This window comes from Grampus griseus (genome assembly GCF_964374135.1).
Source record: "Grampus griseus genome assembly, chromosome: 20".
NCBI classification, from domain to species: domain Eukaryota; kingdom Metazoa; phylum Chordata; class Mammalia; order Artiodactyla; family Delphinidae; genus Grampus; species Grampus griseus.
The window spans coordinates 57,076,196-57,330,040 of record NC_139014.1 but is presented as its reverse complement, the minus strand read 5'-3'; the positions used below and the strand labels follow the sequence as shown (position 1 = coordinate 57,330,040).

Sequence of the window (253,845 nt, the reverse complement as noted above, 5' to 3'; positions counted from 1 at the left end):
TTCGAATGTTGGTGTGTTTAATGTTGTCCCAGAGGTCTCTGAGACTGTCCTCAGTTCTTTTCATTCTTTTTTCTTTATTCTGCTCTGCAGTAGTTATCTCCACTATTTTATCTTCCAGGTCACTTATCCGTTCTTCTGCCTCAGTTATTCTGCTATTGATCCCATCTAGAGTACTTTTAATTTCATTTATTGTGTTGTTCATCATTGCTTGTTTCATCTTTAGTTCTTCTAGGTCCTTGTTAACTGATTCTTGCATTTTGTCCATTCTGTTGTCCATTCTATCTCCAAGATTTCGGATCAACCTTACTATCATTATTCTGAATCCTTTTTCAGGTAGACTGCCTATTTCCTCTTCATTTGTTAGGTCTGGTGCATTTTTATCTTGCTCCTTTATCTGCTATGTGTTTTTCTGTCTTCTCATTTTGGTTATCTTACTGTGTTTGGGGTCTCCTTTTTGCAGGCTGCAGGTTCTTAGTTCCTCCTGTTTTTGATGTCTGTCTCCAGTTGCTAAGGTTGGTTCAGTGGGTTGTGTAGGCTTCCTGGTGGAGGGGACTAGTGCCTGTGTTGTGGTGGATGAGGCTGGATCTTGTCTCTCTAGTGGGCAGGTTCATGTCTGGTCGTGTGTTTTGGGGTGTCTGTGGCCTTATTATGATTTTAGGCAGCCTCTCTGCTAATGGGTGGGATTGTGTTCCTGTTTTGCTAGTTGTTTGGCATAGGTTTTCCAGCACTGTGGCTTGCTGGTCGTTGAGTGAAGCTGGGTGCTGGTGTTAAGATGGAGGTCTTTGGGAGATTTTCGCCGTTTGATATTATGTGGAGCTGGGAGGTCTCTTGTTGACCAGTGTCCTGAAGTTGGCTCTCCTACCTCAGAGGCAGAGCCCTGCCTCCTGGCTGGAGCACCAAGAGCTTTTCATCCACACGGCTCAGGATAAAAGGGAGAAAAAGTAGAGGGAATTAGTAGAAGTATGAGGAAAGAAAGAAGGAAAGGAGGGTAGGAAGGAAGGAAGAAAGAAAGAGGCAAAGAAGGAAAGAAGACAAGAAGGAAAGAAAGGAGGGAGGGAGGGAGGGAGGAAGGAAGGAAGGAGGGAAAGAAGGAAAAAAGACAGAAAGAAAGAAGATACAGTAAAAATAAAATAAAGTATAATAAAGTTATTGAATTAAAAAATTCTTATTTAAAAAAAAAAAGAAAAGGGGGATGGATAGAACCTTAGGACAAATGTTGGAAGCAAAGCTATACTGACAAAAATCTTACACAGAAGCATACACATACACCCTCACTAAAAGAGGTAAATGGGGAAAAATCATAAATCTTGCTGTCAGAGACCACCTCCTCAATTTGGGATGATTCGTTGTCTAAAGGAGGGAAGGAAGGAAGGAAAGAAAGAAAGAAAGAAAGAACTAAGGTAAAGTATAATAACGTTATTAAAATTAATTATTAAGAAAAGAAAATTAAAAAAAAAAAAAAAAAACATGGACGGATAGAACCCTAGGACAAATGGTGGAAGCAAGACTATACAGAGAAGATCTCACACAGAAGCATACACATACACATTCACAAAAAGAGGAAAAGGGAAAAAATCATAGATCTTGCTCCTAAAGTCCACTTCCTTAATTTGGGATGATTGGTTGTCTATTCAGGTATTCCACAGATGCAGGGTATATCAAGTTGATTGTGGAGCTTTAATCCGCTGCTTCTGAGGCTGCTGGGAGAGATTTCCCTTTCTCTTCTTTGTTCTCACAGCTCCCAGGGCTCAGCTTTGGATTTGGCCCTGCCACTGCGTGTAGGTCGCTGGAGGGCGTCTGTTTTTTGCTCAGACAGGATGGGGTTAAAAGAGCCGCTGATTCGGGGGCTCTGGCGCACTCAGGCCGGCGGGGAGGGAGGGGCACGGAGTGCGGGGCGGGCCTGCGGTGGCAAAGGCCGGCGTGACTTTGCACCAGCCTGAGGCGCGCTGTGCGTTCTCCCGGGGAAGTTGTCCCTGGATCCCGGGAACCTGGCAGTGGCGGGCTGCACAGGCTCCGCGGAAGAGGGGTGTGGAGAGTGACCTGTGCTCGCACACAGGCCCCTTGGTGGCGGCAGCAGCAGCCTTAACGTCTCCCGCCCGCCTCTGGGGTCCGCGCTTTTAGCCGCGGTTTGCGCCCGTCTCTGGATTCCGCGCTTTCAGCCGCGGCTCGCGCCCGTCTCTGGGGTTCGCGCTTTTACCGCGGCTCGCGCCCGTCTCTGGAGTTCCTTTAAGCAGCGTTCTTAAACCCCTCTCCTCACGCCCCAGGAAACAAAGAGGGAAGGAAAAGTCTCCTGCCTCTTCGGCAGGTGCAGACTTTTCCCCGGACTCCCTCCCGGCTAGCTGTGGTGCACTAACCCCTTCAGGCTATGTTCAAGCCGCCAACCCCAGTCCTCTCCCTGGGCTCCGTCCGAAACCGAAACCCGAGCCTCAGAGCCTCAGCTCGCAGCCCCGCCCGCCCCGGCGGGTGAGCAGACAAGCCTCTCGGGCTGGTGAGTGCCGGTCGGCACCGATCCTCTGTGTGGGAATCTCCCCGCTTTGCCCTCCGCACCCGTTCCTGTGCACTCCTCCGCGGCTTCGAAGCTCCCCCCTCCGCCTCCCGCAGTCTCCGCCCGCGAAGGGGCTTCCTAGTGTGTGGAAACTTTTCCTCCTTCACAGCTCCCTCCCACTGGTGCAGGTGCCGTCTCTATTCTTTTGTCTCTGCTTTTTCTTTTTTTCTTTTGCCCTACCCAGGTATGTGGAGAATTTCTTGCCTTTTGGGAGGACTGAGGTCTTCTGCCAGCCTTCAGCAGGTGTTCTGTAGGAGCTGTTCCACGTGTAGATGTATTTCTGGTGTATCTGTGGGGAGGAAGGTGATCTCCGCGTCTTACTCTTCCGCCATCTTCCGCCTTCTCTATGAAAAATTTTTAACTCTACAAAAGTAAACAAAATAGTGTAATGAGTCCCTGTGTGCCCATCATCTAGCTTCAATAATTATCAACCCATAGTTAATATTGTTTCATCTATACCCCTGTCCACAGCGTATTGTTTTGACGTGAATGTTAGGCATTTATATCATTTCATCTGGAAATATTTCAATATATATGTTTAAAACAGATGGTGTCTTATTAAAAACATAACCACAATAACTATGTGCACATTAAAAAATTAACAAGAATTCGTTAACATCAAATATCCAGTCAGTTCTCAAGTTTTTAATTATCTCCGTATCTTAAACTTTTTGTTTGTTTTTTTTATTACTGTTTGTTTGAATCAGTAAAGTGCACATATTATGATGGGTTGATATCTCATAAGGCTTCTTAGCTACACTGTTCAGTATGATAGCCACTAGCCACTTATGGCTATATAAATTGAAGTTAATTAAAATAACATAAAATTAAAAATTCACTTCCTCAGTTGCGTCAGCCACATTTCAGATGTTCACATGGCTGGTGGTTACTAGATTGGGCAGTGCAGAAGTAGAACATTTCCATCATTACAGAAAGTTCTGTTGGACAGTGCTGATCTATGGGCACCCTCTCTTTTTCTTTTATGTTTGGTTTTCAGCAGCTTGACTGTTATGGACCTAGGTGTTTTCATTGTATTTATCTGGCTTTCAGCTGCTTGACTGTTAAGTACCTAGGTGTTTTCATTGTATTTATCTGGCTTCGGGTTCACTGAGCTTGGATCTGTAAATTGATAGTTTCTGCCAAATTTGGGAAATTTTTTTCCATTATTTCTTTAAATTTTTTTCCGCCTCAGCATCCCTGTTCCCTCCTTTCAGACCTCCACTTACACATATGTGTAACCACTCGATATTGTCCCTCAGATCACTAAGGGTGGTTTTTAGTTATTGTTTTCTTCCTTTGTGTTCTTCAGATGAGGTGATTCCTGTTGATCTGTCTTCAAGTATACAGACGCTCCTTTTATAGGCTACAGTGTTCTGTTACATCCATTCAGTATAACTTTCATTTCAATATTGTACTTTTTGGGACTTCCCTGGCAGTCCAGTGGTTAAAACTCTGCACTTCCACTGCAGGGGGCACAGGTTCAGGCCCTGGTCTGGGAACTAAGATCCCACAGGCCGCACGGCACGGCCAAAAATAAAAAATAAAAACAGCAACAGATACTGTACTTTTCAGTTCTAGGACTTCCATTTGGTTCTTTGCTAAAATTCCCCATCTGTTCACTCAGGAGTGCAACTGAAGAACCCTGTTTCACAGCCTACTCTTCCTTTATTCAACTTCCACCCTTTGGCCATCCCTTGGGCCTAAGAATATGCTTACTGACCCTCAGGAAAAGTGACCAGTAGAAGTATTTCAAGAAGGCCCTGGAAACAGTGTTAGGGCTTTTAAGCCAGGAAATTCTATGTGTTCTACCTGGGCATGTCTCTTTGGCCGTGTGGATTCTTCTATACAGGGGTTCCGAGGAGGCCAGAGGAAGATCAGAGTATGGTCCTCTAAACCATGAGGGCCAGGTTAGGAGCTCCAGTTACCCATCACCGAGGGTAGCTGGAATCCTCTGTGTCAGTACTTTCATGTCGTTCTTTAGGGGCTGGCTTAATTTTTCAAAAAATTATCCTTGCCTCTCCTGTTTAGAATATAAAGAGTTTCTAGCAGCCTCCTGGGAGCTAAATTGGGAAAGAGGGCTGGAGAGTCTCAGCATTCAGTATATGCATAAATTCACTTCCTTCACCACCCCTCAGCCATGCCTGGCATCCCCTTCAAAGTGCCATCTATCTTACTATTTTATTTATTTTATTTTTTATATATTTATTTATTTTTGGCTGCATTGGGTCTTTATTGCTGCGCACAGGCTTTCTCTAGTTGTGGTGAGCGGGGGCTACTCTTTGTTTGGGTGCACTGGCTTCTCATTGCGGTGGCTTCTCTTGTGGAGCACAGGCTCTAGGTGCACAGGCTTCAGTAGTTGTGGCACGTGGGCTCAGTAGTTGTGGCGCATGGGCTTAGTTGCTCCGTGGCATGTGGGATCTTCCCAGACCAGGGCTCAAACCTGTGTCCCCTGTGTTGGCAGGTGGATTCTTAACCACTGCACCACCAGGGAAGTCCCAAGGTGCCATCTATCTTATTTTCTCTGAAAGAATCAATCTTTCAGTTTTATTGAGGGGCTGAGGTAGCTTAGAATGGTGGGGGGATCTAGGGCTGTAACAGTTTCTTGATCCTCTTTCTTTTAACATCCCCTCCCCCCATTTCCCCTCCATACAGTTCCAGAGGCACTACCAGTCCTAAGCCTTTGAGAATTCTGTGGTATTTTTGCTAACACCATTTGTTTCACAGTTACTGAGATTTTGTTGCAGTTGTATTTTCTCTTCCCCATCTCTATGAATTTATACCTTTAAATTTTTTCCCTTTAATTATGGCAGAATTTCTTCCAAGAGAAAGAAAATTTAAATGTGATTTTAAGTCTACTGTCTTTACCTGAAAGCCTGATGGCCCCTTCATAAAAATTCTTCTTTCCTTCTATACTACTTTATGGTTAGAGGTTAACCTATGGATAAAGAATTGGTCCTTTAGTGTATATGGTTTTTATTATCTATCTCTGTATCCCCTTTATACCCCACATAAGTGTAGTTTAATAAGAGGATGGATATTAATTAGGGAAAAGCCATAATGTCTTGGTTTTTTCTTCAGATGTCTCTTCTAAAACAAGGCAGTATTCATCAACTGTGTTCATTTAACCTTTGAATGATTAGGGCAGGAAGTGCTGAGGATGCTAGCTGCAAAGGACACAGTCTTACAATCCCATTTATTCATATCTTTAAGATCTTTGTCAGCCAAAAGGGTTTTTTTGTTTGTTTTCTTTGGCTGCATCAGGTCTTAGTTGCAGCACCCGGGCGCTAGAGTGCGGGCTTAGTTGCCCCACAGCATGTGGGATCTTAGTTCCCTGACCACAGATCAAACCCGCATCCCCTGCATTGGAAGGCGGATTCTTAACCACTGGACCATCAGGGAAGTCCCCAAAAGTTTTTTTTTTTTTTTTTTGCCAGTGTATGGCCCTGAGAAAAGTGTGTCCGTTGCTACTCCTATATTGCAGTCCCAGCCTGTGAGACAATCAGTTGCAGATGGTGCCTGTCCCTAATATTTCATGTTTTACATATGTCTGTTCACACTCAGAAAGCTCACAGCTGTAGCTATTGTACCAGAAAAACTGGTAAATGCCTCCAAACGGAAGACCTTTTCAGCAGCTTCCATCAAAGGAAGCAAACCAGCTTGGCATTCACTGACTTTTCTTGACTGTTGTGCAAGCCAAACAACCTCAGTATTAAAGCCTCCTTTGGTCTTCCGGGATCCACAGTTGAGGACAGTGCACTCTGATTGCTTTTATGGAACCACATGCTGCTTGAATAGACGTTGAGTCCTTGAGGTGGTGGATCTTAGGAGAACTATAAGAGATTCCCAGGTCACAGATAGATCCAATGCTGAAAATAACCCCTGTAGACAGGACAGAATCTGAAATATTCCATTAGCAGTATGTAGGTAATGGTTATGAAAGATCTTGGTTATGAAAGATGAAAATATTTTACCACCAAAGAAAAAATTGTTTTTTCTGATTGTTGCTTCAAATTTGATATATTTTTCTTGTCACATCAGGACTATAAATGTTTCTTTTAATCTCATCTGAGAAATAGGGTATCTTATATACTAGATGTTCCTTTTTCACTAGGTTGGCCTTAGTAAGAACCCTCTTTATCCTTTTTGTCTGGATAATCAAGATTCTGCTAGACAGTATCTTTTGTCTTTCTATAACCAGAACTCAACTACTGGCTTCTGGGACTCTCTTTTAGGATATGTTTATTTTTTAATTTTTATTTATTTTTTTATTTTGGCTGCGTTGGGTCTTCATTGCTGTGTGTGGGCTTTCTCTAGTTGTGGTGAGCGGGGGCTACTCTTCGTTGTAATGCACAGGTTTCTCCTTGCGGTGGCTTCTCTTTGTTGTGGAGCATGGGCTCTAGGCGTATGGGCTTCAGTCTGCGGCATGCAGACTCAGTAGTTGTGGCTTGCAGGCTGTAGAGCACGGGCTCAGTAGTGGCTCCTCAGCATGTGGGATCTTCCTGGACCAGGGATTGAACCTGTGTCCCCTGTGTTGGCAGGCGGATTGTTTTTCAGTACGCCAGCAGGGAAGTCCCAGGAATATGTTTGTTAATAGCGACGGCCCTGCTTGAATAACCACACATAAGCAGTAGATAAGAATTCTGTATTCTGAGGAACTTCCCTGGCAGTCCAGTGGTTAAGACTCTGTGCTTTCACTGCAGGGGCTGCGGGTTCGATGTCTGGTCGGGGAACTAAGGTCCCACATGCTGTGTGGCTCTATCTCAGCAGAGGGCCACGCTGCTCCGCCTTCCCCGGGGGAACCTGCACAAACCTTGAACTTTTCCGGGGTTCAGAGTCTCCGATGTCTCCTCCTCCCCGCCGCCCCCGCCCTGCCCCCGGATGCCCAATGTCTCGGTGCAGCCTGGCATCTGCTCCCTCCCTCTCTCTCTTTCTCTGTCTCTCTCTCTGTCTCTCTCTGTCTCTCTCTGTCTCTCTCTCTCTGTCTCTCTGTCTCTCTGTCTCTCTCTCTCTCTCTCTCTCTCTCTCTCTCTCTCTCAGAGTCAGTTTGGGTGAGCGGAGCACCCCGCCTACTGGGCTGCGGGCGGCGAGACCCCGGCGCCACACCAGGGGCCGGGGCACCGGGCGCCCGCGCAGCCTGCGGCCAGGGAGGCGGTAACTGGTGCCTACGGGGCCGAGTGGAGAGGAGGTGCCAGCGGCGGGGCCGGCTCCCCATGGACGAGTGTGAGGGGAGAACAAGAATCAAGGAGCAAAAAGGAAGAGGAGGTGGGGGGAGCCACAGTTGCACGAAGCCGCCGCCGCCGCCGCCGCCTCCGCCTCCTCGGCGATCACGCCGGCTGCTCCGCAGTAAATGACTCGAGAGAAACACACACATTCGCGCTCGCCTGCCCTCCTTCCTCGTCCGGGATTCAGCGCCCACCCCGGCAGTAGCGGGCGCGGAGCCTGGCGCGCTCGCTCCCTTCCCTTCCCCTCCCCTCCCCGATTCCCCGTGGTCACGTGGCCCCGGAGCGCGCGGCCCACGACTCGCGCACCACGGAGACGCCCCCCAACCCCTGCCTCGCGCCCCAGCTTCTCCTCCCCTGTCCACGTGTCCATTCCGCATTCCCAGCCTGGGAGCGCGCGCGTCTCCTTAATGAGACTTGGGCAAGGGCCGACCTCACGATTCCGCTAACCCCTGTTTCATGTTTTATTTTTCCTCCCCAGAGCAGGCTAGCGCTGGGGCCCCAGTGGGGCCGGCCGGCTGCGGCGGCCACATTTCCCCCCCGGGAAGACGCCACCGCAGCCACTGTTGTCCCTTTTCAAAGGACGCTGTCTCCTCGCCGGGCGCCAGAGGTGTTTTACGGCCTCTCGGACAGAGGCGCGCATAGAGGGTACCCTATCCCCACCGCCAGAGTCTGCATGGGGCTCTTCGGAGCCCTGGGTGGGAATCAGCCGAGCTGTCGCGCCCAGCCCCTCTCGGGCCGCGCCAGAGCTCGCCGGCTCAGCTCCGTTTGGGGATGGGTCCGGGACGCAGCTCCTGCAAAACCTGTCCGCTGCTGGGGGTGGAGGGACACGAAGAGGAGGGGACATGCCTTCCTACAAGTTGTTTTGCCAGCCTTTAAAGGGACATGGGGATGGAGGTGGGGAACTGTCCTCTTGCACACTCACCCAGGCACCTGCCGAGGGGCAGGGGTGGGGGGGTGGCGTTCTTTCCCACCGTCAGGCCCGTTCCATTCGAGCGCAACCCAGATCAGACCAGACGAATCAACCGTCAACTGTCAGCCAGGCATTGGATCAATAGAAATGATTTTATAGCATCGTTGGGTATCACGCCCCAACCCCCAAGGACCGGCTCTCAATCCCACTCTACTCTGGAGGAAGAGGGTCTTCAATCCTATGGACATAGCTCGTATGCCGGGGGTGTGTGTGTGGATCTTCAGGGTCACCGCCCCCCCCCCCCGTATCTCTTCACTCAACCAGACAGAGTGTGGGAAGAGGTAGGTCAGAGCAAGGCCAGCTGGGGCGCTTCGTCTCTGTCCCTCATCTGCCTGTCTCAGTCCTAGAACTCTCGACACTGTGAGTTTCCTTTTCATCTAGAAAAGTGACATTTTCTTTTTGGAAAATGGGCTTGGAGCCTTCCCGGAAGCCTCCCTCCTCCCGGGCTGCTGGCTGTTGCCGCCTCAGCTTGGCACAGGGGCCTGCGGAGAGCAGCTCTCGCCCCTCCCCATAGCCCACGTCTGTCTGGAGCTCGGAGGTGCAGTGTGGGGAGGGCTGGCCGGGCTGTTGGCGGCCCTGGGGATGGAAGGTGCTGGAGTCCTCAAGGAAGATGATTCTCATTAGGCCCCTAATGTCTGATGGCAATTAGCGTCACCCAAGGGCTTATTCACCATCCCACTGAGAGGCGAGCCAGCCTCTGTGTGGGAGAAAGGGGGAAAGAAACCACCTCCTGAGACTGGCCTGGGGTGGGGGTGGGGGTCCAGGAGGAGGAGGACGAAAGCAGGGAGGTCTCCTACCTCTGCCCACCTCCCCACAAGGAAGGGGCACGGGGCTTGTAAAGAGTAAGTCCAGGGGACAGACACAAGTTTGCTTTTCTGAGCTGAGGACCCACTGCTCCGGTGATGTGGGTCAGCAATTTCAGTCCACTCTCCCAGCTTCCTCTGGAGACTGGGCACAGTGTTCCGGTTCTTCTCTCTAGCCCTGCCCCCGTAACCCAGAGCCCTTAGATAATAGGAATCTAATCTCCCTCTGCCCACTCAGTTTCCCCTCCTCCCTCCCTCCCTCTCTTCCCTCTCCCTCCCTTTCACAATATGGTGAAAATTTCTGATACCACAGCCACTGCTCACAACGGTGAGCAAGACCGACGTAGCCTGTCCTCATGGAACTTCCATTCTAGAGGGGAAGACAGACACTAAGCTTGTGATTGATTACAAGCTGTGATAAGTATGTGGCATAAAAATGCAAGCATTTTTGCTCATCTTATGGAGAAGACTGAGACCCAGAGTCAGGAAGGGTTGGGGGTGGGGGCAGCCTGCTATCATTAGGGAATATGTAATTTCAGCCTCAGATTCTTCCGGTACCTTCTATGTGGATCCACCTTCATGGACCCTAGAACAACCCCAGCCTTCTGCCAGGCAGCCGGGCAGAAATTGGGCCCATCAGGGACCCACACAAAAACTGCCTGACCTGCCACGACGGTGGACCTGGTGACATGTGCCCCTGTTTTTCAGGACCCCTGCCCACAGAAGAAGATAGGACAGGTCAATGTGGGCCTTCACTAAGGGGAGCTCACTGTTTGTGTGTGGGGGGGTGCACAGTCGCATCTTGGACAGCAGGATGAGGAGCTGCTTCTGGCAAAGGGACTTGGTGCCGTGGGGACACACCCGCAGCTGTGCCGACATGGGCCGGCTGTCCCTGGGCTCGTGGACCTCCCGTTTCTGCCGGATCAGGCTGCTGACCAGTGCCGCCATGGCACCCCGGGAGGAGACACCCCAAAACCGGCAGGCTCCCGGAGCACGCTGGGCCCCCCAGAGAAGCCCGCTAGCTCACCAGGACATGCTCTTGACTCTCCGGTCCGACTCGCCGCCTCACCCACGGGACCTGAGGATAAGCCCTAGACGACCCCCACCCCAGGCACCAGCTCCCACCCTTGGGCCTCCTGCTAGCTTCGCCAGACCCAGCAGCCTATGTACCTGTCAGTTGACCCCACCCTCGACCTTTGCCCCCCACAGAAAACTCCCCCTTCTCTGATCTCCAGTGTCCCTGTCCCCCACTAACACTATCCCAAAGCCAAGACCCTCAAATTTTCCACGATGTGGTTCCAATATCCCCAGGCACCTTTCCACCCTATTTCCGGGCCCTGCACTCCTGCCAAAGCCACTCTTGTAATTTTAAGGGTGTGGGTCCTTAGCTTTGGGGATATTAGCTCACCCCACCCCTGCTGGGGTGCTGCCAGTGTCTAGGGAGAACCCAACCTTGGTGTCTTTTCCTTTGCCACCCACTAAGTGAAGAATCCCCCACTGTTTTTCACTGAAATCCCCCAAAAACTATGCCTTGAAATATCCAGACTGTCGCCAGTCAGCGAGAAGAGGTTCCCAGACCCTGTCTCTGGACGATACCGCTTTTTACCAAGTCACCCCCATTTCTAGTGGCACAGCATTCCAGCTGATGAACCCCTTTCCTCACCTTGTTACCATCCACTCCTTTTGAAGTCACCTCCAAATCCGCCCTTCCTAGTGCTTACAACAGGTGGTTGTCTGGAGGGCCCTGTGTCACCTCGGAATAAGGAGCATAGGTTTTTGGCTTTTTTTTTCTGGCAGCCCCTAATTTCCTCGGGGACAGCTGGTGCTGTGTAGATCCCACGCCCTCCAATCCAGCCAGCACCCCCGAGAGAGAAGTGCACCCACGTTGTCACAGGTCCCCAAATGTGAACAGACCCGCTATAAGTCACAGCGCATCAGAGCTTTCTGTGACAGGGCTTCCTTGTCTTCCCCGGGACTGCCTATAGCGCCCCCTCTTCCTTCCCCGACGCCCCTCAACCTCTCCTGTCTTGTCGATCCTGTGACGGCTGGTGCTGGCTCGGTTCCCAGGATCCTCTCTCCCTGTACTCAGCAAGCGGAGCTTCCCCCCACGCCCGGCTAGGCGTCCCGGACCCCAGGAAGGAGTGAGGGTGTTTCCGCAGAGTGCCCTGGTCTGGCGAAATGAGCACTGGGCCTGGCGGCTGGACCAAACCGAGCGGCGGCAACGGCGGCACCAGTAGCAGCTGTGGGAAGTTGAGGCGGCGGCGGCGGCGACAGCGGATTTCCCCTCCTCCGAGAGCGGGTCTGGTGGCGGGGCAGGGGGTGGAGATGCCGGGAAAGAGGGGGAGGTGAAGCTGGGCAGGCGGAACCCCGGGGATCCTTGGAGGCAGGGAGTGGCAACGGTCTTAGAGACAGGCGGAGCCGAGGCAAGGCCGCATGTCTCGCATGTCTCGGGGTTCAGAGCAGGAGGGACAAGGAGGTGACTCCACTGAATGGAACTCTGGATGGGGGGAGAGGTTGGGCTTAGATAGATGGAATGGCGGATGCCCCGAGAACGGAGAAAGGGACCCTACTGCCCGGGATGGAGGACAGAACTGGATGAGGAAGGTGGCGGGAATAACTGAAGAGATAGCGGTGGTGGTGAGGTCTAGCCTGGGGTGAAATCCGGCCTCCTTAATGTCTCTGCTTTTGTGTGAGACAAATTGGTCAGTCCCTGGTCTCCATACCTTTCTCCTTTACACGTTTTTTCAGCAAATATATTACCCCCATCCCGATTGACTCCTAAGAGAAAAGACCATAAGAACTGGAGGAAGATGGATGCCAGAGGCTGCACCGGAGTGGGAGGGGTGCTGGCCACAGATTTGGAAAGTGGAGAGGCCAGAATGGAACGACCTGTGCCAGGGATGGGGCGGGAGGAGGGTGGGAGGAAGCGGAGGAACCGGCGAGGAGGCCTTCTAGAACGGGCTCTTCGGGCCCAAAGCGCTCAGCCTGTCTCCCAGGTGAGGGGAGAGCAGTCCCCTCCACATCCCGCTGGCCAACAGAAGCACATTCCAGGTTAGTAGGAACAGCGTCTTTAATGGGCTCCGCCTCCCACGCCGGCTAAGCCACCCCCCTTGCCTGCAGCCTTGGCCTCTTCCACAGAGGGGTGCAGGGCGCAGGCAGGGTCCCTGCGAAGCAGGGCCAACGCCCCGAGCAGCGAAGCGGCGCCGTCTCCCGCACGGAGCTTTTGGCCACTCAGAAAATAGTGGGGCAGAGTCCCGGCCTTGAGCACCCGGCCCCGCTCATCCAGCAGCCCGAGGCAGCAGGCGCCCGCGTTCTCGGCTCGCGCCAGACAGGGCGCGGGCAGCCGCTCACACGCCCAGTAGAGCAACGTCCACAGGAGGTAGGGCGCCGCGACCCTAGTCCTGGCCACCAGAGGGCGCGGTAGCGCGTGGGCCGTCGCGTGCGCTTGCAGCAAGGGAATGGGTATGCGCGTCTTGAGCGCCAGCACTTGGCGGGCGAAGTAGAGCTGCCAGCCGGAGGCGTCCGTCTGCTCTGTGACGCCGCCGCCGCCGGGCACCAGGTAGAAGGAAGACGACTCTGAGGCCAGCGGGCCGGCCCACGAGTGCCTCCGAGCCCTCTGGGGACATCCGGCCACGGACACCACGGGGATCAAGTCGAAAATCAGGAGGCGGCGCGGGGACCCGGGTGTAGCCAGGAGGATGGTGGTGAGCCCCGCGTGGCGGGCTGCGTGGACCAAGCGCGGGGCACCCGGAACCGGAAACGGGGACTCAGTGACCGCAGCCAGCGAAACAAAGAACCAGGCAGCCACCTGGGCGGGGCACAATGTGGGCCATGCCTCCGGAGCCTCCAACGTCTGTGGCACTGGGCTAACGTCGGTTGCTTTGGTGACGTCACCATCCGTTTTTTTCGGTGGTGAGGGAAAGCCAACATCGGTTACGTTTGGTGAGGCAACTCTGGCACTGAAACATTACTAGGTGAGTTTTCCAAAGACTCGTGTGCCTCACGCTCAGTGACGTGTAGCTGGTCCACGGAGATTTGCGGATCCTTGGGAGTTTCTTTGCTTCGAGCTGGGTGGATCGAATCACCTCCTCCTGGGACTGGGGATCCTAGGCAATCCTGCCCTGCCTCCCAGACCGAGGTTCCGTGTACCTGCTCTGGGAGGAAGAGCCATGTGTAACAGGATCCCACGTCCGGTTGCAGCTCCTGCCCAGTGTCATCTAGCGAAAGCACGGGCACCAGGAGTGTGAAGCCGGCGTCGTAGTGAGGTCCCCGAGCATAGGGACCTAGAGGCACAGGCCCCAGATCCAGGGAGCCCTCGCGAATCCCGCAACGAAGCAGCAAGAGCTCTGCCTGAGGAGGAAAGCGAGGGTCCCGGCGGTGAATGAGACCTAAGGAAAGAGAAGGGATCGTAATGTCGTGATCCAGAGCCGGGGCGGGGTGAGGCGGAGCTGAGAGCTGCAAGTTCCCGAAGGCTGGGAGGGTTACTTACAAAGCAAAGAGAAAACAAAGTCCTTGGCCTGGAAGAGATCTGGTCCTGGCTTGGGACCTTCACTCCAGCTCGCCTGCACACCCAGCTCCTGGATCAGCTGGGTTAGTTCTTGCAGCTGCACCCCAGAGCAGAAGTTGATGTACGTGAGCAGCCGGGCTGGGGCTGGGGGCGGTGGGCCCCACCAGGGAGCACTCCCCCAGACCGCGGAAGCCATATGGCTCTGTCGTTTGGGGGCTAGGAAATACACAGACGGGAGGAAGCCCAGACGGGCCGTACCTTTTGTTGCGGAAAACTGGCCCCCGTTCTTTCCTCTTGCAGAGGCCAAGAGGGTTCCCAAGACTCAGTCCGCCAATGGGTCTGCAGACGAAGGGCCCTAAATTTAGTCTTGAAAGAGAACAAATAAATACCTCCTCCATCCTTGCCCTTTTCTCATATGCTGGTCCCTGCCCCCGTGGAACGGTTCACCTGACTCAGCAGGTAGAAAGTAGCTGTTTGGCCCCTCCTAAGGAATGCAGTAGCCTCCTTTTCTGCCCCTTGTCTACGTTCCCCTTACCTCTTTTTCAGAAGAGGCTAGTGGTTTGCGTTTTCCCTCTTAGGGTTAGCTACAAAGGCTGGGAAGAGAATGGATAGGAAGATTCCACAGGTAACTTCTTCCTGCTGCCTGTAAGGCCACGCCCTGAAATTATAACCACGCCCCTTTCTGGAGACTGTCGGGGTGGTTGCGGACCAGCCCGGCCTCCAGTCAGAGTTCAGTCACTCCTTTCGCTCTGCAGAGATCTCGCGGCTATCCTGGGAGTTGTAGTTTGTCTTCAAAGCTACCAGGGCGTTGGGGCCACGCCCCCACATCCTTTCCTGTTCCGTTGAAGTAGTGCCTGATGGAAGTTGTAGTTTCTATGGAGGTAAGCTATTCTGTGTCTTTGCAAGGCCAGGTGAACCGCACAAACACCCCTTGCGGTCAGAACAGAGGCCTAATGGGATGAATCTGAATTGCAAACCATGATGAGGGCCATACACTAACGCATGCGGAGAAATAGGGGCTCTACATCTCACTTGGGAGTAGAGGAGCCCTGGTCATTTAAATCTAGAAGGGTTCTTGCATGCAATTATAACTTCATTATAGAGATGGGCCTGCAAGCCTAGAAAGGTTGCACATGACTTGTCCAAGGTCAGAGCTGAGCCAGAGAGGTGTTGGAAATGGGCTATCCAGCTGGGACGTATCTCCTTGGAATCGGTGATGGTAACGTTAGTCAAGAACACACCGATAATGTGCATGTAGTGACCCAGGGATGGACATCTCACTCAGGGAAGGGACATGTTAGTGTTGCCCACCTCAGACACACAAGTGGTGGCAGGGAAAACGCTTTGGAATCTCGCAGCTTATCTGTGTATACAGAAGAGTTATCAGGACTGAAAATCAAGTCCAGAGGAAACTCCAGCTGGGCTAGGGCAGGGCCATGAAAAATTATCAGGGGAAGGAAATGGCTTTCAGCAACCAGTGCTATCATGGACACAGCTTAAGTCCAGGATGAAACTAGGAGCCAGAATAATAGGACAGAAAGATAGGACACCAGAGACACGCTCACAGATTAGACCAATGCACACTGGACCAGAAATTCTTACATGCCTTTTTCCCAGGGGTCTGTCTCCACAGTGAACTAGGCCTAAGTCCATGGGCAAGAAAATTAAGTGGAGACACCTCGAAAAATTTAGAGGCCTATGAAGGAGGGGACCCTCAGAATCCAGAGCCTAAAACACAAGGTTTCCTAGTCACTGACAAAGAGAGGTCTTCTCCCTCAGTAACCAAGAGCCCCAAACACAGCCCAGAACGGGGGAGGCAAGTTTCCGTACATCTGGTCGTGACCCAAGAGACCAGATGAGGAAAACTGAAGCCTGGGCTCTTTCTCACAGTCTGGGGAAATCAGGCATTGGCTGTCCATCCCCACATCTTACCTCCTCCCCAGAGGATGGCTTCTGAGCCACCCTAAAAAGAGCTAAGTTCTCTGGGCTCTGGGGGAGCTTTAAGATGCTGGGGGTGGGTGACAGGGAAAGCAAAATCGCTCTAAACTCTAAAGCACTGCTCTCCAATAGCATTTTCCATGATGATGCAAATGTTCTAAATCTGTGCCGTCGAAAACAGTAGCCACTAGCTCCATGTGCCTACTGAGCACTTAGAAGGTCATGGCACTGAGGAACAGAAATTTTTTTTTTTGGCCAAACCATGAAGCTTGTGGGGGTCTGAGTTCCCTGACCAGGGATTGAACCCCAGCCACAGCAGTGAAAGCGCCAAGTCCCAACACCTGGACCGCCAGGGAACAGAATTGGATGCCAGGGAAATTCCGTTCCCTGAGGAAGAGAATTTATAATTTATAACTTAATTTTTAACAGAATTAATTTTCCTTAATTTTAACTAATTTACATTCTAATAGGCATTTGGCTAGTGGCTACTGTAATTGACAATGCAGCTCTAGGGCCTTGGGGATAACGGATTTAGCTAGACAGCGATGGAGGGAAAGCAGGGATAGTTTAGGTCCTCATCAAGCCCTGTGGGATGGGGCTGGGGTGGATGTCCTCAATAACCACAGATCACTTCTCTTGTCTCTTTATTCCTCGTGCATATCTGTCCCCTCTTTTTCTAAGTTGCTCATCACACACTGATATCCCCACTCCTTGATGGTCTCCGGTGAGTTGTTGGATGTCTCTCGGTGAAGGCGCCTGGGAGACAGAGCTTCGCACTTGTCCCTGCCTGCTCTGAACTGTCTCTGGCGGGCGTCAAAGACCACATGTCCTAGCCGGGTGCCTGACCCAGGACAGTAGGGCTTCCAGCTGGTTTTGGGAGGCGTAGACATCTGGTGATAGTTCTGGCAGGTTGGAGGAACTGTATCCATGTGGTGGTACACCCAGTCTTGGCTGCCTGCTCGCTGGGAGGGTGATTGCAGCTCAATCAGCCCAGGTACCTCTGAGAAGGCTTGCAGGTCATTGTAGGCTACCTGAGCCTTGGGAGAGCAGGATTTCTGACTGGGTGGGATAGAAGTCCATGTTATGTGCTGCCCTGCATCCTCCTTTCGAGGAACTGCCTCAGATATAAATGACTGTCGGGTCTGATGTGGGCCCAAAACTTGGACAGAGTCAGTTCCTAGAGGGTTCTTATGGAGGCCAGGATTTGGGATAAGGCATGAGTTGTTATGGAGGCCTGATCTCTTGGATGAGCCAGAGTATTGAGTAAAGGCTGGACTCTTCTGGGGTCAGGATCTCGATGAATTCCACAGTACTTGTGTAAGCTAGGGTCATGGGTATGTTCTGAGCCCCTGTCAATTCCAGCATCTTGGGTAAAGCCTGGAAGCTTGTGGAGGCCTTGGTCTTGAGCAAGGCCTGGGTTCTTGGGGAGGTCTGGGTTTGTGGTTAGGCCTGGGTTTCAGGAAACTCTGCAGACTTTGGAAGGGCCTGGGGTCCTTTGGAGGACAGAGGCTTGGTTGAGGCCTTGACTCTCAGGAAGTTCACGGGGTTGGGCCTGGCTTGGGGTTTGGGAAGTAGTGGATAACTGGAGAGGGATGGGGCCCTGGGAAGAGAGGACAGACTGAGAAGACTTGGAGGTTGGGGGAAAGGTGGGGGTTTGTATTAAGGTGGAGGGCTTCTGGTGGTTTCTGTGTTGATGAAGGACCCAGGATCTGGGAGAAACAAGCGGTAGATAAAGAGTGTATGGTGGAGGCATGGTGCATGGTGAGCTCTGGGCACTGTTTGGAGAATGGAAGCAAGGTTGAGAAGGTGCAGCATCCTTGGAGTACAGGAATGTGGGGTAGACTGGAGTCTGGGGGTCCGTGTTTCTCTTCTGAGACCTGCAAGGAAGGAAGCTGCAGTAAGGGAAGGTCTTGGACTGTACAAATTTGTCTTTGGAATCATTTGAGATCTTCCATTCCATATTCCCCAACTCCAGGTAACCCAGAATGGATCCTGTGGAGGGCTTAGCACTGTCCCCACTACATTGCTTGAGTGTTTGTTCAGCTGTACCAGAGCTCACCAGACCATGCCCCTCTTGGGGCCTGGAGAGGGTACCAAAATCCTTTCTGGAATACCCAGAGTTCTGAGGGGCACACACATGGAATAAGTTCTGCTTTACCCTACGGGCATCATAGACCACACGGCCGGAGGAGAGGACTTGGCTGAAGGCAGACAAGGTAGAGGGAATAGAATCTAGGATGGGGATAGGGGTGGTGGAAGGGACTGGAGTGTTCGTCAGGGCCATGCCCAGCGCTGGGACAGAGGTTGTGTCAGAAGTTGGGACAGGGGCTGGTGTAGGGGCTAGGGCAGGAGTAGTAGCAGGGGCAGAATTTGGGGGAGGGACTGGGGCAGAATTTGGGGGAGGGACCAGAGTGTATGCATGGGTATAGGTCAGATGAGCATGGGTCAGGGTGCAGAGAGAAGTGTGGCCCAGGGACTGGGCTGAGGCATGTGAGGGGGCCTGGGCTTGGGCCTGGGTTGTGGTATGGGGCTGTGGTATGCTCAGGGCCATGGACCTGGGCAGGGCTGTGCTCAGGGGTGAGGGCTGGGGAGGGGGTCTGGGCCTGGGGGGTGGTGTGCTCAGGGAGGTGGAATGTGGAGCAAGTCTGGGCCTGAGGTGGGGCGTGCTCAGTGGGATGGGTGGAGGAGAAGGTCTGGGCTTTGGCAGGAGTGTTCCCAGTGGGGTGCACTAGGGAGAAGGCCTGGGCCCAGGCGGAAGTGTGCTCATGGGCGTGGCCTCGGGAGCAGGTCTCAGACTGGGGGGTGGGTGTGCTCAGTGGGGTGGGCTGAGGAGAAGGTCTGGGCCTTGGCAGGAGCATGCGCAGGGGGCTGAACTGGGGGGCGGGTCTGGGCCCAGGCTGGGGACTGGGCTGGGTCAGAGTCTGGGGTCTTAGTCTTGCTCTCTTGGGGCAGGTGGAGTGGAACCACGTCCACCTTGCTCATCCTGCGGAGCTTGGAAGATGTCTCTTACCTGGAGTAAAAGGTGGCTTGGGACTTTAAGACTGTGACCGGAGGGGCCTCCCCAGCTCTCACTACCCGCTCCTTCCACAGTCCCCGTGGAACCTCTGTGGAAGCCCCAGCCCGTCCACACTGAGGCGGCATCCAGCAGTACTTAGAAGCCTTCTCATCTTTTCTGTCTCGTATCCAGGAGTCAGGGTGGTTTGGGTGCCCGAGCAGGAAGCTTGGGCCATGGCGGAAGCAGGGAGAAACTCTTGAGCACAGGTTCTTGGGATCCATGGAGCAGCGCATGCGCATGTGACGGCTGCCTACACAGCTTGCTTGCTTGTCTGCAGGGAAAGGCGAGGTGGGTCAGGGCCTGGGTTCCTGAGGGGCTGAGAATCAAGGCAGGGATAGAAGAAAGGGGACAGGCCCACATCCCCTGAACCCACGCCAGCGCCCACTCACCTTTGGTGAAAAAACGTCTGAAAAGTGCCCGCAAGAATCTCTTCAGATGCCTCCAGAGCTGAGGGAAGAAGGGGAGGGGGGAGGCCGGGAGCAGGGTGAGCCCTGAAATCCAACCCTTGTCCGGCCACACCCCAGCAGCCCTCCCACCTCAGCCCCTTCAAGACCCCAGGGCTCCCCCAACCGCGCTGCACAGATCCTGCCCTGACCATAACCACCATGTTGATCCCCACGTTGACGAAGATCAAGCTGACCAGGAGCAGGATTATTGCGTCTCCTTGCTCCTGGCATTTCCTGGGGATGGGGCCAGGGAACGGCTCAGCTCCACAGTAGGTTCGCTCACCCATGGCGAACCTGGGACCTGGGACCCAGGTCCCAGTCCTGGGACCCCAGGACTGCCTGGGCCCCCTGCCCTCCACTTTTAACTGGGTGTCAGACTGGGTCATAATGGGGCAGGTGGTGACATCACAGTGAGGGAGGGGGACGAAAAGGAGGGTCCAGGGTGGCATTGCCTGGTAACCAGGGTCAGGTAAGCTGAGCCTGGACAGTCAAACAGGGCCCGTAGGCCGGCACACCTCCCGAGCGGTCATTCATTCGCTCACCGCCCACTCACTCACTTGTTCGAATGACACATTCCATCTCTTGGCCCCTCCTGAGACTAGGAAGACCTCGGCCTCAGAGGCCTCCTGAAGGCCTGGCTGGAGTCCAGAGCCTCAGCCTTCTTCATGCCCTTCACTGGGCCTGGAGCTGGACCTGCCCAGATGTGGAAACTCCCAGTTTGGAAGCAGCTTCTTGTATGAGGCTCTTTGGGGACGGGGACAGCTGAGACACAGAGGAGGTGCCCAGAGACCAGTGGTTTGGAGTCTGCAGCTGCAGATGTACTTAGTGCATGGTATAGGACCAGGAGGGGCCTGCTGTCAGGACTGTGGCCACTAAACCAAGGGGACCCTCAGGCCAAGAAGGGGACACTGGCTTCTTATTGCAGGAAGCCAAGGGCAGGGACCCAGGCTGGCAGAAGGAGTGGTGCTTCCAAGCCATAGACCACCAATGTTTCCTGGACTCTAGCACTCTTTATTCCTCTCTCCATGCCCTGATGGCCCCACCCCGCCCCCATTTGCTGCTGGTCAGTTCATTTTCCCAGTCTGTCTCCCATGCAGAGACGGCCTTGAGGCCGATTTGGAAGGTAGCAGCGGGTTGGCCCGCGTTTGGCTCTCTTGCACTTGCCACTTCAGCTCCAGGCTGTCATACACCTGGTAGTTGGCATTGCCCCCCGGGTTCCAGCTGAGTGGCATGAAGGTGGGTGGGGGTGGAGGGTGCTCGGTAGCCTGGACTTCGGGAAGGGGCTGGGAGGGGCGGAGGAGCAGCGCTGAGCTGGGAGCCGGGGCCCGCTGGTACGAGGCCTCGGCCAGTACCGTGAGGGAGGCGGAGGCGGCCAGAGGGCGCCGCACGGGCAGCATATCAGCCCATTCGGCCGCCCGGCGCCGCACCTTGTGGGGATCCCGGGAGTAGTTCAAGTGTCCCGTGGAGAGGTGTGGCCTGCGGTTGGGCTGGCTGTGAGCACAGCTGGGGAGGCTCCGTCCACTGCCCGGTGGGTAGTTGCGCTGCCAGGCTTCGGGCCGGCAGCCCCGAGGCACCAGAGCGGATGGAGGCCCAGAGCCCTCCAGACCACGCCGCTGCTGATCCCAGGAGTCACACGGGAGCTGGCCCCTTGAGGGGTAAGTGCTGTGCCCCCCAGGGACCCACGAGGGGTTAGGGGGCAATCGTCGGGGAGGTGGTGGAGACGAGGTCCACCGGTCAGCCTCCACGTTGCCCCAGATGCGGGTTGGTGAGCAGGGGGACCCAAAGGACTGCAGCCTTAGCTCGGACTTGGCCTCCACACGCTTGGCCATGCAGCGCAGCTCGGGCGACAGGTAGAGACAGGGTGGTGGCAGGCTGGCCAGGATCCCACCCTGGCGGCCCCAGAGGCCCACGTTGGAGGGCAGGCCCATCTGCTGGTAGAGCCCTCCCCAGCACCCCCACGGGTACTTGGGTTGTGGGAAGGAAAGATCCTCCTCCTCCTCCAGGTAGGAGTCCGGGTCCTCGCAATCAAAGGAGGGCATCGGCCGCAGCTGTGACATCCCGTGGCTGTGATGCAGCCTACGGAAGCCTGAGCGGCTGTAGGGGAATTGTCTGCGGTTCTTCGGCCTCCGCTGGTGGCTGCCGGGGCGGCGGCTGCAGCTGCGTCTATGGTTGCAGAGATGATGGTAGGAGGACAGGGAGTAGCAAGCGGGCCGGGCCATCTTCATTTCCACAGGGTCCAGGGTGCAGTGGATGTGGACTTCATGGGCCTTGGCAGGAGGATGTTTGGGGGACCTTTCACAAGCCTGTGAGATTTCATCTGGGGGAAGCGAGAGTCCGTGAGGGCAGGGCAACTGTCAGAAGAGTTCAGGGTTGGGAATCTGGGGGCCTGGGTTTCTAGGGCCCAGGGAGTGGCGGGGGGGTGCCACTTACCTGTCTTCCGTACTTACTTTTCTGGTTAATCCAATAGATGGTCTTGTTTAAGGCATTCTGGAGCCCATGCCATACCTGGGGTTGGTGGGGTGGGATGGGTGAAAATGAAGGCCAGGCTCTGTACCCTCACCCCCCCCCCCCCAGCCAAGACCATTCCTGCAGATGGAGGTGCAGGCTGCAGCTGGTTCCCATCCTCAGCCCTCTTCACCCCTACTGGTGGTCCCCAACCATCTCTGACCATAGTTGCCATGCTGATCCCAATGCTGACAAGAACGACAAGGCCCAACAGCAGGAGTAGGAAGTCCTCCACATTCTGGGTTCTTTCTTGGTATTGATGGCAGCACCCCAGGTTGTCATACCAGAGCCGGTTTTCCATGGTGGGGGGGGGGTCCTAGAGCCACCTGGGCCACGGGCCGCCCCCCCACCACCACCGGCCCTGACCCACAGTGCACTCATGCCAGGACCTGCGGACACCCACCAACAGGTGAGGGAGCATGGTCATAATGAGACACGTTGCAGGGAGTCACAATGCCGAGGTGGCCAATCTTTCATCCACTCAGCTGGCCCTTTATGTGGCCATCTCTGCCCTCGGCTCCCACTACATGGAGCCTAGTCCCCAGAGTTCAGTCTGTCCTTCTGTCTCCATGGGGCCTTGCTTAACTTGATTTGCAAGCATGGTTGCTACAGATGAGAGACCGTCTTCATAGGGACTGAATCATGCATAAAGGATTTCCTCCATTTCATTGTTCGAGACATTATGGCAGCTTATGTAGCCTGTTGGGATTCTTCGAACTAGCCTGTAGTTCTTAAAAAGTTTCAAGAGAAGCCAGAAATCCAAATTTCTCTGTGAAATATCCACATTTCAAAAGTGGCAAACCAATTCAAATTTTAAATTCTGCTGGCCAACAATATGGGCCAAACAAAACACACCAGTTTGTAACCTCTGATGTATACTGTATAATGCTTCTGTTCTCATCTTCTCATATGATCCTCAGACTAGGGAGCAGATACTATTATTAGCTTCATTTTACAGATGGGGAAACTGAGGCACAGGGCAGTTTAGTAGCTTGTCCAAAGTTTGAGCACCAAAGCTGGAACTTGAGGTTTTTACAGTGTGCTTTTTTATCCTCATCACAAATGCATCCTTTTAGAAATAACCTTTTTTTTTATCCTAAAGATATTACAAAATACAATAAACTACAGGAAGGTAAAAACAAAGAAAAAACGACCACTGGTCCCAACATGCAAACATAAACACTGTTACTTAGTGTATTTCCTTACAGAAAAAAAATTTCCCTGTTCATTCAACCAGAGGTACCAGCTGTATAGGTTAGGATCTGTGCTAGGTGCTGGGGATATTACAGTGAACAGACATAGTTCCTGCCCTCAGAAGGCTTACAATCTAGTTCTTGTTCTTTGTTCCATTCATTGCCAACCTAGATGTGAATATCCAATGGAGCTTCTTCAAGAAGCCAAAGAGTAAATAAGCGGATAGTGCATTTCAGGTGGGCCCAAGGCCCCCATCTGCCCAGTCCCACTTGGGCTTCCTCCCTAGAAACGAAATGATGAGAGGATTGGACTCCTAGTGAAGGAGTTAAGATGCAGAAAGGGATAGGACTTGAGAGTCCTACCAAACTCTCAATTCAACTGGCCGAGGACCTCGGTCTCGGCCCTCTCGTCCTCAAGGAAAGGGGTCGGGAGGGGCCAAGTGGTACGTGGCGTCCAGAAAGATGACGAGGGTCCCGACGCTCGTGAAGATGATGAAGGTCCACAGGAAGAGGCGGTCCACCACCATGACCACAAACTGCCAGTCCTCCTTCAGCTGGGGGTAGGAAGAGGAAACTGTTCCTGAGCTCCAGACCCCCAGGGAAGGCGGCCCCAAGGCCCTGTACCGCACCCAGGTCCTCCTACCACGGCTTTGAGACAAGGGCGGGCCCGCAGAATAGCAGAGAGCAAAACTGCAGGCGACGGAGGTGAGTAAAGAACAAGTCGGAAACCAGGAGGCGGGACCAAGTGAGGCAAACTTCCAATCAGAAATAAAATCGAGTGCTGGGGGCGGAGCCTAAGTTTGTGGGTGGAGCCAAGGCCACCCAGGCCTTGCCTTGGCCCACCCTCTTTGGATTCACCGCGTCGTGGTCCTCCTGTTCCTGCAGCTGTTGAGCGATGTAGCTGATTGAGGAAACGACCTCCCGTAGCTCGGGAGGCAGGCCCACAGCCCGGTGTGGACCATCGGTAAATCGCCGCAGGGCCGGGGCAGACAGTTCAGGCTGGAACCTGGAAGAGGCGAGTCTGTTTGGCCACGACCGGGGCACAAAGACGGCCTGCGCGGCTGCCCTAGGCCCCGCCCCAACTCCCTCCTCCAACGCCCATCCAGGTTTCAAAACGCGAGAGAGCACTTCAGGTTCTCTCCGACAGCGGCGACCTCTCTAGCCTTCCGCAATTCCGCCTATTCCCTTACGCTTTACTTCCCACCTCCCCGCAAAGTGGGCAACAGAAGGGATACTACAAGTCCCATGATGCTCAACCACGACAACCTCCGGGAGCTTAGGACGCCTGCCTCCGCACAGTCTCCTGGGAACTGTAGTTCTCCCTCTCCCTTCTACATGGGCGATGGGGAGTAGATACTACCTGTTGGGTTTGGGGAAGAGAAAATCATTTGGTGGCTTGCGGATGAAATATTCATCTGTTCCCCGACCCCAGCCACTTCCTGGAGAATCCCTGAGAGGTATAGGAGGTGGCTCCGGTTTCTGGTCTCTCTCAGGTTTGGGTCTCTTCAGACCCAGATACGGAGGGAGTTTGTGGATAAGATCTGCTGAGTAGAAGAAGAGGCGTATTGGAGGGGGCTCTTATGCTTTCAGACCAGAAGGGAAGCCGCCAACCACCCCCACGGCATGTGCCCATTCCTGAGCATGCGTGCATGCGTCCCACAGATGAAATGCAACTACACAGCCCAAGAGTTCTTAAGTGGGTTAGGAGGCATCCTGACTGGAAAGAAAAGTTATGAGGGCTTCCACCCTGATAGTACCTAACCCTTAGAATGCTTCCTTGGGACCCACGATGGGCAGTATTGATGAAGATAGTCTGGGATCTACGCAGCGTCAATGATGGGAGGATAAAATTAATTGGGCAACATTTCAACACCCAAAGACCTTGGCACTTTGACACTCTACCAGGAGTTGTAGTTCTCCCTCAGGTCTGTGAAAGGGAAGGTTGAAGTTGGTGGGAGGGAGGAGCGATACCTGGACAAAAAGCCAAATACTAGGATTGAGAGTTAACACAGGTTGGAGAGGAGATCTTCTTACCTGACGGACCTAAAGGGGCATTTGGTGGGTGTGGGGTGAGCGATGGTGCAGGTTGAGGTCTACGATGCTAAGGATGACTGAGAAGGTGACGAGGACCATGGTAAACATGAGGTATTTGATAATCATGGGGACAGACGGGGAGGTCTCAGGCACTTTGTCTGCCGGCAGCAGCAGGAACACAGGAAGGGTCAGCAGGGCAAAGGTCGAGAGCCCCATCTTCTCTCCTTGGGGGACAGAGCAGAAGGCGGAAGGATTAGGCTTTGCCAGAAAGCAATCTCCCCGGCATAATCAGTGACCGTGTTTCCAGCCCACTCAAGGACAGGCTTTTGGAAGGGTCAACTGCATGTAACTAACTCCTACATTTATACCTCCAACCTGGACTGATTCCCCTAAATTCCACACTTGTATCCACCTGCCTACTTAACCTCTCAATTTGGGTGTCCACTAGACATCTCGAACTTCACATGTCCAAAACTTAATTCCCTCACCACCGACTCCCGCCATAGTCTTCCTCAGTTCACAAATGACAACTCGATCTTTCCTGTGGCTCAGGCCAAATCCCTTTGAGTCATTCTCAGCTCTCCTCTCTCTCATCCCATATCCAATCCATACCAAACCCTGTTGGCTCTACCTTCAAAATATATCCTGAAACTGATGACTTATCACATCTACCACTACCATCCTGGCACAAGCCACCATTACCTCAGATCTGAGTTATTATAAAGGCCTCCTCTTTGCTTCATCCTTTGCCCCCCTGCTGACTGTTCTCAACAGAGCAGCCAGATTGACCCCGTTAAAATGTGAACCAGATCATACCACTCCAGTGGCTTCCCATCACCTTTAGCATAAAAGTCCATACTGAAGTCTACAAGGCCTTCCCATTAGTTCTCTGACTACATCTCATACTGTTTTCTCTCTTGCTTACTTCATTCAGTTATTACTTCATTGGCTATTTCTTGAATATGCAAGGCACACGCCCACCTCAGAGCTTTTTGCACTCACTGTTAACTCCTCCTGCTAATTTCTTCCCCCAGATATCTACCAGGGTCATTCTCTCACTTCCTTCAAGTCTTTGTTCAACTATTGATCAAACATTCCCTTTTTAGTGAGGCATTCACTGACCATCCTATTTTTAAATTGCAACCCCTGTGATGAACCATAGCGGAAAAGAATATGAAAAATATATATATATCTATAAATGAGTCACTTTGCTGTACAGCAGAAATGAAACACAACATTGTAAATCAACTATATTTCAATAAAATTGTTTAAATAAATAAATAAATTGCAACCCATACCCCCATTCGCATCCTCCCCAAACCCTTTTCCCATTTTTCCTTCTTAGGAATTGACCTCTCCTAATATACTATCTAGGAATTCCCTGGTGGCACAGTGGTTAGGAATCCACCTGCCAATGCAGGGGACGCGGGTTCGAGCCCTGGTCAGGGAAGATCCCACATACCGCGGAGCAACTGAGCCCGTGCGCCACAACTACTGAGCCTGTGCTCTAGAGCCCGCCAGCCACAACTACTGAGCCCACGTGCCACAACTACTGAAGCCCGTGCGCCTAGATTCTGTGTTCCACAACAAGAGGACCCACCGCAGTGAGTAACCCGTGCACTGCAACGAAAGTAGCCCCTGTTCACCACAACTAGAGAAAGCTCCCACGCAGCAACGAAGACCCAACGCAGCCTAAATTAATTAATTAAAAAAATAATAATACACTATTCAATGGGTTTATTATGTTTGCTGACTGTCTCCCCACTAGAATATAAACTCCATGAGAGCAGGGATTTTTGTCTGTTTTATTCACTGATGTATTCCCAGCGCCTTGCACATTACAGATGTTCAACAAATATTGTTAAATGAGTGAGTGGACCAACCCCTGTAGCAGGAACTATATAGCAAATCGAAGGATCTAAAAATGAAACCAAGTATATAAGAATATGCCAGGTGACTGGTTATTACTGTGGCATACAACAGGCGCTGCAAACTTCATGGAAGCTATTGAAATAAGTAACTATTATGGTCTGTTCTACTTTAGTCCTGTAATATTGGGTTCCAAGATTTGCCTTGCTCCAGGAAGAAGGAGAAGTTACATGTGGAAGTGTGTTCTAGAGATGCATCACTCTCCTTCCCTAGACTGAGAGAGGGCTTGATTACAGAGAGAAGGAAAGCGTGTGTTTTTTGTTTGTTTTGTTTTGTTTTTCAGGCCACAGCAGTGAAAGCCCAGAATCCTAACCACTAGGCTACCAGAGAACTCCCAGTAAAGCATCTTTGAATATGAGAGTTTAGGATATCAGTCTCTGGATCAGACTAGTACTAAGCAGGGTTGGAACAGCAATACTGCCTCTCTCTGTGTAATGTCAGGTGAATGACTTAAACTCATTTAGCCTCTGTGAAACGGGCAGACAATTCAGTACTTACCTCACAGAGTTGTGAAGATTAGAACTGAGTTAATATATGTAACACATTATTTGTATTATCTTATAGCAAGTGCTCCAAATTAGAAAAGACTATACATACCTACACGTACACAAAGCTTACAGAGTACCAGGCATAGTTCTATTAACTCAATTAATCCTCAAAATAGTCCTATGTGGGAGGGACAAAGACTGTCCTATTTCCAGATCAGGACACTAAGAGATTAAGGAATTTGCCCAAGGTTACTCTGTTAGCATATTGTGCTGTCTCCCAGAGAAATGTTGGCTATTATTTCCAAGGGACATAGGAGGTTAAGGGACTAGTAGGCGGCATTTGACAAGTGGGGGAGGGAGGATGCCAGGAATGGGGAAAGGGAAAGGAAGCGTTAGCTGAGCCTGGGAGTTTGTTGGTCAGAGGAGTGGCAGTTCCAAGGATGAGATCCTAGGATTCTGAAGGGAAGAGTTCAGAAGTTACTGGGTGCAGAGAAGTGAGCAGCAGAGGGGAGGTAGAGCTTGAGGTTGGAGGGGAAATCTGGATGCAGAGGCAAAGGCTCTTCCTGAAAGGAAAACCTGGGTGAGATTGCTGAAGCACAGTTCATGAAGGCTTGAGTTGGCAGGAAAACCTTCCCTGTATTATGGGTGAAGAGCAAGAACCTGAGCTATTGGTAAGAAGGAGTGCTGGGCCCCTTCCCCTCTTACCTGCATCTGGTGGCAGGTAGAAGACGAAGATGGCCAGAAGAGTGATGAGGATGCATGGGGCAATGACGGTGACCAGGTAAAAGAGAGGCTTCCGGCAAATGATGAGGTACAAGGTGACTTCTTCACGCCGCCTTTCCCCCCCTCCCCTATGATCCACTGGAGGCTGGATTAGCCGAGAAGGCTTGTGAATAATCTCCCATTGACCATTCTCTTGGGGAGAGTGGGGGGAGAAGAGAAGGTGACACAGATGTGGAACCTGTCTTTGTTGGTGCCAGATACGGCTTTCTTTTCTTTTCTTTTCTTTTCTTTTTTTCTTTTTTTTTTTTTTGCCTCACTGTGCCACCGCGCTGCTTGTGGGATCTTAGTTCCCCAACGCGGGATTGAACCCGGGCCCTCAGCAGTGAAAGTTTGGAGTCCTAACCACTGGACCGCCAGGGAATTCCCAGATATGGCTTTCTCTGCCACATCCTAGAGCAGTGGGCACTGATGTAATAAGGGGCTAGCTATGGTCCCTGGGCTGGACAGCCCATCTCTAATAAATTTGAGCAAGTCTCAACTTCCATAACCACAAAATATAGACAGTTATACCTATCTTGCTGAACCCACAGTGACTCACTGAGGGAATATATTTATCAGCCTGTCAGAAACTGGAAATCGTAAAGCCCATGGACATGGGAGCCAAGCCGACTCACCAATAAAGTTGCCTTCATGAATATGCACTTCCTGCCGCTCCTGCCCATCGGGACCCAAGCCGGTCTGCAGACTGACTTCTGAGCTGTCATAGCTATAGGAACTGAACACCATGGTGCAGTTCTGCCAGTCAAAGGGGAAGTAGGTGACCTGGATGGAGTGGAGAGTCACTAGAGCTGCCAGAGAGCTGGTCAGGGCTGGGGGAGTTGGGGAGGTCACAGGGCAGACAGGGGTCAGAGGATATGGTGCACCAGGGAGATAGGGATCACCAGGGGGAGATCGCAGAGAAGTGGAGTCACAGAGGAATAAGAAGGTTATGCGGGGAGGTCATGGACAATGGAGGGCGGCGGTCACTGAGGAAGACTGGAAGTCAATGAAAGTGGACAGAGAAGATGAAACTCAATGGAAAATCAGAAGGGTAAGAGAGACGTGAGGGTCATGGGGATTATGGAGGAGGGATATCTGAGTGAGGGTTTCTAGGAGCTCCTTGAGCTTCCCAGGTGGGGCCCGGACACCTGGATGCTGCAGCTGCTGCGATAGATGCCCGGGGGCTGCCAGCGCACGGAGCCGTCGGACGACACCATGACGCTGATGTCCAGAGCAACATCAAAATTTCCGTCGTTGCTGCCCGGAAAGAATCTTCTCATCTGGGTTCAGGTCCCTCCCTCCGGAGGCCGCGCCCCTCCAGAGGCCCTGCCCCACCTCCCAGACTCTGGGAACATCCTTACTTGTTTAGGAGCACCACGTCTGGTAGCCACACGGATTCGGCAGTGATGCGGAGTGAATCGATGCCCTCTTGCTCCTCAGGGTCCCAGCTCAGCCTGTAGTCAGTCCACTCCTAGGGAAGCAGAGGCTGAGGGGCCGTCTCCGGCTGGAGGTTGGAAGGAGTCTTGGGATGTGCGAAGGAAGCCCGGGCAGGTAATGCAAGGGAGGAGAGCCGCGCAGGCATGGTCTGTGGTTCTGGAGGCCGGGGCCCTGTTTAAGACTCCACCTGCACTCTTTGGGACCCTATTAACTGATTTCCCCTTCTCTCTCATCGGGCCCCAATTTCTTCTTTCTGTAAAAAAGAGGGAGTTGCACGCTAGCATCTAAAACAGTGGTTTTCAAACTGTAGTTAACGACCCTTTTCATAGGTCCGGAATCAAATGAGTGGCCCCAAACCAGTGTTAAAAATAATTTAGAATGAAAAATGCATGGAATGCAGCTCCCATAGTAAAGATAGGTATTGTTTCCTGAAGCTTCTGTTTCAGTTATAAATGTGTTTTCTGAGGTCGTGATGCAAAAAAGAAAAAAACAAATCTTACCAGGCGGAACATTCGAGGAAATTGTAAAGGCAGCGGCATGCCCGCCCTTTCCCACCGTGCGGGGTTCTCCGCACCAGGTCTAAGCAGACCTTTGTGCTCATCTCCTCATCCTTCTCGTACTAGAAGGGAAAAGTTTAAAGGGTAGATATGATGTCAGTGTAGAGAAATGAGGGGCTCGGTGGGTAAACTCTCCCTGGAAACTCCCCTCTTTTTCTGAGTCGCACCCTCTTGGGTTCAAAGCCCACCTCCTATAAACTGCGTTGGCTTAAGCTCCGCCTCTATCTCGTAAACTTCCTGCTGGCCGTACAGCCAGCCAGTTCATTTACCAGTCCCGGCCCCGGCCGGAGTGAATCTCTGCCCGCTGTTGTTTATTGACCCTGTCCGGCACCAAGGTCCGCCCCAGCCTGTGACCCCGCCTCAAGTTCCGATCTCCGGCCTGTCCATCGAGGTCCGCTCTCCGACCTGTCCATCGGTCCCAGCTCCACTTTGAGATCCGCCAACAGGCCATTTCATCATCCTGCCCGGCTCAATACTGGCCCTTCCAGCAGCCACGCCCACAGCTTGTCCATTGGTCCGATTTCGACCCAATCTCTACTAACGGCCAGTCAGTCACCCAGCCTGGCCTCGCCCCGGACCCCGTCCCCGGTGGTCCCTGGGTTCCGCCCTGCCTAAAGCCACGCCCCCCAGCCGGCTCGTGGGCCAGACCTCAACTCCCCGCGTGTGCCCTCACCAGGCTGATTAATTGCGCTAGGCTGAGACCAATGCTGACCCCGACGCAGTCTCCCACCTCCCACGACGGCCTCACCGAGCTATCATAGCCCGAGCAAAGTTTCTCGTGGAGTCGGCCCTCCGCCTCTGAGCCGCAGGCGCCTGGAGGAGGAGAGAACTGAGTGAAGCCGTGGTGCCCGGCCACGACCTCTGGCCCTGTTACTGCCCCTTTGACGCTCAGACTTACCCGGGGCGAACGGCGCCCCCAACGCCCCCAGCAGCAGCAGCAGCAGCAGCAGCAGCAGCAGCAGCAGTGCCCCTGGGATCATAGCCCGCCCGCGTCGCTCAGTGAGTCCGCTTGGGTGAGCCGCCAGGACAGCCAGCGCAGGGGAAGTGACGAGGCGCCCAGGAATGTGCACCTGTTATTGGGGGGCAGCCGCCAGCCTACCCGCCCCGCCCCTGGGACTTGACCCCTCCCCGAGCGGCTGCCAAAGCCTGCTACCCACAGATGGCAGACAACACTTCAATTGTATAAATCGTCTTTAATTGAAAAAGCATGGAGTGGAGACTGGTCCCCTGGGAGCAGAGCCTTTTTGGGTACCTAACACCCAGCTGAGGTAAAGCAAGTTTTATTCAGTTAGAAGCTGGAGGGGTGTATGAGGTCTAGAGACCAAGAGGCCCTCACCGTCCTTGGCCTGACCTGTAGGGGAGAAGGGTGGGACTTATTGCTGAATTGGTGTCTCCTCATTTGAGGGGCGTCAAAACTATATCCCATTTGTCTTTTTTATTCTAGACCCACTACCCTAAAGACCTCAGCTTTAAAGGGGGCCTGGAAGGAATTCCTGCTAAGGTAGCTAAGTGTTCATGTCCCCCCAACCCAGGCACAGGTCCAGTCATGCCATGGTTCTGGCCACTTTCCCATCCTAGCTGCCCTTCTATGAGCCAGGGATTCCTTCCAAAACTCCTCTGCCCTTCCTCAGCCTCTGTTCCCTGGCAGGACCCCAGCTGAGTTGCAGGAGCTAGAAAATGCATGTAAAAAATAAGGTTAGCATTCAATAGGAAGAATAAGATTTTTGGAAAAGTGTCTAGGGAAAACAAGAAGTTCTGGATGATCCATCCAGAACTTAGTTCTTTGTGAATCATAGCTGGGTCCTTTCCAGAGCTCCTGCTTAACAGGTATCACGAGAGAATGTGGGAGCGTGGGTCTAGAACTCTTACTCTAGACCAATAACATGCCTATATAGGCTCTAGTTCCATCCTAGAGGGAAGGGCTGAGAGTCGGGGTCTATGTCCTAGAGCTGAGATTCAGAAGGAAGTATGGCTCCGTATGTGTCTAGAACACCACGCTCTAGAACCGGGTGTCTCTGGGGGAAGAAAGTTAAACCTGTGGTGATCTGAGACTGGCCCAATTCAGGCCAAGAGCAAAAGCTGGACAGGGCTCAAATCCAGCCTCTCTCTAGATGGAAACCAGGGGTCCATCTGGGTGAAGGACAGAAGCCTGATGGATCCAGAACAGAGCCTGGCAGCATGCCTGTGTTCCAGCACAGACCCTGGGTGCAGAAATGGCCCTGGCTGGGGTGCCTGGTGTTCCAGAACCTGTCTGGAACAAGGCAAAAGGTGGAGTAGCGAAAGAAGGAAACTGATCCTGAGCTGCAGTGGACCTATAAGTCTACGGCTTGGTAGTCATGAAAAGGGCAAAGGGCTCCAGGAACTGGCTGAGCCCGGGGTGGGGAAGATTTATGCCCTGGTTTTGTCAGTTTTGGAACACACGCGCCATCTCGGGAAAAGGCTTTGGAGGGTGTGAGTGTGGAAGGAAAGAAGTGATCAGCCAGGACCATTTTGAGACTTCCTCCTCTCTGACCCCTTTCCCAGGCCCAAGGATCTAAGGGTCTCAGCAGCCCCGGAAGTCATGGCCGGCCCCTAGGCTCCCTCAGGGTAGGGCACCTGGTGGGACGTGGCTGCTCAGGGCATGAGTGTGGCAGCAGGGGTGAGAGCAGGGCCAGAAGCAGGGCTGGGAGACAGGCTGTGGTGGTGGCTAGAGCAGGGAGCCTCCAGTCCGGGGACTACATGGCAGGGGGCAGGTTGACTGGAAGGGGAGGTCTCAGGGACACTGTGGAGAGAAGGCTCCTGGTACACAGCCACTGTGAAGGGGAGAGAGAGGAGCAGGAAGGAGAGTTAGGCACCAAGAGAACTCTGAAAGGGCTCCCTTCCCCAACACTCCTCCTCTGGGAACGCACAGAAGGAGAGCTTCCCAAACCTCCAAAGGCCAAAGCCTTCCTGGCTTGACCTGTCATAGCATGTGTCCTCTTAAAACACTTACAGCCCCTTAGCTGTGTGTCACTAAATGTCCATGTCAAGGTCAATACCGTCCCATGTGGTCCACCTCTTCCCTGGGGGTCCATACTCACCCTCCAGGAGCTTGGGCACAAAGTGGGCGGCTGCCTTGGTCTTCTTGACTCGATTTCCCTTCATGACTCGGCCCTCCTTGTCCAGGCCCAGGTACCAGGCCCGGCCAGAACGACGCTGGTGATAGAGAGCAGAGGCGTACAGGACATAGTAATTCTCAAAGACGCACTCCTTAAAGCGACACTCAGCTGTGAAATGTGGCTGAGGAGACAAAGACCCAGAAAGGCACACACAGACAGAAAGACAAAAAGACACATCACTGAACAAAAGGGAGCCCTGGGAAGAACAAGGCAGGATATAATCCATACGTTTGAGACTGGGAGAGCCAACTTCTGAGTCCATACAGGAACTGGGAGAAAGGGAGCATGAGGAAGAGTCTGGTGGCCCCCCGAGGGCCGGGAACTAGACTTCTGGGGGCCTGGGATAAGAAGATAACTTCTCTCTGCTCTACTCCCAACCTCTCACCATCCAGGGCACCTGGAGGGAATTTCTGCTTGGAGGAGTTCCTGAATCCTTCCCCAGCATCCTGAATGACTCCTGGGAAGTGAGTAATAATGAGGTCTAGAGGAGGTTGGAGAAGACACAGGGGTCCTAAAAGGTTGAAAGAGTTGGACATTCAAAGAGCCTGGGGGTATTTAGGAGGCTATTGGAGGAGAAGGGATTGGAGGGACGCTAGAGGAGGTGCTTGGGAGCGGGCAGTGAGGACAGGCAAGAGCTGGAGGGAGAGGAAGCCCTTAGCTGCAAAATATCTGTAGTTGGGAAGGCTGTAGCTAGGGGAGTCCCCTGACTCCAGGCCACTCTGCCCCCTTGTCTCACCGAGCTGTAGAGCAGCCCCTCAGCGTTCATGGCCATGTAGTTTCCCAAGTTGGCACTCTGGGTGGTGACTACACGGAGCTCCGCAGGGATCAGGTTGAAGTGGGCTGGGGGTGGAGAGAAGGGGTATCAGTACCCCAAGCCTCCAATCCCCATCTGAGCCCCCCCCCCCCAATTCTGGTCCCAGTTCTACTTTTTCGTTTGCGGGGTCAAAGGGCCAGACTGAAAACCACAGAACATGAAGCCACAATACGACTGTCATCTCCTATGCCTGTGCTCCCCATTCCCACCCAGCATCTGGATTCCCCTCTCACTGAAAGAGCTGGTGTCCTCTGGGGTGCCCTGGATGCTCCCATCGGGATTCACCTGGAGGTAGAAACCCTGGCGGCAGAACAGTTTGGTGACGATGCCTTTGAGCTGAGGCTCTGGAGAGAGAGACATTCATCTCAGAACATGACATCTCTGTTCCCAGAAACATTGCTACACTTGGCGGGATCAGAGGAGAGAAAAGAAAGGAGGATGGAAGGAAGGAAGAGGGTCCCAGGGCCCCAGCTTCCTGACCCTCTAAGCAAGCTCTCTCCCACCTCTCTTTGACTCCAGAGGAAGCTGGGGTGTGGGTCCCTTCTGCCTCCTCTAACCAGCTTTCAGTTTAATTGATTGAAATTTATTTAAAGGTTTAATTCCTACTCTACAGCTCAACCAGAATGGGGGGAGGGGAGAAGAAGGAAGAGGAAGGGGAGAGATATATGGAAACGCAGAGGACAAAGGGAGACAGGCAGAGCTGCTGAAGGGGCAGTGTGTTTGCGAATATGGGGGGCATTAAGGTGACCCCAGGGTAGGGGCGCCCCCTCAGGGGTGGGGGTGGGACTGGGCCTGACGCTGACTCAGCACCTGCTGCTGCAGCTGCTGCTCGCTTCGCGCGGGCCTCGCCTTGGCCCAGCGCCAGCCTGTCTGACACTGACCCATCTGTCTGTCTGTCTGTCTGTCAGTCTGCTGGCTCGCGGGGGCCCAGCCCTCCCTTAGGCTCAGCCTCTTTCCTTCAGCCAGGTAACCCGCCTGGGATGGAGGATATTCGGTACCAAACCAAGGAAATGGGGGAGGGGGCCAGGGAGCTGGTGAGGCTGGCTGACTCACGTGGGGGCTGGGTCCCACTCAAAGGGTGGGCTGCTGACCTACCACTGCGGAGGGCCGGCGGCGGGGGGAGGAGGACGGCAGCGGGGTGGTGGGGGGTCTCCCCCTAAGGGAGCTGCGAGCGGACGGGAGCGAGGCCAGAGGGACTTCCCGCCTGTCGCACCGGGACGGGGACCACAGGCTAACCTTCACAACTCTCTTTGCCTGGCGCTTGCGGCCGAGTTCCCGGTACCCCTTCGCAGATGGTACGACCCCCAGTCTCCGTGCGGGTATCCAGCCGTGTAGTGTGTCTGACTTCCTCGCGGCAGAGGGTCTCCTGAGCCCGTGGGGCCCGATTTCTGAGCCGTGTAGGCGGTCGTGGGGGAGTGCCCAGCTCCCTTCTTGAAGTGCAGGTCACGGGAGGAGGGCGCACAGAGGGACGGACTGGCGAGGTAGCTGCAAGGACACCCAGGGGAGAGCTGGGGAGATTGGTACCGAGCCAGGCAAGCTCGGCGAGGAGGAACGGATCGAAGGCTCGGAGGAGCGGGAGAACGAGGACGGGGCTACCGGAGCCGCAGAAACCCTCGGGGTGACCCAGGCGTCTGGAACCCCCAGGCCCCTCCACTCGGCATTGAAAGAATCGCGAGAGACGGCACTTAGGCAGAGGGTGGTGGGGGTGGGGGACTCCTGTGTTGGGAGGGGGGGCGAGCGGGAGCTTCCAGGCTTCGGGGCACCAGGCTTAGCCGCTCAAGCCTTCCCCTTGCCCTCGAAAGCGAGGAGACTCGGGTTTATGGGCGCGAGAGAAGGAAAACTGAGGCATCGTTTGGCCGAGAGTTTGTGGTCCAGGCCCACCTCCTTTCACTTTCGGGGAGTCCCCGTCAGTCGGGCCCCGCTCTTCCGAGTCCCTGGCCTCAACCTCCCAGGCGGAGAGACCCCTGGCCCGGAGACCCCTCCCTAGCCACTCACACGGGCAGCGGTCCGGTCGCGCGGGCCGCCCCCCCCCCCCCCCCCCGCACAGTCGCACCTTGGACAGCAGGATGAGGAGCTGCTTCTGGCAAAGGGACTTGGTGCCGTGGGGACACACCCGCAGCTGCGCCGACACGGGCCTGCTGCCCCCGGGCTCGTGGACCTCCCGCTTCTGCCGGATCAGGCTGCTGGCCAGTGCCGCCATGGCACCCCGGGAGGAGACACCCCAAAACCGGCAGGCTCCCGGAGCGCGCTGGGCCCCCCCAGAGAAGCCCGCTAGCTCACCAGGACATGCTCTTGACTCTCCGGTCCGACTCGCCGCCTCACCCACGGGACCTGAGGATAAGCCCTAGACGACCCCCACCCCAGGCACCAGCTCCCACCCTTGGGCCTCCTGCTAGCTTCGCCAGACCCAGCAGCCTATGTACCTCTCAGTTGACCCCACCCTCAACCTTGCCCCCCACACAGAAAACTCCCCCTTCTCTGATCTCCAGTGTCCCTGTCCCCCACTAACACTATCCCAAAGCCAAGACCCTCAAATTTTCCAGGATGTGGTTCCAATATCCCCAGGCACCTTTCCACCCTATTTCCGGGCCCTGCACTCCTGCCAAAGCCACTCTTGTAATTTTAAGGGTGTGGGTCCTTAGCTTTGGGGATATTAGCTCACCCCACCCCTGCTGGGGTGCTGCCAGTGTCTGGGAAGAACCCAACCTTGGTGTCTTTTCCTTTGCCACCCACTAAGTGAAGAATCCCCCAAAAACTATGCCTTGAAATATCCAGACTGTCGCCAATCAGCAAGAAGAGGTTCCCAGACCCTGTCTCTGGACGATACCGCTTTTTACCAAGTCACCCCCATTTCTAGTGGCACAGCATTCCAGCTGCTGAGCCCCTTTCCTCACCTTGTTACCATCCACTCCTTTTGAAGTCACCTCCAAATCCGCCCTTCCTAGTGGTTACAGCAGCTGGTTGTCTGGAGGGCCCTGTGTCACCTCGGAATAAGGAGCACAGGTTTTTGGCTTTTTTCTTTTTTTCTGGCAGCCCCTAATTTCCTCGGGGACAGCTGGTGCTGTTTAGATTCCACGCCCTCCAATCCAACCAGCCCCCCGAGGGAGGAGTGCACCCACGTTGTCACAGGTCCCCAAATGTGAACAGACCCACTATAAGTCAGAGCGCATCAGAGCTTTCTGTGACAGGGCTTCCTTGTCCTCCCCGGGACTGCCTATAGCGCCCCCTCTTCCTTCCCTGACGCCCCTCAACCAGTCCTGTCTTGTCAAACCGGTGACAGCTTGCGCTGGCTCCAGTTGCATGTTCCTCCCTCCGTGTACCCAGCAAGCGGAGATTCCCCTCACGCCCGTTTACGCGTCCCGGACCCCAGGAAGGAGTGAGGGTGTTTCCGCAGAGTGCCCTGGTCTGGTGAAGTGAGCACTGGGCCTGGCGGCTGGACCAAACCGAGCGGCGGCAGCGGCGGCAGCGGTAGCGGCTGTGGGAAGCTGAGGCGGCGGCGGTGACAGTGGCTTCCCCCTCCTCCGAGAGCCGGTCCGGGGGCGGGGCAGGGGGCGGAGACCCCGGGAAAGAGCGGGAGGTGAAGCTGGGCCGGCGGAATCCCGGGGTTCCTTGGAGGCAGGGAGTGGCGACGGTCTTAGAGACAGGCTGAGCCGAGGCAAGGCCGCATATCTCGCATGACTCGGGATTCAGAGCAGGAGGGACAAGGAGGCGGCTCCACTGAATGGAACTCTGGATGGGGGGAGAGGTTGGGCTTAGATAGATGGAATGGCGGATGCCCCGAGAACGGAGAAAGGGACCCTACTGCCCGGGATGGAGGACAGAACTGGATGAGGAAGGTGGCGGGAATAACTGAAGAGATAGCGGTGGTGGTGAGGTCTAGCCTGGGGTGAAATCCGGCCTCCTTAATGTCTCTGCTTTTGTGTGAGACAAATTGGTCAGTCCCTGGTCTCCATACCTTTCTCCTTTACACGTTTTTTCAGCAAATATATTACCCCCATCCCGATTGACTCCTAAGAGAAAAGACCATAAGAACTGGAAGGAGATGGATGCCAGAGGCTGCACCGGAGTGGGAGGGGTGCTGGCCACAGATTTGGAAAGTGGAGAGGCCAGAATGGAACGACCTGTGCCAGGGATGGGGCGGGAGGAGGGTGGGAGGAAGCGGAGGAACCGGCGAGGAGGCCTTCTAGAACGGGCTCTTCGGGCCCAAAGCGCTCAGCCTGTCTCCCAGGTGAGGGGAGAGCAGTCCCCTCCACATCCCGCTGGCCAACAGAAGCACATTCCAGGTTAGTAGGAACAGCGTCTTTAATGGGCTCCGCCTCCCACGCCGGCTAAGCCACCCCCCTTGCCTGCAGCCTTGGCCTCTTCCACAGAGGGGTGCAGGGCGCAGGCAGGGTCCCTGCGAAGCAGGGCCAACGCCCCGAGCAGCGTAGCGGCGCCGTCTCCCGCACGGAGCTTTTGGCCACTCAGAAAATAGTGGGGCAGAGTCCCGGCCTTGAGCACCCGGCACATCTCATCCAGCAGCCCAAGGCAGCAGGCGCCCGCATTCTCGGCTCGCGCCAGATAGAGCGCGGGCAGCCGCTCACACGCCCAGTAGAGCAACGTCCACAGGAGGTAGGGCGCCGCGACCCTCGTCCTGGCCACCAGAGGGCGCGGTAGCGCGTGGGCCGTCGCGTGCGCTTGCAGCAAGGGAATGGGTATGCGCATCTTGAGAGCCAGCTCTTGGCGGGCGAAGCAGAACTGCCAGCCAGAGTCGTCCGGCTCGCTCTGTGCCGCCGCCGCCGCCGCCGCCGCCGGGCACCAGGTAGAAGGAAGACGACTCCAAGGCCAGCGGGCCGGCCCACGAGTGCCTCCGAGCCTCCTGGGGACATCCGGCCACAGACACCACGGGGATCAAGTCGAAAATCAGGAGGCGGCGCCGGGGCCCGGGCATAACCAGGATGATGGTGGTGAGCCCCGCGTGGCAGGCTGCGTGGACCAAGCGCGGGGCACCCGGAACCGGAAACGGGGACTCAGCGACCGCAGCCAGCGAAACAAAGAACCAGGCAGCCACCTGGGCCAGGCACAATATGGGCCATGCCTCCGAAGCCTCCAACGGCTGTGGCACTGGGCTAACGTCGGTTGCTTTGGTGACGTCACCATTCGTTTTTTTCAGTGGTGAGGGAAAGTCAACATCGGTTACGTCTTGTTGAGGCAACCCTGGCACTGAAACATTACTAGGTGAGTTTTCCAAAGACTCGTGTGCCTCAGGCTCAGTGACGTGTAGCTGGTCCACGGAGATTTGTGGATCCTTGGGAGTTTCTTTGCTTCGGGCTGGGTGGATCGAATCACGTCCTCCTGGGACTGGGGGTCCTAGGCAATCCTGCCATGCCTCCCGGACCAAGGTTCCACGTAGCTGCTCTGGGAGGAAGAGCCATGTGTAACAGGTTTCCACGTCTGGTTGCAGCTCCTGCCCATCTAGAGAAAGCACGGGCACCAGGAGTGTGAAGCTGGCGTCGTAGTGAGGTCCCCGAGCATAGGGACCTAGAGGCGCAGGCCCCAGATCCAGGGAACCCTCGCGAAGCCCACAACGAAGCAGCAGGAGCTCTGCCTGAGGAGGAAAGCGAGGGTCCCGGCGGTGAACGAGACCTAAGGAAAGAGAAGGGATCGTAAAGTCGTGATCCAGAGCCGGGGCAGGGTGAGACGGAGCTGAGAGCTGCAAGTTCCCGAAGGCTGGGAGGGTTACTTACCAAGCAAAGAGAAAACAAAGTCCTTGGCCTGGAAGAGATCTGGTCCTGGCTTGGGACCTTCACTCCAGCTCGCCTGCACACCCAGCTCCTGGATCAGCAGGGTTAGTTCTTGCAGCTGCGCCCCAGAGCAGAAGTCGATGTCCGTGAGCGGCCGGGCTGGGGCTGGGGGTGGTGGGCCCCACCAGGGAGCACTCCCCCAGACCGTGGAAGCCATATGGCTCTGTCGTTTGGGGGCTAGGAAATACACAGACGGGAGGAAGCCCAGACGGGCCGTACCTTTTGCTGCGGAAAACTGACCCCAGTTCTTTTCTCTTCCAGAGGCCAAGAGGGTTCCCAAGACACAGTCCGCCAATGGGTCTGCAGACGAAGGGCCCTAAATTTAGTCTTGAAAGAGAACAAATAGATACCTCCTCCGTCCTTGCCCTTTTCTCATATGCTGGTCCCTGCCCCCATGGAACGGTTCACCTGATTCAGCAGGTAGAAAGTAGCTGTTTGGCCCCTCCTAACGAATGCGATAGCCTCCTTTGCTGCACCTTGTCTATGTCCCCCTTACCTCTTTTTCAGAAGAGGCTAGTGGTTTGCAGCTTCCCTCTTAGGGTTAGCTACAAAGGTTGGGAAGAGAATGGATAGGAAGATTCCACAGGTAACTTCTTCCTGCTGCCTGTAAGGCCACGCCCTGAAATTATAACCGCTCCCCTTTCTGGAGACTGTCGGGGTGGTTCCGGACCAGCCCGGCCTCCAGTCAGAGTTCAGTCACTCCTTTCGCTCTGCAGAGATCTCGCGGCTATCCTGGGAGTTGTAGTTTGTCTTCAAAGCTACCAGGGCGTTGGGGCCACGCCCCCACATCCTTTCCTGTTCCGTTGAAGTAGTGCCTGATGGAAGTTGTAGTTTCTATGGAGATACGCTATTCTGTGTCTTTATGATAAACTATTCTGTGTATTTACAAGGCCAGGTGAACCGCACAAACACTCCTTGGGGTTAGAACACAGGCCTAATAGGATGGATCTGAATAGCAAACCATACTGAGGGACATACACTAGGGCATGCGGAGAAATAAGGGACTCTATATCTCACTTGGGAGTAGAGGAGCCCTGGTCCTTTAAATCTAGAATGGTTCTTGCATGCAATTATAACTTCAGTTTAGAGATGAGACTGCAAGCCTAGAAAGGTTGCACATGACTTGTCCAAGGTCAGAGCTGAGCCAGAGAGGTGTTGGAAATGGGCTCTCCAGCTGGGACATATCTCCTTGGAATCGGTGGTGGTAATGTTAGACAAGAACACACCGATAGTGTGCATGTAGTGACCCAGGGATGGACATCTCACTCAGGGAAGGGACATGTTAGTGTTGCCCACCTCAGACACACAAGTGGTGGCAGGGAAAACACTTTGGAATCTCACAGCTTATGTGTGTATACAGAAGAGTTATCAGGACTGAAAATCAAGTCCAGAGGAAACACCAGCTGGGCTAGGGCAGGGCCATGAAAAATTATCAGGGGAAGGAAATGGCTTTCAGCAACCAGTGCTATCATGGACACAGCTTAAGTCCAGGATGAAACTAGGAGCCAGAATAATAGGACAGAAAGATAGGACACCAGAGACACGCTCACAGATTAGACCAATGCATACTGGACCAGGAATTCTAACATTCCTTTTTCCTAGGGGTCTGTCTCCCCAGTGAACTAGGCCTAAGTCCATGGGCAAGAAAATTAAGTGGAGACACCTCGAAAAATTTAGAGGCCTATGAAGGAGGGGACTCTCAGAATCCAGAGCCTAAAACACAAGGTTTCCTAGTCACTGACAAAGAGAGGTCTTCTCCCTCAGTAACCAAGAGCCCCAAACACAGCCCAGAACGGGGGAGGCAAGTTTCCGTACATCTGGTCGTGACCCAAGAGACCAGATGAGGAAAACTGAAGCCTGGGCTCTTTCTCACAGTCTGGGGAAATCAGGCACTGGGTGTCCATCCCCACATCTTACCTCCTCCCCAGAGGATGGCTTCTGAGCCACCCTAAAAAGAGCTAAGTTCTCTGGGCTCTGGGGGAGCTTTAAGATGCTGGGGGTGGGTGACAGGGAAAGCAAAATCGCTCTAAACTCTAAAGCACTGCTCTCCAATAGCATTTTCCATGATGATGCAAATGTTCTAAACCTGTGCCGTCCAGTGCAGTAGCCGCTAGCTCCATGTGCCTACTGAGCACTTAGAAGGTCATGGCACTGAGGAACAGAATTTTTTTTTTTTTTTTTGGCCAAACCATGAAGCTTGTGGGGTCTGAGTTCCCCGACCAGGGATTGAACCCCAGCCACAGCAGTGAAAGCGCCAGGTCCCAACACCTGGACCGCCAGGGAACAGAATTGGATGCCAGGGAAATTCCGTTCCCTGAGGAAGAGAATTTATAATTTATAACTTAATTTTTAACAGAATTAATTTTCCTTAATTTTAACTATTTACATTCTAATAGGCATTTGGCTAGTGGCTACTGTAATTGACAATGCAGCTCTAGGGCCTTGGGGATAACGGATTTAGCTAGACAGCAATGGAGGGAAAGCAGGGATAATTTATGTCCTCATCAGGCCCCGTGGGATGGGGCTGGGGTGGATGTCCTCAAGCAACCACAGAACTCTTCTCTTGTCTCTTTACTCCTCATGCATATCTGTCCCTCTTTTTCTAAGTTGCTCTGAGCACACTGATATCCCCACTCCTTGATGGTCTCTGGTGAGTTGTTGGATGTCTCTCGGTGAAGGCGCCTGGGAGACAGAGCTTCGCACTTGTCCCTGCCTGCTCTGAACTGTCTCTGGCGGGCGCCAAAGACCACATGCCCTAGCCGGGTGCCTGACCCAGGACAGTAGGGCTTCCAGCTGGTTTTGGGAGGCGTAGACATCTGGCAATAGTTCTGCAGGCTGGAGGAACTGTATCCATTGGGTGGTACACCCAGTCTTGGCTGCCTGCTCACCGGGAGGATGATTGCAGCTCAATTAGTACAGGTACCTCTGAGAAGATTTGCAGGTCATTGTAGGCCACCTGAGCCCTGGGAGAGCAGGAGTTCTGACTGGGTGGGACAGAAGTCCATGGTATGTGCTGCCCAGCATCCTCCTTTCGAGGAACTGCTTCAGATATAAATGACTTTTGGGTCTGATGTGGGCCCAAAACTTGGACAGAGTCAGTTCCTAGATGGTTCTTGTGGAGGCCAGGGTTTGGGATAAGGCATGAGTTGTTATGGAGGCCTGATCTCTTGGTTAAGCCAGAGTCTTGAGTAAGGGCTGGACACTTATGGGGGCCAGGATCTCGATTAATTCTTGAGTATTTGTGGAAGTTAGGGTCATGGGTATGTTCTGAGCTCCTGTAATTTCCAGCATCTTGGGTAAGGCCACATCTCCTTTTGACTTCAGTGGCTTGGGTAAGGCCTGGATACTTATGGAGGTCAGAATCTTGAGTAAGGCCTTGGCTCCTGCAGACTCCAGAATCTTGGGTAAGACCTGGATTCTTGTAGTCTCCTGAGTCTCGGGTAAGGCTTGAGCCCTTATGGAGGCGAGGGGTTTGCACAAGGCCTGGGCTCTTCAGATTCCTGGCAAAGGCCTGAGCTCTTGTTGGCTCCGGAGTCTTGGGCAAGGTATGGATACTTCTCTGGCCCGGAATCTTGGGTAAAGTCTGGACTCCTAGACACTCCTGAATCTTGGGCATTACCTGTACTCTTGTCACATCCAGAATGTTGAGAAGGGTGTGGGCTATTATGGAAGCCAGTTTTTTGGGAGAGCTCTTGACTTTTATACAGTACAGTCTTTTGCTTTCGTTCTAGATTCCTATAGACTCCAGAATCATGCATAAAGCCTGAGCTCCCCTGAATGTCAGAAGTTTGGAGAAATGGTGTGTTCTTGTGGAGACCAGAGGGCTGGGTGAGATATGGGCGTTTAAAGAAACGTCTATCTCGAGTAGAACCTAAGCTCTTCTGGGTGCTAGAATCTTGGGTAATGACTGGATTCTTCTGAAAGTCAGAGTCGTGGGAAAGGCTTGGATTCTTGCAGAGGTAAGGGTCTTGGGTAAGGCCTGGAAGCTTGTGGAGGCCTGGATCTTGAGCAAGGCCCGGGTTCTTGGGGAGGCCTGGGTCTCGGGTAAGGCCTGGGTTCTTGTGGAGGCAGTCCTGGGATCATTGCTGGGGTTCATTGCTGGGGTCTGTGAACGCGGTACCTGGCGAACCTCAAGTCATTTTGTTTGCACAATGAACATCTCAACAGATATAGAGGAATATAGACCTCACCTTCCACACCAGATGGGTTCCTGGAATGTGAGCAGATAGGCCTTTTATGAATCACCCTGCTTCTCTGTTCATTTTCATTTGACTAACCTTATCGATCATTTTAAGCTGATTCCATTAAGTGGGTCTATATTGAGCACCTGCTGTGTGTTTGGAGTCTTGATGGAAAATGCCCACTGGCTATTTCTCTTTCTTTCTCTCTTTTTTTTTCTTTTTGGCCATGCAGTGTGGTTTGCAGGATCTTAGTTCCCCGACCAGGGATTGAACTGGGGCCGTCAGCAATGAAAGCGTGTAGTCCTAATCACTGGACATCCCTGGAATTCCCTGTGGCTGTGTGGGCCCTGGCACCCCCCACACCACCACAAACCACCTCCTCTCTTCTTTTTATTCTTCTCCCAGTCACCTCTCTGTCAGGGAACAGTATACCTAGGCCTTTCCCGTCCCCTCAGCCGTGCTGGATCCAGAGACCGGGGGGTAACAGTGGGACAGGGCCTCCACCTCCCTGGTCAGCTCCCGCAGCTGCCGCCTCACGTCTCTGGCATTATAGGCTATGCGCCCTGAGGAGTGGCGCCGGGGGATGTCTGCGACGTGGGCTGGGCCCAGGATGGGTAGCTGGGCTGGCGAGCACTGCTCCTGTTCTGCCTGGGGCACCCCCCAACCGTTCTTGTGGCTCAGGGCCTGAGGGCTGTGGGGCGGGGGTTCACAGGGTACGCGTAGGCCTGTAGGCCCAGCTCTGACTGCCTCTCTTTTGAGCGGCCTTCCCTCTACAGTTTGCTGGAAGCGGATGGTCTGGGTAGGTGGCTCCACAGCATCCTGGGCCCAGGGAGTCCAGAACCCCTGGGTGGACTGAAAGCCTTCCCAGTCCTTGGGGCAATTCCAGTTGTGGGGGCAGATTGTTGTGTGCTGACGTGGGGGCTTCTCATCATCGCTGTCGGTTGTCAGGGGCCCAGGCTACGGGGCGGTGGGCGTGGCGTGCTGAAGAGTCGCGTCGGCGATGGCGGCGAGTGGGTGGGGGGGACACGATCATTTTCACAGGGTCCATGGTGCACCGAAGGCAGACTGCAGGGGCGCTCTGCTTCGGGGGCTGGGTCTGCTTCCCAGGTGAGCATAACTTAGAAGCTTCTGTGGATCGGGGACAGGTGAGAGGCTGGTGGGGAGCCTGGCTCCTCCAGGAATGGAGAGGCAGGTTGCAGGAAGAAAAGCTGCATAGTTATGGTGTCTGAGCAGGGAGAGCGGGAGGGGAAGGGGCCCACTTAAGGTCAGGGCTAGAACACCTGGTTTCTGCCTTTCCTATTCCCCAACCTCCCCATCCTCCACTTACCTTTCTCACAAATAACACGAAACACTTGGTGTAAGAAGCCACGGAGTCTGCGCCAGAGCTAGGTGGGGGAGGACACAGTGACTGAGTGGCCGTGGCCATGGGGGTCCCTAGGGCCCCAACCTACTGTGCCCACAGTACTACCGGCCGCCTTCCTGTCCCAGAGGCTCCTGGGGGTAAGCGGGTCACAACGATGTGGGGCTCTCCCTCACAGTGTGCCAAGAGGGAGAGTCCTGGGCCTGTGTTTGACCCTCCAGCCTGGGCCAGGGCTTAGCAGAGGCCAAACCCTTCACCTTGCATGTCTCTCCTGTAGCCAGCCACCTGCACCAGCCCATAGGCCCTCTGGCCTGTTTGGTGTCTGTCCCCATCAGCCCCTGCCTGGTCCTCTATGCCAGGCTCTGACCTCTGCACAAACACTGGTCCTGATCTTAACTCCCTGAACAACCCCATTACCAATGACCACCTCACCCCAGCACTCACTCCCCCTTTCTCTCTGACCTCAGAGCTGTTCACTGGAAAGGGCTGTGGGCTCGGACCCCCTCCTCCTCCCTCACTGGCAGAGTCACTTCTCCAGGGTTTGTCTCTTCAGAGCCCCACCCCTACCTCCCAACATAACAGCAGGCAAAACCAACAGTTAAACTTTTATATTTACAATATTCCATCCTGGAGTCCCTGCGCCGTGACAAAGTCATGATGCAATCAAAGGCAGGACTGCAAAGCAGCACTGTGCCAGGACGGTGGACTACATCTCTATTGATTTGTTTGGTTGTGTTAAGCTTATCTATGGAAACAGCACAAGGGGGATTTGCGCCCAGGGTTAGGAAGATGAGAAAAACTACTACCCCCCCCCACTATTGTTATTACAAAATGGAAAGTACCTATTTCAGCCCCAGGAAACTGCGAACGCAATACACAAATGGAAATATAGGGATGTTCCTATGGAAAACACCCCCAATTGAACAACAGTGGCCCTACGAAGGGGCTGTTGATGATTTTGCTTTCATATGGGTCCACTATAAAGAAAGGTTAATACTCTGGCAACAATTGCCAGGTGATAAACAGGAGCGTAGGAGGTATTGTAAGTGCTACTAGTGGAGTCAGGTACACAGGAACTGTAGGATATATTGTAAATATTTTTAAGGCACTATTCAAAAAACTTACCCATGCATTTAAGAAAAAAAAGTGTCATGAAGAACCTAGGGGTAAGAGAGGAATAAAGACACAGACCTGCTGGAGAACGGACTTGAGGATATGGGGAGAGGGAAGGGTGAGCTGTGACAAAGCGAGAGAGAGGCACGGACATATATACACTACCAAACGTAAGGTAGATGGCTAGTGGGAAGCAGCCGCATAGCACAGGGAGATCAGCTCGGTGCTTTGTGACCGCCTGGAGGGGTGGGAGGGAGGGAGACGCAAGAGGGAAGAGATATGGGAACATATGTATATGTATAACTGATTCACTTTGTTATAAAGCAGAAACTAACACACCACTGTAAAGCAATTATACCCCAATAAAGATGTTAAAAAAAAAAACTTGCCCATGCAGAAAGAACACGAAGATTGCACTTCTGTATTAAAGACCTTACATAATAGCTTGGCTTAACTATTAGAAAATAACCTGCAACTAATGAGAACTTGGAGAATTATCTTGTTAGTACATCTAGAAACTGGGGACATTTTCAGAAAACTGACAAAAATATTTTGAGGTTAGAACATGTTGAGATGTTTTGATTTTGTACATGATGATGAAACCTGCCTATATATAAATACTTGCTCTGAAAAATAAATTTGTGCTTGATGTGCTGACATCTACAAAGGGTGTCAGGTCTTGTTTCCTTCGCTGATGCCGTCCATCCCTCAGGTTTACCTGGACTCGTTGGAGCTGGACTCCGACAATTTACAATATTCTCTTCATCTTTTGCCAGGTTTAAAAATGTGTACAGAGCCGCGAAGGGTTGGGGTGGGGACAGGGGATTGTCAAGGAATTGTTCTGGGGACAGGGGCTGGGCATTGCAGTCCATGGCTGAATCATGGGGTCCCCCAGCCCCCCTCCCATGCCCCAGTTTGGGGGGCATCTGTCTACAGGGTTCAGGGCCCAGGTCCCTAGCATTTAGAAGGCAGGGCTGTTTGGAAAGGAGCTAGACCAGGCAGGGGAAGGGGTAGGAAAAGAACTAAGTTTCCATGGGTGGAGGTGGGGGCAGAAGGGACAGTCAGGAGGCAAAGTTCTGGGGAGCCAAGACCAGGGATTTGGGGGTCAGTGGAAGACAGCACTCCACCCCCTATTCAAATTTGGCACCAATGAACCCACAAAATGCCAGCAGACGAGGATTGGCTCCTTCTCGGCTGGTGTCCCTTGAAACCCTTCCCGACATTGTTCCCTTCCCCAGAGGCCCAAACCGTTTCTCTTTGGGCAGTCACCTTACACACATCCTTTCAAATCAAATTCTTCCTGCTGGTGTCTGCCCAAGCGCTGTCCCCCACTGCCCCCTCCATCTGTTCCTCAGTACAGCTGACCCCGTTCTCTCCCCCAACCTGTCCGGGGAAGTCTTTCTCCCCTGCTCTCCTCCCCTCCCCCCTCCACTGCTCCTTTCCTTCAGCCCCGGGGGCCCAGGGGAGAGGGGGCAGGTCAAAGGAGGGGGTGGGCAGCTGAGGGGAGAAGCTGGCTTGGGCCCAGGAAGGGATGTCTTCAGAGGGGGACGGCGAAGGGGGGAGGGAAAACAGGGGCAGAGAGGGAGGGATGAGACATGGCGAGAAGAAGGATGCAGGCGGGACCCCTTTAGCTGCCACCTCCCCCTCTCCTGTATCCTACCTGCCCTGGCCCAGGGCTGAGGAATCCTTGGCAAGTTTTGGGGGGTCTTCGCCCCTCAAACCCACCTCAGCAGTTTGGCACGGATGAGCGACGGTCTGAGGACTAGGGAAGAAGGGCTGCCCTCAGACCGCGGTGAGGGCTTTGGTCAAACATGCACGGCCTCTGTGGGTGGCAGGTGCCACGCAGGCCCCACCCCACCCCACCCCCCGAACTCTAGGGGAAGGAAGGGCAGAGCTTAGGCTCTGTTCATCTCCTCAGGGTTTGTCCCTCCCCCTCAGCTTCTGTCAGTTTGAAGTCCTTTCACACCTGCTGTGTGAGAAGTTAAGTGCTGGGCCTGAGGCCCTAAGATGCAGGGAAGTGCTGGAGAGAAAGGGGTCGTCTGCATGGGAAAACGTACATCCACATGCAAGAACATGTTTCCACTCAGAAATGCATCCTGGACCCAGGGGAAGACAAGTTCCCAGGCAGCACAGGGATGCAAGATCTCCTCTCTTCCCCGTGGCAGGGAATGTGTGTCTGTCATCTGTGGCAGGCGAGGCCTGCCCGGGGGAGACCGTGCTTCACCTCACTTGTGCCACGGGGGATACACATGCTTCGCTGGGGCGGGAGGGCTGGGGGCAGGGCAGGGGGGCTGTGATTTCCTCGCTACTTCCCAGGCACCACCCTGCGTCGTCCGGTGGCCAAGGGTCGCTGTTTGTGAACACACCACTTCCAGGGTCTCCAGGGGGTGGGAGGAGGGAGGAGGTGGGGGCACAAATCCCCACAGAAATTCTTTGAGGGAGCCAACGTGTGTCCAGGGCGGCAAAAAAAACCCTCACCCTGCACATGGTTTCTCACCCCCTCGTGAGAAAGCACACCTCCACGTGGGAAAATACTTCCACGTCTCCAGACACCGAAGACGGGTGTCCAGACGACGGAGGGGAAAAAACACCCCCCCAGTTGTTCAAAGGCCCACGTCCGGAGAAGAGAACGGGCCACTCCGCGTGGGAGAAGCGCACACATCCCGGCGAGGAAACCCATGTCCACCTAAAGCTCCTCGATGTGTCACAGCTCCACACGACAAAAGCCTGTCGCCAAGTCCTCCTCCCTGCCTTCTGAGCTGGCCGGGAGGGCCGGGGAGGGGGGCCTCCCCGAGCCGCCCCCTATACCCGAGTGGTGGAGTGGGGATGGGGGAGCGTGTTGTTGTAGCTGGTAGAGGTGGGGGGAGGCGGGGGGAAGGGCCCAAAGGGATGGAAGGAGGGGGCGGCGGGGGAGGGGGTGGCCCCAGGCCGCTGGGCAGCAGGGTCAGGGCCCCGGGGGCCAAGAGTGGCAAATCGTCCGGCGCCCGGCGCAGGGTCAGGGTGTAGTCGGGCGGGCAGGCGGGGCGCAGGGCCTCCGCAGGTTCCACCCCGACGCCCCGCCCCGCTTCAGCTGCAGCGACACCGGTTCCTCCTCGGGTGGCAGCTCACGGCCGGCAGCAGGGAGCAGGGTGCCCCCGCCGGGCACGCCGGTGCCCGAGCCGCCGGGGCGGGGTTGTGGGGGAGGCTGAGCCGCCTGCACCGCAGCTCCTGCCGCCGGTCCCGCTTGTAGTAGAGGGCGGCGAAGGCAAGGATGTTGAGGAAGAGGGGGGAGCGCCCACGGCCACGGTGACGCTGAGCTCCGTGGAGTAGTCTCGGGAGTCCCCGGGGAAGCGGTCGTAGGCCTGGGGGCCCGGCTCGGGCTTGGGCTCGGGCGGCAGGGTGGCCGGGGGCGGGGGTGGGGGGCGGGGGGGGGCGGAGGCGGCGAGTGCCGGGGGCACCAGGGTGCGGGCGCGGCGGCCAGCGCGTGGCGTAGGGACGGAGGCGCGTGGTGGTGGTGAAGAGCTCCGTGTGCAGGTTGTGCAGGTGCGGCACGAGCTTCAGCCAGAAGGCCACCTTGTTGGCGCGGTAGTTGGCGCGCACGCGCGGCTTCAAGCCGATGTGCAGGTACTGCTTCTCCTTGCTGTTGAACTTGCTCCACACCACCTCCTCGAAGCGGTTGCGCTTGGTGTGGATGAACTTGGTGTCCTGTGGCACCGGCTGGTTGGGGTCGCTGTGGACACAGCGGGGCAGGGAAAGGAGGAGTAAGGGTGAGGCTCCCATGAAAGGCGGGGGTGTGGGCGTGCTATGGGAGGAATGGGGAGAGAGATGGACAGAGATGCAGAGAGCTGGGGAGACGGGAAGAGAGACAGAGACGGATACGAAGAGACAGAGAAACTGCCAGAGACGGACAGACAGACAGACAAATAGGGATGGAGCCAGACTGCCAGAGACAGTCTGAGATGAGGACAGAGGGGCAGAGAGGGCAGAGACAGACCACCAGTGACAGAGGCAGAGTCTGAGAATGAATGAGATAGAGACATATGGAAACAGAGACACAAAAGGACATGAGAGACAGCCAGGGGGAAACCAGCGAGTACAGAGTAACCAGATCAAAGCAAGCAGAGATATCAATAGATTTCAAGAGAGAGAGGCAGAGACAGCAATAGACAGACACAAACCTTCACACACACTCAGATACACAGATGGGAGCACTCAGACAGCGGGCAGAGCTCTGGGAGGAGAAGGAGAGAGCTGGGTGGGCAAGGGAGGGAAGGAGAGACAGACACGGAGCCGAAGGCACCAAGTGAGCCCACCCCCCAGAAAAGACAGGGACCTCTCTGTCCAACTCTTCTGAGTCTTCAACACACACAGAAGAGCTGTCCGGCGGGTGTCTGAGTCGAGAAGGCAAGAGTGCCTTGATGGAGGAATGATGGCCGTGTGAAGGAGAGGGAGAGAAGGGGCTGAGGATGGAGGCGGTGTGTGCCCTGACCTGCAGGGATGCCCAACCCAGCCCCTCTGGCCCTCACCCGGTCTTGGCGAAGTTGGTCCAGTAGGTCATGACCACGGCGCTGAGCATGACATCATTCTTGGAGAAGTTGCAGGGGAAGAGGTCGGTGGCACCCACCATGGGCACACCAAAGACGTAGGGTAGCTCATCCCCGTGCGCTGCATCTGCCCACTCGGGCTGGCCCTCAGCCTGGCAGTGGTGGTAGAAGGTGTAAAAGTAGACAGGGGACTGGTAGTCAGCGTGCAACTTGGCGGTGGCCACAGCCGGTGCCACCCACTGGTGGCCGGTAAAGAGCGCCAGCAGGGTCTTGCGCCACATCTCGCCATTGTCCCTGTCGGCCCAGTCCGTGTACATAAACTTGATGGTCTCCCGCAGCACATCCTTGCCCTCCGGGTAGCCATATAGGTTGTCCACAAAGTTGGAGACGGTGAAGTCGAAGGCGCTGGCGGACACGCCGTCCTCGCTCTCCGCCGAGTCCTCCACGAACTTGAGGCCCTCTCCCTGGTTGACACCGATGAGCATGTCATAGTTGAGGAATTCTCCCTGCTGCATGAGGATCTCAGGGTCATCGGGGACTATGTCACCGTCCACCACGGGCCCAAAGGCGATATGGTAGCTGGGGAGAAGGGGTCAAGGTCGCATCACCTGTTCACCGGCCTCCTCTCAGCTCACAGCCTGCTGAGTCCTCTGCTCAGAAGACTCCTCTCCTCTAGTTAAAACCTTCTGAGCCCTTCAGGGTACTTGACCTCTCGGGAAGTCCTCCCTCAAGCACTTCATGGAGCCTCGTGCACACTGGCTCTGATTAGGCACCTCCGCCTAGGGAAGGCTTCTGGGAGAAGGCAGGGCCCCGGGAGGGCCTTGAAGTCCCCCTCTCCTGGCTAAATGGAATGCTTGTGGCCTGTGGGCACCTCTCACCCTCAACCTCCTTGGAACCAGCAAGGAGAATGGAGGCCTGGACCTGGCCCTCTCCCACCCCCATACCGGGCGGGCTGTACGTCCTGGTCCACCAGCTCCCGAGAAGGCTTCCGGCACAGACACTCCACGGCCTTGGCGCTGTCCTCCCGGTCACAGCCCACCTTGGCCGCCAGCAGCCGCGTGTACTTGAGAGGCTGGTAGTTGACAGACCAGCTAGAGATAGCAGTGCCACTCTGGGCGATGGCCTTCTGGAACAGCCCTGGTGGGACAGGCAGGCTTTAGGCTGGGCTGTAACAGCCTGAGGGAGGAGAAGGGGGACCTGCTGGGGTTGAGGGTGTGAGAAAGGGGACAAGAGGGACAGGCTGAGGAGGTGGCTGGTACCTTCCGAATGGTGGGAGAGGATCAGAAGTTTGACACAGGAGGCCCCTGCCCCAGATCCGAAGACGGTGATGTGCTCGGGGTCGCCCCCAAAGTGGGCAATGTTCTCACTGAGCCAGCGCAGGGCCTGGATCTGGTCCATGAGCCCATAGTTGCCTTTTGCAGCCTGGTCCCCAGTGCTGAGAAAACCTGGGGGTAGAGGAAGAAAGGGGGCTTCCTGGGGGTGTCACAGCACGCTTGCCCTCTTTCTGGGCAGCTCAGTCCAACCCAGAAGCCATTCTGCTTCTGCTGGGTTTAGAGGAACCCTGCCAGCAGGCCCTCCTCCCAGACTCCAGCCCCTAGAGTTGGCTGCCCACCCTCACCAGGCACCCCAAGCTGGTAGTTGAGTGTGGATACAATGACGTTGCCGTAGGTGGCCAGGACAGAGCCATCCAACATGTTCCCGGTGCCTTCCATGTAGGACCCACCATGCAGAAACAGTATCACCGGGTTCTTCCCGGAGTCCCGGATATCTGCATGGGGAGGGGGCGGGTAGGTGGGCGGGTAGGTAGGTGGGGGAGAAGGACACAGTCAGACCAGAAGCAGCACCGCCCAGCTCCCAGGCCTGCTGAGTTCCAGCCCAGAGCTCAGGGGACATGTCACTCCCATCCCTGGGGGGCAAGACCGGATTCTCCTCCCTCCCTCCCCAGCTAACCCTGGCAGAAGATCCCTCCCCACCTCCTGCCGGTGTGCCCTACAGCACTTCTCCCCATGCCTGGCAGACCTTCCAAGAAGCCTAGCAGAGGCAGGGCTGGGGGCTGGCCCTCCTCAGGGCATCTGCTGGACCCAGGGGAACCCCTTCCCCCACACACACAGCAAATCTCCTTCCTGCTCCTAGGAAGAGCGAGCTCCCAAGGCTGCCACTGAGCTAGAGATCCTGGGAGGGTCCAGGCGTTTCCTTCGACTCAGGCCGTGGGCCTCAGCTCCACATGGTAGCCTGTTCTGTGGGTGAGGGGGTGGCAGGCCCTAGGGTCCCTGGGGGCTTGGTCTCATCCCCAGTTACCATGGCAACCCCCAGCTTAATTACTGTGGCCAGAGGCGGCAGGGTGGGAAACAGCCTGCCTAATGAAGCCAGGGTGCAGCTCTCCCCCAAACTGGCCTAAGTCCTGAGCTCTGGACCCTTCTCTTGCCATGTCCCCAAAGGATCCCATGATCACTCCCATATGTAGAAGGCCCCTTGAGGGGTAACTACTTCCGGAAGAGGGTGGGAGTCTGAGAGGTCTTGCCAGGGTCCCTGCCCCTGCAGCTCCTCCACGATGCAGCCACAGTGCCTGTGCTGGCGTCACCCCTGGCCTCCAGGCCCTCCTCTTTCTTGACACCTGCAATCTCTGACCAGCCTGGGCACTCGGGCAAATAAGATCCAGGCCTGGGCCTCCACAGCTGGTCCCCAGTGCCTTTGCCCGCCTCCCTCATGCCGCTAGGAACTTCCCTCCTGGCAGAAGGTCAACCAACAGGTCACTGAGACACTCCCCTCCATCCCCCCACAGACAGCTTCCTGCCTCCTGTCTCTTAGGACCTTCTATGACAACTCCTTCCACCTGACTTTGGCCAGGAGCTCCTAGGTGGGCAGTGCCCTCTCTGTGTCCTCCCCCAATCCTATTCTTCCCTTTGTTCCTGAACCCCCAGTGGCCTTCCAACATTTCAGGCTTGTCTCCTTCCCTCCGAGGTCCTGTCCTAAATGTCTTCACTCCTCCCCGCTCCTCCCCACCCAGCACCTCCACTCCCAGCGAGGGGGGACGGGGAGTCAGAAAGGGGAGGAGCAGGAAGGGGGGCTGGGGCAACAAGAATTCAAAACCAACAACAAAAAAGAGGATCAAGAAAGAAGAAAGAAAAAAACAACAACCAAAAAACAAGAAGCTCTCGGGGCAGATTCAACAAGAAAAGAAAAAAACCCCAAAAAAACAAGAAACCAAAAAGATCCGTTTTTGGAGAAAAAGAAAAAAAGAAAAAAGTTCTTTGCACTTTTTCAAAATTTTGTGGTGTAACTTCAAGATATTGGGCCCTGCTTTCAAAAATGTCCAAATTCTTTAATTTGCTTCAAATGTGCGTTTTCTGCATCGGACAGGCTTTTTTTTGGAAACTGTAGCAGGTTTCTGCTGTCTCGATTGTGTCATCAATTTGCCAACTTAAACTTGTTTTTTTCAAATGTTATTTTGCTCCAGATTAAAATTGTTTTTTCAAATGTTATACTACCCAAGTTTCAAAACAGTCCAAATGTCTTGGGCTTCCCTGGTGGCACAGTGGTTGAGAGTCCGCCTGCCGATGCAGGGAACTCGGGTTCGTGCCCCGGTCCGGGAAGATCCCACATGCCGCAGAGCGGCTGGGCCCGTGAGCCATGGCCGCTGGGCCTGCGTGTCCGGAGCCTGTGCTCCGCAACAGGATTGCGGGGCCACAGCAGTGAGAGGCCGGTGTACCGCAAAAAAAAAAAAAAAAAAAGAAAGAAAGAAATAGCTTCCTTATTTTCAGCTATAATTTGACTCCCTATAACTTCCACCTGCTGGGACTCACAAACAAATCTAATTGCTTTTGAACTAGCAGAACTATACTCTCATGACTCCCAAGGCTCATTGATGTTACTTGGTTGCTGATGACAACCATGATAGATACAAAGTTTTCTGAGAGTCTAGCTCCATATGAACATCTGCTCCACATTTCCCCAAACTTCTCACTCATTCTCCTTTACAAGTTGCTCCTGAGCTATGATTTTACTAAGCTCTTCATGCTCTCAGACATAAACTGAGAGGAATGAGATTTTTTTTTTATTTATTTATTTTTACCTGGTGCTCTTGCTTTTCCTCTTGTTGCTTCAGTTCCACGTCTGGCTTTGGTCTGAATGTTTGCCTTCTGTCACAGCCCCTGTTGCCCTTTGATATCAGCCTGGGAGGAGCAGGAACTCTGCCAGACTCCCCTAGTCTTCATAACAGTGACCCCTGAGGAAGGCTGATAAAGACTCAAGAAAAGCCTATGACAGGGCAGATTGGCAGGCCAGGGTCTGACCTCTGTGAGAGAATGAAGTATTAGTGGGGAAATTCAGGGGTTTTCAAGTGAGAGGCCAAAGCTAAAACGTCCCTCCTCTAAAGGGCTGAGTGTTACTTCTATACATCATACAAGCATCTCCTGTCATGGTTAATTTCATTTCAAAGCTCTACATTTATTTTAGATTAAGCTGTCCTGTACATATCTATTATGAACAATATTAACCTATTCTATCACCTTCCAAATCATTTGTCCTATTCTATTCACTTTTATTCTCTTTTTCCTACTTTTCCTCTTTGTTGGACACAAGACCCAGCCTAGAAAAATACTCTTTGGTGAAGATTTGGCTACCCCTGGGTGAGAGGATTACAGATGATTTTTCATTGAATTTCTTTTCCTTTCCTTTTTTTTCTTTAACTTTTCTGTATTTTCTAAATGACCTACAATGAACATCAATTGTTTGCGTAATTAAAAGAAAACAATTAAGTGAAAAAAAATAAACAGGTAAGAGACAGTTATCTCTTTTGGGGATGCTGGTTAAACTGGAACAAGTGAATATTGGCCAGCAATTATTGATGATGATGATGATGATGAACCTATTAACGTTAACTTACAAGGACAAAGGGTCTTTGCAGATGTGATTAAGAAAGGATGTTGAGATGAGGAAATTATTCTGGATTATCCATGTGGGCCCTAAATCCAATCACAAGTGTTCTCATAAGAATTCAGTAGAGGGACTTCCCTGGCGGTCCAGTGGTTAAGACTTCGCCTTCCAATGCAGGGGGTGTGGGTTTGATCCCTGGTCAGGGAGCTAAGACCCCACATGCCTCGCGGCCAAAAAACGAAAAACATAACAGAAGCAATATTGTAACAAATTCAATAAAGACTTGAAAAAGTGGTCCGCATCAAAAAAAATCTTAAAAAAAAAAAGAATGAGGTAGAGAGAGATTTGATACCTACAAAAGAGGAGGGGGCAATGTGACCACAGAGGCAGAGATCGGAGTGATGTGGCCGCAAGTGAGGGAATGCCGGCAGGCACAGGAAGCTGGAAGAGGCACAAAATGGATTCTCCCCTGGAGCGTCTGAGGGGAGCACAGCCCATGCTGACACCTTGATTTCTGCCCTCGTATGTCAAACTTCTGGCTGTGAGAGAATAAAGTGTTATTGTTTTAAACAACCAAGGTTGTGGCAATTTGTTACTGCAGCCACAGGAAACTAACATACTTCTCTCCGCGTAAGTCAAACCATCAAACAACTCTTTGTTTCTACTCCAATTTGCTTATGCTGAAATGGCATTCTGAAATAGGTTTCTGAATACCCCCTCGGTTTTTTTTTTTTTTTTAACTGAGGTTACTCTTCCTATGGAGTTCTGCTTTGTTGGCATGACACTTTGTACCTGTCTGGCTCAAAAGTTATTTCCAGGATAGGAGGCAGAATACATACTATGACGAATAAATCAGCACAGCAACATAGTAAACTGCAGAGGTCTGCTCTCAGCTTCAACTTTAACCCTTTTTCACTCACGTCATTTCCAAATTCAGTCTCACTTTTATTTCATTTTAAAATTTATTATTATTATTTCTTGGCCGTGCCACGCGGCATTTGGGATCCTAGTTCCCCAACCAGGGATCGAACCCGTGCCCCCTGCAGTGGAAGCACAGAGTCTCAACTACTGGACCGCCAGGGAAGTCCCCAGTCCCATTTTTAGTTCTACTACCTACCTTAATTCTCAGCTTCACTCTCACACTGAAATCCTTCTGATATCACTTACTTTTAGAAAGATAAAAAGGACCGTCATTTACTGGACATATGCATTTGGGCACAAGGGACCAAGCTGGGAGTGTGGCACATGATACGGAACCTGAGATTACATGGCCAGTTAAGTGGAAGAGCTGGCATGCACAGTCAGGTCTGTTTAATACAAATGCCCCTACTCCTTCCACTGCCTTTCAAGTTTGGGATTCTGGATTGCTCTGGAGTCTTCAAAATCTGAAATCTACCTAAGTACCTCTTTTTTCCTTCCCAATCAACAGGAAGGACATTTTTTGGGCAGAAGAGCTAGGAACTGTATTGTTTTCTCCTTCTTATTCTTTAATGCACTATTAGGGACCAAATCAGGAGAAGGAAGGATACTGTGAAAGATGAGCAAAGAGGGTTTCTCTTCCTTCTTCAGAGTTCCTTAGTTAAGTCCTCTGGCTATGAATAGTACGTTATCAGGCCAGCGAGGAGCTCACATTCTGGCTCTGATACCTCAAAGCAAATGTTCATGATACAAAGCAACTTGAAATCAGTAGCTTGTACAGTGGGTTTTTTCTAGGTCTTGCGAAAATGATCTGGTCACACTGCTGACAGTTGGCGAAGAACTAGAGCTCCCAATTTATTTGTGTTTATTCACCAAGCATTTCAATTTATCAGCCGAGATAGGTATAGCACAGCTTTCCTGGTCAGTAGACACAAACTGCCAAATACCAGCGTCCATCTCACTCTCAATTCATTTGTCAAGATGATTCGGCTAGAATAGCAGACTAGATAGCATGGTGACCAAGAGTAACAGTGCTGGTTCTACCACGCCACCACCTGACTCTGGGTAAGTCTCCTTTCATTCATTCTCTCATTCAGTCAGCTGTTTTTTAAAGCACCAAGGGCCTTGAAATCCTAGCTCTAGCACTTTTTGGCTTAGAAACCTTCGTTAAGATAATCCAAACCTCACATTCCTTCTTTGTAAAGTGGAGATAATAATAGTGTCTTCTCCATACGGTTCTTGTGAGAATGAAGTGCGATGATGTATATAAAAAGGTTAGCATGGTGCCTGGCATATAACGTCAGCTTTTCATTCGATAATCAGTTACTAAGCATTTACTGTGTTCTGAACATGGTACTATGTCCTGGGGCCACCCATCATTTGCACCATTTAGCGACTGCCTTCTTTGGGCCAGATCTGCAACTTTGATGATCTCAAATTGTCCTTGTAACAACTTATAAGACATGCATTATTTTCACTATCTTATAAATGAAGAAACTGAGTTCAGGGAAGTAAAGTTGAAGATTACACACCTAGTAAGTAGCAGAGCTGGGATTTGGACTCCTATCTATCTGATTCCAAAACCCATTTACTATCATTCTGCCATGCAGCCTCTACTGTTAGCAAGAAGAATAAGACACATGTCCTGTTCACAATCTAGAGGGGGAACACATATATTAAAGAACTCATTGCAATACAACATATGTGATAACACCAGGTGTTATCACATTGTTCTCATTCAGTTCTCGTAACAGCTCTGTGAGGTAGGTACTGTCATTATTCCCTTTTCACAGATGGGGAAACTGAGGAACAGAGAGTTTATGGTGCTTGCAAATACTATAGTCCATATACATGATCACTACACTCTAGTGCCATTCTGGAGAGCTAGAAACATATGAACAGTGTGCTTGGGGTGTTCTAAGGAGTGACAGTGACTATGCTTGTGAGAACAAGATAAGATTTCATAAATGAGATGGTGTGTGAGCTGAAACCTGCAAGTAATACATCAAGTTGAGGGCTTCCGTGGTGGCTCAGTGGTTAAGAATACGCCTGCCAATGCAGGGGACATGGGTTCAAGCCCTGGTCCGGGAAGATCCTACATGCCGCGGAGCAACTAAGCCCGTGTGCCACGATTACTGAGCCTGCGCTCTAGAGCACGCAAGCCACAACTATTGAGCCCGCGTGCTGCAACTACTGAAGCCTGCGCGCCTAGAGCCCATGCTCCACAACAAGAGAAGCCACCGCAATGAGAAGCCCGCGCACCGCAACGAAGAGTAGCCCCCACTCGTCGCAACTAGAAAGGCCGCGCACGGCAACGCAGCCAAAAATAAATAAAAAACATAAAAAAGGACTAACCTCATTTCCATAAAGACAAGCAAAAAAACTTACCTTAAAAAAAAAAAGAGGGCTTCCCTGGTGGCACAGTGGTTGAGAGTCCGCCTGCCGATGCAGGGGACAGGGGTTCATACCCCAGTCCGGGAAGATCCCACATGCCGCGGAGCGGCTGGGCCCGTGAGCCATGGCCGCTGAGCCTGCGCGTCCGGAGCCTGTGCTCCGCAACGGGAGAGGCCACAGCAGTGAGAGGCCCGCGTGCCGGAAAAAAAAAAAAAAAGAATGCACCAGGTTGAGAAAGGGCGATGGAGAAGAAAGGGGAAAACCAGGCAGAGGAAACAGCACTTGTAAAGGCCCATTCTCTTCACTGTCTAAAATCTATCCTTAAAGTACAATGGAGGTCCTATCCTTAAAGTACAATGGAGGTCCTTCATAGGTCTGGTACAGAGGACATTCCATTTTTCTCCATTTATTTCCTCATATGTTTCTCCCCATCCCTATCTGACACTCATCACATTCCTCCTGCTGTCCTTCATATGCCACCTCTCCATTTCTTACTAGCTCTTACCTGGACCATTGCAATCACTTGGCAATAACTTCCCCTTCTTTCACTCTGCCTTCCTTCAATCTATTTTTTTTTTTTAATTTATTTATTTTTGCGGTACGCGGGCCTGTGTGATCACCCATCTCCTCAGACTCTGAAATCTTTAAATCTCCCACTTTCTCCAGAGTAGTCTAAACTACACAGCCAGCAAGCCACTATCTTTAACAAAGTCTTGCCCTATCTTTCAAATCTCTTATCACCCCCTTTCTTTACGCTAACACTGGTCCTGAAACTTTGGTGTGAATCAGAATCTCCCCTGGGGTACTTATTAAAAATATAGACGCCTGGGTTCCAACTCCAGATTCAAGCTTAATGATTCTGTACGTCTGGATTGTGGGAGTTTGTCGTTTGGTTTTGATGCTGGGGGACATCTATGTTGTTAAGTTTCCTCCTGGTATTTCCAACTCACTGAATTTTGGAAAACACTACACGAGTTTCCACTTTACCTAAATTAGGTAAGCTCCCCTATGCTTTCTCATTTAATTCGGGAGTTAAATTATTTTCTCCCAGAATCTCCAAATCCAACGCATCTTTCAAGACCCAGATCAAATGCCACCTCTCCCAGGAAGTCTTTCTTGCTCTCTTTCGCAGTCCTTTGATATTTAGTGGCACCTCTTGCTTATTCAGGAAGCGTCCAAGCCCCTGACAAGCCAATGAGTTTCTCCTCGTCGGGGAGAGAGGGACACATTCATCAAAGTCCACCCCAACCCCTAGCCCTCAGGCGGGAATTCGGCGCAAGCACGATACTGTCGGAACACTGAATCGATAGTTCTTCCTGGAAAGCCAGGGCACACACACCCTCTACGGCCCGCCTCAGATGCCCTTCCCCAGTTGTGAAACGAGGCACCAGCAAAACCACTCCGGATGTCAGTCTCCGCAAGGTCGGAGATCAGGGAATTGGAGGGCGGGCGGGGACTACTCAGGGTCTTGCTTTCAACTTTGAGCATGTAGCCCGCCACGCCAAGAAGAGACGGCAAAGACGCCTGCGCCTTCCGGCCCTGCCTCCCCACTCCAACCCCGGCGTTCGCCTAGCCCTCCGATTGGCTGCTCCTCGCACCAGCCGAGCCTCAGGGCTGCGGCCCACGTGGTCCACTGGCCGTCGCGGGATTGGTTGTCCGGATCGGGCTGCCGCGGCAGCCGGCGGGGTAGCGAGGTGGAGCAGTGTGGGAAGCCCCAAGCCCGTACCTCTGGGACTGAACGGCGGCGGGTGGGCTGAGGTCAGCCTCTGCAGGCCTGGGCAGGCCTCCTGAGAGTCTAGGGCGTAAGAGTTTTGGGGGTTCCCAAATCGGGCTGCGGACCCCCTGCCTGAGGCTTTGGTTTGAGCCCGGGATCCGGCCTTGTGTTTCCCCGGAAGGATGGCGTCTCAGTCTTTCCTGAAGTTGGTGGGGTTTGGATGTTATTATTATTATTATCAGCAGTAGTATTATTATTGTTGTTATTATTATCGTTTTGAGGATACACCGTGTATAAGAATTGGTGGTCCTGCGCAGGGTGCCATGCAGAATGCCATGAGTTACAAGTTGGAGGACGGAGGGCTTAGAGATGCTTGAGGGACGTCCTTAACCTACGTGAAATGTTGGAGGCAAGTCGGCTTTATAAACTGTGCTGATGCTTGTATAATCCAGGCGCTTAGGGTTTAGTAGGGAGGGTCGTTCACCGACTGAATTAAACCGTCGCTTATTGAGCCGCCTTCTGTGTCCCAGGCATCATTCTGAGTGTAATGGATGCAAAGGCCAGGAAGAGGAAGTCCTGGTTCTTCAGGAGCTCTGCGTAATGGGGCTGGTGGGAGAGACGGGAGGTGGGGGACGTGAATGGGTGAATTATTGGCGTGTGATGCGTACTGTGGTGGGAAAAAGTGCTGTGGGAGTCAGAGGAGGGGATGACTGAGGGAGTTAGGGACGACTTAACAGAGAAGGTGACGTTTGAACAAGGTTTTAGAACTACAGACTTTCTCCAGATTGAAAGGGGTAGGGAAGGCGCTCCAGACAGAGGAAAGCGTACTGAGGAAGAGAACAAGGAAAGTGTGCCCTCTGTGGCTGGAGCACACTTGGAACTCTGCTCACAAGTTTCATGCTATTAGACAAGGTTATTTAAGTTCTCTTAGCCTGTTTGCTTTTTGTAACGTGTACTTACTTCTGCACAGGTTGATGAGATACAGGTTCAAGCCTCTAAACAGGCACTTTACTAGTTTCCCTCTCTTTGTGGAATTCAGTTGCTGAATGGAGAACACAGACCATAGCTGTACGTTTTTAACTATGGAGTATCAAGCTATTGACATTTATAAATGGCTGAAGGAAGCATGTTGTGTCTCCAGAATTGTTATTTAGATACAATGCTGAAAAGCTAGAGAGGTTGACATTGTTTGTGTTCCTAGTACTTTAGCATAGCATGTCAGCGATAGTAAACTACGAGGTGTCATTTAGAATAAAATGCAGGCAGCTTTCTCATTCAGAAATTGATCATCCATGTTGTGAATTACCCAGGCTTTGCATCGTTTCCTTTATCTTGCCCATGGCCTGGAGAAAAATGAAATTAAACCTTGTATTTAGCTGGTAGTGGAAAAATATAAATCTGGTAATCAGACCTCAGTTTCTCTTTCCAGCATTGCTGTTATTTTGCTATGGACCTTTGTCAAATCCTAGCCTCCCTGGGTCTTGGACTCTTTAGCAGACTCTTGTATAAAATTTTTTATGACTATACTTTTCATCTTTGTTGGCAGCAGAATTGTAAATCAAACTGTATGTCAAATGAACTGGAGTTTACTTTATAAAGGATTTTAGGAGAAAATCTTTTCTAAAGATTTTGCTTTAGAACTAGATTATAAATCCCTTCACAGACATCCCTGAGATTTTATCATGCATGGTGTTTGGACTCACTAAAACAAGAAATGTTTTTGAACTGTAAACGCTTCTCCACTCTACTCTGTATTACAAAAAATTTTTAAAAGCACCTCCAAAACAAAACTTGTTCAACTTTGCATTTTTGTACAGCAGAGTTGCTTGAGGTGAATAGTAGAAGATCAAATATTGAAAGCCCACGGTTGCAACTTATCTGAAGTCTTTTCTTTTCATGGGTAAACCTAAGTTTTCTTGGATGTGAAAATAGGGTGTTGGGCTGCTCTTAGATAATACAAGGAGGTGAAAAGCAATGATGCAATGATGAGTGAAGTATAGTCTGACCTGGCATTGCCATTGCTTCAGTGTTGGCATTGACCAGGGTATGACCCCTTAATCTTCTCTCTGAGCTGATTCTGGTTGTGGTTTTCCCACATTGGTATGTTCTAGCCTATTTGGATACTGGTTTTATTATGTGTAAGAGTGTTTAATATTCTTTTGAATTACTGATACTTTCCTGTTTTTCTTTGTAGGTTGAGGTGAAAAATATGGCTTTGATATCTTCATGGAAAACTGCATTATTTCAGTCCTGAATCTGGTTCGGTTCCCTTATTGACTCATTACTATATTAAAAATGTTTATTTAGCAGGGATTGTAAAATGAAAGTAATTAACATGTACATGTTTTTTGGGGGGAGACTAAGGGGAAACACGTGTTCAGCCTAGAAAAACATTTCTCATTGGATTTCCTGTGAAGTCAGTGTGTCTTGGGTTTAACTTTGAAACAAATTTAAAAATTTTTAAATTAAAAAAAAAGTTTACTTAACTATGGTATTTGTTCTGGTAAAACCTTGTGGTTTAATAAGAATTTTTGCAAATATCCATTATACTCTTCTCATGGTACATAAAGTGTTAATATTTTAAAATCTATAGGATATTCTATTTCAAAATTTAGTTCTATTATCTTAGTGCTATCAGAAAATGTGCTTTGAATTGCTGAAATGAGTTGTATTGGACAACACCTGTCTCAGTAGAGGCACTTAAAAATAATTTTCATCCTTCCTCTTGTAGTAATGATTTTTTTTTTTAACCCGTATGTTTTTAACCTGTATGTTTAACCCTGCCAATCCGGTGGCAACTGAAGTGTTTGTGCAATATTTCACTTGAGAAATAAGGTATTTCACTCAAGATTGAATTCTTGCTGTTGGAGGAGAGGATTTCTCTCCAATATTGGATTAGCAAAAAAAGCAAAATGTTAATACAGAATACCTCAAAAAATCAAAGGTAGAGGCTTCCCTGGTGGCGCAGTGGTTGAGAGTCCGCCTGCCGATGCAGGGGACACGGGTTCGTGCCCTGGTCCAGGAGGATCCCACATGCCGCGGAGCGGCTGGGCCCGTGAGCCATGGCCGCTGAGCCTGCGCGTCCGGAGCCTGTGCTCCGCAACGGGAGAGGCCACAACAGTGAGAGGCCCGCGTACCGCCAAAAAAAAAAAAAAAAAAAAAAAAAACGCAAAGGTGGCCTGAATGAAAAATTTACTCTAAATACCTCGACTAATCTTTCAGTTTCCACATAATCATGACATGGAACAGCTCTTTGCCAAAAAACATTTATTCTTAAAATTTACTTAAGCGTTTCGTAGAAACTTTAGTAATAGCCAGAATAATTCATGTCAGCTTAGCAAGCTCTTAACAGCAAGCAGAAAGAGCTTATGCAAAGATCCTGTCTTTACACAGTCATAGTTAGGGCAGTATTTTACTTCATCTCTTCACTAATAGCTTTGCTTTCACACTGAAGTCTTCAGACTATTCTGTATATACATTCAACCCCTATTTTCCTGTAACCAGTTTCCCAAGGAAGGTATGTGTGGTTCACAAAGGGATCTTTAAAAGGTGATAGACTATAGCAAATGTTACATAACAAATGAGTCTCAGCATATGGAAGGAGAAAGTGTTTCTAAGTATTTCTATAAAAAGCATGTCCGTGGTGGCGGGGGATGAACTGGGAGACTGGGATTGACATGTATACACTGATGTGTGTAAAAGTGATAATTAATAAGAACCTGCTGTATTAAAAAAATAAATAAAATAAAATTTAAAAAAGCAGGTCCATATTTCATACTGTTTGCAAACCGATAAAACCTATTCCTCATAGGCAGATAAATGCTTTCCTTTCTCAAAAGGCCTGCTTCCCCTTCACTACCCACTCTACGAGGTCTAACTTGGGTTTTTCCTGAGAGCTTCTATACCTCTTGTCCTTTAAGGAAGGGGACAGGAAAAGCTTCTGTGCCGAGTACCCTCTTTGATCACCTTCTCTATGCTGACCCTCACATCCCCTGCCAGTCCTGATTCTCTCACTCTGACCAGCTCGGTCAACTCTAAGTAGAGGTGTCTAGGGAGCAAGCTAAAAGGTTAAGATCAACGAGTATATCCTTTTAAAGAAATCCATGTGGCTGTTTAAAGTTCATACAATTATTAATTGAGGATGATTAAACAATGCTATTTACTGTGCGGAAAACCAGCTCTCTGGCCTTATAGCGCAGTCATTTCGTTGTGAGACAAGGTGCTAATCCCTTTCAGTTCTCAGGGGAGTACAGTTTAATCAGATGCTGTACTTGTGTTGGATAACCTGTGATGGGACAAGCTCGGTGACTCTTCACGTAATTAAACACACAGTGATAACAAAACACATAGCCAGAGGTGGCGAGAACGGTGTCATTCACCCGGTTTTTACGACACAGTGGGCACACAGTCTTCATTTGGGGCAACAGGGAAGAATCAGAATTGTAGTCTAGATGTACCGGTGGTGGTGGAGTAGGCAGGGCAGTCAATGACTTGATGGTTTCTTGGTTTCCGGATGAATACCACCACTCAAGGAACTGCAGGAAGAATACACCCACCGAAAGGCCAGTAGAGAGGCATGAGGCGGCACCTCCCATGGCTTGCTTCAGAGCTGACTTTACCTTCTCGCCAACGCCGTTTGGAGAACAGAATAAGGAGGCAAAAGGAGAAACTGTTTATTTAGGTACAATCACAGAACAACTAATACACATGCAATTCTTACACTTTTCATTAGAATCGTTGATTCAGCTTGGGGATTGAATAGTTGCTGGACTGGCATTTTCTCTTGTAAGTGTCTATTTGAAACAATTCCCTCTTTCTGACCTACCGTAGTTTAGGAGTTCTAGGAGCTAAGCTTTGTTTTTAATGACTAGGGCTTTGTTTGCTTTGTGTTTTGAGAAAGAAATTAATGAGCCATTGATTATATAGACCTTTATGGGGGTGGAAGATAGTATATCCAGAAAAAGAAATAACTCACTTAAAAAACAACTCAGCAGTACTGAGGAATATATTTGAACTTGTCAGAGAACACAGACACTAGGAGCAGGATAGCACCACGGTTAAGAGCAGTCTTTAGAATTGTACTGATCTGGCTTGAATCTCAGCTCTGCCGCCTATTAGCTGTGTGGCCTTGGCAAGGTACTCAAATGTTAGAACTTTCCTCAACTGTTAAGTGGTGCTAATGCATTTATTTCATTGAGCTGTGATGAGGATTCAGATAATATATGTAAACACCTAGCAAAGAGCCTGGTACATAGCAAGTGTGTGCAAAAATGTAGCCATTATGATGAGGAAGGTTACCAGGATGGCAATCCTTGTTTTATGGACACAAGAATTTTTCGATGATTTTATGAAATACCCCAAAGTGGACTGAGGTGGGTAAATTTCATAAAATTGGGATAAGATTTTAGGATTTATTAATCAAATATGTTGGGGAAATGTTAAGGCCTTACCTCCCAGCTGGTTGCTGCATCATGCTGGCTCCGGCTGGTTTGTGCTCCAGAGCTTGTATATCCTGAACTGTAAGTCGACCTAGCCGAACCCCAGCCAGACTCAGCAGTGGTGAGTGATGCTGAGCCTTTCCTAGGATGTATCGAAGCTGCTGTACAAGAAACCAGCCTTCCCAGGCCATGTTAACAAATGGGTAGGCTGCCAAAAAGGCTCTGTAAAATCGTTTCCAGCGGGAAGTAGGGGGATGGATGGAATATTCATCCTCTTCTCTCAGGCTAGAAATCAGCTTCACTTTCAGACTGGGAAGAAGAACCAGGAAAATAACTGACTTCCAAAGCTGCTTCTTTGGGAGACCAGCACTGGCCAATCTCTGAAGCTTGTGTGTGTCTCCCATTACGATCCTCTTTAAGCCATAAAAGTTTCAGAAAACGAGGCGCTGGTTTTAGACAGATAATGTTGCTGGAGCAGAAGACCTAGCAGGGTGATTTCATCAAACCACTTTCACAAGAAGCCCTAGCGGGCAGGATTTGATTCTGCAAGAACCTAAAGCAAAATAAATAAATGAAATTCATTCCATTACACAGCTACTATGCCTTGTATTTATATTTCCTTTTTTTCCCTCTGAATGTCCACACTTTTCTTTCTGGGTCTACCTTAACCTCCCTGAAGTGCTGGGTATTCAGTACACATAACAAGAGACTCCATAACCATTAAATCATGTGATGTGCATTATATGCTAATTGGTTATTTCAAAACTTAGGCCAAGAAATAAATTCAGATTATTGGCTTGGTTTTTACCCGGACGTTCCTAAAACTTTTCAGAGAATTAAATCCTTACCTTGACCACATGCTGAAGAGCAGGTCTCACTGCTGTCATTAAACTGTCCTGTGCTACCACCTCAAAGATGGATGGATGGCTGGTCATCCACTGCAGAAGCAGTTGTGATGTGAGCCCCGTGCTCAGCCATAGTTTCGTGTGTGCACTGGGTTTTTCTTTGCCCACAGACTCTCTAGTCAGCATGAACTTTCTGGGGGTGCCAGATGGGTGCTATTTTACAGGAACTGGGCAAAAAAGACCTCTTCCGGAGGCAGAGGGGAGGGGTCTCAAGGGAAGGTGAAGAATGAAGTCAACGCGGACACCCACGTTAGGGAAGTAGTGTGTGGGAGAGGTGAGTTGATTAATGCTGCACCTCACAGGGAAAAGCGTGACTATGGGGGGACAGGTACGGCGAAGGAGCGCTGGCCTCTCGAGCGGCAGTCCTGGAGGCGGCCAATCACGGACTCCCAATCCGGAGGGCTCAAAAGCCAGGCGGCTCTGAGGGATCGAAGGTGCCAGTGCAGGCCGGCCCCAACGGCCTGGCTCAGCTGTGGGCTGTGCAATCCCCCCGCCCGAGCCACTCCTTGCGAGCTGACCCCAGGCGAGGAGCGAGGAACCCGCGACGCCGCGTTTAAAAGGGGGTCTCGGCTTTATGTCAGAAGCCGCAACCGGAAATAGAAGCCGCTTGGAGCCCGCCGGCCGTGGAGAGGCGCTCTAGCCCCGAACGCGGCTCCGCGACCGGAACTAGAGAACTCTATGATCTCACAGGCACTTCCGCTTCCGCCCCCAGCGGGCTCGGTTGGAGAGGAGTTTTCTGCTGGTAGGTTTTACTTTTCTTAGCTGGTTTTGCATCGCTGTGTTGTTGGAAAGCCACGGCTCTGATATCTCTCTACAGAGTCTTTTTGGCAAGGTGTTGGGTCGCCGCACTGACGTCTGGCGCCCGGAGCCAGAGCTCGGCCTGTTGCTGAGGCCTTTGTTCCCTGGGGCGATAGAGAGAGGCGAGGGACCCAAGGGAATGTGGAGATGGAAGGCTCACTTTGCTTGCGGCGGGGGTGGTGGCTCACTATGTTTGCCGCCTTCGGGAAGGATTTGAAGCGACGAAGCCGAGATAGAAGGCTTAGCCTTATGGCTGCCAATTATTAACAACAAAAAAAATTTCTTGTTGTTCAGAATTTGGGACGATTATTTTTCATTCAAGCTGGTACTTTAATTGTCTTCTAGGTTAGGTTACGTTCAAGCAGAACTCTGGGCACTTGCTACACTAAATGAAAATGGTTCCTGCCCTCGAACACGGTAGGATGCGTCACATTAGCGATATGAATACAGTGCTAAAACGGAGTGATGCTGTTGAATTCTAACTAGCATGAGTTGGGGAGGCTTGGCAGACAAGGTACTTTTCATTGTATACCAAAGTTAATGTAATTAACCTGACCTTTTGGAAACTGCTTTTACATCGTATGCAATTGCCTTGAGTAGCTGCAGGTTTACTGAATTTGGATAATAAAGTTCATCTCCTCTCTCTCCAACCTCTCCCCTCAACCCCTGGGCTAAATAGCTAGAAATAGAAGTTTGCTTACTTTATACCATAGAGGACGTTATGGTATAAAGATAGTTAATTGTTTCCCATAATGAGAACGCTGGAACAAGGTTTGGGTTTAGTTATTTCAATAGGAGAAATAAAATCTTGCAAATTAACCTTAATTGTGGTTCCAAAAAGTGTTTCAGGGAATTCCCTGGCGGTCCAGTGGTTAGGACACTGTGCTTCCACTGCAGGATGCATGGCTTGGATCCCTGGCCAGGGGAACTAAGATCCTGTATGCAGCGTGGCCAAAAAAAAAAGTGTTTTATAGTCTGATTGGATACCTGCTGGAGAAAGTCACATTGATGGAAGATTTTACCTTACAGAGTTTTAAGGAGTAGAGATAATGTATCTATATAAAACACCTAGCTTTAGGTTCTTGGTCAGTGGTAGCTCTTACAGAGAGGCTTTTCTTAAGTGAACAGCAAAAAGACAAAGTTGAGAAATAGCATCACCTAAGACGAGTGGGAAGTTAGTTAAACATTGGTATCAGTTAGGGTTCTTTGGTTACAAGCAACAGAAAACAGGCTAATTTAAACTAAAAAAATTATTAGAAGAATATGGAGTAGCTAACAAAATAAGGAAAACCAGCTCTGAGGGAACAAGAATTACACAGTCCTACTGGATGTTTCTAGCAAGAATTAGCAAAATGTCATACAGGCATCATTGTTGCAGTGAACGAGCTTCAACAAATTTCTGTCACTGTACTTATGATTCAGATCCCTATTGACTGACCTTGGTTCAGATTTCATCTCCACTCGCTGTTTCACTCTTAGCCAGAAGAGTGCAAGACACCTTAATAGTCCTTTGAGAATATTGCAAAAGTAAACTGATGTTGTTATGTGAGAAAAAAGGCAGTCAAAAATAACAATGTCAATTATTACAGCCAATAAATAATAAACACCTCATCACAAATCCCACTCCCAGGTTTATGGTGTAATAAGCAAGACACAGAAATTGATTGCACTTATGTTAAAAGGTATGAAGAGCCATCAGATAGGTTAATATGGTGAGTTTAGAGGAAGAGACAATAAGAGCTGGGAGAAATGAGGCCGTTCAAACTAGCTTAAACAGAAGCTATATTGGCCTTTGTAACCAAGGGGAAGATCGTTTCTAACCTCACGTTTTATCTCAGCTTCTTTCTGCCAGTTGCTTTCTAATACAGCGATGTAACCTGGTATCTCCTGCATCTTATATCAGGACCAGATGTCCACTGAGAAAGTTTTGTGGATTAGGTGGACCTCAAAAGATGAGTACATTTGGAGAAAGTCACAGTCATGGTGACAGGGTTTTCCAGGCTAAGGGAGCAGCGTGGATTGTATTTGAGGAGGAAATTGTTTGCTTTAAATATAGAGAGGAAAATAGACCAATAATACATAGTCTATACTGTTGACCATAATATAGAGGCTCTTAAATGCTAGTTTTAGTACTTTGCTTGTGGACATTCATTCATTTATTCCTGAATAATTTACTTATTCATTTATTACTGAATACATGCTGTGCGCCAAGCATTATGCTAGGTGCTGGGTAGACAGTAGTAATAAAAACAGACTTGGTATCTGCCCTCATGGAATTTACAGTCTAGTTGGGGAGAGAAATAATAAACAAGTAAAGAGACGAATATATAATTTACAAATGGAATAAGAGGGCTATGATGGGGGTGGCAGTGGGGCCTGGAAGAGAAGAACCTTTTAGACTGGGTAATCAGGGAGTGCCTTTATGAGATTACAATTAAAGTGAGACCTAAATTATAAGCCAGCCAGGCCTGTGTGGAGTTGGGGAAAACGAATATTAGGTAGGAGGAGCGGTAGTTGTGAAGGCCCTAGGATGGGAAAGAGCTTGGCCTATTTGAGAGCTGCAAAAGCTAACAAGAGGTGAAATGAAGAGGAAATGAGGAGTGACTGAAAAGGATAAAATGATATTAAGAGAGGTAGACAGGAGCCTAACCACTCATAGGCCATGGGAAGGAAACTGGATTTTAGTCAAAGTATAATGGGAGGTCGTTGAAGGATTTATACACCGGAGTCATGACCAGGTTTATATTTTTAAGATGACCCCGTAATGGTTATGTGGTTACATTTACTTTGTGAAAATTCATCAAGCTCTATATTTTTGATGTGCACTTTTTGGAATGTTCGTTTATACTTCAAAAAAAAGTGAAACAAAAATCTGGCTGCTGTATGAATAATGGTTGGGAGGAGAGTTGAGGTTTCTAGTAGTTGAGGCAAGAGGCGATGGTGGCTTGGAATAATGAGGTGAATAGAAGGGATTGGATGAATTTGAAATCTATTTTGAAGGTAGGATTGACAACTTGGAGATGGAATGAATGTGGCAGTTAAGAGAGAGAGAAATCAAGAATGACCCCCAGATTTCTGGCTAGTAATTTCTGGCAGTGTAATTTGTTCAAATAATTGCAATCATAGCAAATATTTACATAGTCCATACTGTGTGCAGGCATAGTTCTAAGTGCTTTACGTACACTAATTCATTTCATCCTTGTAATAATATTATGATTGGATATTAGTATTTCTCCCATTTTGTAGATGAGAAAACTAAAGAGCAAAGAAATGAGGAAAACTGGGAGAAGGATAGGTTCTGTACAAATTAGGAAATGAGGAGCTGTTGAAAGTTTTTGAACCGGGGAGAGGTATGAATCAAAGATTTTTCTGGTGGCATCTCTTTACAAAATCCACCTCTGTCTTCTGTGAGTTGTACCTGGAACCACAGTTTTTAAACACCCCCCCCAATACTCTTATGATTTGCTTAATTTGGGTGGGCCATATGTGCAGCCTTAACGATCAGTGCGGTTAGCAATTTGGTGGTGAAGTTTGGGGACTAGGTCAAGGCTAGAGATAGATATTTTGGAGTCATATGTGTAGGAAAAATGATTGAACCCATGGTATTCCTAAAGGGTTAGTGTAAAGAAAATGTATGAATATAGAACTTAAAAATAAAATGCTTGCTACTTTCTCCCTCAGACACCATCCTATATCTCTTCTCTTTCAGCCATACTTTCTTATGGAGTTATCTGTTTTCATTTCCTTACCTCCCATTTATCTTCAAACTTCTTCAGCATGGCTTTTGCCTTCATTATCTCTGCTGATGGTCTCAGCAATGACATCGAAGACCTTAGTGCTGCTAAATCCTTGGACACTTTTCGGCCCTTCCTCCTTTTCTCTCTAGCAACTGTTGTTGTTGACCACTCACTCATACATTTATCCATTCAACAAATTTTGGGGAGGGGGCGGCTAGGCCTCAGAGATATATAGTTCCTATACTTTCATAGAACTCTAAAAACGTCCTAAATGATTATGACCACCTGCTTTTCCTTCTACCTCTCTACTTCTCAGTCCCCTTTGCACTTTGGTTTCCCAACTTCTGCCTCAGGCTCTCATTCTTCACATTCCTCTTCTTCTTTTTTTGGTTAAAGACTTTATTATTACTTAGAGCAGTTTTAAGTGGGAAGTTTTCGTTTTGAGGGGAAGGTACAGAGATATCTAGGTCTTGGTTTCTGAAAGGAACTTACTTTTGTGTAAGCACGCCTGTTACATGCTGGGCGCCTTACCTACTTTAAGCTTCACAAGCTGGAGAGAGTTATATCACTGGATTTATTTCACAAGTAAGACTAAGGTTGAGGAGACGTTAAGTAACTTTGCTAATCACATTCAGGACAGGGATTCGATCTCAGATGGATTCAAACTCAGATCTGAGGCCATGTCAACCTCTTTTCCTTGCACCACTCTCCTCCAGTCCCACTGCCCTTGCATGGTCTTGGGCTGGATCACCATTGTCCACATTCCTGAACTGGCCAGGGAAATTAGCTGGGTTTTTTTTTTTTTTTTTTTAAGAAAACAGGATGTTTCACTATCCCTATGTGTAAGTTTTTAGAGAACTCCTGTGCGAGGAAACAAATCCAGGGAATGCCAGCTTGTTTAATAGATCCATTCCGTTAGTCAGTGAACTTCCTAGGAGGCCCGGACCTCAGGTCGCTTCCCGACTGCACAAAATTTTTCCGTCTCCAAGGCAACCGAGATGACCGCCTTTCTGGTTCTCCCGCGCTCCTGGATGACGTCACACGGCGAGGCTGTCTGACGTCAGAGTTTCCTGTCCACCATGTTTGTCCCTGGCCAAGTGGGTTTTGCGCAGTGGCTTAGACCTGGAGAAGGAGTCGTGGCGTGCAGGAAACCATTACAGCACCGCTCGGGCCGTGCTCTCTGGCTGCTGCTGCCACCCCTGCCCTTGCTTCCGGTGAGTTCAGGGCGGCTAACTTTGGGGTGTGTCCCTCCTTTGGGGAAGGGGGCCAGGCTTGGTTGGAGACGGGCGGAGGAGAGCAATCTTAGGAGCGTGACCATTGAAGATGGAGTGAGCCGTCAGGTGTGACCGTTGTGAGGAAGAGGGTTGGAGAAAGGGACTCCACCGCTGGAGCGGGGTGAGGGAATCCGCGGGGTGGCAACTGGGAGTTGTGGGGCACTGGGGAAAAGATATGTTCGAAGTGGGGGGTCAGGAGGGCCAGAGGCCAGGGGTGTGGCCGGTAGAGACTGGAGGCCGAGGGGAGAACCTTCTTCCCGGTTTGGCGTCGTTCACTGAGAGGCTGGGACGTGTCCAGGTACCAGAAGGGGAAAGGGGTTCCCCCAGAGTTTTGCTCATAGATGGGCAGACCTCACCCGTCTTCTGTAATTTGAGGTTGAGACACCGTTCCTCCCTCACCTCGTAATGGAGGAACATATCCCTAGAATCTTGACCACCTGGGGAAAGAAGAGGAATTCCTGACATTGGAGAAAGGGAAGAGAAACCTCCAGAATTGACCCGATGTGAGAGAGGGGGAAGCAGGTGGGAGTAAATCTTAGCCCGGAGTTTTTTCTTTCTGGTCTTAGAAGGAGCGGTCTGGTTTGAGGAAAGACTGTAGATTAAGACAGAGGTAAAGAAACTGGAACTTCCTGTTATTCCATATTCTTTGAATCCAAAGAATTGATCATGCTCTTTGTTTTCAGAGCACTGAAAACAGTGCCCATTTGCGGGGCAGACTTTTTTTCAACTCACCTGGCTGCTTCATTATGAAGCAGTGTGAATAAAGTGTGAATGCTTCATTAAACTTTGACTTTTAAGAAGTGTTTTTTAAATGCCAAACACTGGTATAATCATGTGGTTTAAAAGAGAAAGTAAAGTAAACTCAGTAAGTTTAGAAAAGGAAGAATGACAAAGGAAGTGGTCTCAGTGAGGAACAATTTAAATTATTAATCACCTCCCTGGTGTAATTCTGTTGCTTAGCCTCAGGGTACACTTACAGAGTCATAATAGAAAGCAGCAGATGAAGGAGATGCAGCTGTACAAGAAAACGTGTAACACATTCCAATGATGACTAAGCGTGGTGGTAAGATGAGAACTGTTTGCAGGTATCTTAGTAGTTTTAAACTCCCGAAGAAGCAGAAAGTATAGTGTGTTCTGCAAATAGCCTCACTGAAAATTGGGTGGTAAAGGTAATACAAAGCTAACATTCTGTGACTTAAGAGACTCAAGAAAGTCCAGTTCTTCCATCTTTTCTTTTTCTTCTTTGACACACCCGTATTTTAAAATATTACGAACCAAGCTGAACAGGGAACGAATCAGGTAGGACGCATTTTCCTTTCTTCCTTCTTTTCTCTCCTTCCAGGCGTAAGTTTTCCAGAGTTTATTTCAGTTTAGAATTGGATGTAAAACTTTTGAGCTTTTTTCTTACCGGATAATATTAACAAATTATTTTGTGGCCATTTTTAAATGGAAATTGCAGGTGTGTCTGTTGTAATGAGTTGTCTGCTGTTATTTCTTAGGCAATAAATGATACCTGAAGATGCCATTGTCTTTGCATTATTGAAATATCTGATTAGCACCTCTCACCCTTGTAATGAAAGATTGCTGAGATGACCTTTCTGCTTTATAATTTGGTCAACTGTTCACTTTTTCCCTACTAGCACCAACTGTGTAAAGTCCTACTTTATGCGAAGAGGGGATTTAGTGGCCTCGCCAACTCTAATTTAGCTGCCATTTCCCAGAGAGCCATTTGAAATTAAGACCCTATTAATTTTTTTCTGGCCTTATTCTCTTTACGGGCACCGGAAGGAGGGAGGAATAGTTGAGAAGGGACTTTTACAACGTATATTTAGTAGAAACTAAGTTATGTTAAATCTAGATGTATAATCCTGTACAGAGAGACCTTTTCTGAAATGCAGTGACATCATACTCTGGGCTAGGAAAGTTAGAGTGATTGTGCTTTTGACTGTGGCAGCATTATTTTTTTTTTTTTAACAATGTCCTGAGGTCATACCTCAGGTCCTCAGAACAGCCGGTGACTTCTCTAGTTTGATCTGCTAAAGAGGTAGTGTGAATTCCAGCTCCATGATGGCTTGGCTTTGCCCTGGGACTCTCCTGAGGAATAAATTCCCCCCCAGCTCCCAGAAGGAACTTGATTTTTGAGGCTCTTCAGCAAATACTTGACTTATTCTTTGAACTCTATCTTGGCTGCTTTTTCTTTGGCTTCTAAAGCAGACAACAGTTTTTTTTTGTTGTTGTTGTTGTTTTGCGGTACACGGACCTCTCACTGCTGTGGCCTCTCCTGTTGCGGAGCGCAGGCTCCGGGTGCGCAGGCTCAGCGGCCATGGCTCACGGGCCCAGCCGCTCCGCGGCATGTGGGATCCTCCCGGACCGGGGCATGAACCCATGTCCCCTGCATCGACAGGCGGACTCTCAACCACTGCGCCACCAGGGAAGCCCCAGACAACAGTTTTCACCATCCTGTGTTTTAGAGAATCTGACCATATTCATCTCTGGTGTGTGATTAAGAGTGTCTCATTAAAAAACAACAACAACAAAAACAAAGAAACAGTGTCTCATTTAAAGATATATACAGGGACTTCCCTGGTGGTGCAGTGGTTAAGAATCCGCCTGCCAATGCAGGGGACATGGGGTTTGATCCCTGGTCTGGGAAGATTCCACATGCCACGGAGCAACTAAGCCCGTGCGCCACAACTACTGACCCCACGCGTTGCAGCTGTTGAAGCCCACGCGCTCTGGGACCCATGTGCTGCAACTGCTGAGCCTGCATCCTGCAACTAATGAAGCCCGCGCACAGCAACGCAGAGTAGCCCCTGCTCGCCACAACTGGAGAAAGCCCACGTGCAGCAACGAAGACTCAACACAGCCAAAAAATGCATACATATGCAATTTTTTGAGGTAAAATTCACATAACATAAAATTAACCATTTTAGAGTGAGCAGTTTGGTGGCATTTGGTACATTCACAGTGTTGTGCAACCCCGACTCTTCTCATTTGTTTTTGTTTAGGCTGGTTTATTTTTATTTTGGGGGAGTTTCTTTTGGCTTAAGTCAGGAACTGACATGACAAAATGTTGCTCTGCCAATATGTGTAAGGGATATTTCATTACTGTTGTGTAGGACAGTGCGAGATAAGAGAGTGGTGTGTTTCTCCTTTCTCTTGAAAAGCAGGGGTTCCTAATTTAGGGTCTAAGATCATGTACTTGATTCTCTCCTCTTCCCTGAAATTTTGTGGGCTGGTACATTATTCTCTAGTTAAGAACTTAGTGCTCACAATGTAATAGGACAGAAATCTATTCCTCGATGATGAAATTTGTTAGGGGAAGTAATGAAATGTGTGGGTCACTAATAAAGGTACGATTTAAGACGAGGTTAATTTAATGTTTAACAGATTGTGCTGAAATTTTCTGTTAAAAATTTAATATATGTGAATGTGTATGAGAGCTTTAGAAAACAGAACGATTTGGGGGCCCTTTTTCAAAGAAACAGAAATTCCAAGCAGCTTTTGTCTTTAAATGTTAAGCAAGTTTTAACTTTTGATGATCCCAAAGGATTAGAGTGGTGTAACAACATCCTGGATAGACCATAATGGCCTTGAGCTGTGGCCCTCCTGTCAGGCTCTAGTACTGTAATCATTTCTGTATACTGGTTTTCCTCTTTGTATATATAAGTTCTTAGATGATAACTTCACATTTATTCCATGTCTTTTTTTTATTAATTAATTAATTTATTTATGGCTGTGTTGGGTCTTCGTTGTTGTGCGTGGGCTTTCTCTAGTTGCGGTGTGTGTGGGCTTCTCATCGCAGGGGCTTCTCTTGTTGCGGAGCACGGGCTCTAGGCTTGTGGGCTTCAGTAGTTGTGGCATGTGGGCTCAGTAGTTGTGGCTCACAGGCTCAGTAGTTGTGGCACACGGGCTTAATTGCTCTGTGGCATGTGGAATCTTCCTGGACCAGGGCTCAAACCCACATCCCCTGCATTGGCAGGCGGATCCTTAACCACTGCACCACCAGGGAAGCCCCTATTCCAGGTCTTTTATGTGAAGGACTCCTTTCTTCAGTTTGCCTACTTCACATTTAGTTTACACTGTGAATGGATTAAGTGATTAAATGGATTAAAAGATTATAATTCTTTGAATTTTAGCTAGAAAAGACATTATGAAAATACTACATAAGACAAGCCTCTGTTACAGGCTCACTTTAAGTTATAACAAATAGTGTCAAATCAGAAATTTCTGTATTCTGCAATGATTTGTGTGCGTTCTAGCTCACTTCTTTTAACAAGGTAAATTCAGTGAAATTCTTGTACAACCTAAAAGCACTATTGTATAAGAATCAGTACTATAAGCATTAAGTAGCTCCTTGGAAAGATAACAGATGAATCTAATTTCCCTTAAATAGTCCAAGTAGTACATTTTAGAGAACAAATTTGAGCCAACCTTTTTTCATTATTTTATGATTTTCTGGCTTTTTTCCTTAATTGCATTGATTTGTTGAGTGCTTAGGTCTTTTTTCTCAGATCCATAATTACCATTGTTTGTGGAGGTTTTATCGCTCAAGTTTGCCAAATATATTATCACTCAAGTTTGCCAAATATATTACCACTCATGTGGTTTTGACCAGAAAATAATGAGTAGGTGCCAGGGCATCTGTCCAAAATTTGGTGATAAGTATTATTAATGATGGTGGTCAGTAAGAAGATAATCATTTTTTTAAAAATTTATTTATTTGGTTGTGTCGGGTCTTAGTTGTGGCAGGCGGGCTCCTTAGTTGAGGCTCGCTGGCTCCTTAGTTGTGTCATGCGAAGTCTTAGTTGCGGCACGCATGTGGGATCTGGTCGTACCAGGGATCGAACCTGGGCCACCTGCTTTGGGAGCGCAGAGTCTTAACCACTGTGCCACCAGGGAAATCCCAGAAGATACTCATTTTTGAGTGCAACAGGAATATTATTAAAAGAAAGTTTTAATGTATTTAAAGAAGTCAAGTACATTGGACAAAATCTTAGGGTTCTCAAATCAGAAAACATTGTCTCATTATTTGGGGAGAAATGTGATCAGTCCATGCTGTTTTCGTTTTACCAATGGAGCCTTATGTCAACTGGATTAATTCTGGAAATTGGAACAGAAAAGTTAAATTGAAGCTGGGATCCATGTTCTTTTAAGTTTTAACACCAGTTCTGATCCTCTTTAGCACTCAGTGTGACTGAACAAATATCTCAGTTTTTTGCATTGTTTTTAACTGTAAACTGATATGTTTTATTTGGGGGAATACTTGGGGGAATTGTAGGTTGTTGGAAATATGAAAACCATAATTAAAAAAAAAAATCCATGCATAACACCTCTCTAGATGTTTGCCTCTCTAGGTGTTTGTCATGAAAGAGTATTGTCCTACTAATCTAGGCTTTTCTTTTTTTTCTGAAAGAAATTCCTTTTATTGACAGTTGCATGTAATGGTGAAGAGGTTGATAAAATTATTTTCTCTTTCAGTTTTACTCTGTTTCAGAATATGTGTCTTAGAGTGACTCCATCTTGAGGCAGGGAAGTAAATCAGATTTGCTTTAACGGAAAGTAATGGGGAGATCTTTTGAAACAAACTTTTCCTTATTTTAAATATTGGAGTGACTAACTGAAGACGTATTTGTAAAAAGATGTAGCTTTAGGTCTTGGAGGCTCTGAGGAGATAATTGTGGATAAAATCATAAAACTCTGATAGGTTCAGATTACCACTTTATTCCATTAGGCCTTTGGATTTTGTTCCAATTAGCTTTTGAGGCAAGGATTACATTCTTAATTATCCTTGCATCCCTTTGGATCACGAGTGATGGTGGTAAGGATGAAGATACTTTCTGAATGCAGAACTTTCTGTATATAAATGATCTTAAAATTAGTTGAATGCCTTGCTGGACATAAATAACTTGGTTAAAGGAATTCTCTTCTCTTGCTGTAGGTGCACATTAAAGATCCACAACCATGACTGCCTCCAAATACGTCACAACCAATAAAAAAGGTAAGTATGAGAACCTGATCACAGCCTTTTTTGAAGATTCTTCAAAAGTTGTGGTGTAAGATTGTTCCAAGTAGAATGCTCCTGACCTCTTCAGACATGTATGTCTTGGACCATCTCACTGGGGATATCCTACAGAAAAATGTATTGAGTAAATTATTAAAGTATGGGTTTTTAAAGATACGGCTGTGGTGCACATCATTTTGACTTGAAGGTTTTAGTGAAAGGAAGAGATCCAAGATTGATCCATTGAAGATTGATAGATCTGAGGAGGGTAAAAGGAAGAAGCACATTTATTTTCTCTTTTTTAAAAAAATCGAGTGTAATTGGTTTACAATGTTGTGTTCGTTTCTGGTGCACAGCAAAGTGATTCAGGTGTGTGTGTGTGTGTATGTATATATATATATATATTCTTTTTCAGATTCTTTCCCATCATAGGTTATTACAAGATATTGAATATGGTTCCCTGTGCTATACAGTAGGACCTTGTCGTTTATTTAATACATACTAGTTTGTATCTGCTAATCCCAAGGTCCTGATTTATCCCTTCCTCCCCTCCTGTTTGGTAACCATAAGTTTATTTTCTGTGTCTGTGAGTTTCTGTTTTGTAAATAAGTCCATTTGTATCTTTTTTTAGATTCCACGTATAAGTGATACCATATATTTGTCTTTCTTTGTCTGACTTACTTCACTTAGTATGGTAATTTCTGGGTCCATCCATGTTCCTGAAAATGGCAGTATTTCATTCTTTTTTATGGCTGAATAATACTCCATAGTATATATAAACCATATCTTCTTTATCCATTCATCTGTGGATGGATGGACACTTAGGTTGCTTCCATGTCCTGACTATTGTAAATAGTGCTGCCGTGAACGTTGGGGTGCACGTATCATTTCGAATTAAAATTTTCTCTGGATATATACCCACGAGCGGGTTTGTTGGATCATATGGTAACTCTAGTTTTTTAAGGAACCTCCATAGTGTTTTCCATAGTGGTTGCACCAAATTCTTTTAATTGTTTACTTGGAAATAAACATTTTATTACAAGGAGTACTACTAAAGCAATACAGCAATAAAAAGTAAAAATGAAAGTTTCCTCCCTCCCTATTCCTGTTCCTGGTGGGAACTCGGTATGTATCCTCAGTCTTTTCTATGCATGTATTTTTTTTTTTAATGCATGTATTAATACATATGATTTTTAAAATTTTTAACAAAAAATGATTATGCAAAACAATGCATGGAAATTTGATATTTTCTTATCCTTCCACAGATGATGATTTCATATCATCATTTCTGAATTATGGCTGCCAAAAGGCATAATCTCAGTGTAATCATGAGGGAACACCTATGACAGCTGAGGGTGTTCTAGAAAATGACTGGCCTGTACTTTTTAAAAATGTCATTATCATGAAAGACAAAGGCTGACCAGCTGTTTCAGATTAAAGGAGACTAAAGAGACATGACAGTAAGTGTAGTGCATGATCCTGCATTGGATCCTGGCCCAAGGAGGATGGGGGTAAAATTACTATAAAAGACTTTATCAAGATCTTTGAATAAGGTTTATAGATTAGATAATGACAGTATATCACTGTTAAACTTCCTGATTTTCATCATTGTATTATAGCTATGTAACATAATTCCTTGTTCTTAGAAGTTATACACTGACATATTTAGAGCTAAAGAGATATGATGTCTACAGTTTACTTCTTCAATGAATCAGAAAAAAATGTATAAATATATAAAAATTATGATAAAGCAAATGTGGCATAATGTTAGCAGATGGGGAATTTTGCAACTTTTCTTTAAGATTAAAATGATTTCAAAAGGAAAAGAAAATGGGAGGGCACACATAGTGGCCTGGAGCACCAGAAAATTTTCTAGAAAGCACAAGCATATTTCTGTCGTTTGGAGTTATTTAAGGGTAAACTTCTATTATAATACAGAAAACACCATAGAGAGTTGCTTAATTACATTAGCTACTAGTCCATGGCTTTCAGCCTTGCCTGCACATTGGAATTGCCCAGTGAAGTAAAAGTCAATAGGTGATGTCCAGTCCTACCCCTGCAGATATCCTGATTTCTTTGGTGTGGGATATGGCCTAGACGTGGGGTTTTTTTAAAAGCTCCCCAGAATTTTCTGATGTGTAGCCGAGATTGAGAACTGTTGCTAGCTGCTAGCAATGCTTGGTAGATTTGATTCAGGGGAAAAGGAGGGGGAAGATAAGAATTTAATAAAGCTGCAGTATGTATGAGATACCTTGCCTCCGTGCTCCTCCTTGGCTCCACCCAACTTCTTGCTGTTTTTACTGCTTATAGCGTACAAAAGCATTTAGCCCCTTGTCATTCATTTTCAGCTTTTTTTCTTATTCTCTTATCATTCTGAAATGTATTTATTTCTTCTGTTAACATTTTGTGTGCTTTGATGACCAAGATGTTTCTATAATAACACAAAAAGATGTAATTTTAAAACTCACCTGATTTTTCAAACCTTCACTTATAATGGGTCCTGGTAACCTTTTTTTAATTCAGGGATTTTTATAAAGGTTTGAGACTTACAGATGAATCATGGCTGGGTAAATACCACATTTTAAAAAAAGGATAGACTGTGTTCCTTTTACTTCCTGTAACACCCACCAGAACTGCCACTGGCGCATATTCTTTAAATTTATGCTGTTGGAGTTGGAATAATTTCACTTATATCCTGTTTTGATCTTCAGCTCCTGCTGCTATTCACAATTCAGATTTTCTGAAACCGTGCTGCTTGTCCTTTACTGTTTTCAGAAGTAAATGATGGGAACCCTAAGAGCTGGATTTGGCAGCAGAGGACTTGGAGAAGAGGAGAGTGACTCTTTAAAGGGCCCAGCTTTTCTGTCTGTGCTATTTTTGCAGCTGTCAAATAAAAGGGTGATTTTTGTAACGGTTTGTTTGCTTTGTTAGCGATGGATTTTGATGTAACAGGCTTTTTTAGTGCTCAACTTCTGTGCTTCTTGCCAGTTCATCCTTCCCATTTAGAGGCTTCAGCAGATCACCTAGTTTGCTGCCCCCACTATTTCTATACTGGTGAACGAGGTTAAAGTGAACATCAAGAACAGTCATAAAGGTGGAAGAAAATGAGGCAATTCTGTGGATTGAAAGTTGACGTGACAATAGTCAACTTCTTTTTCGTGGTCTTATAGTATATTTTCTTCTTTCTTTTAAAACCAGTTGAGGGTGGTTAACCTTTTTTCTTATTTCAGCTCCAGCTTTCTGAAGATAGGTGAGCCTGGGCCTTAAAATAGTGGTGACAGTCCTGGCATTTCACGGTGCAGCGCCTGAGCAGTCAGTCATTTAAGATTATATCTTTAGAAATGACTCTGGTTTGTACCATTCTTGAAGCTTCAGGATTATTATTTCTGTTCTTAGATTGATTGAACAGGATAGGGCCTTAAAGCCCATTATCATCTTAAAGTACTAATTAGAGCAGTGATTCTCAACCTTGATTATACATTAGAATCACTTGAGGAAACTTTAAAAAATATGAACGTAGGAGTTCTACTCCTTGACATTCTGATTTATTTGGTCCAGAGTGGAGCCTGAGCATTGGCATTTCTAGATACTTCCCGGGTAATAGTGTGTAGCCAACGTTGAGAAACACTGGATTAAAGAGTCGGGAGAAACAGTTCTAAGGCCAGCTCTGTCACTCGCTCACTTAGTGACCTTTGAGCCTAGTTGTTTGTGGAGTTGAGAGTAGGTGAATGAGAAGTCTCTTCTGGTTTGAAAACATTGATTTGTGAACCTGTTTCCTGCCTGCATTTATTTTTTTCCCAGGACTTTGAAATTCTGACGGGAGATCATCCCTCAGATGCCGTTCTCTCCCCATCGTAGTAAGATATTATGAGATATCTTTCCTTTTTCCCACTTCTGTGCTTCCTGAGATCTGGCTTACACCTTCCTCTCTGGCAATAACCCCAAAATAGCATCCTTATCAATGGGTTGGTTAATATTCTAGGGATTTGAACTGTACCTATCCTATAATTTTTAAATAATCTTATTTCAGTTGCAGCCCTGCCACTGGTCATCTGTTGTGTTACTTGCTGTATAGTACAGTGTTCTGCTCTAGTTCTCTGATCCTGGGACCTCACCCGTTTGTTGTCTTTTAGGAGAAGTCTTTGAATTAAAGGCTGAACTCAACAGTGAAAAGAAAGAAAAGAAGAAGGAGGCTGTGAAGAAAGTGATTGCTGCTATGACTGTGGGGAAAGATGTTAGGTAAGGGTAATCTCTTCTGCTTTGCTCATTTTAGACTCTTACTCTATGGCTTTTACTGCCTTTTTTTTTTTTTTTTTTTTTAAGCAGAGGTCTTCTTAGAAGCCCACATGATTTAAATCTATTTATTTATTTATTTATTTATGGCTTTGTTGGGTCTTCGTTTCTGTGCGAGGGCTTTCTCTAGTTGTGGCAAGCGGGGGCCACTCTTCACTGCGGTGCGCGGGCCTCTCCCTCTCGCAGCCTCTCTTGTTGCGGAGCACAGGCTCCAGACGCGCAGGCTCAGTAGTTGAGTAGTTGTGACGCATGGGCCCAGTTGCTCCGCGACATGTGGGATCTTCCCAGACCAGGGCTCGAACCCGTGTCCCCTGCCTTGGCAGGCAGATTCTCAACCACTGCACCACCAGGGAAGCCCTACTGCTTTTTATTTAAAGCTATTACAGTCAGAACGTATAAGAATGAGTTTGTTCCACTGGGAACATCAGGAAGTGTAGTTGCTTTTATATTAACTCTGTGACTTAGTTTTTTTTTTTTTTTTTTTTTTTGAGTGAAACGAGTTTGATTTCACTTGCGTACAGATCTAGCATAAAACCTCCTGAGAGCTGACACAGTTACAAATCTGTTGCTGAGGTAGTTTTAGAAGATGATAAAAATACACTGAGAAGCAGAAGCCCATGTGTACTTTAATTGGCTCAAGCCAGTGCCCTCAACTTTACAACTCTGCCTTTAATTGCCGAATTCAAGATGAAAATCAGTGGTAACAAAATCCAAAGGGTCTTTTTTGTTTTTCCTCCCTTTTGTCCTGTAATTTAGGAAGGCCATTTGGAAATAAATAAGGATTGTCTGCAGGCCCCTGAGGATTCCCGAGATCCTTTCCATGAAATCCATGAAGTCAAAGCTATTCTTGTAATAATACTTAGGTGTTATTTACCCTTTTCGCTGTGTTGACGTTTGCATGGCTGGTGCCTTAGTGTGAATTAAGGCAGTGGTGCCAAACTGTAAAAGTAGTCATTGTATTCTTCACCATCATGTGCTTGCAGGAAAAAGGGCAGTTTCACTTAGGACTGTCCTGCATGAAGCACTAAAAATTTATTTCAGTAAACCTTGAACCTTGAGTTCAGGTCTTTTTAATATTCTGTGTGATGAAATAGGAATTAGGCATAAGGTACTTCTACTGCATAGCAAAGTGTGACAGTTGACTTGAAAAAAAGCCCTTGCACAATTGTTTGACTTGGGAACACCATTTCTTTGTGAAAGAAAGATTGACAGACAGAACTATAGTTAATCAGACTTCAGTATTTGGGAGACATTTTATAAAAAATGAGCAAAGTGAACCTGTCATTTCAAGGGAAGAAATTTGACAGTAGATAAATTTCGACTTTAAAGTAAAAATTAGAGTGTTGGAAAACTTGTATCTCCCATCGTGAGCTTGATAGCTTCCCAATACTTAGAGATTTTTCTGATGAGATTGGTGGTGAAATTAATGACTGTGATTATTTGCTGCTGTATAATGAAATATGCCACCATAGAGAAGATCTGCATAACTCAGTGAACCAATATTTTCCAAATGACCAGTGCATACATCACAAAATTATGCATGGGTAAAATATCCATTCAAAATAAGTGATAAATGAATGGATTTTAATGCAACCAAGTACAGAAAGTTTATTGATATGGTTTCAGATTCCATATTGTACCTAACTTTTAAGAAACTACCATTTGTGGACTAAAAACAAAAAGAAAAACAACCATTTGTCTAGCTTTAATGTGTCAAAGGAGAACATCCAGTTATATGAAAAAGCTATTAAAATACTCCTCCATTTTCCAATTTATGTACGTGTATGCAAATGGATTTTCTTCTTACACTTCAGCTAAACAACATTCTACAACAGGTTGAATGCAGGAGCATGTGTGAGAATCCAGCTGTTTTTGTTTACAGTAGACATTAAAGAGATAGGCAAAAATTAAAACAATGTCATCTTAATTTAAAAAAATAAGTAAAATAGGTAGATTTTTACTTTAAAATATTTATGTTAATATGAAATGCATTGATCTTCCTTTTATTAGTTGGGTCAAATGCTGCTGATAAGAAATGGATGGGGCTTCCCTGGTGGCGCAGTGGTTGAGAGTCTGCCTGCCGATGCAGGGGACATGGGTTCGTGCCCCGGTCCGGGAAGATCCCACATGCCGTGGAGCGGCTGGGTCCGTGAGCCATGGCCGCTGAGCCTGCGCGTCCGGAGCAGAGTGAGAGGCCCGCATACAGCAAAAAAAAAAAAAAAAAAAAAGAAATGGATGAGTGCAAGAATGCCAAGTAAATTGCAGCATCTAGTGGTGGATGTGAGGTGTAGTAACTCAAACATCTGAGAAGGTCCTAAGGCTAATGATGACCTTCCTAATGTCATTAAGAAAAGGGAAGTTTAAATTTAAGTGCATTCTGTGTCAGGCACAGGGACAGATGCTTTTACTTACAATGTTTTTTATAGTCCTCATGTCTTCTGAACTAGAGGTTCTTCTGAATCAGAAGTTATTCCATGTTAGAGATCAAGCAGTGTATACTTGGAGAGGCTAAAGAATAATCCCAAAGTCATACAGCTAGTGGTAATGTAGCCAGGATTCTAATCTAGGGTCTGAGTCCCAATACCTGTTACTGGTCACTTCCTTCATGGGTGTATATATACAATAGAATCTAAATGTGTACATGGCACACACGTTTAGAACTGTTTCATGTTCTGAAAATGGTTAAAATTTTGAACAAAGGTCCTAATTATCTGAGAACTGTTTTAATAAGGAAACTAATCAAATAAGTTCCCACTGGTCAGGGATGGAAGAATATGTGCATTAAAAAGCATAACAACTGTAGTGCTTTGAACTGCAAAGAATTGATATGAAAAATTATGGTTAATTTTTTTGTGTGACATAGTGATTTTTTTAAAAAGTTTGTAAAGATATACACTAAAATATTATATGAAATGTATGTGCAGGATTTGTTTAGAAATTGTTTAGAGCAACTAGATGGGGTAGGGACTGGGAGAAGGCAAGTGGATTGAGGTTGTGTATGAAACAAGATCGGGTATGTATCAATATTTATTTGCAACTGGGTGATGGATACATGGGTTCATTAAACTGCTGTCTCTAATCTGAAAATTTTCATAGTAAAAAGTTTTTTAAAAATCTATTTTTAGACATCTTCTTGGGACCATTATTATAAATACTTTAGTAATTCATTTCTGTGGTAAGTATTATCACTAGTGGACATTTGTCCTCACATCAAATCACTTTTTAAATTAAGGCTGTTTCTTTGTGTTCTGTCCAACAGCCTGGCACCAACACTGTTCGCTTTCCCTTCCTCTTTTCTCAGCTCTCTCTTTCCAGATGTAGTGAATTGTATGCAGACTGACAACCTGGGACTAAAGAAGCTCGTGTATCTCTACTTGATGAACTATGCCAAGAGTCAGCCAGACATGGCCATCATGGCTGTCAACAGCTTTGTGAAGGTAACTTTTTCCCAGGGACTCAAGAACAGTCTCTTGTACCTCAGAAAACCTTTTCAGAAATGTCTCTTGATATGGTTAGTGTCTGCATTGCAAATAAGCAACCTCTGTTCCAAAAGAGGGCCTCTAGAGAAGTATTGGCCATTGAGTAGGAATATTCATGATTTAAGCATTCTGTATGCCAGAGTTTGTCTTCCAGTTCAGACCATATGGTGAGCCTTCTGTCAGCTGGGCTTGGTGCATCCTTGCCAGGTGGGAGAAGAAAGCCAGGTGAAACCTCACTGTTTTATCTTCCAAGGCTGACAAAGGTTGGGCATATCATTGTAGTGTCAGTAACCTGGGGTTTTACCTATTTTATCTTTGTAGAAATTATGCTTATGGTTCAGATGTTGTGGAAACTACAGGAGCTACCTTTTAATTTTGTTTTATTGAATAGGTCTTACAATAGTTGATTAACTTTTTTGTTATTGTGGAAATTTTCAAACATATTCAGGTTGAGGGAATAGTATAATAAATTCCTAAATATCTACCTTGTAGTTTCAGTAGTTACCAACCTATGGCCAGTTTTGTTTAATTTAACTCTCCATACATGCTTTCCTGACCCCCACCTCCTCTCCTACTGGATGATTTTAAAGCAAATCCCAAACATCTTAAGAATGAAAAACTCATTTAATCAGCTGATCATTAAAGAAAGTCCTTAATATTATTGGATATCCAGTCAGAATTCTCCTATCATTAGATTTGATGAACACAGTAATAAGGTTGTTCTTATTAGGATTTTTGTTTTTTGTTTTGTTTACTTCCTTTTCCTCTGCCTGGAATTTAGTCTACATTAAAAGCAAAAATCAGACAGCATTTCTAAAATTAGCTTCTATTAAATTGTTTTGGAAAATAAACATGCTTTCTTCCTCCTCATGGAATTTTTGTTCTTTTTCTGTGTTTAGCTACAATGTACAGGATCATTGTAACATTACATTCTTTCTGTCTGGTGATTCATAGATGGATGATATCATTGGAAAGAATTTAGTTTACATTTTTTGGAAGTTAGCATGTGTATAGGTTTATAATGTTTAAAGAAATTTTTTAATATAGGGCAATTTAAGGGGTGTTCCTTCTTGGTAAGTGTTCTACTTGTACTGTGTTTGGAGGCACTTGCTAGGAAAGGAGAATGTATGTTAATCAGGATTTCAGAGGGCCCTCTCTGCTGCTTCGCGCAAAGAACTTATGTTGGGCACAAACCAGCTTCTAGATTCTCCTTTGCTTTCTTGGCTGTAGGCCCCAGATATCCAGCCCTCTTTTCTCCCTGCTTAATATTTGTGGAGTGGGACATATCTTTCCAATTCCTGATTTTTTGTTGTTGTTTTTTTTGCGGTACGCGGGCCTCTCATCGCTGTGGCCTCTCCCGTTGCGGAGCACAGGCTCCGGACGCGCAGGCTCAGCGGCCATGGCTCACGGGCCCAGCCGCTCTGCGGCATGTGGGATCTTCCCGGACCGGGGCATGAACCCGTGTCCCCTGCATCGGCAAGCGGACTCTCAACCACTGTGCCACCAGGGAAGCCCAATATTTTTATGTTTCATTAAAAATTTTTTTAAAGTCTTTTTCCTTATAGGCTATTATAAAATATTGAGTATAGTTCTCTGTGCTATACAGTAGGTCCTTGTTGGTTATCTCTTTTACATATAGTAGTGTGTGTATGTTAACTTTAGTTAAAACTGACCCTCCGTGAAATACATTTGAAAGAGAAAAGATAGTTTGAAGTAAAAAAATTCTCACTGTTAAGTCCTAGGTTAACCTCCCTGAGTCTGTTTCCTCTTCTGTAGAGTGAGAGGTACCAACTTAGAGAGTCGTTAGGAGTATTAATTGAGCTCTTGCATAAAAAGCATCTGTGAAAGTTCCTGGCTTATGAGAGTTCATGAAGTGATGGCTGCTGCTGCCATGGTTATGAAGTAGACATTAGGCAAAGGTTAACATTATTGCTACAATATTAATTTAAAGGGTTCTGACCCCTTTGATAGCTATACAGGTTCATATGGTAAAATCTTTCTGAGGGAATGAAAGCTAAACTTATTTCCAGACACAGATTTATTAGTCCATTATTTTGAAAGTAAACGTATTCAGAATGAGGGAGCACTTTGGCACGAGAGGAAAGTAGCTATGATTTCTTCACAAATAATCAGAGTTTTGAAAATTCTGTCTCACTAAATTGATATTTGCGAGAAAGATACACTTTTGGGTGATAGTGATAATTCTCTAGCTTTTGCCCATGCGTTAGGATTTTCCCTCCTTACTGCAGTTTTCCTTTTCTCTCTTAGAGGCATTTTGAGGTATTCCAACTTCAGTTAACGTTTACCCCAGAATCTGCCACTCCAGAGACTCTCTTGACAGCCCCACCACATGTACTTTGCTTTTTGTTTGTGAGCTCAGGTCTCCTAAATCCTTTGGCTCAGCGCCTTAGCCCCTTTGATCTTGTCTTCTAAGCCTTCTGAGTTCTACCATCTCTCTGAGAACTGCCCCTGGGAATGCCCTTCTTCCATTGCTCTGTCCTGTCTGCCAAAGCACAGACTACTGAATTAGTTAAAAAAAACAAAACAAAAACAACCCCAGAAACATATTTTCGTTTGTTGAGGGTTTTTCTGCACAAGCAGCATGCTCTCAGAACTTGGCCCGGTATGGCCTTTAGCAACGGTTCTAGTTAAACTGCCAGCTTCTTTTAATATGAACTTATTTTGGAAAGCTGTTTTATGAAAAATAACATTTTTTTCTCAGAAAAAGTATGTATTTTAACCATGTGCTAGCCAGCATGTAGAAGCCACATGAGATTATGTGACAGTGGTTCTCAACTGGGGGCGATTTTGCTTCCTGGGAGACAGTTGGCATTGTCAGGAAACACTTTTGGTTGTCACAACTGATGGGAAGGTTGCTACTGGCATCTAGTAGGTAGAGTTCAAGGATACTTTAAACATCCTGCAGTGCACAGGGAGCCCCCTACAACAACATGAAGGACTAATTTGTTTTAAAAACTGAAGTAATGCCTGACATATAGTAAATGCTTAATAAATGACAGCTATTGAGAAACAGATCTAACGTGACGTACTTTCTGATTATTGTAATTTCTGTTTAGGCTTTAGAAGGTTTGTGGTGGTTTGCTGTCAGTCTGAGATGCTAAATGCTGAAAAACTGAAGTCTCTCTAGATCACTTTGTAAATTTGAGAAGGATTTTTGTCAGAATATGTTTGTTGTCCTCGTGGGCAATGTTAAATCATCTCTTAATGACCTCATTTAATTTAGTACTTTAATTATATGAATTCTGTTATCCCTAAACATATATCAATAAATAGAAGAAGAGTTATAAAATTAAAATATTATACAGAAGCGAAATTAGAAATGCGTGATGCTCTTCATGCCCAGCGTCCATAAAGGAGTACCAGAGCTGGTAGAATTTTAGGCATGTGTGAGAGTGTCAGTATGTGGTAGGCACTGGGTAAGAATGATGTAGGAGGTAACATGTTCACTCAGTCTGTGTCTGGATGCCCCAAGTAAGTAATGTTGTATTTGGTACTAAAAGATGAGTTGCTGGTAATTTCTGCAGGATCAGAGTGTTGAGTAAGTGGAATCATTGGAGGCTGCTCTGTTATAAGGGCAAGTGCCCATGTCAGTGCTTTTCGGTTTTTAAATTCTCGCAGAGGAAGGAAACAATTTTTGTTTTCCTTTATGATAAACTTTGTGGAGATCTTTTTATATGTATTCTCACCTTAGGAATTTTAATCATCAGTTTTCATTTTATCAGTTATTACTAACTTAGGTTTTTTTTTTTTTAATCTCATTTTGGGGGCGGGTTTTTAGATTTAGAGAAAAGTTGCAAAGACCATACAGAAAGTTCTCATATACCTATCTTCACACAGTTTTACTTAATGTTAACATCTTACATAACCATGGTACCTTTGTCAAAACTAAGAAATTGGCATTGGTACATCACTATAAACTGAAGTACAGACTTTATTTCACCTGTTTCAACACAAATATCCTTTTGCTATTCCAGGATTCAATCCAGCATACCAAATTGCATTTAATCACTTCCTTTTATAAAGAGTTGACTCACTCTTCATGAAAGTATCTCAAAAACAGAAAAGTGTTTTGTAACTGTGAACTTTTTTTTTTTTTTCGCTCCAGTACTAACACATGAGGGTTAAAACTCAGGCTCTGAAACCAACCAGACTTGGATTTGTATCCTGGTCTGCCATTCTTAGCTTGGTGGTCTCCCTAAACATCTCAGTATCCTCGTCTACAAAATGGAGATTATAAACAGTGCCTCTATCATTGGAACGTTTTGAAAAATAAAAGAGGGCTTGCAAAGCACTTAATAGTGAACCTGGTATAGAGTAAGCCCTTAATAATAACAAAGGTCTCTTTATTCTATAGTGATCGTGGTGCTGGTTATTAATGATTTTAGAAGGGTTAATATTTCAATGGCAAATTTATTTTTTAAAGGTATTTAATTCTTTTTTTTAAATAAAACTGTTTTTATTATTTTTTATAATTTTATTTATTTATTTTTTACTGTGTTGTGTCTTCGTTGCTATGTGCGGGCTTTCTCTAGTTGTGGTGAGCAGGGGCTACTCTTCCTTGCAGTGTGCGGGTTTCTCATTGCATTGGCTTCTCTTGTTGCAGAGCACGGGCTCTGGTCTCACGGGTTTCAGTAGTTATGGCACGCAGGCTCTAGAGCGTAGGCTCAGTAGTTGTGTCACACAGGCTTAGTTGTTCCGCGGCATGTGGGACCTTCCCGGACCAGGGGTCAAACCCGTGTCCCCTGCATTGGCAGACGGATTCTTAACGACTGTGTCACCAGGGAAGTTCCAAAGATATTTAATTCTTTTGTATACATTATTTAAAGCCAGACATTATTTTTTAGAGTGATTCTGAGGGCAGCTTATCTACAAATGAAGTAAATCTATTTACAGTATTACTTAACACATCATTGCAGGATTACTTTTAAAAGATAATTGTTCAAGGATATGCCTAAAGCAGTTTTCGTAGGCAGCTTCCTGAAAACTGGATCTGTTGTACATAGTAATTCAGTAGTGTACCGAAAGATCACGGCTTATTCATTTCTTAGTGTCCCTTTTAAAATGATCTCAAGGCTCTAATTTGGCAGGGGATTACTTACTCTCAAAAGGGAGATAATGGTGTAATAATAAATTTTTTGTTTTGTTCATTTTGCAGCATGCTTTTGTGTGATTTTAGGGCTGGTGGGCCAAGTAACTCTTGGCTTCTTAGGAGTGCCTTTTGTCCATTTGTAGATATTTATTTGTAGTGTTTTAGCTTTGTGAATATTCGCATTTCATCAAAACACATCTTAAGCTACTTATGTAAGCCCCTTAACTAAGTAATGAGTTTTATTGAGTCTAATTTTTAAATCTTACTTGTTACCAGATATTCAGACTCTCTTGCTGTTAACGGTATGTGTTGACTCCACTAGGTAGATGTGTTCACTTAGCTTCCTCATTCTGGGAAAGAAGATGGGGAAAAACGGAACATTGCAGAATATCATATGTAGTCAGCATATTATTAGTTGGCAGTCTGGACAGTGTCTTGGATTAAAGCATGACTGTAAAATTAACTGGTACCGTATAGTCATTGTATTCTTTTTTTTTTTAACAATGCATTTTAAAGTTTTTATTTATATATTTATGTTGGCTGCGTTAGGTCTTCGTTGCTGCACGCAGGCTTTCTCTAGTTGCGGCGAGCGGGGGCTACTCTTTGTTGCAGTGCGTGGGCTTCTCATTACGGTGGCTTCTCTTTTTTTTTTTTATTAATTTATTTTTGCTGTGTTGGGTCTTTGTTTCTGTGCGAGGGCTTTCTCTAGCTGTGGCAAGTGGGGGCCACTCTTCATCGCGGTGCGCGGGCCTCTCACCATTGTGGCCTCTCCTGTTGCAGAGCACAAGCTCCAGAGGTGCAGGCTCAGTAGTTGTGGTTCACGGGCCCAGTTGCCCCGCAGCATGTGGGATCCTCCCAGACCAGGGCTCGAACCCGTGTCCCCTGCATTAGCAGGCAGACTCCCAACCACTGCGCCACCAGGGAAGCCCGCGGTGGCTTCTCTTGTTGCGGAGCATGGGCTCTAGGCACGGGGGCTTCAGCAGTTGTGGCATGTGGGCTCAGTAGTTGCGGTGCGTGGGCTTCAGTAGTTGCAGCACACGGGCTCAATAGTTGTGGCTCGAGGGCTCTAGAGCACATGCTCAGTAGTTGTGGCGCATGGGCTTAGTTGCTCCGCGGCATGTGGGGTCTTCCCGGACCAGGGATCGAACCCGTGTCCCCTGCATTGGCAGGCGGATTCTTAACCACTGCGCCACCAGGGAAGTCCAGTCATTTTGTTCTTAAGGAGATGATAATGACTGAAACATGCTTAGAATAAATGCCCTGTGCTTTAACGTGTTATTTGAGGCAACTCCATAAAGAAGAAAGTGAGATTCTGAACTGTTGCTGATTTTCAAGAGGATAAAAGTATGCAAATCACCTTTATTTTCCATTATAATAGTTTTGGTCAGTTATTCTACTGCGTTCAATTTATTCAAGTCTTCAGGGGCAGCAGCCAAAAGGATTGTAAATTGAGCGGGAAAATTGAAGTGTTTGTTCAGAGTGTTTGACCTTGAAGGTCATTGCTAGAAATGAAAGTCTTCTAAATATAGTTAATAGGAGGAAGTCACTATATTGGGAAGTGCTATCTTTCTTGGGTTCTGAGGCTATGAAAATGAGTGAAATTAGAGAGGTCATTCAAAGGAACAGGGAAATGTGTGAGAGATTTCTCCTAAAGGAGCTTCTGTCTGTGATACTCCACTCCCAACGTATATCTGGATTTCCTTCTAGAGTTCTTTTTTTACAGGATCATTTTTATTTTAATCATACCCACCACTCCAGCTTGCTCCTTAAAAGAAAAAAAAAAAAAAAAGGTCTGGGACGTCCCTGGTGGTCCAGTGGTTAAGACTCCACTTGCAGGGAAGAAGATCCCGCAAGCCACAGGGCGCAGCCAAAAAATAAAAATAAAAAAGTAATGTCAAATTTATGTCCTCAGAATTGCTGCATATGAGACAGGGGTAGCTTATAAATCAGATTTTGTAGCTGGATAGTAAGTCTTCCCTCTTTGAAGTGCTGCTAGGATGTGATTATCTCTGAAATAGATAAAGTAGGAGAATACATTTTTCTCCTTGTATAAATCTGCCTGGAAATAATGTTTTGATTATATTATTCTCCCCAGCTCCGATTTTTCTTTCCCTTTCCCCCATTTGATGTTCACAACTCTTGGAACTTCTATAAATGCAGGCGGCAGAGTGATTAGTACTCAGACACTAGAATCAGATACAGGCCTTGAGTTTGTTTTTTTTTTTTTTTTTTTTTGCGGTACGCAGGCCTCTCACTGTTGTGGCCTCTCCCGTTGCGGTCCCGTTGCAGAGCACAGGCTCCGGACGTGCAGGCCCAGCGGCCATGGCTCACTGGCCCAGCCACTGTGCAGCATGTGGGATCCTCCCGGACCGGGGCACGAACCCATGTCCCCTGCATCGGCAGGCGGACTCCCAACCGCTGCGCCACCAGGGAAGCCCCAGGCCTTGAGTTTGTATTCAAGCATTTTCCCTTTCCAGCTTTGTTGGCTAAGCAAGTCACTGAATTTCTCTAATCCTATTTATAAATTCATTTTTAAAGCCTATTTCCTTATCTGCATTAGGTAGATTTTGATAGCAACTACCTTAGAGTTGCTGGGAAGGTAAATGGCATAGTAAGTGTTCAGTAAGTTTTAGCTATTATTGTCTTTTATCTCTTTGTCCAATTCTATTAGGTATAGTATAAAGTAAGTCAAAACACAAATTGCTTACGTTAAAAAAAAATTCAGCAGACTCCAAGGGTCCACAATGAACTGTCAGATTGAAGGGAAGTCTGTAGTTAAGGCAGAGAAAAATTTGTCTAGTATTGAGTGTGATTTTACACACACATGCACGTGCACGCATACTTCTGTATGTATGTATATGTTTGTGTTTAATATCTGTATCTGTAAAGTATACATATTATATTAGGTCTACAGGGGGTAGGGGTGGGATGGGGGAGGAGGAATGTTTTATTGCAGTCTTCCAAAGAACAGAATTTACCATAATTGGGAGGCAAGATGAATTAAAAAAAATTTCTTTTGATGCTATGGGACATGTTCCTTTGTAGCCTAGATGCCAGCTCTTTGTAAGTCAACCAAGGTGCTGAGAAAACTCACTAAAACCCTATTTATAAATCATTTTTAAAGCAAAACTTCCTTTAGAAACCCCTTTCTTGGGAACTCCAGTTTTTCTGAGATTATAATTAAAAGGCCATTGTTCTTTTCATGGCAGTGTTTCCTAAAAGAGCTGCCAGTTTTCTAGGGGGGAAAATGTTATGCATGTTAGTTTAGTTCACATTCAAAGTGATGGTACAAGAGAAAGAGACATAACCTTTGTTTTAATACACTAGTAAACCAGGGCAGTTACTGCAAGAGTCATATTTTTTCTTTTGATAATGAATTATTGTTTGGAGAAGGCTCTCTGGGAAGAGGAAGTAAATCATGTTTCAATCCATTATTTTTAAAGTTTATTTTTACAAACAGATAATATATGTACTACATTCTATACAAAATTCCAAAGAAACACAGAGACAGGTGAGTTGTCCTGTATACCCCAGCTACCCAGCTGCTGTCTTGAAGTCAGTCTTTGCCTGCTTGAGATTCGATGCTCATTTTAAGTTTCCATTAGAGTGAGAGAAGCATGGCTTACTGACCAGGAGAACTCTAAGCGGCTCTTTATGGGCCCACCTCAGTATATTTCTGAAAACTTAGCAGTATGAATGTGAAGATTAGGAGATGAAAGTGGAAAGGTAGAATAGAAGGAATTTTAGAGGAATAGCAGTAGAGTTTTGTTACTGGGGGTGTATCTCATCTGGTCAGTCATTGGCTCAGTGACCATTTGGCAGTGATCTTTTTTCCCCATGCAGACTTTTCTAAACATAATCATATAATCTGATCTCTCTGGATCTTTTAATTAGATTTACTTTTCCCTCTTTCTTTTCTTGTTTTAATGTGATAATAAGTGAAAATTGCCTGTTTTACCACCAGAACATATACTTCATTAGCTGCATTATATACTTGGTTTAATTTCTAGTTACCTGTGATGGTAGCAGAGGAGTTCTGATTGTTCATTCTGTTCATTTCCTGTTAACAGACCTCATATTTAGTTTTTTTTAACATTAAAAAACGTTGACTGGCAGAAATGGTAAGTTGTGACAGGACATTTGTTTTGGACGAACTGGTAACCAAGACTGGGCATGTGTTGGCAGCAAGAGAGGAAAACAGGCATTTGTTCTTCCAGTGTGACATTTTGATCCTTTATCCTGTAATCCAGTGTATTAAGTGTATTATACAGGGGAAACACAGTACCTTTTCCCTGCATGTAAAGCACTGAGATGATGGAGATTATTGTTTCACTTTTCATGCTTTTAATTTTTACTAAAGGCCATGCTTGATGGTGTGGTTGGCAAAGAAAAATTAAGTCAGGAAAGAACCTCATGCATGCTATCATCTGATAGGTGAACTAGATAATCCTTCTCGATTTGTGTTAATAACAATAAAATATTATATCCATAATCATACTTACCAAGTGAACCTTTGATTTTTTTTCATCTTGGAATTTTTTGTCCTGATCACTAAGTTATAACTGAAAGTGATTCCATTTGTGGCATCATTATCTTAGTTAATGAATACTGTCATGAATGTATTATTTGATTTAAAAAGCCATATTCTCTAGAATTTATCTTCTAGGTAAAATCATATACTGGGATAATCTGCAGAGTACCCAAGTGATATGGATATTAAAATCAATAGCTAAACTGTAACCATTATGTTTCTTCTCTTGCTAGCAAAAGGATAATCATACAACTCTTAGTTTCTCAAGCTTTTAACAGGGACTTCAGTCAGAACTAAAAATGAGTTGACATTTTTGAGAATCTTTTCAATATACATAATTAATGAAGCTGCTACCTATTGCATCTCACTTATGCTTACAGAATATTTATATATAGCCTTACTGTGCTAATATTTAGCGACAGCTGAGAGCCTCACTGCAAAATGTTGTTGTAAATTCATTTTTACAGAGCTATAGTTTTTTGTCTGTTTTGTTTATTTTGGGGTGTTTTTATAATCTTAAAATTACTTTAAACATTCATTGGTTGTAGATTTCTTAGTTAAATTAGACATAATCTGTAATTTTGATAAAGTGTCCACTGTTTTTTCTTGCAGCTAGTATGGATTTCTGGGTCTGTTAAGTCAGGACACAAGTGTACTTTCTTAAATTTATTTATTTTATTTAGGGCTGCATTGGGTCTTCGTTGCGGTGCGGGCTTCTCATTGTGGTGGCTTCTCCTGCTGCGGAGCACGGGCTCTAGGCGCACGGGCTTCCGTAGTTGTGACACACGGGCTCAGTAGTTGTGGCTTGAGGACTCTAGAGCGCAGGCTCAGTAGTTGTGGCGCACGGGCCTAGTTGCTCCGTGGCATGTGGGATCCTACCGGTCCAGGGCTCGAACCCGTGTTCCCTGCATTTACAGGCGGATTCCTAACCGCTGCGCCACCCGGGAAGCCCTCAACAGAATTTTTTTTTTTTTTTTTTTTTTTTTTGCGCGCGGGCCTCTCACTGTTGTGGCCTCTCCCATTGCAGAGCACAGGCTCCGGACGCAACAAGTGTACTTTCTTATATTTGGTAGCAATTTTTCATTTATCATACTGCCTGAGTTAAGGATACATTTGAGGTACCATATTTCATTGATTCTAAGATGCATTATTATTTCCTGTATTACGTAGAAAGAAAAATACCTCCTATTAAACTGACATGCCGTTGATTATTAAATATATCCCAACTTCAGAGATGTTAATATGAAAAACTGTGCAACTTAGTCTTGATGAATTATGGTAATATTGCCACCTTAACTTTGTATAAGGCTTTGTAGAAAGCACTTATACATAAGTCATCTGATTTTATCCTCAAACTAAAGCTAATCTGTGAGGTGGATTAAATTATCCCATTTTCAGATGAGGAAATTGAATTTCATGGAGATTATGTGCTTTCCCAACATCATGTTACAGTGAACTATGGTTTCAGGGTCACATTTTCTTACTCTGAGACTTAAGGTGTGATTGACACCTGAAGTATCACCTCCCCACCCCCCAGTACATGCGCGCCCATACACCTATAAAATTGTTTAGCCTAGATTTTTCTTTCCATTGCCTAATGTACATGTTTCATATTTAAACTTCACTGTTTTGTGTTTTTTGTTTTGTTTTGGCTGCGAGGCATGTGGGATCTTAGTTCTCCAACCAGGGATCGAACCCATGTCCCCCTGCAGTGGAAGCATGAGTCTTAACCACTGGACCACCAGGGAAGACCCTAACCTTCACTTCTTTTACAGCTGTTCATGTGTCTTAATTCTACTGATAGTGTTGACTACTATTAAAATTATTATTGTTTTAATAGTAAATCATGAGGGACTCTCTGCTAATATGTGAATTGTTTTAATTCTGTGTTGCCTGACCATGAGGAAGCTATATATGCCATCATTAGTGGTTTATTATACATTTTGAAAGCAGTGTATCTCTTTCTAGCTGACTGCGTAAAATGTTCAGGAACGGTTATGGGTTGAGATCTATGAAGTGATCCAGAGAAATAGTTGTACTGTTCTTGACAAATCAAGGTCATATCTGCTTCTTTCCCAGGTGGTGGCTAATGCTGTAGCAGCATTATCTGAAATCAGTGAATCTCACCCAAACAGCAACTTACTCGATCTGAATCCACAGAACATTAATAAGCTACTGACAGCCCTGAATGAGTGTACCGAGCGGGTCCAGATTTTCATCCTGGACTGCCTGTCTAATTACAACCCTAAAGATGACCGGGAGGCTCAGAGGTCAGTCTGTTTTTCTGGATAGTATCTAGGAGTCTTGCCCGGTTCAATAATTTCTAGTAAGTCTGTATTAGAATAAGGGTCTGTTACGTTGAGAAAATCAGTGGCTTATGGGATATATATTGCTATCCTGTGGTATTTTCTCAATGTATTTAGGAACATTTTAGGTGGTAGAGTAAACCATGCAAAAAATAGCTCTTCCTAAGAGGAGATGTGTATTTTTCATTTCTTCTTTGAACAGTATAGTTACAACCCTCTGAAAAACTCTCCCTCATCATGGTCTCACATCTCCCATACAGCAATTCCTAGCCATTTGGCAAACAAAGGTTTTTTGAGTGTCTCTCACTGTAGTAACAAAATTTTCGTTCTTTTAGATACATAGTAAGTGGCTTGATACTAGTTATTGAGCTGCCTTATACCTATAATTAGTACTAGAGAAACTGTGTTGGAGCCAGCAAAATGTATGATGTCTTCCGTTAGATATAGGAATCTCATCAGTCTGAATTTGGAGAAGATTTTGGAAGGCACACCTGGACTGTTCTGCTCAGCTCTACCACTTTAGTGTTACAGGTTTTCTTTGACTATCAGATACTGACTACTAAATTTCATATACACATACATACATTTTAGTTTACAGAATTGGAGGTCTCATCAGTTTTTATTGAGCATTTTGTGTATATAGGCACTGTACTAGGCAAAATAATTCTGAAGAATTGTTGGCTCTTCATTTTATTTTATTTTATTTATTATTATTATTTTCTTTTGCGGTACGTGGGCCTCTCATCGCTGTGGCCTCTCCCGTTGCGGAGCACAGGCTCCGGACGCGCAGGCTCAGCGGCCATGGCTCACGGACCCAGCCGCTCCGCGGCATGTGGGATCTTTCCGGACAAGGGCACAAACCCGTGTCCCCTGCATCGGTAGGCGGACTCTCAACCACTGCGCCACCAGGGAAGCCCTGGCTCTTCATTTTAATTATGGTGGATAGGAACCTTCCTTGCCGGCTAAAGCTCGAGCTACTATAATGTAAGTGCTCTTCACTTGTCTGGGAAATTGTTCCTTCTGGATTTAACCAAAGCTCACCCTGATAGTTTCTTTCCATCACTGAAAGTACAAATATCTTCTGGAAAGAACTTTACATACAATTTTATTTTCTCTTGGTCATTGACATCTCACACTTACTCATTCACTCAGCAAATATTTATTGAGCCTGTGCTGTATGCCAGGCATTGTTCTAGGCTCGATATAGCAGTGGACAGACAAAAATCATAGCTCTTATGGAACACTTATTCTGAGGGATAGGGCAGAAATATATATAATATGTATATGTAATACAGCATATAATAGGTCAGATGATGATAAGTGCTAACAAGAAAGATAAAGTAAGGAGGAGATCTAACAAATGCTGGGTGGTCAGGAAAGGTCTCCCTGAGAAGGTAGCATTTGTATAAATACCTAAAGGAGGTCAGGGAGTCAGCCAAGTAGATACAGGAGGAAGGGAGAAATACACAGCTTGCTTACCTTGTGTCCTTAACTGAGTCAGCTAGCCACTCACATTGCCTAAGAGCTATCAAAATTAGGTTAATTTCTGAAGAACCCTCAATGGATAACTAAATATTCTATGTTTTATGAGACATTTAAGTGTAGGTGGCAGGGACTAGGAGAAGGGGATGAGGTTGAGAGAGTATTGCAGTGGTGTTGTGTTGTTAAAAACAAACAAACAAACAAACACCCTTCCCGAGATTCCCTTATTATGCTGGATGCAAGAGGTTGGGTGGTTTTGCCTGTCACCCCATCTCCTTCTGCATCTTACAGTGAAACTTCAGCCACAGTTGGTTGATATCTCTCACTATGAAATAACTCTCAGAATGCTTAATTTGACTTCCTATAGGCTGAGGAGAAATGGGCTGTGAGGCAGGGAGTCCTTACATAATATGGCGAGATAGAGAGGACTATAAAATAGGAAGGTAAATGGTGTGAGCTTCAGGTGTTTGGGGTATTGGCTAGTTCCCTTCCAGTTTGAACATCCCTTATTGCTGGTTTCCTAAAGTCTTCTGATATCCCTGCTCTGTTTGTAGTTTGCTAGGATTGAGGCGTCCGCAGTGTTGGATCCCAAATTTACCTATGTATGGAGTTTTGACTTTTCTAACTGATTTTCTAATTTCTTTATACCTGGGCCATGGAAACCTCTGACAACATTACCTTATAGATTGGATTGAGCAAAGAAATTATAATTTAAGGCACTAATTTTCATTTTCTGTCCTCAGTATCTGTGAGCGGGTAACTCCTCGGCTATCTCACGCCAACTCAGCAGTGGTGCTTTCAGCAGTAAAAGTCCTAATGAAATTTCTAGAGTTGTTACCCAAGGACTCTGACTACTACAATATGCTGCTGAAGAAGTTGGCCCCTCCACTTGTCACATTGCTGTCTGGGGAGCCAGAGGTGCAGTACGTCGCCCTGAGGAACATCAACCTGATCGTCCAGAAAAGGTTGGGAAAAAATGAATTGGTGATTAAAGTGTTTGTAATTTTGAATTAAACTTAATAACATCATTATTAAAGAGGACTGTGTTAAAACTCTGTTTAATGTGTGGAAATGAAAATACTGTATGGTAGAGCAACTTGCCCAGGGTCAGGAGGCTAACAGTTGATTTTAGAGTGTTCCTACAATGAATGCCTGGTGTTGCTCTACAGTTTAGTTCCTTTTCTGAAGGAACTCTTAGTTGTATGATAGCTAGTGTCTGCTTAATATGGTTCAGGCTGTAATGTAGATCAGGTTGTTGTTCTTCCAGTGGTTCTTCTTGGCAATATATACTTTACTCCTTAAAAAGGATAAAAATAGTCTGCCAGATGGATCTGGTTAGAGGGGTGTAGAGGAAGTTTGTGAGTTGTTTTCCCTGGAGTGGAGCGTGTGAATGGAGAGCAGAGGAGCACAGGTTAGGTGTTAATGCAGACTCAGAAGGAATATCAATATACGCCTCACCTTCCTTATCTTGTGTTTCTGTGTACCACAGGCCTGAAATCTTGAAGCAGGAGATCAAAGTTTTCTTTGTGAAGTACAATGATCCCATCTATGTGAAACTAGAGAAATTGGACATCATGATTCGTTTGGCATCCCAAGCCAACATTGCTCAGGTCAGACTTAAAGTATATTCAAGTTAAGATCTAATAACTTAGATCTTAAGATCTGGCCTTCAGAAAAACCTAGGCCATGAAATTGCTGTTGGAGAATCCTTAATGATTATTCACTTCATGGATTTTTAACAGGTTCTGGCAGAACTGAAGGAATATGCCACAGAGGTGGATGTCGACTTTGTGCGCACACTTTTGCGGGCCATTGGACGGTGTGCCATCAAGGTGGAGGCAAGTGTCCCGTGGTAGTTTTGATCACGTTGTGGGACTCTAGGTATTCTCTTCACCTCTTTCCTTACATTTTTAAGTTTATCAAAATAATAAAGCACATTGTTAAAATATTAAAGAATTTTTAATGAAAAACAGCTGTCTCTGGTCCCTCTCTTTCCCGAGGGAATCATGTTTAACTCTGTTCCTAGTTTTAGTTATTTTGATTACTTCCATATCTCTAATATCCTTATGCTACTATTTATTGATTTACCAATTGTAGACATTGTCTATTAACTTTCCGCTATGAGAGAAGCAACTTGGTTCATATACTCCATCACTCCTACTTCTACCGTTCTGTATAGATCCCCTGTATAGTTATATCATGAGGTTTTTGTTCCTGTATTATCTTTGTAAATTGAGATAATATACCTTTGTTTCTTGTTCTATCAACTAGAGTCTTGCAAAGCTTGCTGTGCGTATTATGCCTGTAAATATGTAGAGCCTACACAATCAAATGATTGCGTTTTCTTTCTTATAAAGGCTTTTGTTTTTTCTGTAGTTTTTAATGGCCTTTGTCTTTTTTTTTTAAATTTCATTGTGCCTTCATTGCACTCCTATCTTCTTCCAGCTTTTCAAGCATAATATCAAATTAATAAAACTTTTCTTTTGTTCTAGACCCTTCTCTCTTCCAGTCCTCTGTCCTTCCAGTCCTTACTCCAGTCTGGGTGGTTGCTTTCTTGTCTTCTGCACAGCCGTCTTTCCATACAGCCTCCCTTCATTGCTGTTTCTTGTTATGGGTACTTTTTCACAGCATTCCGTTTTTTGTGGTTGCAATAGTTTCTTAAATCTCTTGTGATGTGAATTACAGTTTTTGGTTTTGTTTCTGCAGTTTGAATTTAATTATCTGGAGTATTTTATGGTGATGGTTGCATGTCTATATATGATTTTTTAATTGAAGTGTATACCATACTTACAGTAAATTGCTGCCTATTTGTGTTAAAAATGAGATGACAGAAAACTTGTCAGGATTTCTGTGCACATAGGCAGGACTGTTGACTAGCAGGTTTCTGCTTTAGGGAAGGGAGTTGATCTTTACTTGGAAGTCCTCTTGAAGAGCTTCTCTGTGGTCTTAGAGGGCAGATTGGTTCTAGCTTGGTTGCAGCCTTCCAGTAGGTATTAAGGGCTACAACTTACAATGCACTGCTTCATCAGTCACCAAGCCTCAGTTGTTTCTCCTCATTCAGAAGTTTGTTGCAATTAATGATGGCTTCTGTGCACAACGATATTGTGGATTCAGAGCTCCATATTTGTTCTTACTACTTGACTATGTGCAATTCTGCTTTTTTTTCTTTTGACATTTTATTTAATTATTTATTTATTTATTGGCTGCGTTGGGTCTTCATTGCCGTGCGTGGGCTTTCTCTAGTCGTGGTGAGTGGGGGCTACTCTTCGTTGAGGTGCATTGGGGCTTCTCATTTCGGTGGCTTCTCTTGTGGCAGAGCACGGGCTCTAGGTGCACGGGCCTCAGTAGTTGCGGCTTGTGGGCTCTAGAGCACAGGCTCAGTAGTTGTGGTGCACAGGCTTATTTGCTTCGGCGTATGTGGGATCTTCCTGGACCAGGGCTCCAACCCGTGTCCCCTGCATTGGCAGGCGGATTCTTAACCACTGCACCACCAGGGAAATCCCTACAGTTCTACTTTGAGTCAGATTGGGCCATATGATTTCACAAGGATAGTTACTAAAATAATTTGTACAGTATGACCAGTGCTTCACAGGAACAGAAGGAAACAGATGCTGTGTCAGAGAAGTGCCTCTGAAAGCCAAATTCCTAATTGGCCTTCCTTGTTTTTATTTACTGAATGCTGCTTCATATGGTTACCACTGATAAATCGTTTAGTAGACTAGTTGTTATAGCAAGAAGTCAATTAATCCTGGTTTCTACTTCTGGTTCTGCCAGCTCAGTTGCTTCACATACTTAATATATACTTCTGTTGCTCCATTTGAGAAATGGGAAAATCTGTTTATTGGATCTTGATGTGTTACATCTTTTTTTTTTTACTCCCACACTTCTTAACTTACCACCACTACTTAACTTTTTTCTTTTTCTTTTCTCATTGTGGAATAGCCACCTGCTAATGGTATTAATGCAGACAATTTTCAGAGCTATTTTGGTAGCAGAAGAGTCATTTTGTGCTTTTCACTGCCAGAATGTCATTGTCTTACTAACCTCTCTGACAGTGCTCTTGCAAAGAGTCTCATTCCAAAGTTAAAGAGCTTTTTCTATCCCTGGAATTACTAGAAAGTGTTCTCAAAGCATCTAGATTCCTAGTGGCTGTTAGTACCGTCTATTGTGACTAAATGGAAAAGTTATCCATCATCTTCTGGAAGAGATGAACTTCTGGTGGCTCTCACTTCTTCCTTTGATTCAGGGTGCCCTGGTGGGAATATGAGTGTGTGAGGAATGAACTTCCTTTGGAAGATTAAGATCAGCCTTCAAGAATCCTGCCTTTTAGATAGTGTTCTCTTATTTCCAGTTACCTGGATTTGCCTAAGAACTTTTCTTAGAACTGGTTAAATCATGAAAGTTATTAGTTGGAAAGAGTTGCCTAGTCCAGACACAGTTATTGGGGCAGGAGAGACAGTGATTGCCTGTTTTTAACTAACCTATCCATGGGACAAGGGCAAGAACCAGCGAGGGAATTGTAATAGCCTTTCTCTGTAGCTTCCAGACTGAGCTGCTTCTTTTCTCTCAGGGCACCTGACCCTTTTTTAATGTGTAGTTGGTTTCAAAGATATGACAGATGAGAAAAAAAGAATTTTAGTTTAGTGCTTAGCTAAGATAACAGGGCCTATTGTAAAATTTGGGTGTTAAGAGTTGGAGTTGTTTTTTATCATGACTGTAAGTACAGGTGTTTCCTTGTTGCTTTAAGTACCCTGAGGTGAAAAAAATGTATAATTTTATCATATTAAGTTGGTTAGGTTAAAGATTAAGCATAAGCCATTGAGTCAATAAGTAACACTGAAAAAGCAATTTCATGGTACTGTTTTTTCAGTAACTTTTGCCTGTTCTTTTTTGTTTGGTTGTTTTTTTAAATAGATTTTACTCTCCACCCCACCTCCAGCTTTATTGAGGTATGATTGACAGATTTAAAGCTGTATATATTACAGTGTATACCTGTTTCTTTAAGGAGGAAATAAACCTCTGCCCTCCTTTTCTTACAAATAAAATGATTTGGTTGGGAGATTTATTTATATGTTTGGTTTTGTTTGAGAGAGATTAAGTCACTAAGTTAAGGTATTCCTCACTTCCCACTCTTCTGTTCTTTGGTGTTTACCATTTCTTATTTTTGTAGCTCAAGATAAGGTACTGACTTATGTCTTATGCAAACAAAAAGCATATGTATTTACTACATAAAATCATAAAAAAAAGACAAGTTAAAAGTAGAACACTCTGCTTTCTCCTACCCCTGTTCTACCCTTCCAGAGATGATGTGGACATGATTTTAAGTCTTTGTTTACATAGTCCTCCATAAACAGGTGTGCTTTTTACAAAAACGAGATCATTCTACAAGTGCTATTTACTTATGTTTTGTAGTCTGCTTTTTTTGCTTATTATACATGGACATTTTCTCATGTTACTGATAATATTTTACATCATTTTTAATGGTTTGTAGACATACTGTGTGATTGCTTCATAATTATTTAGCCTTTTCCTTCCTGTATGGACCTTAAAGTTGTTTCTGCTCTTTTTCCAAATAACGGTTATAAGGAGGATCCTTTTAGCTAAATCTTTGATCTCTACTTGAGGTGACATTTTCTTCATTATGCTTAGCCATTTGGAATTGCTTTTTCATACCATGTGTATCTTTTTTCAATGTGTTATCTTTTCCACATTGATTTTTTAAAGTTTTTTATAATTAATTAAAGGTATTAATTCATTTAATACCCCTTCATTTCATTAATAGTTATTTTCCCAATTATTTTCCTTTTGATTTCATTTGACTTCTTGATGCATAGGAGTTCACATTTCCTTATGTAGTGAGTTCTGTCCATTTTCTCTCAATGGTATCTTTTTTTAAAAATAATAAATTTATTTATTTATTTATTTTGGGCTGCATTGGATCTTCGTTGCTGTGTGTGGGCTTTGTCTAGTTGCAGAGAGTGGGGGCTACTCTTCGTCGCGGTGCACGGCCTTCTTCTTGTGGTGGCTTCTCTTGTTGCAGAGCATAGTCTCTAGGTGCTCGGGCTTCAGTAGTTGTGGCATGCAGGCTCAGTAGTTTTGGCTCGTGGGCTCTAGAGCACAGGCTCAGTAGTTGTGGTCACGGGCTTAGTTGCTCTGTGGCATGTGGTATCTTCCTGGACCAGAGCTCGAACCCGTGTCCCCTGCATTGGCAGGCGGATTCTTAACCACTGAGCCACCAGGGAAGTCCCTCTCCCAATGATATCTTTAGTGGACCACCTAGAAAATTGTGCTTCACTTCAAAATTATATAAAATTCACTTTTATTTTCTACTTTAATGGCAATGGTTTGGTTAAAGATAAGAGTGTGGGGATCAAACACAAGAACAATTCATCCTTTCCTTACTGTTATGAAATGTTGCCTTTATCATATACTAAATTTTATATGTCTGTATGCCTTTCTCTGTTTCTGGACTTACTTTGTATATACAATGATTGGATATTTACTTTTGTTCCTCTGCCATACTGCTTTAATGGTGTTTTTAAAATTTAATCAAAAGCAATATAGGTGAGATGACAATTTGCTTGAAAATTACTATCCTAGACTTAATTGTTTTTGAATATTGATGCATCATGGGAGATGACCTTTTGTTTATCTTTATTATAATAATGAAACTAAAGATTCAGTAAATGTTAGCTTTCTATCAAGCCTTATGCTGAGTACTTTATTTGTACTGTGTAATTTGATAATTTAACCCTTACATGCTTTATAATTTATCATAACTTTTATATTTAAAATTTCCCAACTGTTTTGCTGTTGTAATAACAGCACAGGAAATAACTAGTTGAAAATGAATAAAATAGAATTCAAAAACGGGAAAACTACAATAATAAAAGAGAACAGAATCATCATATATATGACCTCATATAAATAACCTCAAGATGCAATTTTGTTTTCGTTATATTGCTTGGAATGGTTTAAATTACAGTACCTTTAAAAGATTTTATTACAGAAATTTTTAGGTATACACTAAGGTAAAATTGATTAATGAGCTCTCATATACCCACCATCCATCTTGAACAAATATCAACACATTGCTGTTCCCATTTGATCTTCTCCCTCTCCCTCCCCCTTCAAGGGAGTGGGTTACTGTTATATTTTAATGCAGATCTCAGATATGATCTTATTAGAGTAGTCCAATGTGTATATCTAATAGATAAGGTCCTCTAAAAAAAAATTGTCATGATATCGTTACCGTACTCAACAAACAGTAACTCTTAATCTCATTAAATACCTAGTCCATGTTCAGTTTTCCCTAATTGTGTCTAAATGTCTTCTTACAGTTGCCTTGTTCAAATCAAAATCTAAACGAGAGCTAGGTATACATTGCATTTGGTTAATATGTCTCTTAAGTCTTTACTTATTTATTTGGGTGCCATTTGTTGAAAGGACTAGATCATTAGGCTTGTAGAATTTTCCAGAGTCTAGATTTGGCTGATAGTATTTTAGTGATGTTGTTTATCTCATTCCTTCATCCCCTTTAGAAAATTAAATCTAGAGGCTTTGTAATATTCATATTCAGTGTTTTTGGCAAGAATACCTCTTAGATGCTGCTGTGAATTTCCTATTGCATCTTATCAGGAGGCATATAATGGAATGACCCATCATAATACATTGTAATATATGATAAATCAGTCCTTGGTTTTTAGGCTCTCTCTTCTGGAACCTTCTTTTAAAAACTATGACTTATTGTTTCAATACATTAGTTTTGTCACTTGTATTTTTCCATATTCCCTTCATTAATAAAAGACTAATAGATTAAATTCTATTTTATAGATGAGCCATAGGCTGTGGAAAGTTGCAGTTTATCTAAGGCCATAGACTTGCAGTTATATAGCCCAGAAGATGGCAAATTTTTCTTAGAGTTTTTTGAGTCAGAACTTTGAAAATATAATGAAAACTGTAAACCTTCTCCCAGGAAAATATGCTTGTGTGCACAAATGAAATTTGGCAGTTTCATTTCAAGAGGTTTAAAGATGCCTTCTGTCTGTGCTCATTCATGAACTGCAGATAAAGACCTCTTCACTTGGCTTATTCTTTCATTCTTATTCTTTCCTTCTACCTTGACTTATGCTTTCTTCTCATTTCTGTCATCCTGGCTATCCAAGATGATTTTTTTCACTTGAACTGTTTCTTGTAATGAGTAAAATTTGGAGTATATCTAGAACTTCTGTATATCTCCATCAGATAACCCAGCCTCTAGTATAGTGTGATCAAATTAAGTGCCTCATCTTTTAGTCTAGTTTAGTTGATAACACCTGAATGTTCGAAAAAAAATATTTTTTATGTTGAGGTTGTGTTATTGGATGGATCATCTGACTTCTCAATATGTTCCTCTTTGCAGCAATCTGCAGAGCGCTGTGTAAGCACATTGCTTGTCTCATCCAAACCAAAGTAAATTATGTGGTCCAAGAGGCGATTGTTATATCTTCCGCAAATACCCCAACAAGTACGTCCAGATACTTCTGCCCCTCTTCCTCAGATCATTTAGGAAATGTTTAAGTAAGGCACTTTGAGGTTGGCTAGGTAAGAATTAATCTTTGTAAAGTAACTGGTCATAATTGAATACTTTATTAAAAATCAGAAACATATAAGTTGGTTAGCACAAGGATTAAAATCTGATTTTTCACTCTGCTTTATCACTTTTAGAAGAATTGAAGCTCTGTCTGAATATGCATTGTCAATTGGCATATATTAAAGTTAGCCAGATTCTTTGGTGATGAAGTTACTATTAAATAAGGATACCCATATATTCCACGTTGTCTGGGCATAATCCATTTTATGCCTCTTACCAGGCATAATTAATAATTGTGCCCCTTTTCACTCTCAGAAACGTCTCAGTTTGAATAATAAATCATATGGTCACCTTATTGTAAAAGCCAGGGAGGTGACAGCTTCACTATTCACTTAGTATGTTATGTAGTACTTGTAGAAAATTATAGAACATGCAACAATGAACTGTCAGAGTTTCAGGCCTTTTCTGAAGTATTGTAGCTGCTTCCATTAAGATATACAAAATCTACATTTTCACTCCACAAAAATTTTCACATTGAGGCCTCTTAGTTATGAAACAAAAATACTTTTTCAGATTTGCTTTTGAAGGCAAACAATTAAGGAACCTGAAAAGAGTGAAATAAGAGCAGATCTTATAAGCATCCTAAATCTCATTTTACCTTATAATCATAGAGATGAACTGTGCTAAGGCTTCTGATTATCGTTAAAGATAATGCGAAATGAAGTGACTTACAGTTAGTTAGCTTAGTGGTGGACTCAGAATTAGAAGAAATATTTTAATAAGGTAGTGGGTTATTAAGCATTATGTGTACTCTCTCTCTCTCTCTCTCTCTATATATATATATATATATATATTTTTTTTTTTTAATTCTAGAAATGGTATATTTGGAAAAAGGATCATATACTTTTACCACTCTCCCAGGAAAGAGGAGGGTTGGGTTTCTAAACTTCTTGATTAAGTGGGGAGGTCTATATCTTAATATGCTTGGTAAAGAAATGTGTCCATTTCTGGTCTGTATTACTGAGGGATTATGATAGTTTAAGTTTAAGAAAGCATTATCGAGGACCTGGTTTAATCAGTGGAAATAGGGCAAACAATTAAGTGTATTATTCAGTTGTCCATATCTCATTTATTATACAATTTCATTCTGATGTTTAAAACTACATTAGCCGGGCTTCCCTGGTGGCGCAGTGGTTGAGAGTCCGCCTGCTGATGCAGGGGACACGGGTTTGTGCCCCGGTCTGGGAAGATCCCACATGCCGTGGAGCGGCTGGGCCTGTGAGCCATGGCCCCTGAGCCTGCGCGTCTGGAGCCTGTGCTCCGCAACGGGAGCGGCCCACATACTGCAAAAAAAAAAAAAGCAAAAAAAAAAAACACATTAGCCAAGGAGATGGATTTAACATGGTAAAGAATGAGAGCTATAGACCTGTGAAAATAAATACTTGAATTGCTTATTTCTTCAGAAAAACAGGTCATTAGTGTGGGTGCCTTGGGAGGAAAGAACATAAAGATCTCTATAGAAAGCAGAGATAGTGGATAAGAGACAAAATTACTGTTTCTGGATGCTATTGCTGTCTGACTCCATTTTCCTAATAGTAAAGTGGAATTTCTGTTCCTCTACGATGAAGGTAAAATGAAGTAATAGGAAAATTCTCTGATCTAGTTATGAGAAAGACTGTGAGAAATGTAAGGTAGTGGTATTATCTTAAACCATAGGTTAGTTTTTCCTTGTGAAAAGAATATCTGATAAGCTTTTATAAAGATTTATGGTCTAGTTATTAAAACATAACTGAAGGAAAATTGAAGACATTTATAATTTTCTGGCTTTAAAGCCTGTACATTCTCTTGGCTAAAAGTCTTTGTAGTTTGGTGGTGGTTTAGGGTACCTTGTCCATGGTTTTTTGCTTTGTAGGCTTCATTGTTAAATACACTTCTCAGTTTTGCCTTCAGTAACCATAGTCCATTTTGTTATATCAGATATGAAAGTATCATTGCCACTTTGTGTGAGAACTTAGACTCACTGGATGAGCCAGACGCTCGAGCAGCTATGAGTTGGATTGTGGGAGAATATGCTGAAAGAATTGACAATGCAGATGAGTTACTAGAGAGCTTCCTGGAAGGTTTTCATGATGAAAGCACCCAGGTAAGTTCCCATCTATATCTTATGTATTAGATGTTTTGGGGACGACTTCAGGAAAGGTAAAGGTTAGGCAGTTTCATGTGTGCGAATTTATATACACATATAGTATGTTCATTTTTCTCCCCAAAAGGGGTGACCTTTTTCAGTTGTGCTAACTTCTGTTGGAACAAGCCTGCCTAATTTAGACAGTGGTTCTCAAACTTTAACGAGGCTAGAAGCACCTAAGCACTGGTGTTTAACCTGTGTTAAAGGACAGGTTGCTGGGCCCCACCCCTAGAGTTTCTGAGTCAGTAGGTCTGAGATGGGCCTAAGCATGTTCATTTCTTACAAGGTTGAGGGTGGTGATGCTATTGCTGCTGCTGGTCCAGAACCACACTTTGACAACTACTGACTTAGAGCAGTAGTTATTACTTTTTAATTTTCTGTCACCTAAAGATGATTACCCATTGCTGTTAGTAATGGTTGTGGCTCAGTTGCAGCTGGGGTTTCTGTCTGGGGTGAAGGCTGGCATGTGCAGTTTGAAAAGATTCTTTGTGGATGGTTAGACTCCTTCCCATCTTCTGTCTGTCTTCTACCAAAACTGAGAGACCTTCGAGTCAAAGGCCCAGAGAAGCAGATAAATTAAAGCTTTTCCCCCGGCATTTGTACTCACTGCAAATTGAAGTTCATGTGTGTAATCTATCATAGTAATTTTAATAGGCCCTACAAGGAACATATACCAGCCAGTAGTCTCATGGTTTGGCAGGCAACTTTTTTTTTTTATTATTATTTTTAAAATTTTATTCTTTTTTTTGTTTTGTTTTTAATAGATTTGTTTCATTTATTTATTTTTGGCTGCATTGGGTCTTCCATTGCTGTGCGCAGGCTTTCTCTAGTTGCTGCGAGCGGGGGCCACTCTTCATTGCAGTGCGAGGGCTTCTCATTGTGGTGGCTTCTCTTGTTGCGGAGCACAGACTCTAGGCGCGCAGGCTTCAGTAGTTGTGGCGCATGGGCTTAGTTGCTCTGCGGCACGTGGGATCTTCCTGGACCAGGGCTCAAACCCGTGTCCCCTGCATTGGCAGGTGGATTCTTAACCACTGTGCCACCAGGGAAGCCCTAGCACGCCACTCTTAATTGGTTGTGATCTGGCACAATTCTACTGTCTTGGCTCTTGCCTCAGTATGATAAATGATTCCCTAATTCCCTGGAAGTTGTAGCTTTTGGTGGAAGTAAATAATAAAGAATTTGGTCAGGAACCAGTTTTATTGCCATCAGTATGTTAGCATGTACTTTAAGAAATACAGGTGATTATCTGGGCCAGAAACAAACCAGCAGTTTTTGATGCCAAAATATGCAATTTGGAGATAGGAGGCTAGTGAGTTTTCAGTTGATGAAAACCATTGACTGCTATTGTGGATATTGGCTGAGTTTTAACCTTTGTTTCTTAATCAAAATCAGAAAGACCTCATGGTAAGTCATATTTGGGAAAATATCAATTTGGAATTCATGGTGTGGAATAATGCAAATGCCTTTCAATTTACCTATTAAATTACATTTGCTTAGGTACAGCTCACTCTGCTTACTGCCATAGTGAAGCTGTTTCTTAAGAAACCATCAGAAACGCAGGAGCTGGTACAGCAGGTCTTGAGTTTGGCAACACAGGTAAGAAGTCTGAAAAAAGCATGGAGTTGATTTGTCTTGTTTTACATTCTAGGAAATTGTGAAACTTCTTCCAAGAAGGTTCATTTGCAGAGATTTTAAACGGAAGGAGTGCAGTCTTTAGATTCTGTTAAAAAAATAAAAACAGTGTCTCTTTTACATATTCTGCTGAATTAGAACTTGTTGTATGGCTTCTAAATGAATCGACTGACTCCAGTTTTAATGATAATTCATGAAAATTGAACTTAGACTCTTTAGTGTTAATGAAGGACATGACTTTGTGAAAATGACATTGAGTCTCACAGTATCTCCTTCTGGGGGACTTAATTTCAGCTTTCAAATGAAAGTACCCTGTAGAGATGGTAAATGCTTTGACAAATATCTCGTGTGCTGTTCTACCTTTTAAATAAGTTGCCTTTCTCTTTAAGTACTTTTAAAGTGCTAATGCTGCTTCCTTAATTATTTAGTAGTTTTGGTCCTTTTAGGGAGGGTTCTGATTTCAGGAATGTGGCAACCAGCTGGATACACAGAAATCAAAGTAATTACTTTTTCTGACGTAACTAGTATAATGATCAGTCCATCATGATCCAGTAATGTTCTTAATTGAATTTGAGAACAGGCTGGCTTTAGCAGGCTGTCAAGAGTTATGATGTGTGTTTACACATGGAATCTGATTCAGATATTCAATTTACCATTTTCCTCTTTCATCTCTTTATAGTTGTATATTAACAGCATTTGAACTCTTTTATAGTTCTTTAACCTAGCTCTGAGCTGTCATCTTTCCTTTTTTTTTTTTTTTTTTGCTCTGGGGAGCTTTATTTCATATCAATAATGAACACAATTGGAGGACTAAATATGGTAAATCCTGTAATTAATTAGTACGGTTGGGGTGTGCACTTAGTACACTTCTTGAAACCCAGTTCCAAACTGAGACCACAAATGGGAACCTTGAATAGTTGCCAATACATCATCTGTTAAGTGGTCAAAGCGCATCATTTGGTACCTGATAAATGCAAAGTTCTTCTTTCCTCTGACAGTATTTAATTTTAGAAATGCCAGGAATCCATTTTAAGGAAAAGAAGTTCGACGGGCAGATAAGGCATTTGAATACTTAATGGAATACTATAAAGCAGACAACATTATTAAATAAGTTGTTTATAGAATATGCTATACAACTCTGAAAAAAATACAGCCAAGAAAACTGCTAGAGTCAAAGGCTACTTTCTGACACTTGATTCCAGTACAGATGTTTTACAATCAATGAACTCAAATGTGAAGAAGACCTGAACTAAAAATTAAGATAATTGTCTTGTCTGATTACTGATGCATGTAAACATTACTGAGAATTATCGCTTGATTATCTTTTAAGGAGCAGTTGACCAACAGTAGTTGAGTTAAAGGATGTCAGAAAATTCACTTCACAGAAAATAGAGGTGTCCCACTCCACCCCTTGTACCTCTCAGTCTTCTCCATTTCTCCAACAAATTATGAATGAACTTTTTAATGTGCTATTTCCCCAAGTCTCTAAACCTTCACTTGACCCCATTATGGTTAGTGTGAAGACGCATCCATATGAGTATGTGGAGTCAAGGGCAGGCCATGGCTCACCATCTGTCCATGAAAAGTGGACTGGGAGGTTGTCCATCACTGATGAGGCGTGTCTTGACACTAAGAGCAGAAATTGGTCATCTTCTGAATCAAAGTTTAGGTTAGACGTTAATTTTCACGTTAGTGTTTAATAGGTCATCTACAGGGGGCCATTTTGAATAGAAATTGCCCCTTCTTAATCATGTAGTGCTTATTACAGACTCTGTAGGGTGATTGCCATTAAATTAGCCATGTATTTGACTTCACCTTAGGGCCTTGAAGTTCATTTCTGTCTTTTGCTACAGGCCCTGGAGCCTCTCTTCCTTTGTATGAAAGAAAGAGCTCTGTATAAATTAACCAGATTCAAAGAAGTCTTGTGTTTATTCTAGACGGTAATATAGTAAACTTGACTTTAATGAGGCCTATGTACTAACACTTCAGAAAACTCCCTAAACACAGATAAATACATATTTATACAGTCTCTTAGCTTTCTCAGAAATCTCATTTTCTTCAAGAATCATGAAATTTCTGTTTATTAAAGTATCTCAAGTTTTAACTCTCCCCTGTCGGCCACATTTCAAAGCATCAGCAATATCTGGCTCTCCATGAAAGTTACCACAAGAAGTAGAAAATAAGGAAAGAGAAAATGTAGAGATGGGAGTGCTGGGTGGTGACCTAGAATCACTCGGCAGGTAAGAGACTGTCTCGGCTTACATTGTGTGACAGATTCATGCCTCAGCCAAATTGAAGATTCTGTGTTTATGTATGTGTGGAATAGTCAAACTCATCTTAACTGCTGAGAGGCCACTTGACATTCATCCACATTGGAAAATAGATACACCTTTCCTATTATTAATTTTACATCTTTTAAAATTTATTTGTTAGAGCTCTTTGAAGTGTTTTTTCTAAAACTTCCTTTTGCCTGAAGCAAAGCGATTTCCATAACCATCAAGGCAGTGGTTATTTAATATTATCTATATTGAGCATTCTAGGTTTCCTAGTCTAGACCCTTTATTACCCATTTGTATCTCTGTTAAGATGGAGTTAGAACAATTTTCTAAAAAGAATTTTGGCTTTGCTCCTTGTCTACTCACTTTTTAAATTTAATTATTTATTTACTTTTGGCTGCACACGGGCTTTTTCTAGCTGCAGCGAGTAGGGGCTACTCTTCGTTGTGGTACGCAGGCTTCTCATTGCAGTGGCTTCTCTTGTTGCGGAGCATGGACTCCAGTACTTGTGGCACGTGGGCTTCAGTAATTGTGGCACACGGGCTTAGTTGCTCCGTGGCATGTGGGATTTTCCCAGACCAGGGCTCGAACCTGTGTCCCCTGCATTGGCAGGCAGATTCTTAACCACTGTGCCACCAGGGAAATCCTGTCTACTCACTTCTGAATAGATAAGGCTAGCCTCATAATCAAGTGAGTGTCTTGGTAGATTCTATTGTATTCACAAGTTCTGAACCCTGCCTTCACCTCCATTGTCTCTTAAGGCCTCTGTATCTGTATTTAACAGGCAGCATAGGAGAGCTGTGTTTTAGGTTCTTGTCAGAGTTCAAACTCACTCTTATTACAGTATTTGCCTGAGATAAAGTGTTTAGGGAGGATTCCCTATGTTCTTATAGATGTTGAAATTTACCACTGAATCAAGCCAGATTAGTAGAGAGCTGGGGATCTAGACTGCATTGTATTTGACCCTTATTAGAATTGTTTTTACTGAATTACACTAATATCATCATCCTGTAGTAAGGGTTGTCATGAGAAACTATCCTCTTTAGATCTGTTATCAAAGTATTTATTCCATTATATATTTTTTTCTCTATGAAACCCCATAAAAAAATTCCTAACCAGTTTTGGATTCTCTTATGCATTAGTATGTAATTAACTGCCCCTCTGAATGGCTTATCTGACTAGACTTGTTTTCCATGTCAGATGTTTGAAACCTTAGAATCAAATTTAAGGATCTCCCGTAGAAAATGTGTGGGTCATCGTGGCTTGCGTTTTTCTGCCTTTGCTTCTAATTTATGTTCTCTAGCTTTAGATGTATTTTTATAAGCTTTGCTAAATCCTTTTCTAGAACACGGCAGGGTATAAATAAACCATCAGACGTTCCTAATTCTAGATTTTCTGTACAAGGACTAGTAGAGAATCTTAGTAACAACAGTCATCTGTATAGTGCTTACTATGTGCCAGGCTTTCAGTAAGGGTTAATACTGTTACTCTTCCCATTTCATAGGTGAGGAAACTGAGACATAGAGAGGCCGGCCCAGTTAGTATGGGGTGGAACTAGGACTCAAACCCAAGTAGCCTGGCTCCAGAGTCTTTGCCCTTTTCTACTCTGTTCATGCTGCTTCTCAAGTCTGAAAGTTAAGAATGACTTTTGAGAATACGCATTTCCTGTCTCCCTGCCTGAAGCATTGTTGTGCATAAGCCAGTATAAATAAGTGAACTTAGAGGTTTTAAGATTATTGTGGATGATTATTTCATATTTGGCTATAAATAATTAATAAACAGTTTCTCTAGACTTGCCTTTTCTGTCCAGTTAATGAAATCTGAGGCATTAGCATAATAGAATAAGCACATTTATATAAGTCTTTTCCACTGGAATTTTCCTCTGGAATTTTTTTCTCAAGTTCGTGAAATAAGAACCTAATTTAATATTTATGTTACCAGCCATAAATTTTTAAGTTGAGGGCAGCATGATCTGCTGAGTTACGTTAATTTGAATTGGGTGGTGGGGTTCTGTTTCTGCTACATCCACTGGTTCAGGACGTGACTGGGCAAATTTCTCCGTCATACTACTGTTCTGTCTTTATAGTAGACTTAATCGTGTTGTTTATCTGTGCTGAGGATTCAGTGAAGTATATGTGAAATCTTTGTGCTTCTAATTTTAAATAAAATGGTGGTATGATTAGAAATATTATGGGACTTCCCTGGTGGTGCAGTGGACGAGAGTCCGCCTGCCAATGCAGGGCACACAGGTTTGAGCCCTGGTCCGGGAGGATCCCACATGCCACGGAGCAACTAAGCCCGTGTGCCACAGCTGCTGAGTGCTCTGAAGCCCGTGGGCCACAACTACTGAGCCCACGTGCCACAACTACTGAGCCCACATGCCACAACTACTGAGTCCACGTGCCACAACTACTGAAGCCTGTGCACCTAGAGCCCAAGCTCTGCAACGGGAGAAGCCACGGCAATGAGAAGCCCACACACCGCAACGAAGAGTAGCCCCCACTCGCGGCAACTAGAGAAAGCCCACGCACAGCAATGAAGACCCAACAACGAAGACTCAATGCATCAAAAAATAAATAAATTTATAAAAACAACAGCAATAAAGAAAAAAGAATAAAAGGGGAGCAGAGAACAGATAAGACAAATAAAAAAGAAATGACAACAGTTCCAAACCTAACCATATCAATAAGTACATTAAATGTGTCTGAATACCCCAGTTAAATGATAGAGATCAACAGGTTAGAAAAAAAAAAAAAATATATATATATATATATATATATATATATATATAAAATTAGGGGAAAAGAAAACCAACCCTTGAATCCATGGCTTTATTTCAAAGATTTGTCTTTTCGCTTTGATAGTTTTACAGGAATTAGTAAAGAATATTCATAGAAGTGTCCAAACTTTAGTAATTACTATTTTTAGTACGTGGAAAAGAAGTCTTCACCTTAGTTTTTCCATCTGTGAACATCTGAGACCATCATCATCAAAATCCATCTGAGACCATCATCATCAAAATCACCTGTGCTGCTTGTTAAAAATAAAAGTTCCTGGGCCCCACTTCTGACATAATGAATCAGAAAGTCTGGAATCTGCACTTTCAGTGGCTTTCCTGGTGTGTTAAAATGTTGATGCACATTACAGTTTAAGAATTACTGTTTCAGAGCTTGCCTGGTAAGAATTGTTTTGGAAGCTCTCAAATTTTGGGAAATACACTATTTTCTTGACATCCTTATGGGGGCCTATAAGACTAGCAGTACAGTAGATCCGAAACCAAATTTTCTGAGTCACCAAACACATAATGGCACCTTAAAATCATAAAAAGTTTCTATTTTCTTGTCATTAGCTTTGACTGGGCCTGATTTATCGTGGTCTCCATGTGAATTAGTGAGGAAGTGAAGGCCAGCTGATAGTAGTCCTAACAGATCACCCCTCAGGATAACTGAGTTTGGACAGTGGAGATCCTTGCCCACTCTTCACTTCTGGTCCTGGAAAATTTGCACTCATTTTCTCATTTCTCATAGGACTAAATTTTTCTGTTAAGATTTACAGTACGTATACCCTTTGATCCAGTGATTCTGTCTCCAGAAGTTTGTCCTGTTGCAGTGTTTTGAATTTGTGGGGGGACTCAAGCTATTTTCACAGAAGTATATATTTTGCGAATCTCGACAGGAATTTTTTTTTTTTTGGCCATTTGGTTAAATATGTACCAGCTATATGAGAGAAATAGTTTGAAGTAAAAAAAAAATATTTTGATAAGTATATTATTAAGCTGTATTATGTAGTTTATTTTAATATGTTTAACAACTTTACTACTATATAACGGCAAATTAAGTTTTCCCAGTTAAGTGATGTGTAGTGTTCATTGTGTAATAAAAAGCATAGTCTACAAATTTTAAATGACATGCTTTGGGGACTGAATATACAGATTAAAATTTAACTTTTAATTTAAATATCATAAAAGCTGGGCAGGGGATTGCTTTCCTGATGTGATACTTGGAGAAAGTTGTATTCTGCTCTTTTAAAAAATCAACTTGTTTATGTTTCATAATATTCACGCTTTGTTTCCAAATGAAAATCTAAGTGAGGAGGTTTCAGGCTGCTATTTATAAACACTTCCTCAGGAGCAAATTAGCCCCCCTCCCAACAAGCAACAAAACAAACTCATTTAAATTGGATAGTATCACTGTTTCCTTTTTTTAACCCTGGCATTTCAAATACTACAAACATTTTGATACGAATAATACATGTATATATGTGCATTTCTATTAGAATAATGCAACCTATGAATGTGATAAAGATTATCTTGAGGTAAAATTTACCATTTTTATACTGTATTAACTTGTATCTCAGTGTTCTTTATGCTTTTTTGTTTTTAACCAGCACTCCATTTTGAGTGCAAATTAAATAATACATGATTAAGAAAATCTATATAAAACCATCAGGGTCACTTCCGGTATTGAGCTGAATGATACGTGCCTTAAATGGCTAAATTATAAACCAGTTCATCTGCTTATGTAGAAACTCATGGGAAAAACCCTGGCCTAGTTTAAAGAAAATATTTTTGTATGTGTTTTAAATACAGAAATTGAAATGGGACTGATTGTTGCCTTTAATAACATGATACCACTGGAACAATTCATGCGTAAATGAATGCCACTATATAGACATTCTGAGAGGTGGATACCAGGATATTTATTGCCACTTTATAATGATTGCAAAAATAAATAGTAGGAAGGAGGGAGAAAGAGGCAACAGCCTAAATGTTCATCAATAGGACACTAGTAAATAATGATGCAGTGCTGCATATACAGTGGAAAGTGGCAGCTGTATGTGCCAATATGGAAAGCAGCTTGAGGAGCAGTATACATACTATGAAACTGGTTTTGTATAAAATAAATATATATGTGTGGGAGCTCTCTGGTAAGATATATAGTGCACTGTTAATATGGCTATTTTGGGGATGGGGAGTTAAGGTGGGGTAGGGTTGGATGATAGGGGGAGACTTATTTTTATATTATACATTTCTAAATTGTGATGTGTCATTGATAATAAATTTTTCTTAGCCATGACCATGTATAAAATTATTTTTAAACAGCCACAAAAAAAAACGAGACCACTAAATTCAAGTGTCACCCCTTTTAGAAGCACTTCGTTATGTTCTCTCTTGAACAGTTTTTTTTATTATTTAGGTGATAGTACCTCTCATACTATATTGTAATAATTAATATTCTTTGAGCTCATTGAAGTCAGGCACTGTGTTGTTGTCTCTTTGTTTCCAGGGCCTGGCCAGTGTCTCCTGGCCAGTGTCTCCTGGCCAGTGTCTCTCTCTATAGGAGATAGTTAATAAATATTTGAATGAAGAAAGAAGGTATGGGTGAAATATATGTAAGCTGTGTTTCATGAATAATCCTGCTAATATTAAAGCAGTTAAAAACATTATTTTTACGTCCTGAGGCCATCGTAAGCAGTTGATTTTTACTGGCTTAAACTTTATTTTCCTTTTCCCAACTTCATTTTGAATTTGAGTCTTAGAACTAACCCACTTCAATTTATATTTAAATTCTTGGAAACATTAGAGATTACAGAATTATGGCTCTATTAACAATATATTGAGTCTAAATATCTTCTTAACGGCCAACTCTGCGTAAATCACTTAAGCATTGCCTTGATAATAAATCCAGCAGTTTGGCTTTCTGTATGGAGAAAGGTTACATTTAAACCTTCTTGCCATTGCCTTTTCATTAGGATTCTGATAATCCTGACCTTCGAGACCGGGGCTCTATTTATTGGCGCCTTCTCTCAACTGATCCTGTCACAGCCAAAGAAGTAGTCTTGTCTGAGAAGCCACTGATCTCTGAGGAGACAGCTCTTATTGAGCCAACTCTGTTGGATGAGCTCATCTGCCACATTGGTTCTTTGGCCTCAGTGTACCATAAGCCGCCCAATGCTTCTGTGGAAGGAAGTCATGGAATCCATCGCAAACACTTGCCAGTACATCATGGGAGGTAAGCAGGTAAACTAGGTTTGAGTGAGAAGTGATTCTCTGTTTAGACGAAGTTGGTCTTCCTCAAGCTTTTATAGCCTAGAAAAATTTGCTATGCATTTGGCAAACCTACTCTACTGCCCTGGAGGCTTCATCTGAATACTAGTGGACCACACACAAACAATGGGTTAAAAGGCCCCTCTGTGTTCTAACCTCAGGGTAGGTAAGGTTGTGCCTTTAGAAAATTGTGAAGATTTTCTAAATGGATAAAGTTTGAAAGTTGCTTAAGTCTCCAGAAAGATGAGGCTAGAAATTTTCCCAGAGTTGAAAACTTGGTAAAAAGCCTGTACAGGTGTACCACAGAGATAGTGTACTTCAGTTCCAGACCACTGCGATGAAGTGTCATGAATTATTTTGTTGTTGTGTTTTCAGTGCATATAAAAGTTATGTCTATACTATACTGTAGTCTGTTAAATGTGCAATAGTATTATGTCTAAAAAAATAGTCTACATACCTTAATTTAAAAATACTGTATTGCTGGGGCTTCCCTGGTGGTGCAGTGGTTGAGAGTCCGCCTGCTGATGCAGGGGACGCGGGCTCGTGCCCCGGTCCGGGAGGATCCCACATGCCGCGGAGCTGCTGGGCCCGTGAGCCATGGCTGCTGAGCCTGCGTGTCCGGAGCCTGTGCTCAACAATGGGAGAGGCCACAGCAGTGAGAGGCCCGCGTACTGCAAAAATAAATTAAAAAATAAAAATAAAAATACTGTACTGCTAAAAAATGCTTATCATCATCTGACAGTGCAGGGTTGCCACAAACTTTGAATTTGTAAAGACTGCAATATCTGCAAAGTGCAATAAAATGAGGTCCGCCCATGTATACATTTAGCTATTTTTATCCTTTACTGTAACTTTGGTTCAAGCTTATGGATGAAGTTAGCAGATACTGCTTCTCTTATGCTGTAAAGCTAGCTGTTAATGAAATAATGTTTGCAGGATTGTTTTATAAGAGCAGCCTAGATTCTGTGTAGACATAGTTGTTCAGTTGCCTGTACCTTTTTTACCAAAATAAATTGCTCCATATCAGTAAGGAAATGCTATTATGAACAGACTGTCAGGTAACATGGAACTCTTGCTTTATAGATAACCTTAAAACTTTAATTTGGGAACGGCAGTACTCTAATAAACTCTTATAATGGGTATCTTGGAATCTTTTCAGAATCTCCCTTCATTAATTATAATAAACCTCAAATCTAAGTAGAATTTGATCTCTGAGTGGTTAGAGTATCTGCACTTGCACCGTTTCTGAGTGTCTCGTATTGTCTAATATAGGTGTTTCAGTGGTTCATGAATAGCCAGAGCATAGGATTTATTGCTTTACAAATTAGTGTAGTCAACGTTTACAATACTGTAGCTCTGTTTTAACAGACTATGGGCACAGATAAACAAAAAGAAAAGGGCAGTACCCAAGAAAATGATTATTAATCTTTCATTAGCCCTTGCATTGAATCTTTGGTTTTAGGGCAGTGCTGTGATTTTCACCCAAAGGCAACTTGTGGTTTCATGAGGATCAGGCCTCGTTACAGGGTGTTTGACCTCGTAGGCAAGCATATTTAACATTCGCTAGATATGACCATTTAACTTCTAAGTACATCTCCCAGTCTGTGCTTCAAGTTTTGATAAATAGATACGGAGTTTCTGTTGTTTGCCATTTAAATTACCTTTCTCGTGATAACTTTGACCCTCAAATGGGATGGGGAAAGTGAATGAAACAAATCAACAAACAAAAGCAACTCTTCCTAGAACACAAAGAGAGAACCAATATGTAAAAAGAAGCACAGTCTCTTACATAAGGTCTTTATCAGATAAATAGCCTTCAATTTGTCACCTTCACAATCCCTTATGTGGTTCCTTTTTGGATGACCTTTTTGTCCATTTGTGCTTGTTTTGTGTTGTTGTTTTTTTTTTGCGCTACGCGGGCCTCTCACTGTTGTGGCCTCTCCCGTTGCGGAGCACAGGCTCCGGACGTGCAGGCTCAGCGGCCATGGCTCACGGGTCCAGCTGCTCCGCGGCACATGGGATCTTCCCGGACCGGGGCACGAACCCGCGTCCCCTGCATCGGCAGGCAGACTCTCAACCACTGCGCCACCAGGGAAGCCCTGTTTTGTGTTTTTAAAAAAGAAACACAAGTGCAGAAAAATCCCCTTTGAAATAAATATGGGTATGTTGCTGCAAATGGCATGCCTGTAAGAGTACTGTCATCACCTACCTTTCTTCTGCGTCCTAAGGGTAATAAGTGATATGCCTCTGACGTGAAATACATTTGCACCATAAAACCTTAGAGGCTTAAACATGCTTACTTCGTGAGGTCTTTTAAAATCACTTGGGAAAGGGAAAAGTGCTTTTTAGTTGAGTATTGCTTACTATACTTTTCAGCTGCTCTGTGGGCATGAGATGGTAAATAGTTGTCTAACTTGGAAATATCTCACCTTTTAAATATCTCACCCTTGCCGATGCAAGGGACACGGGTTCGTGTCCCGGTCCGGGAAGATCCCACATGCCACAGAGCACCTAGGCCCGTGAGCCATGCCCACTGAGCCTGCGCGTCCAGAGCCTGTGCTCCGCAACGGGAGAGGCCACAACAGTGAGAGGCCCGCGTACCACAAAAAAAGAAATTATTTTCCAGCCTCCCACTGGAGGCTGTAAAGTGATGTGTCATGTGACAGCCTCCAGGAACCCTTGTTAAAAGGCAAGATCTGCCCCCTCTTCTTCTTCATCCTGCCCTGCTGCCTGGAGTGCAGGTGCCCTCACTCGAGGCTGTAGGACCAAGGCCATAACTTAGGGATGGAAAGAGGGTGCTGGAGTGAGCCTGGGTCCCTGGCAACCTTGTGGATTAGAGCTTTCTTATAGCCTGGACCTCAGGCCTCCAGACTTTCACCTGAGAGATTAAAAACTAGGGTGCAAAAGCTCGGAATGTTTTGGGTTTCTTTGTGCAGCTGAACTGAATCTTACCTGAAGCTGAAGGCCATGGTTGAGTATGTTGAGTACTTACGGTTCTGACAATGGATTTGTCCTGGGCTACCTGAGCTCCGTTTGCTAGATCATCTGTCAGCCTTGGTCAGGGGTGTAAATGGAACCATGATAGTGCCGGGGATGGGCCTGAGGAGTCAGGATACCTAGGTCCTCAGCTGGCTCTGCTGATGCCAGTACGTTACATGACTTCATGCAAAGAATTCCTTTTCCCCGGGTCTCAGTTTCCTGATCTGGAAACTGAGACGTTTGAATCAGAAAACCTCTAAGGTCCTTTCCAACTGTGATGCTCATAGCTCTGGCTCAGATGGTTGACTTGGATCTCTCTCCCTTCCCAGCTCTGTCCTCTGAACTCCTCATGGCATTTCACTGGTCTCGCCCTTGGACCATGGTCAGGTTTTGCCTTGCATCTCTCTTCTACTTGAAGTTCCCTGAGGTCAGGTCCTTGGGCTTCTTCCTGTCATACCCTTGTCTAGCTTTTAGAATAGTGACTTGGGTATAAAGAGTATTCAGTACACCTTTGTCAAATAGACGATCTCACACAGACACAGCTGGAATATGATCCTGGATCTTTCATGCCCTACTCCCCCGGCCCGCCCCCCAACCCCAGCCCATGCTGGTTCCACTTTCACCCTGTGGAAGCTGGGAGGGAACAGCAGTCCACACCCACCTTCCCCTGCTGGAGCTTTGCCTCCCTCAGAGCTGCACCCACACAGGGTTTCCCTGCCCCAACTTGTTGCTAATTTTGGTCTCTGTGGCTTGGTCCTCCTCTGCCACACCTTCCTGTGACGTCCTCAGGCCCCCATCTCCCAGCCAGGGACCGAAGGAAGGGAGATACCACTGAATGCCCTGGCGGGGGGGCGGGGGTAGGGGTTCTTTGCTGAGGTCTTCTACGTCTTTCCTTTCCAGTAGTTTATTCCTCCTCATTCTCATCCCTCCCAATCACGAGCTTTGTGAACATCATTCTCCTAGCGCAGACACCAAAAAGAGAAGGAACAGAGTGGGTGAGCAACTTCCCCTGGGTTGCACAGCGGGAAGGTCTCTGTGGACAGTAAGTTTCTTGGTGGCCACCTTCAGCAGAAGATGACAGAAAAGGGTAAAGACCCTAGTCCTGTAATGTTCCCATCTATCTTTGCTCCGTGAATATCATAATCTCTCTCTGTGGCTGGGAAATGCCCACCTTGGTTTGGCAGTAGGGTTTGGATCTTTTTGGGCATCTGAACCTTCCTCCACGCCCCTTCCCCTCTCTTTTTTACTGCCCACAGCTCATCAGTCTCCACCACAGGGCAATTCCAGTCCCTGCCTCCTGGTCTCTGCTCTCCTCTGGACCGTGCTAGGGGCTGTCACCTACCCGGCGTGACACCATTACCCTGCACAGTTGGTAGCCTCACTATCCTCATTCTAGAGGTGAGGACACTGAAGTTCAGAGACGTCCAGTGACTTGTCTAAGGTAACACCCCGGGTAACGTGTAGGGCTGGGCTCTGAAATCATGTCCTTAGCCCCCAAGCCCAGGGCTCTCTCCTTTGCAGCCTACATGGGGTGGGGGCAGCCGTGCTTTCTTCCACTGTCCTGGGGAGTGGCTTTATTGGAGAAGAGCACAAGCTCCACAGTCAACATAAATGGAGCACTGACTCTGTACCAGGCTTGGCTTGAAGTCCTTCAATCCTCACCACACCCTACACAGTGGGTACCACTACTCTTTGGTTTATAGCCAGGGAAACTGAGGCCCAGAGAGATGAGTGACTGATCCGAGTTAACATATCTAGTGGTTGACAGAAGTGTCAACTTGAACCCAGGACCGACAGCTTCAGTGCTGAAGAATGGTGCTGCCTTTCTGAAAGGAAAAGCACAGGTTTGAGAGAGCCATATAGGTCTGGGTTTGAAGCCCCGCTTTGCCACGTCTAGCTGGTGCCGTCTCTCTCACCTGGGCCCCTAGATATGCAACGGGGGTGCTGCCCTGCAGTGTTGGGTTGTGTGGACACAAGAGAGGCATCTAGAGATAAAGCTCATTATAAAGTTCTGGCCCTGGGCGCAGGGTAGGGGCTCAGTCAACCCGAGTTCCTTTCTTCTCTTTCTAGGCTTCAGCTAAGGTTCTCCGGTCTCAGCCCACGAAGGAAGGATCTTAGATTACAGGAAAGAGGGTGTTCTACTGAAGTTGGAGCCGGCTTCTTCCTGGTCCCAGGCAGCTTGCCCTTTTCATCTTCCTGGACCTCGCTCCGAGGGGCTGTGGGAGAGACTGTGCCCTGTGTCTCCCTCTCTGTTTTACAGCCTGAAGTTTAATCTTCTCCCCTCCCTGCCCACCCTGGTGTCCCCTTTCCACCTCCCTAGCACACTGCCCGTTGGTTTCTACCATGGAAAGGCCCTACTGCCTGAACTCCTATCTGCTTCCTGTGGTTAATATTGGGACAGGTTCTTTGAGTGGGAACATCTGTCTGAGTCACTGTGCCCTCCGCAGCTCCCACTGACTCAGCATTGGGCTTCCCTTCCTGTCCCCATCCGCCCCCCCCCCACAGGTGAGCTTCTCCCTGCTCCACTCTGACCACCGGCTCCTCCTTTACCAGCCGCTCAGAGCCTCTGAGAGAGGGCAGGGCTCAATTTCAAGGCTCCACTCCTTTTGAGCACCAGCTCTGAACCAGGCCCTGTGCTAAGCATTTTCTGTGCATTATCTTATTTGAGTCTCAAAACGTCACTGTGTGGTCACGGTTAGTTACTAACTGTTTCCTCTTGGAGGCTCAGGGAGGTTAAGGAGGTTAATTTACCCCAAATCGCAGAGCTAGGCAGAGCCATGACTCAAACCCATGTCTGGTGGACTCCAGATCCCAGGTTCTTAAACACACTGTCCTGTGCGATATTTGGTCCTGAAGCAGAGGGAAAGACAGACGAGAGTCCTTCTTGCTGGGAGAATTTGAATACCCCATCACACACTCAACTTTGGGGGAAAATGTGGCTCCTGGGCACCCACTTAGAAGTCAGAAGTTGCCCTGGGATTTCCCAGAGACCAAAGAAGGCCACCATGTGTGGGAGGGAGGAAGTGTGAATTTCCAGGGGCCGGAGGGGTTCTCAGTGCTTGGAGTCCAGTGGTGCTGGGCAGTCCAGTGGTGCTTTCCTGTAATCTAAGATCCTTCCTTCGTGGAGGAGTGGTTCTCATCTCCTTGGAGGTCTGGGTTACTTGGACTGGGCTGTTCACTCCCTAGCAGACCTTCACAGAGGGCCCTGTGTGTACTCACACTCTGCCACCAAGGCTCTCTGGGTAGTAAAAGAGACAGAAGTGGCAACAAGTATTGGCATGGATGGTGACAAGGGCTATGGTGGAAGCAGGCAAAGAAGGAAGGCTTTGAGGAAGGCTCTGAAGAAGGGCAAGGACCCACTCTCCCCAAGGTCTCGTGTAGAGTGATGGAAGGTCAGAGAGTGCTGGGTTCAAATCCAGGCTCTGACGCTTCTGACCTAGGGGATCTCCAGCAGATTTTCTCTGAGCTTCAGTTTTGCCATCATGAAATGGGGATAATCCTGTCTACGTCACTGGAGTGTAGTGCCTGGTAAATAAGGCGGGTTTTTTTTTTTTTTTGATTGATTGATTTTGGGCTGCGTTGGGTCTTCATTGCTGCATGCGAGCGGGGGCTACACTTCGTTGTGGTGCGTGGGCTTCTTATTGTGGTGGCTTCTCTCGTTGCAGAGCATGGGCTCCAGGCGCATGGGCTTCAGTAGTTGCAGCACGTGGGCTCAGCAGTTTTGGCTTGCGGGCTCTAGAGCGTAGGCTCAGTAGTTGTGGTGCACGGGCTTAGTTGCTCCGCAGCATGTGGGATCTTCCCGGACCAGGGCTCGATCCCGTGTCCCCTACATTGGCAGGCGGATTCTTAACCACTGTGCCACCAGGGGAGTCGAATAAGGCGGGTTTTAAAGCCCTGAGAGGTATCGGATGCTACTCTCTGTTTCCGTTCCCACCTTGTCCTGTCATCAAAAAATACTTGCAGGAACAATCTTCCCAGCAGCCATGGTTGCTGTCAAAGTCAATGGCTTGATCCTCAAGTTAGACAGTAACTCTGAGCTCTACTCTTTTGGCCTGATCACAGAGGGTTTTAGATAAGAGATTGAGGTGAATTGAGGGTCACTCCCATACCTCTTCTTAAAAACAAAGCAAAAGAAAACAAAACAAGCAAACAAAAAAAACCCAAAACTAAAAATGGTGTTACAATGTCAATTGATGGGGAATTGGGAACTTTAACTTGCAAAGATGCTGCTTAACCCTCAAAACTGGGAGGCTTTACAGGCTGGGTTAAGAACACAGATTCGAGACCCAGACTATCTAGGTTTGCTTCTTGGCTCCATGATGTTCAAGCTGAATGAACTTGGACACTTTTCTTATAATGCCCAGTATCCTTGCATTGGGCCTTATCTTTTTCAGCTGAGAATGGGGATCCTAAGAGTACTTACTACTAGGGTCTTCCTCCTGGAGAACATGTGAGGCCAAAATAAGATAGCATGTGTCAGGAGCTAAGCACAGAACCTGGAGTATAGGAAGCTCTCAGAAAACATTAGCCGGTCTGTTACTGCTTGGAAACTGCGGTTTAGCCTTAGAGAGTCGCAGTGCTGGCCGGGACTCTGGGGTTATCTAGAGGCATGGTTTTCACCTGGGGGTCTCCAGGGTGTGTGGACGTGCCACAGGAGCCCCTCGTCAGATTCCAGAGAGGAGTAGGCAGGCCCACCTATCCTCTGCCTCTGCCCCTGCCCCCATCTGTTTCATAGCTTGGGGTTCCCCATAAAAGTTGTTTGGATAAAAGTGTGTGTGTGTGTTGACAGGGTTGCGGGGTGGGTGGTTTTATTGTTTTTTTTTAGAAGTTTGAAATCTACAGATTTGTGTCAGTGATTTCCAGCTCCCTCTACCCCATGAGGACCTTTGACTATCTTTTCATCATAAACCCCATGGTTTGAAGAGTGTGGTCTACCTCCAAACTACATGTATTTAGCAATGACGTGTAAGATTTTTAGCTCTGGTTAAGGTATTTTGGGAAGACCTTTGGCAACACTTACAATTAGGAATCGTCATTGTCTATTTCAGAGTCTGAGAAGAGACTGGGGCCCTAGGCCTGGGACTTGGGTCCCCTCTACTCCTTTTCCTACAGGGGACCACGTCTTATGAGCACCTTCTATGAGCATCATCTTATTTAACTTTCACAAGCATCCTTTGCTCCGATCTTCATTTTAGACTCAGAGAACAGAGCATGGAGGCATGGGCGGGGGTTGTTGGTGGTGGTATGTATCACTGCCCAGTATCAGTCATTTGATAAATGGTTTTCAAAGTCCCAGCCCACTGAAGCTTTATTTATTTTCTGCATGAAAACTAGAGGCTTGTAGGAGCTGTCCACTTTTTTCCAAATCATCCCAACTCTTCTAAACATTTCACTGTTATTTGGAATTCATTAATTGGTTCCCTCTGTTAGCAGAGCTATGCAGGAAGGTACAGATGAGAGAACTGTGTTAAGCCACAAGTGGTCTGTGTTTGATTTCATTACTTGCATCTCCTCCACAATTCCACGCTACAATTTATTCACACATACACATGAGCATACTCTAAGGAATACATGCTCAGAAACAAGGTCCGCAGCAGAACCCCAGACATATACACTCCACAACACGTCTGTTCTTTGAGGCATAAACATGGAAGCGGATGCACACACAGAGACGGTCAGATACTCGGACTCTTATATGTATCCAGATACAAAGAACCATAGCTACACAGCATGCACACACATACACGTACACCCTAATTGAAATGAGTTCTCTCTGAAGCCCGTTTGACCAGATGTCTTTGGGAAGAAGAAGGGATATAGGATTTACAGAAATGAAAATTGCAACGATAACAGGGTAAACTTACATGCTCACTAAACTGGCAAAAAAAAAAAAAAAAAAAATTGGAGGGGAGTTGAATAATGACACCCAATGCTGAGGACTACTTTTTATAAAACAAGTGTTTTATACATTGCCACTAACAAAGAAATGGTCGCTTTTTTTCGGAAACATCTTTCTTATCGCTCCAGTAGTCAGATGTGTTTATACTCTCTTTTGCTGTAATTCCACTTCTAGGAAGTTAATCTAAAGAAAAACATCAACAAGAAGAAAATTTGACTTATAGAAAAGTAGCCACAACACTGTTACTTAGGAAATAGTGGTAGCCAGATAAATAACTACAATTAAATCCCGTTATCTCAGTTTGAGGCAGTCTTTTCCAGCCACATCACAATGACAATTATGAAGACTAGGGAACATCACAGAAAATATTTATGATAAAGTCAGTGAAAAAGAAGAGCACAAAACTGGGAGTTCACTGTGGATGGGATGAGATGAAGATTTGTCTACAAAGAGCTAAACAATGGAAAGTGAGAAACGAACAGCTCTTTGAGAGAGATGACTATTATTGATTTGGTTTTTTGTTTGTTTACTTTAATGTTGTTATAATAAAGATTTCTGTTCCCAAAGCTATCTGTAATATAAAAAACCCAATGTAAGCCAGCCTGACAACTGCAGTAAAGATTTAACCCACTCGCGGATAATGGACCCTTAGCAACTCCTATGTTCGAGGGGCTGTATACACAGACATGTACATCTCTAAGAATGCCTTTGTGTACACTGGACTTGGTCACCCTCCCAGCCTCAACCTACAAGAGTCTTAAATGACAAGCTAAGAATTGTCCATGGTGCTTCACAGGCCTAAGGCTCACCTCTGTTATTCTTCCAATCCCTAAACTTGAATATTTTCAGGTGATCTATTTAATACAAATGTCTGACCTTGCAGCTCTTGATCCTTGGAGATAAGACTCCGGTTGGTGAAAAAAGTTATTCAGTAGGGCCAGAGACCAAGTAAGGTCTAGGCTTTCCATGAACTAGCTCTGTGACCTTTGAGCAAACTTGTTAGCATTCACTGAAAATTGACCGCTTTGGGTGCTGTGGTGGATGCCCTACACCAGAGGTCCTCAACCTTCAGGAGGGCCAGAATCACCTGGAGGGGGTTTCTTGTTGATACAGAGGTTACTGGGCCTCACACCCTGTGATAAGACTCAGTAGGACTGGAGTGGGGCCCAGGAATTTGCATTCTAACAAGCTGCCAAGTGATGTTGAAGCTGCTGACCCAGTGTGGAGGGCCACTTGCTCTACATAGATTTTGCTCAAAATAACCTTGCAAATGAAGGGTCTTAAATAGCACTCCCATGAACTAAGAGGATAGAGAACTTGAGTGACTTGGAAAGTCATTTAATCTTCTTGGTAATAAGATTACCTCCTGCTCTTTCAAGAACTGAAATATGGAATTGATGAGACAATCCAGATACTAGTCATTTGCTCTGATGTGAATACCAACACACACACAGACACACACACACACACACACATACACACACACACACACATCTTCCCCTCTATTATGGAGACCCACTGCCAGCCTGCCTTCTTTTTCAATATGAACTATCTCCAGGGGTCAGTTTCCTGTTTGTTTTTTGTTTTGTTTTTCAGTCAGTGAGAATGAACTGACTTAGATGGTCAACTTAGAAACCTGCATGGTTTCTGCTGTCACCAGGGATCCTCAGCAAAGTGACAGCATGCACTGCTAGTGACTCCGCAGATGACCCAGACTTTGTGGTCTCAGGCTTATCAGTGTATCCACTGGGCTGCCTGGGTGAGCTGGGTGCTGGGAGCATGCAGAGGAGCTACTGCTTTGCAGCTGTGTGCCAGCAGTCCATCTCTGTGCATCTCAGCTGTAGTATGAGGAAAATAACACTGACCTTCATCAGGTAGTGGTGAGGGTTCAATGAGCTGCACGTGTAAAGAGCACAGACTGGTACCCAACAGAGATTTTCCTGTAACTTGATGAAATGGCTCCAAACTTGGCATAAAAGAGTAAGAGGGTGAAAACAGCCAGAACACTCCTGGATGAAACACAAAAAAACAAACAAAAAAAGAGAGGGGAGCCTTTCTTAACCAGATACCATGGCTCATTATGGTCAATGCAGTGATAAAGTAGGTGACCAATAAAAAGAAAGTCCATAAACAGAACCACGTATGTAGGATGCTATGGTACGTGATATGGCTTGTATGTCACATCAATTCAAAAATTAGGCCTGGAAAAACGGCAGTCCATATGGAAGAGAAGATTAAATTGGATCCTTATGTTACACCATATGCAAAAATCAACTGCAGATGGTTAAATGTTAAAAATACGCCCCTGGGGCTTCCCTGGTGGCACAGTGGTTGAGAATCTGCCTGCTAATGCAGGGGACACGGGTTCGAGCCCTGGTCTGGGAGGATCCCACGTGCCGCGGAGCAACTAGGCCCGTGAGCCACAACCACTGAGCCTGCGCGTCTGGAGCCTGTGCTCCGCAACAAGAGAGGCCGCGACAGTGAGAGGCCCACGCACCGCGGTGAAGAGTGGCCCCTGCTTGCCACAACTAGAGAAAGCGCTCGCACAGAAACGAAGACCCAACACAGCCAAAATTACTTAATTAATTAATAAACTACCCCCAACATCTTCTTTAAAAAAAGATACGCCCCTATAAATTTTAATAGAAAACCTTAATAGAAATATCTTTTGAACTTTGGAGAAGGGAAAGATTTCTTAAGATACGAAAATGTTGACTCTAAAAGAAAAGAATGATACATTTTCTGTATTACAATTAAGAGTTTTCTTTCTTAAAAAGACAACTTGAAAATAAGCTACAGGTACTTCCCTGGTGGTTCAGTGGTTAAGACTCCACGCTCCCAGTGCAGGGGGCCTGGGTTCGATCCCTGGTCAGGGAACTAGATCCTGCATGCTGCAACCAAGACCGGCGCAGCCAAATAAAGAAAGAAAGAACAAAGAAAATAAGCTACAAATCGTAGAGTATATGGCAATCCACATCCTAACAAAGGATTATATAAGAATATATCAAGAGCTCCTTGACATCTGTGAGAGACTCTATTCTTGTTTAAAATGATTCAGAATATATTGTCCTACATCATTGGCTTTGTGCTTGGCCATGTAACCTCCTTGAGCCAACAGAATGTGAGCAGATAGGACATGTGTCATAGCTTAGCAGAAGCTTTAAAAGCATTGCAAGTTTCTTTTTCCTGGATCCTCTGCCAGGAGAATGACATATCCTAAACAAGAGCTGTTCCTTTAGCCTGAGCCCAGGAGTGGGAAGACGTGGGGCAAGGAGCTGACCCACAGGTTGGAGCAGAGATGCAACTGACCTGCAGACTTGAGAGCAAAAAGGAATGTTTCTTGTTAGAAGCCACCGATTTGGGGGATGAGGTGGGGGGGGTTGTTATGGTAGCGAAAGCTGACCAATATGGAAACTAGTACCTAGCAGTGGGGTGCTGTGCTACCCAAAGAATAAAATGTGTGGTTTTGGCTTTGGGACTGAGTGGCAGGCAGGGAAGTAACTACTATAGGGGGCTGGAAAACCAGCAAGCTATGTAATGTAATAGTTAAACATTTGGAAAAACTGTCACGTGATCATTCGGAAGGCAGAAAATATACCTACCGAATTTATGGCTTTGGGAGAAGAAGTTTTGGGACAGAATGTTGTTGGTGTGAGTTACTTGTTAGTAAGTACATTTCATCAGATACAAGAAAGAGGTGACAGCAGATAAGACTGGCTCATTTTCAAGCAGAATTGAAAGAGAACATAGAAAGTGTAGAAATTGTAGAGTTTGAATGATGGAAAGGTGCAATCATCTGTTATGTCAACCTCTGCAGCCTGCAAAATATTCTCAAAATAGAAACTAGCTTTAGGGGCAATATCAAAACAAAGGCATGACCTGGGGTCAAGACCAAAATCAAGAACATGACTGTTACTCCCTTTGTTAAGACCTCTGAGGAGATTTAGATAGTCCCAGGGAATCCTGCCAGTTGGACAACATCACTTCTTAGAAAAGAAACTGAATCTCATTAATCCTGATAGCGTCCAAATACTTGGAGTTATATCTAGAGAAGGACGGAGAGGCATGTCTCAAAGCGCATGTTGTGGCCACTGACACTTGAAGTGGCTACTGACCTTTCACAAAAAGTTTTTGAGAGTTCCATCACCGAAAGTGCTGCTGGTCTGGATTGAATAAGACTGACGCTTTAGGACATAAAAGGGTCTTGAGGGCTTCCCTGGTGGCGCAGTGGTTGAGAGTCCGCCTGCCGATGCAGGGGACGCGGGTTCGTGCCCCGGTCCGGGAAGATCCCACATGCTGCGGAGCGGCTGTGCCCGTGAGCCATGGCCGCTGAGCCTGCGCGTCCGTAGCCTGTGCTCCACAACGGGAGAGGCCACAGCAGTGAGAGGCCCGCGTACCGCAAAAAAAAAAAAAAAAAAAAAGGGTCTTGAGCCCCAGACTTTACAGGCAGGAAGCAGACTGATGATATTGATAAGAAAAACACAGACACCCAGAAGAAAAATGATGAAAAACAGGAACAGATATTTCACAGAAGAGGACACACTTAATGATTGATGTGATGGACAAGCGAAGAAATGTTTAACCTCATTACTGTTCAGGGCAATGCAAACCCAGACAAGAAAGAGATCTCAATTCAAAGTAATTTGACTAGCAAAAACGGGAAACTCTGATGATATCAAGTGTTGGAGAGAACATGGATCTACATGATCTCTTACACATGGCTGGTATCTTCAGGCAGCTACTTTAGAAAATGATTGAAACTGTACTCAAAACAGTGACTATCCTAAACCAGCAATTGCACTTTTTCATATAGACATAGTAGAAGTCTTGCTCGTACAAAAATGTTCATAGCTGCACTGTTTCCAATGGCGACAATCTGGGAAAAACCTCAAATGCCCACCAAGAGAGAGTGGATGAATAAATAGGAGCATACTTAACCAATGGAATATTATACAGCAGTTAAAATGAACTGCATTGGCACAGTCTGTAATATGGATATATATTAATAGAATACTACTGGCCAAAAAGTAAGTCCCTACAATTATAAACACTATGATACTCTTTATAAAGTAAAAATATGTATACTTTTAGAAACACACAGATTAAGAAAAGCAAGGGAATTTGGGTTGTTGGTTACCTTGAGTTGAAGGAGTCAGGAAAAATAATACAGAGGGAAAATATGATTAGAAGCAGGTTATTGTCAAGGTTCTAGCTTTTGTTTGGAGTGGTGGTTCACATGGGTTTGTGGCATTATTAAGAAGAGCTAGAACTTTAAAAAAGAGGGATTGTTTTGATTGCTTTTTTAAACATTTATTTATTTAATTTCTTTGGCTGTGTCAGGTCTTAGTTGCGGCATGCGGGATCTTCATTGTGGCATGAGGGATCTTTTGTTGTGGCATATGGGCTCTTCATTGCAGTTCACGGGCTTCTCTGTAGTTGTTTTGCATGGGCTCCAGAACACGTGGGCTCAGTAGTTGCGATACATGGGCTTAGTTGCCCCGTGGCAAGTGGGATCTTAGTTCCCCGTCCAGGGATTGAACCTGCATTCCCTGCACTGGAAGACGGATTCTTAACTACTGGCCCACCAGGGAAGTCCCTTGATTGCTTTTTTATATTTTATTTTGTTTTTAATTGAAGTATAGTTGATTTATAATGTTGTGTTAGTTTGAAGTGTACAGGAAAGTGATTCAGTTATACATTTATATAAATGTGTGTGTATGTATATATGATTGTTTTTATTTAAGTCATAGACTATTAGAGTTAAAAGCATCCTTAGAAGTCAGTTAGTTCTACTTCCTTATTTCCCAAATGAGAAAACTGAGGACCAGATTGGAGAAGTGACGACCCAAGTTACACAATTCCTGAGCGATGCAACCCAGCCTGCTCCTCTTGTAATCCTCCTACCTCAGTACTGACACGCTCAAGCCAAGGCTTCATCCTCTTTTACTCTGCCCCACATCTAACCCATCCATCAGTTCTGCTCCGCTCTGACACACCTGGGTCCATCTGCTTTGCACAGTGCCCACCCCACCCCACCCCCAGGAGCCAAAGCCAGCCTCATCTCCCACCTGGACTTCAGCCAGTGCCTCCTGACTGATCCTCCTACATTCTCTCTTACTCTCCAAAACACCTGTTTCCTGTACAACTGAGAGAGGAATCTTCTTTTTTTTAAAAAAAAAAAAAAAAAAAAGTCAGTTCTTATCTCTGAATTTCTCAGCTGTCTTCCCAAAGCACTTAGAATAAAATTCAGACTCATCATGGCCTCCCAGGCTTCACCTGAGCTGGTCCCTGCCTTCCTCTCAGGCTTCATTTCCTACCATTGCACCCCGAGTTTAATATGCCACTCTCACTGACTTTCTTTCTGGAATATTCCAGGCTGGTCTCTGCATGTAGCAGATGCTGCCAGTAGCCAGCTCACATGCCTTAGCTAGGCCTTCCGTCTCAGTGCACATAAGCTGCCTTCAGCCATGGAAGATCACTCTGTCCATGAGCAGGACAGGACAGAAGTGCCAGGGAGCAGGCCTCACCAGTGAGAGACAGGAAGTAGAGTATAAATACCCAAACTCCCTTGCTCCTAGGTGAGATAACTCAGCTGTGTCTCAGCTGTGTGCTCTGTACTGTTTCCCAAAGTGTCCCTGGGGAGCCGTCCCCACGACTCACAAAGGAGCTGGCCTGGTAACAGGTTCTTTATCAAGTCCTTCTTTTGCTCTCCTGTTCCCTTACTCATCTTTCCTGCACCTCCCAAATAGATTACTTTCTTTAAATCTTTGTCTTGGGTCTTATTCAGAGGTTAGTGTTAAGATACCACATTAAGCCTTTGCACTCACCATTCTCTCTGCCTAGAATATTCTACCCCTCCAGGTCTCAGCTCAAATGCCAACTCTTTAATCTCCCTTCTGGTCATATCCCATTGTTATATGTCTTCATTGACTTATCCTATTAGAAATTATCTTGTTTATATAATTAACTGAAAAATTATGTCTCTCCCAGGGGGTTAGCTCTACAAGGCAAGTGCCTTGTGTATCTTGGTTCCCAGCACATGGGAGAGTGATTGGCACATAGTAGGCACCCTGTAAATATCTGTTGACTTAGTTAATGAGTATTTTTTGCCGGGAGGGATGTCAAATACTGCATCAAGAGTAAGATTTACAGTAGCTGTTTGAATTTATGCATTTCTAATTGGCAGACAAATTGCTGGCATGTAAATGGATACTGCAATTGTGTTTTTGAGTGGTTGATTCTCTTTAGTGAGTTACCCTGTTTCCAACTACTTTAAAGTGCCTCAGTTGTTGTGCTAATTACAAATCCTGATAAACTCTCCATTAACGTGTATCTTCGAAGTACCTTCAACGCGATAATACTGTTAGAAGGATTTATATATGGTTGGAAGTAAGAGCACCACATTTATTTAATAACAGTCTTAAATTCATCTTGCCTTTCCACTGATGTACCTGAATAAGTGAAACTGGACTACATTTACCTGCTTGCTTATTTACACAGGTGGGATGTTGGCAGAGGCTTGCCCTGAGGAAGTAGAGATGTGGAGGCCAGAAAGAAATTCCATACACAGTCTTGGAGAAAACTCATTTCTTATGTGGCCTTGGCCCATCTCATGCTCACCTGGCATAAACCTGCTTCAGCATGGGACAAGCAGTCTTTGGACCCATAGGGCCCAACCCTTTCCTGGGGGCATTTGGGTGGTGTGTGTGTGTGTGTGTGTGTGTGTGTGTGTGTGTGTGTGTGTGTGTGTGTGTGTGTGTGTGTGTGTGTGTGTGTGTGTGTGTGTGTGTGTGTGTGTGTGTGTGTGTAGTAGTAATTTCTATACACCTTGATTTCCTCATTTGTCAAATATATAGATTTATAGCAACTAGTCCATACCTTGTTGTGAAGCTTAAATGAACACATGGGTGTAAGGGACCAAAGAAGCCACAAATAGCTGTGAACACATAAGGGACTATTTTGGTAACTATTGTTGGAGACAGTCCTGTCTATGTGGGACATGACTCAGTAGTCAAGTTGTAGCTGCTAGGCCCCATGAAATGGCCTGAACATTATGGAAGAATGCAAAACTCAGTCTCAGAGTTGGGATGAGACCTTGTGGAAAGGCAGGATTTTCAGACTCCTGGAAGGTTGTACAGTTAGGAAAATGGCCTGAGGGGGCTGGGACTGCCTAAGGGAACTTCTGAGCCTGGGAGTGTGTGTGTGTGTGTGTGTGTGTGTGTGTGTGTGTGTGTGTGTGTGTGTGTGTGTGTGTGTGTGTGTGTGTGTGTGTGTGTGTGTGTGTCATTGTATGCACATGACAGCGTGTGTGGATCTGAATGTGAAGGCTTAGATTTTAGGTAAAAACACAGGGTAGATGAGGTTAAAGTCTCAGGATAAAGAAGCAGGACCCGATGGGGCCTTCCTGGGACAGACCTCCCCATGTCCTGGCCTGCCTCTTGTTTGTGGAAGAGCTTTCGTCTCCCAGGCCTCTGTTGGTCACAACAGGGTGACTCAAGAGTTAATGATTGGAAGAATGTGAACATGTATAACAAAAGACAGCAGTTGGGTCAGGAGAACAGGTAATAATTTAAACAATAGATCAGCCATACAGTAGAGTCACAGAATCTTTAGTTCTTCCCTGAAGAACATAAATGACAGTACCTGACACACAGTCCTGAGCTGTTTCACAGATACTAAAACCCCCACCAGATGGAAGGAGTTAACTGCATGATGACCATGTACATGTAGCCCCCAGACCAGTTGGAACCAGAAGGTTGATGATGTTGACTCCAGAATGCATTACCACCAATCAATCAGAAGGATGTCTACGAGCTGATCAAGTACCTCACAACTCTCTCCATTACCCTGTCTTTGGAAACCTTTCCCCAAAAGCCAGTGGGGACTTCAGGCCTTTTGAGCATTAGCCGCCCATACTCTTTGCTTGGCCTTGCAATAAATGCTGCACTGTCCTTCACCACAACCCAGCATCAATAGATTGGCTTTACTGCATTTGGATGAATGGACCCAAGTTTGGTTCGGTAGCATCAGGTTCCACTGAGACATGGGCCAGCTCATTAGTTCACCTGCACATCTTCAGCAGGATCATATGCCTGTGTTAAACCAGGAACTCAGAGTCTAGACAGGAAGGCAGTCTCAGGAACAGACAAATTACATTATAAGGCAGTCTGTGCAAGCACAGAGGGAAAAGCACGGTGCCTGGGGTCCAGGGAAGACGGAGGATTGGGAGAAACAAGAGAAGGGTTCACAGAGGAGGTGGTTTTGAACAAGAGTGGAACTTACCACGTGAAAAAACAGTTGAAGTTTATTCCCCTTAAAGAAAGGAGCATGTGCAAAGACCAGGGTGTGTCTGGCAGAAGGGTGTGGAATCCAGTCTAGGGGCACAGAGTGTATATATGGGGTTACAGGTGGTGTAGGTTGTGGCCAGATTAGGAGGCAGATTGCAGGACAAGCTAAGATGTTGGGCAGCACCCAGGGGTGAGTCTCTACCAAGAGGTGGTGCAGAGTACTGTTTCAGGATTGAAGCCAGACTGTCTGCATTGGAATCCCACCTTCCCAGCCAGTAGCTGAGTAATCTTGGACAACTTCTCTGTGCCTTGGTTTCCTCATCTGTACAATGGGTGTTAATAATAATGACTACTTCCAGGACCATGAGGAAGACTAGACAGCTGAACACACATGAAGTGCTTAGAGTAGCTTGACACACGTGAAGTGCACAACATAATGTTAGCTAATAACCACTGTTATTCCACGGAGGGCCAGGGGAACATCAAGATTGAGGGAGGAACAGAGGACCAGGAACCTCTAACCAAGTCTAGGAGTAACAGCAGAGTGGTTGGAGGAAAACCATGAGGGCCACCTGTCATAGAAGCCATGGCAAGAGGATGTTTCCAGAAGGAAGGGCCAACAGGGTCAAGGGTGCCGAGACGTCAGGCAAGATGACAGCCAAGGGTGCCACGGATTTAGCAACAAGGAGGTCACCGTTGACTTTAGCCGTTGCAGTTTTGGTGACGTGGTAGAGACAGAGGCCAGTTTGCAGTATATTGAACACATGGGTTGGGAGGAACGGGGGAGAGTGGCGCCAACTCTTCCAGCTGTTTGGCTGGGAAGGGACGCAAGTGAGAGGCAGCAGAGGTAGAGGGACGGTGAGGTCGATAACCACGTGCTTTGCCAAATACCCACTGCATCCCGCCATTGTCTCCTATGAGGTTCACAGTCTCCGGTCAGCTAAGCAGGAGAAAGAGCAGAAAATATAAGTCATAAATGAGGACACGTGTATAGACAGATCAAGAATGGCAGAGCTGGGAGAAAGGCCGGCTACCCATTTCCTCTCCCTTTTCATGATGTGATTGTGGGCAAGGGGGGACTGGGCAAGAGGGTGGAGGATGCTCAGTGCCGTCTACCTGCTTTAGCACACCTGGATGTAAAGGACCTATCTCTTGAAGGTGGATGGAGGAGGTGGCAGAAAAGGTTGGTGACAGATTCCTTTAAACTAACATACGCTGGGTGCCCAATATGTCCCATCCTACTGAATCACATCATATCCAGGTGGTGGGAGAAATATTTGGTTGAAATTGGTTCCAGCTAGAAACAGGAGGCAAGATGGCTCCCACATCAGCAGAGGCAACACTGTCTATTTTTCACTCCTGCCCCTCTCTGCAATCCCTTCTCTGACACTTTAGATAGGTCTGGTCTTTCTTTGACTCTGCAGCTGGGGAGTTGCGGGTGGGAGTGGCTTGGAGGTTGATGTGTCACTTAAAGCAGCAATGATTGTGGGAAGTAAAATGCATCCTTCTGATTTGTTTGGGAAATGTCTTTATGTCAAGGACTTTGGAACGATAAAACCATAATGGTGGGATTTTGGAAAATCATTTTCCAAACCAGGGCACAGGAGACCCAAAGTGGGATATTTCAAGGAGAAAACCAATGGATGCCTGTCCAACATGAAGCAGAAACATGGCAGGAGGGCTGAGAGGCGCAGGGCAGCCTTCATGGCATATGACTTGTGCAGACTCTGCTGTTGCATGCTTGAAATTTTTAGTTTTTAAACAAGACCCCTCATTTTATTTTGCACTAGACCCTGCAAATTATGTGAACCTCCTGGTCAGGGCCGCAGGCTTGGTGGAACACATGGACTGCAGACTTCAGCTAGGTCTGGCAGGCAGCAGCCCTGACTTCAGATGCTCCCCGCGTGAACCTGGCTCCTGAAACTCACCCACCCTTGGGAAAGCTGGGCCAGCCAGCGGGAGTTGAGAAAGAACCTGGCCAATTTGCAGTCAGCTCTTAAGAGCAGCTGTAAAGATGCGTCAGACAAACCGAGCAGGGAGGGAGGAAACACAGAACAGTCCTGGAAACCACGATAATGAGCAGGGCTCTGTGCTGCAAGCCTTCTGACACATTTCCATATTTAGTCCTCACAATGGTCCTAGTACAGAGGCACTGGGATCCCAGTTTTAGGGATAATGACCCAGAGGTTCAGGAAGATGATCAGAATTGATGGTGCTGGTAAGCGGTGACCTGGATTAAAATACAGGTGTCTGGATCCCAAGTTCAGTGCTTTTCCTATTACACTAGAGGATAGAGGTGAAGGCCAGGGAACCCGGATGTCCAAGCTGTGCTGGCTAGCACATCCCAGGCCCGGCTCCAGTTCTGAGCTAAATGCACTCTCCGTGACCAGTTCAGCTCACTCCAGAGCCCATGAAGCCAGACCTGGCAGTGGAGGTGTCTCTTTGGGTGGCCAGCTCTAAGCTGAGCCTGAGAGCCTGGCCTAAAGGGCAATGAAGGAAGAGCATCCCTGCTCAGGCTCCCCTGGGCTCCCAGAGCTGTGGCCCCAAGATGAACTGGGAAGTTGGTGGTGAGCAGAGGTGGGACCCAGGCGTCCACCTACTACCTCAGGGGAAGAGGGCTCCTCAGGGGACTTTCCTAGCAGCATGTGGGCGTGTTTGCTGAATCATGGGTGACCTTGTTGGTGTTGGTGGGTATATTTTGGGGTCAAACTGTTGCCACTTCCTGCCCCTGCGTCCTTGCTCTGTTGGGTGGAAAAGCTGGGGCTTTTTTCTTCTACCATTCCCTGCAAAGTTGGCATCGTGCCCTGGCCTCCAGGTGGGCTGCAGGAACCCTGCAGGGCTTTCCAGCATCCCAGGGGCCCCGATCATGCCCAGCTTCTCTCTCTCACCACAGCCCAGCTCTCTGGTCCTGAGCATAAAGCCAGAAAACCACAGAGAAGGAGCCTGTCTGGGAGTTGAGGTGGGTTATCTTCAGGGCTCTGTCACGGGGTCCCCATGTGACAACTCGCTTTTCCTTTCTGGGCTTCCGGCTCCTCAGCTGTAACGTGAGATGGCCCACCCCAATTGTCCTGAGTGTCCTGCTGAGCGCTGGGGGGATGTGGCACACACCTGACCCACGCTGACCCCCGAATACACCCACAGAGACTTGGCAATGTGGCTATTTTTGGTCCAGGGCCGAATGGCTCAAGAACCACAAAACTGAGGCTACAAAACATTCTGAATCTAAGCCTATGTGTTGCCTATCAGGCTTCTTTGAGTTTCTGGCTTCCTGGGAGCTTTCTAAGTTTCAGATGACCCTGGCTCCTCGGGTGGGTGGGATCTAAATGCCTCAGGGACTTGGATCAGCCCTTATTAGGCTCTTTGCCCTCTATCCTCATCAGAAAGGGCAGGGAGCCCTCCCCAGCAGGCTCTCAGTACAACAGGCCTGATCCGAAAGGCCAGATCCACCTCGGATGGACGAGGGGGCTGTTTAGGGTGTAGATTGTGGGCAGGGCTCTATCTGCCCTTAGGGACCCAGAATATCATTTCATGCCAAACCAGAGAAGGTCTCAGTAGCCATCCAGGCTAGAGGGAAGTGGTGGGATTGGATTATCTGGGGAGCCCTTTGGAGATACTCCAACTACCTTGAACTCAGAATACAAAGGTCCGCAGTGAGGTTCAAGCACGTGTCTTTGGATAAAAGCTTCCCAATGATCCTAATATGAATCCCATTTCCGGGTAAAGAGTCACTGATTTAGGCCAACTTGCCCACGTTTTGGGTGGGAGAACTGATGCCCAGAGGCAGGAAGTAACCTGCTCAAGGTCCCACAGAAAATGAGTGGCAGAGCTCAGAAATCCTAATTTTTCACCCTCTTTATACAGAACCCCACCTCCGTCACCTCTCCTGGATTCCTTCAAACTTCCCAGTCTGACTGCCTGCTTCCAGTCACTGTGTCCTGCAGCCTCTAGCACAAGCCCTCAGCACAAACCACACATCTGGCCGCACCCCTGTCGCAAGCAAAAGATTACTTAAGGCCTTCCCTCCACTGACAGCAAGCTTAGGTCCCAAGGTCTGAGCCCAGAAACAGGATCTTGTGAAACCCAGCCCAGGTCCTCCTGGCTCCATTTCCAGCCCCTCTCTGCAGGCCTTCCTCACCCCCGCATGCCCTGAAGACATCAGCCTCCACACCAGCTATTAGCATGCCATCAAACAATTGTTTGATTCTCCTTAAGAGATACAGCACGTTTCGTTTTCACACAAGCCTATGAGCGGGTATCATTATTATCCCTGTTTGGAGATGAGGCTGGGAGGTTAAGAAAGGGAAAGAAGTCCCGCCAGTGGTGCACAGAGGAGCTGGGCCTGGGGGCCAGGCAGAGCCACCCTTGTAACCACACACAATGTACCATCCAGGCCCCTGCCCAGGGGAAATCCCACCTTCATCCTTCCAGGCCCAGCCAGTATTCCACACTGCACCCCAGTGAGCTCTCCGCTCCCCTAGAGGGGGCGTGTGCAGAGTCTAGTCTGCATATTATAGCAGCCTTGACCATCTGTGCCCGCTTACTGGTTTGCGTATCTGTTTCCCTCTGGAGGCCCTGACTCTGTGGTCAGCTCTCCTCTCTCACCTGACTGCCCATGCACAAAGTGGGCCCTCAGAAGATGTTTCCTGAATGAATGAGTGAAGGAATGAATGAATGACCACATCAGGAACTGAGACCTGTCACCAGCATCCTGTGTGTGGAATGGTGCCCATCAGCACAGTCGGAAAATGGTCCATCCATGCTAGAGGGTCCAGGGGGGTATAAACAAGCCCAGGGTTTGGGCCAGAGCTTCTCATCCTAATTCTGTCACTTGCTACTTGTATGACTCCTGTCACCTCCAGGACTTCTGTTTCTCATCTGCGGCTGGGGGATGACGAGAATGATGTGAAGACCTCTCCTTCCGCCTGCTTTAGCAACAGTCACTACGCACCCACCCTGGGTGGGGCGCTGGGGCATGAAGTGAGGACCACGACGCTGCTCCCCGGGAGCTTCCAGGTGAGGGAGGGGTGTGGACCACCAGGCAGTCACAAGATTGGCTTTGCTGCTATGGGGCGTGAGCCTGCTTCATGCTGGGAGCTCAGAGGGGGCAGCCTGCAGGAGGTCTTCCAGATAAACCTGGAGCAGGCGTCCCAGGCAGAAGGGGCAGTGACGCCCCAGCACAGGTGCGCAGAGCAGTAACAGTGCGTGCGGCTAGAGCTCTGTGGGCCACATTGTGCGGGACTACGTGAGCCGAGCCGAGACGTTTGTACTTCACCTCCGAACAGCAGGCTGAGTTGTCACTCTGGAGCTCCACGGCTGTGGACGGGAATTGAAACACTGGTGACTGTCACTGCTGTGACATTCTTTGGGCACCCCCAGGGTCTGCTGTTGCTACAAGAGATGCTTGATGCCTCGTTCACTTTGTTGCTGAGAGCTGGATCACAGAGGCCTCCTGAAAAGAGCAAAAGGTGCCGAATGTTGGAAGACAGTGTACAAGGGAACCCAGGCGGAGGGTAAGAGTCACTGGAAAACAAAAGAAACGGTTTTTAATTCAAAGATGTTTGGGTGCTGGAGGCACTGTGCCTGGACTTGCACTTATAGGAGGCAGCTGGGGACGGGTGCGGAGGTGGGGATGGAAGAGAACACTGTGCTTCTGTGGGTGACAACGGAAAGCCTGGCCTGGGCGTTGGGCAGCACAGGATTAGAGAGGAAAGAGACCAGGAAGGGGGTCCCGGCTAGGGAGGTGGCAGCACTGCCTGGTTCCTGTGATGAAGCCTCAGATGGTCCAGGATTAATGGGTAGAGGGGGAAGGGGTGCAGTTTTATTGAGCACCTACTATGTGCCAGGCCTCATGGTAAGCGCTTCCGTATACTCTGCAGCTCATAGGACACGAGGTCTCTTCTCGAGCACTAAACACAGTTCCCAGTACCTGCCTCCTGCGGCGAGCTGTAAGCCCCACAGGGGCAGGACCAGTGTCTGTCTTGTGTCTGCTGTGTCCTCAGGACCTGTCATATTTTAGGTGCTCCACAATGATTTTGAATGATCCAACTTTCTTTTCCTCTCCCTCCTTCCTGCCCTCTTTCGTTTTCTCCCTCCCTTCCCTTCCTCTTCCCTTGTTCCAAGATAAGGTGAGACATCTCATTTAATCCTTCAAATAGCCCAAAGTTAGGCTGTGGTTTGAGGAGTTTATTTTGAAAACATTGGGGAGAGTTTTACCAGATCCAGTCGGTAGTGGATTTTACAACGAAGGAACTAAAGTTCAGAAGTGTTAAGTTACTTGCCTAAGGTCACACAGCTAAAAAGTAGTGGGGCTGAAATCTGACCCAGTTACCTCTGAGGGCAAACACGCTTCCTCCCTAAGTGAGGGAACTAAGAAAACTTGGCCCCAGAGATGGACAAAGCGAGGCCAGTATTGCTGCAGCTGTGCGATGCCAGGAAAATGACTCCTCCCTCCACCCGCATGGGTTTCTGTGTCCTGGTCTGAAGAATCAGGCTGAGATGTTACTGGAGGGGAAGCAGGCAGGACCAGGCTCCAGGACCCCCAGGCCAGCAGGGCTGAGGCAAGAATCTGGGGCCACTCCAGGAGGAGATGATCTTAAGATGAACCCGCACCAGTTGAGCTCTGTCTGACCTCTACCCATCCGCAGTAAATTGGTCCCTACTTCACAAAAGGTGACTAATAAGAAAACCTCTCGAGGGGTGGGATAGGGAGGGTGGGAGGGAGGGAGACGCAAGAGGGAAGAGATATGGGAACATATGTACATGTATAACTGATTCACTTTGTTACAAAGCAGAAACTAACACACCATTGTAAAGCAATTATACTCCAATAAAGATGTAAAAACAATTAAAAAAGAAAGAAAACCTCTCTACAGGCACATACTGGTTTTCAAACTTCTAACTAAGAAAAGGGTAGTTCACATGAGAAACTGGTTCAGTGTCGATGCTGGGAGCTTTTCTTACCTTTCCCTCAACTATGCAGTTCTGATCCATCACATTCAAGGCCATGGAGATTTTATTGAGTTATTACTTGGCCCGTGCTTTGCGCCAGGCTTAGAGAAGAAGAGATGGAGTGGGGCTGGGGGCGGGACCCTGTGGGACGCTAGGTTTCCATGCAATTGGAGCCTCTGGCCAGTTCCTTCTGGGGCTGCGGGAGCTGGGAAGGGGGAGGCATGACTAAGTCTTTCTGTCGCCTCTTTTCCTGTCCTGGGCTCATGGTAGCCGCAGTGAGGGAGAGCATGGGAAGTGAGCAGCTGGAGGGGCAGCCCTGTCCTGGTCTCGAGTGGGCCGAGCAGCATCCCCGGGAGGAGGGGAGAGCAAAGTATTTACTGGGTGGCGACCTGGCCCCTCTCTGTGTCCCAAGTAAGTCTAAAGGATCTAAGGTGACATTTGACCAACTAGCCACATCCCTGTAATCTCCTTCCTCTTTGAGACCCCACTAAAACGACAACCAAGGAATAAAAAGTATCAGTCTGCGAGGGCAAAGAAAATAGGAGAGTGACAACAGTGTCTTAGTGATTTCAACTGCTTTAAGTACTTTTTGGGCGGCAGGAAGCAGCTGGCCAGGTGAAGGAATTGATGGAGCAGGTCCTTACTGAAAGTGTGTGGTCCTTACTGACAGTGTGTTCCCAGAGGTGGCCGCACGTGGTGGTCAGATGACCAGATGCTTTGGCATCCACTGTTCCATCTGTGCAACGAAGTCTCGGTATGACCTTGGCAAAGTCAGTTTCTGCTTTCTGAGGCTCGTTTGTACCCCATCTGTAATAGAAAGAGACCGTACTAGATTCTTATCTGCTGGTGCCTGAATTACCTGGAGTTTTCCTCCCCTGCCCCTCAACACGTATAGGCACATGTGTCTTGATGTTGCTTCAGAAACGGGGCGAAGGTATTTTTGCATTTTTTGCTCTCCCAGGACACTTCAGAGCCACTGCTGCAGATGGTCTCCAAGGGAGTTTTCAACTCCGACACGCCAGGACTCCCACGCAGGTGTTAGGATGGAGAATACACGGAATGGAGGGGTTGTAAGGATGTAAGACCTTCATGTGGGAGATCCAGGCACAGAGGGGCTTCAAAGGAGGCTGAAGGCCTATCTGTGGGGACAGCAGAAGGGCCTTTACAGAGACAACGACATTTGCAATGGATGGAATTCACAGAGGGAGACAAGGAGGAGGGCCCTGCAGGTGGAGGTTACGGTGGCAGCAAATCCTGGAGATAAGAAAGCATGTGACCTGTTCAGAGACTTGCAAATATTGCAACATGCGGGAATCCATGGAGACATCACATGGACCACGAATGGCCAGGTCAGCAGCTTGCACTTCATCCCATTGACCATGGGAAGCTATCACGTTGGCCTTGTGATTTTAACACACGGATATGGCCCAGCTACTTTTTCTTGAGCACCTGCTAGTGTTACTTACTCCACGCACTGCACACCATGTCTTCCTGACCTGGCCACTTGGTCGCTGGACAGTCACACATCTCTCCAGCCATTTCCTCACTCCGGGCACTGTCCTCCACGCTTCGCTGTCCTTACACAAGCTCCTTCCTCTGTGGAGAGGCCGCCTTCCACTTCAGCCTTCCTGCGGGAGACTCTGCTTGAAGAACATTCCCCTGGGAGGCCTCTCCCCTGTGGGCAGCTCCCAGCCTGCCCTGCGCCCTCCACATGGCACGTCCACTGCTGTCCTTACACCAACTGGCTTTTCCTTATTTAGCTGTGATGCAATGGCTTGCATGTCGTCGGTAGCTGTCTTCCCTGGGGCTAACCAAGGACCAAGAATAGGGCAAGTGATTGAAAAGTGTTGAGTGATTGAAAAAATAGAAATTGCAACTATCTGGGCCAGGCCCTTGACAGAATGGATCTTATTGAATGCTCCTCGGTCACCTGTGAGATACGAGTTACTCTTTCCATCTTGCACAGGAGATGTGACTCGGCCGAGTTTATGTATCCGCTGATTTGCAGAACTGGGATTCAAACCCATGTGTGTCTCAGTGCTGGTGCAGAGCTCTTCTGCTCTACCATGTTCCTGGGACAGTAGCTCCATCCCTGGATGGAAAGACGTGACATCAGAGGAGCCACAGACAGGCCACTTCTTCTCATTCACCTTTTTCCACGTCCCATTCAGCTGGGACAGCTTCTACTCAGCCTCTCAAGATCCGTATCTGTTCCTGCGCTTAGGGAAGTTTCCCTACACCTCTCACACCACCCAGGGGAGGTAAGGAAAGGAGTTTTCCATGTGGTCACTGGACGTGAGTAACCACCTCTTCTTCCTGTGACTTCCCCACCTCTGCACTGGGGCTTGGAAAACCCCACCCATGTCTTCTAATAAAAGCTCTGGGTACTGCAGGATGGGCCAGAGGACAGCTCTTCACTCCACCAGACTCCTTGAGGGACTCCTTCCAGGGAGGCCTGAGCTGGACGTCCCGAGATGAAGGTCATCACCGCCGCTCTGGTGTGCCTGCTGCTGGCCGGGGCATGGCTACAGGATGTGGATGCCAAGAGCAGTGAGTTTGGCTGGAGTCACTTTGCTCCTCCTTGGGGAGGGCGGAGACGCAGGCAGGTGCTCTGGGGCTGGGGGCAGGCTCACCCCTTCATCTCCACTCCTCCAGAAAGAATTCTCCCTGAAGAGGAGGAAGGGAGGACTTGCTCGGGGGCAGGGGGACAGCAGGAGATCCATAAGCCTGGGGCCAACACAGACCGCTGAGCAGCTGGCTTCAGCCAAAGGAGGCCAGCCTCGTCCAGACCCTGCGGACTGATGGAGGGCAGCTGTGAGGTCATTGAGGCCAAGCTGGAGGCCTGAGGTCCAGAGGAGGGACTGACTGGGGTCTCGCCTCCACTGTGTAACAGATAACGGGCAGAGTCTGAGGTCAGGATCTGGGGCTTTAACAGTTGGCTAACCTTGGGCAAGTTACTATACCTCCCAAACTCTGGTTTCGCTATCAGTAAGATGGGTTTGATCATGCCTACCCTCTAAGGCTGATGAGAGAATACTGACCTAACAGCAGACATATGGAAAGGGCTTTGCAAACGGTCAAACTAGGAGGAAGGAGCCAGGATTGAAATGCAAGTCTTTTGAAGGTGGGGTGTGTGTAGGGGGGGTTACAAACCGGCAGAGTGGGAGTTGTGGGTCAGAGCTGAGAGGACCAGGGTGGAGGGTGAGGTTGGGATTGCGTGGAGCTGATCAGTTCCTGGAAGCTCTTGCCTGGTCATTTCATCAGTCTGAGCTCCTAAAACAGTCCCTAATCCTGCCCCAGACAGTGGACTGCTGTTGAATCAGACTCACAGGGTCTCGGGGCCCTTGAACCCAAATGTAAGGGCAGAACCATACCCTAGTGGTGGGATGTCAGAACTAGAATAGCCTTTCGAAATCAGTCTAAAGAGTCTTGCTTTTCAGCTGGGAAGTCTGGGGCCCAGGGGAGGGCTCATCTTGACCAAAGCCACACAGCTGTTTTGTGGGGAGCTGGGATCTGAACCCCAGTGTCCTGACTGCCTAAGTACAGAACTGGGTGGCTGATGAGACACTAGTGCCCTTTGGATGTGATCCCAAAGCCTGAGCCTGTTCTGGAAGGGTTTTTTGTTCTTGCTTTTTTCCCCATCCTGGATGAGAGGAACTCAGTCCAGCTTGAGAAATGGATGCAAACCATGTTTGCGCTTCTCTTCTAGTGCATGTGTCATCCTCCAAGTGTTGTTTCACACTGGTGAAGAGAAAGATGTCCCTGCAGAGAATCCAGTGTTACAAGAACACCAGCTCCACCTGCTCCTACAAAAACCATCTAATGTGAGTGGTTGTATCCTCTTCCATCCTTGACTCCCTTCTCCAGAGGACAGAAAGCGGCCACCCTGGAATTAGAATAGCAGACGCTAGATGGCGATGTTCCACCGGATTAAGGTTTTTTAACCAAACTAGTGAGGAGGCCAAAACCTGGGCGCAGAGCTGAGAGTGGGCGCTAGGACGAACACCTGTGTTCCTGCAGTGACATGGGTTTCTTGGAGCTGCAAGGCGCCAAGTGTTATATCTTAATATTTTATGCCCAGAGCTTAAAAGCTCCAGGTACTACTGGGTGATGGTAAGAGTGAGGGGCTCTCAGATAGTTCCTGCTTCTGGATTTGCCAACCTATAGTCTTGAGTGACTCTGGACAGGTAAGTCTTCTGAACTTCCTTATCTGGGTAGCCCCTCTGCAGTCCTGACCTGTGAAGTGGCGTAAACACGATAGCTGCATCACAGGGTCGTTATGAAGCTCCAGGGAGGTAGCTTACACTTGCCACTCAGTGTCTATAAGGCACTTTCATGTATATTACTATCTCATCTAACTCTCTTGGTCCACACATTTTCATTATCGTGAAAACTGAGGTTCAGGGGATTGGAGAGATTTGTCTAAGGTCTTGCAGATAATTAAAGGCAGAATTGACCTACGGTTTTGGACAATAGCCAAGTTTGGGAGGTAGATCAGAAAAGAAACACACACGCGCGCACGCGCGCGCGCACACACACACACACACAGACACATCCAAGGCAATGACTAGGGGTCCCGGATGGACACAGACACATGAAAAGATGGAGCAGGTGGGCCCTCAGAGATGTTCTAGGAGGGGAATTTTCCATGTTAGCAGATCCTCAGAATGTCGGCAGCCTTCGCTCTACCCTGATACAATGAATCCGCAAAAGGGGTCCACGAAATGAAATTTTTAAAGCCCCCCATCCCTTGCCCCTGAAGTTTGGGTGTTCCTCCCAGCGTACAAACTGTAGGTCTTACGCAACGACTTCATTTTATAGGCCCCGGGAGAAAAGCTTAGGGGCACCCAGGAGCAATGAGGGGGTGAGGGGACTTGTGTGTGGCAGCCGGGGGTGGCTCAGGTGACTTAGCCCTTCCTTTGTTCTCTGCCTACAGATTGAAGCTGAACGGAGGCCGAGAGGCCTGTGTCTCACAGACAAAATCGTGGGTTCGGGCTTATTTAAAAAGGATAAACCCCTGCCAGTGAAAGGAAATATGAGCTGATTCCTTTCCATCCTGGACTCTGGACACCGTGTGGCTTTACCTGTCCCCTCAACGCCCAACCCTACACCAGTCCTTCTGCCCCAACTTTGCCGGGTCACGCCAGAGGGTCTGCTGGGTCCTGATAAGATATGTTGTCGCACTTTATATAGTTAAATTCTAGAATCTTCAACTTCTGCCTCCCTGTGCCTCTTGGACCCCACAGGGATTTCAGGGTGCAAAGCTGATTGACATTGAGGGGCTGGGGTCAGGGGCCGGAGAAAAGGAAACATGTTGGACCAGGTGCCAGGAGAACTGACTTCTCATCATAGAAGCCAATAAATGACTTACGTCTCTCAGCTGACTGCCTTGTCCTGGGGGATAAGCGTCAACTCTGGGTTGTGATGTAGATTCCCTGTGGGGCTGGGTCCCCATTTGGATGCAGGATGTTCCCCATCACCCCCGCCCACTCTGCGCTGCCCAGAGGGTTCAGAGGCTGATAATATCCAAAAGCTGCCCTAGCTGGAAGGGATCTTGGGCATCATGTGCCTGTAAGACGATGCTAGCCCATTGTATAGATGAGGTGACTGAGGGCTGGAGAGGGACACCCACAGGCCTGAGGACACGCAGAAAGTCAGGATTAGATCTGGCATTAGAGCCCAGGGTTCCCACTGCTCGGCTGCTTACAAAACCAAACTCACAAGTGTTGCTAGAAAGGAAAGTTGCCGTTAATCAGAATGCTGGCAATCTGGGGAGATGGTGGACTCAGTGTCCCCCCAAAGCCACCTCCGAAGATTCTGCTCGGCCATGAAAGTTTTTTTTTTTTTTTTTTTTTTGCGGTACATGGGCCTCTCCTGTTGCAGACACGCAGGCTCAGCAGCCATGGCTCACGGACCCAGCCGCTCCGCGGCATGTGGGATCCTCCCGGACCGGGGCACGAACCCGTGTCCCCTGCATCGGCAGGCGGACTCTCAACCACTGCGCCACCAAGGAAGCCCTTTTTTTTTTTTTTAATTAATTTATTTAGTTAGTTAGTTTTGGCTGCGTTGGGTCTTTGTTGCTGCTCGCGGGCTTTCTCTAGTTGAGGCGAATGGCGGCTGCTCTTCGTTGCAGTGCACAGGCTTCTCATTGCGGTGGCTTCTCTTTTTGTGGAGCACGGGCTGCAGGGTGCACGAGCTTCAGTAGTTGTAGCACGTGGGCTCAGTAGTTGTGGCGCACAGGCTTCGTTCCTCCGCAGCATGTGGGATCTTCCCGGACCAGGGCTCGAACCCGTGCCCCCTGCAGTGGCAGGCGGATTCTTAACCACTGCACCACCAGGGAAGTCCGGCCATGGAACGTTTTTAAGGGGAAACGGGGAAGTAATCTCAGTTAATCACTGAAATAGGGGGTCAGAGTCATCACCATCCCCCACTGTGCAGGCTTGTGGACTCCTTGTGATCTTTTTTTAGATGCTCTCTTGCTAGCAGTTTTTTCGAGAGATTCCTGAAGGGGAGGCTGGGGAAGAGATCTGGTACTCCGTTAATTACTTACTCTTCATTTCTGCTGCTTTGATCTATGTAAAGAACCAACAAGTTAGGCAAAGTATTGTGTGATCAAAAGGTTTGAAAAGCGTGCTAGGGCCAGAGAGGAGTAGAGCATGGGGGTGCCTGGTTTAAGTTTAGCAACAAGACAAAAGGGACCTCCTGCAGAGAGCGCTTTCCTGCCCAAAGCTGCTTACAATGCCTCCCAGGGTAGAACTCTTCCCCTAGTCCCCAGATGCCACGTGACTGTGTGGTACAGCATGATACCCGGACCCTTTCTCAACCGGAAGGAGCCTGCAGAGTTGGTTAGCAGGGCCTTCTCCTGGGAAGGGCCCTGGAGAGGGTCCAGGCATCGGTGGGTCCACGTCTGATGAAGATGCCAACACAAGTCATCCAGAGGAGGGAGGCAGTCTCGGGAAGAACAGGGGGCCCCTCAGGGGATAGAGAGGAAGAGGAGGTCCTGTCCCTTTAAGAGGGACAATCACAAGCTCCAAGTTGTGTGACCTGAGACTCTAGGGAGACTAGCAAAGGAGGGCAGTGAATTCTGGGTCTCAGGGTTTGGTGGCTTTAGGGGAAGCAGTCTCCTGTCCTGTGTCTCAGGGCTTTTCCCTCTTTTCCCGGCATTCAACACGCAGCGCATCTGGCTCATTCTTCTTAGGGCATCTCTTCCCTCCGCCCCCATGACTGCCCTGCTTCTCTGGCTACCCCTCACCTGGACCACTGCAGTAGGCTGTTCTCCGTGCCCCCCTGCCAACCCCATCCTGCCCTCGGCCCCGATCCCAGGCTACTCTTCCTGGCACCCCACACCCTGCCCTTCCTATCACTCCAAAGACTTCAGAGCTGACTCCAAACTCCCACCTTGATATTCCGATTCCTCTATAACCATGCCTCAACTTTCCTTTCCAAAGGTCTCTGGCTTTTCCATTCTGGATCCCTTACTCTGACTATTTGGGGATATTCCCTGCAGGCCCTCTCCCCTCTTTTCCATCCTGCATCTCCTCCAGGAGAGTCTTTGCTGTGACGGTGCTACACCATCTGTCCAAGTCCCATCTTTGCTGTCAAGTCTGATGCTAATCAGGACGGGGCCACCTGATTCCTCCCCCTCCCCCGCCCCCACCAGCAGGAGTGTCAAGTGCACTTACTGGCTGTATTACTCCAGGGTGGAGGACGAGGGCAGGGAGACCCACTGGAAGCTAATGCTGGGGACTGGAGCCATCGTTCTAGAATATCCTGGGCTGATGATCCAGGCCCTCCCTGACACTCAGATGGGCCCAGGTTAGCCACACAGCCAGGCCCTGGCTACATCCACATTCCTCTAGCACCCTCTGCCATCCACCTGCACCTGAGAGCACCCCTTACTGGTTGGGAGTTACCCCTGAAGAAAACACCATTACTGTATTAGAGATTTTAAACAAAATGTATTTTCTGCAAAAAGTCAGCCATCCTACAGTTGCATTCATGTTTCCATAATAACACATTTCGCAACACCTCCCATTCACCAGGCGCTGTCCTCCCTAGATTGCAGTAGCCCTTCATCGCCATGGCTCTCATAGGCACGCTCATCACCCCTGGGGAGTTGGGCAGGAGAAAGACCCACTGCCCACAGCTTACAGGAGAGGGAACTGGGGCTCATGACGGGAACCAAGTGGCTCAAGGTCTTGCTTTAAAAAAAGAGATCACCAATATTCAAAATAACTCCCCAACCAGCCACAATTCAAATAATAGACTAAATATTACGTAAGACATAGTACATTTTGCATCAGGAAACAGAAAGCACTCTATTTGAAAATTCAGGTCAATTTAGTCCAGGATAGAGACAGGAAGCCTGGGGGAGAAGAATCATTTCTCAGCCTCTGGCTTGGTCTTAGTGTGGCCGAAAGAGTCCAAGTCTTCAGGGTGTGAGGTTTCTGACCCAGGTGTTTCATGTAATTCCAGACCCATTTCTCCTTTGGGTCGGCACCGATGTCCTTGGCCAGTTTGGTTCTGAAGCTGTGGATGAAGGTGGGCTGGCAGGGTTAGGTGAAATGTTGGAGGGTTTTATCCAAGGGATGACTCATTAGGGATGACCAGGCCCATCTGCTACAGGTGAGGGGCTGCCCTGGGACAGGAAGTCAGAGGGGTGTGGAAAGGAGAGGCCCTCTGGGGGTAGTTGCTGTTCTTGCTGTGCCCTGGGAGAAGCTGGCCTGGCATCCAGCAAAGCAACCACCCGAGTGTGAGCTGGTACCCATTCAGCAAGGAGGGTGTGGGATGTTACCGGCCCTCTCTGGGCCTGTCCCTGATGTAATAATAGGAAGCTTTGGATTACATAGTCTGGTTGGATCTTATCCCCTGAGTAGGACATCTCAAATTAGTCTATGTCTGTCTTGTGGGGCAGAACTTAGGATGGGGGGGATGGAAGAAAGGGAAGGGGTGAGATGAGGTGGGGGGCTGGAGGGGAGCAGGTTTTTCCTAGCTACAGGACAGCTGCCGGCGGACACTGGTGATTCCATAGCTCTTCAGCCTCTGCAAGGGGATCTTCTAATGGTTAAATGTGAAACAGCAGTTGAACAGGTCGCGGAGTGCATCTAGAAATAAAGTCACGGAGAAAAAGCATCTGAGATGTCAGGCTTTTCTGAGCTTGAACGCAGCAGGGGAAGGAAAGCTAAGAGGTAGAAGTGTGTCTTCTCCACGCAGGTCCAGTGCTCCTGCCGGCCGCCCCGAGAGAGGGTGGAACCAGGAACATGTGGCTCAAGATTTTGAAGTTGATTCTGCATGATGGGGACACATCTTTGCTGACTGAGGGAGGCCAGTGTGACATGTCCTGGATATGGCCCCCCAACCTGCAGGGTTTGAGGCGATCATCTGGGGTCAAAGAAAAGGCCCTGAATTTTCAGTAGAGTTTAGGCTTTATTCTGGCTCTGCGGTGTCCTGGAGGCGGGAGGGGCAGGTAGGATGCCTGCTGTCCCCAACCTGGGCTTCTGCCTTCTGTCTCCAAAATTAGATGTTAAAACTCCAAGGACCCCAGGTGCTCTGAGAGTCTCCGAAGTGGGTCACTTTGGCTTAGGCCTTCCTAGAAGATGAGAAACAGAGGGAAGGAGAGAGAGGAAGGGAAGGGGGAGAAAGATTGAATCTCCTTGGCTGAGTGAGCACCTGGGTGCTGCTGGCAGCTGCTGTGAGCAGCAGACACAGAGGCGCTGTGGACACCTTCCTGTTGGAGGGGGAAGATGTGAGCTTCAGCCTAAGAGCTGTTGGTTCCTGGGTTTATCTCAGCCTCTTGGCAGCTCTGGCTGCCCCGCCTGCCTTTGTAGAGAGGCAGAGAGGATGGGGGCCCCCAGAGGGATCATTGCCTGGCCAGGGTACAGTCAAGTCAAGATGAATCTACTAAGATTCTGAATTGTTACCGTGTATCCTGAATCTACTAAGCTGGAGGCTGGGTTGCCGAAGAGTTTTCCAGGAAATGCAAGGCAAAAGCTGTGGCCTGTAGCAGGGTAGGCACCGTTTCCCTCCAGCCGCCCAGACCACAGAGATGGAGACAGAACACAGATGGCTGGCACGCACCCTAGTGAGTGATCCGAGGAGCTGCTTTCTCCAAATGAAAAAGAAACCATAGAAAAGAACTGCTATGCTAAGGACTTTCCCCTTTTGCATATTTAGTCCTGACAAGGTAAGCGCTATTATTATCATGCCCATTTACAGATGGGGACACCGAGGGGCAGAGAGATTAAATAACTTGCCCAACGTCTCATGAGGAGTGAGGGGTGACACTGGGAGAAAAAGCCAGTCTGTTTACATATAATCACCAAGAGTGTTTCTTGTAGCTGATGTCTTTTTCCAAGGCAAGTTTTAGGTGGAAGTCTCATACTGGAGACAAATTAAAGCCAGGCTCTTCCCATCACATCTAGGTGCTCCCTTCTGCTACTCAGGCCCAGAGGGATACGGTTTGAAAACCACTGATTTGTCTAAGCCCCTTGTTTTCAGGAAGGATCATTGATAGGACGGGGTGGGGAACAGAGCAATGAAGTGGGCTCTTTGTTCCTGAACCTGGCTCCCTCCTGCAAGGGGTCTGAGCTAGGAGCTTGGGGTGGGGGGAGTGCCAATGAGCACGGTGGCAAGGAGGGGACAGCTTGGACTATGATAGAATACCTGGCAAGGCCCTTGGCCTGAGTGTTCCTATCCCCATGCTCATTCTTGGCTCCCAGACTTTGCTTACTTTTTGCACCTGCTTGGAATATTCTCCTGTCCACTTTCCATCCTTGCAAGTTTTTCTACTCTAGCAAAACAAGCCCAGTGATAATAAAAGAAATGAAATAAAGAGCTATGTTTTGTGAAATAGAAAAGAATATATAGACAAAGGGCTAAAGAAGCTCAAATTTTGTTCTTTGACAAGCCTACAAAGAAGCTGAAACTCTCCTGAACTGACCATGAAAAAAGGAAAAAAGGCACCAGTAGGGAACATCACTACAGAGCCTGCAGACACCAAGAAGAAAATAAGAACCTTATGCCAGCAACTTTAATTTAGAAGAAGTGGACGGATTTCTTAAAATCTAACTTACCAGATTGCAAGAAAAAAATTTTTTAAATCCTCAAACTATTTAAAAATTTGAGTCAGTAATGGAAAACCTTCCCACAAAACATCCTCCAGTCTCCAGAAGCTTTAACAGCTCTTCCTCCAAGCATTCCAAGAACAAATAATTCTGATCTTACACAGTCGCTTCCAGGGAATATCAAAAGTGTTCACTCTTCGACTCATTTTATAAGTTTTTGACATAAAAACTTCTCAGGAACCACAAAAGAAAAGATTTCAAGCTTGTCCCTGCAGACACACATGCCATTCTTTTGTGGATCACATCAATGAGATTGCAGGTCTTCTGGCTTTGGGTTGGGTATGGACATGGGGGAACCCTGCAGGGTGTTGGAAAGAGGGAGTAGTTAGGGTGAAGTACTGATTTCTCTGTTGCCTCCTTATACCTCTGCCTGGATGCAGCCCTCAACCAATGGTTTTCACTTCCTTTCCAGGTGGCCCTCTCCATGACTCTCTCCGTCCAGTTTTGGGGAACCACACTCTGTCCTTGCTCCTTCGGGTCCAAGGGTGGTCACCATGCTGTCACTAGCCTCAGAGTACCAAAGCAGCCCTATGGTTTCTCCACACCCAGCCCACATCTTGGTAAATAGTATTTTTATTCAACCCTCCTCAAATCATTCCAATTTCAGTGTCATCTATTTCTTCCTCACTGACATAGGTTTAGGTACCAGAAGTGGCTTCTGGTAATAGACCTTCTAAATGGGATTCTGGAATTGGGTTGCTCATATATTTTAGGAGCATAATAATGGCAGCTGCTGGCATCATGATTACTTAAATTGTCACCAATAGTAGGATGGCAGACTGTGTTGTATCAAGCCCTCCAGGTGATTCTTAATGGGCACTAAAATTGAGAACCGCGGGATTCCAGCATATCCCGTGGCCATCTCTGATCTGTAGTGAATAGCCACCAGAGAGCTCTTAAGGACGCTGCCCTCCTCTCACGGCCCCATCAAAGCATGCCTTGGTAAAGGAAGTGTCCTCTGGCCTTGCCCGGGAGTGCAGTTAGGGATGGCTAGGCAGCTTGCACATAATAGATCCTTTTCAATAGACCCACTTCCCTGAGCCTTTAGACACCTTCCTAATGTCCCAGGGGAGTTCTGGCATTTCAACTTCATCAACTGCAGGCCTGTTTTAAAGCCTAGATTCCAATCAGCCAATCTAGCTAAATATTCATCATCCCCAAGTACTTGTGCTAGTGCATTGAATCCTGAATTCTGGATAAGCACATTCATGCCATGAATTTAACCAACTGAGTCTTGTATGTTATTATCCTCTTACAGTCCACTCCTACACATGCACCCCAAACTCTTCTCCAAATTGAGTGAGTGGGGGGACATTCAAACACTTCCAGCTGAAGGGACTCCTGTCTGTCCTTCCCTCTGCTTCAGGACCTATTATCTTGTAAGAAAATATGTTTAGGAGCCTGGGGTCTGGAGTCAACCAGACATGGATTTAAGTCCTGTATTTGCCATTTACTGGTTATATGATTTGGAGCAAATTGCTTACCTCTCTGAGCCTCTAAGAAGAACTGATTGCTAATTATTACCTCATTGTGATGTTCTGAGAACCTAATAAGATGAGTGCCTGCAAAGTGCTCAGTCCTGTGCCAATAATTTCAATTTTGAAAAAATTTTATGTTCATTGAAGTATAGTTAATTTACAATGTTGTGTTAGTTTCTGGTATATAGCAAAGTGATTCAGTTTTATATATATATGTTATTTTTCATATTCTTTCCCGTTACGGTTTATTACAGGATATTGAATATAATTCCTTGTGCTGTACAGTAGGACCTTGTTTATTTATTTTACATATAGTAGTTTGTATCTGCTAATCCCAAACTCCTAATTTATCCTTCCCCCAACCCCTTTCCCCTTTAGTAACAATGTTTGTTTTCTATGTCTGAGTCTGTTTCTGTTCTGTAAATAAGTTCATTTGTATCATATTTTAGATTCTACGTATAAGTGATATCATATGGTATTTGTCTTTCTCTTTCTGACTTACTTCACTTAGTATAATCTCTAGGCTCGTCCATGTTGCTGCAAATGGCATTATTTCGTTGTTTTTTATGGCTGAGTAAAATATATATATATATATATATATATATATATATAAAGGAGGAAGAGAGCAAGCAAATCAATAAAGAAATCTACCAATGATAATAAACTCTAAATACTAAACTAACTTAAACATAAAACCAGAAATAAATTAGATGCAGAAAGCAAACCCCAAGTCTACAGTTGCTCCCAAAGTCCACCGCCTCAATTTTGGGGTGATTCGTTGTCTATTCATGTATTCCACAGATGCAGGGTACATCAAGTTGATTGTGGAGCTTTAATCCGCTGCTCCTGAGGCTGCTGGGAGACATTTCCCTTTCTCTCCTTCGCTTGCACAGCTCCCGGGGCTCAGCTTTGGATTTGGCCCCGCCTCTGCGTGTAGGTCGCCTGAGGGCAACTGATCTTCGCTGAGACAGGACGGGGTTAAAGGAGCAGCTGATTAGGGGGGCTCTGGCTCTCTCAGGTCGGGGGTAGGGAGGGGCACGGAGTGCGGGGCGAGCCTGCGGCGGCAGAGGCCGGCGTGACGTTGCACCAGCCTGAGGCGCGCCGTGGGTTCTCCCGGGGAAGTTGTCGCTGGATCCCGGGACCCTGGCAGTGGCGGGCTGCACAGGCTCCCCTGAAGGGGGGTGTGGAGAGTGACCTGTGCTCGCACACAGGCTTCTTGGTGGCTGCAGGAGCAGCCTTAACGTCTCATGCTCGTCTCCGGGGTCCGCGCTGATAGCCGCGGCTCGCGCCCGTCTCTGGAGCTCGTTTAGGCGGTGCTCTGAATCCCCTCTCCTCGCGCTCTCCAAGACAATGATCTCTTGCCTCTTCGGCATCTCCAGACTTTTCCCGGACTCCCTCCCGGCTAGCTGTGGCGCACTAGTCCCTTCAGGCAGTGTTCACGCAGCCAACCCCAGTCCTCTCCCGGCGCTCTGACCGAAGCCCGAGCCTCAGCTCCCAGCCCCGCCCGCCCCGGCGGGTGAGCAGACAAGCCTCTCGGGCTGGTGAGTGCCCGTCGGCACCGATCCTCTGTGCGGGAATCTCTCCGCTTTGTCCTCTGCACCCCTGTGGCTGCGCTGTCCTCCGCGGACCCGAAGCCTCCGCCACCAGCAGTCTCCGCCCGCGAAGGGGCTTCTAGTGTGTGGAAACTTTTCCTCCTTCACAGCTCCCTCCCACTGGTGCAGGTCCCGTCCCTATTCTTTGTCTCTGTTTTTTATTTTTTCTTTTGCCCTACCCAGGTACGTGGGGAGTTTCTTGCCTTTTGGGAGGTCTAAGGTCTTCTGCCAGCGTTCAGTAGGTGTTCTGCAGGAGTTGTTCCACGTGTAGATGTATTTCTGATGTATCTGTGGGGAGGAAGGTGATCTCCACGTCTTACTCTTCCGCCATCTTAAAGGTCATATATATATATATACACACACACACACCACATCTTCTTTATCTCTTCATCTGTTGATGGACATTTATGTTGCTTCCGTATCTTGGCTATTGTAAATGGTGCTGCTTATGAGCATTGGGGTACATGTATCTTTTCGAATTGGAGTTTCTTTCCAGATATATGCCCAGGAGTGGGATTGCTGGATCATATGGCAACTGTATTTTTAGATTTTTAAGGAATCTCCATACTGTTCTCCATAGTGGCTTTTCTCCACACCCTCCTCAGTATTTGTTATTTGTAGACTTTTAAACTATGGCCGTTCTCACCAGTGTGAGGTGATACCTCACTGTGGTTTTGATTTGCATTTCTCTGATAATTAGCGCTGTTGAGCATCTTTTCATGTGCCTATTGGCCACCTGGATAACCTATCTGGAGAAATGTCTATTTAGGTCTTCCACCCATCGTTTTTTTTTGTTGTTGTTTTTTTTTGTTTTTTTTGTTTTTGAGCTCTATCCCTTGATCTGTATTCTGAGGTTGCACTATTTTACAAGAATGTTTATTTCAGGGCTTCCCTGGTGGCGCAGTGGTTGGGAGTCTGCCTGCCGATGCAGGGGATACGGGTTCGTGCCCCAGTCCGGGAGGATGCCACATGCCGCGGGGAAAAAAAAAAAAAAGAAAGAAAGAAAAAAAAAGAATGTTTATTTCAAATAGGATAAAAAGAAACACCCAGAGAGCTGAAGGAGTGTGAATGCCTGATTACAGTCTTCTTTGGATAAAACAGAAACTTTGCTTCTGTGGTATGTGTGTTTAGGCAGATTAAATTCATGTTTGATTACAAACTCCAGGGTAGAAGGAAAATATATATGTTCTTGAAGACTAGGAGTTCCCAATGGGAGGAAGAGAAAAAAAAATCATTAGCTAATACCCTGAGGGCTGCCGTCTCTAGGAAAGTCTAAATAGATCTCATCATGGTACCCCTGTGCTCAGAGACCCTCTGTGGATGGCTCCCCATCTCCCCAGAATATCCATGCTCCCTAGCATGGCACTCACGACCCTCTTATCTGAATCCAAAATATTTTCTCTTCCTCCTTCTCCTCTTGTACCCTCCCCTAAGTCACACAGCAGAGGGCTTAGTCCCAACACCTTCTGAGCTTTGCTGCCTGAGGGCCTTCATCCCTCCCCTTCTTTACCTGTTGGAAAATGCTAATCAATCTTTAAAGCCCAATTGAAATGGCTAAATGCCCTCTAAGCCCTTTCCTAGCACCTTGCTTCTGCCCCCTTCCACCCCCCCCCCCCCCCCCCCCCCCCCCGTCCCCCGGTACGAGGGCCTCTCACTGCTGTGGCCTCTCCCGTTGCGTTGCGGAGCACAGGCTCCAGATGCGCAGGCTCAGCGGCCATGGCTCACGGGCCCAGCCGCTCCGCAGCATGTGGGATCCTCCCGGACTGGGGCACGAACCCGTGTCCCCCGCATCGGCAGGTGGACTCTCAACCACTGCGCCACCAGGGAAGCCCAGCCCTGGACATTCTTAATGCCTTACCATCTAAGATCCTAACAGTGGAGTTAATTTCACTCTGCAATGTTGTGGTTTTCAGAGGTGTGTTTACCTGCTGATGTCTATTCTCCAGGAATAACTTACTGGGAAGCCTGATATGTACCCGATGAAAACTACAACTGCTCAAGGAAGCAGAGCTGGGGAACCCTGTACTCAAGACTTCTCTGTCCAATTTCTTTCACTGTTTAAGCCTCTAAGGAATATTGAGACAGTGCAACGTTTCCATTTTATAGAACAGGTATCTGGCTGCTGGGGTGACTAATGAAAAGAGGAGGGAGACACGCTAGCTGGCATTCTCTGCCCCTCAGACTGGGTCTCTCCAGAGAAAGGCAAGCCTGCAGAGAGAGAGAATATTTCCATGTGACGGTGGAGGAGGGAAGCCCATCCACCACTACTGAACACCGTGCAAGACCACTTGCCTCATTTCTTCCTTCACATCACCTTCTTTCTTATCTCTGTCTTTGCTTATAATATCCCATCCATTACAACATTCATCTTTCCATCTGGCCCATACAGGAATTATGTGAGGTCTGGCTTACATTGGGTCTGGCTTCACAGATTTCATAGGGAACCAAACTTGCTCTGAAATGGATGGCTGATGACCTTCCAGCTCAAACCCTCCTACTTCTACTCTAGAAAACAGATTCATCTTTCTGGTCACGCTCTGGACCAGCATATAGTAAAAAATGAATACTTACCAATGATTCAAGGAGCCTAAAAAGACATAAGGGTTCTCCTCTGTGGGAAGATTATCACGTAATTGATTTTCCAAGCCAGACAGGGGTGAGGCAGAATTGTCCTGGGCAAACTGAGGTGTGCAGTCTCCCTACCCACTGGGGTCTTAGCATTTTGCCTGTTGTTGCATTGCTAATTCAGGTGTTTATAGTTTTTAGTTTCTGCTGTCCTGTCTTTGGGGGAGACTCCCAGGATGAATGCCTGAGGCTGCCCCTTCCCACGACTAAATAAAAAATGCAGGCAGAAAAAGCTTTGTATTTGGCACACCCTGGTGCAGTGGCCAAAGAAACGGAAGTTCTGTCCACAGGTGAGTGGACCCAAATTTGATTCGGTAACAGATTTTCCTCCTAATTCAATGTAATCCCAATTAAAATCCGAGCCAGAATTTTGTGGAGATTGATAAGCTGATTCCTTTTAAAGGAGAAATAAGAAACCTAAAATAGTTAAGACAACTTTTAAAGAAGAACAAAGTTGTAGGATTTACACTCCCAGATGATAACACTTTTTAGAAAGCAGTAGTCATTATGACATGGTGCCGTTGTTCCAAGAGTGGATGATATGCCAGGGAACAGATTAAAGAGTGCAGAAATAGAACCATACATATATTGATATTGGATATAACCTAAGTTTGCACTGTAGACTAGTTAAGAAAAAGTACTCTTTTGAATAATTGATGCTGAATCAATTGGATATTTATATGGAAAAATAAAATCTTGATCGCTAACTTTCAGCATACCCAAAAATCAAGTTAAGGTGGATTGTAGTTCTAAATGTGAACAACAAAAAATAACGCTTTTTGAAGATAATGTAAGAGCATAACTTTGTGACATCTGGTTAAAAAAAGTTTTCTTTAACAGAAAACAAAAGCACTAACCATAAAGGAACATATTGATAAATGGACTATTTTAAAATTAGGAAGCTGTATTTCCTGTTAGGAAAGTCAACAAGACGGGGGTTCCCCATCCTAGCCTCTCCCTATCCACATACACAATGCAAAGCCTGAAACTAACTCTAGCCACTGAGGTCTCTTTGCCATTCCCCAATCCCTCTGGACTTTTCCTTATTTGAGGCCTTTGCTCTAAGTATCGCCCTCCTTGGATGCTCTTAACCCCACCTCTCTCTGGTAAATCATCAAAGGCCTATCTTGGGCCAACTATCCTCTGGCCTCTGCCCAGTGATACTCATTAGTGCATGATGAGGAAGTCCTGATGGGGGTGCCGAGTCTCTTTTACCACCGTAATGGCACCCTCAACAGTGCCAGCATTGCACCAAGCACACAGTGGCACTCAGTAGAAGATGCTGAATTGAAATACATTTCTCTCCCAAGAGATATATACAGAGAAGCTCCAACTCAATGGGGTTAAAAACTAGGCTCTGATCTACTTACTCGCTGAAGAGTGAGACAGAAATTTCTCTTAGGCCAATTAATTACATTTGAACCTGTTGCCTAAGAACAATTCAACACATGTGTACAGCACCCTGATCCTGTATCTCTCTAGTTACCTACATCTTGGTCTTTGTAAGCCCTTCCATGGAAATAAATAAATAAATCAAATCAAATCAGGAAGCTGTATCATCAAAAGGCAAAACAGGAGTGAAAAATAAAATAACAGATTATGAGAAGATATTTCAATTCACATGTCTGTCAAAAGATTCCTATTCAGAATATAGAAAATACTTCTACAAATTCATAATAAAAAGACAGGCAATCTAAAAATAGACAAGATCCAAATCTAAACAATCTAAAAATGGGCAAAGGATATGAAGTGGACCTTCATAAAAGAAGATATCTAATAAACATTTAAATAGATGTTCAACCTCATCTGTCAGAGTAAAATGCAAATTTAAACCATAAGTATGTGGAATTATACACATAATCATTATGGCTAACTTAAAAAGAATGACAGTACCAAGTGTTGAAATACCAAATATGGAATAACTCAAACTCCCATACATTGCTGGTAGGAGTGAGTGTAAACTGGTGACATAACTCTGGAAAATATTTAACCATATCTGGAAAGGTGTTTGGTGGTTGAGTATATGCTTAATATATACATGTCCTGTCATCCATGTGTGTATATCTATCTATCTATCTATCTCTATCAATCTATCCATCTATCTTTATCTGTCTATCTATATCTATCTATATGTACCATCTACCTGTAAAACCTCAAGTTCACACTGATACCTCCAATTGCAGTCCAACACCACAGCGTTTTTCTAGCTTCCAACATTCCATATTTTTCTATGGAAGCTTCTCCAACAGTAAGGGAGATGGCTTCCATTATCTTCAATACATTTACTTATTTGCTAAATCCTTCCTTAGGTCACCATTCTCCTAGCTACGTGGCTAACTCAGTCCTCGTCCGGTTGACCCTGACTTGTGGGCTGACCTCTTGAACCCAGTTCTACCAAACATGCTGGTTGAGTCCACAGTCTTGGCCCCAGCCCTGGTCCCAAAGAACATACTGGGTGAGTCCCTGATCTTGACCCCAGCCCCAGCCTTGGTAAACACACCAAACAAATGTCCAGCTAAATCCCTGGCCCTGAGCCAGCAAACTTGCCTGTTGAAATCCAGGCATTGGCTGGGAGAAGGAGAACAAATATTGACTGCATAAAACAATGAATCAATAAGGCAGAGCCTGAGATGAGAACTTCTCTCATACATAGCTCCTTTGGGAAGTGACCCCAGAGATCATGACTGAGAGGCAGCCGAGTGAGATGGAAAAGGAGGAGGCTCGAACAGAAGCATGCAGAATAAGGTCGGTATAGTGGGCGATGGGGATAGCTTCTCCCGAACTGACTGACATGCCTGCAGAATGGCTCCCAGAATCAGCCGCTGGAAGGAAGGGTGGCAGAAGCATTTAAACATCTGCCTTCCACCCTGCATTGGTGGAAAGTTGTCACCCAGAGTGTTCACTGCCCTGCACTTGTGAGCCTCAGGCAAATGTGCAGGCTGCGCCAACCCCTGACCTGAGATGACACCCAAGGAGGAGCCTGTGTGCAGAAAGCAAGAAGTGAGGAGACACAGAGCAGTTGTTGAGAGAGTGAAATGAGTCCAAGCCCGCAGCAAGCTCCCTGCCTGAGCCCAGGGTGAAATCAGAGGAGAGCCCAAGAGGATGCTTGTCAGCTTCAAGTGACCTCACCAGTTCTTTGCCCCCAGTTGACAAGGGAATGAATTGTGCTCACAGATACGAACCCATTAGTGGAAGGATGTGTTTTTCTTTTTAAAAAAAAAACTTTTAAATTTATATTGGGGTATAGCCAATTAACAATATTGTGATAATTTCAGGGGCACAGCAAAGCGACTCAGCCATACATATACATGTAACCATTCTCCCCAAACTCCCCTGCCATCCAGGCTGCCACATAACATTGAGCAGAGTTCCCTGTGCTATACAGTAGGTCCTTGTTGGTTATCCATTTTAAATGTAGCAGTGTGTACATGTCAGTCCCAAACTCCCTAACTATCCTTTCTGTCCCACCCTTCCCTCTGGTAACCATAAGTTCATTCTCTAAGGTCTGTGAGTCTGTTTCTGTTTTGTAAATACGTTCATTTGTATCATTTCTTTTTAGATTCTGCACACAAGGCATACCATACGATATTTCTCTTTCTCTGCCTAACTTACTTCACTCAGTATGACAATCTCTAGGTCTATCCATGTTGCTGCAGATGGCATTGTTTCATTCTTTTTAGTGGCTGAGTAATATTCCATTGTATATATGTACCACATCTTCTTCATCCATTCCTTTGTCAATGGACATTTAGGTCGCTTCCGTGTCTTGGCTTGTAAACAGTGCTGGGGTGCATGTATCCTTTCAGACAATGTTTTTCTCTGGATATATGCCCAGGAGTGGGATTGCAAGGTCATATGCTAGCTCTATTTTTATGGGGATTTTCAAAATATTAATATTCAAGTTAAGGCACATAAAACATCAACAACTTAAATAAGATGACATATCACTTAACACATTTATGTTTAATGTCATTAATAAAGTTCATTGTGATTTGAAATACAACGACATAATCCCAGAGTGCCTCTGGGTAATGCTCGGGGAAAACAAATGGATTGTGTCTTGTGCTGTGCCCTGGTGCCAGTTTAGGGTGAGTCTCTTGCCTTTGGAATTTAGGATTTGTGTCTAGGTAGTTCATGAAACCCTGGGCCCAGATCTCTGGAGCCAGCTTGACCTTGAGACTGTGGAAGAGAGCGGTTAGAACTGGACGGAGCCTACTGTGGTTGGAAAGCACTCCTTTTGCCCAGCTGACATTTAGGTGCCTTATTTAGATGCCTGGGGTTTAGGTGTGCTACCTTGGACTTCAATGGAAAGCTCATCTTCAGACAGGTTATATACCTGACTTGCAGGTGTTTGTCATTAGGCTGGGCTCCTGGCTGGCTCAGTGGTTTAATTCTAGGCACTTTCTTCCTGGCCCTACCCTAGCCAACAGATGTGGCCAAGTTCCTAGGAGACATGGCTCCTAGAGCAGGAGAGAGTTTATGAGGTTGTCCGCCAGATCCTCTCACTTCCTGACTGTGACACAGAACAACTTCCACTTTTGTATGGGGCATCTTAATGCCAGAGAGAGAAATTGACTTGCTATAAGTGACTCAGAGAGTCAGGGTCAGTTCTGGGATCAGAGCCCAGAAACATTGCCTTGCTATGTTTCCGTGTTTGTACTGGAATCATGGTATTTCTCCAACCAATGACAGCCCCCCTGGACTTGGGTCAGCAGGACAATAATCTTCTTTCCCTTAATGAGGGGTCTGGTCTTTGTGCCTTGGTGCTGTGGGTCTCCTGTCTGAAAAAGGAGCCAGCTATGCTCACGAAGTACAAGAGAATCTTGACCTTAAGAGGCTATTAAGGAAAGGAGATTCCATGCCTTCAAATGGATTTTGCAAATTCTTGAGATTGGGGGCTGAGGGTATAGTGACAGAGATGAATTCATTCTGTGTCTCAAGGGTGCAAGCCCTGTAGATATTGGTTTGCAAGATTATAAGAGAAGGGTCTGTGTCTTGGTCAATTATTCTCAACCTTCTACAACATTTAACCTATCACTCTTTCTGGCCCATTCTTCCTCACTTCATCTCCACTCCCACCCTGTACCATTTATGTCCCCATCATTTCCCCTGCACCATGGCAGCAGCCTGCTCTCAGGCCTCTATCTCTCACACTCCATCCTGTACTCAGATACTAGGTTATTCTTCCTGATGCTCGCCTCTGAATGTGATATCCTCCTTCTCTCCTATTTCAAACCTTTCGGTGCATCTCTATTACCTGCTGACTTCCCAATCTGAAATTCAAGAGCCCCTACAACCTGGCTCCAACCTGCATTTCTAAAACTCTGACTCCTCTTTCTTCCCAGAGCCCAGCCAGATGGGATTCTTTCCTCTGGCCCCCTCCCCTCATCTCCCTCCTGTATCAGTTCTGAAGAATCCTTTCATTTCCCATCATATTCCAATCTCTCAAGACCGGTCCTGTTGAAGGCTCATCTCCAGTAAAGAACCTTAAGTGGACCTCTAAGTTATAGACATCTAGTTTCCTGTTAGACTCAGTTTCATTTCTGGGACATTACTCTGGGTTTGAGAATTAATTAGATGGAGAAAACCTGGTGCTATGGAGAAAAGTTTGCAGACTGTTGCAAGAGATCAAGAGAGAGACCAGGCAAAGGTAAGTGTGGAGAGAAAAGCAATAGGAATCTAGATTCTATTAAATAAGGGCAGGTGATTTAGGGACTGGAGCCACAGGGTTGGAACAGTCTGGTCTGGTCCTTCTAGGTTCTCCGTAATCCTCAGCTGAGTCCAAAAGACTCAATTTAGAGGATGATCCTCACACCCCCAATTGTCACTCATTGCTGCCATTTTCTCCCTTCCTGCCAAATGTTACCCCATGAAAAATAAGACCAAGTAGTTTAAAATTATATAGATTTTTTCTTTGAAAATACCATAGTCATTTAATAACATTAATTTCCATCACAGTACTACATAGCACACATCGACTTACAGGAGCACTGATTTCCTAAGAATCCAAAGGTGTTTCACTCTGATGATCAGTGGAAGGACCTCAGGATACTACAGGCAGGTAGGAGGGAGAACAGTGCCATCTTACCATGAGCTTAATGGAGCTCACAAAGGAAAACTCGTCACCAGATGTTGTGTTTTTACATTCATTAGGATTTATGGCAGATAAAGTTAAAACATCAATAACTTAAATATAATTATTGTTTAAGAAACTATGTGTTTTAAATTATTAAACAAAGAACCTCTTTTTGGACATTATAATAAAATAATACAGCTGGGGAAGGGTGGGGGGAAATAAATAAGATTTTCCAGGGCTCTGACTGTCTCTCAGTCCAGGTACAAAGGTTCAAGCCTTCAGGGCTTGGGGCTTTCGATCCAGGAGCTCTATGGAATTCTGGACCCACTTCTGCTTGGGGTCAGCACAGACCTCCTTGCCCTCTTTGGTCTTGAAGCTGTGGGGAAAAGAGGGCACAGTTAAATGGAGTGTCTTGAGGATTTTGCCCAGGAGCTTGGCCCGTTGGCCCCTGGACATGATTAGCCCTTGCTCCCTGGGTGAGGAGCCTGGATGGGGACAGGAAGAAGGGGAAAAGGGAGGAAGAGGCCTCTCTTCCAGAAAGGAAGTTCTGTTGCTACTGCTCCAGGGGAAGCCTTCCTTTAGCTCCTGGCTAAAGGAACTTGGATGATCTGACCAAGCTTCCAGAAGAGCCTGGAGTGAGTATGGATTCCTTCTCATGGGCTTCATTTGTCTATGGGGTAAAGGGTCCTTTGGATTAGATGGCATATTTATCTGACTCATTTGGAAGTATAGAACTCAGATAGAATGTTTGGCTGACGGTGCCCGGGCATGGTCCACTCACATCACAGCTTCCTGGGGACACCGGCTGTTGGTGATTCTTGTGTAGCTGTCCAGCTTCTTGAAGGGGATCTTCTTACTGATCACAATAAAGCAGCAAGTGATTCGGTTGGAAACTGAATCTGAAAAACATTTTGCAAAGCATCAGAGAGTTATAATGTATTGTGAGCCTGCATTTGTAAGAGAAGAAGGAGAAGGTAGAAGACAAAGCAAATACACAAGTTCTAACTAAGACCTACCATTCCCTAGTTCGGAGCTTTAGTCCAGATCCCATAGATAAAATGTTATCTGTGAGTCAGTTTCCTCTGCTGAACTATGGAGCCCCTCATTGTTGACTGCAGATGGCAAAATCTTGAGTAACAAGATTAATCCTTGTAGCGTGATTCGGAGGGTCTACAGATCCAAAACCTCTGACCCTGGGAAGGTAAGTTCTAAGACCTTGCTTCCCAGCTATCTGTCCCCATGGGCTTAGAGCCAACCTAAGTCACATGCTGAGATGCCTCTGGGTCCTTATCCTCCTTACACAGCCACCCTTCTGGGAGCTACCCTGGACTGTAATCCAACATTTGAAACCTCCAGCAAGAGTTTCTTCCTCTCTACTACTGCCCTAAATGTCCTTCCTATCCACAATGAGAAATGGTTCTTCCTTCTGTGCCACATCTCCAAACAAGGTGAGGATTGTTGAGATAGCAGCTGCATTTAATGTCCCAAAGCTGGTGTCGAGAAAGATCGTGGAGCCTGGCTCCAGTGGCCTGGGCTTCTAGTTCTGGTTCTGCCTCTGACCAGTTGTGACATGCCAGCTCTTCTTAATTCCCCTCTGGATTTCATTCTCTCCATCTTTTTAATGTAGGCTATGCAGCAAGCATGGGATGACTCATGCCAGGTGTTAGTACCTGGGGTAGTTAAAATGTTAAGGCTTAAGAAGAGAGGAGGCTTACCTGGCTGAGCCAGCACCTGGGTGCTGAAGGCAGCTGCTGTGAGTAGCAGACACAGAAGTGCTGCAGAGACCTTCATACCGGAGGGTGAGCAAGGGAGCTTCAGCCTGAGAACTGGAGGTTTCTGAGTTGGTCTCAGCTTCTTTGCAACTCTGGCTCCTCTGGCTGATCTGCCTGCCTTTTATAGGGAGCAGAGCACATGGGCAGGGTCATGTTTAAGGAAGGATAAAATAGGCCCCTAAATGTGGTGAGTAGGTACCAGATCCTGGTGGTGATTTCCAAACACCGAGAAAAGGAAGTCGTGCAGTTTCCATCATTTGTTTAGATGGTGGGGCAGTGGTGGAAGGGTATGTGGTTATGCCCAGTAAAGTGTAGGAAGTGACCTTATTGGCCCATTAAGGGCTCTGATTTCTTTGAAATGGAACATGATCTGTTGGAAAGGAAGAGTAGAAGCTGAGTTCCTAACAGAGTGAAGAGAACCAAGTGCCTGACCCTCCCCATGTCCCGGGAGGTCTGGGTTGGGGCCCTAAGGCTTTGCCTGGTCTCTTTATCAGATTCGTGTCCCGGCCATCCTAAATCAGTCAGGCTCCTTTAGAACCTCATACAGGTAGCTTGATAGAGCCTTAGCAGAATGATAGAATCCAGGAATCTTCAAGTCTTAATGCCCTGGAATGTTCTGTTGTGGAGCCTAAGAACTGGGCGGCAAATACCGATCTTTTAGGCTGGTGATTTCCAAATATTTTATCTAGACACTAAAGTTTCTTTCCAAGTGAAATGATATGCGGAAGCTCAATATATCATGCAGATTCAGGTAGAATGGGTCTGTTTGAAAAGGGTCTTTTGCTTTTGGTGTCAAATCTTTTGCCCATTAAAAAAAATTTTTTTTCTTACAGTTGACTTTAAGAAGTTCTTTGTATATTTTGCATTCAAGTCCTTTACCAGATATGTGCATTGCAAATATTTTCTCCACAGGCTGTAGCTTATATTCTTAACAATGGCTTTCATAGAGCAGAAGTTTTAAATTTTAATAAAGTCCAATTTATCAATTTTTTTTCTTTCATAGATGTTGCTTTTGGTATTATAGCTAAAATCTCATCATCAAACCCAAGTTTGCATATCACCTTTTCAATGAATATTTCCAGATTTTCCACAAATCATTCAATATTCTCCAATAATCTTGAATGTTAAAGACTCCACAGGAGTCCATATATAAAGGCACCATAATTAATTAAAGAATTTCAGTTGGGAATTATATAATTTCCATTTTTTCACAATCATAAACAATAATTATGAGAAAACTGATGTAATATCATCATTAATGTCTCCATTCAATTCCATAGCTAAGGGATTAATCAATCAAAATGTGTGGATAGAGATACACCAGAAATACATCTACACGTGGAACAACTCCTGCAGAACACCTACTGAACGCTGGCAGAAGACCTTAGACCTCCCAAAAGGCAAGAAACTCCCCACGTACCTGGGTAGGGCAAAAGAAAAAAGAAAAAACAGAGACAAAAGAATACGGACAGGACCTGCACCAGTGGGAGGGAGCTGTGAAGGAGGAAAGGTTTCCACACACTAGCAGCCCCTTCACGGGCGGAGACTGCAGGTGGCGGAGGGGGGAAGCTTCGGAGCCGCGGAGGAGAGCGCAGCCACAGGGGTGCGGAGGGCAAAGCGGGGAGATTCCCGCACAGAGGATTGGTGCCGACCAGCACTCACCAGACCAGAGGCTTGTCTGCTCACCCGCCGGTGCGGGCAGGGCTGTGAGCTGAGGCTCGGGCTTCGGTCGGTCGGAGCGCCAGGAGAGGACTGGGGTTGGCGCCATGAACACAGCCTGCAGGGGGTTAGTGCACCACGGCTAGCCGGGAGGGAGTCTGGGAAAAAGTCTGGCCTAAGACACAAGAGATCATTGTCTTGGGGTGCGCGAGGAGAGGGGATTCACAGCACCACCTAAATGAGCTGCAGAGATGGGCGTGAGCCGCGGCTACCAGCGTGAACCCCAGAGACGGGCATGGGACCCTAAGGCTGCTGCTGCCACCACCAAGAAGCCTGTGTGCGAGCAGAGGTCACTCTCCACACCCCCCTTCATGGCAGCCTGTGCAGCCCGCCCCTGCCAGGGTCCCGGGATCCAGCGACAACTTCCCCGGGAGAACGCACAGCGCGCCTCAGGCTGGTGCAACGTCATGCTGGCCTCTGCCGCCGCAGGCTTGCCTTGCATCGGTGCCCCTCCCTACCCCCGGCCTGAGTGAGCCAGAGCCCCCTAATCAGCTGCTACTTTAACTCCGTCCTGTCTGAGGTGGGAACAGATGCCCTCAAGCGACCTACACGCAGAGGCAGGTCCAAATCCAAAGCTGAACCCTGGGAGCTGTGCGAACGAAGAAGAGAAAGGGAAATCTCTACCGGCAGCCTCAGGAGCAGCAGATTAAATCTCCACAATTAACTTGATGTACCCTGCATCTGTGGAATACCTGAATAGACAAGGAATCACCCCAAAATTGAGCTGGTAGACTTTGGGAGCAACTGTAGACTTGGGGTTTGCTGTATACGACTGACTATTTTCTGATTTTTATGTTTATCTTAGTATAGTTTTTAGTGCTTGTTATCAGTGGTGGATTTGTTTATTGGTTAGGTTGCTATCTTCTTTTTTTTAATTGCTTTTTAAAATATTTTATTTTAATAATTAAAAAAAATTTTTTTTCTAATAAATTTTTTTTCCCTTTCATTCATTTTTTCTGCCTTTTATTCTGAGCTGTGTGGATGACAGGGTCTTGGTGCTCCAGCTGGGTGTCAGGCCTGAGCCTCAGAGGTGGGAGAGCCAAGTTCAGGAAATTGAACCACCAGAGACCTCCCAGCCCCATGTAATATCAATTGGTGAGAGCTCTCCCAGAGACCTCCATCTCAAAGCTAAGACCCAGCTCCACTCAATGACCAGCAAGGTACAGTGCTGGACACCCCATGCCAAACAACTAGCAAGACAGGAACACAACACCACCCATTAGCAGAGTCGCTGACCAAAATCAGAATAACATCACACACACCCCAAAACACACCACAGGACTTGGTCCTGCCCACCGAAAGACAAGATCCAGCCTCATCCAACAGAACACAGGCACTAGACCCCTCCACTAGGAAGGCTACAAAACTCACTGAACCAACCTTAGCCACTGGCGGCAGACACCAAAAACAAGGGAACTACAAACCTGCAGCCTGCAAAAAGGAGACCCCAAACACAGCAAGTTAAGCAAAATGAGAAGACAGAGAAGCACACAGCAGATGAAGGAGCAAAGTAAAAACCCACCAGACCAAATAAATGAAGAGGAAATAGGCAGTCTACCTGAAAAAGAATTCAGAGGAATGATAGTAAAGATGATCCAAAATCTTGGAAATAGAATAGAGAAAATACAAGAAACGTTTAACAAGGACCTAGAAGAACTAAAGAGCAAACAAACAATGATGAACAACACCATAAATGAAATTAAAAATTCTCTACAAGGAATCAATAGCAGAATAACAGAGGCAGAAGAATGGATAAGTGATCTCGAAGATAAAATAGTGGAAATAACTACCACAGAGTGGAATAAAGAAGAAAGAATGAAAAGAATTGAGGACCGTCTCAGAGACTTCTGGGACAACATTAAACACACCAACATTCAAATTATAGGGGTCCCAGAAAAAGAAGAGAAAAAGAAAGGGACTGAGAAAATATTTGAAGAGATTATAGTTGAAAACTTCCCTAATATAGGAAAGGAAACAATCAAGTCCAGGAAAGGCAGAGAGTCCCATACAGCACAAATTCAAGGAGAAACGTACCAAGACACATATTAAGCAAACTATCAAACATTAAATAGAAAGAAAAAATATTAAAAGCAGCAAGGGAAAAACAACAAATAACACACAAGGGAATCCCCATAAGGTTAATGGCTGACCTTTCAGCAGAAACTCTGCAATCCAGAAGGAAGTGGCAGGACATACTTAAAGTGATGAAAGGGGGAAAACTACAACCAAAATTACTCTACCCAGCAAGGATCTCATTCAGACTCGACAGAGAAATTAAAAGCTTTACAGACAAGCAAAAACTGAGAGAGTTCACCACAAAACCAGCTTTACAACAAATGCTAAAGGAACTTCTCTAGGAAAGAAACACAAGAGAAGGAAAAGACCTACAATAACAAACCCAAAACAATTAAGAAAATGGTAATAGTAACATACATATTGATAACTACTTTAAATGTAAATGGATTAAGTGCTCCCACCAAAAGACATAGACTGGCTGAATGGATACAGAAACAAGACCCGTATATATGCTGTCTACAAGAGACCCACTGCAGACCTAGGGGCACACACAGAGTGAAAGTGAGGGATGGAGAAAGATATTCCATGCAAATGGAAATCAAAAGAAAGCTGGAGTGCCAATTCTCATATCAGACAAAATAGACTTTAAAATAAAGACTATTACAAGAGACAAAGAAGGACACTACATAACGATCAAGGGATCAATCCAAGAAGTTAGAACAATTGTAAATATTGATGCACCCAACATAGGAGCACCTCAATACATAAGGCAAATGCTAACAGCCATAAAAGGGGAAATCGACAGTAACACAATCATAGTAGGGGACTTTAACACCCCACTTTCACCAATGGACAGGTCATCCAAAATGAAAATAAATAAGGAAGCACAAGCTTTAAATGATACATTAAACAACATGGAATTAATTGATATTTATAGGACATTCCATCCAAAAACAACAGAGTACACTTTCTTCTCAAGTACTAATGGAACATTTTCTATGATAGATCATATCTTGGATCACAAATCAAGCCTTGGTAAATTTAAGAATATTGAAATCATATCAAGTGTCTTTTCCAACCACAACACTGTGAGACTACATATCAATTACAGAAAAAAAACTGTAAAACATACAAACACATGGAGGATAAACAGTGCACTACTGAATAACCAAGAGATCACTGAAGAAATCAAAGAGAAAATAAAAAAATATCTAGAAACAAATGACAATGAAAACACAATGACCCAAAACTTATGGGATGCAGCAAAGGCAGTTCTAACAAGGAATTTTATAGCAATACAATCCTAACCCAAGAAACATCTCAAATAAACAACCTAACCTTATACCTAAAGCAATTTGAGAAAGAAGAACAAAGAAACCCCCAAAGTTAGCAGAAGGAAAGAAATCATAAAGATCAGATGCAAAATAAATGGAAAAGAAATGAAGGAAACAATCACAAAGATCAATAAAACTAAAAGCTGGTTCTTTGAAAAGATAAACGAATTTGATAGACCATTAGCCAGCCTCATCAAGAAAAAAATGAAGAAGACTGAAATCAATAGAATTAGAAATGAAAAAGAAGTAACAACTGACAGTGCAGAAATGCAAAGGATCATGAGAGATTACTACAAGCAACTAGATGCCAATAAAATGGACAGGAAGGAATGGACAAATTCTTTGGAAAGCACAACCTCCTGAGACTGAACCAGGAAGAAATAGAAAATATAAACAGAACAATCACAAGCACTGAAACTGAAACTGTGATTAAAAACTTCCAACAAACAGAAGCCCAGGACCAGATGGCTTCACAGGCGAATTTGATCACACATTTAGAGAAGAGCTAACACCTATCCTTCTCAAACTCTTCCAAAATATAGCAGAGGGAGGAACACTCCCAAACTCATTCTACGAAGCCACCATCACCCTGATACCAAAACCAGACAAAGATGTCACAAAAAAGAGAAAACTACAGGCCAATATCACTGATGAACATAGGTGTAAAAATCCTCAACAAGATACTAGCAAACAGAATCCAACAGCACATTAAAAGGATCATACACCATGATCAAGTGGGGTTTATTCCAGGAATGCAAGGACTCTTCAATATATGCACATTAATCAATGTGATAAACCATATTAACAAACTGAAGGAGAAAAAACCATATGATCATCTCAATAGATGCAGAAAAAGCTTTCGACAAAATTCAACACCGATTTATGATAAAAACCCTCCAGAAATTAGGCATAGAGGGAACTTACGTCAACATAATAAAGGCCATATATGATGAACCCACAGCCAATATCATTCTCAATGCTGAAATACTGAAACCATTTCCACTAAGATCGGGAACAAGACAAGGTTGCCCACTCTCACCACTATTATTCAACATAATTTTGGAAGTTTTAGTCACAGCAATCAGAGAAGAAAAAGAAATAAAATGAATCCAAATCAGAAGAGAGGAAGTAAAGCTGTCACTGTTTGCAGATGACATGATACTATACATAGAGAATCCTAAAGGTGCTACGAGAAAACTACTAGAGCTAATCAATGAATTTGATAAAGTAGCAAGATACAAAATTAATTCAAAGAAATCTCTTGCATTGCTCTATACTAATGATGAAAAATCTGAAAGAAAAATTAAGGAAACACTCCCATTTACCATTACAACACAAAGAATAAAATATCTAGGAATAAATCTACCTAAGGAGACAAAAGACCTGTATGCAGAAAACTATAAGACACTGATGAAAGAAATTAAAGATGGTACAAATAGATGGAGAGATATACCACGTTCTTGGATTGGAATAATCAACATTGTGAAAATGACTATACTACCCAAAGCAATCTACAGATTCAATGCAATCCCTGTCAAACTACCACTGGCATTTTTCACAGAACTAGAAGAAAAAATTTCACAATTTGTATGGAAACACAAAAGACCCCGAATAGCCAAAGCAATCTTGAGAATGAAAGAAGGAACTGGAGGAATCAGGCTCCCTGACTTCAGACTATACTACAAAGCTACAGTAATCAAGACAGTATGGTACTGGCACAAAAACAGAAATATAGATCAATGGAACAGGATAGAAAGCCCAGAGATAAACCCACGCACATATGGTCACCCTGTCTTTGATAAAGGAGGCAAGGATATACAGTGGAGAAAAGACAGCCTCTTCAATAAGTGGTGCTGGGAAAACTGGACAGCTACATGTAAAAGAATGAAATTAGAACACTCCCTAACACCATACGCAAAAATTAACTCAAAATGGATTAAAGACCTAAATGTAAGAGCAGACACTATGAAACTTTTAGAGGAAAACATAAACAGAACACTCTATGACATAAATCACAGGAAGATCCTTTTTGACCCACCTCCTAGAGAAATGGAGATAAAAACAAAACTAAACAAATGGGACCTAATGAAACTTAACAGATTTTGCACAGCAAAGGGAACCATAAACAAGATGAAAAGACAGCTCTCAGACTGGGAGAAAATATTTGGAAACGAAGCAACTGACAAAGGATTAATCTCCAAAATATACAAGCAGCTCACGCAACTTAATATCAAAAAAACAAACAACCCAATCCGAAAATGGTCAGCAGAACTAAATAGACATTTCTCCAAAGAAGATATACAGATTGCCAACAAACACATGAAAAGATGCTCAACATCACTAATCATTAGAGAAATGAAAATCAAAACTACAATGAGGGGCTTCCCTGGTGGCACCGTTGTTGGGGGTCCACCTGCCAATGCAGGGGACACAGGTTCGTACCCCAGTCCGGGAAGATCCCATATGCCGCGGAGCGGCTAGGCCTGTGAGCCATGGCCACTGAGCCTGCGTGTCTGGACCCTGTGCTCTGCAATGGGAAAGGCCACATGAGTGAGAGGCCCGCGTACAGCAAAAAAAACAAAAACAAAACAACAAAACTACAATGAGGTATTACCTCACACTGTCAGAATGGCCATCATCAAAAAATCTACAAACAGGGGCTTCCCTGGTGGCGCAGTGGTTGAGAGTCCGCCTGCCGATGCAGGGGACACGGGTTCGTGCCCTGGTCCAGGAAGATCCCACATGCCGCGAAGCGGCTAGGCCCGTGAGCCATGGCCGCTGAGCCTGCGTGTCTGGAGCCTGTGCTCCGCAACGGGAGAGGCCACAACAGTGAGAAGCCCATGTACCAAAAAAAAAAAAAAAAATCTACAAACAGTAAATGCGGGAGAGGGTGTGGAGAAAAGGGAACCCTCCTGCAATGTTGGTGGGAATGTAAATTGATACAGCCACTATGGAGAACAGTATGGAGGTTCCTTAAAAAACTAAAAATAGAACTACCATATGACCCAGCAATCCCACTTCTGGGCATATACCCTGAGAAAACCATAGTTCAACAAGAGTCACGTACCACAATGTTCATTGCAGCACTATTTACAATAGCCAGGACATGGAAGCAACCCAAGTGTCCATTGACAGATAAATGGATAAAGAAGATTTGGCATTTATATACAATGGAATATTACTCAGCCATAAAAAGAAACGAAATTGAGTTATTTGTAGTGAGGTGGATGGACCTAGAGTCTGTCATACAGAGTGAAGTAAGTCAGAAAGAGAAAAACAAATACCGCATGCTAACACATATATATGGTATATAAAAAAATATTTATGAAGAACCTAGGGGCAGGACAGAAATAAAGACACTAACGTAGAGAATGGACTTGAGGATATGGGGAGGGGGAAGGGTAAGCTGGGACGAAGTGAGAGAGTGGCATGGACATATATACACTCCCAAATGTAAAATAGATAGCTAGTGGGAAGCAGCCGCATAGCACAGGGAGATCAGCTTGGTGCTTTGTGACCACCTAGAGGGGTGGGATAGGGAGGGTGAGAGGGAGACGCAAGAGGGAGGGGATATGGGGATATATGTATACATATAGCTGATTCACTTTGTTATAAAGCAGAAACTAAAACACCACTGTAAAGCAATTATACTCCAATAAAGCTGTTAAAAAATAAATAAATGAAACTAAGAACAGATTGAAGCACTTGTTACCACTTGAAAAAGGAAGGAGGCTAGTGCAGGGGGGTTGTTACATTCTCCAGGTGTTTTTTTTGTTTGTTTTTTGTTTTTTGCGGTACGTGGGCCTCTCACTGCCGTGGCCTCTCCCGCCGCGGAGCACAGGCTCCGTACGCGCAGGCTCAGCAGCCATGGCTCACGGGCCCAGCCGCTCTGCGGCATGTGGGATCCTCTCGGACCGGGGCACGAACCTGTGTCCCCTGCATCGGCAGGCGGATTCTCAACCACTGCGCCACCAGGGAAGCCCTATTCTCCAGTTTTATAGGCCAGAAATCTCAATAAATTTCACAGATTGTGGGAGAGCAAAAAGAAAAAAAAACCCATCTAATCCTCGTCACAATATCTGGGACATTGCCCCTCTAGCTGGTATTCCTCCTATTTCTTTTTCCATAACACAGGCATTCCTGAAAAACCATCCCCACTGCAACATGTCTCGGTTTGGAGCCACAGGTCAAATTGGGGGAGAAATTATGAGAATTCCATTGTCTTACACTTTTGAGTCTCTGCCCAGAGACGCCGGACCGTACTTCTTCTGAAGTCCCTAAAAGTAATGACTATTAAACTTATGGAGAATTCACCATGTACCAGTAGCCACTTTTGAAAACACTTTGTGTACCTCAGTGCATTTAAGCCTCACAAGTTGTATTAGCCCAATTCCAGATGTGGAAATTAAGGTTCAGCTTCTGACTCCTCTGCTATTTCCACATCCCATGTTGATAAGCACAGGGCTTTTATCTAGTGGACACAAGCAGGCATTTTCCCTGGTCCCAGGACAGGAACACTCAGGCCTTCACCTTGAGGAAGTTCCTAGAGGTAAGGGGCTTCATCAATTGAAGGCCATAGCCCTTGACCTATTGCTCTGACATCCACAAAAGGTGTTCAGTCGCCTCTGGACAGGGCCCCCGTGCCATCCTCCACACCCGTGAATCATCCATAGATCTTCAAAGAGGACGTTCTACTTGGGCAGTTGGAGCCTATTCAAAAGTAGGGATGAGCACAGAGTTCAGGGGTAGCTGGACAAATGTCTCTAAAATACTTCCAAGCCAATATTGGATGCAGTGTTTTTCTCTGATGCCCTGCGTACCTCTGCACCAACTGTCCACTAGAGGGAGCCAATCCTCAGCAGGTAGAACACGTGTACGCTGTGTTCATCCCTGCCCATTAGTTCTTGATGTGTGTGTGGGAGCGGGGAGGGGGGATGTCTCATCAGTGCATCTCACTGTGAGCAGTTCCCTGGAGGCCTGGCATGAGGGACCAGGGCCTCCAGCTTCTGCCTCATACAGACGGCTCCACTTGCCCTGGTTGATCATTGGGATTCTGCCCATGATCTCACTTGGTGAAAGAATATGACAATTAAGCTGAGGTTTGAAAACCACAGCTCTACAAGATCTTTATCTGCCAGCTTTGATCTCTGCTGATGTTAAGATCCAAGAGCTTTATAACTAGGATTCCTGGAGTCCTTCATTCAGCCCAACAGGGGGAACTTTGGATCTGCTCATCTTTCTTATGACCAGTTTCATTTCCTCTTCCCTTTTCTACAAAAGGATTTTCAATGAAAAGGAAGTGGAGCCCCTATGCTGATCCAGCTCAGAGCCTTTCCTGTTCTTAGATTGGGCATAACTGTACCTCCTCTTCCTATCTCATTCCCGTTAGTCTTGGCACCAGATGGAAGATGTGTCCAGTCCCACTCCACTGGTTCCCTTTTTTTCTTCCAGGAAGCCCCCGCCCCCCAGGACCCCACTGCTTACTCTGCAGATTTTGGATCTCATTTCATCATTCCTTGACCGTGACCCTACTAAGAGAAAGGCTTCCCTCGCATCCTCCTAACTCTCTACCTCCTATAAAATAATGGATCACAACTCTATAAAGATCAAGCAGAGCAGCCAGGGGAGCAGAGAAGCTGAGAGAAACCCAGAAAAATCCACGGTTTTAGGAAGTGGGGGGCATGCCCCCAATGAATGGCCTTTTGACTTGGCTGCTGTCCATGCCGAGGTTCAAGACAGACAGGGCCATCCCAGCACAGGGGTTCCGGTGCCCCACTGCAGCTTGCTGGGACTCCAGGACTTCAGCCGCCTGTCCAGCACCAGCCACAGACATTCCCTTCCTCACGTGCCCACCAACCCCTGCCTCCTACACAGTGAAATCTCGTGGGAGGGAGATCTATTGAAATAGCCTTTGGGATTTCTCCCTGCCTCTCACCATTCCCATCCATCTATCCTCAGCCCCAGAGATCTTATGTGAACTGAGACCTCAGAGGAATGCTGGTGACAACAGACTTAATAGTCAGGTGACACTTTTCAGTGAAGAAGAAACATAAGCAGGACCTGCCTTAAAGGATGGGGCGAGATTAGAGCAGAGGATTCTACAGAGTTATTTCAGGATGGGCAGATGAGTAGGCAAGAAGCAGAAATTTCATCTGGCTGGAATTTGGTCCAGGAATAGGAGGAAAGTTCAGAAATTTTAGAATGCGAGCTTGGAGTCTTGTTTTAGAGGGTCTTGAATGTCAAGGTGGACAGCTGGGGTTCAATTCTGAAAGTCATAGGGAGATACTAAGGATATTTGACCAGCAGGGAAGCCAAAGTGCCATAATCAGAAGTGTGCTCTCAGAGGAGAAAGCTGTGGGCAGGATGGGGTGTGGAAGGGGGGACCTGAGAGCTGGTCTCTGCGATGATCCAGGCAAGAAGTAATGGCAAGGGTGGGGGAGAGGAGGCAGCTTGTAGGGGATTTACTGAAGATATTCAGTCATGAGGACAGAGAGGAGGGCCAGTGATGCAGGTTCTAGAACCAGCTCCCCAAACACCACAAACTGGTATTTACAGGCATGTCCACCCTATGCCCGAAATTTTCTTCCCTTTATCACTATCCCCTTAAGCCCAACTCTAGAGGTTTAGGAACAAGCATTTAAAGAGACAGGGTCTCCTCTTCCTGGATGGTCCCCTAAGATCCCCCTGCAGTATATGAGCTTGGCTTGCTGTTCTTTCAAAAAGGGGACCCACTTGTACGGAAACCAGCCTCCCCACCAAAGTTAAAGACCAACTATCGAGACTCACACTTGCCAGTTTCAAGGAGAGATGGCTGCTGTACATAACAGTGTACTTGGGAGCGTGGGGTGCTGGAAAAGTCCAGTCCTGGGAGGCAGGAGATGTCAGTGCTGATTGCAGACGTGGCACTGACTCCCTGTGCACTCAGGCATATCAGCTTCTCTTTCTGGGCCTCAGTTTCCCTCTCCATTCAATGGGGATAATACTGTATCACAGGCAGGAAGGGAGAGAGTCTGGTGACCTCACCATTTCCCTCAGTTCAAGGAGCCATGTCTTAGGAGAAGCTGGAAGGCACCGAGCTTCAAATCCGCACTTGGGGCCAGCCAGGGGCCTGGGTTACTATAAACCCACTCCTGGCTCAGCCATTGCCTGCCTAGATACAGAGTTTTCATCAAAGCCCCCAAGGAGGCCCCCAAAGTCCTGGGAGAAATTAACATCTTCATTCACCCTCGGACTGGGTCCAGTAGTCCCGTGTGCCTCTTCAGACACCAAGATCCTATCTCCAAACGCCCATCAAGAGTGACCCCTAAACCTCCAATGGAGTGCAGGGGCACAGAGTGAGTCAGAGTACAGGTGACTAAGATGCCGCCATATGATCCACACTCAGAAACCCCTCTGGCACTAGGCAAGTCTTGGGCAGAAGGTAGGGAATGGGAAGAGGCATGAGGTGGGTTTTTGTTGTTCTTGTTGTTTTTGGACCACCTTCTGCTGCTATATCCTTGGGGTCAATAGGTAGAGATGCACTGCCACCAAATGCCACAAGTGCACAACCTCAAATAGAATCTGCTTGCACTCCCTCCTTAAAGATATCGCTCTTCTTTTTTTTTTTGCTGTACGCGGGCCTCTCACTGTTGTGGCCTCCCCCATTGTGGAGCACAGGCTCCGGACGTGCGGGCTCAGCGGCCATGGCTCACGGGCCCAGCCACTCCGCGGCATGTGGGATCTTCCCGGACCGGGGCATGAACCCACGTCCCCTGCATCGGCAGGAGGACTCTCAACCACCGCGCTACCAGGGAAGCCCTCGCTCTTCATTTTGAAGTGGTCCTCAGCCCATTTGTCCTCTCACTCCTGTCCATGAACCTGTAAACTCAAAGCACTGGAGACTCTGGGACCTCTGATAGAGAAAAGTTCCCGCCAGGGACCAGGGACCAAACACGGATGCATGATGTGTAATTGAGCATCACCCTGTCAGATTCTTCTGCACTAAATGGTCAGCCTCTTCCCATTGTTTCTATGATTCTGTGATCTCTGAATAAACCTGGGGCAAAGCTGTAAAATGTAGCCCGGGCTTGGGATTCCCAGGCTATTCTTCCACCTGACCCTGATGTTCCTTGAGAGTCACTTAAGAAGATGGAGACCAGCTTCCACGGCAGCAGCCTCATTTCTTTCCCAGTGCTAACTTAACCCTGCCCTCTACCAGTTTATTGTCTAGACCACAGGCTTGCCATCCACTGGCTCCTAAATGACAAGCACGTTGAGAAGCCCCCAGGAGAGGAGAGAGAGAGAGAAGGTAGAAGGATCCCTTCCCTGGGGAGGGCAGTCTGGCAGCTGGCCAGAACAGCTACAGAACTTGAGCAGTCTCGAGTCTCGTTTTAGCTTTCACACTAAGATTTCCCAAATCCGGATGAAAACCACAATGAAAGGAGAGAAATTGAGAAATCAAAGGGATTTGCTGACGGCAGTCTTTGAACTCCCCGCAGAACCTGAGTGAGGTGCCTCTCTGTGTCTGTCCTACCTGGGATCTGTCTCCCATTCCTTCTGGGGGCCCAGAGCCTTCTGCACCTCTGGTTTGTGTGAGGGTCTGAGGACCCCATGCTCCACTGTTTCCAGGAGACTCTTTCTATTTCCTCATCTATAGCATAGCTCTTCCAGAAGGTCCTACTACATCTTTACCAAGAAACATGAAGACAGCTAAAGGAACACTTCCAGTAGTCCACACCCCAGGTACCTCCCTAGCAGCCTCTGGTCACTGCATCCCCCTCATTATGAATATCCATAACTGCTAACTTAATAAATACTTACTATATGCTAATAACACACCGTTCAATGTTCAGTGTCAACTCTTTTCATTCACTCATTTTACTGATAGGGAAACTGAGGTACAGAGAGCCGAAATAAGCATCCAAGCATCCAAATCCTGGAGTTCATTAGCTTAACCACTCTCCTTCCTCCTAGACGGAGCTAAGCAGGAAAGAACACTTCCCCGGCGATTCCTAATGTCCTAAATGTCCAGTCTCAGACTGGACCCGATTCCAGATGATCTTGGGAGAATAAAATGGAGGGGAGCATAGGTAGCTCTTGGCCCAGAAATGGCCATGTCACAAAACTGGGGTCCTCCCTAACACTGTGCCCATGGAGGACATCAGTAAACAGCCTCATCACTACTTCTCATAGCCCAGTATAAGACCTTGCTATCCTTCCAACCATCCTCTTGGGTTGACACTTGCACTGAAACTCACTTGTCATCCCTGATCTTGTGCAACCCCACATTTCACAGATGAGGCAGGTGGGCCTAATGGAATCTGGGTGGATCACAGAGCTACTTAGCAGGCAAGCCAGGATTATGCCTGCTGGACCCTGATCCCTTGCATTTCGATGAACCCACTTGTCCTCATAATAGACTTTTAGTCTTATTTCTAGTTCTTGCTTCCAGATGCACCTCTGTATCATGTCACCTCACTGGAGAATAAAAATGTCCTGGGCTTATTTAGTGACCTTGCATGTGCACTGCAGCTAAGTACAAACCTGGTCCCTAAACCATGCTGGACCATGTGTATCAGACATGATGCAATTGGTGGGGAGAGTCCCCGAGTTTAAAAAAGCTGCCGTCCTGGAAGGGCTTAAGTTCCTTCTTCTTCTAAGAGGAAATCCTGAGGTCAGAACTATGGTTCATGTTCTGTAACTTCTGTATTGTTAAGAGGTGATACAATGTTTTCAAAAAATGAAATATACAAGAGGTAGATGTTTTAAAGTCTCTTATAAATAAAGAAGAAAAATAAGTGAATTCTTAAGCTAAGGAGACTATCAATTCACAAGATAAAAAACGTAAAGCAATAGTGTATTGTTTAGCCTCCATGTGTTTGTATTTTTTACACTTTTTTCCTGTAATTGATATCTAGTCTCATAGCGTTGTGGTCAGAAAAGATACTTGATATGATTTCAATTTTCTTAAATTTACCAAGGCTTGATTTGTGACCCAAGATATGATCGATCCTGGAGAATGTTCCATTAGTACTTGAGAAGAAAGTGTACTCTGTTGTTTTTGGATGGAATGTCCTATAAATATCAATTAATTCCATGTTGTTTAATGTATCATTTAAAGCTTGTGCTTCCTTATTTATTTTCATTTTGGATGACCTGTCCATTGGTGAAAGTGGGGTGTTAAAGTCCCCTACTATGATTGTGTTACTGTCGATTTCCCCTTTTATGGCTGTTAGCATTTGTATTATGTATTGAGGTGCTCCTATGTTGGGTGCATCAATATTTACAATTGTTATATCTTGATCCCTTGATCCCTTGATCACTATATAGTGTCCTTCTTTGTCTCTTGTAATAGTCTTTATTTTAAAGTCTATTTTATGTGATATGAGAATTGGTACTCCAGCTTTCTTTTGATTTCCATTTGCATAGAATATCTTTTTCCATCCCCTCACTTTCAGTCTGTATGTGTGCCTAGGTCTGCAGTGGGTCTCTTGAAGACAGCATATATACGGGTCTTGTTTCTGTATCCATTCAGCCAGTCTATGTCTTTTGGTGGGAGCACTTAATCCATTTACATTTAAAGTAGTTATCAATATGTATGTTCCTATTACCATTTTCTTAATTGTTTTGGGTTTGTTATTGTAGGTCTTTTCCTTCTCTTGTGTTTCTTTCCTAGAGAAGTTCCTTTAGCATTTGTTGTAAAGCTGGTTTTGTGGTGCTGGACTCTCTCAGTTTTTGCTTGTCTGTAAAGCTTTTAATTTCTCTGTCGAGTCTGAATGAGATCCTTGCTGGGTAGAGTAATTTTGGTTGTAGGTTTTCCCCTTTCATCACTTTAAGTATGTCCTGCCACTCCCTTCTGGCTTGCAGAGTTTCTGCTGAAAGGTCAGCCGTTAACCTTACGGGGATTCCCTTGTGTGTTATTTGTTGTTTTCCCCTTGCTGCTTTTAATATTTTTTCTTTCTATTTAATTTTTGATACCTTGATTAATATGTGTCTTGGTGTGTTTCTCCTTGAATTTATCCTGTGTGGGACTCTCTGAGCTTCCAGGACTTGATTAATTATTTCCTTTCTTATACTAGGGAAGTTTTCAACAGTAATCTCTTCAAATATTTTCTCAGTCCCTTTCTTTTTCTTTTCCTCTTCTGGGACCCTTATAATTTGAATGTTGGTGCATTTAGTGTTGTCCCAGAGGTCTCTGAGACGGTCCTCAATTCTTTTCATTCTTTTTTCTTTATTCTGCTCTGCGGTAGTTATTTCCACTATTTTATCTTCCAGGTCACTTATCCATTCTTCTGCCTCAGTTATTCTGCTATTGATTCATTCTAGAGAACTTTTAATTTCATTTATTGTGTTGTTCATCATTGTTTGTTTGCTCTTTAGTTCTTCTAGTTCCTTGTTAAACGCTTCTTGTATTTTCTCTATTCTATTTCCAAGACTTTGGATCATCTTTACTATCATTCCTCTGAATTCTTTTTCAGGTAGACTGCCTATTTCCTCTTCATTTGTTTGGTCTGGTGGGTTTTTACTTTGCTCCTTCATCTGCTGTGTGCTTCTCTGTCTTCTCATTTTGCTTAACTTACTGTTTTTGGGGTCTCCTTTTCACAGGCTTCAGGTTCATAGTTTCCGTTGTTTTTGGTGTCTGCCGCCAGTGGCTAAGGTTGGTTCAGTGGGTTGTGTAGGCTTCCTGGTGGAGGGGACTAGTGCCTGTGTTCTGGTGGATAAGGCTGGATCTTGTCTTTCTGGTCGGCAGGACCACGTCTGGTGGTGTGTTTTGGGGTGCCTGTGACCTTATCATGATTTGAGGCAGCCTCCCTGCTAATGCATAGGGTTGTGTTCTTTTGCTAGTTGTTTGGTATGGGGTGTCCAGCACTGTACCTTGCTGATCATTGAGTGGAGCTGGGTCTTAGCGTTGAGATGGAGATCTCTGGGAGAGCTTTTGCTGTTTGATATTACATGGGGCCAGGAGGTCTCTGGTGGATGAGTGTCCTGAAATTGGCTCTCCCACCTCAGAGGCATAGGCCTGACACCTGGCTGAAGCATCAAGACCCTGTCAGCCATGTGGCTCAAGGAGAAAGAAAGAAAGAAAGAAAGAAAGAAAGAAAGAAAGAAAGAAAGAAAGAAAGAAAGAAAGAAAGAAAGAAAGAAAGAAAGAAAGAAAGAAAGAAAGAAAGAAAGAAAGAAAGAAAGAAAGAAAGAGAAAGAAAGGAAGGAAGAAAGAAAGAAAGGAAGGAAGAAAGAAACAAAGAAAGAAAGAAAGAAAGGAAGGAAGAAAGAAAGAAAGACAGAAAATAAAGTTATTAAAATAAAATAAATTTAAATTACTACAAATTTAAAAAACTAAAAAGTAAAAAAAAAAAAAAAAGAAAAAAAAAAAAAACGGACAGATAGGACCCTAGGACAAATGATAAAAGCAAAGCTATACAGACAAAATCACACAAGGAAGCATACACATACACACTCACAAAAAGAGAAAAAGGAAAGAAAAAATATATATATATATATTTTAAAAAAACAAAAGGAAGAGAGTAACCAAATCAATAAACAAATCTACCAATGATAATAAACTCTAAATACTAAACTAATATAAACATAAAACCAGAAACAAATTAGACACAGAAAGCAAACCCCAAGTCTACAGTTGCTCCCAAATTTCACCGCCTCAATTTTGGGGTGATTCCTTGTGTATTCAGGTGTTCCACAGATGCAGGGTACATCAAGTTGATTGTGGAGATTTAACCTGCTGCTCCTGAGGCTGCCGGTAGAGATTTCCCTTTCTCTTCTTTGTTCGCACAGTTCCCGGCGTTCAGCTCTGGGGTTCTGCATGTAGGTCGCCTGAGGACGTCTGTTCTTCGCCCAGACAGGACGGGGTAAAGGAGCAGCTGATTCGGGAGCTCTGGCACACTCAGGTCGGGGGGAGGGAGGGGCACGGAAAGCAGGGTAAGCCTGTGGCAGCAGAGGCTGGTGTGACGTTGCACCAGCCTGAGGCGAACTGTGCGTTCTCCCGGGGAAGTTGTCCCTGCATCCCGGGACCCTGGCAGTGGCGGGCTGCACAGGCTCCCCTGAAGGGGAGTGTGGAGAGTGACCTGTGCTCGCACACAGGCTTCTTGGTGGCGGCAGCAGCAGCCCTGGCGTTTCATGCCCGTCTCTGGGGTCCGCACTGATAGCCGCGGCTTGCGCCCGTCTCTGGAGCTCGTTTAGGCGGTGCTCTGAATCCCCTGTCCTCACGCTCCCCAAAACAATGGTCTCTTGCATCTTCGGGAGGTCCAGTCTTTTCCCGGACTCCCTCCCGTCTAGCCGTGGTGCACTAACCCCCTTCAGGCTGTGTTCACGCTGCCAACCCCAGTCCTCTCCCGGCGCTCTGACCGAAGCCCGAGCCTCAGGTCCCAGCCCCACCCACCCACCCGGCGGGTGAGCAGACAAGCCTCTAGGGCTGGTGAGTGCCGGTCGGCACCGATCCTCTGTGCGGAAATCTTTCCACTTTGCCCCCCGCTCCCCTGTGGCTGCGCTCTCCTCCTCGGCTCCAAAGCTCCCCCCTCCGCCACCCGCAGTCTCTGCCCACGAAGGGGCTCCTAGTGTGTGGAAACCTTTCCTCCTTCACAGCTCCCTCCCACTGGTGCAGGTCCCGTCCCTATTCTTTTGTCTCTGTTTTTTCTTTTTTTCTTTTGCCCTACCTAGGTACGTGGTGGAGTTTCTTGCCTTTTGGGAGGTCTGAGGTCTTCTGCCAGCATCCAGTAGGTGTTCTGTAGGAGGTGTTCCACATGTAGATGTATTTCTGATGTATTTGTGGGGAGAAAGGTGATCGCCACGTCTTACTCTTCCGCCATCTTGAAGGTCTTCCTGTTCTTAGTTTTATGTTTGATATTTAAATATTCTTTATGGGAGAGTAGCTGTTCCTACAAGAAAATAGGTTTTGAAGTCTTCACTCTTGAGTACATTCACTTTCATGTGACGGCAAACGTTCCCAGGAGCCGTCTTCACATTTCTTCCTGAACTGGTCAAAGGGGAGTCTTAAGTCCTTGCTCCAGCTGGGGTTGGGGAGAGCATGATCCTTAGAATTGACTTTCTCAGTGGAAAACAACCTCCGTGCAAGTCCCGGGTCCCTCGCCGGCCAGGGCGCACCTTCCCGGCCGTCGAGCAGGGACCGGAGCGTGCGCGGTCTCGCGGTGCAGATCCTCAGCATGGCTCTGGGCACACGTGGGGCTCCAGCCGCTGGAAGCACAGCGGCTGCGTCAAAGACTGACTCTCCCACACCAGATGAGATGCTTTGATTGCTCCAGGCCTCAGGCAATGTGACTGATGTGCTCCAGGTACGACAGCCTCTGAGTGATGCCAGCGTCATAGCTGGCGAGTGTTCAGTGACGTCAGGCTGCTATTTTCATTTTGTAGTTTTCCACCTCAGACTTCAGCTGTGCTACCTGGGGAACTCAGTGTGAAATATTAACCCACTCATTCCCACCATCCAGGTTCGGCAGCTGTTCTGTCGGGCTCAGCTGCCTTCTGCAGCAAGGTGGGTGCTCTCTGACTTTTTTCTGCGACCTCCCAGCCAGCACTCACCCAAGGCAGATTCAATTCACATTCGCTCTTGCTGGTGCCTGGGGAGTCTATGATCAGGATTAACTCTGATGGGGGTAGGATATGAGTACCCTGTTATGGAAACTGATGTCCTGACTTCTTACCTGGTCCCTAAGAAATAAGAATGGTCAGGTAGAAGTGCAAACTGGGAATCCAGACTCCCAGCTTTGTTTTATAGCTTGGCTGCAGAATTCATCTGATACCACACAACTAGAGAAAGAAGTGAATAGGACCTGAGAATTCATTGTCTTCTATGCTCTCCTTTCTTGGATAGAAAAACAAAGGCCCAAGGATGGACAAAATCCATCAGGCCATGTAGGCTATTAGAGGCCCATGTGTCCCAGTGCCCAGGTCCCCTGACATGTCCCGTGAGGTTCCTACTATATTGTACCCTATCAAGCCCAGGGCCTCAATTGTCCCTTTTATAAAAGAGAACCAGCTGAGATTTGGGATCAGCTTTTCCCAAAGTTTCTTGGAACTTTTTGGAAGAAGCAGTCTATAAAGTCATTTTCATATAAGAGCTCAGCATTGCAACTGACACACAGTAAAAAGTCAATAATGATGGCTGCTTTTTTGAATTTGTTCTCCATGCCAGGGACTATAGAATTTGTGCATGTTATCTAATTTAATCCTCCTGGCCAACATCTGAGGTAAGTGATTTTATGATGCTCATTATAAAGATAAAAGAAGTGCAGCTTAGAGAAGCCAAAAGCCTTCCTCATATGGGACAGAGCCCATAAAAGGGAGAGCTGCCTCTCTGTGCAGACCTGCCCTTGAACTATGCTGAACACACACCCATGTGCCTTTGTTCTAGTGCTATTTGCCTGTTGTTTCACATAATCCTCTAGTAGCAGGTGTCTTGATCCCCACTTTACTGGGGAGATTAAATGATTTCCACAGAATGCAGAGCTGGTTCCGGCAAACCAGAGCTGAAGCAAGTCTAGCAGGTAGAATAGGGTTCCCAAGCCTCACCCTCACTCTAATACATTAGGCAGAGTCTTTGGGAAAGATAACTTAGAACCTGTGCTTTCAGACATAGAGAACAGACTTATGGTTGCCAAGGGGGAGGGTAGGTGGAGGAGGGAAGGATTGGGAGTTTGGGATTAGCAGATGCAAGCTATTATATATAGAATGGATAAACAACAACGTCCTACTGTATAGCACAGGGAACTATATTCAATATCCTGTAATAAACCATAATGGAAAAAAATATGATAAAGAATGCATATATATGTATAACTGAATCATTTTTCTGTACAGCAGAAATTAACACAACATTTTATGTCAACTATACTTCAATGAAATAAAATTTTTAAAAAGTACCTGTGCTTTTAGACATGTCTGTGGTAGTTTTAATGCACAGTCAATGAGAAGTCATATATCTAGTTCAAGGATCCATTTTATGGTTGGGTACACCAAAGCCCAGTGAGAAAATGTAAATTTCCAAGAGTTACCTTCCAGGCTAGCTACAGAACCCATCCAGGGATCAGACATGCCTTAGGTCCAGGCCTGCATCCTTATAGCAGCTTCCATGTTGCTCTGCCTAGAGCCCCATTCACACCTCAGGACCAAGGTAATCATTCCCCCAACTTCAGCCGCATTGGTGGCCAACAGGTCTGCACTGAGTGCCTCTCTAGGAATTGCCTTGGGCTGTAGGGACAGCTGCCTCCCTCAAAGTCACATCCCCTTTTCTGGGGACTGCCCACACCCAATGATGGGTGATATAGACAGATAAAGGCCCGTTGCTTTTTCCTTATATGGGATAATTCTAAAGGAGCATCCCTGCTCCAGAGCACCTCATAGGATTAGTCTGGGAGCTCACTGGGATATACCCTCCAAAGTCAGAGAATAATTGTAGCATCCCTTGCCTCCCACCATTGAGAAAAGAGGCACAGTGCCTGGCAGTCAGCTTCTCTGTACTCGGGAAGACTGCTCTGACCACGCATACAAAAGGCTTCCAGTTGTGACTTCCAGGCTTCCAGGGGTGCAGAGCATGAGTGGGTTCCAGCTGGTCTGGATGTGGGGCAAGTGATCCTGCAGCTTGTGCCATCCAACCAGCTAGACGCAGGTATTAGAGGTAATGTGGTGGGGAAGGAAGCCCACTGTGCCCCGTGGAGTCTATGACTGTTGGAGAATCACAAAATGGACCCCTGGGCTTCTGGACCAAGGCCATGCCATCTAAAGAGGAGAATTTATATCTTCTGAAAAAAGAGTTCCCAGTGTGTTTACTGCCCCTGGCAGAGACAAAGAGCCTGGCCAGAGGAATTCAAGTAGACTTGCAGCCAGAACTGCCTGTCAGGAACTGGGTTTAGTGAAACCCACCAAGTTATAAAGCCAGGTGGGCCCAGCAACAATCCATTGTGAGATTAAATCAGCGCCTTGGGACTGGGCACAAGCAGGGCCAGAGGGCCCCCATCCTTAGGCACTTTCCAAAAGTGACCTCGTTAACGTAACAGATCATATTAGCTCTCATCACTGGAAATTCCAGTTTTAGGAGCTCTGTGCCAGGAACATGTATTTCTTATTATTAATTTCAACACCATAGTATTATTTACAGCCTCAAGACCAGCTGCAGCAGTGGATTAGGGTTTTCATCTAAGAGTTTGTTTCCCAGAGAAACCTTTTGATGACATCCCTGGTCCCTGGTTGGGGTCTGTGTGTAACTGAGCAGGACCCTATGGGACATCCGCACAACAGACACCACCCCCACAATGTCTTCTGCCTGCTTTTTGTCTGTAGAAAAACTTTAGTCAAAGAATAAATGTAATCAGAGGAGTGAGAAAAATGCAGAAAGAAAGGAAAGCAGTCAAACAAGACAAAATAATAACAGTTTAGCCATTAAACAAAGTCAAGGACTTTTAGTTCCTCCTCAAAGGCTATAGAGAATGTTCTGAGCCATATCCTTGGGCTGTTATGCAGATACTGAAATCCCCACCAGACTGGAAGACGTTAACTGTATGCTGCCCATGAGCACATAGACCCCAGACCGATTGGAACCAGAAGGTTAAAGATGTTGACTCCTGATGAACTCACCACCAACCAGTCAGAAGAATGTCTACGAGCTGATCACACACCCCACACCCCACAACCCCCTCCCTCACCCTATCTTTAAAAACCTTTCCCTGAAAGCCTCTAGGGAGTTCAGACCTTTTAAGCACTAGCTGTCTGGACTCTTTGCTTGATGCCCTGCAATAAATGCTACACTTTCAGCCATGTACCTCAATGTTCATTGTGGCTCTATTTACAATAGCCGGGAGATGGAAGCAACCTAAGTGTCCATCGACAGATGAACGGATAAAGAAGATGTGGCACATATATACAATGGAATATTACTCAGCCATAAGAAGAAACGTAATTGAGTTATTTGTAGTAAGGTGGGTGGACCTAGAGTCTGTCATACAGAGTGAAGTAAGTCAGAAAGAGAAAAACAAATACCGCATGCTAACATATATATGGAAACTAAAAGAAAAAAAAAAGGTTCTGATGAACCTAGGGGCAGCACAGGAATAAAGATGCAGACGTAGAGAATGGACTTGAGGACACAGGGAGGGGGAAGGGTAAGCTGGGACGAAGTGAGAGAGTGGCATGGACATATATACACTCCCAAATGTAAAACAGATAGCTAGTGGGAAGCAGCTGCATAGCACAGGGAGATCAGCTCGGTGCTTTGTGACCACCTAGAGGGGTGGGATAGGGAGGGTGGGAGGGAGACGCAAGAGGGAGGAGATATGGGGATATATGTGTATGTATAGCTGACTCACTTTGTTATAAAGCAGAAACTAACACACCACTGTAAAGCAATTATACTCCAATAAATATGTTAAAAAATAAAGAAAAACAGTCCAAGAAAAAATGCTACACTTTCTTTGACCACAACCCGGTGTCAGTAGATGGGCTTTACTGCGAGGGCAGGCAGATCCAGGTTGAGTTCAGTAAAATGTGTGCCGTCTTTAAATACCTCCAATGTTTCGTGCCCACCATTTCACACTCCAGGGGCAGATGATGCTGTGCCCTGTTAGAGGTGAACTGGGCTCAGGGTTCCTTGAATGAGAAGAGAGAACGCTTGGCAGTAGTGCTGTGAGCAAACTCTGTTTAGTCTTTCACAAATGGAAGACACTCCCCGCTGCCACTCTCTTTTCTTGATCCCATCTTCAAGATTTTCCTGGCACCAGCGGGTCTGCTGATCCCAGTAAGCTGTCCTGTGGCCACCACACTGTTGGTCTGCTGGTGCCTGCCTCTGGATATGCTAACATTTGGAGGTGCCTCTCTGATTGGCATTTAGGGCTGAAGTCTGCTGGGCTGCAGGAAAGGCAGGGAGGTTTGTTGTCCTTGGAGTGAGGTCCAGTGATTACTCTAAATGGGAGACTTTCTGTGGTAGTCACCGGGAGCTCTCTGGTGGCTCCTGGGGTCCATGCTTCTACTTGAGGCTCTGATAGAAAGGCTTCCCAGAAGGGCAGTCTGAATGCACGGGTGTGCCAGTTAGCTTGACCCTTGTGTGGTTGTGGGAGTGTAAGAACCCTCACCCAAACTTCCCTGCCCCTATGGGTAGAGATAGTGATATTTTCCAAGAGAAAGTGCTCTCAGAGCAGAAGATCTTGTAGGACCATTTATTTGATCCCTTAGATCCTTCCCTGTACAAACAAAAAGAACAAGAGTCTCACTCACCATCCAGTTATACAAGGGGTTAAGTCACAACTCACAGACAGTGCACCCTGAGGGGAATTCAAGATGGAGAAAAACAGAGAAGCATTCTGAGTTTTGGAAATATAACCCCTAGATAGTTAAGATGCATATCTAAGGAAGAATTTCGATGAGCCCAGATTCTTGCATATTTCCATGCACAGAAAAGCACTAAAATCATTACCTTGAGATATCTGGGTTTTTTTTTTTTTTTTTTGCTGATTAGCACTAATCTTTTACCAAGATGTATGCTTGACTACATGTATTTCTCAGCCAAAACATTTATATATATCCTGGCTCCTTCCCTACCTCTTCGGAGCAGTTCTTCAGAACTATCTGAGGGGCTGTCTTCAGGATCTAGTTCTCAGTAAGGTCCCTGAACAAACCTGAAACTCACTGCTCTCATGTTGTGTGTGTTCTTTCAGTCAACACCTAAAACATCATTATTCTCATATTATGGATGGGATAATCAAAACCAAAGTAACTTAGTGAGAGAGACCATTTCTAAGGGCTAAAATGGAAGTCACCTGCCTCCCAGGTAAGTGTGCTTCCTGATGTCTCATGCCACCATTTATATTGCCTTGTGCCATGGTCACCACATATAGTGGCCCAAGGGGACTTTGGTGTGAATGGTGCCCCTTGGAGGTATGCAATGCAGTGACACTGCTGTATGTAACAAGATGTTGGGGACCATCGGCTCTCCAGATTGGCAGCATCAGGCTGGGTGGAGTTATACCAGCAAAGCAACAGTGACCCTTTTCTACCCTAGAGGACACAGTGGGTCTTTGTGTCCAGGGGTCACATGACTGACAGAAATGTGATTTCATATGCTGCAGGGGAATCCTGATTTGAGTTGCTGATACAGGAGGTGGGGGGTCCTGTCCACGTGATTGGAAGCTCTTGAGCTTGGAAATTTGGGGTGTAATGGGAGGAGTGATGGAGGGAAGTGAGTTTTCTGGGTCTAAGAAGCCACCTTTAGTTGCAGCTTTGTGGAGTTTGGAAAGTTTCCACATCACTAATCCTGCTTCTCCATCCACAACATTCAACATTTCACCTGACCTAGTCCCGTTCTTCTTACAATTGCCCTCTCCCCCCTTCCCATCTACAAGTTCCCTGGCTCTGTCCCCCATTACCTTGTGAAAAGGAGACAGCAGGCCCAAATGGAGTCACTTGTGCTAAACCCCATGTCAGCAAACCAAGACTTAATATCTAACCTAATTGCAGTTTCAATCTCCCAAGAATATAACCTTTTACCAGGCAACATGAAATTATCTGGTCAGCAATAGCGAGATGATCCCCCCGTTAGGCCCTCTGTACCCCCTAGAAAGGCGACCTTGCCTGAAATAATCCATTCTTTGCTAATAATTTCCTTTTTCCACCCCTCTTCTGCCTTTAAAAACTATTCCTTTTCTACAGCTTGGGGGAGTTCTTTTCTATTGATAGAAGGGACGCTGATTCATGAATCATTGAAAAAAGCCAATTTGATCTTTAAATTCACTCAGTTGAATTTTTGTTGTTTAATAGATTTAGTGGCAATGGTGGAATTGAAGGAGAATTCTGACAGCTTCAGGATAATGAGAAACATAGGTACTCCATGAACCCTTTGAGTTCACTGTCTTTTTCACCAATTCTGAGGGTAGGTTTCCTCTTGATTTTGGGCATCACTCTCTTTGCATCAAGCTCAATTTAATTAGCTTTCCAGGGACTTCCCTGGTGGTCCAGTGGGTAAGACTCCATACTCCCAATGCAGGGGGGCCGGGTTCGATTCCTGGTCGAAGAACTAGATCCCGCATGCATGCCACAACTAAGAATCTACATGCCGCAACTAAGAAGCCCACATGCTGCAAACAAGATCCCCTGTGCGCAACTAAGACTCAGAGCAGCTGAAATAAATAAATAATATTTTTTAAAAAAAGATTTTTTAAAAAATTAGCTTTCCAGTTAGCTCCCCATTTGTCTGGAGTCGCTGGTTCCAAGTTGGGAGCTGCTGGTATCTTAAACTACAGTTCCCTGTTTGATTGGAAACCCCAGCTCTTGGTTCTGTCCCCAGATTCCACGTTGGGAGTTGCTGGCGGTTTAGTCTGCATTTCCATATTTGTTTTGAATCAGCCTAAAGTCTCCATTCTTTGGGGTTTGCTGGTTCAATCCTTTCCCCAGTCCCCAGTTCCACACTGGGAATTGCTGATGGTGTGCACAAGGCCTTTTCTTGGCCAGGGTGCAGTAACATCTGTTGGTTATTGCTGATATATTAAGGTGCACATGGTTGTTTGTCTTGTTTTGTATAGATAAAGGCTACAGCTAATGGTAATCTGGGAGGCCAAAAAGCTAAAAAAATTGGTGGGTACGGATCAAGCACATAAGAACTGTTAAAGCACTTGCCACCAAACCCAAAGACTTCTGAGTTAGGATAAATTGGCCATGGGGTGGGTCAAATTGACACTAGGTCACTCACCAACCTCAAGAAGTTTTCCGTGCAACAATGTGCACTGTAAACTACCACGTAATCCCCAACTCAGTGGCACATCCCTTATAGGTATTAGACCAGCTTTGAGAAACCCAAAGCCTTAGCTAATGGGATCCTTAAACTCTAAAGAGTCAAGGGTACCACCTTTGGGCACAACTGCTTATTTTATGTCTGAAAAATATGATCCTGAAAGCTACAAATATCTACAAAGGTGGCGAAATCTTACCAAAAACAGCCTAGAATTACAACGGTCATCATGGAGAACATTTTAATTAGACATGATCATTCATTTAAGAAGGGCACTTGAAAGTCAGGATTCCCGAATTAAACAAGCAGAATGGGGTACCTATTTTACCTGGTATGCAGAGACCTCCAAAAGCCTTCAAGATTCCAAAATAACCTCATTGAACATTGCAACAGGATAGAAAGCCCAGAAATAAACCCACACACCCATGGTCAATTAATCTTTGACAAAGGAGGTGAGAATATACAATGGAGAAAAGACAGTCTCTTAAGCAAGTAATGGACAGACACATGTAAATCAAGGAAGTTAGAACACACTGTGCACAAAAATAAACTCAAAATGGCTTAAAGATTTAAATATAAGACATGACACCATAAAACTCCTAGAAGAGAACATAGGCAAAACATTCTCTGACATAAATTTTAGCAATGTTCCCTTAGGTCAGTCTCCCAAGGCCACAGAAATAAATGCAAAAATAAACAAATGGGGCCTCATGAAGCTTATAAGCTTTTGCATAACAAAGGAAATGGTAAACAAAACAAAAAGACAGTCTACAGAATGGGAGAAAATATTTACAAACAATGTGACAACAAGGGCTTAATTTCCAAAATACACAAACTGCTCATACAACTCAATAACAAAAAACCAAACAACCCAATCAAAAAATGGGCAGAAGACCTAAATAGACATTTATCCAAAGAAGACATCCAGATGGCCAATAGACACATGAAAAGATGCTCAACATCGCTAATTATTAGAGAAATGCAAATCAAAACCACCATGAGGTATCACCTCACACCAGTCAGAATGGCCATAATTTAAAAATCTACAAATAACAAATGCTGGAGAGGGTGTGGAGAAAAGGGAACCCTTGTATACTGTTGGTGAGAATGTAAATTCGTGGCTACTATGGAAAACAGTATGGAGGTTCCTCAGAAAACTAAAAATAGAGTTGCCATATGATCCAGCAATCCCACTCCTGGGCATATGTCTGGAAAGAAACTCCAATTCTAAAAGATACATGTACCCCAATGCTCATAGCAGCACCATTTACAATAGCCAAGACCTGAAAACATCCCAAGTGCTCATCAACAGACAATCGGCTTAAGAAGATGTGGTACATATGTACAATGGAATATTGCTCAGCCACAAGAAAGAATGAAATAATGTCATTCGCAGCAATATGGATGGACCTAAACATTATCATACTATGGGAAGTAAGTCAGACAAGTACCATGTGATATCACTTATATGTGGAATCTAAAATATGATACAAATGAACTTATTTACAAAACAGAAACAGACTCACAGACATAGAAATCAGACTTACGGTTACCAAAGGGGAAAGAGGGTGGGGGAGGGATAAATTAGGAGTTTGGAATTAGCAGATACAAATTACTATATATAAAATAGATAAACAATAAGGTCCTACTATATAGCACAGGGAACTATATCCAATATCTTCTAATAAACAATAAAGAAAAATAATCTGAAAAAGAATATAGATGTGCGTGTGTGTGTGTGTATATATATATATATATACATATATATATATATATGCACACATATATATAACTGAATCACTTTGCTGTACACCAGAAATTAACACAATGTAAATCAACTATACTTCAATAAAAAAAATTAAAAATAAACAACTCAGGGACTTCCCTGGTGGTCCAGTGACTAAGACTCTGCACTCCCAATGCAGGGGGCCCAGGTTCATCCCCGGTCAGGGAACTAGATCCCGCATGCCACAACTAAAGATCCCTTGTGCTGCAACTAAGACCCCATGCAGCCAAATAAATAAATAAATAATTGTTTTTTAAAAACTCAATTTAAAAATGGGGAGAGGGGCTTCCCTGGTGGTGCAGTGATTGAGAGTCCGCCTTGCCGATGCAGGGGACGCGGGTCCGTGCTCCGGTCCGGGAGGATACCCCATGCCGCGGAGCGGCTGGGCCCGTGAGCCATGGCCGCTGGGCCTGCGCGTCCGGAGCCTGTGCTCCGCAACGGGAGAGGCCACAGCAGCGAGAGGTCCGCGTACCACAAAAAAAAAAAAAGAATAAAATGGGGAGAAAAATAGAAAGATTCATTGCAAAAGGCCAATAAAAAATTAAGGATACTGGAGGTGCCTAAAACAAAAGGTAAGGGGACTAGCATGACCCCTCCTGCCCCCCTCTATCCTTCTTTACCTGGGTACTCACATTTTACTAATTCTCCGAACTGCCTTTTTATTCTAAGAGACTAGTAAACAGTTATTTTTTTAAGATTTATTTTTGTCTGCGTTGAGTCTTTGTTGTTGCGCGTGGGCTTTCCCTTGTTGCGACAAGCAGGGGCCACTCTTCGCTGCGGTGCGTGAGCTTCTCATTGCGGTGGCTTCTCTTGTTGCAGAGCACGGGCTCTAGGTGTGCAAGCTTCAGTAGCTGTGGCACGTGGGCTCGGTAGTTGTGGCTCGCGGGCTCCAGACCTTAGGCTCAATAGTTGTGGCACATGGGCTTCACTGCTCTGCAGCATGTGGGATCTTCCTGGACCAGGGCTGGAACCCATGTCCCCTGCACCAGCAGGCGGATTCTTAATCACTGTGCCACCAGGGAAGCCCAACAGTTGTTTTTAAAAATAAAAACTGCCCAAGATTGCAGGCCATCCTCCTTAGGTATCTTCTACTCCTTAGTCAAAGACTGAACTAAGGGCCATAGCTAAAGGGTTTCCTAAACCCAGGGAGGATCCCAAGAGTTTTTTGAAGAGTTTAGAATCCTTACTGGGGCCTATGACCCGGGGCTGCCAGATCTTTATCAGCTTGTGCCCGGGATGGTGGGACCTGGGGAAACCGAAAAATGGATACAGAAAGCAGAATGGCAAAACACCGAGGATGATACTTGAGATCCTCAACCAAAAAAAAGCTCCCAAAAGAGCCACCAACCTTTTACAAGCCATTCCTAGAGTCTTCCCTGCACTAATCGTTCTACTCTTCAAACATTCAAACAAAAGAAAGAATGCTTGTCCTGCGGCATTCCGGATTTCATATAATAAATGATGTCGCCTAACCTGCTCCAGCTGTCCTATTTGTAAACAGAATATCTCTTGAGATTAGTGGATTAATAAAGGCAGAAAATTAAATGGGAGGCCACTGACCTGACTGAACTTGTGACCATAGCTGAGCACTTTGAAACAAGATGGTAAACAAAGATCTGAGGCATTATTGGCTTTATAACTACGACAACACCAAGACCAGGCCTCAGATAATACTTGGGCCTCCCACCTCGCATCCTGCTAGGTCCATCATTAGAACGCCCACCCAAGAAGCAATGTCTCATTGGTAATCAGTTGGGACACTGGAAAAGAAAAATTGTCCTAAACAAATTCCTCACTATCCACGCAAATGTCCCTAAGAGAGAACACCCATCTGGGCCTCTTCCAAAATTGACGGGGGGCTCTGAGGGACCCTCTGGTAACTGCTACCAGCAATATCCTTAAACAGCCCAGGGGAAACAAAAATTAAAATTGATGGAAACCTTGCCAAATTCTGGTAGATCCTGGGCTGCACTCTCCACTTTAAACCCCACTCTCATAGGACAACAAATCCTGTGAAAAAAAGGTTTCCATCTAATAACGTTCAGGGAGAATTTCTATCTCAAGCAATGCAAAATGATCATGGGTAAAGCATTCTTTTTTGCTGTGTGACACAGCCCCAGTTGATGTATTAGGTAGAGATGTCTTTTCTAAATGAAAAGGACTGATATGTTTTGCTTCCCATGGAGACTCCACCTTAGAATTTCCTGACCAACTTGAACCTGATCTTATATGTTCTTTACAATTTGTCCTTGGTTTGCAAGAAGAATTCAAACAAAAGTCCCCTAATTTAATCGAGGTGCTCAAAAATCTGTGGACTACTTCTAATACTGATGTTGGTAGAATAAAAAGTATAAAGCCTGTACATATTCAGATAGATCTGGCTAAACTTCTTCCTAAATTGCCTCACTGTCCATTGAAGCCTGAGGCTGTACAAGGCCTCTCCACTTGTCCCATAGCAGAAGACTTAATCACCCCGGGGCTGGTCATTTCTGTACCGGCCCCTGCAACACGCAGATCCTCCCAGTATAGCTAATGGGCGGGAAGATGATTTGTCCAGGACTTGAGAACTATTAACAAGATAGTGGTTCCCCGTTTCCTGGTGGTTGCCATCCTGAACCTCCTTTTATCACAAGTTCCGCCAGACTCAAAAGGGTTCACTGCTGTGGACCTTTGCTCAGCCTTTGTCAGCATCCCTGTGGACCCCAGCAGCCAATATCTGTTCATCTTGACGTGGAACCATCAACAATATACCCGGACAGTCACGCTTCAAGGGTTCACTGAGGCCCCCTCCTGTTCCTCCCAATTGCTCCCCCAAGACGTAAGACCCTCCAGTGTCAGGAAATCAACCTTCTACAGCATGTAGATGACCTCTTGCTGTGCTCAGTTACCAAAGAGGCATCCATAAAGCATTCCACTTATTTGCTGTAAGTAAAAGTTACAATTATCTCTAGACACTGTTCATTACTGAGTCGTAATGTAAGCTCTTGGTGAATCCAGCTATCTCCAAAAATGATTAAGCTAAACCAAGGACTTCCTAGGCCCACAACTAAGTGACAGCTTTGTGGCTTTCTAGGCCTAGCAGGTATTGCCGACTACAAGTTCCTAATTTTTTCCTATTAGCTTCCCCTTTCTATGAACTTACTAAAATTTCTGTCCCTGAACCCCTTCCACGGGAAGATAAACATGGGTAGGCCTTTCTAAGACTAAAACAAGAACCTCCTGTCCTAGGGCTACCTCACTATTCAAAACCTTTCACCTTATCTGCGCAGGAGAGAGAGAACAAGGCCCTGGGAGCATCGAGAGCCTGGTAATGAACACAGGCCTGTTACAGCATCAGCTTGATTCCGTGGTTCCTGCCCCCCCAGCTGTCTTAAGGCTATAGCCGCAGCTGCAAAGTTAGTAAAGCCTCAGAGGATCTAACCCTAGGAAATGCTGTTTATTTACAAATTCTTCACACTGTCCAAAGTCTTCTTAATTCTGAGCTGACCCAACATTTCTCTGCAAGCAGACTGACCTTCTGTGAGATCCTTCTGTTCTCACCGCCTAATCTGTACCTTAATACAACATCCTTAATCCTGCTATGTTACCACTTCTACCGGATGAAGGTGAGCCCCATGACTGCGCGGTAATAATATCCCATTTTGTGACACAACATTCTGATTAACAGACACCCTGTCGAGTAATCCTGATCTAATTTTGTCTGTGGATGGTTCAGATTGTAAAAAAATGAGAAAGGTGATTTCCACACTGGTGATGCTCTTACTACCCCAAATGAACTACCTGAGAGGGAAAGTCTCCTACAAGCTAAATCAGCTCAACAAGCCAAGCTCTGTGTCAGTTATCAGGACAAACCGTTAATATTCATACTGACAGCTGGTATACCTTTGGTATTGTCCGTGATTTGGGAATGTTATGGAAACAAAGGGGTTTTCTTACATCCTCTGGGACCCCAATCAAACATGGATAACAAATAAACAACCTTCTTACTGCCATTCTCTTAGCTTCTGAAATTGCTATTTCAGGAATTGCTATTATTAAAATTGAGGACTGAACCTGAATATCAGGGAGACACCCTGGCTGGCTTTCATGAGAAGGCCATAAAAGTCTATAAAAGTTGTGGCATGGGACTTCCCTGGTGGCACAGTGGTTAAGAATCCTCTTGCCAGTGCAGCGGACATGGGTTCGATCCCTGGTCCTGGAAGATCCCACATGCCGTGGAGCCCGCGAGCCACAACTACTGAGCCCACGTGCCACAACTACTGAAGCCTGAGCGCCTAGAGCCCATGCTCTGCAACAAGAGAAGCCACTCCAATGAGAAGCCTGCTCACCGCAACGAAGAGTAGCCCCTGCTCGCCGCAACTAGAGAAAGCCCATGTGCAGAAACAAAGATGTAAGGTAGCCAAAAAAAAAAAAAAAAGCAGTGGCACATGTGAAGTCCATTCTGCTTCTATATTGTGACCTTTTGTTGCCAGACTTCCACCATGCTGATGTCCTTGCAACAGAGCAACAGTCTGCTCCTGAGTCAGAGAAACTAAGATTGACTGTGGTTGTAAATTTAATAAACGGTTGGAGTTATGGGGAAATCAATATGGCTACTTATTTCTTCACAGCTTCCGGCCAGTCCCGTTTTTCAGGTTTTGCATTCTTTCACTCACCATGGTGCATTTAAGATGACTCAAATTTTAAATAAACTTTGGTGGGAAGATGCCTATAAAATTGCAAAAAACGTTTACTAGAAATGTCTGACCTGTCAGGTCCCTAATCCTGGAAAAATTTTCTTTGTTCCCAGAGGCCTCCGACCTCCTCCCTCTGGACCCTTTTACACCTGCAACTGGACTTCATTCAGTTGCCACCTAGAATGGGTTACCACTATGTTCTTGTTATGGTATGTATGTTTTCTGGATGGGTTGAAGCTTTTCCCTGCCACAAGGCTGATGCCCTCATAATGGAAAAAAAATCTTTTAGAAAATGTGTTTTCCACTTTGGGTAAACCTTCCACCGTCTCCAGTGATCAAGGCATCCACGTCTCTGGGGGGGAAAATCATACGAGCCTTAGCAAAAACCCTGCAAAGTTTTTGGAGTCATCACAGTACCTATCACCCTCAATCACCAGGCAAGAGGGAACTAATGGGATCCTCAAACTTAAAATCTCTAAACTTGCTGAAACTACTGGACTCCCTTGGTCTAAGATGTTGCCTCTGGCCTTGCTGACTGTTTGTAATACACCCTTTGGGAAACATAAACTCACTCCACATGAGATAGTCACTGGTAGACAAACGTCCCTTGGTATACAACTGTCTGCTGATCCCTTGTTTCATGCTAATGTGATCAGCTACTGTAAGGCTTTAATGTCTTATGCTAAAGCCTATCGACAGGTTAAAGAAGATTTCCTGTATTCCAATTCAAAAGATCGTGTTGGTCACAGTCTGGAACCTGGTGACTGGGTATTCTGGAAACGTCATCAGAGGAAAACAGCCTTCGGACTCTGTTTGAAAGGACCTTACTAAGTGTTCCTGACCACTAACATGGCTGTGAAACTAGAGGGCATTGAGCCTTGGGTAAGCACATCACAGCTAAGGAAGCCTCCACCTGACATCTGGTCCTGTACAGGTGCTGGATACCCCTGAACCAAACTATAAGAGAGAAGCAGCTGACTTCAAAATAGACTGTTTCCACCCAAGCCGCCAGATCAAGACTTCATACTTTAACTGAACATGAAATTTTTTTCTTCCCTTTCTTTCTTTTACTGTGACATTGGCTTGGAAAGATAACACTCTCATCTGTATCTCCCAGGCCATTGCTAAGGGGAGTAACCTTTCAGAATGCTCAATTTGTCTTCAAAGATTCTAATCTATCCATGATGCTAGAGACCCTCTGTGAACAATTTCTCTTCTATTTCCAATGTCACTGCAAACTACAGTTGACCCCCATTTAGAACTCTCTTACTAAGTTCAACTCTTGTCATCAGAACACCCTGTGCCTTGTTTTTCCCTTTGTCAAATCGTAACTGTACGTACTCAATTAGACACAAATACCTACAAAAATCTTAGTACATTTGCAGCCCCACGTTCCCATGATTATCCAAATCAGATTGGCCCCCAATCACTAAGAGATCTCACCAGCAGTGCACATCTTTACAAAGCATTTAGGATGACTCTTTATTGCAGGCTACGAGATTCTCTTCCCATATGTGCTGAAGACCTGACTGAGCCCTGGCTTGGATGGGTAAAGGCAGCAAACCCTGTGAATGAGTCCATTAACAGTACCCAGAATGCTCTGTGCCTCAACATGCTTTGTCTCTCTCTGTGGCTGTTTTCATTCTCCCTGGGCCTATGGATGCCTAGATGCCGAGGGCACAGCCAGGCAATGCCTCTTAGGTTATCTAACTGTGCCTCTAACTTTCCACGAATGAGTTAAGTCATCTCATTGATTGACTTCCCTGGATTTACAGCATTGAGTTAGAAAGGAATTATCGGAAGGTGGTCATGACTCAAGATTAGCTTCCTTTGGCAGGGCCATACTTCCCTGGTTATGAGTAAATACAAGTGACAATATGATCAGGAACCCCTCCTTAACTCCTGAAGACATTGCAGATTCCATTGCTAAGACAATAGCTGCCCAATAAAGATCCTTAAACTCTCTGGTCAAGGTTCCTCTTAATCGTAGGATAGCCCTTGATTATCTTCTAGCTGGACAAAGAGAGGTCTGTGCTGTGGTCAACACCACTTGCTGCACCTGGGTAACCCTTCTGGGGAAGCTGAGACTCAGTTACGCAAGACCACTGAGCAAGCCACTTGGCTTAGCAAGGTGACTCCTTCAATGGGTCTTTCTTTGAATTATTTGATTTTGATTGGTTTGGGTCTTAGAGACCATGGCTCGAAGTGCACTCCAAACATTAAGGGTTATCTGGCTTATAATAATCATAGTAATCTCCCTGGTGTGTTGTATTCTCTCTAAGACTGGAATGTCAGAAGATGAACAAAGAGAATAGCCAACTTAAAAATCATGAACCTGGGGCTTCCCTGGTGGCGCAGTGGTTGAGAGTCCGCCTGCCAAGGCAGGGGACACAGGTTCGTGCCCGGGTCCGGGAAGATCACACATGCTGCGGAGCGGCTGGGCCCGTGAGCCATGGCTGCTGAGCCTGTGCGTCCGGAGCCTGTGCTCCGCAATGGGAGAGACCACAACAGTGAGAGGCCCGCGTACCGCAAAAAAAAAAAATCATGAACCTGAAACCATGACCTGTGGACATCACAGAGATGAAGGAAAAAATAGTCCTGACCTGTGAATACCACACAGAGGATGGACAAAAGCTGTGAGAACTACAGAGCAGTAGCTAAGAGTGGTGCTAATGCTTTAAATTTTGATCTCATGTCTCAGTTATTCTGATCAAAAGTGGAGGGGGGGTGGGATAGTTTTAAAAAGGAGACAGAAAAAATAAAATAGAATAAATAAAACAAAATAAAAAGGAGACAGCAGGCCCCAAATAGAGTTACTTGTGCTAAACCCCACATCAGCAAACCAAGACTTACTACCTGAACTAACTTCAGTTCAACCGCCCAGGATTGTGACCTTTAACCAGTCAACCTGGAAATATCCGGTCAGCACTAGTGAGCTGACCCAACTGCCAGGCCCTTCCATTCTCCTTAGGAAGGTGACCTTGCCTGAAACAATGCATTCTTTGCCAATAACTTCCTTTTTCCATCGCCTTTCTGCCTTTAAAAACCATTCCTTTCTACAGCTTGGGGAAGCTCCTTTTTATTGCTAGATGGGCTGCTGCCTGATTCATGAATTGTTGAATAAAGCCAATTTGACCTTTAAACTTTTTCAGTAGAATTTTTGTTATTTAACAACCTCATGCCTATACATTGCCAGAGTGTACCGGCTGTTCCCCCTTCCCCCTCCCACTCCAGCCCATAGAGGTGTTTACTGAAGAAGCCCCACCGATCATGGCACTCCCCTTCCCCGCTAAATCAAAACTTTCAATGTCTATTAGCACTAGGGTGACCAGATGCTCTGATTTGCCAGGGTCGGTGTTAATTTGTATCTGTTGTCCCAGCATAATTATTAATGGTGCCTCCTTTTATTCTCAAACGTACCCTAATTTGGGTGATAAAAATGACATGTTCATCTTACTTATGACTATCTGAATGGAGCATAAACTCCCCACCTTCACAGACTGGCCTCAAGCTTCCTTCTCAAATTTCCCCATCACTTCACACAGACTCCAATCTAACATCTTCCCAGTGGGCCTCCACCCAACTTGATAAACACATTATAATCCCCCCCCCCCGCCCCCGCTTCTAGGCATTCGCTCAAACTATACCTGTCTCCTTTCTGCCTGGCCTGAAAGAGCTTTCAAAGAACCCCTGTACTTGTCCATCCATGAAGACCTGGTTTAAGTTCCAGGATGAAGCCTCCTTAAGTGCTGATAAAGTCTTAGTCTAAATAAACCTCTTGTCAAGGGTTATCTAGGCTTCCTCTGACTTCCTAATGTCTCTTTTCTGTTTATCCTGGGTTGGAGGATGATCAGAGGAGTAATGTCAGGCACAGGGAGAATAACACAGGCTGTTACAATGGGTCATGGGAGAGATTTGGGGCAAGCATGGCGCTGGCCAGGCAAGGAATAGTGGTGAGAGTCCTGCTGAATAAGAGACTGAAGCACCTGGGGTCTGGGAAACCTCTCTTGGGGACTGGAATTAGAGGGATGGAAAGGTTTTGTCTGGTCTTGTCAGTTTTACCCTGAATCTCATTGAAGACCAGCAGAACTAAAAGGCCATTTCTCAGGAACACAGTTCCCGCCCCCATAACCATACCTCTCACCCCTACTTCCATCTTTCTCCCTCCCAGCTCAATGTAGATTCCCCACAAAATATACAAAATATACGATTGCTGACTGTAATAAAAAATATTTTTTCTGAATTCCTAAAATAACATGTATTTCCATTTAACATTATGAGCCACACCTTTGGTTCACAAGAGCAATGTCTTCTTAAAAATACAAAACATTTTTGTATCAATGATCCTTGCCAGGACCCTTACAAGATTCCAGGGAATTAAAGAGGAGAGAGACAACATTACTCATACGTTGCAGGTGATTGAATTGGGGCTCACAGAGGGGGAGGGACCCAACCAAAGCTTTACATTTAAAAAGTAACAAAAATTCATGGCAGAGAATTTTTTAAAAAGTCAATAACTTATATGCAATATTTTTTTTAATTATTAAATAAAAGCCATTCCTTTTGGAATGAGGTTATCTCAGAATACATCTTAGGAAGACCGGGAGAATGAATCAAGCATTTTGAGGCTCTGGTTTGGTTTTAAAAGGTGAATATTTATGGCTTTAAAGTTTGGGCTTTTTGGTCCAGGTACTTCATGGCATCCTGGACCCATTTCTCCTGCGGATCAACACAGATCTTCTTGTCCTGCTTGGTGCTGAAGCTGTGGGAGAGAGGGAAAGAACTTATTAAGGATCCTCTTTGAAACTTGTGCCAATTTAATCCTAAACCTTCCAGGACCATCTGCCATGGGATGAAGGGGTTGCCATGAGAGCAGAAGAAGGAGATAGAGGAAGAGTGGGATGCTGAGGGTCAGTGGCTGCTCTTGATGGCTCAGTAAAGCCATTCTTGCTCTTGACTCGAAGGAACTGGTATGACCTGAACAAACTTCTAGCCAGGGAGCTAGAGGGAAAATTTCCTGTTGTGAAAACTCATGGATTGGATTATAGAGATGGAACGCTCTAAGTGTAAGGCTCCAGTTAACTCTAATGCAGTTTCAAGAGCTCTATCCCCCAGAAATGAAATTTGGGGCTGGGAAAGGGTAGGTTTTGTCTACTTACATCACAGCTTTCTGGGGACATTTGCTGTTGGTGATTCTTCTGTAGCTCTGCAGTCGCTGAATGGAGATCTTCCTTCTGGCCATATTAAAGCAGCAGACAGTTGGGACAGAAGCTGAATTGGGGAGAAATGAATAGAAAGACTGAGCACTAATGATATGTAGATAATTTTTAAGCATGACTTTGTAAGGAAAGAAATTTCAGGAAGGCAAGGAAATGTAAGAGATGGAGGCAGAATCCATCTGCTCTGAGGTCCTGTACCTCTGCCTTTGATTTGGTGTCCCCAGCTGTACAGTAGGGACCCATCACTACAGGCAAGGCTATGGAAAAAGCTTGGTCAATGCAATAAGCTCCAACTTTGTCATTACAAAGAGCTACGTCACTAAGGGATAGTCATAATACTGCTCATCAAATACTCTCCGTTCTCTGCTTTCTGGACGCATGGTAGACTTGCAAGTCTTGGCCACTTTTGGTTGATTGGAACCATTAACTGGTTTTGAGCAATAAGTGAGAAGACAAAGTGACAAGTATCATTTCTAAGGTAGCTGTTGTAATTGTCAGTGCAAGACCCTTGAGAGCTTTCTTTTCCTTCATTACAGTAAGCAGCAATGTTCCCAATCCATCAATTGCCCCATCAATCCAGAATCCTGAGTATATGAAGTCAAAGCTCTAGTCAATACATTATAGATATTTAGTATGAGTAAGAAATTAACCTTTGTTGTTTTAAGCCCTTGATAATTTAGGATTGTTTGTTACCACAGCATGCATTGTCTTATCAGACTGATACATGCAGAAAATCTAAGTCATCAGAAGATGAAAACATGAGTTATGATACAAACAGATAGATACAATCACAACACGTCACCTTGAGAGATTCCCCTGGGACCTCATTCCCTTCCTCTAACCACTGTTTCTGAAAACTGTCTTGGGATCCAGTTAAATTTTGGGGTGTACAGTCAAAGCATTTTTTTTCTCTCCACCACTGACAAAAATGCCCCCTGTGCCTGCAATAAGAGAGGGTCTTTCTTTCGTGTGCCCCCATCCCCAAACATGCGAAGGCAGCCGGATTATGGATGGACAAAACATCACTCTCAATATTCATGTCAGGAAAGAATGTGGGGACTGACCTCAGTAGCCTGGGTTTCTAGTTCTGGCTCTTTCTCTGATTGTGAGGTTGGGGCTCTTCTTGTCCACTCGTGGGACCCGTTTTCCCATCTTTAAAATGACGGGGTCTGCAGCAAGTCTCTGCAGATTCTTGCTGATCTGACAGTTCTGGTGGTGATCAGCTTTGCCATAGAGAAGGGACTTACCTGGCTGAGCCAGCACCTGGGTGCTGAAGATGGCTGCTGTGAGCAGCAGACACAGAAGTGCTGCAGAGACCTTCATGTTGAGCGGGGAGGTTACCAGCTTCAGTCTGAGAGCTGTTGGTTTCTGGGTTTGTCTCAGCCTCTCTGCAGCTCTGGCTGCTCTACATGCCTTTTAAAGACAGCACAGGGTGTGGGAGCTTCCAGGGAAACCTTTGCTTGGCCAGGGTCATGAACAAATCATGACAAAGGCAAGTCCTGGATTGCTGTTCCAGATCTCAGCAAGTTAACAGGACATAAGAGGCAAACGTATCTTTTCATTCTCACATGTTTTTGGAATGGCTGAGCACAAATGGTAACCTAGAGGGTCATTCTTACAAGCTCTGCTTTCTCTGAAATGAACCATCTGCAGTGGCGGAAGAGTCAAGGAGACCAAGGGCATGAAGAGATGAGGCGATTCAAGTACTTTCCCTGGTCCTTGTGTTCACATGGTGGTCTTTAGGATTTTAGAGGCTGGAAAGGGGCCCTAAAACTTCTGCTAGGCTCCCATCCAAATACAGAGAGATCTCAGCAGCTCTGAACATTGCTTGGTCTCTGGGAACCCAGGAATTGTAGCACATGAGAAACTCACCCCATAATTCAATCTAGTGCACAGAATCTTAGTGCCCTGGAATTTTAGTGTTATAGGACATCAGAACTGAGTATTTCTTATTTATCTTGACTTCCTGTGCATTCTTTACTCAGTTTTGTTAAGGAAATTTGACAAATAAAGATTGTATATATTGAAGGTGTACAGCATGATGGTTTGATATTCACATGCATTATGAAATGATTATTGCAGTTAAGTTAACTCACACATCCATCACCTCCATCACCACACATAGTTAACTTTTTGGGGGGTGTGCATGGTGAGAACACTTCAGATCTACTCTATTAGCAAATTTCAAGTATATAATATGGTATTATTAACTAGAGTCACCTTGCTGTACATTAGACCCCCAGAACTCATTCATCTTATAACTGAATGTTTGTACACTTTGACGAACATCTCCCCAGAAATACAAATCAAAACCGTAATGAGGTATCACTCCACACCTCTTAGGGTGGCTTTTATAAAAAATACAAGGCACAGTAAGTGTTGGCGAGGATGTGGAGAAAAGGGAACCCCTGGACGCTATTGGTGGGAGTGGAAATCGGTGCATCCCCTACGGAAAACAGTATGGAGGTTCCTGTGCATTTCTAAGCTATTTGCTTAGCCGCTAAAGCATTTTCCAAATGGAATCAAATAGCCAAAGCTTGTTCATCAAATACACTGTAGTGGATTGGGTCTGCTTGAAGCATAATGGTTGGCCCACATGCCCTCACACCCCAAGGATTCAAGGAACACTTTTGGAAAACCAGCAATCTAGTTCAACCCCACTCCCTGAGCACACATTGCAGACAAAGTGCCCAATGGCTAAAAATATCAAAGAGAAAGAGACAAGAACCTACATGTATCCTCTTCGTGCAGAACACTAGGCCCCCTAGTAGGAGATGGTGCAAGGGGAGGTCATTATTAACGGGGTCTTTTAATGAGGTCCTTAATTAAAGTCTTTAATGGGGTCACTGCGGTGAATACAGAATTGAATACTGGTATGGAGGCACTGCAAGGCCATTTCCGGGCTCTTCCTTTACACTCCCATATCAAATTGGTACAGGTGGCACAGAGAGGTGTGTTGAGAAGGACTCTGAGGCCTTGGCTTGCGTTAGTAGACGACAGTGATGTGGCTGACTGGTCATGTCCATCATGGACACGAGATTAAGAGAGTCCTCTTACTGGCCTACATGCTCTCTCAGCTCCCATCTAGAGTAACTGGTCTACAAGTACCTAAAAAGGAATTAAGTAGAGACCAGGAAATCTGGATTTTCCTTACTCTTTCCTGCTCAGCTCCAGATGAAGTGGTCTAGCGTGGTCTCTGGAATCAGGACCCTGAGTTTCGGTGATGGTTCTGCCACTAATTAGCTTGGATACCATGGACAACTTACTAGCCACTCTCTGCTAGGTTAAGATGGGAATAATAATCATGCCTACCTTAGAGAATTTTTGGGTGAAATAAATGAGTTAATATATATATAAAGTTCTCAGTGGAGTGATCACTCTGTTACTCTGTAAGTGGAAATTCCTATATATTTGTGTTTAGAAATGGGGCAGATTTTGTGGGCCAGGGGATGCTAGAAAAGGACCTTGAGTCTGATCATATAGTTTCGTCAACATCTTCTCCCCAATTTTCCCAACTGCTTCCAAATAAAGGCATGTTATGCTAGGGACATTCTCCAAGAATGCCTGAGTTACACTAGTGGAGGAAACAAGCTCTTCAAAGCTGTGTCAATACAACAAGTTTGGAACATTCAAACATGTTTGGCTGATAAGGTTGAGTGATTATGTCCTCTTAGGAGGAATAATTTCATAACTCTCCTGGGTTTTTAGAGGGCCCTGTTAGCAAGGAACTTTACATGCTTGTGTTTCCCTTCAAAGCTCTGGATTTCATCTGGAGCAGAGAAACCTCAGTAGGTAGAAATAAATTAAATCTTTAAACGTTTAAGTTCAGTAGCTGTTTTGTCCAGTTGCCTGGCTGTCTCTTACAAGTGGGGACAGCTTCACTGGCTGTCACGTCTCTCTTCCTTGGAAATTTGTCACTCAGTGGTGATGTGAGCTGGACCCATTACTTGCCTCTGGCCTGGAGCCTGATAAATGTGGGGCTTTGGTCAGGAATGACTCTGAGTGATGGGCAGAATGGGGGTCCCCCCCCCTGTGAAATCTGACCTTCCTGAGTGTTTCCCAAAGAATGACTGATGGTCAGTGGACAAGGATCCCAGGAAGCCGGACTCCTTGTTTGTTTTGCAGCTCTGCTCCAGATTTCCTCTAATAATGCAAAGTTATACACAGAATTGAAAGAGACATTAACATTCATTTTATTCCAATCCTTTCTTAAAAAAGAAAAAAAAAAGAATAGAGACTTAAGCTTGGGGACCACTGACAAAATCCCTAAGGCAACATGGTGTGTTTTATTTTTTATTTTTATTATTCTTTTAACATCTTTATTGGAGTATAATTGCTTTACAATGGTGTGTTAGTTTCTGCTTTATAACAAAGTGAATCAGTTATACATATACATATATCCCCATATCTCCTCCCTCTTGCATCTCCCTCCCATCCTCCCTATCCCACCCCTCTAGGTGGTCACAAAGCACCGAGCTGATCTCCCTGTGCTGTGCGGCTGCTTCCCACTAGCTATCTATTATACATTTGGTAGTATATATAAATTCATGCCAACCTCTCACTACATTCCAGCTTACCCTTCTCCATCCCCGTGTCCTCAAGTCCATTCTCTACATCTGCGTCTTCATTCCTGTCCTGCCCCTAGGTTCTTCAGAAACATTTTTTTTTTTTTTAGAATCCATATACATGTGTTAGAATATGGCATTTGTTTTTCTCTTTCTGACTTACTTCACTCTGTATGACAGACTCTAGTTCCATCCAACTCACTACAAATAACCCAATTTCGTTCCTTTTTATGGCTGAGTAATATTCCATTGTATATATATGGCCACATCTTCTTTATCCATTCATCTGTTGATGGACATTTAGGTTGCTTCCATGTCCTGGCTATTGTAAATAGAGCTGCAATGAACATTGTGGTACATGAGTCTTTTTGAATTATGGTTTTCTCAGAGTATATGTCCAGTAGTGGGCTTGCTGGGTCATATGGTAGTTCTATTTTTAGTTCTTTAAGGAACCTCCTTACTATTCTCCATAGTGGCTGTATCAATTTACATTCCCACCAACACTGCAGGAAGGTTTCCTTTTCTCCACACCCTCTCCCACATTTACTGTTTGTAGATGTTTTTGTAAGGGCCACTCTGACCAGTGTGAGGTGATACCTCAATGTAGTTTTGATTTGCATTTTTCTAATGATTAGTGATGTTGAGCATCTTTTCATGTGTTTGTTGGCAATCTGTATGTCTTTGGAGAAATTCTATTTAGATCTTCTGCCCATTTTTGGATTGGGTTGTTTGTTCTTTTGATATTGAGCTGCATGACCTGCTTGTATATTTTAGAGAGTAATCCTTTGTCAGTTGCTTCGTCTGCAAATATTTTCTCCCCTTCTGAAGGTTGTCTTTTCATCTTGTTTAAGGTTTCCTTTGCTGTGCAAAAGCTTTTAAGTTTCATTAGGTCCCATTTGTTTATTTTTGATTTTATTTCCATTACTCTAGAAGGTGAGTCAAAAAAGATCTTGCTGAGATTTATGTCAAAGAGTGTTCTGCCTATATTTTCCTATAAGAATTTTATAGTGTCTGGCCTTACATTTAGGTCTTTAATTCATTTTGAGTTTATTTTTGTGTATGGTGTTAGGGAGTGTTCTAATTTCGTTCTTTTACATGTAGCTGTCCAGTTTTCCCAGCACCACTTACTGAAGAGGCTGTCTTTTCTCCACTGTATAGCCTTGCCTCCTTTATCAAAGATAAGGTGACCATATGTGTGTGGGTTTATCTCTGGGCTTTCTATCCTGTTCCATTGATCTATATTTCTGTTTTTGTGCCAGTACCACACTGTCTTGATTACTGTAGGTTTGTAGTATAGTCTGAAGACAGGGAGCCTGATTCCTCCAGCTCTATTTTGCTTTCTCAAGATTGCTTTGGCTATTCGGGGTCTTTTGTGTTTCCATACAAATTGTGAAATTTTTTCTTCTAGTTCTGTGAAAAATGCCATTGGTAGTTTGATAGGGATTGCAATGAATCTGTAGATTGCTTTGGGTAGTAGAGTCATTTTCACAATGTTGATTCTTCCAATCCAAGAACATGGTACATCTTTTCATCTGTTTGTATCATCTTTAATTTCTTTCATCAGTGTCTTATAGTTTTCTGCATACAGGTCTTTTGTCTCCTTAGGTAGGTTTATTCCTAGGTATTTTATTCTTTTTGTTGCAATACTAAATGGAAGTATTTCCTTAATTTCTCTTTCAGATTTTTCATTATTAGTGTATAGGAATACAAGAGACTTCTGTGCATTGATTTTGTATCCTACTACTTTACCAAATTCACTGATTAGCTCTAGTAGTTTTCTGGTAGCATCTTTAGGATTCTCTATGTATAGTACCATGTCATCTGCAAACAGTGACAGCTTTACTTCTTCTTTTCTGATTTGGATTTATTTTATTTCTTTTTCTTCTCTGATTGCTGTGGCTAAAACTTCCAAAACTATGTTGAATAATAGTGGTGAGAGTGGGCAACCTTGTCTTGTTCCTGATCTTAGTGGAAATGCTTTCAGTTTTTCACCATTGAGGACGATGTTGGCTGTGAGTTTGTCATATATGGCTTTTAGTATGTTGAGGTAAGTTCCCTCTATGTCTAATTTCTGGAGAGTTTTTATCATAAATGGGTGTTGAATTTTGTCAAAAGTTTTTTCTGCATCTATTGAGATGATCATATGGTTTTTCTCCTTCAGTTTGTTAATATGGTGTATCACATTTGCTGATTTGCATATATTGAAGAGTCCTTGCATTCCTGGGATAAAACCTACTTGATCATGGTGTATGATCCTTTTAATGTGCTGTTGGACTCTGTTTCCTAGTATTTTGTTGAGGATTTTTACATCTATGTTCATCAGTGATATTGGCCTGTAGTTTTCTTTTTTTGTGTCATCTTTGTCTGGTTTTGGTATCAGGGTGGTAGTGGTCTTGTAGAATGAGTTTGGGAGTGTTCCTCCCTCTGCCATATTTTGGAAAAGTTTGAGAAGGATAGGTGTTGGCTTTTCTCTAAATGTTTGATCGAATTCGCCTGTGAAGCCATCTTGTCCAGGGCTTTTGTTTGTTGGAAGACTTTTTATCACAGTCTCAATTTCAGTGCTTGTGATTTGTCTGTTTATATTTTCTATTTCTTCCTGGTTCAGTCTTGGAAAGTTGTGTTTTTCTAAGAATTTGTCCAATTCTTCCTGGCTGTGAATTTATTGTCATATTGTCACTTGTAGTAATCTCACATGATCCTTTGTATTTCTGCAGTGTCAGTGGTTTCTTCCCTTTTCTATTTCTAATTCTATTGATTTGAGTCTTCTCTCTTTTTTTCTTGATGATTCTGGCTAATGGTTTATCAATTTTGTTTATCTTCTCAAAGAACCAGCATTTAGTTTTATTGATCTTTGCTATCATTTCCTTCATTTCTTTTCCATTTATTTCGGATCTGATCTTTATGATTTCTTTCCCTCTGCTAAATTTGGGGTTTTTTTTGTTCTTTCTCTAGTTGCTTTAGGTGTAAGGTTAGGTTGTTTATTTGAGATGTTTCTTGTTTCTTGAGGTAGAATTGTATTGCTATAAGCTTCCCTCATAGAACTGTTTTTGCCGCATCCCATAGATTTTGGGTCATCGTGTTTTCATTTTCATTTGTTTCTAGGTATTTTTTGATTTCCTCTTTGAGTTCTTCAGCGATATCTTGGTAACTAAGTAGTGTATGTTTAGCCTCCATGTGTTTGTATTTTTTACAGATTTTTTTCATGTAATTGATATCTAGTCCCATAGCATTGTGGTCAGAAAAGATACTTGATATGATTTCAATTTTCTTAAATTTACCAAGGCTTGATTTGTGACCCAAGATATGATCTATCCTGAAGAATGTTCCATGAGCACTTGAGGAGAAAGTGTATTCTGTTGTTTTTGGATGGAATGTCCTATAAATATCAATTAAATCCATGTTGTTTAATGTATCATTTAAAGCTTGTGTTTCCTTATTTATTTTCATTTTGGATGATCTGTCCATTGGTGAAAGTGGGGTGTTAAAGTCTTCTACTATGATTGTGTTACTGTCGATTTCCCCTTTTATGGCTGTTAGCATTTGCCTTATGTATTAATGTGCTCCTTTGTTGGGTGCATAGATATTTACAATTGTTTTATCTTCTTCTTAGATTGATCCATTTATCATTATGTAGTGTCCTTGTCTCTTGTAATAGTCTTTATTTTAAAGTCTATTTTGTCTGATATGAGAATTGCTACTCCAGCTTTCTTTTGATTTCCATTTGCATGGAATGTCTTTTTCTACGCCTCACTTTCAGTCTGTATGTGTTCCTAGGTCTGAAGTGGGTCTCTTGTAGATAGCATGTATATGGGTCTTGTTTTTGTATCCATTCAGCCAGTCTATGTCTTTTGGTGGGAGCATTTATTCCATTTATATTTAAGGTAATTATTGATATGTATGTTCCTATTACCATTTTCTTAATTGTTTTGGGTTTGTCATTGTAGATCTTTTCCTTCTCTTCTGTTTCCTGCCTAGAGAAGTTCCTTTAGCATTTGTTGTAAAGCTGGTTTGGTGGTGTTGAATTCTCTTACCTTTTGCTTGTTGTAAAGCTTTTAATTTCTCTGTCAAATCTGAATGAGATCCTTGCTGGGTAGAGTAATCTGGGTTGTAGGTTTTTCCCTTTCATCGCTTTAAATATGCCCTGCCACTCCCTTCTGGCTTGCAGAGTGTCTGCTGAAAGATCAGCTGTTAACCTTATGGGGATTCCCTTGTATGTTATTTGTTGTTTTTCCCTTGCTGCTTTTAATATTTTTTCTTTCTATTTAATTTTTGATAGTTTGATTAATATGTGTCTTGGCGTGTTTCTTCTTGGATTTATCTTGTATGGGATTTTGTGTTCTTCCTGGACTTGATTAACTGTATTCTTTCCCATATTAGGGAAGTTTTCAACTATTATCTCTTCAAATATTTTCTCTGTCCCTTTCTTTATCTCTTCTTCTTCTGGCACCCCTATAATTCGAATGTTGTTGCGTTTAGTGTTGTCCCAGTGGTCTCTGAGATGGTCATCAATTCTTTTTTTTTTTTTTTTTTTTTGTGGTACATGGGCCTCTCACTGTTGTGGCCTCTCCTGTTTCGGAGCACAGGCTCCAGACATGCAGGCTCAGTGGCCATGGCTCACGGGCCTAGCTGCTCCGCAGCATGTGGGATCCTCCTGGACCAGGGCATGAACCCATGTCCCCTGCATTGGCAGGCGGACTCTCAACCACTGCACCACCAGGGAAGACTGCGGTCCTCAATTCTTTTCATTCTTTTTTTCTTTATTCCACTCTGTGGTAGTTATTTCCACTATTTTATCTTCCAGGTCACTTATCCGTTCTTCTGCCTCAGTTACTCTGCCATTGATTCCTTGTAGAGAAGTTTTAATTTCATTTATTGTGTTGTTTATCATTGTTTGTTTGCTCTTTAGTTCTTCTAGGTCCTTGTTAAACGTTTCTTGTATTTTCTCCATTCTATTTCCAAGATTTTGGATCATCTTTACTATCATTCCTCTGAATTCTTTTTCAGGTAGACTGCCTATTTCCTATTCATTTATTTGGTCTGGTGGGTTTTTACTTTGCTCCTTCATCTGCGGTATGTTTCTCTGTCTTCTCATTTTGCCTAACTTACTCTGTTTGTGGTCTCCTTTTTGCAGGGTGCAGGTTCATAGTTCCCCTTGTTTTTGGTGTCTGCTCCCAGTGGGTAAGGGTGGTTCAGTGGGTTGTGTAGGCTTCCTGGTGCAAGGGACTGGTGCCTGTATTCTGGTGGATGAGGCTGGATCTTGTCCTTCTGGTGGGCAGGACCACGTCCAGTATTGTGTTTTAGGGTGTTGTGAACTTATTATGATTTTAGGCAGCCTTTCTGATAATGGGTGGGGTTGTGTTCCTGTCTTGCTAGTTGTTTGGCATGGGGTGTCTAGCACTGTAGATTGCTGGTTGTTGAGTGGAGCTGGGTCTTAGCATTGAGATGGAGATCTCTGGGAGAGCTTTCGGCATTTGATATTACACGGAGCTGGGAGGTCTCTGGTGGACCAATGTCCTGAACTCGGCTCTCCCACCTCAGAGGCATAGGCGTGACACCTGGCCAGAGCACCAAGACCCTGTCAGCCACACGGCTCAGAATAAAAGGGAGAAAATGGAAAGAAAGAAAGAAAATAGAATAAAATAAAGTTATTAAAATTAAAAATTAAAAATCAAAGAATTAAAAAGTAATTTAAAAAAAGAAAGAGAGAGCAACCAAACCAAGAAAACAAATCCACCAATGATAACAAGCGCTAAAAACTATATTAAAAAAACAAACAAACAAAAAAAACGGACAGGCAGAACCCTAGGACAAATGGTAAAAGCAGTTACACAGACAAAATTACAGAAAGAAGCATACTCGTACACACTCACAAAAAGAGAAAAAGCAAAAAATATATATATAGTTGCTCCCAAAGTCCACTGCCTCAATTTTGGGATGATTCATTGTCTATTCAGGTATTCCACAGATGCAGGTACATCAAGTTGTGGAGATTTAATCCACTGCTCCTGAGGCTGCCGGTAGAGATTTCCCTTTCTCTTCTCTGTTCGCACAGCTCCCTGGCCTCAGCTTTGGATTTGGCCCCGCCTCTGCGTGTACGTCGCCTGAGGGCACCTGTTCCCCACCCAGACAGGACGGGATTAGAGGAGCAGCTGATTCGGGGGCTCTGGCTCACTCAGGCTGGGGGGAGGGAGGGGCACGGAAAGCAGGGTAAGCGTGTGGCGGCAGAGGCTGGAGTGACGTTGCACCAGCCTGAGGCGCGCTGTGCATTCTCCCGGGGAAGTTGTCCCTGGATCCCGGGACCCTGGCAGTGGCGGGCTGCACAGGCACCCCTGAAGGGGGGTGTGGAGAGTGACCTGTGCTCGCACACAGGCTTCTTGGTGGCTGCAGTAGCAGCCTTAGCATCCCATGCCCGTCTCTGGGGTCCGCGCTGATAGTCGCGGCTCGCGCCTGTCTCTGGAGCTCGTTTAGGCGGTGCTCTGAATCCCCTCACCTCACGCACCCCGAAACAATTGTCTGTTGCCTCTTCGGCAGGTCGAGACTTTTTCCCGGACTCCCTCCCGGCTAGCTGTGGTGCACTAATCCCTTTAGGCTGTGTTCACGCCGCCAGTCCTCCCCCTGGGATCCGACCGAAGCCCAAACCTCAGCTCCCAGCGCCCGCCTGCCCCGGCGGGTGAGCAGACAAGCCTCTCGGGCTGGTGAGTGCTGGTCGGCACCGATCCTCTGTGCGGGAATCTCTCCACTTAGTCCTCCGCACCCCTGTTACTGTGCTCTCCTCCGTGGCTCTGAAGCTCTCCCTCCTCCCACCCCCCGTCTCCACCAGTGAAGGGGCTTCCTAGTGTGTGGAAACTTTTCCTCCTTCACAGCTCCCTCCCAGAGTGCAGGTCCTGTCCCTATTCTTTTGTCTCTGTTCTTCTTTTTTCTTTTGCCTTATCTGGGTATGTGGGGAGTTTCTTGCCTTTTGGGAAGTCTGAGGTCTTCTGCCAGCGTTCAATAGGTGTTCTGTAGGAGGTGTTCCACATGTAGATGTATTTCTGATGTATTTGTCGGGAGGAAGGTGATCGCCACATCTTACTCTTCTGCCATCTTAAAGGTCTCTCCTCACGTGGTGTGTTTTAGGGTAAGCTGATTCTAGAACGTCCGTCTTGTGAAAATTTTAGCACAATGAAGTCCCTGGACCTGGTTTTCCCTCATGCAAAATAGGGTCTGTTACCTCTCTTTCTCAAGGGTCACTGAGACCAAGTGTGCAGTTTCTTGTTACTTTTGGAGGAACATTACCTTCCAATATGTTAGTATAAAAGTTCTAACATGTCTATGGGCTTCCTGGGTGGCGCAGTGGTTAAGAATCCACCTGCCAATGCAGGGGACACGGGTTCGAGCCCTGGTCTGGGAACATCCCACATGCTGCAGAGCAACCAAGCCCGTGCACCACAACTACTGAGCCTGCTCTCTAGAGCCTGCATGCCACAACTACTGAAGCCCTTGCACCTAGAGCCCGTGCTCTGCAACAAGAGAAGCCACTGCAATGAGAAACCCATACACCACAGCAAAGAGTAACCCCTGCTCAACGCAACTAAAGAAAGCCCACATGCAGCAACAAAGACCCAACACAGTCAAAAATAAATAAATTAATTAATTTTAAAAAATTCTAACATGTGTAGCATATAGCAAGTTCTCAATAACAATGCTAACTTCAGTAATCTACGCAAGCTACCATATTATTTCACTTCAAATGTGTTGACTCATTGAATCCTCCCCAAAAACCTACGAAGTAGGTATTCTAATTAAGTCCACTTTAAAGATGAGAAAACAGAGGCTTAGGGAATTTAAGTGACTTCCTCTCCTGTGAAATCATTTATGAAAGTGAAGCCTGCTTCTCAGAGTTGCTCTGAAAAAAACCCTTATATTTAGAAGACATTATTTTTTATTTGCATTTCTCAACAATTAGTAACATTGAGCATATTTTCATGTGCTTTTTAACCATCTGTATATCTTCTTTGGAGAAATGCCTATTTAGATTTTCCACGCATTTTTTTATTGGGTTGTTTGTTTTTTTGATGTTGAACTGCATGAGCTGTTTGTATATTTTGGAGATTAATCCCTTGTCGATTGCTTCATTTGCAAATATTTTCTCGCATTCTGAGGGCTGTCTTTTCATGTTGTTTATGGTTTCCTTTGCTGTGAAAAAGCTTTTAAGTTTCATTAGGCCCCATTTGTTTAGTTTTATTTTCATTACTCTAGGAGGTGGATTGAAAAAGATCTTGCTGTGATTTATGTCAACGAGTGTTCTGCCTATATTTTCATCTAAGAGTTTTATGGTATCTGGCCTTACACTTAGGTCTTTAATCTATTTTGAGTTTATTTTTTGTGTATGGTGTTAGAGTGTGTTCTAATTTCATTCTCTTACATGTAGCTGTCCAGTTTTCCCCAAACCATTTATTGAAGAGACTCTCTTTTCTCCATTGTATATTCTTGCCTTCTTTGTCATAGATTAGGTGACCATAGGTGCATGAGTTTATCTCTGGGCTTTCTATTCTGTTCCACTGATCTATATTTCTGTTTTTGTGCCAGTACCATACTGTTTTGATGACTGTGGCTTTGTAGTATAGTCTGAAGTCCAGGAGCCTGATTCCTCCAGCTCCATTTTTCTTTCTCAAGATTGTTTGACTATTCATGATCTTTTGTGTTTCCATACAAACTGTAAAATTTTTTGTCCTAATTCTGTGAAAAATGCTATTGGTAATTTGATAAGGATTGCATTGAATCTGTAGATTGCTGTGAGTAGTATAGTCATTTTAACAATATTGATTCTTCCAATCCAAGAACATGGTATATCTCTCCATCTGTTTGTGTCATCTTTTATTTCTTTCATCAATATCTTATAGTTTTCTGGGTATAGGTCTTTTGCCTCCTTAGATAGGTTTATTCCTAGGTATTTTATTCTTTTTGATGTGATAGTAAATGGGATTGTTTCCTTAATGAGGTATCACCTCACACTGGTCAGAATGGCCATCATCAAAAAAATCTACAAACAAATGCTGGAAAGGGGGTGGAGAAAAGGGAACACTCCTACACTGTTGGTGGGAATATAAACTGGTACAGTCACTATGGAGAACAGTCTGGAGATTCCTTAAAAACTAAAAATAGAGCTACCATATGATCTAGCAATCCTACTCCTGGGCATATAACCAGAGAAAACCATAATTTGAAAGGATACATGCACCCCAATATTTACTGCAGTACTGTTTACAATAGCAGGGACATGGAAGCAAGCTAAATGTCCATCAACAGAGGAATGGATAAAGAAATTGTGGTGCATATATACAATGGAATATTACTCAGCCATAAAAAGGACAAAATAATGCCATTTGCAGGGACATGGATGGACCTAGAGATTGTCATACTGAGTGTAGTAAGTCAGACAGAGAAAGGCAAATATCATATGATATCACTTATATGTGGAATCTAAAAAAAGACTATAAATGAACTTATCTACAAAACAGAAATAGAGTTACAGATGTAGAAAATAAACTTATGGCTACCAGGGGTGTAAGAGAGGGAGGGATAAATTGGAAGATTGAGATTGACACATACACACTACTATATATAAAATAGATAACTGATAAGGACCTACTGTATAGCACAGGGAGGGATGTCTACTCAATACTCTGTAATGGCCTATATGGGGAAAGAAACTAAAAAAGAGTGGATATATGTATATGTATAACAGATTCGTTTTGATGTACACCTGAAACTAACACAGCATTGTAAATCAACTATACCCCACGAAAAATTATAAAAATAAATAGATAAATAAAAGACCTTATATTTAAAAGTCTTGTATTTAAAAGACTCTTATTGTTTGTTATTTTATCTCATATAGTCCTTTTGGAGCAATCAACTTCAATCTTTCATACAAAGGGTAAAACTGAGGCACAGAATGCTGGAAGTATTTTCCTGAGCCATCGGTCACAGTATAGCTAGCCTACGCTTCAACAGTAACAATCATGAAAATCTCAGTAGCTTATTGCAACATTTATTTTCTGTTTATGTCACAGCCTGATATTGGTCAGTTTGCCTTGTCAAGAGTGCTCTCTTCTGAGGAGTGACTAAGATCCAGCTTGCTTGTAAATTACAGCCACCATCTGGAACATGTGGCCTCCAAGTTCACTGAGGCAGGGAGAGAGAGAGTGGATAGATTGTGGAGGATGTTTTAAAGAACCAGGCGTGGAAGCGGTTTATATCACATCTGTGTCTACATCCTGTTGACCTTCATGCATCACGTGACTCTAGTCTAAGTGCAAAGGAGGCTGAGAAATGCAGAGGAGCACATGAATTTTGATTAGGGCTAATAGTTTCTATCATAGTCTGTCCTTTGCTCACTTCCTTCTCAACATAGGTTAACACAATTAACCTATCCCCGAGAGAGACAACCCAAGGTCCTATGTAGTCATTGCATCAACCTATATGTCCAGGATCTCTGGATGGCAGGTGGTCCTCTGTCAGGTGAAGATACGGATATATTTTGTCCAGTGACCTGTGAACTAAAAAGACAAACTGTTTGCCCCTAATGTAATATATCAAGTTTGCAGAGGACAGGGTACTTGCCATCAACACCCTCATTCATGGAGGGGAAGATGGTAGACCCCAGTGGACAGTACTCTGTAGCAATCCTTCAGTCCTTCAGGAAGAGGTTGGAAAAGTCTCTCACCCTTGATGAGGCTTGATTCTGCAACCTGGGGAGTCTCTTTTGACTTTCTGATCCTGGCTCCTGATTGCCTTTGTGAGGACCCTCCTTTCACATTATTCCCCTTGGCCACCTTTGAAGTGGGTGTGGAAGAGAGACATGATCTTCTATGGGGGCTCTGCAGCCTTTGAAGACTGCTTGCTGCACTGCAGTATTTGGAGTTTGTTTTCATCTTGAACTGTCAATGGCTTCTCTCTTTGTTTTTTTTTTTCCAGTCCAAGCTCATTCATTCACTGTTTTAATGGCAATATAGTATAATTCTCTTGATAACTTAGTAGGCTGATACCTTTCCACTCAGTCAATTTCATATGCCAACAACCACAGCCCAAGTTTATTTCTGGATAAACTTCTCAAATGGCTTCTGCTTTTCCTTCTCCCTCTCTCTCTTTCTCTTTCTCTCCCTCTTCTTGATGGGGCTTGAAATGGCAAGGCAACAACTTCAATCTGATTTTGCCCTAAGTCACTTCATCCAACTAAGAGTTCTTTTTCTGAATTTTATTACTAAAATCCTTTTACTTTTTCCCCTTAAATTCCTTCTTTTAAGGTTTGGGACCCAGAAACAGATGGCTTTCCCAACAATCTCAGGTCCTGGATCTGGAGACTTTATTCTATTTCATTTCTACTTTAAAATCTGTCCATTCTTTTCTGAGCTCATCTCTTTCTTGCAATACTTTAACAAATGAAGACAAAAACAACCTATATATGACTAATGTATATTTTTCATACTCTCTCCTGAGATTGGCTAGGAGAGATTTTCAGTGCACCCATGAGTGTCAAAGCTTTGGTGTTTGAGTTTTCTTGTCCTGACATCCTGGACCCATTTCTGCTTGGGGTCAGCACAGACCTCCTTGGCCAGTTTGGGCTTGAAGCTGTGGAGGAGAGACGGCACAGTTAGATGGGGAGCCTTGAGTATTCAGGCGTGGGAGTGTAACCTACTGTATAGGAAACATGCCTGGTCCGATAGTCTGGATGATGGAGCTGCCCCAGGGATGGAGGGGGAAGAAGGGGCCTTAGGAGAAGGAGCTGCCTTTGCTGGTCCAGGGGAAGCCATCCTGGCTCCTGGATGAAGGAATTGTAGAGCTGAACCAATGACTGGACAGGACCTGGGAGGGAGAAGTCTCTTGATTTTCTTAAATTCAGTTTTCCCAATGGAAAATTTCTATGATTGGATTAGAGATGGTTTAAAGCATCTCCAACTCAATCTGATAATAACCCTATCCACTGCCCCAGGGGAAGAACTCAGGACCGAGGGTTGAACGTGGGTGGTCATGGTTCACTCACATCACAGCTTCCTGGGGACACTGGCTGCTGATAATTCTTCTGTAGCTCTCCAGCTTCTGGATGGGGATCTACTTATTGGTGAGTCTATAGTAGCAGGTTGTTTCTGAGTGAAACAACAAGAGAAAGGCTACTTAGACTGTGTTCCAGGGCTTTCTGTTTATAAAGTAGAGAACCATAGAAGGGGTCGTCAAAGAAAAGGGAAACTGCCCATCCTAAACCCCGTGATCTGCCCTTTGAAGTGTTCCTTAAACTCTCCGTCTCACTTGCATGTGCTGTGAAGTGGGAGGGCACCATCACCAAATGAGAGGAGAAGAACTGACGGCAACTCTGGGCTGACATGCTTGGAGGGGCGAATAGAATATTACAATTCCTTAGGGCAAGAGGACCTCAGGTATGGGTCCTCTATTAGGCTCCAGCCAATCTATGCCCAGTCATGAGTTCTCCTGATACCCACTGCCTCTGCAGAGCTACGTCACTGGAGTCCAGATTCTGGGTCTCCTCCTTTGCCCTCCACCATATCTGGAAATATTCTGCACACCCACTCGTACAGACCCTCTCTCTTTGATATCCTGGTCCCCAAACACTGCTGAAAGGAGCCAGGGTAGTAACTGCACTGGGATCATGTTTCCAGAGCTGGAGTTCTGGAAGGAGCTGAATTTGGTGTCCACAGCTGGAATCCCCATCCTGGCTTTGCCCAGGAGCAGCCGTGCAGTCAGGCTTATTCCTTCTCCTTCTCAGACTTTTCCGATCTTGTAAAAACAGTTGTTAAAGTGAGAGTGTGGGTACCCTTCTGCTCTGAAGGCCCATCATGACCTAGAGATGGGGTGATGTGCTTCAAAGGGAAGAAGAGGGGGGCTTGCATGGCTGAGGGAGCACCTGGGTGCTGAAGGCGGCTGTTGTGAGCAGTAGACCCAGGAGGACTACCGAGACCCCTATGTTGGGGGGTGAGGACTTCAGCTTCACCTTTGTAGCTGCTGGCTTCTGAGTCGATCTCAGCCTCTCTTTCCCTCTGCTGGCTCTGCCTACATTTTATAGAGAGCACACAGGAATAGGGAGAAAGTCAGTGGGTGAGAGGCCCTCATTCTTCTGGATGAATCACAGCACGGAGTAATAAATCAGCCGAGCCATCACCCTGCCCTGAGGAAGCTGTTAGGAGATGAAAGAGAAAAGTGTGAGTTGATGCAGGCCTGTTTTCCTTCTAAGATAAGGAGTGGTAGGGGAGGTAGGGGCTATACCCAGTCAGACCACAGGATGGGACCTCTGGCTGTTATTAAGGGTCCTGCTTTTTGAAATAAAACACTTTCTGTAGAACAAGGAAGGAGGTAGGGATACCAAGGGCAAGGAGATGGAAGCACTTTTCCCATTTTCCTTTTAGGCTCCCAGGTGCAAGGCTAGGGAACATAGACCATGTATCTTAATGTAAGGAGTGTAAAAGAATTTGCAGACACGTTTTAAAACCACTGTTTTAGCTTACAGCCTTACACTGTTGGGTGTATGTTAGCTGTGGGCTTGTCATCTATGGCTTCTATTATGTTGAGGTATGTTCCTTTTATACCCCTATTGTTGAAAGTTTTTATCATGAAAGGATGTTGTATTTCATCAAATGCTTTTTCTGCATCTGTTGAGAAGATCGTGGTTTCTATCTTTCATTCTATTAATGTGGTGTATCACATTTATTGATTTGTGTATGTTGAACCACAGTTACGTCTCAGGGATAAATCCACTTGATCATGGTATAAAATCCTCTTAATGTGGTCCTGAATTCAGCTTGGGATATTTTGAGGATTTTTGCATTTATATTCATCAGGAACATGGGCTGTAGGTTTCTTTTCTTGTAGTGTCTAGCTTTGATATCGGGTAACACTGGCCTCGTAAAATTAGTTTGAGAGTGTTTCCTCCTCTTCAAATTTTTGGAAGACTGTGAAAAATTGGCATTAATTCTTCTTTAAATGTTTGGTAGAATTCATCAGGGAAACCTTTTAGTCCTGGACTTTTCTTTGTTAGAAGATTTTCGATTGCCTATTCAATCTCCTTATTATTGGTCTGTTCAGATTTTCTATTTCTTCATGATTTGGTTTTGTTAGGTTGTAAGTTTCTAGGAATTTATCCATTACTTCTAGGTTATCTAATTTGTTGGTGTAAATTGTTCATGTAGTCTCTTATGATCCTTTGTATTTCTGTGGTATTTGTTGTAATGTCTTCTTTTTAATTTCTGATTTTATATTTATTTGAGTCTTCTATTTATTTGAGCCTTCTTTCTTCTTTTTCTTAGTTTTCTCAGTGTAACTAACTGTCAATTTTTGTTTATCTTTTCAAAAAAAAAGACAACAGCTCTTAGTTTTGTTGATCTTTTCTGTTGTTTTTCTGGACTCAGCTTAATTTATTTCTGTTCTGATCTTTGTTATTTCCTTTCTTCTGCTAGCTTTGGGCTGAGTTTGTTCCTCTTTTTTCTAGTTTCTTAAGGTGTACAGTTAGGTTGTTTATTTGAGATTTTTTTTTCTTGATGAAGGCATTTATCACTATAAACTTCCCTCTTAGAGTGTTTTTGCTGCATCCTATAAGTTCTGGTATGTTGTTTTTCCATTTCCAGTTGTTTCAAGATTTTTTTTTTGATCTCCCTTTTGATTCTTCATTGACCCATTGTTCAGGAGTGTGTTGTTTCATTTTCATATTTGTGAATTTTCCAGTTTTTCTCCTGTTATTGATTTATGGTTTCATACCATTGTGTTCAGGAAAAATACTTGGCATAATTTCAATCTTTTTAAATTTGCTAAAACTTATTTTGTTATCTATAATATGATCTATCCTGGAGAATGTTTTGTGTGTGATTGAGAAGAATGTGTATTCTGCTGCTGTTGGATGAAATGTTTTGTATATGTCTGTCAGGTGTATTTGGTCTAAAGTATAGTTCAAGTCTAATGTTTTCATATTGATTTTCTGTCTGGATGATCTAGCCATTATTGAAAATGAGGTATTTAAGTCCCCTACTAATATTGTTGTCTATTTCTCCCCTTAGATCTGTTAGTATTTGCTTAATATATTTAGTTGCTTCAATATTGGGTGCATATGTACTTATTATTGTTATATTCTCTTGATGAACTGACACCTTTATCCTTGTATAATGACCTTCTTTGTTTCTTCTTACAGTTTTTGGCTTAAAGTCTATTCTGTCTGATATAAGTATAGCTACTTCTGCTCCCTTTTTATTTCTACTTGCATCAAATATCTTTTTTCACCCCTTCACTTTGAGCCTGTGTGTGTCCTTAAAACTGAAGTGAGTCTCTTGTAGGAAGCATATAGTTGGGTCTTATCTTTTTAATCCATTCAGCCACACTATGCCTTTTTTGGAGAATTTAATCCATTCACATTTAGAGTAATAATTGGTAGGTAAGGACTTAGGACTGCCTTCTATTGTTTTCTTAATATTTTGTAGTTCCCTTGAACCTTTCTTCCTCTCTCACTGCCTTCCTTTGTGAACTGATGCTTTTTCATAGTGGTATGCTTTGATTCCCTTTTCTTTATCTTTTATGTATCCATAGTTTTTTGCTTTGTGTTTACCATGAGGCTTACGTAATACATCTTATAGATACAACAGTCTATTTTACACTGTTAACAATTTTACTTTGATTGCATACAAAAACTCTACTCATTTATCCCCCTTTTATGTTACAATTAACCTTTTTGTGTATCATGTAACCATTAACATATTATTGTAGCTATATTTATTTTTAATACTTTTTCCCTTTAACCTTTGTACTAGAGTTAAGTGTAAAATCATATTACAGTATTAGAGTATTCTGAATTTGACGATATGCGTACCTTTACCAATGTATTGTATATTTTCATATAACTAATTAATGTCCTTTCATTTCAGCTTGGAGAACTCCTTTCAGCATTTCTTGTAGGGCAGGTCTAGAGGTGATAAACTGACTCAGTTTTTGTTTATCTGGGAAAATCTTTATCTTTCTTCACTTCTGAAAGACTTTAAGCCAAAAACTGTAAGAAGAAACAAAGAAGGTCATTATACAAGGATAACGGTGTCCGTTCATCAAGAGAATATAACAATAATAAGTACATATGCACCCAATATTGAATATTTTCCAGGTAGAGTATTCTTGGTCGGCAGCTGTGTTTTGTTTTGTTTTTTCTTTCACTATAACACCCTACTCTCTTCTGACTACAAGGTTTTTGCTAAGAAATCCACTGACAACCTTATGGGAGTTGCTTTTTTTTTTTTTTTTTTTTTTTGCGGTACGCGGGCCTCTCACTGTTGTGGCCTCTCCCGTCGCGGAGCACAGGCTCCGGACGCGCAGGCCCAGCGGCCATGGCTCACGGGCCCAACCGCTCCGCAGCATGTGGGATCCTCCCGGACCGGGGCATGAACCCGTGTCCCCTGCATCGGCAGGCGGACTCTCAACCACTGCGCCACCAGGGAGGCCCGGGAGTTGCTTTTTTAAGTTACAGGCTTCTTTTCTCTTGCACTTTTAAGATTCTCTGTGTCTTTGATTTTTGACTGTTTTATTACAACGTGTCTTGGAAAAGATCTCTTTGAGTTTGTTTGGGAACCTATGAACTTCATGAACTTGAATATCCAAATCTCTCTCCAGATTTGTGAAGTTCTTAGCCATTATTTCTTTAAATAAGCTTTCTGCCCCCTTCTCCCTCTCTTCTCCTTCTGGGACTTCAATAATTCACAGATTGTTTCTTTTGACGGTATTCAATAGACCACAAAGTCTTTCTTCACTCTTTTTACTTCTTTTTTCTTTGTTCTCCCCTGACTAATAATTTCAAAGGTCTTGTCTTCTATTTCACAAATTCTTCTTGGTCCATTCTGCTGTTGATGGCATCTATTGTATTTTTCATTTCATTCATTGTATCTCCAGCCACAGAATTTTTAAAAATGATTTTCTATTTTCTATCTCCTTGTTAAACTTCTTATTTTGTTTGTGTATATATTTTTTGACTAATTTTGTTGAATTGTCTTTCTCCATGTTCTTGTAGCTCGTTGAGATTCCTTTCAAAGGATATTTAAAATTCTTTTTCAGGTAAATAATAGATTTCAGTGTCTTTGGGTCACAGTTACTGGAAGATTATTGTGATCCTTTGATGGTGTCACGTTTCCTTGACTTTTCATGTTCCTTGAAGTCTTGTGCTGCTTTGTTTTTTGCGGTACACGGGCCTCCCACCGCTGTGGCCTCTTCCGTTGCGGAGCAACAGGCTCTGGACGCACAGACTCAGCGGCCATGGCTCACGGGCCCAGCTGCTCCGCGGCACGTGGGATCCTCCCGGACCGGGGCACGAACCCGTGTCCCCTGCATCGGCAGGCGGATTCTCAACCACTGCGCCACCAGGGAAGCCCTGTGTTGCTTTCTTTGAATCTGAAGTAGCAGTCACTCCCTCCGGTCTTTACTGAGTGACTTCAGGAGAGAAATACCTCCTGTCAACCCTGCTAGGGATTTTGAGGTTCTCTCAGAACTTCTAAAAATATGCTTGCTCCATGCTTTAAGCTCCCCTTTGTGGCAGAATTCTTTAACTTGCATGCCTTCTCTCAAGCCTGCCAAGTGCTTGGCAGCCTCCTTTGCTTTCTCAAGGGCGGGGCTAAAGCCCAAGTAGATCTCTCCCTGAGGCACAGATTCAGGCCGGCTTTCTGCACGTGCTCTCTAGCTGTCTGCCAAAGCTCACTCTTGCCATTGTTGGGAACACTCAGAGGGAGCCAGCCACAGGTTGGGTGTGTGTGTATGTGTGAGGCTCATGGAGTGCCGGGGTGCCCGTGGGCCACTTAGGGAGATCTGTAGCTGAGATCTTGCAGGCTTCTCGGAGTCTGTAATGCAATTAGTAGGATCTGCATCCTTCTAATGCCTCCCCAAAGTTCTATCTGCTGCTCTCCCAGCCTCTTCCTGGCCCCTAGTCATGTATGTAGTTTGGAATCAAGACTCTGTGAGGAGCAGGAAAAAAATGGGTCTCTGGGGCAGTGTCCACATAGCTGGGGAGCTGGGGAAGTTCACACACACAATCTCACTCCCCGCCCCCCCAACGTCTCAGGAGAAAGCACAGCAGCCCAGAATGTCCTTCTTGGCACTGAGCTGTACCACTTTGGGGGAGGGGTAACGCAGGTAACGTGAAACTGGTCCTGTTATGCTCTCCAATGCATCCAAACTTGATTTTCTTGCTCCAACTGTGTGGTGTGCTGGAACTTCTCCACTAGAAACCTGGACTTCCACAAAGGCTCTCTCATCTGTAGGTAATTGGCTAAGACACTGTTCTCCAGGGGCTTCCAAACCACAGACAGGAGGGGCTGGTGCCAATTCATGGACTACTGCAGATTTCACAGCTAGGACTTCGATCTATATGCTTTTGACCTGATGAATGGGTGGGCAAGACTCCTCCCAGGTCCCGTGGCATACAGTGCTTGATCCCACAGCTGCAAAAAGGCACTTTTGTTCATGGATAGCTGAAAACTTGTTGTTGTTGATGGGGAGATATGAGCAAGGGACATCTTATTTGGTCATCTTACTGACTTCACTCTTCTTTCCATTACTTTTAAATTTTTTTGTGCTCCATAGTTTCTAGTGTACCATTTTATTTCCTCTTCTCTTTTATTTTTTTGCGGTAGGTGGGTCTTTCACTGTTGTGGCCTCTCCCGTTGCGGAGCACAGGCTCCAGACACGCAGGCTCAGCGGCCATGGCTCACGGGCCCAGCCGCTCCGCGGCATGTGGGATCTTCCCAGACCGGTGCACGAACCCGTGTCCCCTGCATCGGCAGGCAGACTCTCAACCACTGCGCCTCCAGGGAAACCCTCCTCTTCTCTTTTATCGTATATTTTTGAGTTATTTTCTTAGTGGGCACTATGAGGATTACCGCTATTATTGTAATTTGTAACAATCTAGTTCAGGTTAATACCGTCTTAATTTCAATAGTATATGTGAACTTTGATCCTATATAGCTCTCCTGCTATATGCAGGGACGATGAATGAAGAATCACAGAATCTGGCTGATGCCTGTCTCCTGCCCCTTCTCTCTCTGGCTTATTTCTTTTGCCCCAGTCTCTTATTCACCATTATCAGGTGTGTGGGGAGAAGGTGGAAAGGGTGGTGGGGGCAGAGAAAAAAAAAGCTGCTATGAATGGAGGAGGGGGCCAGGAACTAAGGGATGCAGAAAGCCTCTAGAAATTGGAAAAGGTAAGAAAACTGATTCTCCCGTAGAGTCTCCAGAAGGAATGCAGCCCTACAGACCCATTTTAAACATCTCCAGAACTTTAAGATAATATATTTGTATTGTTTTAAGGCATTAAGTCTATGATAATTTGTTACAGTGGCAATAAGGAATGAATACAGATTTTGGTACCGGGAAGTGGGGTGTTGCTATTACAAATACTAAAACATGTAGAAGTGACTTTAGAATGGGGCAATGGGAAGAGGCTGGAAGAATTCTGAGCATGATAGGAAAAGCCTAGCTTTCCCGGAACAGACTGTTCGCAGTGACAGGATATGAATACACTTGGCATTCCCTCCTGAAACATGGCCTCTTGCCAGTGCTATGTGCTCAGAGATTCGTTGTGCAAGGAGCAAGGAATCCCATGCTTAGCTGGAATGACAGCAACAACAAAAATGGATTCAAGGTTTCCTGAAAGTGAGTAGATATGGTTGCAAAGGAAATGTGAGTAGATAATTTTGGGGACTTGAGCACACGCATTGCCCCGCCCCTAAGCCTCCCTTCTTTCCAGACCCTCCACTTCAAATCAGCCTGGCATTAGAGGGTCTGATGCTCAGTAAGCTGTATGGTGATGCCCCATTTGCTTGCACTTCATTCTGTTTTTGCCTCCTGGCATCCACTGCAATTTGAGCGGTCAGGGCTGAGGATTGGAGGAGTGAAGGACGGGCAGGGGGTACGGTTGGGCCTGGCACGAGGGTCAGTGAGTTCCATTAACAGCTGCCAGTGAATTGGCTGCTGACTGATGTACAGGGCACTTTGGGAGTGTTCCTTGGAGTTTTGATGGAATCCCTCAGCCAGAATCAGGGACTCCGGATGGGCTCAGGAATCTGGAAGCAGAATACCTTCTCTTCCCCTTCAGCTCTAGGTGGTAGAAATGAAAGTTTTCCAAAAGACATACACCCAGATCCCAAAACCTAGGGTCTGCTGGGTTCCTACATGCAATACAACATCATCCCCATTTTATTGATGGAGACTCAGAATACTCAACCTGCCCTAGGTAACAGAGTGAGTCAGTGCCAGTTCCGGGATTAGAACCTAAGTGTCCTTCTGCCAACCAGGATTCTCCCCTACTGCCAAAGGCACTGCCTGATCTAGCTTGATACAGCAGCCCTCTCCCCACCAGAGTGGCCTTGGTATCTGCAAACTCACCATGCAGAATTTATTCATAGGACAAGATATTTGCTTTCCTTAGTGGAGGAGCTGTCTGGGTCTAGGTGGGTCAAATCCTCACAGGTAGGTCAAAAGCCATGCAAAGGAATAGACAACTTAGGTGGACATTCTGGAAAAAGAGGCCTATCCATCTAAAATATGATCTCAGACTCCCGGGGTTGGGATTAGGAGACAGTGATGGAGAAAAGTGCATTCTGGTTTCAGGGAAAGCTGACCCCTTAGAATGTAGGTTGTAGAAGGAGCTTCCTCTTTATCTTAAGTCACAGGTCTTCTCCTCCATCTACGATACCCAGCATTTCACTTTGCCCAGCTAATTTTTCTCCGATGTTACCTCTTATACTCCATATTCAGACACTCATAATCTCTTGCCTGGACCATGGCAGTAGCCTCTTCCTTGTCCCTACTTGTCCAGGTCTGCAGGAAGCCAGTACGTTACAGTTACTGAAACTCATCTATGAACCTCTGAACATGGACATGTCCTTCCTCACTGGCTCAAACATTTCCAACATCTCCTGTTAACCTATGAGGCTGAGTATTAACTTTCCACCTTGACATTTAAAACCCTTTACTCGGGACTTCCCTGGTGGCGCAGTGGTTAAGAATTCGTCTGCCAATGCTGGGAACAAGGATTCGAGCCCTGGTGCAGGAAGATCCCACGTGCCACGGAGCAACTAAGCCTGTGAGGAGCAACTAAGCCCGTGTGCCACAACTACTGATCCTGCACTCTAAAGCCTGCGAGCCACAACTACTGAGCCCGCATGCCACAACTACTGAAGCCTGCATGCCTAGAGCCCGTGCTCTGCAACAAGAGAAGCCACCGCAATGAGAAGCCTGCGCACTGCAATGAAGGGTAGCCCCCGCTCACTGCAACTACAGAAGGCACGTGCACAGCAACGGAGACCCAATGCAGCCAAAATATAAATAAATAAATAAAACCCTCTACTCAACCTTCCTTCCTAATCTTCCCTGTCACTTGACACAGACATGGAGCCCAATTCTCATCTAATTGGTTTTCTCCCTCTTTGATGGACATGTCATCATCATTTTTACCTCTAGATATTTGGTCCCACTCTTCTCCTTTTGTTTTCTTTTTTCTTTTTTCTTTTTTGGCCATGCCACATGGCTTGTGGGATTTTAGTTTCCTGACCAGGGATTGAAACTTGGCCCTCGGCAGTGAGCTCACAGAGTCCTAAGCACTGGGCCCCCAGGGAATTCCCTCTCTTTTTCTTAATGATCTTGTAATTTGTCTAGAAAAATCTCATGCATTCATCAAAGATAAGTTCAAGTCATATATTCTTTTTTTTTTTTTTTTTGCGGTACCTGGGCCTCTCACTGTTGTGGCCTCTCCCGTTGCGGAGCACAGGCTCCAGACGCACAGGCTCAGTGGCCATGGCTCACGGGCCCAGCCACTCAGCGGCATGTGGGATCCTCCCGGACCGGGGCACGAACCCGTATCCCCTGCATCGGCAGGTGGACTCTCAACCACTGCGCCACCAGGGAAGCCCTATACTCAGCTTTTTAATTTCCTTCAAGAAAATGTCAAAAGACACGTTTTGTACAAAAATATATATATTTTGTTCAACAGTTACGTAATATACATTTCCACAATAGCACTTTCAGCAATGACTTAGAATGTAAAACAAAAAGTTTTTTCATTAATCATCCTTGCAAGGACCCTCCCGCCATCCCAGGGGTAGAACTGGGATTCACAGAGGAAAGCAATTTGCCCAAGTCTCCATTTAAAAAAAGAAACAAAACACTAGTAGTCATGGAAGATAAACTTAAAACATCAATAACTTAAATAAGATTAATATTACTTAAGGCATCATGTTTCATATCAATAAAGTGCACACTCTTTAAAATTATAATAAGATAACATCATAGGGCAGTTAGGGAAAGCCAGAAGAAAACAAACTGTCTTCAGATTCTCGGGTTGTGGAGGGAGTGCTCAAGGCTTTGGAGTTTGCCTTTTCTCGTCCAGATGTCTCATGGAGTCCTGGACCCACTTCTGCTTGGGGTCTGCACAGATGTCCTTGCCCAGTATGGTCTTGAAGCTGTGGAGAAGAGAGGGGACGGTTAGATGGAGTTCCGTTGAGATTTCAGCCTATGAATGCAGCCTATTTACCCCAAGACGCTGCCGTGGGAACTTGAGGAGGAAAGCAGGTGGGAGGAGGGAGCCCAGGGCAAGTCAGTCCTGTAGATGGTGCAGATAAAGCCATCCTGATTTCAGGCTAAAGAAACCGGGATGGTCTGAATAAGCACCCAGATGGAGAGTGATGTTAGGAGTAACTTCTTCCCTTGTGGCTGCAGTTTTTCCATTGGGCACCTTTGGATATTGGATTAGGTCATGTAACTCTCTGACTTCACATTTGTGAACCATGCCCCTGGCGCCCCGAGGAAGAACTGGACCACGGAGGCCTGAAGTGTTCAACTCACATCACAGCTTCTTTGGGACACTTGCTGCTGGTGACTCTTCTATAGCTCATCAGCCTCTGATTCGAGATCTTCTTATTGGCGAATGTATAACAGCAGGTGATTGGGGAGTTAATTGCATCTGGAAACAGAACCACAAAGAAAAAGCACTTTAGGACGGACTAGGTTCTTTCTGATCTCAATCAGAGCAGAAAAGAGGAGTAAGGAGAAGACAAAAGGGAGTCAGGAGTGGAGGTAGAACCACTTAAATCCCAATACTTCTGCCTATGCTAGAATAGCATACAAACTCAGTTTCCTATGCTCTAAAATGGGTATACAGCATCGATAATGAACTGAGGGAAGGGAGCTCTGTTAAAACTAAATAACTTAAAAAAAAAACTAAATAACTTTTGGAAGTGCTCTTAGGAGGAGCTAATAATCCAAGTTATCAGGGTCAGGGACACAGCTGTGGGTCCCCTTTAGGCTCCAAGTAATCGATGCTTGGTTGTGAGTTTCCCTAGTACCCACTGCCTCTGCAAAACTGAGTCTCTGGAGTCCAGATTCCAGGTCTCCTCCTCTGCCCTCCACAGTATCTGGAAATACCCTGCCAGAGAACCCCCTCTCTTTATATCCCAGTCCCCAAATTTTGCTGAAAGGAGCCAGGGCAGTAACTGCTCTGGGTTCAGGCTTCCAGAGCTGGAGTTCTGGAAGGAGCTGGATTTGGGGTCTGCAGCTGGAATTCTCATCCCGGCTCTGCCCAAGGGAAGCTCTGTGATCAAGCTCACTCCTATGCCTCTCTGACTTTCCTAGTTAAAGCGAGAGTGTGGGTACCTTCTGCTCTGATGGCCCATCACAACCCAGGGATGGGGTGATGTGCTTCAAAGGGAAAGAGACAGGGGACTTACCTGGCTGAGCGAGCACCTGGGTGCTGAAGGCGGCTGTTGTGAGCAGCAGACAGAGGAGGGCTGCGGACACCTTCATGTTGGAGGAAGAGGATTCAAGATTCAGCGTGGGAGCTGTTGGTTTCTGGATTGGTCTCAGCCTCTCTGCTCCTGCAGTGGCTTTGCCTGCCTTTTATTGAAAACCAAGAGGGTGGAGCAATGGGAGAGAGGTTGGCCCAGGACAGCAGCATCCTCAATGAATGACGAAGTGGAATCTTGAAAGTGCTGAGCAAGTGAAGCACCCGAAGACATTTCCAGGAAGTAGAAGAGAGAAGCGGTAGGTCAGGACTGGACACTTTTTCCATTCGAAGCTGAGATAAAAAGAAATGGGAGGAGCAGGGTACAGTTATATCCCGAGAGACCACAGACGTAAACCAAACGGTTTATTCTTAAGGATTCTGCTTTCTCCGAAGTGAAAACTGCAGAAAGGAAGGGAAGCAAGAGAAAGAGAGGTCACAAGGACGATGAAAGCATCTCTGAGCTTAACCATGGTTTAACCCTGGTCCACCTTCAAGCAACATCCCAGGGGACCTTCAAGCCAAGAAACGGTTCTGAAGTCTTGGCAGCCCCCCCCGCCCCCCCCGCAACAGCATACTAAATCCCCTTGCTCTTTAAAATGTAGGATGGTGGTACAATTGAAGCTTAGCCGAACTATAGGGTTTTTTTAAACTATAAAAGTGAATTCTAGAATCATCGGATTTAAGACTTGGAAGAAGCCCTCTAAATCATGTAGTGCTGCAAAAGAAATTTTCATGTAATACTAATGCAGTACTTACTATGTGCCAGGAATATTCTAAGCCCTTTACAAATGCCAAGCCTTTCAATTCTCCAACCCCATCTAGTAGGTATTGTTCATTCCAATTTTATAGCCAGGCAACGAAGATACAGAGAAGGTAAGTAACCTGCTTGAGTTCCCCCAAGAAGAACCCAGTGTCTTGTGCTGTCATGACTAGGACATATGAAAGGGGCACATTCTCCAGCTGGCTCTCTGGTCATTTACCTGGGTGCCCTCTGTCCTCAGCCTCTGCCAAACTAGCCGACATCTAAAGGGGAGTCGGGGATGTTCCTTGCGGTTAAGTCATTATGGGATTTGGAGCCTGTGGTTAGCACAGCAGGCAGACAAGACAAGAAGCGTGTCCTTTGCTGCGGCGGCTGTTAGCCCAGCTTCTTTCTGGATTCCTAGGTAGCAGGGGTGAGCAAAGGAACAGCATTACTGGAATTAGAACACTTGCCTTCATGCTGCAGCTCTGTCTTAGATTTCCTCAGAAACCCCAGAAGCAGTCATAATACCTAAGACCTCAGCATTCATTTCAGTGAACTCTTTTCTCTTACAAATATGATAGGATTCCTTGAGGCATGTTGGTGGCTAAGCCGAGCCTCGAATTCAGGTCTCTACTCCCCCATTCCACTGCTTCGTGCTTTTGAGCTTGCTTGGTCTTTGCCCAGTGAGCATGGAAGGAGCTGGTGACCTTTCTTTCTTAGAGAGTCTTTGAGACAAGGTCTATGAAATACATGGAACTTTTTGGAAGAACCGTCTGACATTTGTAACCACTACGACATTTGTAATAAGAAATGGGTTCTATTGAACAAACGACTGTATCTGGTCCATATTAGTGGTGAGTAATGGCGAAGAAGAGGACTAGCTGGTGTCACTGAGTGTTTCCCAGGAGCCAGGCCCTGTGCTTGGGTGATTTCCAGCATTGTCTCATTGGTCCTCCAAACAACCCAACTTGCCTTACATTGCAACTGAAGTGAACTCACTTGTCGAGGATCTCACAGGTAAGAGCAGGTGGGGCTGAGATTCCCACCCAGGACACTGATTCCAGAATCCCTACTTCCAGGCACTAGGCTTAATGTCTCAGGATGGATATTGGTTTCCTAGAGAATCTAAGAGCAGAGAATCTATGGAGAAGCCATGCCAGGCTCTTGGGTGTGATTCCAAAAGGGCAGGACAAAGAGAACAAATTAACTTGGGCACTGCTCTGCTTGTGCCCCTCTAGGAGCCTTAACTGCATTCTGCCTGACTCCTTTTAACCCGCCTACCACCTCCTCACCCCCGACTTGGGCTGTTTTGCTCAGTGCTCTGCCAACAGCTCTATCCATTCTTACTGAATGAGTCAATTATTTTCAGGAATGGAGACTGTGTAACGTCATGTACGTCTTCCCAGACCATCTCACCTTAACTTCCGAGACATTTTTCCTCATATTAATGGAAACCCCTCTCTAGTCTATTAGTGTCCTTTTCTGTGGACTTGGTGGATTTCATCCCGTTTCCTTCTAGAATCCGGTCATTCCTTGGATTTTTGTCTAGGTTAACAAATTTAAAGATGTTGAGATCTTAAAAAATGTAAGTCTATAAGAAAAAAACCCCACAAAACCCCCATAATATTGAAAAGTAATAGAACATCTGGGTCTGAAGGTTTTATCTGGAAAGTTTTCAGCTGGATAGATATCAGGCTTTCGTATATGATTATTCAGGTTGTCTATTTCTTTGTGGGAAAGTTTGGGAATTTGTTTCTTGTGATGTATTGGTTGGTTTTATGTATCGTGTTGAATTTATGGACATATATTTGTCCACAATATTCTTTTATTACCTCTTTATTGTCTAAAGGTTAAACGCTGATGTATCATCTTTCATTCATGACATTGATAATTTGTCTTTATAAATAAAAATATAATTCCCCTAAAAAAATCAAGATGTTGAGATCTTGAAACTGCTCTCTCTTGATTCTGCTAGGTAGTTATCATTCCTCGTCTCCTAGAGCCAATGCACCTGTAGAGATCTTACAGTACATCTCCTCTTCTTATGTAAGGAAACCATATTCTTGATATGGGCAGGGAGAGCAGCTGGCCCCTGGTCACCCATAGTCACACAGAGAAGTTTTCTGGGTTTTTTTTCTGAGTTTTCAGGCAGACGTCTGAGTATTTGAAGCCATGTCTCTGCTTCAGGAAGGGATCACCATTTTTGGAAAGTGACTCAGTCACTGCAAGTGTCAGGCAACAAACAGATCAAAGGTGAAAGATGAGTCAGAAGAGAAAGTCTTCAGGAAGATGGTAGCTGCCTCCCTGTCACTTCTGCTCAGTCAAGAAGAGCTGCTCTCCCCAGATGGAGGGTCAATCACAGGATGGGAGAAACAAGTGGAAATTCCCACTCTGAGGCAGCTCTGGAAGTCCCCAGATTCCTTGGAGAAGAATGCACTTGGCTGGAGCCTGCATTCCAGATGCTGGGTTTGGATCCAGAGACGTCTCACGGGGCGCATGTGCTGCAAACATCCCAGTGCAAGGTCCGGGTTGGGGCCCTGCTTCAGGGCATGCAAGGGAAAGGCCCCGGGGAGAGTTGTGGCGAGAAGGCAGGGTTAAGGTTTTGCTGTTCCCCAGAATCCCCAGTCCCCCTGGGACCCCTCCTCAACAACACACAGGTGAGGAATGGAAAAGTTCCTCTTGGTGAATAATCTTTCCTTCCTTCCTCCCTGTGGGCTGACCTCACCCCCCGCCCCAACCCGGATCTTCCGCGTGGACCTTGATCATCGGCCCAGACTCCCACTCAGTGTCAGGGGCAAAGGAAAGAGGAACTGAGAGTGATCTTTCTAGACATATCAGAAGCAGCACCTCGCCCCTGCCTTGGTCCCTTCCACAGTTCGGTTGCTTCCCTCTCTGCATCTAGCACGGGCGCACTTACCTTTGCATGCTGATGCTTCTCCGGTTCAGGCCTTAGAGTGAGATACACAGTAGGCCTTGCACCCATTAGGTCCTTTCTAGACACTTCCCCAGGCCTCTCCGCCTGCTGCTACCTACCGTTCTCCTCCACGTTAGCTCTGAATTCTAGGGAGGACAGAGCTTACTTTCCTGGGGCCCCAACTCTAGGATCCCTTGCCTTTCAAGGATGAGAAATACATTCTTTATTCTTGCACAGAATGTCAGATAAAAACAGAACCTTGGAGATTATCTTCCTGTTTCATGGATGGGGAGATTGAGGCCAAGAAAGAGGCTGTGACAGGCCTGAGGTGACGTAGTAGACAAACAGCAGAGTTTGTGGGGACTTGTCTGTTTCTGGGTTCTCAGCGTAGCACCCTTCCTCAGATGCTGCACTAACTCCTTGTTATAACACACAAACAGTTAGCATCTTTTCGGTACACAGCACCAGGTAGGGGACTGGGATTGGAGGATGGGAAAAGCGAGCCAGACATGCAGCCTGCTTTCCAGATGAGATGATTAAGTAGCCACGGGAAGTCAGGCTGAGTTTATAAGTAAACCTAAGCAGTGCTCACCCCAAGCTTCAGCATCCAGGCATTTCCTGTGTTCCAGGTGGATCCGCCCCAAGTTTATATGTGTGAAAGAGCCGAGGATGTTTGGGGGAGGGAGCAGGGGGGGATAGCCTATGGGAAGAGAAAGGAAAGACTCACCTGCAACAGCCAGCTCTTGTTGGTTGGGGACGGAGAGAATGGGTCTCAGCCCAGTGGGGGGCTTGTCACTTAGACTGCCTTGTGGGCCAGTCCTCAGGGACCAGCACCTGAGCCCTACAGTGAGGGGCTGCTCTGGGCAAGGGGGTCACGTCTAAGAAAATCGTTAGGATAATGACAGTGTAAGACTCGATACTGCTCCCCAGATAGACTGTAACCAGGGGTAGCACCATGTGGGAGAAGCCACTTTCTAGGGATTGCACTGCCCAAGGTGCCCCAGGCAGTGTCAAGGGGGCTGGTGAGCACAGTTGAGGTACCCCTGTGACAGCCCTGAACTTGGGGGCATCGTAGGGAAACAGAGCTCATGAAGAGCAGGTGGAGTGGAGACAGAAAAACACTGCTTTGACAGCCTTCTATGGCATCCGTGGTTTTTGTTTGTTTGTTTGTTTGTTTGTTTTTGCGGTACGCGGGCCTCTCACTGTTGTGGCCTCTCCCGTTGCGGAGCACAGGCTCCGGGCGCGCAGGCTCAGTGGCCATGGCTCATGGGCCCAGCCGCTCCGCGGCATGTGGGAGCTTCCCAGACCGGGGCACGAATCCGTGTCCCCTGCATCGGCAGGCGGACCCTCAACCACTGCGCCACCAGGGAAGCCCGGCATCCGTGTTTTAACACCTGTGTTGGGGTCCTCTGAAGGAAACGCAAGTGACACACAGAATCACTGCAATAACCAGAGAGATGCAGAGCTGTGAGAGCCCCAGCTACGGGGCTCAGGAAAGCTTCATGGTGGTTATTTTAAGATGGGCTCAGGGGTTGGCAGGTTTCGAACCTTGGGTGATTACTGGATTGAGGAGGGGTGCATTCTGGAGCGAACTTAGAGAGATCAGAGGTTTAAAGTGCTCACATAGCTTCTTGGGATCTTGTTAAAGTACAGATTCTGATTCTGTAAGTCTTGGGTGGGCCTGAGATCCTGCATTTCTAACCAGCTCCCAGGTGAGGCTTATGATACTGGCCTATCGTCCCATTAGAAGAACCTTAAAAGGGCTCAGCAGGGGAAATTGTGGTCAGGGGTGGGAAACATGAGCAGTTCATCGTGTCTAGACAAGGGTTCTTACCTGTGGCTCTTGGCTAGGCTTCAAGAACCGTCTATAATTGTGTCCCACATTTACGTGATTGTGTATTTTTCTGGAGAGCAGGTCCGTAGCTGCCATCAGATTAGCAAAGGCATCCGTGACCTCCAGATAGTTAAGGACCACTGAACCTAACAAAAATAGAGTTCTGGTCTTCACCTCTGACCTGCTGAATCGCAGTCTGTAATTTTATTATTTAAAGATTATTTTTTCTTTCTTTCCCCCTTTTTTAAATTGAAGTATACTTGATTTACAATGTTGTGTTAGTTTCTGCTATACAGTAAAGTGATTCAGTTATACATATATATTGATATTCTTTTCCATTGTGGTCTATCACAGGATATTGACTATAGTTCCCTGTGCTCTACAGTAGGACCTTGTTGTTTATCTATTCTCTATATAATAGTTTGCATCTGCTAACCCCAAACTCCCAGTCCATCCCTCCCCCACCCCCCCAAAGCTGTATTTTTTCTAAGCTCTCCTCCTACCCTCAGATGATTGCTGGTCTATATTTGGGCACCCCTGGGCTGAGCATAGGGTGCATGGGGTAGAGGCTGTGCTGGAGGGCTGGGTGGCACAAACAGGAGAAAGGCACAGACAGAAAAAAGAAAACAGGGAGATGGAAAGCGTAAGAGAAGAGAGGGGGTAAAGAAGAGGGAAACTTGAATCGTGGAAAGAGCCCCAGGCAATGTCAGGCCACTAGGGCCAGAGGCCTGGCTCTGCTTCTGTCTAGCTGGATGGCTTTGCACAAGTCACTTGACTTCTCTGGGCCTCTTCTGTAACGTATGATTAGTAAGACAGCGTTTCTAACATTGTCATGAGACTCCTATGAAATAATAAGCCAAAGGTGTTTTGTAAGCAGCGTGTAAAAAGCTGTGTCACTCTGAGGGCCTGAGCAATACGATCTCAGACAGTCTCTGGGTACAAGGTCAAGCCCAGGAAGCCCTGATGGTTTTTTTTTTTTTTTTGACTGCACTACATGGCATGTGGGATCTTAGTTCACTGGCCAAGGATCCAACCCGTGCCTCCTGCAGCTGGAAGTGTGGATTCTTAACCACTGGACCACTGGGGAAGTCCCCAAGCCTCCACTCTTATTTCTTGCTCTGAAAGTGGATTGGGCATCTATATCATGCAGTCAGGTTTCGATTTCCCGGGCTCTTTTTTATCAGTTTTCTTGTCTGTGTGTGGACAGGGAGAGAGCCTTTAGGGGCTGACAAAAACTGAGGGTCAGAGAGGAGCAGCTCCCAAATCGAGTTAGGGTATCAGCTCCCTCACCCAGCAGCCAGCTCTCACTGGAAGTTCACATTCTGACACGTCCTTGTCTGCCTTTAACCTCCTGTGGCCCCCAGAGTCATTCTTGGCTTCTAGAACCCTCCATGCTCCATCCCACCTCAAGGCCCTTGCCCAGGCCGGACCCCAGCTCCTGGTACAGTGTCTTTCCTATAATGGATTCTCAACAAATATTGTTTGAACTAATGAACAGCCCAAGACTCTCACAGCATTTCTCCCAGATATCTGAATTATGGGATGATTTAGTATCAGGCAGGGAAATGAGTAGGGAAGCAAGACTTTTTTTACCGAGTTCCCCACTTCTTCTATTTGGGGACGAGATCGTGGCAGGGCTGGGGAAACAGTGCCTGGACCACTACCAAATGGTGGCTTTCGGGGGCCCCATAAATCCCTTATGGGGATGGGCTGTTTCTCCCTTTTGGTTGCAAAACGTGCATGCCGAGAAAGGGAAAGTTCAACCCAAAAAAAGCTCCTGCTTTGTTAATAGTTTCAGGTGGCTCGCTGGTGGAACCTGCGGTTGCAAAGCACTGGCTACACTCCAAAGTTCTCCCTGCATTTACGTAAATTGGAGTCTGAGAGAGGGTCTGAATGAGGATGCTGAAGGTATTTGTGCAAGGGAGAGAGTGATCTTGGGGGAAATTGTTCTGCAAAACACATGCAACCTTTCTGGCTTAGATGCAGGGACCTGAGAACAAAACATTATTAAATAATCCACCTAATGGTGTAGGAATGTCAGGCATGCAGGTGGGCAGGGATTTTTGTCCTGTATCCCCAGCACCAGCACCCAGCATTAGGGGTTTGACATATATGTGATAACGAATGAATTAGGGGAAGATAACTAGAGCTGGAAGGTGCCTGAGAGGTCCTAGAGTTGACAATCCCTGCCCTGATTAAATCAAAATGGGGAAAAGAATGTTTCCCAGGATTTTAGTGCACTCGTAAGTCAGTGCAGACAAGCCGTGTGTGTGTGTGTGTGTGTGTGTGTGTGTGTGTGTGTGTGTGTGTGTGTGTGTTGTGGAAAGTGCCTGGTCAGGGATCTTAACATTTTCCAGTGAGACTGCCAGCTATTTTTTCTCTAGGAGAAACACTTCTTTGTTTGTAGAGAAATTTTACTGAGGCCATAGAATTAGGCACTCATTGTGAATAGGCACTCATTGCCCTGGAGGGAGGGAGGAAAGAACCTTTGGTGGCCAAAGAGAAAGGCTGCCCCTTCGAGCACCCCTTGCGATGCAGAGCTGGCCACAGGGGGAGCAAATGGACCAAATAGACATTTGCTTAAGGACCAGGTGACCTTCTAAAAGGAGAGGAATCGAGACCCTGTCTTTCAAGTCCAAAATGATTAGACACTTTCTGAGAGTCTGAAGAGGTTCCAAGTGGATTGGTTAACTCGAGTTCTGAGTCCGGGCTGAGAATTCAGGGGGTGAGGGTGGAGGTGGGAAGACCTTCTGGCCCGCCCTCCACCATGTGGATGCAGTAGTCATGCTTTGAGGGCAAGTTGATGGTGCTGATGATGCTGTTGCCTTGGAAGCCCAAGGCTGGCACCGTGGTCAAGACAAGAGGAGGCATAGTTAGAGCAAGGAGCAGGGAACCGCTTTGGGTGGTTGGGGGTCAGCTGTCTACAGTTCCCCCCAGGGGCTGTGATGGAATCAATGGTAGCCAAGAGCCCTGGCTACTGATTGGTGGGTCAGATCCCCCAGCTCTCACTTTGCTTGCACTTTAGCAGCAGGACTGATCAGCTGGACCAAATAGGTCTCCATGGTCCTCGGGCAACATGAGGAGGTTGGGAGGGGGCACTTAAGCATGAACTATTACATTTCCTCCTAATCTGGACAACTTGGGGCTCTAGGGATTAACTGAACATAGTAAAAGAGACATGAACCATTTGTGCCTTGAGATGGCAAGAAAGACTATGTCAGTTACACACACACACACACACACAGTTCTTTACTGTGGACAATTCACTGCTCCAGTCCATCATGTGCCCTCTTGCTTTTCCCCACTCCCCTCCCATTGCGATTAGGAGGTACTTATATTTCAAAATCATGAAAAGCTTTTCCCTTATACAATTTTGATTTCATGATGATGATAAACATTAATTGTAGTATTTACTGAATGCCTTCTAGAACTTCTGTGCAGTTCATGATGTGTGCTTTATGACTCATTAAACCATGTGAGCCTAAGAAGAGCACTGTAATGTGAGTGAGACCGGGATCATCATCCCCATTTCACAGGTGGGGCAACTGAAACTTAGAAGTTGACTTGCTCAAGGACAAGGGGTCTAGGAAATAGAAGCGCTGGGATTGAAGTCTACGTGTTCCCGGTCCAAGGTCACTCTTCTTCATGTTCCAACAGTCATTTCCTTCTCCTGGTTATTTTCCTTTCCCTTCATCCTAAAGCTCACCTTTGGAGATCACCTCCATCTACTGTGTAAATGGAAAGCGTGGTGAGTAGGTGGAAGGAAGGAAAAAGTTAGGTGATGTAAACCAACTAACAGGGATGTTCTCCAGTGTACTCTGGGTCTCTCTTCAAGTGACTTCATTGCCACCTCACTTCAGCCCCTGCCCCACATGGCCACCCTCTGGACTCTGTCATCTCCCTGAACTTCTCCATTTCATGGTGTTGGACTGAGTAATACATTTCTTTGACCACAGTCTTCCACTTCCTTCCCCTTCAGCAATTCTGTGTCACTGTGTCATCTCCTCCTGGCCCCTCGGCCCCTACCTGGCTTCCCTTCCTCCCCAGCCCAGCCTGGGGTCGGTCACACTCTCACCAGCACACCGATTCCCTCATTTCTACCATTCTGTCCCCCCACTCACCAGTACCCAAACCCAGTTCATCTGATCATGTCCCCAATTCCCGACCACTCCCAGGCTGTCAGCCTTGCTGGAAACCTCGCTCTTCTCGATGGCTACACCAGCAATGCTTTCACGTATCCCTAGGTATTTCTTTCTGCCCCGTTCCACGGCAGTGCTCCAAACCTTCACCATTCTCTTATAACTCTTGCTCCAGCCTCAGAGCTCTCAGGAAACAATATACTCCCCAGTATAAGCAGAGACTATGAGATGAGAATTCCCTCAATGCTTGCCTCCATGCCCCTATCAAAACTTAATCCCATCTTCATGTTATGACATCTCTTCTCTCCTGCCTTAGAAGAAGAGATGGTCCCTCTTGTTGAGGGTCACGGATCAATCCATATCCTTAATCTCCTGCAGTCTTTTCCAGAACCTGTCATTCCCCATTAGCTCCATGCCTTTTCGATCTCCCTCGTTCCAATCCCCTTCCTTTCTTCCAACCAACATGCTCAAGTCTTCTTCATTATTTAAAAAAAAAAAAAAAAGTACTTCCCTTAACTCCATCTTCCCTCAAGCCACTCCCTTGCTTTTCTTTCTTTCCATGGCAAAAACCCTTGAATGATTGATCTCTACTATGGCCTCTACATTCTCAATTAATTCTACAATTAATTCCTTAACTGTGGCCATTTACTTCCTATATCTGTTGCTCAACTGCAATTCTTATGGTCTCCTCAGCAACCTCCTCATTACTTAATTAAAGGAATTATTCACAACTCTGATCCATTGTGAAACCACCGTCTACCACTCCCTGTTTCAGGAAATCCTGTCCTCCTTTTGTGTCTGGGGCTCTGTTCTTTTCTTGTGTTACTCTCTGCTTCTTCTTTTTTGAATTGCATTCACTGGCTTTTTCTGTCTGTTCATCCCTAAATACTGATCTTCACGAAGGTCATGCCTGTATTCTCACTCTTTTTTTGTTTTTGTTTTTTTAATATATTTATTTATTTATTTAGGCTGCATTGGGTCTTTGTGGCTGCACGCAGGCTTTCTCTAGTTGCAGCGAGTGGGAGCTATTCTTCATTGCGGTGCGCGGGCTTCTCATTGTGGTGGCTTCTCTTTGCTGCGGTGCACGGGCTCTAGGTGCACGGGCTTCCGTAGTGGTGGCTCGCAGGCTCTAGAGCGCAGGCTCAGTAGTTGTGGCGCACCAGTTTAGTTGCTCCGCGGCATGTGGGATCTTCCTGGACCAGGGTTGGAGCCTGTGTCCCCTGCATTGGCAGGCAGATTCTTAACCACTGTGCAACCCGGGGGGAAGTCCCTGTATTCTCACTCTTCACTAGCATTTGCAGACTGGTGGCCCATCGCCTGGTTCTGGCCTGGAGACTTTTTCTGTTTGTCTTGTACAGTGATTCAAAAGAATAAAAGTAATTGCTAATGTTTAAAATGGGAACGATTTCTCATTTAAAACTTTGGATATCTGGTCTGTCTTGGTAGAATCAGAATTGGCAGTGCTGAGCCTGCATCCTCGCATGGCAACGATCTACGGGAGCAGAGTGGCTGTGGTCCCTTTGGATAAAGCATAGGTTCACAGGCTCACCAGAGAATCCCTTCCTCCCTTCCCCACAATTTCTCTGTTAATTATTGCTCCCTGCCTTCACTCACTTATCCTATCTGCCTGGCTCCTGTTATAGTTGAATCTGTTACCTTGGGTCTGGACTCTTTTTCCCACATTTAAGTTTCATAATCCAGCTAATTAGTCTTTAGATAAGCTCTAGACTTGTGTTTCTATCCGCCCACTGGACATTTACCCGGATGCCACTCAACTTCAACAAGTTCATCTTCCCTTCTCTGCCTCTCTCCTTTCCCTCCCTCTCCTCCTTCTTTCTTTTCTTCTTTCAACCAAAATGTGATAAGCCCCTGTGGCAGATGCAGAAATTCTACCTCCGAGGGCCTTGGGGAATCAGTTTGGTTGGAAGATGGGGTAAAGGACTGGTGTTGAGGCTGTATTTGCATAAGAGGAACATCATTTTCCCTTACTTTAATCATTTGAGGAGGCTTCAGGCAGAGAATTTTTGAGGAGGGGTTTTAAACTTCCTCAAACCATCCCTTGATGCCATTTCTGTATGTGACTACTCTGTTGGCTGCCATGCTGAGTGCCAGGCCTGCAGATCAATCCTGATCCACAGTCCCCAGAACCACCATGCTATTCTCAGATCTGCTTCCCCTGCCAAGAATTCCCATGCCCACTCACCCAGGAGGCCAAAGCAGAGTGCAGAGACCATCCTTAGATTTTCCTCTTCACCTCCTTTACATCCAATTGGTCCACTAAGATCCATCTGTTGCACTCCTTTTAAAAAAAATTTATTGAAATATAGTTGATTTACAATGTTGTGTTAATTTCTACTGTACAGCAAAGTGATTCAGTTATACATATACATTCTTTTTTATATTCTTTTCCATTATGGTTTATCTCAGGATATTGAATATAGTTCCCTGTGCTATACGGTAGGACCATGTCTCCATGTCTGTGAGTCTGTTTCTGTTTCATAGATAGGTTTATTTTGTCATAGTTTAGATTCCACATATAAGTGATATCATATGGTATTTGTCTTTCTCTTTCTGACTTACTTCACTTAGTATGATAATCTCTACTTCTATCTCTGTTGCTGCAAATGACAAACTTTCATTCCTTCTTATGGCTGAGTTTTGTTCCATTGTATGTATGTCATCTGTTGCACTTCTGAAGCATCTCTTGCATTCACCTCCTCTTCTTTGTCCCAGATGACCCTGCCTCAGTCTGAGTTCTATTAAAACAGTTTAATGTGATTTCCTGCCAAGAGAAATCTACCACCCAGTCCATCCTTTTTACTGAAGGCAAAGGTATTTATCCCAAACTACCAATCTGATCTGCTAAAAATATTTCAGCAACTCTCCATATCTACTTGATGGCCTTAGAATGGCCATCAAGAGGGCTGACCTGGGCCCAGCATACCTTTAAGGGCACATGTCATGAGTCAATACTTTCAAATACCCTAGGCTGGGTATTTGAATACCAAAACCGATTAGATCATCTTTCCCAGAACATGGCCCTCACATGCGTTATTTCCTTTGCTTGGAAAAGTAGCTGGACCTTCTCTAAGAAGTCTTTCCAGACTCCTTAAGACACATGATCCTTTGTGTTCTTTCCTTTTTACAACACTTGACTACACCCTGTATTTTAAAGGGTTTTTATATGTATGTCTTCTGCACCACACTCTGAGCAAAGATAGGCAGGATCTACCTATTCTTTTTTGAATTTATCTTAGCACTTAGAACAGAGCCTGGCATTCATTCATTCACTCATTCATTTAACAAGCAGTAATTAAGAGCCTCCTATTCTCTGCTGGACAGGGACTCTATATTAGGCATATATTCGTTGAATGAATGGAGAACCTGGGGATAGGAAGACCTCAACTCAATAAAAGGTTCAAAATCTGAAAAAAATCTAATCTGTGTTTTTTTGGGTTTTTTTTGTTTTGTTTTGTTTTTTGCAGTACGCGGGCTTCTCACTGCCGTGGCCTCTCCCATTGCGGAGCACAGGCTCCGGACGCGCAGGCTCAGCGGCCATGGCTCACGGGCCCAGCCGCTCCGCGGCATGTGGGATCCTCCTGGACCAGGGCACGAACCCGTGTCCCCTGCATCGGCAGGCGGACTCTCAACCACTGCGCCACCAGGGAAGCCCTAATTTGTGTTTTGACTGTATTTTAAATGGGTCTTAGCTACACTGGGCATCCACTCATCAGATTCACCCCTCCCACTGACTCACTTTATTACCTTGGCCGAGTGTTTAGCTATCATGGGTCCTCGTGCGCAGAAGGGAAATAATAAATCTTTGAATTTCCTTATAATTCTGAGTTTCATTTGTCCCATTACTTCTTCATTTCTGAGGCAGCTGCAGAGAAAGGAAATATCTCAGTTCTGGAAATTCCCTATTGGATGGGATGCCTGGCTTCCTGCCCACAGGCCCAGCATTAGTATCATTTCACTTGATATTTGTAACAATGAACAGGTCGGGGATGATCATGCCATTATATAAGGAGGTCACATGACCTGCCAAGGTCAAGTGCGAGAAGGTGGTGGAACAAGTATTGGAAAGCAGGTCTTCTGCATCTACAACCAGCCCAGTTTGGGACTCTCCAATACTGCTTTGCTGGGCATCTTGGCAAGAAAGTGGGTCTGGATACCCAAATTTGAAACCAGTGTGGTCTGCAGTGGGGTCTGCTCTAACATCTTGGCCTAAACCACATCCTCTTTAACCCTGTTTCTTGGATGTGTTTTGCAATGTAATTCTTATCTTCACTGTTCTGGGCCAAACATCAAGCCTCTAGTTCCCTTTCTGCTCATCAGCTTCTGCAGCTCAATTTTTCTTACAGTTGTTTTTCTAGTTCTCCATTTTTCTTTCTCTCATTTCATTTTCATCTCCTTGGGACTTGTCATCATCCCAACTGGCTGTCTCGGTGACATCAGACATCCCATTTTGAAGGATGGCACTGATTTTCCCAGGGGTGATATTAGTCTCTAGACCTTCTAGGAAAAGTCAAGTCAGAAAGCCCCTGTCTCCTCCATTATTTGCATCTTGCTAAACAAGCAACAACCTTGCTAGGGGCTGCTGGGTTCTTAGCCGGGCCCTTGAGGAAATCAAAAGGCAACTCTGACTCTAGACCCTCAACATTTGCTGTGGCCTTTTCTCCAGGTTCACCAGAGATCAGGGTTACTAACACCCTATCAGCTCAAGAGACCATCCTTCTATCAGTGGGTACAGCCACAGGTAAGAGGGTTGATTGACATGAACATTGCATGTCTAGGTTGAGAATGGAAAGGCACCAAAGAGATCATGGCGCCCATGCCACATTTTGCATATTGAGGTTCCTAGGGCACAGAGCAAGCAGTGGCTTGCCCAAGGTCACACAGCAAATTAGTGACCCGGGTTTGGGCTGAAACTTCGGTCTCTGAAAACTTTTCTGGGAAGAAGTCATTCCTCTACCACAAGGTTCTTGGAGTATCAGAGGCCTCTGGTAAGTGACTTGCAAAATCTCCTCCAAGCATGGATTCTGGATACATCTCTTGCAGTCATTCCTACCTGATACCTTTAAACCTGAAGAAGTTGCCTGGAGGGGGTCAAATCGCTCGGTCACATGCTGACCACAGAACTCTTTGCTGACATGGCTCTCCAAAGCCTTGATGAAGGAAGTTGAGGCAGGGACTGTTGGTCATTCCCATGCCTGAAGAACTCTCCAAGGCCGCCAAATGATCTGTTCCCAGAAAAGAGCCATCTTCCAGTCACCTTTCCCATTATGATTATAGTAATGACAATTACGATCCCTTAGAGGTAGGCTGCATTTCACAGTTGATTAAGCTCATTTGCATAATGTGTCTCACTCTGGTCTCTACACCAGTCTGTTCTAGACACTCTATTTTCTGAACCTAAGGTTCAGAGAAGTTAAACAACTTGGCCAGGGCCACGTAAATAGAAAGCAACAGAACCGAAGCTCTAATTCTGGGGTTTTTTGCTATATTGCTCTCACACAGAAACTCATAATAAGTTCAGTTGTAATAAGCACCTTCAACAGCTTTGACTTTCTGTTTCCTTACAGCAATCCTCTGAAGTCACCTGTGTTCAGTGATTAAGTGACTGCATCACAAATTCAGGCCCCCTCCCACTGCCCGGCCTTGTCTTCCATGCCCAGGCCGCAACCCCATTGCGAAATCCCCAACCCCATGGTGAAATCCCCAACTGGGCCCCGGCGAGCCTCACAGGCAGATGGCCAAGGTCAGGCCAGCGGCCAGGACCTGGCTTTCTGCCCAGAGCTCTCTCTCCACTGACTCCAGTCGGGCCTTTCTGAGAGAAGGTGGGGGGCTTTCTCATCTGAGCTGACTGAAGTTTCCTGTCACCCTCATCTCTTCGGGGCATCCACTGTCCCTAAAGAAAAGATAAGACAAAAAGTGATAACCAGTGTTGATTAGATTAGCAGTGACCTTGAGAGAGGTATTAGTGGAAGATTTTATTCATTCATTCATTCACTCACTCATTCATTCCCCCTCCTTTAACAACATTTTATCAAAGATCTATTCTGGGGACTTCCCTGGTGGTTCAGTGGTTAAGAGTCCGCCTGCCAATGCAGGGGACACTGGTTCAATCCCTGGTCCGGGAAAATCCCGCATGCCGTGGAGCAACTAAGCCCGTGCACCACAACTACTGAGCCTGTGCTCTATAGCCCGTGAGCCACAACTACTGAGCCCATGTGCCACAACTACTGAAGCCCACGTGCCTAGAGTCTGTGCTCCACAACAAGAGAAGGCACCGCAATGAGAAGCCTGTGCACTGCAACGAAGAGTAGCTCCCGCTCGCCGCAACTAG

The 253,845-nt window shown here is 45.9% G+C and overlaps 10 protein-coding genes, 1 long non-coding RNA gene and 5 pseudogenes across 16 annotated transcripts; 3 read left to right on the top strand and 13 right to left on the bottom strand.

Moving 5' to 3' along the window:
* Positions 1–12,610: 12,610 nt before the first annotated feature.
* Positions 12,611–14,646, bottom strand: LOC309837705 (transmembrane protein 102-like; the record flags this gene model as incomplete). The annotated part of the gene is given in 4 exon segments (XM_082678462.1): positions 12,611–13,491; positions 13,494–13,928; positions 14,030–14,386; positions 14,583–14,646. Coding segments are annotated over 3 exon segments (1,530 nt in total). The 5' UTR covers positions 14,244–14,386; positions 14,583–14,646.
* Positions 14,647–20,508: 5,862 nt separating this feature from the next.
* LOC309838482 (uncharacterized protein SPEM2-like) lies at positions 20,509–22,415 on the bottom strand. Its single transcript, XM_082679573.1, has 3 exons — positions 22,155–22,415; positions 21,934–21,991; positions 20,509–21,803 (listed from the first exon to the last, which is right to left on the bottom strand). Exons 1-3 carry the CDS (start codon positions 22,290–22,292, stop codon positions 20,551–20,553), a joined length of 1,449 nt encoding a protein of 482 aa, XP_082535699.1. The 5' UTR covers positions 22,293–22,415; the 3' UTR covers positions 20,509–20,550.
* Positions 22,416–22,426: 11 nt separating this feature from the next.
* LOC309838483 (acetylcholine receptor subunit beta-like) lies at positions 22,427–31,567 on the bottom strand. Its single transcript, XM_082679574.1, is given in 12 exon segments — positions 22,427–23,738; positions 24,043–24,190; positions 24,545–24,725; positions 25,219–25,230; positions 25,233–25,442; positions 28,341–28,550; positions 29,033–29,180; positions 29,546–29,654; positions 29,759–29,868; positions 30,409–30,453; positions 31,065–31,204; positions 31,290–31,567. Coding segments are annotated over 12 exon segments (1,536 nt in total). The 5' UTR covers positions 31,372–31,567; the 3' UTR covers positions 22,427–23,597.
* Positions 31,568–33,004: 1,437 nt separating this feature from the next.
* LOC309838417 (fibroblast growth factor 11-like) lies at positions 33,005–36,542 on the bottom strand (annotated as a pseudogene). Its single transcript has 5 exons — positions 36,338–36,542; positions 34,576–34,686; positions 34,265–34,368; positions 33,451–33,649; positions 33,005–33,183 (listed from the first exon to the last, which is right to left on the bottom strand). The product of its transcript is annotated as a fibroblast growth factor 11-like (transcript).
* A 2,102-nt stretch (positions 36,543–38,644) lies between these two features.
* On the bottom strand, positions 38,645–40,282 carry LOC309838058 (transmembrane protein 102-like; the record flags this gene model as incomplete). Its single annotated transcript, XM_082678982.1, is given in 3 exon segments — positions 38,645–39,103; positions 39,105–39,967; positions 40,069–40,282. Coding segments are annotated over 3 exon segments (1,536 nt in total).
* A 2,727-nt stretch (positions 40,283–43,009) lies between these two features.
* On the bottom strand, positions 43,010–44,414 carry LOC309838415 (uncharacterized protein; the record flags this gene model as incomplete). Its single annotated transcript, XM_082679473.1, is given in 3 exon segments — positions 43,010–43,619; positions 43,621–44,198; positions 44,403–44,414. Coding segments are annotated over 3 exon segments (1,200 nt in total).
* Positions 44,415–44,711: 297 nt separating this feature from the next.
* LOC309838414 (spermatid maturation protein 1-like) lies at positions 44,712–49,266 on the bottom strand (annotated as a pseudogene). Its single transcript has 3 exons — positions 49,258–49,266; positions 45,634–45,691; positions 44,712–45,434 (listed from the first exon to the last, which is right to left on the bottom strand). The product of its transcript is annotated as a spermatid maturation protein 1-like (transcript).
* A 315-nt stretch (positions 49,267–49,581) lies between these two features.
* LOC309838413 (neuroligin-2-like) lies at positions 49,582–54,010 on the bottom strand (annotated as a pseudogene). Its single transcript has 6 exons — positions 53,884–54,010; positions 52,921–53,109; positions 52,562–52,747; positions 52,247–52,439; positions 51,285–51,881; positions 49,582–50,488 (listed from the first exon to the last, which is right to left on the bottom strand). The product of its transcript is annotated as a neuroligin-2-like (transcript).
* Positions 54,011–61,151: 7,141 nt separating this feature from the next.
* LOC309837709 lies at positions 61,152–63,778 on the top strand. Its single transcript, XR_014298292.1, has 3 exons — positions 61,152–61,247; positions 61,485–61,612; positions 63,398–63,778. It is a non-coding gene; the product is annotated as an uncharacterized lncRNA (long non-coding RNA).
* Positions 63,779–65,435: 1,657 nt separating this feature from the next.
* On the bottom strand, positions 65,436–67,619 carry LOC309838203 (peroxisome assembly protein 12-like; annotated as a pseudogene). The gene is made up of 3 exons: positions 67,490–67,619; positions 66,654–67,194; positions 65,436–65,835 (listed from the first exon to the last, which is right to left on the bottom strand). The product of its transcript is annotated as a peroxisome assembly protein 12-like (transcript).
* Positions 67,620–68,255: 636 nt separating this feature from the next.
* On the top strand, positions 68,256–148,485 carry LOC309838826 (AP-2 complex subunit beta-like). Its single transcript, XM_082680165.1, is given in 18 exon segments — positions 68,256–68,288; positions 68,690–68,761; positions 79,297–79,356; positions 83,493–83,598; positions 86,954–87,089; positions 98,852–99,042; positions 101,304–101,525; positions 102,050–102,170; positions 102,303–102,398; positions 108,962–108,992; positions 108,995–109,039; positions 109,042–109,066; positions 111,110–111,275; positions 112,815–112,913; positions 120,977–121,236; positions 144,296–144,449; positions 144,813–144,946; positions 148,351–148,485. Coding segments are annotated over 16 exon segments (1,941 nt in total). The 5' UTR covers positions 68,256–68,288; positions 68,690–68,761; positions 79,297–79,319; the 3' UTR covers positions 148,469–148,485.
* A 26-nt stretch (positions 148,486–148,511) lies between these two features.
* Positions 148,512–151,711, top strand: CCL1 (C-C motif chemokine ligand 1). The gene is made up of 4 exons (XM_082680166.1): positions 148,512–148,645; positions 148,778–148,934; positions 150,094–150,208; positions 151,321–151,711. The coding sequence occupies exons 2-4, from the start codon at positions 148,859–148,861 to the stop codon at positions 151,409–151,411; spliced, it is 282 nt and encodes a 93-aa protein (XP_082536292.1). The 5' UTR covers positions 148,512–148,645; positions 148,778–148,858; the 3' UTR covers positions 151,412–151,711.
* A 3,003-nt stretch (positions 151,712–154,714) lies between these two features.
* LOC309838412 (C-C motif chemokine 13-like) lies at positions 154,715–157,154 on the bottom strand (annotated as a pseudogene). Its single transcript has 4 exons — positions 157,114–157,154; positions 156,054–156,111; positions 155,381–155,441; positions 154,715–154,913 (listed from the first exon to the last, which is right to left on the bottom strand). The product of its transcript is annotated as a C-C motif chemokine 13-like (transcript).
* A 12,394-nt stretch (positions 157,155–169,548) lies between these two features.
* On the bottom strand, positions 169,549–171,069 carry LOC309838411 (C-C motif chemokine 8-like; the record flags this gene model as incomplete). The annotated part of the gene is made up of 3 exons (XM_082679472.1): positions 169,549–169,654; positions 170,060–170,177; positions 170,994–171,069. The coding sequence occupies 3 exons, from the start codon at positions 171,067–171,069 to the stop codon at positions 169,549–169,551; spliced, it is 300 nt and encodes a 99-aa protein (XP_082535598.1).
* A 37,453-nt stretch (positions 171,070–208,522) lies between these two features.
* LOC309838287 (eotaxin-like) lies at positions 208,523–210,896 on the bottom strand. The gene is made up of 3 exons (XM_082679345.1): positions 210,769–210,896; positions 209,462–209,573; positions 208,523–209,064 (listed from the first exon to the last, which is right to left on the bottom strand). Exons 1-3 carry the CDS (start codon positions 210,842–210,844, stop codon positions 208,959–208,961), a joined length of 294 nt encoding a protein of 97 aa, XP_082535471.1. The 5' UTR covers positions 210,845–210,896; the 3' UTR covers positions 208,523–208,958.
* Positions 210,897–236,077: 25,181 nt separating this feature from the next.
* LOC309838286 (C-C motif chemokine 2) lies at positions 236,078–237,941 on the bottom strand. The gene is made up of 3 exons (XM_082679344.1): positions 237,812–237,941; positions 236,931–237,048; positions 236,078–236,548 (listed from the first exon to the last, which is right to left on the bottom strand). Exons 1-3 carry the CDS (start codon positions 237,885–237,887, stop codon positions 236,443–236,445), a joined length of 300 nt encoding a protein of 99 aa, XP_082535470.1. The 5' UTR covers positions 237,888–237,941; the 3' UTR covers positions 236,078–236,442.
* Between the last annotated feature and the right edge of the window lie 15,904 nt (positions 237,942–253,845).

What these genes read in the sequence shown, in the direction of transcription:
- LOC309838482 (XM_082679573.1), bottom strand. Translation starts at nt 22,292, where the DNA reads ATGGAAAACCGGCTCTGGTATGACAACCTGGGGTGCTGCCATCAATAC. An exon ending in GGATCAGCATGGCAACTATG is followed by an intron (nt 21,992 to 22,154) that starts GTCAGAGATGGT and finishes CACCAACCCCAG; the next exon opens with GTATGGCATGGGCTCCAGAA. An exon ending in CTATTGGATTAACCAGAAAA is followed by an intron (nt 21,804 to 21,933) that starts GTAAGTACGGAA and finishes CGCTTCCCCCAG; the next exon opens with ATGAAATCTCACAGGCTTGT.
- CCL1 (XM_082680166.1), top strand. Translation starts at nt 148,859, where the DNA reads ATGAAGGTCATCACCGCCGCTCTGGTGTGCCTGCTGCTGGCCGGGGCA. An exon ending in GGATGTGGATGCCAAGAGCA is followed by an intron (nt 148,935 to 150,093) that starts GTGAGTTTGGCT and finishes CTTCTCTTCTAG; the next exon opens with TGCATGTGTCATCCTCCAAG. An exon ending in TCCTACAAAAACCATCTAAT is followed by an intron (nt 150,209 to 151,320) that starts GTGAGTGGTTGT and finishes CTCTGCCTACAG; the next exon opens with ATTGAAGCTGAACGGAGGCC.
- LOC309838287 (XM_082679345.1), bottom strand. Translation starts at nt 210,844, where the DNA reads ATGAAGGTCTCTGCAGCACTTCTGTGTCTGCTGCTCACAGCAGCCATC. An exon ending in CCAGGTGCTGGCTCAGCCAG is followed by an intron (nt 209,574 to 210,768) that starts GTAAGTCCCTTC and finishes TCCCCAATTCAG; the next exon opens with CTTCTGTCCCAACTGTCTGC. An exon ending in TGTCCCCAGAAAGCTGTGAT is followed by an intron (nt 209,065 to 209,461) that starts GTAAGTAGACAA and finishes TCTCTCCCACAG; the next exon opens with CTTCAGCACCAAGCAGGACA.
- LOC309838286 (XM_082679344.1), bottom strand. Translation starts at nt 237,887, where the DNA reads ATGAAGGTGTCCGCAGCCCTCCTCTGTCTGCTGCTCACAACAGCCGCC. An exon ending in CCAGGTGCTCGCTCAGCCAG is followed by an intron (nt 237,049 to 237,811) that starts GTAAGTCCCCTG and finishes TTCTGTTTCCAG; the next exon opens with ATGCAATTAACTCCCCAATC. An exon ending in TGTCCCAAAGAAGCTGTGAT is followed by an intron (nt 236,549 to 236,930) that starts GTGAGTTGAACA and finishes TCTTCTCCACAG; the next exon opens with CTTCAAGACCATACTGGGCA.